Below are 268,333 nucleotides of genomic sequence, written 5' to 3'. Positions count from 1 at the left end.
CCACAGGATCGTGTTCAGGGAAACGAAAAGTCCCAAGGGCTATAGCTGCTTAGGGCTGGGCTCACTAAGCCTTCTACCTTGTTCGGGGGCTTCTGATTTTCATTTATTCCATGATTCACCTGTGAGCCCCGCTCATCCCTTTAAATTACAGACAGCTGCAAGCGTTTTGTTAGGAGGGACGATTTTACCAATGAGGGGTGGAGTCGGGAGAAGGTGAATGTCTAAGCACTGAAAAGGGAAAGAAAGAAAGAAAAAAAACTAACCCCGAGTATGAAAAGCAGTTTTGATTTAAATATCGACACGTGGTCATACACGCTGCAGAAAGTGTTCAAGCTGTGTTAAATTTTTTTCTCCTGCTAACGGCAGCCTTAAATTAGAGCTTTCATGCCGGCAAAGGGACAGTGAATCTGAGCATAGGAAAAGTGTCAGGAAAAGGGTCAAGCTACCTCAAAACCTAGAGGTAGGCAGAGAGGTACAAAGTGGGTCTCCTTTGTGCCCACATCCACCTCAAAAAGTGGTCACAGAACAACAGATACATGAAATACCAGGTCTCGGGGACTTCCCTGGCAGTCCTTTGGCTATGACTCTGAGCTGCTTATTTTAGCAGTCAATAATGAATAAGGTGGTTCAATTCTTAATTAATGCGGGGCTGTGGCTAATAGTTAACAAACGCTCCCATTTTGTGGATGAGACAATTGAGAGTAAAGAACTTCTGAGGAGCCACTGGGTATGATCCCTGCCAGATTCATCCAGCATCACAAAGGTTTCAATTACTCCATGCAAATAACCACCAGCCCACACACCTAGAACCAGAAAGTGTGTTAGTTGTATGTAACCTTGTATATCGGAGAAGGCAATGGCATGGCTATGTAACAAACTCCCCTCAAAATGTAAGAGAACAATTTATTACTTTTCCCCGTTTTGCCGGTAGGCTAGCAGTTCCTCTGTAGACTGTGCCTGGATTCACTCAGGCAACTGCCCTCAGTTTGAAGGGTCAGCTGGCCATGGTCTGAGGTGGCCACACTGACATGTCCGGCAGGTGATGCTGGCTTTCTGGGAGGTGCCTCATGGCCTCTCCTCCTTGAATAGCTGGACTGCCTTCCTTACACAGCGGTCTCGGGACTTCTAAGATAGTGAAGGCAGAAGTTGTCAGGTCCCTGGAGACCTAAGCTTTTGCACACCATCACTTTCGCCACATTCTATTGCTCAAGGCAAGTCAGATGGGCAGCCTAAGGATGGGGTAATAGACCCTACCTTCAGGTATGAAAAGCAGCAAGGAATTTGTGCTTGTTTTTTAATCTCCTTTGTTGTTCAGTCGCTAAATTGTGTCCGACTCTGCAACTCCATGGACTGCAGCACGCCAGGCTCCTCTGTCCTCCACTGTCTCCTGGAGTTTGCTCAAATTCATGTTCTCTGAGTCGGTGATGCTATCTATCTCTTCCTCTGCTTCCTCCTTCTCCTCTTGCCTTCAATCTTTCCCAGCATCAAGGTCTATTTCTAACAAGTCGTCTCTTCACATCAGGTGGCCAAAGTACTGGAACTTCAGCATCAGTCCTTTTAACGAATATTCATGGTTCAATTTCCTTTAGGATTGACTGGTTTGATATCCTTGCCGTCTACGGGACTCTGAAGAGTCTTCTCCAACACCACAATTGAGTCTACTACATCTCTTAAAGTTACAACTCTCCCTCCTACCTCCAGAATTTCCTATCTTCCTTCTCTGCTTTATTTTTCTCCCTAGTACTTATCACCATTGGATGTTTTGTTTATTTAAGAATAGAAGCTCCACGGGCTTCCCTGGTGGTCCACTGGTTAAGAATTAAGAATCTGCCTGCCAAGGCAAGCAACACAGATTCGATTCCTGGCCCGGGAAGACCCCATGGGGCAACTAAGCCCATACACCACAAGTACTGAGCCCCTGCTCTAGAGCCCTCAAGCTGACTCACTGACAGCAGTGACCCAGTGCAGCCAAAAATAAATCAATAAATATTAAAAAAAAAAAAAAAAAGCTCCGTGAGGGCAGAGATCTGCGATGCTTAGTTTACTGCTTACAGCCCCAGCATTGAGAACAGAGTCTGGCACCTAGAAGGTGCTCAGCGAGGATTTGTTGAATGACTGGATGATTTTATGACTGCATTACATGGAAACAGGTATGACCTGATGGTCAGCTAGGAGCTGGTGTTCTGGAACCAGCTCTCACCTTGCAGTCAAGCTTCAGAGCATCTTTCCCAAGGCCAAAGCTCTCTATTAAAAATGGTACACATGCATTTAGGAAATAGAAGTTAGGCCATGCTCTTTTGGCTGCTCATTCCTGGAAGAATGACAAAGTCAGGCTCCTGGGCCTAGCCAGCTGAGAAGCAGACCTGGACAGGCCCACAGGGACCCCTCCAAGGAGCAGCCCCAGGGCAGTCAGGGCGGCCCTGACTCATAGCAGGGAGTCAGAACAAAGGATCAAGAATTAACTACTTTTTAAAGTGTGTGTGTGTGTGTGTGTTTTAAGGTATTTTTAAAATAGACTAGTTAGAGCAGTTTTAGGTCCACAGCAAAATTGAGTGGAAAGCGCAAAGTTACTATATCACCCCTCCCAGCCTCCCCTGATGCACAACTTCTAACATCCTGCCCCAGGGTTGTACACCTGTTACAAGCCATGAAATGATCCACTTTTAAGGACATAGGATGTGCTCATCTTACAATGGTGAGAAGAATGAGGACACCGTGAAATACACTAATGTGCATGAGTCTGTCTCTCCTAACTGTATTACATATATAGTGCATTTCATCAAATTTGATCTTAAAAACTTATGTGCCACTAAAAATTGCTAATTGTAAGATTCCGTTAATTGTAATCAGTTGTCATAACTGACTTCTAATTTGTTAAAAAGTGAGAAGAAAACTTGTATCTCAGAATAAATGAACTGTGTGTTTGATACATACAAGAATGCGGGCACTGTGCTGCTCTCTTGTGGTAAGACTGCGGGTCTTTTGAATTCTCCTTCATATGCTTTTAAAAATCTTCCCGTCTTTCGACAAACGGTGCTGGGAAAATTGCATATCCACAGGCAAAGGAATGAAGTTGTGTGCTTACCCTAACCATGCAAAAATTAAGCCAAAATGGACTAAAGACCTGATAAGACCTGTGTTGATATAACTCTTAGGAGAAAAGGGGGGAAAGCTTCAGGACATTTGATTTGGCAATGATTACTTAATGTCACCAAAAAATGGCAAAAACAGACAAATGGGACTACAGCACATGGAAAACTTAAGTACAGTAAAGGAAACAAGAGTGAAAAAACAACCTAAGGAATGGGAGAAAATATGTGCAAACCATGTATGTGATAAGAGGTTAACATCCAGGATATATAAAGAACTACAACTGAGAAAGCAAAAACCCCCATAAACCCAGTAACCTGATTTAAAAGTTAGCAAAGAATTTGAACATTTCTCCAAAGAAGATAAACGAATGGCCAACAAGCCTATGAAACTATGCTCACCGTCACTAATCAGGGAAACACAAATCTCACCACAAGGAAATTGTACAACCTCACGCTTTTTAGGATGGTCACTATAAAAGCAAAACAAGTATGGGCACAGATAGGGAGACATTTGAACCCTTGTGCAGAGTTGGCGGGATTGTAAAATTGCGTAGCCACTCCAGACAACTGTTTGGAGGTGCCTCAAAAAATTAAAAATAGTTACCATACGGTCCGGCATTCCCACTTCTGGGTATATATTTTAAATACAGGATCTTTTTTTTTTTTTTTTAAGTTTTTAAACTTTTATACACAAAGAGCTAATATTGTTTCTGCATTAGGTAGATGTGCTGAATGATCCATTTAAGGAAGTTCAATTAGTCCAACTTAAGCCGATGTCCTGCGCATACTGGCGGGAACACTGGTGGCACATATAGGGGCCGTATTTCTGGATCAGACCTGGCAAGAGCGAGAACCGTGACCGAATTTTCTCAGGTGGCTCCAGTAGAGCTACTGGCGACCCATGTTACTTTCTCGGCTGCAACGAGGCAAAAGGCAACACAGGATCTTGACATATTTGCACACAGCGCCCCCCTTCACTGAAACATTATTTACAATAGCCAAGAGGTAGGAGTAAACTAAAGGTCCAAAGACAGACGAATGGATACCTTACAATGGAATACTGAGCCTTGAAGGAAACTGTCCTATGCAGATGAACATGGATGAACCTAGAGGACCTTATTTATGCTCAAAGAAGTCAGTCACAAAAAGACACTGTATGATCCCACTTCCATGAGGTACCCTGAGCAGTTCAGTTCTTAGCACCACGGTAGTTGCCAGGGGCTGCGGGAGAAGAAATGGGGGAATTGCTGCTCTGTGTTTATAGAGTTTCCATTTTACAAGATGAAAATGTTCCAGAGACATCACATAGCCTGTAGTTAATACGACTGTACACTTAAAAATGTTTTTAATTTTTACAGCTTTTCTCTGACCCCATGGACTGTAGCCTGTCAGTCACCTCTGTCCATGGAATTCTCCAGGGCAGAATACTGGAATGGGTAGCCGTTCCCTTCTCCAGGGGATCTTCCCAAACCAGGGATCAAACCCAGGTCTCCTGCACTGCAGACGGATTCTTTACCAGCTGAGCCATGAGGGGAAACCCATAGTTTTTCTCAGTTTCCCCACATCTCCAAACTATACTTACTGTACTTTTTAAAAAGTTCAACAAATAAGCAAGAATGACTTTGATGGTGGAGATGGCAGGGTCATCAACAGTGAATAGGTCTGGCTTATGTCCCCTTTTCTGACACTGCTGTGCAGGAGGGCAGGGCGTTGAGGAGGCTGGCAGTTGACCACACACTGCTTCAGACAAGAGGGTGCCTCTTCCCCATCCATCCCACTCACCTCTTCTGCAACAGACCCTATGGCCACAGGCCAAACAAGGACAGAGGGACATAGTTTCTTTTCTTTATTTTTAAAAATATGTTTTCCCCATTTTTATTTATCACACCACTTAGCTTACGGGCTCTTATTTCCTCCCCCAAGGATAGAACCCATGCCCCCTGCGGTGGAAGCACCTAGTCTTAACCACTGGACCACCAGGGAAGTCCCTTTGCTTTTTTTTTTCCTTTATCATTTATTTTGTGGGAGTTTGCAGGATCTTAGTTCCCTAATCAGGGATGGAATCCCTGCCCAACTGCAGTGGAAGCCTGGAATGCTAACCATTAGGCCGCCAGGAAATTCCCTTCCTTTTTAAAGAAAAAACAAATAATAATCATAATAAATCATGATAAAAATAAATCATGACAAAAATCATAATAAACACTCATATATCTCTATCCTCAGCTTTTTTTGCCTCTTTCACACAATAGAAACAAAACATTATAAAGTCCCCTTTGGTGCCTTAACTCCAGTCACCCCCTCTCTATTTTTCTAATGTTTTTACTTTTTCCTTGCTATCTTTCCCTTTGCGTTAGTAAACGGTACATCTTGTTCTACGTCTGAAAATCACACTTCCTTTTGTGCCCTTTCTATGCTGATTCCTTTGAATCTGGATCATTCCTTTCAAGAGTTACCTATTGTTCCGTGATACGAACAGGCAATCAGACACCTCCATTCAGGTCATTCTAGCGCTGTCCCCAGGAACATCCTTGGGGCATCTCCATGTGCGCCTACATCTGCCCTCCTGGGCCAGGCCACCGGGTCTAAACAGATATTTACTCCCGAGTTTCCAGCAGGAGGCCCGTGCCGGGGGAGTGAAGGGCGAGAGCAACCGAAGGTGGTTTTGCTTAGTGACCTGCCCCTCGGGGTCAGGGAGGCTCGCTCACCTCCCGTCGTCCCTGCAGCCCGGCCTCCATCCCTCGCGGCTCCCTGAATCTTTCTCCGGGGACAAGTCTCGTCCGTGCCTAAAGCGCCCTTCTAGCCCACTCGGTTCCCGGTGCACTCGGTCTGAGCTCCTGCGCGCTGCCCCCAGTATCTTGCTGATGGGGTGGAAATGACCCGGCCAAGGTCACAAGGCGGCGCGCGGAGCCGGCTGAGACGCCAGCACGGACGCCCTGCCTTGGCTCGCCGGCCACCGCCGCCGTCTCCGCTTCGGCTCCGTAGCAGGCGTCGGTCTCGGTTTCTCTCCGCCCGCCGCCGCCGCCTCTTTCGAATCCCCCCGCGGGCCTCTCCGCAGGCGCCGCGCCCCTGCGGGCGCCGGAGGCGGGGCGGAGCCGGGCTGGCTGGCGCTGCGGGTTCGCAACCTACCGCGGGCAGAACGGGGGACGGGGTGCGGCAGGTCTCGGCCCTCAGCACGCCGCAAGGGCTCGGAGAGCCGGGTCCCGGCCCGCGGATCTGGAGGGCCGGGCGGCGGGGCCGGGGGCGGAGCTGGGGGCGAGGCACCGCCCCTCCCGCGCCTGCACCGCCTCCCCTCCACTGAGAGCTTCCACCGCTCCCTCGGCTGTCAGGCGCGGTGGCCAAGTGGTAAGGCGTCGGTCTCGTAAACCGAAGATCGCGGGTTCGAACCCCGTCCGTGCCTACCCTTTGAGGGTGTGGGTTTGGTCGTGGGAGCTTTAGCGTCCCACGTGCGCTGCCCACTTCCTCCGTGATGTGGCGTTTTTTTTGCTTTTTACTTTCCATGTCATTCCTGGCCTCCTCGAGTCCCACCCTTCCCCCTCCATCCCTAGGCTCCGCGGTCACCAGCGCAGGCCGAGCCAGTTCGCGCGCTTCGCCGGCCGCCCTGCGCCTTCCCTCCCCGGAGCCCATCACCCCGCCGCAATGCGCAGGGCGAGGCTCGCCTGAGATTCCCGTGTTACCCGTGGGGATTAAGGCCCGCACTAGGTACCGGATCGTTCAGCTGGAAGGCGCCTTTTCCCTTTCCCAGCCCTTGGGAAACTGATCCTTGAGGTCTGGCGCCTGCCTGTGTGATCCCTTGAATCTGGCCCGTAGCCAGTGATGACACTCCCCATGTCATTTCTAGGATCAAAAACCCAACTAATATGACATTAGTGCCTCTCATTTCCTGGTATGCTCCTTCTTCAGTTGTGACCCTCAGAACTGAAAATATTGGGTTAGCCCAAAATTTGTCTTAGTTTTTTCTATAACGTCCTATGGAAAAACTCGAACTTTTGGGGCCAACCCAATTCCACTCGAGCTGTAGTCTTATTAAGGGAACTTCACCTCCCTCATTCTGTACCTCATACTTCTGTTGATGTGACCACAGAACACAACTTTCTGCTGGTCCCATTGCACGGTTGACTATGTGGAGCATCAGGTGGACTGGATGTCAGCAGAGTCTATCTGGGGCAGCGTCTAGGGCTCAGGCAGCATGGAAATAAATACACTGATCTTTCCCTCTAAGATTCCAAAAAATAGAAGAGTTGTGCTTGCACTTAAAAAAAAAAACAAGTTTTTTTTTTTAAGCTTATTTATTTATTGGCTGCCCTATGTCTTTATTGTTGCATGCAGGCTTTCTCTAGTTGTGGCGAGCATGGGCTACAGTCTACTTTCAGTGCACAGGCTTCTCACTGCAATGGCTTTTCTTGTTGGGAAGCACGGGCTCCAGGCGGCAGGCTCAGTAGCTGCAGCACACGGGTTCACTAGTTGTAGCTCACAGGCCCCTTTGCCCCGTGGCAGGTGGGATCTTCCCGGAACAGGGATGTCTCCTGTACTGCAAGGTGAATTCTTAACCAGTGGACCACAGGGAAGCCCCTGCGCTTGGCTTTTGAATGGAATGCTGAGTGTCATCATGGAATTGTGACTAAGTGCAAATCGATTTTCCAGACATTCAGACTCCAAAAGGGGGAAAGGTCCTGGATTCCTGGTTGCGGCCTTGAATACTGTCCCTCAGCTTGGATTCCTGATGAGAAGGAACTCAGAGGCTGGACATTGGGTTTCCTGCTGTTGCTGGAACAGAGAATTCCACCCCAACAGAGCGGGGTGGAGGGGTGGATGAGTCAAGCCAAAGTCAATAAAAGAGGGTCAAGGTACAGAAGAGGTCAGCATACAGATGTTGGGGGAAACATGGGGGAACCCAGAGGTAACAAGCCAGAGGCAGGGGTCAAATACGTATCCCAAGTCAATGTTGGTGAGAGGAGGTGGAGGAGGAGAGGCAGGTCCAATACAAGCACCAGGGTGAGCCAAGAGGCCTGGCAGTTACCTTGTAGGCCCACAGGTCCCTACACTCACCTCCATGCTTGAAGGGAGGGCAGAAGGGGACACCTGTATTGAGCTTATTGCCACGTGTGAAAGTGTTACTTGCTTAGTCCTGTCCGACTCTTTGGGACCCCAGGCTCACCAGGCTCCTCTGTCTACGGGATTCTCCAGGCAAGAATAGTGGAATGGGTTGCCATGCCCTCCTATAGGTGATCTTCCTGACCCAGGGATCAAATGTTGGAGGCAGATTCTTTACCATCTGAGCCACCAGGGAAGCCTGGTGTCTATTGCTTGACCCCTGTTAAATCATTTATATACCCTGGACTTCAACTTTCTTGGTTGCAAAATTCGAGAGTTGAAAGGGATGTTTTCTAAGTGCCTTGTGGCTTGAAATTCTAAGTTTCTACTTCAGAGCCTGGCCCTTGGAGAAGCAAGGTAGGGAGAAGGGGAGGACGGGGAGAGGCCTCCAGGGGCCTCACCCCGCCCTCTCTCTCATAGCTGCCAAAGTAGTGAATTTCACAGTAGGGCTTGGACATGATGCCCTCGTGATGAGACTACACAGCCCTGGCTCCTCCATCCAGAGTAACAGCCAGTCCTCCCTGATGGGCAGGACCAGAGCTACAAATCCCACCCCCCAACCACTCTCCCATTAGTTTTCCCCTTGCTCAGACCTCCCCACAGTGGCTCCCCCCAAGATCTAGGACAAACACTGGGCCTCTGAGGCTGCACTTGGGAAGAGCCACGTAGGCAGGCACAGCCATGTGTGGGCGGCTGAAACCTCCAAGATATTTTTAAAAATATCAGCTACTTTAGGTCAGGCTGATTTTTTCCTGCGAGCAAATATTATTTAACTTAAAAGCAGAATTTGGCAAGTAGATTTATTTTGCCTCGTGCTGTCAGTTTTAGTCCAATATTCCAGCCTGGAGATATCTATTTTTAAATCTTTTATTGTACAATAAAACACAGTTTCAGAAACCACACAAATCAAGTGAATGCCTTAATGAGTTGTAAGAAGAACACCACCCAGGTCAGAGAACTTTATCAAACACTCAGAAAACTCCTTCGTGTGCGCTCCCCCAAGTCACAACCCCCTGACAGCCAGAAGCAACCATACTCCCTAGTTTTATAGTAATCACTTTCTTGCCTTTTAACTTATCACTGCATTGTGCATCTTTATATCTTTACAACCTGGAGTTGAACTTTGCGCATTTAAAAAATTTCTAAAAAGCTTTTAAGCTCCCCCCCACCACCCATCACTAGAATTCGCTTCCTTCCCTTTGATTTCCTTGCAGTGTGTCTGTTGAGGAATCCGGCCCATTTGACCTGGAGAGTTTCCCATAGTCTAGACTTTGCTGACTGCAGACTGTTAGTGCAGTTCAAGTTCTTCTGTCCTTGGTATTGCCTGCAAATTAGTGGCTAGATCTAGTCAAATTCCATCCCTTTGGCAAGACTCAGGTATCACTGCCTCTGAGAAATCTCTGATTCCCCCAGAGAATGACTCACAGCTTATTGTCTGGGAGACTTCTGTGTGTTTCACACCATAGCCAGGAGGCCCCTCAGGACTGGGACTGTGTCTCACGGGTGTCTGTGTTTCCAGCACCTGGGATAGAGAAAAGAGCCTTCTTACAAGAAAGGACCCTGCTTGAAGGGTTGGGGAGGTCTCCCTGTAGGAGGTGATGATGTGGCTGGGCTTTGGAGGTTGAACAGGAATTTGCCAGAGCGCCACAAACAATCCTAGCTACTTCTACCCTCATTCAATCGTCACTGACACTCAAATGTCATGATCTAGGTTCACATGCAACCTAGGTTTACATGCTTTTCTCCCTCTCAGCTCCCCATCCCACCACTGACCTTGCACATAAAATGGAATTTCAAATTAAGAAGCAATATTCCTATTGATAATTTTGTAAGCAAATAGTAAAGGTACAATCCCATCCTTTGGGACAGAAGTTGCCATCTTGGAATCATGGACTGACAAGAATGAAAGAAATCTCCCAAACCTCTCATGTAGCCACAGAGACAGGCAAAGAGAAGGGAAGTGATTTGTTCAGGGTCATCCAGAAAGCACTACGTTCATCACATAAGTTAAGCTTTTCTGCAAGATGGGCCTAAATCTGCTGGGAAAAGTCATCTTTGATGATAACCTGACATGTACCCAGGAGATGGCCCATCTCTTTGCCAGCCTGTGGGCCAAGCCGGTCCTTCTCTTGTGTAATATTCACCCTTGATCAATAGAAAAAGCACATAGTGAACAAAATCATTAGGCCTGACCCCAATATCAGGCTGTAGAGGCAGGGAAGGGACATAGAAATTCCCTGTCAACAGCTGAATTCCCCAGAAGACAAACTCCTAGATTTTTTTTTTTTTTAGTGTTGTTTTATAAATATTATTTATGTGTTTATTTTTGGCTGCACTGGAGCTTCATTGCTGTGTGCAAGCTGTCTAGTTGCAGAAAGCAGGAGCTACTCTAGTTGCAGAGAGTGGGCTTCTCGTTTTGGCGGCTTCTCTTGTTTCAGAGCACAGGTTCTAGGCGCGCGCTCGGTAGTTGCGACTGGCAGGCTCTAAAGTGCGGGCTCAGGAGTTGTGGTGCACGGGCTTAGTTGCTCCGTGGCATGCGGAATCTTCCCAGAGCAGGGATAGAACTCATATCCTCTGCACTGGCAGGTGGATTCTTATCCACTCGATCACCAGGGCAGTCCAGGCTCTGTCTGACTGGTGGCAGGAAATTGAAAAGAACACAGCACAACCGTGACATTGGATAGGCTGGATGGTCCAGAGGAGGAAGTCTGAGGGCAAAGAACTCGGTACAGAGTGACCTTGGGTAAATCATTTCATCTCCCCAAGCCCAGTTTCTGTATCCATAAATCAGAGTTCTCATTCCTGCCCTGGCACGTCACAGGGCTTTATGCCCTCCTAGAGAGATGGCACATATTCATTATTAGCAGAGAATCAGGACTGGAACATGGGGTTAATATTAAATACCTTGCATGGTTTGGGCCTTGAGGCCACAGTGAATGTGGCCCTCCCGCCCTGGGAGGAATGCAGTCACCCTCCGGGAGGAAATGGGTGAAATCAACAGGTGTTAAGAGTGGCTGTGCCTCTGTGTGTGTCCAGAGCGAGCCCTGCATGGGGGAGGGTTTGGGGTAGCCAAACCCATCCAGCAATGGCAAAACAGTTCTCAGGGCAGTATGGGCAGGACTGAAAGGCGTTCAGCACATCTTTGCTGAGAGTGGATTATGTGGACAGGGGTACAGTTGTGGTATATGAAAGAGGGGAAACGTCTTACCCCGCGGTGCTCAAATCAGCAAGGGGGAAGGAACGTATGCAAATGAGGAAACAAGACGGCACGTTCGAGGGGAGGAGGGCTATGGAAGGAGAGAAAGGCCGAGTTGGGGATAAGAAGTGATGGAAAGGGGGTTGCGGTTTCAAACAGAGTAGCAGGGAGAGGCCTAGGGAAGAATCTAGAGGGAGGGAAGCCCGAGAATAAAGTCAGTGGCTCCCGATCTATGGGATTTTTACCCCTAGGCAGGTTGACCCCTCTCAGCCACGGGGATGGGTGTGTAGAGCAAGGTGGCAGAGACACGACGACCCTCTGTGTCACCCCCGCACTCCCATTGTCATCTCGCGGGCTCTGAGGTTAGCTTGCTTAGGAGCCCGACTCCCATAGGTGTGTGGATGGTGGGGGTGGGGGAAATGGGAGGAGCCGCAGGGCAGACGTGGACGGAGGGTCAGAGCAGAGGTGTGTGAACCACCAGAGACTGGGCGCTTCTGAGATACTTTCCTGGAAGGTGCTGGTGGGGAGTGCAGTAGACCGGTGTGGAGAGGGACTGCTCTCCGTCTGCACTTACTGGCCGACTGACCCTGGAAAGTAATTTCACCTGTAAAATGTGGGCAATAATAATACCTCTGACCTAGAGTCATTGTGAGAGTGTATGGAGAAACTCTTAGAACGGGGTCTTGGCACTGAAAATTTTCTTACCAACTGAGAGCTGCAATCATTATCATCATGGCCTGTTCTCTAAGGCAGGCTTTTTCAAACTGTAGGAGGTAACCTGTAAGTGGATCATGAAGTAAATTGAATAGCTTGCAAGCAGCCATTTTTTTTTTTTAAACATAGAACAGAATGGATTAACATCAAGTAATTGGAGTGCATAAGAATGGTTTTATAAAACATTTTATAAACGTATATATATTTCCTCCCATGAGGCATGGCTGAATGTTTGAAAGCCACGCTTCCAAGGCAATGCTTCTCTAAAGATGGTTGGAAGGAGCGTTTTTTAAATTAGTAATTTGCAAGCAACTGTCATCACTTTTTGGCTTCCCTGGTGGCTCAGATAGTAAAGAATCCGCCTGCAATGCAGGAGACCCAGGTTCGATCCTTGGGTAGGGAAGATCCCTGGAGAAGGAAATGGCAACCCACTCCAGTATTCTTGCCTAGAGAATTCCACGGACAGAGGAGCCTGGCGGGTTACAGTCCATGGATCCAAAACAACTGGACCCAACTGAGCCACTAACACACTGTCATCACTTTTGCCAGAGCAGAATACCACTTGTGCGTGTGTGCTCACTGTCTTATTTGCTAAATACTGGTCTTTGAGTTAGCTTATTTGAACCTCATCATGATAACAATATTCATGAAATTTATTTTTAAAAATATCTATTACTTTTTTTTTTATTAACCTAAAACCATCTCACATATATATGTACACCAGGCTGTGGGGACACGGTGGTAAAAGGAGCATCTTCTGAAAGCATTTTCTGAAAGCTGGGAGCCACCAAAACTGTGAGACACAGATGAGTCCAGCGCTCTCAGGGTCCCATTCTGTCCTTGGAGGCAGGCCTGGCCCTACTGCCCAGTTTCTGAATTCTTGTGGTTGATCTTCCCACAATGGGCACCTAAGGAAGCAAAGAGCAGGCCCTGTCTGCTTGTGGACTGATTCAGGACCTTTCCTGGGACGTAACCCCCTAGTGGAGGAGGCCAGGGCCCTGCTGTATCTTATCTTTTCTTTTGTGAGCCATGTCCTGACGCTGCACAAGTTTGCAGAATTTCCTTTCTTGTCCAGCTTTGATTCCATTGATGGGATTAGGCGCCCCCCACAGCCATGTCCTTTGATGTGGTCAGGGGGTAGCAGGGAGATTTCAAGCTCTGGGAGCAAATCTTAATCTTCTGCGGGTTTCTCTGGGATCAGCGCTGGGGTAAACCCATTACATCCCTGCCCTTTCATCCCCCCAGGACACCGGCTCCTCCAGACTCCTCGAGTCTCAGAGATCCAAAGGGTCTGTCAGATTTAGAGAGAGCAATAAAAGAGGAAGAGAAAGCAGAGCACGAACCTCAGACCCCCGCCAGCACCCGCAGCATCACCAGCAATGTCAGGGCATCTTCCTCTTTCTTCCCTTTTAATCCTGGGCTCTCACAAAATGGGGATTACAGAGGCTTGGGGCCAGCGGCTGGCCATGCCCCCAGCACTGGGCACCTCTGCCGGGCCTGGCCGCCATCTGCCCTCCATCCTCTCAGATCCACTTTCCTGGATGCACCTGCTTCTGCACATCTGTCTGTACTGTGCTGGGATCTCCATGTCAGGTTGGGGGCGAGTTGGCTAATTGAGCAGATAAAGCACTCAGCCCCCACCACAGTGAAGTTTTAAGGCATGATTTGGATTGGTGAGGCCAGGAAAGAGAAGACAGGACCATAGCCAGTATCTATCCCGGGCCACAAGCAGGTATGTCTCATTATTTAAATTAAACCTGACTCCAAGGCTCTCTCTGAAGAGAGGCGGGGAAATTCAACCTCAGTCATTACTTAGATTTACCCATCACTCCCTCTGCCATGGGCTTCCCAGGTGGCTCAGTGGGAAGATTCTGCTTGCCAATGCAGGAGACTCGAGTTTGATCCTCTGGAAGAGGAAATGACAACCCACCCCAGTGTTCTTGCCTGGGGAAATCCCACGGACAGGGGACATGGGGTGGCAAAGAGTTGGACAGGACTGAGTGACTGAGCTCTCGTCCTCTGCCTGGTCCCTGGAGTCCCGGCCGTCTTGAGGATGGGGATCTTGGTGAAGGCCTAGGGATGCTCCAGACTAGTCTCAGATGAGGCAGGCGGTTGCTCCCCCACGTCCTGGTGCCCCCAGAGATGAAAGTGAGGCAGCAGGTCCTCACCAGTGGGGATTCCACTGAACTCCAACCCCTCTCCAGCCTTGGGAAAGTTCTCCCTCGGCCTCGAGGCTTTTCGGTATGTCCTTACTCCCTCCCTCCCTCCCTCCCCACTAAAGACCTCGGGTTTTCCTTTAGGACAGCACCTCAAGGAAGAGAGGCGGTGGTCAGGTCCCTGGAAGGGGGGCGTGGAAAATTAACATTTCAAAAACAGTGCTGCAGGGTACAGTGCTCGGCGTCTTACATTTAGTATCTCCTTGATTTGCCCAGGCTTCCCTGGTGGCTCAGACAGTAATGCGGGAGCCCAGGGTTCGATCCCTGAGTGGGAAGATCCCCTGGAGAAGGAAATGGCAATCCACTCCAGCACTCTTGCCTGGAAAATCCCATGGACGGAAGAGCCTGGTAGGCTACAGTCCATGGGGTCGCAAAGAGTCGGACACGACTGAGCGACTTCACTTTCACTTTGATTTGCCCAGGAGAAGGGCCTGGCCCGCCCTGAGGCTCCCGGTGGGGAGGTTAAGGCGGGCGGGGGACGCGGCCCGGGAGCGGAGCGGCCGGCAGGGGGCTCTCGGCGCCGGCCTTCGAGGGAGGAAGCGCTGGCAGCGGCCTCCGACCGGTCAGAGGAGGAAAAGGGAAAATTACTGGAGCTCGGGGGCGGGAAGCGCTGCGTGCCTGGGAGGAAGGCACTGGAGACTGTCGAGTCTGGCAGCCCGCGGCCGGACTCGATCCCCGGGGCTGCGCGGACGGCCAGGGCAAGGGGCGCCAGTGCCGGCCCGACCCCGCCCGGTGTCCTCCTGCCGGTGCTGCCGGCTGGAGCGGACTCGGCGGCCCGGGGCGGGGGCGGTGGCGCCGAGGGGCGGGCGGAGGGCGGGCCGGGGCGGGGCGCGTCCTCCAGGCTCCGGGAGGCGGTGCGGGCGGGCGCTGGCCGCGTCCGCCCGCCTGGAGCCGTGGGGCGCGCAGCCTTCCTGATGTGTCACCAGCACGTGGAGCCAGCTCGGGCCGCGCCGCTAGCGGGAGGAACTCCCCCAACTTTCGAGGGGTCTCGCCGCTCCGCTCCTCTCCCCGCGGCGCCTGGCTCGCGCTCCTTGGGGAGGCGGCGGCGGCGGCCCCCAGGTCCCAGGCGGGTCGAGCGAGGCCCCGGCCCCCGGCCCGGCTTGCGCGGGGCCCCGGAACGTCGGGGTGCCGGGCCCGACTGGCGGATGCGCCCCCGGACCCCCGGATGCAGCGTGGGGCACGGCCTGCGGTGCGAGCGGCCCGGCCGGCCTTGCGCCCGGCGGATCTGAGCGCAGGTAACCCCGGCGGCGCAGCGCTGGGCCTCGCGGGCGCGGCGTGGGATCTTGGCGAAGTTTCTCTGCATGGAACTCTTGCGCTCGGCTGGCGGTGGAGGATGGGGAAAGGCTAGGTCCCCGCGCCTCCCCCGCCCCAGCTCTGTCCTTCGGCCTGCGCCCTGGCGGCCTGGACGCCGCCGCGCGCTGGGCGTCGTGTAACCCTTCGAGGGCTGGTCTTGGGGCCGGCTGGTGGAGGTCAGGCGAGCAGGATGCTGCCTTTGGGGGATGCCGCTTGGGGAAAACCCAGAGCCTCAGCCGAGACAAGCGCGTGGAAAGCGGGCGGCCGGATCCAGCCCCAGGAAGCCCGTCGGGGGCCTGCGCGACGTCCCTAATCCGAGACGCGTGGGAGCTGAGAGCTGGGTCTTTGCGGGCGAGATGAAGGTGTCGGTTCAACTGGCCTACAAAGTCCCAGTCCTCGGCCCCCAGGACCGACGGCTCCTCCTCGCCCCTCGCCGTTTTCTCCCCGGCGGACGCGAGCTCGGCTCCCAAGGCGGGGCGGGGAGCCGGGCCGGGCCGCACCTCGCGGGTCCACACCGGAGACGGGGTGGCGGGGCGCGCTCGCCGCGGGCTCTGTGTGGAAGGTTCGAGGGATCCCTGCGCTTGGCAGGAGCGGTGGGAACGCACTCGGAGGTTCGAGTTGGTCCCTATGGGCGGCTGGTGTCCTCCGGGTGGAGCCGGATCCTGGCCGCGGCCGACCTGGAGGGAAGGGAGAGACGGCGCCCCGCTTTCTCTCCGGCCGAGCCGATTCGCCTACGGGGCCCTGCCCTGCTGCGCTTTCCGGAGCCTCCACCTTGAGCTTGAGGGTGGTGAGGACCGCGCGAGGACTAGAGTTGCCCCGGGAATACGGGCCGGGATGTGGAGGTTTAGCCCCTCTCCCTGAGCTCCACTACCATTTCTTTAAAGATGCATTTTTGTGGGTGTGTTCTTAATGGCCAGCCTTTTGTTCCCTGACCTAGGCAACATTGTGCTGATCCTCGGCACCCCCCCCCCCCCCCGCCCCCAGTCCTCTTAAAGTTTTCTGCTGAAATTCCCATCTTAAATTGTTTATCCAGTAACTTTGTTTCTACCTCCTCCTGCAAAAGAAAAACCCCAGTAACCCCTGAAATCTCGGCGTCTGCCTGGTGTTGGAACTTTCTGTTTATTTTTGTTTGTTTGTATTGTGTTTGGGCTGTCTTGGCAGTGGGGACCTCGGGAAAACATTTGGGAACATGCCGGGAGGTGACCTGAACCGTGCGAAGGGCCAATTGACAAAATAGGACTCTTTGGGCTCCTTTCTTCCCGGCTTTGGAAAACAGGATAGATGTCTGGAAGCAGGGAGGAGGGAGAAACCCGCCCTGCCAGGTTGGCCCACCTCTCTCAAGGATGTGGAAGGTTCTTCCAGAATCTTCTCTGACTAATGTGGGCCCTTGTAGAGGAGACCTCGCAGGACTCCTGCCACACTGTGTCCCTGTTCCAGTGGCCGTGAGGGGGCCTGAATGGAGGGGACACCTTGGGCTGTGGTTGGGCCCGTGCGTGAGCCCAGGAGTGGGCAAAGCCTGGGAGCGGGCAGAGCCCGGAACTGCTGTTGACCAGCATTTTTTCCGTGTGAGCTTTGTCCTGCCAACTGAAACCCGTGGACCGTGCAAACGCCAGAACTGTGGGAGAAAAGAGTTTCCTTAGGGCCACGCGTCTAAACGTATAGACGTACTCAGTTTTGAGGGAAACTGTCGGGAGGGGACTGGTGGCGACTTCAGCTGGAGTCGTTGTGTGTTGTTGTTTAGTCACTAAGTTGTGTTCGACTCTTTGGGACCCCATGGACTGTAGCCTGCCAGGCTCCTCCGTCCATGGAATTCTCCAGGCAAGAATGCTGGAGCGGGTTGCCAGTTCCTTCTCTGGGGATCTTCCCGACCAGGGATCGCACCCAGGTCTCCTGCAATGCAGGCGGGTTCTTTACCACTGAGCCTCCTGGGAAGCTCTCAGCTGGAGGGTTTTCCCTAATTAAAGAAAAGGGTCTAGACCGTTCGGAGTACTGAGTCAGGCTGGAAAAACAGAGTTATCTCCCTTTGAACTCATGCCTCTCCCCTCCCTGGGGATCAATATCTTAAATGAAGTGGAAATCTCTAGAATATTGCGTGGTCATAAAACACCCGCAGGACTGGTCTGGAGCAATGAGATGAGGAAAAGCTTTGCAACCACCCTGGAGGTGACAGGCGCGGAGGATGAGGGGCATAAATCTCTGGGAATAAGGGATTGCCCAGGTAGCCGGCAATTTTCTCTTTAAGTCTGTGCCCCCTTCTTGTGGGCTGCTCAGAGTTACGGGGATTTTTAGGAATCGCCTCGGGCTTCATTTCTTGGGGGGCAGGGGAGTGAGTGATTTGGTTTTTCCTTGGGTTTTTTTTTTTTCCTTTGCAAGATGTGATTGAAGCAGTCCAGCCTGGACTGGCCTGGCCTCCAGCAGCCCAAGTATGCTTCGATTTAGGCCGTTGTATTTAGGAATTGAGAGCTTTCTGATTTCCCGCCCCTTTTGAATTCTCAAAGTTTTCTGATGCTGAAGCCTCCTTCCACCCCACCCCCACCCTGATCCATCCCTCTAAGCTGGATAGCTAGAAACTTGGTGGGGGAAGTGGCTTAAATAGAGAGCTTGTTTGCCCTGGAGCTGCCTTCAGGAAGCAAGGTGGGAAGCGGTTGGGAGGGGAAGATTTTAGCCAGACCCCCAGGGAGACCCAGGGAAGATTCTGTGAAATCCCCCTGCCTACTGGAAGGAAACGTGCATTCCCTTGATTCTTAAGTAAATTGCAACCTGGTGAATAATTAACCTCCCCCATTTAGTTTTTTTTTTTTTTTTTTAAGAAAAATAATATCCAAGCCTGTGAAAAGATGAGAGATCAATTTTTTTCCAGCTCAGTTAAATGGACAAAGGAGCGTTGGGAGAGGCCGACCCTCTCACCTCCTTCCCAAAGGGCTAGCGAGCAGCTCTGATAGTTGAAATTCTGATAGTTGAAAATCCCTCCAGGGTTTCTCTGGTGGCAGTTGTAGAGACAGCCTCTGAGCTGCCTCCCCAGGTCTCCTTCAGTTCCTCTGACCAAAGCCAAGCTGTCAGACAGCAGTGGTCAGGATCCTGGCACCCTCCCCCACCGCCCGCCCCCCCCCCAACTTTCTGTAGCGACAGCTTGGCCTTCATTCCTGCACGGAGTTGATTCTGCTGTCAGGCCGGTTTGTGGCTCTTCATGGGCTGGTAAATATTTGGCCTGTCTCTGTTCTTTCACACAGAAGGACAGTGCTCCTGATCCGGGTCTGTGCATGGATGTCCCAGCTGTTAGAAGCAGGGATCCACTGGGGGTCCATGAAGGCTTTTCTCGAAGCAGCCCGGTGTGAGGGCCACAAAGGCAGATTTGGGGTCCAGATATGCTAGAGTTGGGCTTCCCTGGTGGCTCAGATGGTAAAGAATCTGCCTGCAATGCGGCAGACCTGGGTTCAATCCCTGGGGTGGGAAGATCCCCTGGAGGAGGGCATGGCAACCCCCTCCAGTATTCTTGCCTGGAGAATCCCCATGGACAGAGGAGCCTGGCGGCGGAGAGTTGGAGTCCTCCTAACTGCTGCTTGCCAGCTGGGTAGCCTTTGGCAAGTAACTTCTCTGTGCCCATTTCTTCTGTTGTACACGAGGGTTCTGAGACCTCCCTTGTAACACTGTGATGAGGCTTATGTGAAAAGTGCAGGCAGAGTGCCTGGCACATACCAGTAGACCTTTGAGAGTCCCTCTTATTTTGAATAAGTCCATGGCTTTGGGCAAGTCACTTAACCCACTGGGAACAGCAGCTTTGTAATCCTAAAGCGGGGTGATATCTGGGACCCCTTCCCATCGGAGCCTATTATCCATCAACCACATGCCAGGGCCTGGGCCAGGCTGGGGAGACAACGGTGGGTAGGATAGTCATGGCCCCTCCTGCCCACTCCTGTCTGTACCCCAGCTCTGAGAGCAGATGAGGGGTATGGTGTGTCCTCTTATTATAGCTGAGGCTGCAACTCTGAGGCGCAAGACTCCCCCAGGATCTCACAACTGCCTTTGGTGCTGAGGGAGCAGAAGCCCAGCCTTCTAGGTGCAATAGAGCCTCCTGGGTGGGAGCCAGCCCCCAGTGAGCTGTCAACAGGGAGGTGGGTGGGTCTGCTTCCTTAAAGGAACCCTGGGTGTGCAGAAGTGGCCACCTCACACATCTACTCTGCCATGCGTCCAGCCTGAAAGGTCCCAAGAAGGCCCCCAGGAAAGGCGAATTGCCACAACTGCTCTTGGCCTGCTCACTCACTGACCATCTTGGCCATCTTGACCAACTTGGCCAGCCTGATGCACTCTAGTGGGACTAGTCGAATAGGGTGCAGAATCGAGGGGTTGGGGGAGGGGAAGGAAATACTTTGATATTCCAAAAAGTGCTGCAGAGTAATCAGCATGGGAAGTTAAAACATCAGGATTTCCTTGGACTTCCTTATGCTTTTTTATGGCCTTGTTGTTTCAGTCGCTTTGTGACCCTGTGGACTGTAGCCCACCAGGCTCCTCTGTCCATGGGATTTCCCAGACAAGAGTACTGGAGTGGGTTGCCATTTCCTTCTCCAGGGGATCTTCCCCACCCAGGGATCAAACCCACTCTCTCTTGCATTGGCAGGCAGATTCTTTACCGCTGAGCCACCAGGAAAAGCCCTTTTTATGGCTTTGTGGTGTTTTTATTCTGCATTTCAAACTGGAGGTTGAAGTAGACCCTAATCCCTCCAGCCCAGGGCAGTGGGCAGGGTTTGCGGGGACACCAGGCAGGTGACTTCTCACCCACTGAGCGCTCCCTCCCACCGCCCCCTCCTCCCCTCTGGCAGGCTCTGGGGAATTTTGAAATTGCCCTGGAGCCAGACCCCTTGTGTTGGCTGCCTAGGAGGACTGGGGAAGGAGGTGCTATGTGGAAAGAACCATTGCCTGATTTTAATCTCAGTTCTGCCACTCTGGGTCTGAGATCCCCCTTTCTCTGTCAAGTGGGGTCTGCACCGAATACAGCGCATACCCTGTGTAGCCTAAACAGCCTAAGGTCTGTAGCCCAGAGGCAGCCTGCCCGGAGGTGCAGAGAAGGGCATGGGGCTGGGACCCTGGGAGGGTTAGGAGCAAAACTGAGATGTGCAGCTGGGAAATTTGGATCAGTCTTTGAGGATTTTGTGGTTCATTCTCATGAAATGAGCTTCCTTTCACTGGATTTCTGCCCTGGGGTGTGTGGGGCTCAAGGAGAAACGCTGGCTTCTCCTCCTCGGTGACTGAGGCTTAAGTTTGGGTCTTTCAGTGCTCTATCTCCATGTCCACCATGAGGCAGACCTCCTCCCCCAACCCTTCTGAAAATGAGTCAATTGCAGCGCTGCCTACATGCTGACAGCACCTGGTTTTGCAGGAGGCTGAAGGCAGGCATTGGGGAAAGGGCGATAGCTTGCAGGCTCTCCCCTGGGCTAGCTGGGTGACCTTGGACCCGTGACTTGCCTTCCTGGGACTGTTTCCCCATCAGTGATGATACATGTCCGCTCTGTAGTCCAATACAGGGGTCACATGAAGAGGCCTGGGTGAAACGCCAGGCTCGTGGCGGGGGACTGGTGGGGGGGGCCGTGGGGGGGAGTCCCAGTGGCTGCTCTTAAGTGACTCTATAGCTCACCCCAGGATCTATGGGGCCAGCGAAGGAAACTCAGGGAAGTATACCCTGGGCCTGGCAAGCCTCCTTGCCGCTTTGTTGTCTGGGGAGAAAACACTGCAAGAAAAGCCATGTGGGGGTGGGGTGGGGGTTCCCGTTTCTTCGCAGAGATAGGCCTGGTATACCCTAAGAGGGGAGGGTGGGGCGCGAAGTCGCAGATTCTTCCACTTGTGAGTTCATTTGATCACTTGGCGTTTGAGTAAACTCCTGGAGTTGGTGATGGACAGGGAGGCCTGGCGTGCTACAGTCCATGGGGTTGCAAAGAGCCGGACATGACTGAGCAACTGAACTGAAGTGAGAGCGTCAGGATACTGTTCTCGAGAATCCTTTCCTAGGGAGCTTGCTGTTGTAAGCTTAAGAACATGGGGGGGAAAAAAGTGTCTTTGCTCCTGGAACCAAGAGGGCGATTCAACAGATACTTGGAACCAGGACTTGCGTATAAGCAAAATGTTGGTCTCCAACTTGCCTGGCCAGACCCCTGTGTATCTGGGAAAAGTCAACCAGCCCACTTGCTCCCAGCTGGCCAGTGTGGAGGCTTCCTCCCGCCCTGGGCTGAGCCTCGGTCGTCTAGCCCTGCCTCTCCTCCTGTGTCTGGGGATAGCAGGCGATCGCTTTGTCGCCCAGGTCTGGGTGCATGCGAACCTCGGCCAAATCGCTGAATGTTAAAACATCTGGCAAAATATCACATTTCCACAATGGGCCTTTTCTGTAGAGCTGGGCAGTGTCCGGACGCTGGGAAATTACTTAAGCTTTGACAGTGGGAAGGAGCAGGGTCTAGGATCCTGACTTTGAACCGAAGGGTGAGGATGGAGCGGGGAGGAGGATGCGCCTTCAAAAAGAAGTAGGGCCCCAAGAGCCAGCTCCCCCTGTTTCCAGAGCCGGTGGGGGAAGGGGGCTGCGGCCAGCCTGCCTTGGCATCCTCCCTTCTGGCGTCCTCTCGGTGGATTTTGTTGTAATGAGACAAGTCCTGACAAATATCCCGTCGCCCTTTGGGCTGGAGAGCTGTAAGGCCTCCTGCCTGGAAACCCAGCCCCATTCACTGGGGAGCCATAATTAGGCAAGAGAACAGTTCACCGGCCCTTGATTCAATAAAGACCCTTTTATGATGTTGGTTTTTCCCAGAAAAATAATACTACTTCGCCCCGTTTATTGCATTTAGATGTGTAATCGTATTAGGGCTCAGCAGCCCCGGGGACCGAAGTTCCGTAGTTGGGGTTTTCACCAAAGGCTGTTAACCCGGTCTTCAGAGGCAGTGACCTTGGGAGAAAAAAAAAAAAGACAAGGACGGAACATTTTTGAAGATTTCTCTCTCTCTCTCGGCATTTCAAGGACGTTTTCTGCCGTCTGGGTGAGAGGCGACCCAGGGAAGAAAACTAGAAAGTGAAACTAACTCTCCTGGCTAGTGTCCCTGCAGGCCGCGGCCCTGCACGGCCCCTCCCTTGTCGTTGACCAGATCTGTCAGTCAGATGGATGGCACGTGCCCGGCAGAGGGCTGGAGGAAATGTCAGCGAGGATGCCGGTGGCTCGGCACCAGGAGTCGTGGTGCCCCAGCACGTCCCCACTGAGACGCCGGCAGGGCGGCAGGCACTGGGGTTTGTGCAGGTGGCCGGCCTGGGCCTCCCCCAGGCCCCGCCCTGTTGGGGTGGCCAGCCCCGACTAAATATAGTCCTGGAGGGCGAGGCGGCTCTCGGTTGGTTGGAAGGGTTTGCTTGCCCCGCCCCTGATCACCGCCACCTTCCAGATTCTTGCCTACCGGGGCTCTCACCTGCTGGTCCCTTCCCCCGGCAACCATCTCCTCTGACCTTCTTCCCCCAGGCCTTGTGTGAAGCAGGCTAAAAACTTCTGCTCATCAGTCCTGGAGTAAAACCCCCCTCCTAGAAACCTGCCCAGTGCCGGGGTGTTGGTACAGATCACCAGTGGTGTCCAGCACCTCTTTCCCAATTTGCGGTTGGTTTAGAAATCTCAGGCGATGAGGAAATTTATGGGAGTCATTCGTGGGCGTGCTCTTATTAAGAAATAGGGTAGGACCTTTCATTAAAACCCTGTTGCCTTAAAAAGGGGGATATCCATTTAATTCCAGGACATCTGATGGGAATTGTCACCGAAATCTCTTTTCAGATAGCACCCTTTAATGCAGAAGAACTGCATTATCTATTTATAGATACTAAAATGCATACTATATTCTTTCATTGTCAGGATTTGAGGTGTGTGCGGTTTTTTTATTCAATCTTAAGCTTTAGATACTTTATTTTGGGGGAAAAGTGCTTTTATATATATATATATATATATATATATATATATAAATAAAATTGTTTTTTGATTCCACACCCCCCACACAGGAGTATAATTAGAACGTCTGAAACCAGATTATCCAATTAGTAGTTGTTATTTAGATGCTAAGTCGTGTCCGACTCTTTGTGACCCTATGGACTACAGCATCCAGGCTCCCCTGTCCTCCACTATCTCCCAGCGTTTGCTCAAATTCATGTCCAGTAAATTGGTGATGCTAGCCAGCAGTCTCATCTGTATCCAATTAGTACATTTTTCTAATTAACTGTTAGGAATTTGTGATGAGATAAATTATTTTAGATTTCCAATGAAACTTTGGCCACAAGGGGTACATGAGGGGAAAGATCGTGGGTTTTCAGTTTTGGCTACCACCTACTCACCTCCTCCCCACAGAATACCTAATTTGCCTGCTGTTAGGCAGCAACAGTGACCAGGAAACAGTTTTATTTTCCTTGTCCCAAGTAGAGTTGGAAACATTTCTCGTCTATGATGGCTTCTCTCTGCTCCGGACAGTGAAGCAGGCAGATGGTGGGGTTTAAATACTACTTTTGTACATTTTTCAGCAGTAACATTGGTAGCTGTCCTTTGGACAAAAAAACAAATTTGTGATGATCTGCATTCATTCAGTTTGTGTCGTCTTTGTGCCTTGTATGTGCTTCCTGTGCCAGGAGGCTTGGCGAGGAGAGGGGGCAGCCTGCAGGGGTGGGGACCTCTGACCAAGACCAAGGAATGGAGTCGTTTCACATTTGGTAACAGTGCCCGGTGCAAGCCCCAAATCCTTTATCCGAAATTCTAGACTCTGAAAACCAAAAGTTGTTTTTATAACAAATTTCATGGGAATTCTTGACTCAAACTGACTTGAGTCTAGATTTTCCCGGGGAGCATGAATCTTCATGGCTTTCCCTGCAGAGACATTCCTTCGTGTGATTTCAGGGGGTGGGGGGTGCTGCTCTGCTGGTGTGTTGCTCAGCATGTGGCCTGTGCACCATGTTATCTAAGACCTGAAAACTTCTGCAGTGAAAACTTCTGCAGCATGTCAGGCCAGAAGGTTTGGGGTAAGAAGATGCAGTCCTGGAGCAGGAGCATGCGCCTGACAAAGGCAGCTGGACCCGAGGCCTGCAGAGCCCTCTCCCCCCAGACCTTGAACTGCACGAAGGCTCACCAGGTTTTGCTCACTGTTACATCCTCGCTGCCCAGCTGGGCGCCTGGAGCCTCCTAGGTGCGGAGTGAATGCTGGTCAGCAGTTAAGTGTTGGCCAGCTTTGTTTGGGAAAGCCAAATAGTAAATATTTTAGGCTCTGGGGGCCATGGGGCCTCTGTTGCAACTCTCTTGTCTTTCATTTCCTAGAATCCATGATACAAAGCGCTGAAGATGCTTTATACAAAAAAAGATATTCGCTATGCTTATTATTTATAACAGTGGCCGTTTAGAAACAACATGAAGGAAACAGTAAGATGCATCACGGTGAATCCTCCCCGTGGGATATTTGTGTGTGTGTGCTCAGTCGTGTCTGACTCTTTGTGACTCCATGGACCGTAGCCCGCCAGGCTGCTCTGTCCCCAGGATTCTGTAGGCAAGAATACTAGAGTGGGTTGCCATCTCCTCCTCCAGGGGATCTTCCCGACCCAGGGATTGAACCCACGTCTCCTGTGTCTGCTGCATTGCAGGTGGGTTCTTGACCACTTGAGCCATCACCATGTAAATGAATGAGTACCTGTGTTCTGATAAAATGGTGACCGTTGTGGGTCTGGCCTGAGGGTCCACAGTTGGCTGATTCCTATGAGGAGGATACACACACCCTAAGCCTAGACGTCTCCCCATCTCTTAGCCCTACCGTCTACAGGCCTGGTCAGTTTGTTGCCCTGCCCCAGTGCCATCTCCGGTAAAGAGGTACAGGCAGTGCCCACCCCCTGGTGTCTGCTTCTCCCGTGTTCAGGAAACATGGCTGAAAGGGAGGTGCCGCGCTCCCTGGACCAGCCTGGTTCAAGGGAGTGGGTGTTCATGTGGATGACTGCATTTGGGCTCCAGTCCAGCCTTGCCAAGGGGCACTCGCACCTCCACCCGCCAATGAGTGTTTTGGGGGCTGAGCTAACTTCAGGGTACAGGGGCCATCATCATCAGGCCAGGCAGGGCTGGCATTCGTGGGGCGTGGGGGAGGGGACGCTGAGGGGGTGAGAGAGAGTGTTTAGGAGGCGTTCTCAGCCAGAGAATTTCTGGCAGAGAGATGAGTGACCGTAAACCCAGGAGCTCAGGTCTCCTGGCTGTGTTCATCGTAGCCCAGGAGTGGCCAGCAAGGGTGGATGGGCCAGCGGCTCCAAGAAGGCTTTCCACCGCAGCGCAGGCCCAAATCCAGCAGAGACCGCTGACTCTCACCCCCATGGCAGGCTGACCTGGGGGCAGGGGGGTGGGTGGCTGGAAGGAGGGCAGCACTTTTTACAGAGCCCACACCTCTAAGCTGAGGGCCCCTATACCCAGCTTCTCCAGGCCCGCCCCTGCCGCCAGCCCTGGCCGTGCCCAGCAGCTCCTTCAGGACATTCTGCCACCTCCGCTTGACCACCTCCTTCCCGAGTCCGGGTGGGACTTTCTCAAGCAAACTGCAAACAAGGGCTGGCACCTCTGGTTGGCTTTTCTTTTCCTTCCATTATGGTTTTGTGATTTGCTGGCAATTTTCAGGTGGAGCGCCTATACTCAGCAGCTCCCTCGGAAGCCTTGATGGCTTTTCAGCCCCCAGCAGAAGGGTGTAGCGCCCCCCGACCCCAGTCAGCAGGGTGAGTTCAACTCAGTGTGAGGGCTGAAAGGAACCAGACTGGGGGCTGGTGTGTTTGGTGATGTCAGAGCCAAGCCCGGGGAGGTCCCCGTCACGCACTAGCATGGTCTGGGGGATCCTCTGGCCGCTGTCCAGGGCACCCCTATCCCCCAACCTCACCTTGTTATTGAGCATCTCGGCCAGGCACTGCCTGTACCGTGGTGGTAAGACGGCCCAGAGAGGTGCTTCTCAAACTTGGGACCCTGTGAACCACACCAGGAGACTGTTAGCAATGCAGACTCCAGGGCCCTTTGGTTGAGCTCCGGGGCCCGAGAGTCAGCATTGTTAATAAGCACAAGGGATTGTGATGTGGTTCCAGGTTGGTGCTGAGCGGGGCGGGGGTGGGGGAATAGGCAAAGCCGTGTGATGTGTGTGGAGTCGGGGAGCATGGAGAAAGAAGACGAGGCTCTAACTGGGGGTGGCGGGGCTGGGGTCAGGAAAGGTGAGCTGAGCCTTGAAGCACAAAGCAGGCATGGTAGCGATTGCTGACTCTGGAAATCTTGATGCTGGGCACAGCTCGAAGCCTTTATAGGCACTGACTCATTTAATCCTTCCAGCAACCCCATGAAATAGGTAGTTACACTGTTTTTTTTTTTTAAGTATTTATTTGGCTGCACCAAGTCTTAGGTGCAGCATGTGGGATCTTTTGTTGCAGTGCACAGGATCTAGTTCCCTGACCAGGGATCGAAGCCAGGCCCCCTGCATTAGGGGCACAGAGTCTTAGCCACCAGGGCGGTCTCTCGTTACCCTGATCTTGGAGCACAGAAGGGTTTAGAAGCTTGCCTGAGCTTCTCGGTTGCTAAGTGGTGAGCTGACCCTCTTTGTCCTCCTTGTCTGTTCTTCTGCACTGGGGCTGCGGCATACAGACCGTGGGACCCCCTCACACCACGGCTGTGCAGACTGAAGGCTAGGGCTTCTTCGGATGTGGTCATGTTGCTGAGGGATTCAGGAGGTTTGGATCCTAGTGTGCAGAGACGGTTTGGCTTTTTAAAAAAAATTTTATTTTGTTTAAAATTTTTTTTTGGCGGTGCTGGGTCTTCATTGCTACGTGGGGACTCCTCTCCAGTGCTGGTGCTCGGGTTTCTCATCGTGGTGGCTTCTCTTGACACGGAGCTTGGGCTCTAGGGTGCACAGGCTTCGGCAGTAGTGGCTCCTGGGCTTTAGGCGTAGGCTTAATGGTTGTGGCACGTGGGCTTAGTTGCTCTGCAGCGTGTGGGATCTTCCTGGATCAAGGACTGAACCTGTGTCCTCTGCATCGGCAGGCGGATTCTTTTTCACTGAGCCACCAGGGAAGCCCGACAGTTTGGCCTTTGCTGGTGGAGTATATGCATGATGGCCTTGGTTAGGGCCAAAAGTTGTAGCGAGGTAACAGCTGCTATAATGTAGCTTTGAGAGGCAGCTGGGATTTGGCACAGGTGTTCTCCCTTTGAATGAGGCAGGACCCTGGCGTGTGGGAAGACGGTGCAGAGCTCATGGGGCAGTGAGGCCTGTGCCCCCACACCCCATCTCCACCTGCCCCTCCGAGAGGGAGGAATTCTCCACCGCCCAAGTCCTCAGAGTCTCCCAGGGAGCTCTAGGGGTCTGAGGGCAAGGGGGAAGCTGCTTGGACAGGGGAAGACAGTATGTTGGGAGCCGGCCCAAACCTTTGTATGCTATTCTTTCTTCAGTCTTCACATCACCCTGCAAAGGAAGCCATTTGTTCTGTTTACCCACGCGCAAGCCAAGGCACACAGACTCTAAGCAACTTAGACGCCACCACACAGCAAGTAAGCGGGTAGTGGAGCCTGGTCTGTTTCCTGTGGGATGTACTTTATAGCAGGGTCCGCCTTATTCAGAGAGGCCACATGTCCTGCTGCACCCTCAGTGGGGCTGGTGACCGGGGGCCCCTGAGGAGTGGATGCAGTGCCCGGGTGGGTGGGTAGGGGAGGCTCCCAGTGGCCAGCTGAGCCCAGCTCTGGATGGGATGACCTAGCTTCAGGGGATGCGTTACCGGCTGACCGGTGGCATTCTGAGGATGCCAAAGGTCTGGGGTCTATGGGAGTGGTCAGCTGGGGTCTTCCTAGTCTAGGGCCCTAATGCTGGGAGCTGAGCCTCTGCTGTTCTGACAGAGGCCAGGTGAGCCCTCCCTCGGGTCTTCTGGCTTTGCCTAGGTCTTGGGACCCCCTCGTCCACTTGGGATTCTGCCAGGACTCTAGCCTACGGCTCCCTGTGGACAGAAGGCATTGGGTTCCAAGTTGGCTCTGGGTGGACCAAGGGCTGGTCTCTCCTGGGAGCGCCTGGGGCGTGGGGCAGTGAAGCCAGCCACTGTCCAGGCTGAGAACTGTGCCACCGTGGAGACCCTGCAGCCACCCCACCTGCCGCAGAACTTCCTGTGGGCTGGGAGGGGTGGGCCAGTGTCGGGGAGGGGTCACTGTTTCTACCTTGGTTCACCTGGGTCAGCTGGCTGACTCCTTCCTCACCTGGAGAGTGCTCGAGGACAGCAAGAAAAATGAGGGACTTTCAGGGGCAGCTGTGTTTTCTGACTCAGTCATAATGCCCCTAAAAATCCTTATTGTTCTTGCAGTGTGCATCAGGCGGCGGCCCCAGCCCAGCCCTTGCCCACCTGGCCCCTCTGGGATGGGGAGAACTACCTGGGGTTCAGCTGGCGTGCCCTCCCACGTTTTCCTGAAATGAGACTGTAGGGGGATTTGCTGATGAGTTAATGTTTTGTTGGTTGATGCATTGATTGGCATGTACTTTTATAATTTCTTTTTTGGTGGAGGATGGGGTAGGCTGGGCACTGAGACACTCGCGCACAGATCGGAGCCCAGGAGAATGCAAGGTCTCCCTGGTTTGTGCGCAGTGAGGGGTCCCTAGAACTTAGCTGCACATTACAGCCTGAGGAAGGGGAGCTTCAAGGGCAGGTGTACCCAGGGCTAGGTCATGTCCTACTCTTGATGACCCCATGGACTGTAGCCTGCCCAGTTCCTTTGTCCATGGTTTTTCAGGCAGGAATACTGGAGTGGGTTGCCATTTCCTTCTCCAGGGGATCGTCCCGACCCAGGGATTGAACCTGCGTCTCCCACATTGGCAGGCAGATTCTTTACCACTGAGCCACCTGGGAAGCCCCATTTAGGGGCACTGTGTTTTAAAACGGGAGGAGCCTCAGTGTGCACCGCTGAGCTGGCCATTTTGCAAATCTGCCTGCAGTGGACCGAGGTCTTCCCGCAGCTGTTGCCCCTAGAGCCTGCTTTCTCTTGGGCGGGTGGTCTCTACCCTGTCTCACTCCCTGGGTCTCCACCTTGCCCAGCAGGTGCCTCAACCAGTTATTTTGGACGTTTTGGGTAGAACTGGGGTTCCTGGGTCAAGCAGAAATATAAGTTGGTGACATGTCTTCCGGAACACAAGAACGCCATTCAACAAAGATGTCACTAAACGCCACAGCCACACAATCATCCGCTCTGGCTGAGGCTGGGCAGGTGGCCAGCCCACAGATGGACGGACAGGGAGGTGGCAGGGCAGTAAGCAGGGCTGAGCCTGCTCCCAGGGGCGCCCCCCCGGGGTCTCACTGGCCTCCCAGGTCAGTCGAGGAATTCATCCTTAAGGTATTGCTCAGGCTCCTTCCCCAGGTGCTGACTCGCACGTTCCACTCGCTGCATGTGGACTCTGGCCGCCAGGATCCTCCTTCCTCCTGGCCAGCCCCAGCTGCCCACTCCTCCTCGGGCTCCTGTGATCCCAGCTGTCTCCATCCCAGCCCCGGAGACAATTTTTAAGGAGCTTCAACGTTCTTCTGTCCAGGGGAAGGGACAACTCCAAGGTAAAGGTTAACGTTGGTGGGGGGCGGGTAATGTTTATTACTTCTTGGCGAGAGGTGGGCGGGCCTCTCGTGAAATGTGATTCTCACATCTCAGGTGGACACAGGGCCACAGAACACATCCCATCCTCTTCATAGCTAACCATTTGCTAACATCCACTCAGCTGTCCCTCCCTTCTGTCCCCACAAACCTCCTGTTCCAGAGTGTTTTCTTCATTCTTTATCCCAAAACATCTGGAAAAAAAAAAAAAAGTCCACTTTTAAAAAAGACTACATAAGAAATAAAACATTATTGGTTTTCCCTCAATCATATAAGAACTGCTTTCCAAGTGCAGAGAGCATTTCAAAAATGCAGAAGGATGAAAGAGGCTTATAGGTGCCCATACCTAGAGATCATGTCATCTGATAGATTCTTCCAGGGTTTCTTTTCTCTCTGCATGTACGTGCGTTTGTGCAAAGTTGCTTCGGTAGTGACTCCGACTCTTTGTGACCTTATGGACTGCAGCCCACCAAGCTCCTCTGTCCATGGGATTCTCCGGGCAAGAATACTGGAGCGGGTTGCCATGCCCTCCTCCAGGGGATCTTCCTGACCCCGGCACTGAACTCAAATCTCTTAGGTCTCCTGCGTTGGCAGGTGGGTTCTTTACCTCTAGTGCCACCTGTACAGCCTTCACTCAGTTAGCAGGAGTGGGGCTTCTGAAAGGGAGAGGGCCCGTAATTCATTTGCGTGATGGCCTTGGGCCCATCGGGAGGCAGAAAGTCTCTGATTTTCTTTCTGCCAAGTGGGCCGGGACTGAAGTTTGCCTCCGGCCAGGAAGTTTGTTGGAGGGTGCTGGGGCGGCACTGGGTTTCCCTCTCTAAACAGAGACTGGGGAGGGTTCCTGGCCCGTCTAGTGGTTAGGACTCTGTGCTTCCTCTGAGAGGGCACAGGTTTGATCCCTGGTTAGGGAATTAAGATCCTGCAAGCCAAACAACAAACAAAAATGTGGGCTGTGTCCCAGTTGAGTTCTAAGTAAAGCTGCTGCACCACTTCCCAACTCCGGTCACACAGAAGAATCACTTAACGTTTAAAAAATGTCAGCACCACCTCCTACGCCAAGACCAGTTGGATCTGAATTGCTGGGTGTTGGGAGGGACCCAGGCCCTGGTATCTTTGTTTTCCTTCTGTTCCTCAGGTGATTCTGTTAAGTGTCCAGAGAACTACTAGCCAGCTCCACACTCACAAGTCAGCGATTTCCTCCAGCCCTTCCTTCAGGACCTGACGGAGGAGACGGGGCCGTTTGCTGCTGACAGCCTTTCACTTCCAGGATATTCTCTGCTGCTCACTGTCACTTTTGATCCTCACTTTACAGACGGAGGACCGAGGCTCAGGAGACTCCCCAGAGGACACACAGCAAGGATGCGGCCAAGCTGGGGTATAGACATGCAGTTTCTGACTCCAAGGCCAGTGCTTTCTGTAATTGCTATTTATAGTAAGCATGTGTCGTTAGACCCAGATGTGGTCATCACAGCCTCCTGAGGTGGGTGGGTAAACGCCACTGTCTCACGGAGAAGGTGTCTGCCCCCTGGGGAGACGGGGTGGTTGGCCCCTACTCCCCCAAATGCCAAGTGTGTACGTGGCCAGCTTAGATCCACAGTCTGCCCCCATCAGCCTGCATGCTGCCGAGGATCCCAGTTCTGAGCAGGGCAGGGTTTAACCCTATTTGCAGACCTCGCAAAAGGCATGGCCCAGGTCTCACAGCTGGGGGGTGGCAGAGGCCCACCGGTCCCTGCTCCTTGCCGGCAGGCTGACACAGAGCCTGTGTGGGGTTTGCTCATGGGGCCCTGCTCTGAGCTGGCGGCCCTCGGGGTCAGGATGCCTGCTGGGGGTGCCTCCCTGCCCCTCCCTTGTTCCTGCAGAGCTGGACTCCCGGAGCCTGGCCTGAGAGCTGCCTGGGCAAGCTGCCAGTGCAGGGAAGTAGCGGGCAGGCGCAGTGTTGGCTCCAGGAAGTGTCTCTGTTCCTGGGCCGGTCTGCAGGACTGGAGGGCCTGGACATAACAGCAGAGATGAGAGCTGAGGGCTAAGCACGCCTCCCGCCAGCCCCCCCAGGCTCAGCTGCTCCGGGCCGGGGCCGTGCCTTCCCTTGCTGGGCCTGGGCTCTCTCCTCCGTCTGGCTCCCGCCCTGCTCCCCACCAGCTCTGTGCTGCCAAGTACACGCTCTTGGCGGCAACGACATCCATTTAACCTGCTTCCCAGAAGACAGCATGGTTACGCGGGCCGGCTCAGCCAGCACCATGGTGGGAGATGGGGAGGGGGCCCCCTCAGCTTGGTCTTCTCTTGCCCATATTTCTTAGGGATCTGGGTGTGTGTCGGGGGGGTGGCCCTAAGCAACCTTGCTTACCTGGATCAGAAGTAACCTCAGCTCAACTGGAAGCCTTGAGCAGCCACACTAAAGACAGAACTTTGAGATCCTGGAGTTGGTGGGTGTTTGTATTAGGGGCAATCATTTAGCCTGAGGCTGAGGGTAAAGCTAGCTTCCCTAAGTAGCTCAGTTGGTAAAGAATCCACCTGCAATGCAGGAGACCCCGGTTCAATTCTTGGGCCGGGAAGATCCCCTGGAGAAGGGACAGGCTACCCACTCCAGTCTTCTTGGGCTTCCCTAGTGGCTCAGTTGGTAAAGAATCCGCCTGCATTGCAGGAGACCTGGGTGCGATCCCTGGGTTGGGAAGATCCCCTGGAAAAGGGAACAGCTACCCACTCCAGTGTTCTGGCCTAGAGAATTCCATGGACTGTATAGTCCATGGGGTTGCAAAGAGTCAGACATGACTAAGTGACTTTCACTTGGGTAAAGCTGCCTCCCCTGAGCCTGTTGCTGCGTTTGTTTTTTTTTTAATGTTTATTTTTTTGGCTGCATTCTATCCCTGACAAGGGATCAAACCTGGGCTCCCTACTTTGGGAACCCAGAGTCATAGCCACTTCACTACCAGGGAAGGCCCACCGCGTTCCTTTAATAGCCATAATAGAACGCTGGAGGACTACTCTCTAGGCATATTCTGAACGCACAAGTTGTGGTTCCTTCTCCCCTCCCCAGATACTTCACTGGGGAACCTGGGGAGGTGTCAGCGTGGAGAGCATGTTCATTTCATGCCAGCTGTGCTGCTCAGGAAGCGAGTGTAGGTCTTCAGGCATTGCATAGTGTCTTCTGTTTGTGATCTCTACAAAGATGACCTTTCCTGCAATCTCCTCTCTGGCCCTCCTGCCCTGGCCAGACCCTGTTAGGATGGTGGTTCTGAACCGAGAAGCTGGCCCCTTTGCGCCTCTTGTCTGGCCCTCGAGGCCCAGGGAGGCATCCTCCCCCTCATTGGGGTTCATCCTCCAAGTCCAGATGCCGTCAGCTCCAGGGCCTCCCTCTGGGCCAGAGCTCCTCCCTCCCCACCAGCCTCCTTGGGGTGCAGGTGGACGGCCCAGCACAGTCAGGAATAGCCCTCTGTTTGCCTTGGCTGGTGGGGAAGAGATTACTGCTCACTTTCTGTTTTGACTCTTATATTTAGCTAACACACAGAGCCTGTGAGATCGCAGAAAAGCAGCCTTGGGTCTTGAATGAGTCTGGGGCCCGTCCCTGATGGCCTGGCGCCTGTTGAGTGGAGGTATCTGAAGTAGGCATGAGTGATAACACTGCCTTCTGGGTACATGGAGAGAGGTGAGGACCATCTGTCGATTTTCCTGACCCCAGGTCCTCTGCCCTTTCATGTTTTCCTGTGGGGGTTACTCCTCCCAACCCCTGAGGTTTGCATGGGGCCAGCCCCATCCCCTGGCTTTAGAGGCTGGCATGTGTCCCAGCTGGAAACTGAGCTGCCCTCCGTGGGTTTCTGCAGCAGCCATGGGGAAAGAGGCATTCACTTTTCATGGGAGTTGCTGGGTTGACGGAACTTCTGGTGACCACTCTTGTTCTTCACTTGAGGACGAAGCCAACAAAAAGGAAAGAAGCAAGAGGTGGGAAAAGTATGCTGTCCAGATACCAGTAAGCCGCTGGACCCAGCCATACCTGAAACTGACCACATCTCTGGACTAATCTGATTATATGAGCCAATGAATGCGTTTCATTTTTTCTAAAACTATCCTGAGCTGTATTTCTGTCATAGAAAGGGTCCTAAGAAAACTATATTTTTCTTTGGTCTCATTAAAAAAAAATCAACCTTAAGGTATACTTCACATGCAGCCATTTTAAAATGTCCAGTTCATACGTTTTTTCAAACGTGTACACCCTTGTAACTACTGCCGCAGTCGAGCTGTAGAACATTTAAAGTTCCCCATTCCCCTTTATGGTGAGTTCTCCTGACCCCAACCAACCACTGACCTGCCTTTGTCCTAGAGATTTATTCAGTCTTCTCTTGGTTCAGGTCCCTGGAGGTTGAGGAGAGCATTTCCTCGATGCTCAGATTATGGATCAACCTGGGTCATTTCTCCTGGTCCAACTGTGCTGAAGCCAGATGCACCTCAGTTTTGTGGTTCAATACAGCCTTCCCTTCGTTTGAGCCAGCTCACCACAGAAGAGAGTCCTGGCTGATGCAGCTTATCCACCGCACCCTTCAGTAAGCTCCGCCCAAGAACCTCCAGGCAAAACCAACTAATGGTCAGTCCAGCTCACCTCCTGGGAGCCAGACACTAGCAAGTGCTTTACACGCATTATCTCAAGTCTTCTCAGCAACCCTCGGGAGGTGCTGTTAGCCCCACTTCACTGGGCTGTGGGTGTGTTGCATACCTCTGCACCTCCTCTGTCCACCAGGTTCCTGACTTCTTGTCCCACAGCTGAAGCTGACCCCTCCCAGACCACATGCCAGGGTAAGGGGGCCGGATCCCGAATGGCCAAAGAGGCTGAAGAACTCAAGCCATACACGTGGAGGGAGTTCGTTTTCGGGACGAACTTTGAGCCGTAGCTTAAGCACCTTCGGCAGGAAAGAGCTCAGGAGGCCCTGTCGTCAGTAACCTAGCACACCTTTCAGATCTTGTGGTCACAAAATACCTTGCCTAACCTGCTGGTTCTTCCCACAGATCAAAGAAGTAGAAATGAAGAATAAGTAATTACCAGGTGACCAGATCTCTTCCCCAGCTTCCCCTTCAGTAATCTCATGAACAAATGGTGGGAACAAGATAGCATCTAACAAGAAAGATCACAAGAAGTCGACAAGCCTGCACACAGCTGGGGATCATGACACCTCTGACCCCCTCCATCCGTGATTAACTGAGCTGACTTCTCTTTTCCCCCTTAGAAACTTCCATGGCCACGCAGACTCTTCAGAGCTGGTTTTGGCGGAACACCTGAGTACACCATCTCCCCAGACTGCCGGCATTCCGATTAAAAGGAACTTTGCTTTCTATCAACAACTGCTTCTTGGGTGTTGATTTCCAAGCAGCTGGACTGAGTTTGGAAACAGCAGATGAGACAGGAGGATAAATTCCTTCATCCTCCATCCCTTGGACCACTTGAGGCACATTTTCCAGATGGGGTTTGTTGTACAGTGGTTACACGTCACCTTGCTTTGCTTCCTGTTCTTCCCGACCTCCTTTCTCTTATCCCTCCCTCTAGCTGCCCTGGAATTCCACTTCCAAGTTAATGTATCAGCCCTTAATCCCTTGCCAGAGGGCCCACTCTTGAGGGAACTTAGCAGTCTGACGCCTGGGTCTGCACTTCATGGCCTCAGTGAATGCTGACCAAGAGGACAGATACACGATGGATCATGGCCATGGGGTTGGGGACTGAGGAGGGAATACGGATAGTGCCAAATTCACCATCAGAGGTACCAGTGATAAAGGTGTCCCCATCATCTCTCCTGTTCCATTCACTGGGTCTAATCAGTCAAATCCTGACTCCATGCTATAGGTCAGAGACTGTGGCATCCCCCACTAACCTGTGTCCAGTACGAAACAGTCCACACTCCTTATCCATCACTTGCGGGGTATGTGATGCTGGAAGGTGCTCAGCCTCTCTGAGTTGCCTTCCCCATCTGTACAGTGGGGATAAGACTGGGCTCACCACCTGGAACTGTGGAGATGCCTAATGGACACGAGGTTTGTGCTTAAAGCAGAGTACAGGGAGGGCATCGTGGAGGCTACCTGTCCAATAGTGATCCTGCTCTCTTTTGAGAAGCACCCCTCCTTCCTTCTGTCCCACTCCTACTGCCAGATCCAGGCCAATCCACACATCTCTACTGACCACAAGATTGGATCAGGCCTGGGCATGAGACCCAAGTCAGACCAGTCCCTGCCACAGTTCCCTGAAGTTTCTGGAACAATGAAAGAGGTGTTTGCTCTTTGCTTTTAGCCTGGAGCTACCTGAGGCCATTTTTTATTATTTGGACATGTGAGAATGAACGTCAGTGCGGTGACGTCAGAAGATAGCAATGCCAAGAGATGGAGCAGGATGCAAACTTCTGGTGACGGCCTTGGAGCTCCCAGATCTACCATGCCAGCAGCTAGGGAACCCCTGGTATTTTTAGAAATTAAAACATAGGCAAAAATTTTCCATTTCAGTTGCCGAAGCCAGTTCAAGTTGCATTTCTGTTACTTAAAACTGAAATGGTCTTGGGTCTTACCTTGTGGGCCAATGATGAAGAATCCACCTGCCAATTTAGGGGACATGGGTTCGATCCCTGGTCCGGAAAGATCCCACATGCCACAGGGTAACTAAGCCCACCCTCTAGAGCCCATGCTTCTTTTGTTGAAGAAGAAGCATGTTTGCTTCTGTAACAAGAAGCTTGTTTGCAGGCAACGGTGAAGAGCCTGCGACTAGAAAAAGCCTGAGCCCAAGCAACAAAGCGCTCCTGCACCTCATTAGAGACCCAGCACAGCCAAAAATAATTTCTTAAAAAACTGAAATGCTCTTGACCAATACTATAGGTTCTTTATAAATGATCACTGCCGTTATTGCAATTAATAATATTATTATAAACACATTCCTAGGAAGATGCAGCCTTGGGCACACATAGGCCAGGCTCCCCCAGGGTCACTGCTGCTCACCACACATTATACTAACCCTGGATATGAGCTCCCCAAGGGCGGGGGATTCATGTTTGCTACTGATATATCTCAGGTGCCTGGTGTCTGCACAAGGTAGGTGATTCATAGACACCCACTCAATGAACAAATGGAGTTGGCCCACTTCCCCCTGGCCCCCAGGCCTGGCTTCACGTTTTGCCCTCTGTCCTTAGCTGTCATCTGAACCCACTGGGGTGTTCTGCAGGAGTCTGTCTTGGCAAACTGATCTGTTTGCACAGTGTCCTTCCTAGGCCCTCACTCATCCCTTCATCTGCTCACGTACTCAAGTTTCCAAAATCTTCCTTTATTAGAAATGTCCATTATGGATCACAGCTTTCACAAAAATTAACTCAAAGTGAATCAAACACTTAAATGCAAAACTGGAAACCATAAAACTCTTAGAAGAAAACACATAGGGACAAAGTTCCTTGACACGGGTCTTGGCAATGATTTTTTTAGATATGAGACCTGAAACACAAGCATCAAAATAAAACCAAGTGGGACTATATCACACTGAAATGCTTCTGCACAACAAAAGAAATAATGAAAAGACAACCTATGAAATGGGAAAAAGTATTTGCAAACCATATATCTGGAAGGGGTTAATATTCAAAATATATCAAGAACTACAAGTCCATAGCAAAATAGTAATGATGCTGCTGCTGCTATAATTAACAGAGGACCTGAATAAACACTTGTTTAAGAAGTGGCCAACAGGTACATGAAAAGATGCTCAACATCACTAATCATGAGGGAAATGAAAAAACCACAGTGAGATATCACCTCACACCTGTTACCATGACAATCATCAAAAGACTGATAAGTGGAGAAGCGGGAACCCTTGTGCACTGTCAGTGGGAATGTAAATTGGTGTAACCACTATGGAAAACAGCATGGAGATTCCTCAAAAAATTAGAACTACCATATGTAGAACTTCCATATGACCCAGCAGTTCCACTTCTGGAAATATATCTAAAGCAAATGAAAACACTATGTCGAAGAGGCATCTACCCCCATGTTCACAGCAGCATTATTTACAACAGCCAGGACATGCCAACAAACTAGGTTCATTGACAGATGAATGGATAAAGACACTGGCATGCCCACACACAATTATATACATGCATGCAGTGGAATATTAGTCATAAAAAGAAGGAAATACTGCCATTTGTGACAACATGAATAGACCTTGAGGGCAATATGCCAGGCAAAACCGGTCAGATAAACACTATATGACATCACATATATATGTGTGTGTGCAGCTAAAACAACATACAAAAGGCCAAATGCATAGAAAAAAAGATTTGTCATCTGTGCAAGGGTTGGGTGCTGTGGGGAGGAGGAAACTGGAGGCAGTCAGTGAGAAGTACACACTTTGAGTTATAAGACAAGTATCTAAGGATATACTATAGAACATGATGGCTATAGCTAATGCCACTGCATGGTATATTTGAAAGTTGTTAGGAGATGGGCTTCCCAGGCGGCGCAGTGGTAAAGAATCCACCTATCAATGCAGGAGACGCAAGAGACTTGGATTCAATCCCTGGGTCAGAAAAACCCCGTGGAGTAGGAAATAGCCATCCACTCCAGTACTTTTGTTTGTTTTGATAGGTAAGAAGTGGATTTATTCAGAGAGAAACACACTGCGCAGACGGAGTGTGGGCCATCACAGAGGGTACCACTCCAGGACTCTTGCCTAAGAAATCCCGTGGACAGAGGAGCCTGGTGGGCTACAGTCCACATGGTTGCAAAGAGTTGGACATGACTGAGCACACACGAGACAAGAAACTTAACACAATATTGTAAATCAACTAGACTTCAGTTTTTTTTTAAAAGTAGATCATAAGAGTCATAAGGAAGAAAAACTTCATCTTTTTATTTTACCTACATAAAATGACAGAGGGAATTCCCGGGTGATCCAGTGGTTAGGACTCCACGATTCCACTGCAGGGGGCATAGGTTTGATCCCTGGTCGGGGTCTCGCGTGCCATGGGAACCAGGGAGAGATGCAAAGTGAACAGTGCTTTGCCTGCCTTCTATTCTAATAGAATAGGGAGCTTCTATTCTAATGGAGATAGATGTATGTCGACAATTTTGGTACCATTAGGTTATTTTAGGCATTTGGATAATTTTCTGGTATTCTTCTACAGGCCAGATAATGAAATTAAAGAGTGTATTTTGGTTTTAAGCTAAACTGGGACTAAGCTGTAAGCTATCTTCAAAGACGGTGGAAAGAGGGGCCGAGTCCCTACTGAAAGGACGCACGGCAAATGGAGCAGGTCTAAAACTCACACCCAGGTCTGCTGCGTCACGTGTGGCGCTGGTCTGGAGGCAGGGTGGTGGAGCAGAGAGGGTCTGAGAACTGGTGATCTGGACTTGAATCTAGGAGCTGCCGTTTATAAGCAGTGGGACTTGGGCAACGACGCCCCACCATCTCCTCTGCCGGTTCATACCCCACCTTGGTAAAGTTTTTTACACTGTTCCTGTTATTGACATTCACATCCTCTTCTGCTCCACAATCAAGTCTTTATTGCTTTCTCCACAGGTCGACTCAAAAGATGAAAAGCCTTGAAATAGCATTTATGTGACTACAATTCTTAAATATCATTTATTGTAAACACCTCCTTTTAACTGAAGCTAGTTGAACTGAGACTTGTGTTTGGTCATGTTTTGTTGAACTGGATGAGATGTATCCCCAGGCCTCTGGGACAGAGCTCTCCCTGGGCCTGTTTCTTGGGCCTATGACCCAGGGCCTGTGTTCAGAAGGGCCCTATGCTTGGTTTGATGCTTTGCTGTTGCTATCTTGAAATTCTAGATACTTTTGAGCACAAGGTCCCACAATTCTGTGGCCAGTCCTAAGCTCACAACCTTGATGCTAGAGGCCAAAGTGGTCTGAGAAACTCCCTTGTTGCACACCTTCCTTTGGGAGGAAAGCAAGGACCTTAGGCAGGCCCTGAAGTAGCCAGTAAAAATTAAAGTGATACGCTGTGGACCTGAGTGATGGCTTGTGAGTGTGCTCCATGTGGCGATGTCAGGCTGCCCTGCTTCAAGTTCCCTCTTAAACAGTGGCTGAAAGGTCGGTGAACCGTGGGCTGCACGAAGGAGGTAGGGCTGTCCTCATGAGGGCATCAGGGCTGAATGGTCTGCCCAAGGTCCCACAGCTTATAAACGGCAGGTCCTAGGTTCAAGACCAGGTCACCAGTTGTCAGACCCAAACCCTCTCTGCTCCACCAGGCTGCCTCCAGACCAGTGCCACAGGTGATGCAGCAGACCTGGGTATGAGTTCTAGACCTGCTCCCAGAGCTGTGTGTCCTTTTGGCAGGGACTTGCCCTCTCTGAACACTTAGCCCAGAGCCTGAGGGAGTGGATAAACTCCCTTTCAATCACTATGTAACTAATGAAGAGAAAAGCACTTCTGCTATAGACAGACTTCAGCTAATGAAAGCAGAAGGAATGAAATACGATACCACTTGGCAGCCCCTGACGGACTGTTTGAATGGCAGCTAGCATGTTAAAAGCAAATCAGATACCATGGACCTCCTGATAAAAGATCTCAACACCACCTTGCCAATCTCAACACAGTTTTGCCAAAAAACAAAACAAACGAATCAGATCTGCTTCTAATAACCAGTAGAACAAAGGATAGAAGAACACGTCCAACTGCACCACAGGGCAGCAATCAGCAAAGCCCAGATGGAATGAAATGCAACCAGATAAACAACTAGTTTCTTCCAACAAATGAAACAAAACACTTGGCCCAAAAAACTCAAAAAGACATACTGACCAATTATACCTTCTTCGGATTGAAATGTAAATAAACTGTAAAAAGATAACTATGTCACAACTGGAAATGTGAATATTGGCTCTTTGATAATATTAGGAAGTGCTAGTCGCTCAGTCATGTTCAACTATTTGTGACCCCGTGGACTGTAGCCTGCCATGGAAATTCTGTCCATGGAATTCTCCAGACAAGAATACTGGAGTGGGTTGCCATTCCCTTCTCCAGGGGATCTTCTTGACACAGAGATTGAACCTGGTTCTCCCACCTTGCAGGCAGATTTTTTACCATCTGGGAACCCCTAACAATATCAGGAATTGTTAATTTGGGGGGCGTGATCCTGCTGCTATGATTATGGTTTATTTGTAAGGAAGGGTCCTTTTAGAGAAACACACTGACATATTTATGGATGAATGGATGTCATGCCTGGGATCTGCTTCAAAGTCATACAGGAAGAGAGATGTGGATGGGGAGGTGGGTCTAGATGAGGCAAGATGAGCCACTGGTTGATGATTGTCATAGCTGAATGATAGAGATATGGGGGATTGTTATATTTTTATTGTCTCCGGTTTTGTGTATAGTTTTCAGTTTTTAAAAAGTTCCTCCCACCTACGTGAGAGGCCAGTGGTGGCCAGGGCTGAGGGTGGGAGGCCAGGGGAAAGACGGCCATGACATCTCGGAGCAGGGCTGGGGGCTGACTAAGGGGACACCGGGTCCCACCTCTCCCTGCCCACCTCCCATGGCCAGGCTGAGCCCTGGAATGTTGCAACCACTTGTGCCCAGGTTCAGACTTAAAGGGTGGCTTTTTTGGTGTTTAGATGAGCTCACAGAGTTGAGACACTGTAATTGCAGAACCCTGGTCCCTGCCCACAACCCACCTCTGTCCTCCCCAGGGGACACCAGTTTCATATTCCAGGTACATCCTGGGCCACTTCAGGACATCTGGCCACGAGCACAGGCAGGAGCAGGCATGTGGGCACGCCCAGTCGCTCAGTGTCTGACTCTCTGCGACTCTATGAACTGCAACCCACCAGGCTTCTCTGTCCATGGGATTTGCCAGGCAAGAATACTGGAGTGGGTTGCCATTTCCTGCTCCAGGGGATCTTCCCAGCCCAGGGATCCAACCCACCTCTCTTTTGTCTCCTGCATTGGCAAGTGGATTCTTCACCACTAAGCCACCTGGGAAGCCAGCAGCTGGTGGGAGCTGGGGGTTATTCCCACATGTACTTCCTACAACATCCCTGGTGGTGGTAGTGTGGCCAGGCCAGGACCTGAGGACCTGGAAGGTCAGAGGCCCATGCTCAGGCCCACTGCCCAGGAATGCTCCCCGCAGAAAGTTGGTGCCAATCACCTTACTGCCTAATTTGCTGCATAACTTTGATAGGACACTTTCCCTCCCTGGGCCTTGGGTTCCCCATCAAAAAGAAGACTGCTCTGTATTTCTTGGTGGGCTGCTATTGACCTTCAGGATAGACAGTTTTCCCTAGTTTGCATTCCCAGGCCCCGGCCATTAAATGCCCATAGCAGTCCCTGTTACCGTGGCAACCAGAAAACACCCCACACATTTCCAACCACTTCTGGGTTGCAAACTGCTATATGTCTCTAAGACATCACCAGGCCCATAGTTCTGTGTTTCTGGAGAGTTCATGACAAACTGAGGAAGGGAGGGGCAGACACTGTTAGTGTGGCTTATGCTCTCACAGAGATGATATTTGGGTGGGTCCTGAAATACAACTAGGAGTTTGCAAACTGAGCAAGTGACAGCAGATGGTATGGGGGGAGCTGAGAACATTCTGGGTGACAGGATCAGCCCAGGCACAGCACAGAGGGATGCAAGCATGGAGTGTTTGGATGGCAGGGGTTCCCTGTGACCTCTGGAAAACCATGCAAAGGAGATGGGGCATCATCCTGGGGGCAAGAGGGAGCCAGCAAGGATTTTCAGACGGGGGCAGAAGCAGGTTTTTCCACCCTGATCCCTCTGGATGAAGAAATCACTGGATGCCTTTGTATGAATCAGGAGATTGTCCCTCTTCCTAGGAAGAACTCACGGGTCAAAACTGCCGAGGGTACAATTCCCTGGAATTTCTTGCCCCCTGGCACCCTGGTGGGAGAGAGATTTGGAGGTGACAGTAGAGGAGGGGCTGCTCACATTCTCAAATCATTGAAGAGGCCTGAGCAGGGAGCAAGAGTCAAAGTGTACGGGTGAGTGTGCGGGTGAGTGTGCAAGTCTTCAGGGGAGTGTGATCAATGTGAGCGGGTGAACAGTGCTCATCTAACAAGTATACGGCGGGCACACAGCAGTGAGCAAGCACTGACCTGACCCTTGTCCTCACAGAGCGTGCAATCTAGTGGCTCTAGGGGAGGAGAGAGAAAGAGACAAGAAAGCAGAACCACATTCCTGCCCTGGCCACAGGACGGACCCGGGCAGCCGATCAGAACCTCCTTCTGACTCTTGGGCAGAGCGACACAGAGCCCCCCGCCGCCTCCTGCCCTTCATTCCTGCTCCCAGTCTGGCCACTTGGCCCTCTGGGGCTGTTTTGTTTCTTACCCCTGCCCAGGCCCGTTTTCCAGCCTTCCCAGTGATTTCTGGTGCTCGTGTGGGTGGGTGTCTATCTGTGTGGATTTGGTTTTGGCTCTGAGATGACCGAAGCCAGAACAAGGGCGCTGTGAGCACAGATGAAGCTCTCTGGGAAACCCCTTCCCGTGACCCTCACGGAAGGGGACGTGGAGGCCTCCCGGCACCCCTCCCTGGCACACATGTCGTGCACACCCACACCCTCAGCACACTAACCCCCCTGAGCCAGCCAGCGTGCTGGCCTCACGGGGAGGAAATGCCAGCCGCGTTTCTCTAAGCCTCTCTCGGCCTCCCCAGGGACTCTCTGCCGCCCAGCGCTTCCTCTGAGGCCGAGGCAGCGGGGTGGGCCTGGGCCGCCCCGGGCGGGCCTCCAGTGGGGGCCTGTGACTCAGGGCTCAGTCAGGCGGAGGCAGGATGTCGGCCCATTCACTGGGCCACGCGGAATCTCACTCTTCTATTTATAGGCCGCACAACTGCTGGCCCAGCCTGGTGGGAGGAAGTGGCCATGGCTGGCGAGTCAGGGGAATAGGGGCAGCTGTGCTGGAACCCGGATGAAGCCAGGCCTCACCGGCCACCTCCGCCCGCCTCGGAGGGGTGGTTTCCAGACTGGGAGTCAACTGGACTAGCTCTTCCACTCCGGAATGGTCAAGGCGGGGATGGGCCAGGAGATGAGCCCAGGGCCCCTGTGATCTATGAACCAAGCTATAGGAGGTGGTAGACACAGGGTGGCTTGACCTGTCGTGAGCCTGGAAGGGTGGGCAGAGGTCAGGTGAAGGGAGTACCCAGAGGCCACGCTTTCTGAAGTTCGAACCCCAGAAACTCATCCTATTCCTCCCATGCTGGGGTCCCAACTCACTCCGTCGGTCAAAGACCCCCATGCCCCTAGCTGCCATCTGCCCACGTGGCCAGGATGGCTCCTTGCTCTTAGGAAGCTGTGACTTGATACCTGCTATGAGCTGAAGCCTGTCACATACACTGCTACGTTCAATCTCACAAAGCCTTGTACCATAGGTATCAATAAGCCCATTTAACAGAAGTAAAGGTTCAGGATGGTCAAGGTACTTGCCTGGCTTTGAGCATGTGCGCAAGTGTGTATTAAATGTACAAAATGTGCAAAAGGGGGACTATAGAGCTCTGTCTGAGGGTGCCGTGAGGAGTGAAGGAGCTGATGCTGGCTGTTCTGTGCTGTCATCTCTTTATGACGCACCATCCACGAGGTTTATTTACTTTGTCCTCAGTTGAGCTTGGGCTTCCCCGGGGAAGGAAATGGCACCCCACTCCAGTATTCTTGCCTGGAGACTCTCATGGACAGAGGAGCCTGGTGGGCTACAGTCCACCAGGTCACGAGGAATAGAGCGACGAATACTTTCACTTTCACAGCTGAGCTTGCATCTATGATCACATCCTTTCGATGGGAGTCGATTTCCAGAGCAGGAGACCCTTCCAACTGAGCTTACTGGGGCCACTTCAGAGGAAACCAGCCAAGGGCCACAGTGGATGCTGCAGAGCTGCCCTCGCACCTTCCTTGTGCCCCCAGGGCCTCCATTCTCGGTTCCTGCCTGAGCCCTGGATCTGGCCACTCCCTGCGGCTGCTGTGACCGCTGTCCTCAGCGACCCCGTGCACACTGCGTCCTGAGGATGCCTGAAGCAGCTGTGCGCTCGTTCTCGCAGGGCTCAGGCCAGGCAGGATGGGAAGGAGGTCTAAGGGAGGGGCTGGGTAGAGGGTATCAGGGTCAACAAGAGGTGGATTCTCACAGCCTTGATCGGAAGAGGGGCCTACCCAGCCTTAAATGTCTCATCTACCTCCCCAAACAAAGTTCTCAGCTTTGCTTTCACCCCACACACATCTGCTCCCAAGATGATCAGCAAATCTCAGGGCCGTTTTCTGCATCTTGCAAACTTTGCAACCTCTGCCAGTCTCTGAAAAAAGTCACTGACCTTTTTCTTTCAAGCAGGATGCCATGAAGGCACATCCAAGGGCAGAGAGGGTTGGTTCTGTGGGGTGCTCTGAGCCTGAGGAGGAACTAGGGTGAAGGGAAGAGGCCTCCAGGGGTGAAGGTGTCAGGGAAGGAAAGGAGGCAAAGCTTGCAGATTATGGAAGAAGCTCTGGCTGGTTGAAGGCCTGAGGCTCAAGTCCAGGGCGAGGTGGGGAAGTAGGCGGAGGCTGGATGGAAGATCAGCTCTCTGGGGCCTGAGGTCAGGCTACACTTTCCTCTGAGCACAGGACTGAAGCCAGACAAGGGTCCAGGCAGGAGGCCATTTAGGAAGCTCCTCTGGCCTTGGGGGTTGAAGGGGTCGAAGGAGACAGGCTGGCGGCAGGTAGGCCAATGAGACCCCAGCACGGTCTATCCTGGTGAGAGATGAGAATGGATGAACTTGGGAAGGGGAGAAGGGGGGCTGGGAGGGAGAGCGGTGATGTGAAGTTGACTGGCTTCACTGCCCCCCCATCCCCCCCATACTGATGAGGGTGGGGGTGACCGGAATGGGGAGGGGAGGAGCCCCTGATGAGCCTGAGACCCCGGTGGCAGGGCCAGCTGGACGGGTGCAGAGATGACATCATTTTCGTATACTTAACCCAAGGTAAACAGCGGTGGAAAAACCCAAGCACTCATTATCTGACTTGGTACCCGGCTGCCGGCTCCTTAACAACCGGTTTCCTGGGATTCTGCAGCGCCCTTGCAGAAGGGAGCCAGAACCAGGGGCTTCCCCTCCCTGGGTGCGGGCACTGTGGCTCGGGCCCCTTTGCCTGGGGCCTCATCCCTGGACTCATGCCCTACTTGTTCACAGAGCCTGGTTTGCTGAGGGGCCAGGCCGCAGGCCGGCCATTCGGGCGCAGTGGAGATCAAAAGTGAGTGTGGTCTGGGGATTTGATCCTAGTGACCAGCTGGGCTTGAGAGCCCAGGAGTGCCGGGAAGTGGGGAGACGGGCGGGGGAGCTGTTTTGAAGCATTCAAGCAAAAGCTGGATGAATTTGAAGCCACCCTGGGGATCACCCAGTCTGACCCTTGATGTCACAGACAGGTAAACTGAGGCCCAGAGAAGTCACATGGATATCTAGAGTCATATACCTGGAGAGATGGGTGGGACTAAAACCCCGGTGTTCTGATATCAGTGATTCTGACGAATTCACTGAGAAACTGGCCAACTCAAGAATATAAACAGTTCAGGGGCTAAGACTCCATGTACCTGGGGTCAGGGAACTAGAGCAGCTCATATGCTGCAGCTAAGGCCTGGCACAACCAGATAAATAAAAATTATATATACACACACACACACATTTTTGGGGGGAAATAAAAAATAATTAAAACATGTAGACTAGCCTCCCTCTTCCCCTCAATACCCAGGCACGCACACATGTGGGTTCTCTAGAAGGTCAAAGAGGGAGAGAGAAATGCCTTCTTGCTGACTGGGTTCCAAGTGCTTCCCCCTCACCCCCAGAAGCCACCCTGCAAGCTAAATCTGGAGCAGGAGGCAAAGCTCCCTCCTTGTGGAAAGAGCCGGCAGTGCCCACGGTGGCCGGGCGGCCTCAGGGGCACCGGCCCTTTGCCATCACTCCCTGCAGTGGTTCTGGGCACGCCTGGCCCTCTCCACCCGCCCTCAATGGGAAGCCCCGGAGGTGGGGGAACCTGTCAAAGAGCACAGAGGCCCTGCAAGTCTCTGCAGGCTGCTCACACTCAGGGGCTCCAGGCTTTCCAAAGGACCACTGCCCACCCCACAAAAGATCTGGTAGATTTTGTTCTCTGCCTTAAACAAGAGGGACGGCAAACAGCAGTACCCCTTTCGGAGAATGGATGCATATGTATGTTTGGCTGAGTGCCTGCGCTGTTCACCTGCAACCATCACACACTGTTAACTGGCTACACTCCAGTACAAAATAAAAAGCTAAAAAAAGTACCCCTTTCTCTAAAGTCAGCTGAACGAAACAGACAGTATGCAGGAAAGCAGGAAACCCAGCCCAACAACTTTCAACAGATCCTTAGACACCCCTGGGCCTCAGTTTCCCCAGTTGTATTGACCCTTAAGTGAGCTTCACAACCCTGTGAGTCTGAATGACCATTTAATATGAATGCCTAACTCCAAGCCCCAAGCTCTACCCCAGCCATGTGAATCCCTCACATCTTTTTGACAGCCCCCCAAGAAGATGTCCAGCCTGCCTTCTCGGGTTATGTGCCAGGTCTCATCACGACCCCCGAACGATGTCCACGTCCTAATCCGAAGAACCTGGAAATGTGTCACCTTAAATGGCAAAAGAGAATTCATAAATATGATAAACTAAGGATCCTAAAATGAGATTATTTTGGATTATCTGGGTGAGCCCTATACAATCACAAGGGTCCTTATAATAGGGAAGTGAGAAAGCCTGAGTCCCAGAAGACGACGCAGTGACAGAGCAGAGGACAGAAGGCAGAGGTCAGAGTGATTTGAGGAAGAGGCCACGACCCAGGCGGGCAACCTCTGGAAGTCAGAAAGGCAAGCAAATGGATTCTCTCCTGGAAGGAACGTGACCCTGCCAATGCCTTAGGACTTCTGATCTCCAGCATTGTAAGAGAATAGATCTGGTTGAAGCTATTAAAACTAAGGTTGTGGTACTTTGCTACAGTAGCAACAGGAAAGGAATACTGCTGTAACCAGCTAACTACCAGGGACAGATGGCCACCTGCATTCATCGCAGGCCATCCTGGCTGTCTTCTGCCCCTTCTACCGGGCCACGGCCGCTTCCTTGGCGACTCCTAGACAGCTGCCTCTGCTGGCTACAGTCTTCCAGAGGGTGTGTACATAGTCAAAGCTTTTGGTGCATTTTTGTGCTCTGTTCTTAATTCCAGACCCATTTCTTTTATGCTCTGGACTTATCACCCACTTTACAAGGACAAATAAATTTAGGTAGAGATTCTGCTATTTGTAATTCTCCAGACTATGTCTTTCCATTAACATGTATGGTTGAAAAAAAAAAAAAAAGACTCCATTGTTTCCATTTTTAAAGCACCAAGCATATCCAAGCATATTCTCACCCTGATATTCCAGTGTGCCTGGCTCTTCCTGGTAATACTGGGAATTGGATTAAATGCTGTTTTTCCCTTCTAGAGTGAAAAGTTTCTAGGTCAAGCCCAAAACACAGTCATTTACTGAACCTCAGTTTTATTGTTGCTGGTGTTGTTTAGTAGCTAAGTTGTATCTGATTCTTTGTGACCCCAGAGACTGTAGCCTGCCAGGCTCTTCTGTTCATGGCATTTCCCAGGCAAGAAGACTGGAGTGGATTGCAATTTATTTCTCCAGGAGATCTTCCTGACCCAGGGATCAAACCCATGTCTCCTGCATTGGCACATGGATTCTTTATCACAGAGCCACCAGGGAAGCCTGAACCTCAGTTTACTCATCAGTAAATTGGAGCTATTAATAGTACTTTGTAGGATTTTCCTGGAGATGAAAGGAACCCAGCTCAGTGTCTGACACACAGTGTCTGTCTCAGCACTTTTGCGCTGTTCCATCCCTGGGGGACGGGTGGTGGGTGATGGGGTCTCCTGGCCCACATGTTGGCTCTTATCCCAGCAAGGCCTGCCCACATTCCCAGCCACCCAAGGCTAACTGTTTCTCTCAAGAACAACCCCCGGATTTGCCCCACCTTAAAAAGCCCTTGAGCTCTCAGAAGGACAACCACATAAGAGAACAGTACATTAGAGAAAATTGCTTGTCTAAAACAGACAAATAATTTTCATTTCATTCTTACTTCTGTGTTCTACTTTCTCTCTCTCCTTGCTGTTCCTTTTTCTACAGAAGCCAGGCATGAGGGTGATATTATTCCTATAAATTCTTCAGATGGATTACATAATAATCTAGACTGGAGACTTAAAAAAAGAAAGACAACTGCCTGGTAAATGGACACAAGTCTTTGCAACTGTTTAGAGCCAAAGCCCAGGCCACTCCTTAGCTCCTGCCACTCAGGAGCTGACTGGCCTCATTCTCGGGGTTCCCAAAGATAGTCATGGTTGCACATGCTTAGAGCTGCATGGTCCAACTTCCCCAGGTGATCAGAATCACCTGGGATGCTTATAAAAATGCAGATTCCTGGGCCCTATGCCAGATCTGAATCAGATTCTCCTGGAGGGAGACCTGCATATTTACAAATACACAGTATACATTTAACAAGTAGCCACAGGCACTTCTTAACATCAGGAAAATATGACCAGCACTGTTATAGATGGAGAAAACTTGAGTAATTTTCAAACTTGGCTGCAAATTAAGAGTCTCCTGGGGACCTTTAAAAGCCCCCAATGCTCGGTTAAATCAGAAGCGTCATCACCTTGAATCATGTGCAGGAGTCATGGGGAAGACCTCTGACTATGTGCATGTGGGCCAAGACTGCAGGGTTCTAACACTGGCTTTGCCACTAACCCATTGAGCAGCATCTCTAGTCCTGAGCTTCACACATGCAAAATGAGGGACATGGACTAGCCCACAGAGAAAACACTTCCTGTCACATGTATCAGTCTGACTGATTGGAGGTGGCTGCTTGCAATATTGAGGAGGATTCCAGGGTTCAGACTGGGCTAAACAGAAAACAGTGGCTCAATTAGTAATGTCTGCCACAGGTGCAGATTAGAGGGCGATGGCTTGTGTGTCAAGAATTTGCTATCTCTGGACTAGATCATCTATAAGGTTCCCTCTGAGCCTCAACGACATAATAATAATGCCAATAGCACCAGACTGATTGTGAAGAATAACTGAGATAGTCTATGCAAATATCTTGTAGCCTATAAAGTGCTATACAGATGTTAGTCATTATGATAATAGTTATTATTTTAGTTCTAGGATGCTATTCCTTTGACACTTTTTAAGGCAGAGTAATGAACAACAAGTGGCCTGTCTGGGTGGCAGTGAGATACTGGATTAGGAATCACATGGGGTTATATGAATGGACAAATTTGGAAAACTCAGCAGTGGCCACAGGACTGGAAAAGGGCAGTTTTCATTCCAATCCCAAAGAAAGGCAATGCCAAAGAATGTTCAAACTACCACACAATTACACTCATCTCACACACTAGCAAAGTAATGCTCAAAATTCTCCAAGCCAGGCTTCAACAGTTTGTGAACTGTGAACTTCCAGATGTTGAAGCTGGATTTAGAAAAGGCAGAGGAACCAGAGATCTAATTGCCAACATCTGCTGGATCATCAAAAAAGCAAGAGAATTCCAGAAAAACATCTACTTCTGCTTTATTGACTACACCAAAGCCCTTGACGATGTGAATCACAACAAACTGGAAAATTCTGAAAGAGATGGGAATACCAGACTGCCTTACCTGCCTCCTGAGAAATCCGTATGCAGGTCAAAAAGCAACAGTTAGAACCAGACATGGAACAACGAACTGGTTCCAAATTGGGAAAGGAGTACATCAAGGCTATATACTGTCACCCTACTTATTTAACTTATGTGTCTGCATATAAATATGCACCATGCAAAATGCCAGGCTGGATAAAGCACAAGCTCAAATCAAGATTGCTGGGAGAAGTATCAATAACCTCAGATATGCAGATGATACCATCCTTATGGACAGAAAGCAAAGAGGAACTAAAGAGCCTCTTGATGAAAGTGAAAGAGAAGAGTGAAAAAGCTGGCTTAAAACTCAACATTCAAAAAACTAAGATGATGGCACTTGTCCCATCACTTCATGGCAAATAGATGGAGAAACAATGATGACAGCAGCCATGAAATTAAAAGACGCTGGCTCCTTGGAAGAAAAGCTACGACAAACCTAGACAGCATATTAAGAAGCAGAGACATTACTTTACCAACAAAGGTCCATATAGTCAAAGCTAAGGTTTTTCCAGTAGTCATTTATGGATGTGAGAGTTGGACCATAAAGAAGGCTGAGTGCCAAAGAATTGATGCTTTTGAACTGTGGTGTTGGAGAAGACTCTTGAGAGAGAGTCCCTTGGACTGCAAGGAGATCCAACCAGTCCATCCGAAAGGAGATCAGTCCTGGGAGTTCACTGGAAGGACCAATGTTGAAGCTGAAACTCCAATACTTTGGTCACCTGATGCGAAGAGTTGACTCATTGGAAAAGACCCTGATGCTGGGGAAGATTGAGGGCAGGAGGAGAAGGGGATGACAGAGGATGAGATGGCTGGATGGCATCACCGACTCGATGGACATAGGTTTGGGTGGACTCCGGGAGTTGGTGATGGACAGGGAGGCCTGGCGTGCTGCAGTTCATGGGGTCGCAAAGAGTCGGACACGACTGAGTGACTGAACTGAACTACCCTTGAGGTGCATATTAGACATTTAAGTGGAGCTATTAGTAGTTTGGAACTCAGAGGTCAGGGTAGAGGTATGAGTGTGAGAACAGTAGTGGACACGGGGATTGCTTATCCAATACCCATACCCTTTCTCATTATAACTACCTAATATATGCTCTGTTGTCCACATCTCCCCTGCGCTTGGGGGAATAACTTCATCCATGCACTAGGGGTGGAATACAATGCTCAAGTCTAAGCAACAAAGGGCCCCGTCCTCTGGCCATGTGACTCGTCTGGAGTGGGCACTGGATCCTATTTGAGTCAATGAAACTAAAGAAGGCAAGTGTTAAGGTTTTTCTGGCCTTCTCGAGAATATTCTGGAAGAAACCTCCTCTCTCTCCCTGATCATGAATAATCTGAAAGTCACTGGCAGCCACTTTGCCAGCTGGGTTGGGGTGGGGCAGTTTGCAGGATGACAGATTGACATCCTGCAAAAGGTAGAGCAGAAGACACGAGAGACAAAAAGGTAAAGGTCTGACATTTAGTCTCTGAAGCCTACCCTGCATCCAAGTTCTATGAGACAAGAAATCCACCCAAGGATCTAAACCAGATTGGGTTATGACCTCTGTTTCCTGCAGCTCAACACAACCCAGTGGATATACCAGACGTGATGCTAGATGCCATCTTCTTGGAAGACAGTGTAGATGAACCAGGGGGTGAGTGGACCCAGAGGAAGGGGGCTGTGACTGCCGAAGGTAGAAGCCCCAGTTTTCCTGTGTATAGTCTGGATCTTCTACTGAAGCGGAAGTGAAAGCCCTGGGAAAAAACACAGTGCCGGAGTAGCTAGATATGAACAACCTCTGCCATCAGCCAGCTCTGTGAGTTCTGGCAACTCATCCAACCTCCCTGAGCCTCAGTTCACTCCTCTGTGAAAAGGAGGTAACAATGCCCACCACGCAGGATGGTATGAGGGTTACTGATGCGAAGAATGTACTGGGCTCTGCATGTGAAGCTTTCTGCACCTCGCTTTATTCTTGTCCTTGGTGGCATGATCCTCTCCATGCATTCTGAGGGACGCTGAGTCACTTCATTATAAAATTTTAAAAATGTAAGTGCTCCCTGAAATGACTCTGTCTCCAGAGAAGCAGTTGATCGTCAGGAACATTTGTTCCCCCTTTGCATGCATGTATCACATTTGAGCATGAAAATAGATGCTCTAATTAGCAGAGAAAGAAGCATGAGCTCCAGACTGGTGGCTGCTCAGTGATGACTCACATGGGACAGGAAGGAAAGGCTGCTTCTAACAGGGGTCACCCTGGTGGGATGACAAACCACCCTGAGAGGCCCCAAAGGTGGGAAACACACAGAGCTTTTCCGGAACTGGGATGTAACCACTGGAGACTGAGCCAGTCACAGGAGGCCAGGATGCTGGTTACGGAGGGGTTAACCTCCCTAAACCTTCTCCCCAAAGGGTAGAGAATAAGGTCGTCCCAGCCTGTTGCCATACGTCTAATCCACTGGGGAAACATTTCTTGGTTGGGGCCAAGTTCCAGCTCTGCTACTTAATGGCTCCATGATCTGGGCATGTTATTTAATGGTCCTGTACTCTGTTCTTTCATCTATAAAACATAAGATTGGGAGAGTAATTCTTCTGAGTGTGCTTATATATTGCTGGCAGGAATGCAAAACAGTAGACCTCCTATAGAAGGGAATTTGGCAGTATCTAGTTAAATTACATATGCATTTACCCTTTGACCCAGCAATCCCACTTCTAGGCATCTGTCCAAAAACCACAATGGCAAAATAGAAAAGATATATGCACAAAGCTACTTGTTGCAGTATGGTTTGTGGCAGCAAAAGGCTGGAAACAATCCAAATGCCCATCAGTTGGGCACTGGTTGAGTAAACGATGGTCCACCCATGCAATGGAGTTCCAAGCAGCAGCTAAAATGGTAAGGACCATTTAGATACACTGCTTTGGGGTGATCTCCCAGCTACAATGTTAAGTGAAAACAAGTAAGCTGGAGAATACATGAAAAGATGTGCAGCATCCTTAGTTATTAGAGAAATGTACACCCAAACTACAATGGGGTATCAGCTCACACTGGTCAGAAAGGCCACCATCAAACAGTCTACAAATAACACACACTGGAAACTGTGTGGAGAAAACAAAACCCTCCTACAGTGCTGGTGGGAATGTAAATTGGTAAAGCCACTGTGGAAAACAGTATGGAGGTTCCTCAAAAAATGCCTGGGCATATACCCAAAGATGATGAAAATTCTAATTTGAAAAGATACATGCACCCCAGTGTTCATAGAAGCACTATTTACAATAGCCAAGACATGGAAGCCACCTGAATGTCCACTGACAGATGAATGGATAAAGAAGATGTGGGGTGTGTGTGTGTGTGTGTATATAAAATATGCACACATACATACAATGGAATGTAACTACTGGATATATGTAATTACATACATATATATACATACATATTGGAGAAGGAAATGGCAACCCACTCCAGTATTCTTGCCTAGAGAATCCCAGGGATGGCGGAGCCTTGTGGGCTGCCATCTATGGGGTCACACAGAGTCGGACACGACTGAAGCGACTTAGCAGCAGCAGCAGCAGATACATACATACGATGGAATATTACTCAGCCATGAAAAAGAATGAAACAATGCCATTTGCAGCAACACAGGTACAACTAGAGATTATCATACTAAGTGAATGAAGTCAGAGAATGACAGATATGATATCACTTAGATGTGGAATCTAGAAAAGTGATACAAAAGAACTTATTTACAAAATAGAAATAGACTCATCAACAGAAAACAAACTTATGGTCACCGAAGCAGAAAATGGGGTGGGGAGGGAGGGATACATTAGGAGTTTGGGATTAACAGATACACAGCACTATATGTAAAATGGATAAACAACAAAGACCTACTGCATAGCACAGGGAACTATATTCAGTATCTTATAATAACCTAGAATGGAAAAGAATCTGAAGAATTCTCTATATATGCATATATATATGTTCATGAAGCTGAATCACTTTGCTGTACACCTGAAAATAACACAACAGTGCAAAACAACTATACTTCAATAAAAAGCATTAAAAAGTTAAAAAGCAAACAAATGGGGGCGATTCTAAATCGGAAACATACAAACAGACTGAGTTAACGGTATGTAAAGTGTGATTTGAACACAGGAGTCAGGAGCATTCGGTGCTTTTGTCTGATTCATACAGGATGCTTCTGACAAGCTACTAACAGACAAACTGTTAGGAATAAAGGCTTCCCTTTCTCTCCCCAAAAGGAAAAAAAAAAAAAAGGTGGAGAAAAGTATGTTTAGTATACAGCCATTTATTCAAGAAAGGAGGGAGAGAGCATGTATACCTGTGTAAACACACACAGCATTTTTAATTGGGATAGTAACCAATTTTTTTTGAATGATTACCTATAGAGAGCAATGACAAACTTAGCATATTAAAAAGCAGAGACATCACTTTGCCGACAAAGGTCCGTACAGTCAAAGTTATGGTTTTTCTAGTAGTCATGTATGGATTTGAGAGTTGGAACATGAAGAAGGCTGAGTGCCGAAGAATTGATGCTTTGAATTGTGGTGATGGAGAAGACTCTTGAGAGTCCCTTGGACTGCAAGGAGATCAGGAAATCAACCTAGAATATTCATTGGAAGGACTGATGCAGAAGCTGAAGCTCTAATACTTTGGCCACCTGATTGAAAGAGCCAACTCACTGGAAAAGACCCTGATGCTGGGAAAGATTGAAGGCAGGAGGAGAAGGGGCAGCAGAGGATGAGATGGTTGGAGAGCATCACCGACTCGATGGACATGAGTCTGAGCAAGCTCTGGGAGACAGTGGAGGACAGAGGAGTTTAGAATGCTGCGGTCCACGGGGTTGCTCAGAGTCTGACACGACTTAGTGACTGAACAACAACAGCAACTTGGGAAAGGAGGCGGAAGGAGAGAGTCTAGATTTCTCTGAAAGTGCATCATGATACCATTCCACTTTTGCAGATGTTTGAAATCTTCCATAATAGATGTATTTTAAAATGCTTCTTCCTTTGACTTCACACTAACCAATGGACCCCACAGCATGGCACAGAGCCACCCCAACCTAAGGCTTTACCCTGGACTTTTATGTGAGGGGCAGAAGCCTTTTCTTGGTTAAGTGACTGAATGTTTGGCATCTTTGTTCCACAGCTTAACCTCCCCCAGCTGATACACAATCCTGCTGTTTATCTTCCGGGGTTTGGCTTAGCCTTTCCTTCCTGGCTTGAAAGGTTTGGATTCATCTCAGAGGGGAGCAGTCCTTCTTTCACAATAGGTTCTCCAGGAGATGGAAACCATGAATCTGGATCCCACCTCCTCCCTGGCTCCATCCCCAGGCCCACAAAGGAGTTGGAGATATATGAGCAGCTCTCTATATTTTTTCTGTTCACTTGTTCTATAAGCTAGGGACTCTTGCTTTGGCACAATGGGTTCTGATTCTTTTATCTTTAAAATACAGAGTTCTTTCATTTAAATCTTACAGTGACACCAGCCTTTTAAGCAGATAAAAGCAAGCTCTGGTTAAAATAGAGAAGAATTCAGATCCCTAAGGTCTCAGCCCCCTCTGCAGCAGGGCCTACCACCTGTCCACATCATCATCATTTCCCCTCTTTCCCCTTTGTTAATAGAAGCCCTATTTTAAGCTGGGCATACTGCTGCCTAGAAAAGAAGAGACTCTTTTCAAAGCTTCCTTTGCAGCTATGTACAGTCAGGTGACTACTACATCCTGGCCAGTAAGAAATAAATGGAAATGTTGTATATGATTTCTGATCTCATTAGAATGAAGGAAGAATTTCCTCTCCCCACCCCTACCTCCATTCCACTACCTAAAACACAGATGCAATAGCTGGAGCTCTAGCAGCCATCGTGGATCATGAAGACAAGGGCCACATTCTAGGGATCACAGAGCAGAGAACTGGAGAGAGCCTACATCCCTGATAACCTGTGACATCATCACACCAGCTCTGAGCTATCTACTTCTGAACTTTGTAAAAGAAGTAAACATTTGAGAGAATAAACTTCTATCTTATTTAAGCCACTGTTATTTTATGATTTAAAATAAACATTTTAATCCTAATCAATGTTTTCATGCACATACACTCTCCCTCCCCCTCAGGAGCAGATCTAAAGTACCCCTGCAGGGCTCCAGACTACTATGGACCACCACTCTGGCCACAGAAAAACACGATAGGCTTTGTGAAGTACACTGGCTCATAAAGCTTCTGCCTAGAACTGAAACGTGTCATTTCCACTCACATTTCATTGACCAAAGCAAGTCATGTGACCAAATCTGATGGCAATGGTTTGGAGATGCATAGTGCTCTGAGAGAGGGGCAGGAAAAATTTGGAAATAATAAAAATCCATCTTATATGAAAAAATAATAAGACCTAGAGAAGTTAAATGGCTTACCTGAGGTTGTACAGGCAGAGTTAGATCCCAGATGGGGCTGATTCCAGCTCTAATGCTTTTCCATTCGACTTGTGATTTGTGAACTTACAATGGCTCCCAAGGACACAGTGCTTGGCAAAGTCAGGCTCATATTCCGGGTCCCCATGTCCATGACTTCTCTCTTTCTTTCACTCTTCTTGGGGACAGCATTTATAACTTGGCTTCTCATCCCATTTCTCTCTTCTTCCCCACTTTGGGGGTCCAAAGTATCAAAATTTGTGATCACAACAGAGACTAGGACATGCAACACTGCCTTAACTCTGAGAAGGGTCATAAAACATGTGGAGGAATGTGTGAAACAATTTCTACACACAAGTTTGGATGTTTCCAGGGGTAAAGAGAGCCAGTTAAAGAAACTAATACGTCCATCCTGGGAAACTGTGAATGAACTCAGATATTTTAAGGATACAAGCAAAAGTTGGGAGGACAGGCATATTCCCAACTGATAGGCAGGAAAGAACTGTAGAGATTCTATGTCCATTTTTCTCCTGTTGTGTGAGGTGTTTCTACTCATTGATCTTCCAAGCCACTAATTTGATTTTCCACAGTAACCAATCTACCCAGTTTTCTCATGTGACTTCTATCAGTTCAAGAGGAGCTACTTGTTTGACTAAGAGAAAATGAGAAAAAAAGGGGTGGGGGGAAGAAAAGAAATAGTAAAAAGTAAAATTAAGAACAGGTATAAAATAAGATTGGTAGGAGTACAGTCAAGAATATCAGTTATGATACCAAGAGACAAAGACAACCCACAATAAATTTATAAAATAAAATATATGGACAAGAGGACACAAAGTAAAATGTGAGGGTTTCCTTGATGGTCCAGTGGTTAAGAATCCAGCTTGCAGTGCAGGGGATGTGGGTTTGATCCCTGGTCAGGGAACTAAGATCCCACAGGCTGCAGAGCAGCTAAGCCCACGCACTGCAACTTCTGAGCCCAGGTGCTCTGGAGCACTCAACACGACTATGCACACTCAACACAACCATGCACACACGATGTAACAAAGCTCCCGCCAGGCTCCTCTGTCCATGGGATTCTCCAGGCAAGAATACTGGAGTGGGGGCGCCATCTCCTTCTCCATGGGATCTTCCCGACCCAGGGGTCAGACTCCCATCTGCTGCTTGGCAGGCTGATTCTTTACCACTGAGTCACCTCCTGACCTGATGCAGTCAAATAAATAATATTTTTAAGAACAAAAAATAAATCCCAGTTGGATTAAATTTTTAAATAAAAATTAAATTAGCAGAAAGTTTAAACACTATAATTTTAATAAGACAGGAACTCAATGTTGTAAAGAAAAATAAAGATTATATTTCACTATGCAAAATTATATTTTGCACATGTTGAAAAATCATCAAGTCAATGGCACTTGGGGGAAACTATTTTTGCAATACATATGGCAGATAAAGGATTAAATCCATAACATTTCAAGTGCTGCAAAAATTGATTAAGAAATCTATTCTGATAGAAATAGGTGAATGTAAGTAGGCAATTCCTAGAAGAGAAGCTCAAATGTCTAATAAATATATTTTTTAAAATGATGTTCATGCTGTCCAGAAGTCAAGGAAATGGACATAAAAATAACAGAGATACCATCAGATTGGCAAAACGAACAGAAAAACAACCCCCCTCAAATGATAATGTTCAATCTTGGTAAGGATGAGAGGAGCTAAGCCATTCATACATCTGCTGGTGGAAATGTCAATTGGTGGAGCCTTTTTGGAAGATGATCTAGTAATATCTAGTAAAATTAAAAAAAAAAAACCTGCACATTTCACATACCACACATTCATGTATATGGTATCTCTGAAGGGGAGCTTCCCACGTGACTTAGTGGTAAAGAATCAGCCTGGAAGGCAGGAGACACGGGTTCCAGAAGGTGGGGGTTCCATCCCTGGGTTGGGAAGATAACCTGAAGGAGAAAATGGCAATCCACTCCAGTATTCTTGCCTGCAGAATCCTCTGGACAGAGGAGCCTGGTGGACCAGGCTCCAGCCCATGGGGTCGCAAAGTGTCAGACACGATTGGGCAAACGTATTAAGCATGCACATCTCGTTTCTTTCAGCATATCTCTGAAAGAAAACCTGAGAAACTGGCAACAGAGGTCAATCATCTATGAGAGAAGGAAACCAGGTTCTGGAAAACAGGGATGGGTGGGCAATTTTTATATCATGATAGTCTTTTGTACATTTTGAACTTTATATTGATATATACCTTTTAGTCAACAAATTTAAGAAGTCTTTTGTAATATTTTGATTTTAGAGCTTTATTCTTCTTTTTTTTTTTAATAGGTGTTTATAGCTGTAATTTTTCCTCTAAGAACTTTCACTGCATTCTCTACATTTTGGCAGGCTGTGCTTTCAGAAACAAGTACTTGTTGATTTCTCCTCCCCTTGGTGAACCACTGGGATCATGTGATGGTGGGGGGGATGGGGGTGGGGGGGGGCAGGGACAAGTCTGCCCCTCAGCTGCTCTCAGACCCCAAGTGACAAGTATACAGTCAGCATCTTGTTGAGCTGAACGTGATTCCAAAATGTAAAGGCACGTGTATTGGGTTGGCTAAAAAGTTCATTCAGGTTTTCCAACCCCAAATGAACTTTTTGGCCAACTCGATATTTCTTCCAGTGTGGCCTTGATGTAAGCCAATCCCTTTTCCAGAGCTCAACCAAAGAAACAGGGATCCATCCCCATAACGGAGGAAAGACTGTGTTGTACTGAGTAAGAGACAATGTGTCCAGCAGGAGCCAGACCCCCTTCTATGCATGGCTTTCAGCGTACACCCTGGCTACAAAGCCCCAAAGACATGACTGCCCTGTACCTGGCTGGTCCCCTCTCTTCTCCCCTCCCCAGCACCATTTGTGCACTTACCCTGCTCCATCCTTTCTCCCCAATATCATTCATCATTTTCTAACACTTACTTATTTTTTACGTTTATTGTATATTACCTGCCCCCTCACCCCCCACCACTTCCCCACCTTCCCCCACAAAGCTCTAGGGGAACTGAGAACAAAGCAGGGGACCTGCTTTGTCCATGGATATATCCAAAGTACCTAGAACAGAACCTGGCACCTGGTGGAAGCTTTATAGATATTTGTTAAATGAATGTGTCTCAGACTGGGAAAAAGCTTTCTAAGCTTGATGTCAAAGGAAAAAACCCACAGAGAAATAGACTTACAGGCTTCTCTATACAAAGGTATAAAATCGCTGAGACACAATCAAAACAAACAACTGAAGTATCTAACAATGATACTGAAGTACTGAAGGTACTGAAGTACCCTAACAATGGGATATCAATAAAATAAATATTATACATATATACAATGGATATATTAATAAATAACTATTCCACATCTACACAGTCGCAAAGAGTCAGACAGGAGTGGAGCCACTGAACCACATACAGCGGAACACCTCCAGCCTTTTTGAGTGGTGATGCAGGTCAACACGGGCGGTCCTGACAGAGGCTGTGTGAGGTACCGCAAGCTAAGAGCCAGTTCCAAAGAGCTCACCAGGTGTTTGTTTACGAAGGTACAGAGAAACCTCGTATACAAAGGTTTGCATACAAAAAAAAAAAAACACCTTTGTATACAAAGGTATAGGAAAACCCGCTCAATAGAAAAGTCATTCAAACAGTAATTTTAGTAGCACGTTGATTATCATTAATTTTGCCCTTAGGAGTTCATGAGATGGTACGGGGTCCTGCCCAACAATCCGGAAAACTCTTCAAATTCTGTGTTTCATAATCACTGCTTTTTTGCATTCTAATTGTCTCAAAAGGCATTTCCTATACTAGATGATAAATTCCTGGAAAGCAAGGACAAAATGTATGTATCTGTACTCTTCACTCTCAACCCGCATATTAGAAGTACTTAATACATATTTTTAACTCTAAGGAAAACACAAACAAAGCAAAAATGAAAAGGAATTATAGAAAAGTGTCGGGAAAGATAAAAAGATGAGCTTGTCTCCAGATGTTTTAAATGTGGTGGAATGTGGTTTCTGTTGCTTTTCTGTATTTTATCACTCTTCTATAATAAACATGTACAAATTGAAATGAATAAGTTATTTTGGGGTTTCCCTGGTGATTCAGTAGTAAAGAATCCGCCTGCCAGTGCAGGAGACATGGGTTCGATCCCTGACCTGGAAAGATCCCACATGCTAAGGAGCAACTGGGCCTGTGCACCTCGACTATTAAGCCTGTGCTCCAGAGCCCAGGAGCCACAACTACCGAGCTCATGTGCTGCAAATACTGAGGCCCAAGCACCCTAGAGACCTTGACCTGCAAAGAGAGAAGCCACCACAACGGGCCTGCATGCCACAACTTGAGAGAGTAGCTCCTGGTCGCTGTAACTAGAAAAAAAGCCCTCTCAGCAAAGAACCAGCACAGCCCAAAATAAAATAAGCTTATTTTCATAAAGTTATTTTTGACTAAAAATTAACACATCGAAAAGGCAAATATCAAACTAGGAAAATTAAATACAACATAGGTGATTCACAAAGGATCCATGCCTTTAATATACAAAGCTCTTTAAATCAATAAGAACGCCTTCCTCTTCTTTTCCTTCTCTGCCCCAACTTCCTGAACAATTGGATACTAAAGTCATTAGGCGAGCAGAACAAGGCAGGCATCCCCATTAGCCATGGGGGTGGATGGATGCACACATCTGTGGAATGATAAACAACAAATTCAGGAGAGCAGTCTCCCCTGGGGAGGGCAGGAGGGTGGAAATGAGGGAAGTGACATCAGGGAAGGCTCATGAGGATCTTCAAGTGTATCTGTGAGGTTGTTCTTTTTTAAAATCTGAAGCAAGTCTGGTAAAATGTAAAAAACTTGGCAGAACAGGAAAGTGGACAAGGGGTGCTTGTTATTCTGATGCTAGAACTGCTCCATTAAAAAATACTGGGAGGGAGGGAGGGAGGAGGCAAGGGAGGATGAATGAATGACTCTCCTTCCTCCCTTGCTTTCAGGGAGGTTAAGTGCTCTCCCCAAGTCACACAGCATGTGATGACATATCCCCGTGGCCTCTCTGCCAGCCAGTGTTGAGTCCATCGTGCAGTTCAATCAGCCCTGCCAGGAAGCAGCTCCATCTAGAAACACATCACCTGGTTTGCTTGGGCGCACAGCCTGGAAGTTTGATCAGGTTCAAGGACTTGGACCTAAGAATGTCTACAGACTGTTCACACTTGGCTCCTGGGGTAGTCAGATGCCCAGGGAGGATCTAGTGTCTGAAGGATACCAAAAAGCATCCTCCCAGGCCAGGGCAGTGGAGCAGGGGCTTGGAGAGGCAAGCAGGCAGGTTCTGGAGAGGAAGCAGGTCCTTCTTCCCTCCCCCAGCTCCCCTCCTCTGCACACCCTCCTGATCACCTGAAACCCTGGACCAAAGAAACAGCAGACTGTGATTCTCCAAGGCCCACGGTGGGGAGGGGTCAACTCAGAAGCAGTTCTGACCTTTTCTATTGTTCTTCAGGATGTGGGCTATTTCTGGGGTGGGTGGACCACTGGGATATTCATCTCTCCAGTGAGTCTCCAGCAGGACTCTGTGAGCTGCTGCTTTAAGAAAAATAGACAATGTCCAGAGACCCACTCTGCTCCTTTCCTCCCTCTCCCAAAGCTACACACAGAATGGCCTGCCCCTCCCAGCCAGCCTTCCCAAGGCCACTGATAACTCATGCCATTTGCCTGCAGATTGCTGCTCTGGGACTGTGTTTGTCCAGGAGCCTGGTGACATCCTAAAGAAGTTGGTACAATCAGAGCCCGATTTTACCCAGAGGCTTAGGAGAGGCAGAGTCTGGTATGACCAGATTCAGTTTTAGGGCCTTAACCTTCCTGAGCCTCAAGGTTCACATCTGCAAAATGGGCAGAAATGCCAGACGTCCATCAAAGGGGCTGCTGGCCCTGAGGGCAGGCAATGTCCTCGTTGTGAAGGACTATTCTGTGTATTATGGGATATTTAACATCCCTGGCCCCAGCCCCCTGTGTGCCCCGACTCGCTGGGACAACCCAGATTCCCCAGGCAATTCTAAGTGTCCTCTAAGCCAGCACTTCAGTTGGGAGACTCTAAACTTCTTGAAGGCAAGGCCCATGTCACTGGGTCACCAGAGCCCAGTGCCCAGAGGGGCTTGATTTGACTTTGCTCCTTCCAAGAACTTTCAGCTTCCCAGGTGGCGCTAGAGGTAAAGAACCTGCCTGCAAAGCAGGAGACCCAATGAGACAAAGCTCTGTCCCTGGGTCAGGAAGATCCCCTGGAGAAGGAAACGGCAACCCACTCCAGTATTCTTGCCTGGAGAACCCCATGGACAGAGGAGCCTGGTGGGCTACAGTCCATGAGCCAACTCTTTGTGACTTTCAGTTTTAATTAAAAGAAAAGTCACCTCTGGAGCACTGATGTGATTAGGACAGACACCTAGTCCAGCATCCACGGTCCTCACCCAAGCTGTTGCCTGGCTGAGGACAAGGAGACAGGCTGGACACAGCAGCAGCCTGGTGGGGAGGTGGGGACAGTCTGCCACCACCTTGTAAGTCCCAGAGTTCAGCGCAGTGGGACTTTGGCCGACAGAGGCTGGCAGTGGGATGAGGTGTCAGGAAGTGGGGGCCAGAACCCAGAGTGACACCGCCAAGCTTTCGGGGCAGAGTGACACGACACTTGCAGTCAGACTGGCCTGACCCCACCCCAAATGGCTTGCCTTTTCCTGAGGCCCAGCCTACATGCTCCAGGCTCCTTGGCTCCTCTGCCCAGAGCGCCGATGGTCATACACTCTGTGGCCTTGGGTCCCCTTATGGGCAGGCCAGCTTCTGGGAACACACCTAGCACAAGGCCCTGGGGGCAGGACACCTTACTCCTCTGAGCCTTCTTCCTCATCTGAATATAGGAACCTGGCACTCTCCCTGAAGTCACACAGTGCTTCTAAAGATCACGGGATCCCGCCGCTCTGTTCACATCCCGACCCTTCCCACCAAGCAGCAGCTGGGCCATCAGATAACCCTGATGGCAAGTCCTGGTTTTGGAATTTACTAGCCAGCATCATGATGGGTCACTTCACGTCTTCGAGCATCTGCTTAACGATCAAATAAACAGAGTAACTATTGCTGACTTTCTTACCTCCCAGGAGCTGTTGTGACAATTAAATGAGCTAATGGCTGGAAATATTTTTGCAAACTTCCAAACCAGCGCACCCTCCCCTCTATCTGCACCCCACCCGTCTGGCCTAGAACTCTGACATGATGGTCCAAGGGGTGAGCAATGCCTTCCAGTCCATTCCTAGTGGGTCCTTCTGTGGAGACAGCTCATTGGCTCTCAAGGGACTCTCAAGGACTTTGGAATCACATTTTAAACAACAATCTGATTTCCTTTAACTAGAGGGTTTTTTTTTTTCTTGGCTATACAAAAATTTACTATTTTTTTTTTCTTTCACTTTGTCATCGTTGGCATTTTTCTCCCTTTTTTGGTGTGTGTTTTCTGTTCTAAGGATAGAAGACCCCTTAGCACGGCAAGACTGTCTTGGACCATTCACTTCTCCCCAGCTTGCCCTCCCCATGCCCAGTGAAGACTGTGGGAAGCAGAGCACTTTGCAAATAGATTGCCTCGGTCCACGGGGCAGACCCCTGGTTGGAGACCACAGGGCTGATGAGAGCAAATGTCATCGGTAAGGGACAGTCTATGCCTCTGTAACCAGGAAAGAGGATTGTTTTCAATTCACTTACTAGGAACAAATCTTTCAGCTACGTGGGTAACACACTTTGGAAAGCACAAAACAGCCTTAGTGAACTGGTGGCCCAGTGGTCCTACATCCCATGATCCCACATCTTGGAGCCTGCCAGTCTCTGAGCCCCTTCTTGCCTAGAAGCTGGGGCTGGGTGCTCCCCCTGGATAAAAGCTGCTCCCTGCAGGCAGGATTTAAAACCAGAGATGTCAGTGCTTCCCTCTCTTTAAAAGAGAGCCTGTAGCCAAAAGCCGGACAGCTTTAATTGATGCAGCTTCACTCCACTGTGCTTCCTGACGGCTCATTCTCCCCAAGACCCTGAACCTTGAAGGCCATTCTGAAGCCTCTTCCTCCATGCAAGCCTGTCAGCTTGCATCCCACTGACCCTCAGTCACGAGTGAGCACTTGGTCCCTTGAAACCCCGGGCATGAGACCTTGCTCTATTGTCTGCATCATTCTACACTTTCACATATGCATCTGGATCCTTTTCTCATCCATGCCATCTTCTTATAACGGTGAGGGCAGGGATAACCCCACTTCCTGGCACGGCCCCAGGATGCTGGTACAGAGCTGTCCCTGGGGCAGATGCTCAAACAAGCCAAGTTTCATCTCCCTTCACCTTGGCTTGACCTCCACCTTCCAGCTAGGCCAGGGCGGAAGATTCCTTTAAGAACAAGATGCAAGAGACTTCCCTGGTGGCCCAGTGGCTAAGGCTCCGCACTCCCAATGCAGGGGGGACCCGGGTTCGATTCCTGGTCGGGGAATTAGATCCCACATGCCACAACGAAGACCAGGCACGTGTGTGCTAAGTTGCTTCAGTTTTGTCCGACGCTTTGGGACACCATGGACTGCAGCCCGCCAGGCTCCTCTGTCCATGGGGATTCTCCAGGCAAGAATACTGGAGTGGATTGCCATGCCCTCCTCCAGGGGATCTTCCCACAGCCAAATTTAAAAAGAAAAAGAACAAGATGCAAATCTCACCTTCATTTACTTCACTTATTGATGCATCTCCAGCAGCTAGTACAGTGCTGGGCACTTAAACATCCAAACGTTTCCTGGATTAACGTGTAGCAGGACTGAACACACACTCACACTATACTCAGATTTAGAAAGAACACATCACTTCTTTCTCTGTAACTGATGTACCTTTCCTATGAGCCTCCTAGGGAGCCAGGCCAGCTCAGACTTAGCAACGAAAGAGATTCCATCCTACAGATTCAAGTGCTGAATAAACAGCCACTAGCTTGATGTTCTGAGGGTCTCCATACCTATTTCCACATTTCTTATCCCAAAAAGCAACCGAAAGAGGTTCTATTAGGGCTCGTTACCCCCTCTGCCCCAGAGCAGTGACCTTGGAGTCCACCTGCTCACAGAGCAAGTAAAGATGGGGACCTCCATGCAAGATGCTTCTTGTGCCAGAGGAATGGAGAAAAACTACTGCTCTCCACGGTGCCTGGCTCGCACGCTCATTGCCTTGCTATTTAGTTGTTCAGTCGTTCAGTCGTGTCCGACTCTTTGCGACCTCATAGATTGTAGCCTGCCAGGCTTCTCTGTCCATGGGATTTCCCAGGCAAGAATACTGGAGTGGGTTGCCATTTCCTTCTCCAGGAGATCCTCCTGATCCAGGCATTGAACTTGGGTCTCCTGCATTGCAGGTGGATTCTTTACCATCTGAGCCACCAGGGAAGCCCCAGCTCAACTGAGGACAAAGAAAATAAACCACGTGGATGGTGCATCATAAAGAGATGACAACAAGGAACAGCCAGCATCAGCTCCTTCCTTCACTTCTCATGGCACCCAAAGAAACACAAAATGCAGAAAGCAAGCCCACTGATATATGAGTGGATAAAGAAGATGTGATGTATATGGGGGTGGCCAGAAAGTTCGCTCAGGTTTTCCCATACTATCTTACGTGGTGCAAACCATTGTATGGACTACTACTCACCCATAAGGAAGGAATGAAATATTTCAATTTCCAGCAACATGGATGGATCTAGAGATTATTATACTAAATGAAGTAAGCCAAAGACAAATATCACTTGATATTGCTTATATGTGGAATCGAAGAAAGATGATACAAATGGACTTGTTTACAAAACAGAAATAGACTCACAGACGTAGAAAACGCACTTGCAGACACCAAAGGGGAAGTGGGAGAGAGAACCAACAAGGATCTACTGTATAGCATCAGGGAACTATACTCAATATCTGGTAATAACCGACAGTAGTTCAGTATAGTTTAGTTGCTCAGTCATGTCCGATTCTTTGCATGCCATACACTTTCTGCCTATAATAGAAGGGAATGTAAATAAAGTGTAATATATATATGTATAACTGAATCACTTTGCTGTATGCCTAAAACTAACACAACATTGTAAATCAATTATATTTCAATAATAATTTTAGAAAGATTTATAGGTGTGTAAACCATATAGAAAAAAGTGTATATAATCATATTTATAAGTATAAAATAGATACATACCATAATTGTATAGTCATTATTTATACCATAATTTTACAGTCATTATTCACAGGCTCTGTACTTCCAAATTTGCCCACTTGATAAAATCTGTCAACAACCCTCAAATCGATACTCATGATGCTGTCACTCATACACATAAAGAGAAGAGGCAACACGTTCAAGCTCCCCACCATGCCCCCAGCTGAGGGTGAACGAGGAGGTGACCCTCTGCCTTCTTGTCTCAAGGCTCATACTACAAGCAAGAGTCCTTTTCACAGTCTACTTAGTGACATACTTTCTGCATTTTTGTGCTTTTTTGGGTGATTTCACAGCTTAAAATGGCTCCCAAGTGTAGGGCTGAAGTGCTGGTAGTAGTTCTAAGAGCAAGAAGGCTGTGCTGGGTCTTACAGAGAAAATATGCGTTAGATCAGCTTCACTCGGGCATCAGTTATACAGCCATGACCCATGGTTCAAATGTGAGTCAATCAACAGTATGTTTTAAATAAGGCATCTTTAAACAGAAACATGGGGACTTCCCTTGTGATCCAGTGGTTAAGACTCTGCCTGCCAATGCAGGGGACACGGGTTTGATCTCTAGTATAGGAATATCCCACATGCCATGGAGCAACTAAGCCTGTAAGCTGCAGCTATGAAGCCCACCCTCTCTAGAGCCTGCGCTCCACAAGAGAAGCCACTGCAGTGAGAAACCCGAGAACTGCAACTAGAAGAGTAGCCCCTGCTCACTGCAACTAGAGAAAGCCCATACATAGCAAAGAAGACCCAGCACAGCCATAAATAAATATTTTTTAAAAAATCAGAAACATGCATAAAACAAGATTGTGTATTAATCAGTTAGCAAAATGTCACCAGAGGGGCACAGGCAATGAACTCTGTATTTCCCCCAGAAGCAAATGGTTAAGCATTTGTTTATACATATCTATATATTTTGGCGGCACTGCAAGGCATGTGGGATCTTAGTTCCCCAACCAGGATCGAACCTGTGTCCCCTGCAGTGGAATGGTAGAATCCTAACCACTGGACTCCCAGGGAATTCCCCAGCATTCATTTACTTTAGTATTGGTAGCAACTTACAGAGCATAGCTACCATAAATGATGAAGAAAAAAAATATATATATATACATACGGATATTCTACATCTAAGAAAAATTTGTTACAATTTTTGGCTACCCAGCAACTGAACCTCCTTCTGTAATTTAGGGAGCTTTGCCTCCTGCACCCCAGAGGTGGTGGCAGGGCATGGAACCCACCTCCTACTTTAGACCAGGATATAGGATGCAACCCAGGTACTGCCAATTGGATCCACTGGGCCAGAGTCCAGTGCCAGGGGCCAATGCAAGCAGGGTTGACAGTACCAGCCTCAGTGCCCATGGTGTCCCACACTGGTTCCAAGGTGCCATAGCCTGGAGCCTGGCTGATAGCCTGGAACCTGGGTCTCCAAATCTCTGGTCATCCTGGAGATGATCCAATATCCTTTAAATAAAGCCCTTTTCTGTTTAAATTAGCCAGAGCTGGTTTCTATTGTTTGTAACCAAGAACCATCTGTGTGTACGTGGGCATGCACAAATATATGTATTGATATTTATTTGCTGTGCGTTTGCTTATTTACAAGGAAATGGCAACAAGGAAGGTTGGTGAAAGAGGCTTGTGGAGGAGGAGACTCCTGGGCTGGGTCTGAAGGGTGGCTGAGGGTTTGCCAAGGAAACAGGAAGGAAAGAGGGGTCAGGCAGTGAAGGCACAGAGGCTGAAGAGCAAGACATCTGGGACATCACAAGACACTGGATGAAGCTGGTGAACGAGGGGACTGGGGGAGGAGAAGGTGGAAGTGGGGCCGTGCCAAGAGCCGAGTGCAGATATTGCAGGAGAGGTTGGACTGAGGCTCTCGTCCCCTCCCCTCCACCCCCAAGACCCCCCATCCCACACTCTCATCCACACCCGTGCAACCTGCTTTCACCTCCCTGGACCAACCTAACACACACAGTCAAGCCAAACAGATTCACTCCCGAAGGTAGAGGCAGCCAGGTCACTTGCCAGTTGGCCGGGGAGAAGAAGGGTTTGTTATAATGAGTTCTGGAAGTGCCCTGAAGAACAGCAGGGCCATGTTCCTCCAGGGAAGCTAAAGGAGAATGTGACCAACTCAAAGGCTGTCTTAACAAAATACTACAGGCTCAGTAGCTCAAACAAGAGATATTCATTTTCTCACTGTCCTGGAGGCTGGAAGCCCAAGATTAAGGTGCCCACATGGTCGGGTTCTACTGAGGTCTCTCTTCTTGGCTTGTAGATGACTGCCTTCTCACTGTATTCTCACACTGTGGAGGAAGGGAGAAAGAGAAATCTCTTTCTCTTCCTCTTTTTATAAGGCCAGGGTCCTATTGGATTAGGGTCCCACCCTTATGATCTTCAGTTCAGTTGCTCAGTCGTGTCCAACTCTTTGCGACCCCATGAATCACAGCACGCCAGGTCTCCCTGTCCCTCACCAACTCCCAGAGTTCACTCATACTCACGTCCATCGAGTCAGTGATGCCATCCAGCCATCTCATCCTCTGTTGTCCCCTTCTCCTCCTGCCCCCAATCCCTCCCAGCATCAGAGTCTTTTCCAATGAGTCAACTCTTCGCATGAGGTGGCCAAAGTACTGGAGTTTCTTATTTAACCTTAATTACCTTCTAAAGACCCTGTCTCTAGGTACATAGAAAGTCCCCTACATATGAACCAGTTCAGTTTGTTCCTAAGTTCAACAAAGTTAGCCTAGGTACACAGCTAACACGATCGTTATACAGTACTGTACTCTAACAGGTTTATAATACTTCCCTGATAGCTCAGACAATAAAGAATCTGCCTGCAATGTGGAAGACTCAGGTTTGATCCCTGGGTTGGGAAGATCCCCTGGAGAAGGGAATGGCAATCCACTCCAATATTCCTGCCTAGGGAATTCCATGGACAGAGGAGATGTGTCACTTTTCACATAAATAATACAGAAAAAGAAACACATACACAAAATATAAAAAAAAAAATTAATCTTACAGTACCTTGCAAAGTACAGTAGTACCAGCTATGTCACCACTGCCTTTATCCTTGCTTCTGGGTACCCTGGGCTTGAAATAAAGACACTGCACTACGGTACCCTATACAGTAAAGTATATGAAACCACAATTACTTGTAGAGGATGCACACACATGACAATGTACACCAGTCACGTGAACTAACTTACGTGCTTGGACATGTGAACGCACATTTGCCTCTTTAAAAGTTCACAACTTGAAGGTTTGTGTGTAAGGGACTTACTGTAGTCAAACTGCCAGGGGGTGGTGTGAGGGTAACGGCTTCCACATAGGAAGGGAAATACGATTTGGACTGTGGCACTGACCTTCAGTGAGCTTCCTTCAGGGGGATAGAGGCCTCGCTGGAAGTTCAGAGATCGGGGTCTCACCCCAGCCTGCTCTTAATGGAAGTGTGGCTTTGAGTGAGTCACATGCCCTCCCCAGCATCATTCAGAAAATAATAAACTCAGGTGAAGCCTCAACATTCCTTCTCTCACTAAGATTCTAGGGGCTGTCCTGGGCTCTTGGGGTTTGGGGTGGGGAGACTCTCTCCCAGTCCTACAAGTCTCCCCCCACCCCCGCCGAGGAAAGGCCGGGTCAGGAAGAGCTGGGCTGTTTTCTCTCCAGCTTTTCTAATGAATGTGCTTGGCGCGGGGACTGTTTGTTGCCATGGTGATCGCTTCCTGTGGTGCTGGGCCTGGGAGACCCTCGACAGGGACTGCAGCATCTTGCGGGTGGGGGGGCTATTGGGAACAGGGGTAGAGAGACATGTCAGTGAATTCCAGCTTGGGACAAGGCCCAGAATCAGCAGATTTTCTAGCAGCATTGCCTGAACATGGAACTTGGGGAGACACAAAAGGATCTTGCAGTTCCTCCAACCCCACCAATTCTACTGCTTTCTCTTCACAACCACAAGTAAGGGATGGTTTCTCTTCTGCTAGAGTTGACTCTTGTAGGCTGGAAGGCTCTCAGAAACCAACATGAGGAGGAGGGGTGGGTGATAAGCAGTGTAGTGAAGAATCTCGGTGCTCAACATGTGGTCCTGAGCACCAGCATCTGCTGCATCCTGCATCCCCTGGATGCTCATTAGGATGCAGGGTCTTGGGACCCACGTCAGACCCACAGAATCAGAATCTGCATCTCAGCAAGCTCCCCAGGGATTTACATGCACGTTAAAATTCCAGAAACTCTGGTTCAGTAGGAAGAATGCTGGCCCGGAAGCCAGCAGACTTGGTCCCGGGGCCAGCTTTGCCCTCTGTTCTGTGACTCTGGCAAGACATTTTTGGTTCTCTGGGATTCAACTCCTATAAAATGGAGAGGTGACAAGACTCTTTCTCTAAGATGACATTATCCTCCACTGAGAGGCTTTGCTGGGGACAAGTCAGTGCATCCTGGAGGCCTCACCTGGCTCTAGAATCCAATGATCCTAACCATGTTGCCCTAGCCAACCTGTGGGAATCGGAACCATTAAGGGGGACAAAGGTGACTGACGGTCTTTTGGATATATCTTCCCTTTTCTCCTTTGCCTTTCCCTTCGCTTTTCTCAGCTTTTGGAAACTGAGAAAGAACAGACAAATGTTCAAGGGACCTCTGTGTGATGAAACTGGGAAGTCAACAAATCTAGTCAAAGGGAAACAGGACCTGATTTTTCAGGGAGGGAGGAGGCTGTCCCTTCAGACCAGACTCCATTCACAGCTCACATCCCAGAGTAGTCCGCTCAGCACAGTGCCTCTGAAGCTCAAGTGTGCATCAGAATCAATTGAAAGGCTGGCTAAAACACTGACTGCCAGGTTCCACAGAGTTTCTGACTCAGCTGGGGCCAAAAATGTGCATTTCTAATCCAAGAGATAAGGATACTGGCAATCAACCCCCATCCTTGGGTGTATCCCAAAGTCATCTAGTTAATATAACAAGACACCGTCATTGCTCTTATCATTTAGGAAATTCCAAATGTTCTAGAAGTTCTGTGCCAGAAGCAAGAGGAAGACCAAATATATATTTCTTATCATAAATCACAGTATCACAGAAGGAAAATGCGGCACATGTTAGCACATGAGGCTGGGCTGATGTCCTTACTCAGAGGTCAGTAAAGGAGGGCATGGGGGTGAACAGGTTTCTTTCTGGAGGGGAAGGGGGGCAGGGCAGCGGGGAGGACAGCAGTCCAGGCGTGGGAACTGACGGCAGAAGCTGTGACACTACCAGGACCTGGCAGCCAGGCTAAGCAGGTGCTGAGATTCCTGAGCCATGACTCTCCCTGACCGGGCTGAGATGAAGGTAAGAAGTGCTCAGGAGTCAGGCAGCCCATGACTCCAAGTCTCTGGGAAACAGGAGCGATGGGTAGGGTGGGAACCCAGAAAGGATAAGGCTCAGTTGTGCTGAGCATATACCAGGATGATGTCACCCATAGGTGCCATTACTGGGGAAAGTCGCAAGCTAGCTCTCTTGTCCAGGAATGGGCTTTCCTCTTGTGGTCTTCCCAAGGGTAGAAGCCTGTGAATTCTAGTAACAGCTGAAAACTGAAATTTCTCACCTGCAAAGGCCAAAAAACCTGTGCTGTGCCAAGTTCATGGTGGGAGAGGGAGAGGTCGTTTCTCAGTGTCTGGAGCCCAGACGAGCTCCACATAGCGGGCAGTTTTCCAATCAGTCCTTTTTGCTCACAGATGGAAGTGGGCCCACAAACCTTTGAGAGCCAAAGGACCCTTAACAGACTACCTTGTTGACTTCTCATTTTAAAGATAGGGTCCTTACATGTGGACAGTGCCTCTCTGTTTGCAATGCGCGCTCCAGGAAAGGCTCCTCCCCTTCTTTACCCTGTGCTGAAAGGGCAGCCTTCATTAGCCAAGTTTAGACCAAGTGACTCACCACTCCTTTCCAGCCATATCTGATTGGAGAAGAGTTAGTCACCTAATCCAAGGGGAGCCAATCTATTGGCTGGTCAATGACCAATCAGATTCAGTCTTTCTCAAAACTTTGCGCTGTGAGACTGGAATGCCACATTGGTCCATTTCTGTGCAGAGAGAGAGAGAAAAGGAAAAGAAAAAAGAGAGGGAGAGAAAGAGAAAAGAAAGGAGGAGAGAAAAGGGGGGAAATCTCAACATTTCCAACTGGATGTTTCACAGGTCCCCCAAAGCCATTATGTCAACAACCAACTAGAGATTAGCCCTTGCTTGCCACAGCTAGAGAAAGCCCACACACAGCAAGGAAGACGCAGCACAGCCACCCCCCCAAAAAAAAATTTTTAATAAATCTTAAAAAATACTGAAATGTAGGGATCTCTGCTTATGATACTGAAAAATATATGTGTATAGCAATGTATGAGATTCCAAATGAACAAGTAAAATAATGGGGTTAAATGCCTGATACAGTTATTGCTCTTTAAAATGACTTAAATAACTATCATCAAGAGGATTCTTGTATCATGTTTCAAAACATAAATACCTTTAAACTTGATTGCCTGAACATTACTTCCAAGGTTTAACCTAAACCTCAGTAGGTTAAATAGTTGTGCTCTTTACCAACTTATACCAATAATATAGATAGAAAAATCAAGCTGGAAACCAGAGAAGAGAAACATAAAATTACAAGAGCTGTTCATTGGCTTTCCTGTCTTCCATGGCCCACTTATCCTCTTCAACACCACCATGGAAGCCAAAGTTAAAATTGTACAGGCCCCTAGCCTGCCGCAGCACCAAGACACAAATATTACTGAGACACAGGCCTACCCTGGAGCATCTCCTTGGCTGTTACTAGAGTCACTTCTACTCATAGTCACACACCAAAAGAAGGGTGAGGCAGCTACAATCCAATCTGGGGGAAAAGAGATTTGCTACAATGACTATATAAACGAGAACTACATATCATTTTTATCTATTGAAAGTAACAAAACATTAAAAAAAGCTATAATGCTTAATAGCGGTGCTGAAGTAGTGAATGCCATGCTCATACATTGCTGATGGAGTGTAAATTGTACAGGACTGGGAGGCGGGGAGCAATTATGTTGTATCTACAGAGAGCCTAAAAATACTCAGAGTTTAGGATTTATGTTAAGGAAAACATGAAATCCAGAGAAGTTTATGAACACAAAGATATTCGTGGCAGTGTTCTTTAGAACGGTTTTCCTGTATCTCCAGGTTTTCAGGGCTTCTTTTTTTGTTGTGGCTTTTTGACAGGAAAGTAGGCCTTACTGGTGGGCATGATTAAGGAGAGGACAGTGCCAAGTATCTCATAAGCCCAGGGCCTACCACTTGTCCAGCCAGCCACGACTAAAGAGGTATCTGACCCCACGGCCCTCTGGGGTGAGCTGCTTTTCTGCCACCGTGTTTTCAAATTTATCTGCATTGAACTTAGCAAATCACTTCTTGGAGATGTGGATTTTCTGGCAGCCAGGGAACTTGAACTTGGCCCTGCAGAGGGCCTCAATCACTTGCTCCTTGTTCAGCAGCTTGGTGCGGATAGATACCTGTCTGGAGCTTAGACTGAGGACAGCATGCCAGTCATGAATGTCCACTGGAAAGAGTTGTCTTCAAGGTCCCTTAGGGCAACCTGTACAGACAACTGACTGCATACCCCACCAGGGGGGCTGCTGTTTGCAGCCACTGCACCCTGGGACCCCACAGGGAAAAGCCCATAGTCGGCTTGATCAGCTGCAAAAGGGCTTCTGTTTCTGTTTATATGTTTCATATACCAATGGCCTACGACTGTGTCAGGCTCATCACTGGCTGTGCCCCTCCTCCTCATTCCAGCAGGATACGGGCCCGTTTTGGCCAGGGCTGTATTTCTGCTGCAGAGTAGACCTTCCTGGGCACATCTGATAAACCGATAGGACAGGCTTGCCCATGACTCTACCCAGAGAAATAACTGTATCCAACAGGGAAAAGGTGGCAGGCCCACTCAAGTCTGCTCAGGGACTGAAACTTCAGGGGTCAGAGGTCAGAGGGGAGGGGTGAGTTCAAGTCCTGTGTGAATCCCAGGCAGAGATGAGGCTGCAAATAAAAGCTGAAAGAGCTATTTCACGGGAACCTTTGAATGACATTGGTACTAAAGTTTCCTCCATTCTGAGGAGGGTATCTCAAAGCATTCCACAGAGTATGACATGAGGCCTTCTCCTCACTTCCTCATAGAGCTTAGCATGCTTCTGCCCTGGCAGGTGGTTTGAGAGTGGGTCCCAGGCTCCTCCACTCCCAGCCTGGAGGCCTCAAGTGTCTGATGTTGACATTGATGAGCACCTGGAGGGCTTCTGTTCGGATTCCCAGAAAGAAGAGACTGGAGGCCCTTCAGGCATGCATGAAAGCTGACAGTCACCCAGGAAAAAAACATTAGCAAAACATTCCAACTCTAGGAGTTTTACTATCTCCAAAATATTTTTATGACCTCCTTTTCATTTGGTCCTTCCAGCAAGGAGTTCTTCCTTTCAGTTAAGGAAACTGGGACCCAGAGGCCACCTTCTTTGCTAAAGACCATCCCTGTGGTCATCCACACAGCCCAGCATCTCTGCTTTACTTTGGCACACCACAGGGGACTGTGGGCTTCCCAGGCGGCTCAGCTGTAAAGAATTCACCTGCCTATACAGGAGATGAGGGTTCAGTTCCTAGGTCAGGAAGATCCCCTGGAGGAGGAAATGGCAACCCACTCCAGTATTCTTGTCTGGGAAATCCCATGCACAGAGGAGCCTGGTGGGTCTCAGGGTCACAAATAGTCAGACACAACTGAGCACGCATGCATGCAAGGGGCTTTATCCTGGATCCAGCCTTAGGGGAGAGGTTCAGAAAGAGGTTGCAACCTTCAGCCTAGGTCTGATTCAGGGAGAGAAGGAAACTCTTTTTGAGCCTTTACTAAGTATATTATGTTTTTAAAATCTCACAGTTTTTAAAATCTCACAACAATCTTCTAAGGTAACAGACACTCAAGAGAGCACTTATACATCTCGGACACTTCCCAGAGTACCTTATAGACATTAAGTCTTCTGACCCTTCACCATCCCTAGGAGGTGGTTACAGCAAGTACGATCACCATGATGAGGAAACTAAGCCCAGAAAGGTCAAGTAGATTGCCCACATGGCTCACAAGAGGTGGAGCCAAGATTTAAACCTGGCATTTATTCCCTGAGGCCAAGATTAATCCAGATTTACAGATGAGGAAATTGAAGCTCAGAAGCTCATTTGACACCTCCCAGTTGGGAAAGAGCAGGGTCAAGAGTCAAATCCAGAACTTCCTGCTTCTCATTCACAGTGCGTTATAGGTCCTCTTTCAGTGGAACAATGAGCAAGGCACTCGCTTTCTCTTCTCTTTTACTACCAGTGCTTTCTCTTCTCCCTCCCTGCCTCTGCACCACCCATCTGCCTATGCACAACAGTCTCTGAATACACAATGCATACCTATAGACATGTAATCAACCACACAAACCTATAGCCAAACACTTATAGACATATAATCAAAACAACAAAAAAACACAAAGAAAAAAATCTGAAAACAAAGAAAACAACATATTTCATGTTGCTTTTGCTCAGTCACTAAGTCATGTCTGACTCTGCAAACCTGTGAACTATAGTACACCAGGCTTCCCTGTCCTTCACTATCTCCCAGAGTTTGCTCAAACCCATGTCCATTCAGTCGGTGATGCCATCCAACCATCTCATTCTCTGTCGCCATCTTCTCCTCTCACCCTCAATCTTTTCGAGCAGCAGGGTCTTTTTCAATGAGTTGGCTCTTTGCATCAGGTAGCCAAAGTACTGGAGCTTCAGCATCAGTCCTTCCAATGAATATTCAGGACTGATTTCCTTCAGGATTGACTGGCTTGATCTCCTTGCTGTCCAAGGGACTCTCAAGACTTATTCTAGCACCACAGTTTGAAAGCATCAATTCTTCAGTGCTCAGCCTTCTTTAATATACTTCATACTAAGGAGCAATGTTGTGTGTGTGTGTGTGTGTGGTGTGTAAAACTGACTTTTCATCAGAAAGAATGGAGGCCAAGAAACAGTGGAACAACATCTTTAAAGCACAGAGGAAAAATTCTGTCAACTCAGAATTTTATATCCAGTGAAAATACCTTTCAAAAATGAAAGTGAAACAAAGACATTTTCAGATACATGAAAGACAATAGAATTCCTCACCAGGAGACTCATCCAAAAGAAATGCTAAAGGGAGGTCTTCAGATATGTGGTTATGCTCAATCGTGTCTGACTCTTTGTGACTCCACAGACTGTAGCCTCCAGGGTCCTCTGTCCATGGGATTTCCCAGGCAAGAATACTGGAGTGGGTTGCAAGAATACTGGAGTGGGTTGCCATTTCCACCTCTCGGGGATCTTCCCAACCCAGGGATTGAACCCATGTCTCGTGTCTCTTGCACTGGCAGCAGGACTCTGCCACTGTGCCACCTGGGAAGCCCAAGTTCTTCAGAAGGAAGAAAGAGCAAAGGAAGAACAAAGGCACAGGCAAACTTGGGTAAATATAAAAAACTATTTCCCTTTTCTTTTATACAGTTTTTTTTTTTGCTTGTTTGTTTTGGGGGACTGTGCCATTTGGATGGTGGGATCAACCAGGGATTGAACCCAGGTCCTTGGCAGTGAAAGCACAGAATCCTAACCACTGGGCCACCAGGGAATTCCCCACTTCCCTTGTCTTAAGGCGCATGTGACTGTGTAAAGCAACAATGTAACAATAAATTGTGGGTTTGCAGTGTATGTAGATGTGATATACAGGACAGCTGGGGTGGGGTCATGGTTAATGGGCCCATAGAGCTGCAAGGGTTTTATATTTCATGAGAGTACAAGTAGTCAGTCAGGAAGTGGTAACATCAAGGATGACTAATGCCCAGATCTCATCCTCTTTGTCTGCATCAGACAAGAAAAGCAAGCGGGTAGGAAGAGAAAACTAGACCAGGCAGAGAGTGGCTGCTTCGGGGGGAACAGCTGCCGGACCCGGAGGATTCCCAGACCTCAAAGTCTAGCCCAGTGAATGACAGGACCCCACGTGCCTGGGCAGGGATGGGGCCCGAGGGAAGGGGTCTGTCAGCCCCTGTGTCTGAGCAGACACACCTGGGATAAGGTGTCCTCCAGAGAGAATAGGGAGGTTCCAGTGGCCACAGTGAATCCCACCCCTGACCAGGGACTGGCTAACTCTCCACAGATGGCACCATGCCAGCTATCCAGGCTAGCTGAGCCTCTGCAGAAGACCTAGACAAAGTATTGGGGGAGCTGGGGTGGGGTACAGGTGTTCCCCCAGCACCCCAGAGTCAGCCTGTTCCCTTCATACAATATACTGAGGTGGAGCCCAAAGTCCAGACTGTGGGCTCATCACCCCAGAACCAGCCCTGCCATGCCAGCTCAGCAGCACCCACCGAGTTGGGTGCCTCCCTCCTCAGTGTCTAAGCTTCAGCTCCAGGGGCCCCTCAAGCTCCTAGACTCTGGTACCCCAGCCTCTTCCCAGGAGGTGAAAGCTGCTTTCTATAGTTCTTTTCTCCAGATTTCTTTTCCTGCTTAATATAAATACTTATATTAAATTGCCTCTGAAGAAATTCTGCCGTGATTTCTGTCTTCCTGCTGATACGGAAAGAAACAAAGGTGCTCCTCCCAGAAGCCTGCCGTGGCCCACAGGAGACAGTGTGGCACAGAGGGAAAGGCTTGGCTTTGGGCTCTGGTGGTCCCAAATTCAAATCCCAGCTCTGCTTTCATTCCCCAAGTGACTCCAGGCAAGCCTCAGCTTCTGGAACTTTCTCTGAGCCTGAGTTTTCTCACTTGAAAATAGGGTTGATAGCACAAACCTGATCTATCATTCTGTCTGGGTACAAGAGACAAAATCATGATTTGAACTAGATTAAGTAAATGGGTGAAACTATGGTGGGAAGTTTCCAGAGAATAATCAAGCGCAGAAGGTGAGAAGGCAGGGATAGAGCCTGCTCACATCTGACTGGAAACAAGATCTCAGATGCATTCAGGCTTTCTCTCTGCCTCTGAGACTGCGCCTTGGTTTGTAGAGCTGATTTTTCACCACAGACCCAGGTTCCCATATGGTAGAGGAAAATGGCCTCCAAGTAGCCTTCAGACTCTCACCCTTACAGCTTTGCCCACCGAAGAAAGGGCTCCTCCTGACTGAACCCAGCTTGGTAGTTTCCAGGGAAGGGCTCCAACTGGCCAGGATGGGTCACTGTGGCCTTGAAGCAGGGTCACATAAGGGATAACATCTGTCAGTCAGCTATATCGTATCCGGGTCTTACGTATCCAGGTCAGCCATTTCCGGGATGACTATCCCCATTTTACAGATGAACAAGCAGAGGCTCAGAGAGGAAGGAACCTGACCACAGTCATGTGGCTTTCATCTAAGTGCCAATGCTGCATATTAGGTCACTAAAAGCATGTTATTAGAAGCTTTGCAAGTTTCACAGAAAGCAGCTGGCTGGGAGTGAATGAGGTTCTGCAGAAGGTGAAGGAGCCCACATTGGCTTCATGCCCACAACAACCCTGGGCACGGGGCAGGGGTAGGCAAATAAACTTGGGAGAGCCCAGCTTCCTCCAGGGGAGTGCGTGGTGGTATTGGCCCCATTTGAAAAAGAGAAGAAAATGAAGGTTCAGAGAGGTTCGGTATCCAACTCCAGGTTCCACAGCTCAGAAGCAGGGCTGGAGTTCGAACCTGAGCCTTGTGGCTTCTCGGTATTACCCATCACAGCATCAGCGTGCCCAGTCCCCTTGGGAAATGTCGTGCTAGTGGATGGACTCAGGATTGAATGACCTGCTCTGGCTTCGTGTGCTCCGGTCTTAGATGCTAGCAGAGTACAGGTCCCCGTGGGATTGGGACATTCGAAAAAATGTGGGGAAAGGGTACAGAGAAGGGAAAAATGGTGATTAAGGGACAAAAAGGGTCATCTGGGGAAAGATAAAGACAGCTGGGGCTGCGTTGCTAGGAGAGGAGGCCCAGAGAGACCGTGGCTGAGGCCCAAGCTCGCTGGCAAAAGTCGGCACTGTCGGCTGTAGGGCTCCCCAGGCTCCGTGAGCTGCCCCTCGGCAGGCTTGCTGCAGTCATGCCAGGCCTCCCGCTCACCTGACACAGTCCTATTTCATGCTCAGGGTGGTGCGACCCCTGAAGGAAGTGGGCTGATCCCTCCAGGTGGCCACTGTTGGGAGCAGTTACCCCCAGCCACCGGCCCACAGGCAGGCCAAGAAGCCACAAAGCTTATGAGATTCAGGGAAGCTGAAAGCCCTCACCCGTCCCACCCCTCAACAGTCTGAGGTTGCTTCCTGATTCATCCCTTTGGTAAAAACACAGAAGGACAGCCTGAGAATTCAAGTACACAAGGTTGTAATCGGCTAGCAGTAAGCAGCCTGGCTCCAGTTTGGGTCTTGCTCCAGGTTTTTTGAGCAACTCTTTCAGTCACTTTCTCTTTCCGGGGCTCAGTTTTCTCACAGGTCAAGGAGTAGACCAGCTTCATGATTGTGAGAATAAAAAGTGGAAATGAAGACATACTGCAACACCCAGGTGACAAAGCTGCCAACAGAGGGTGGGAGCTCAAGAGAAAAGAGTAACAAGAGACAATGCCAGAATTCATAGAGCAGGTAAAGCCCACTGGTCCAGAGAAGGTGCCCCATGGAGAGAGTCTGGACACCGCATTTCTGCAGGGTCATGTCCAGACCCTCCTCTTGCCCTGACTCTGGCTTTTCTCCAGCCCTCTTCTCTGCCTGACCCTTCAACCACACTAAGTTACTTACAGTTTCCCAAATATGTCACCATTTCCTGTGTCCATGCCTTTGCAAAAACTGTTTTCTTGACCAAAAAAAAAAAACCTTTCCTACCCCCATCCAAACCCTGTCCTCCTGGGAAACTCCTAGGCATCCCTTAAACTCCACTTCAGTCACCTCCTCTGTGAAGGCCTCCTGATCCTTGGCAGTGGGCCCTCCTCGCCCCGTTCACCAGGGTAATTGCCCCTTTTTCTTTGTTTACTGTTGTACTCAACACTTTTTCTCAGCCCTCATCTGTGGATCTGCTGCATCTGAATCACCACAGGAGTAATTTAAAAATATTCAAGCCCAGGCCCCACTCCATGAGAATTTGACTCAGGGAATCTGGGGTGGGGCCAGGTATCAGAAACCTAAGTTGAAGCCCCAGGTGCTCGTCATGCTCAACCAGGTGTGGGGATCACTGGGGTGTGTCCCTTGAAAGCAAGGCTTGTCCTATATACTAGGGCCTGGCTCAGAGGAGTGCTCAGTGAGTGAGAAAAGAAGGAAAGAAATAAGGAAATGAAGAGGAAGGAGGAAGGAAGGGGGAGTGAGGAGGGAGGAAAAATGGTGAGTAGTGAGAGGAACAGAAAGATAAAGATGACCATGGGACTTCCCTGGTGGTCCAGTAGTTAAGAATCCACCTGCCAATATAGGGGACGTGAGTTCCGTCCCTGGTCCAGGAAGATCCCACGTGCCATGGAGCAACTAAGCCCATGCACCTCAGTTACTGAGCCCACCTGCTCCAACTGCTGAAGCCTGTGTGCCTAGAGTCTGTGCTCGGCAAGAAGAGAACCCACTGGAACGAGAAGCCCAAGCGCCATAACGAAGAGTAGCCCCCATTGCCACAACTTGAGAAAGCCCACACACAGCAACGAAGACCCAGTGCAGCCATAAATAAATTAAAAAAAAAAGAAAAAAAGATGAGCATGATTCAGGGGATGGGCAGGAAGGGGCGGGAAGCAGGGGAACTCAGAGGCAATGCTCCAGGCCCACTTCTATATCACACCTTGCTGAATGTTGGCAAAGACAGTGATTCTGGAGTCAGACCTGCCAGCGTGTGAGTCTTGGTTCCTCCACTCACCAGTTGTGTGTGCCTTAACAATTCACTCCGCCTGTCTGTCTGCTCTGCCTGTTGGTGGTAAGAGCTGCATCTGTCTCACTGATGATCTGAGGACCCAGGGACCTCTCAGGGTCAGCACTTTGCAAGCATTGTTGTGTGTGCGAACCATCTGGGGATCCTGTGGAACTGTAGATTCTGACTCAGTATGTCTGTAGTTTAAATGACCTTCCAAGTGGAGCTGGCACTGCTGCTCTGTGGACCAACTCTGGTAGCAAGGACCTAGATCAGAAGTCAGATCTGTTCTTGTGCTGTTATGTGGCAGCCTGCATGGGAAGGGAGTTGGGGGGAATGGATACATGTATATGTATGGCTGAGTCCCTTTGCTGTCCATCTGAATCTATCATAACACTGTTAATCTCTCATGTCCAACTCTTTGCAACCCCATGAACTATGCTGTCCATGGAATTCTCCAGGCCATACTGGAGTGGGTAGCCGTTCCCTTCTCCATGGGATCTTCCCAACCCAGGGATAGAACCCAGGTCTCTCACATTGTGCAAAGATTCTTTACCAGCTGAGCCACCAGGGAAGCCCACAAATACTGGAGTAGGTAGCCTATCCCTTCTCCAGTGGCTCTTCCTGACCCAGGAATCGAACTGGGGTCTCTGCCTTGCAGGTAGATTCTTTACCAGCTGAGCTACAAGGGAAGCCGTGTTAATCTCTACTCCGGTGCAAAATAAAAAGTTAAAAAAAAAGAAGTCTGATCAGTTCCCTTTCAGGGTTCCAACTTGTTCCTCTGCAACAGGATAGGAATGAGGCCCCAGGGCCCCCTCCCCTGGGCACTGGGTGTGTGCTCCAGGCTCCATGCTAAGTTGATCCACACCCCACCTCACTGAGTAAAGGGAGGCCCCTGTGTTTTCAGAACCCCAGCAACAGTGATCATACATTACTCGCACCACACTGTATGAGTTTCCTGTGGCTGCTGTAACAAAGTGCCACAAACTCAGTGCATTAAATGACACAAATCATCTTTCAGTTCTGGAGATCAGAAGTGTGAAATGAATCTCAGGGGGGCTCAAGTCAAGGATTTGGTGAGCTGGTTCCTCCTAGAAGCTCCAGGGGAGAATCGGTTCCTTGACTCACTCAGCTTCTAGATGCTGCTTTCGGAAGGCAGCAGTGGCCACACGGCTCCAATCTTTGCCTGTTGTCACATTACTGCCTGTACTCTCTGACCTCTTGTCGTCTTCTTATTGATAAAAGGACCCCTCAGTGTTGACACTGACCACCCAGATAAGCCAGGGTAATCTCCCCATGCTGAGATCCTTAACTTTACCATACCCGCAAAGTCCGTTTAACCATGGAAGGTAACATACTCACAGTTCTGGGGGTTGGGAGGTGGACATCTTTAGGGGCTGCTATTCTGCCTGAGTCAGACCCTGACAGTAGCTCCCAGACTGCTCATCATCACCAGGGAACAAACCGTTTTTCATGGCCCCTTCAAAGTCCAGGCTCTGAGCTGCCAGCAGTGGCCAGTGAGAGCAACTCCTCCCACTGGCCACTCATTGGCATGACCTGCAATGTCCCGTGCACTGACCTTCTGAGTGTTAGCGGCTGAAGGAGCAGGACAAAGGTCATGGTGTCCCCTCGAGCCCCAACCATGTGCTCACCATAAAACGCAGTGCTTGTAAGAGCCAGGCCAGAGGCGACCTCTCGGTGCCAAAGAGGAGCACTGGACAAGGGCCAGACAGAAGTGGGCGGGGCCCTGGCCAAGAAGCAGAATGGACAGTCTTTGAAAAGAAGAAGAGAGCTGAAAAAGTCCGGCCCTACTTTTCTCTAAAGCTGTTACTCCCTTGTCCCCTGCTATGTGAGTGCAAGCTGAGCCGGACTCCCCTGATGGTTGCATGCTCTGAGCCCATTAGTGGGTCTTTAGAGAGAAGAGAGTGACAGGTTCCCATTTCTGCCAAGTGTCCAGGTCAGAGGGTGAACCTACAGGGCGAATGGAGCCACCCCCCTGGCCTGTCCACCATCTCTCTTCATGGGCCTGCAGGGAGGCGACTAACCATCCAGATTTTCCAGGGACTGAGGGCTTCCCTGGGAAAGCGAGGACAAGTCAGTCACCCTATTTGTAGGGCAGCTACACAAACCCCAGCAGTGGGCTTGGCTGCTGTCCGCCCTCCAGCCCCAGCTGAGCTGGCAGGCTCCTGACCCTGTCAGCTGGTGGGGTTCATAGCTGTTAAGAAAGACTATCCGTGTGAAGCAATGTCTGTGGGTGACAGGTGGACCTCAGGGGCCCTCTCCTTTGGGGCTGCTGAGTCACACAGGCTCAAGGTCTGGGAAATTCAGGAGCTCGATTTTTCTCAAGTCACTAGAGGGTAGAGGTGGGGCTCAGGCTGGAAAGAAGGGGATGAGGAACAAGACCCCAGGGTTAAGTCTCCACCTACCATCCAGAAGCTACAGGGATACCTTTCCAGGGTCAAGGCCATGCTGCTGGGAGGGAGTACGGTGTGGGAGGACACGGGAGGCTGGGGTCAGACAGACCCTGGCTTCTCTGCTTCCCAACAGAGTGCCTTTGAGCCAGCCCCCTAGCATCTCTGAGCTTCGGTTTCTCCCTAGTGAAAAGGGGTTAATAAGACATAGTGCAGAGTTAAGATGAGCCATAAACAACCAACATGAACCTGCCTAATATCCCAGAGGTGGCTCCTGTCCTGAGGCCCGGATCAAGGTCAATAGGAAAGCAAACTAGCAACCAGAGGCTGCCTGGTGAGCCTTGAACTGAAACAGAGGGAGCAAGACAAAGCCAGAGCTCTGGACTCAAGGCCCTTCCTTCCATTGGACATATTTCTCACCCGCCCCCTGGCACTCCCATCCTTCTAGCATGACCTCATGCTGGCTGCGTTACAGATGAATCAGATTCTACTTCCATCATATGACACGCGGACACTCTGCTAGGTTTTTAAAGGTTTTTTAAATCTAAGTGATCTCATTTGACCATTCCAGCAACTATTTGGGGGTGGGGGTAGATGATACTCTCCCTATTTTACAGATGCGGAAACTGAGGCTTGGAGAGGTTGAGGAAGTCATATGGATTCAGGCCAACGTCTCCAGACTCACAATTCCATGTTTTCCCCACTGAAGCAGACCCTGTGACGTCAGTCACATGAACGGGGTATCCCCCTGAAGAAAATATAGCGCAGCCACCCACTCTAGCGGACAACATCTGGAAGGTTCGCCCATCCTCTGGGTAACTTCACTTGACTGTAGAAGATTCTTTTCTTAAGACTATGGTCCTCCTTCTCATTCCTGGCTCAGCTACCAAGAGATAACGTCCTCATTCTCGTGTCTAACTGGCCCTCCCAAAATCCCTCACCCCAGACACTGCGAGCCAACTCCCATCCACTGCTAAAAATGGAAGTGGCAACTCCAACTTCCTTTTATGAGAGAAAAGGAAATTTATCAGACTTGAGCAGAAAAGGATATATCCTGATAGGAATGTGACACGTGTCAACTACAGTCAGGGAGAAGTGCCCAGTCGTGTGGCTGGCTTTGCTGGCCTAAATCACATAGCCCACTTCTGCTATGGCAGGACTGCCACCCACCCCAGAAAAAAAAAAAAAAAAGCCCTGGCATCCTTGGGAATCCAGCCAGAGAAGGCGTCAGGGGATAGGGCTCTAGAACTTGTCCCCTGATGGAAGGCTCCAGAAATTTGCTTACTAACTTGTAAACTGGGAGATTTTGAAGCCCAGAGTTGACTAGAACTTTGATCTATGAAGGAATTGCCAAAGCCTTTATCACTGGATGTGGCTGCGAATTTGACCAGCCTTCCCCAGAGGTGGGGAAGGAAGCGGAAGAAGGCAAGGATACAATGCAAAGCAGGGGAGAAGGCACTCTCAGCCTCAGAGAGGTACAGCCAGCGATGGTCACTGCTGCACGCCTGGTGGTCAGGAAGCCCTGGAAACTGCCTACTCTGCCCATCAATAAAGGAAGCATTACACAGACCATAACAGCCTCACCTTTCCAAAGAAGTCTCTGCACTATTTTTTAAAAATGAGGACAGTATAGAGGTTCCTCAAAAAATTAAAAATTGAACGACAATGTTCAATTTTTTGAAAATATTCAGTAATCCTACCCTTGGGTATTTATCCAAAGAAAGCAAAGACACTAATTCGAAAAGATACTGCACCCCTGTGGTCTCTGCAGCATTATTTGCAATAGCCAGGATACAGAAACAACCTGCATGCCCATCAGTGGATGCATGGACAAAGAAAATGTGATACACACACACCCACACACACAATGGGTAATTATTTAGCTATAAAAAAGAAGGAAAAGCTTGCCATTTGGGGCACCATGGATGGACCTTAAAGGCATTATGCTAGGGAAAGTAAGTCAGACAGAGAAAGGCAAATACCGTATGATCTCATTTATATGTGAAGTCTAAAATAAACTGATCTCATAGATGCAGAGAATGGACTGGTGGTTGCCAGAGATAAGGGAGTGGCGGCAGCAAAATAGATGAAGGGAGTCAAAAGGTACAAACTTCCAGTTATAAGACAAATAAGTCACGGGGATATAATGTACATCAGGATGACTCTGATACTACTACATTATTTAAAAGTTGCCATGAGAATAAATCCTAGCAGTTCTCATCACCATACACACACAAAACATGTAATTATGTATGGTGACAGACGTTTAACTAGACTTATTATGGTAATCACTTCCCAATATATACAAATATTGAATCACTATGCTGTATACCTAAAAATGTTATATGTCAATTACACACACACGCCAAAAAGGAACGTGGACAGAAAGATAATTACACTGGTGGGACTGATCTCTAAAACTAATTAAAAAAAAAAAACAGATTGCAGGGACTTCCCTGCTAGTCCAGTGGCTAAGACTCCACACTCCCAATGCAGGGAGCCCGGGTCTGATCCCTGGTCAGGGAACTAGATCCTGCATGCCGCAGTGAAGACTGAAGATCCTGGCTGCCACAACTAAGACCCGGCAAAGCCAAATAAACACATAAATAATGGGGGGAAAATAGATGGCAAAACAATGCATCGTATATCATTTCTATTTAACAAATTAGACAAAGCAGTTATATATACATATTCATGTATATAAAGTCATAAAAAAGGATTTGGGAAGATAAACACCAAACTGATAACAGAATCCCCATTATCTCTGGAGAGGAAGGTCAAGGGGGAATTTATCTGTACTATTGGTATTTGTATATTAAGCAATTAAAACAAATGACTTTTAATAAAACAAATGTTTAAAAAAAGAAAGCAAATGTGGGCTCCAGCTGGCTAGGATGTAAAACAGAGACGGGGCTGAGTTTCCATGGAGGCTGGGGGAGGAGCCTGAGGATGGAGCTTGAGTCTCTGGCTGCTTCATTCTGTCCCAGGTACTCAAGCTGCAGCCGCCCAGAGCGCTGAGAATTTGCCCGCTCACTGGTCTAGTTGCAAGGGCACCCCACCGAGGCGAGCATAAAGTGAGAGCAAGTTCCCCTCCACTAACACCCTCACCTGGACCCTGATTCCAGTACACAAAGAGCTGGTGTCTACATCTTCACCCACACCTGGGGGCAATGACATCTCTGGGACAAACTGAGGCACTCTGAGTTCCATCAAGCTGTGAATTCCTGTGTCAGAGGAGCAGAGCATGGCTTGTCCACTCTCTGCTGGAGCCAGCTCAGTCTCTGCCTGTTATGGGGTTGGCCAACATGTTCATCTGGGTTTTTGTTCATTCTGTAACATCTTACAGAAAAACCCAAATGAACTTTTTGGTTAACCCAGTAGTACTATACACTCCAGGTGCAGAATGAAGGATGGAGGCCATGGGAGAAGAGACTGGACGGGGTGGTACAAAGCAGTCCTTCTACTTTGCAGCCTCGCCTTTCTAGTACAGCAAGAGAGAAGTGCTCAAGAGAAAGGGGCAGCCCCGCCTTGACCCAGTTAAGGAGGGGAAATGCGCAACAGTGGGCGGGTGGGGCGGGCAGAGGCTGTAACTGCAGGGTCCTCAAGTGCTGGACTGGAAGCAAGGAGCCAAGGTCTGGGTTTCAACTCCCAAGGGAGAGCAGGGCCCTCTGTCCCCTCTCTCATGATTGCGGGTAGGATAGGAGGGCCAAGTCTTTACAGAGCTTTTAATTAAAGTATAGTTAATTTACAACGTTGTGTTAATTTCAGGGCTACAGCAAAGTGATTCAGTTATATACATATGTGTGTGTGTATATATACATACAGACAGATCTGCTCTTTTTCAGATTCCTTTCCCTTGTAGATTATTGCAAGCTATTGAATATAGTTTCCTGTGCTACACAGTAGGTCCTATTGTCTGTTTTATATTTAGTAGCGTGTATATATTAATCCCACACTCCCGATTTATCCCTTCACCTTCAAGCCCCAGTTTTGCTCCTCCAGGCCTTCCAACAATTTTATAACCAAATTTCCCAATTAAATCTTCTATTTGACATGCCTAGCATACGTTTTAATGACTAGATGTCTACTCTTACATCAGACTGAACAACATACACACAAGTAACAGAGTAAATGTACATGGCAACAGTCTACACTGGGAGGGGGTGAATAGAGTCTAACTGGTTTAAGACTCTTCTATTGTTTGGGAGGAAAGCAAAGGTTTAGATTAACTTTTGACCTTGATAGGTTAAGAATGCATGCTGTACCTTCCAGTATATTCATTAAAATAGTGGAAAAAGAGGTTTTTTTAAACAGTGGGATTGTTTTTTATAGATATAATTATTTCAAAAGAAGGCAAGAAAGGAAGGGGAAAAAACCAATATGGAACAGGCAGGACAAATAGCAGAAATAAGGTGGTAAATTTAAACCCAAAGATATATATACATATTATATTAATTATATAAATACTCCAGTTAAAGATAAAGATTATCAACATGCTTTAAAAAGAAAAATCGAGACTTCCTTGGTGGTCCAGTGATTATGACCATACTTTCACTGCAGCAGACATGCGTTCAATCTCGGGTTAGGAAGTGCCACACGCTTCTGAGTGTGGCCAATAAATAAATGAGTAAAGCAAAAAGAAAAATCCAACTGTGTGCTGTTTACGAAAGACAGAAGAATACATTAAGGGTGAATGCAAAAGGATAGAAGATAAACCATGTAAACACTACCCTAAGGAAGTTTATGTGCACGTGTGCTCAGTCGCTAAATTGTGTCCAACTCTTTGAGACTGGACTATAGCCCGCCAGGCTCCTTTGCCCATGGAATTTTCCAGGCGAGAATACTGGAGTGGGTTGCCATTCCTTCTCCAGGGGATCCTCCCAACCTAGGGATTGAACCCACATCTCCTGTGTCTCCTGCATTGACAGATGGATTCTTTGTCACTGAGCCACCTGGAAAGCCCAAGAAAGCTTATATATATTGCATTCATTATTACAGTCATTTTACTATTATCAGACAAAATAAACATTACGTTAGGTTAAAAGACATTACGAAAGCTAAAGAGGGTCACTTCATAATGGCAAAAAGGCTCAATTCACCTAGAAAATATGTTACAAATTTTATGCAAAAAAGAGAAGTAAAACAATTGGAAAGGAAAAACAAAACTGTCATAATTTGCAAATATAAATTTTGCACATAGGAAGTACAAAGGGATCTACAGAAGAATTATTAAAATTAGTAAGTTTGACAATATTGTTAGATATAAAAATCAGTATGTGTGAAGCCATTCATGGTTTTATTATACCAGAAACCAAAAGTATAAAAAAATGTTTTTAAAATATACTATTTACAAGAGCACAGAAATATTAATTACGGAGAAGAAAATTATCAAAAGATATGCAGTCTCTTTGTGGTACAGTTGTAAACCTGTATGGAGATTTTTAAAAGGCTTCAGTAAGAACAAAAATATCCCATGTTTGTTTGATCCATACCTTGTATTATATATAAAAGTTAACTCAAAACAAACCATAGACCTAAATGTAAATACTAAAACAACAATAAGAATACATAGGAGAAAACCTTTGCAACCTTGGGTTAGGCAAAGACTTCTTAGATGTAAGAACAAAAGCACAACTCGTAAAAGAGCAGATTGATGAACTGGACTTCATTAAAATGAAAACCTCTGTTCTTCAAAAGATACTGCTTAAGAGAATGAAATGACAAACCACAGACTGAGGGAAAAAATCTTTGTAAAGGAGTTATATCCAGAATATAAGACATTCTTGAAACTCAATAATAAGAAAACAACCCAGTTAAAAATGAGCAAAGGATGTGAACAGACACTTCACCAAAGAAGATATACAGATGGAAAATAAGCACATAAAAAGCAGTTCAGCACTGTGGAAAGGAAGATGGGAAGGGCCGGGGAGGAGGGATCACCAGCAGAAATGCAGAAACCTCCAGGCTAACGGATTTGTCCGTCATCTTGTTTGTAGTGCTGGTTTCATGGGTGTGCACAGATGTCAAAACTTATCACATCTCACGCTTTAAATACGTGCAGTTTATTGCACGTCAGTCTTACTTCGGTAAAGCTATATTTTAAAAGACTTCAATAAAAGCAGAAATGCACCGTGTTTGTGGGCTGACAAACTCAACAGTCTCCCTAGTTTGATTTATAGATTCATTGCAATCCCATTAAAAATCCCAGCTGCTTGTTTTCTTTTGTGGAATTTGATGAGCTAATTCTAAACTTTATATGGAAATGCAAAGGACTAAGAACCATTAAGACAGTCTTCAAATGTTTCCCACAATGTGGGAGAATTTGGTTAATGAAATATAAAGATTATTATAAATCTGTAGTAATTAAGATGGAGTGGTGTTGGCTCAGGGACAGACCAATAGACCAATGAAATAGGAGAGAGAGCCCGGAAATAGGCTTGTGCTTACATGGACACTTGAGATGGTTTGCAGAGCATGAGCAGAAGAGCAGACTTTGCAATAAATGGTGCTGGGACAGCTGAGCATTCTTCAGCGGGGATTAGGGGGTGAATATTGGACCCCTACCTCACACCATACACAAAAATCAATTCCAGATAGTTCAGTTCAGTTGCTCAGTCATGTCTGACTCTTTGCAACCCCATGAATCACAGCATGCCAGGCCTCCCTGTCATCACCAACTCCCGGAGTTCACCCAGATTCATCTCCATCGAGTCAGTGATGCCATCCAGCCATCTCATCCTCTGTCGTCCCCTTCTCCTCCTGCCCCCAATCCCTCCCAGCATCACATCAGATCAGTCGCTCAGTCGTGTCCGACTCTTTGAGACCCCATGAATCGCAGCACACCAGGCCTCCCTGTCCATCACCAACTCCCGGAGTTCACCCAGACTCACATCCATCGAGTCGGTGATGCCATTCAGCCATCTCATCCTCTGTCGTCCCCTTCTCCTCTTGCCCCCAATTCCTCCCAGCATCAGAGTCTTTTCCAATGAGTCAACTCTTCGCATGAGGTGGCCAAAGTACTGGAGTTTCAGCTTTAGCATCATTCCTTCCAAAGAAATCCCAGGGCTGATCTCCTTCAGAATGGACTGGTTGGATCTCCTTGCAGTCCAAGGGACTCTCAAGAGTCTTCTCCAAAACCACAGTTCAAAAGCATCGATTCTTCGGCGCTCAGCCTTCTTCACAGTCCAACTCTCACATCCATACATGAAATGTTAGAGACAACAAGTTTAGAAAAATGATTTGGGATAATATCTTCAAGATGACAGGGTAGAAAAGAAGTTCTTAAACACATGGACAAAAAGCACAAGTCATAAAAGAAAACATGAGTAATCTCAACTATATTAAAAAAGGAAGAACTTCTGTTCTTGAGAGAGCAAAAAAGACTACTCACAGAGTGAGAGAAGATATATTTTGCAAGTCATAGAACTGATCCAAAAAAGTAAATCAAAACTATATAAATAACAGTGGTTGCCAGGGACTGGGAGGGAGCAGAGAATGGGGAGTTATTGTTCAACAGGTGTAGAGTCTCAGGTTTATAAGATGAAAGAGTTATGGGGATGGATGGTAGTGGTGGCTACACAACAATACCACTGAACCATAAGTTTAAAAATGGTTAAGATGGTAAATTTTACATCACATGTATTTTAACACAATGAAAAGGAAAAATTAATTATCATAAAAAACACTGTACACATAACAGACAACCCAATAGAAAATCGTCAAAAACTTTTCTAGACATTTCGTAAAAGAGGAAATACAAATGGCTAATAAACATGTGAAAAGGTGCTCAATCTCATTAATAATCAGGAAAATGCACATCGAAACGACAGAGAGATATCACTATATATATCACATTGACAATCAAAATCTGACACCACCAAGCATTTAGGGAGGATGCGCAGCTACAGGAACTCTCTTATAAGACATGTAAGTTGGTGTAACCACTTTGGTGAACAACTTGGCATTTTCTGGTAAAGCTGAATACAAACATAGCTAGAGAGACTCATGTATCTCTTCACCAAGAGTCGTGAAAAATGAACGTTCACAGCAGGTTTCTTGTTAATCAGATAAGTTAAACCTCCATGTCAAATGAATTATAATATACTCATAAATGGAGTACTGTACAGAAATGAAAAGGAGCAAAGTACAGCTATATATGTGACAACATGAAGCTTTCAAATATTATGCTGAGCAAACAATGAATACAAAAGAATACATTTAGCATAATTCAATTTCTTTTAAAAATCTTACATATGTCAAAACATTCAAAATATATTGATATTATTTAGGGATGAAGTTATGACCAACTTAGATAGCATATTCAAAAGCAGAGACATTACTTTGCCAACAAAGGCCCCTCTAGTCAAGGCTATGGTTTTTCCTGTGGTCATGTATGGATGTGAGAGTTGGACTGTGAAGAAAGCTGAGCGCCAAAGAATTGATGCTTTTGAACTGTGGTTTTGGAGAAGACTCTTGAGAATCCCTTGGACTGCAAGGAGATCCCACCAGGCCATTCTGAAGGAGATCAGCCCTGGGATTTCTTTGGAAGGACTGATGCTAAAGCTGAAACTCCAGTACTTTGGCCACCTCATGCAAAGAGTTGACTCATTGGAAAAGACTCTGATGCTGGGAGGGATTAGGGGCAAGAGGAGACGGGGACGACAGAGGATGAGATGGCTGGATGGCATCACTGACTCGATGGACGTGAGTCTGGGTGAACTCCAGGAGTTGGTGATGGACAGGGAGGCCTGGTGTGCTGCGATTCATGGGGTCGCAAAGAGTCGGACACGACTGAGCGACTGGACTGAACTGAACTGAACATGGGTGTTAAAATCAAATGAAAAGGGACTTCCCTGGTGGTCCAGTGGCTAAGACTCCATGCTCCCAATGCAGGGGGCTCAAGTTTGATCCTTGGTCAGGGAACTAGATTCCACATGCAGCAACTAAAGATTCTGAGTGCCACAATCCCTGGTGGCTTAGTTGGTAAAGAATCTGCCTGTAATGCAGGAGACCTGGGTATGATCCCTGGGTAAAGAAGATTCCCTGGAGAAGGAAACGGCAACCACTCCATTATGCTTGCCTGGGAAATGCCATGCACAGAGAAGCCTGGTGGACTACAGTCCATGGGGCCACGAGAACTGGACACAATTTAGCGACTAAGCCATCACTGCCAAATAGATAAATATAAAATGAAAAGTAAGAGAAGTCAGAATGGTAGTTATTTCTGGGAGGAAGGAGTGGGTTGGTAATGGAAAAGGTACACACATTTGGAATGCTTCTTGGAATGCTGTCAAAATTCTAGGTGTTCAAGTCCAATGAGCCTCTTCCCTTATCATGGAATTAAAGTCTCCCTCTTCATCTGATTGGTCCAACCTAATTCATGCGCCCAGCATGGACCAATAGCTATGGTTAGAGGAATTGATGGGCTTATTCTGGAGTTCTGAAGTTATCCCTGTTAAGAGAGATGAGATTTCTTAAATTTAGATCAGTTCCATCCCTAAAGTTGGGATGGGATCAGCCACCTGGGATAGAAATGATAACTGAATAAAATTGTGATTCTTTTAAGAAGGAAAAGAAACAAATACTGTGAAGGAACCCAATTGTGTACTGTACCCATAATTGGTGCTGCTGTGGTTAGACTTTCATAGTTGCCACTCCTGATGTTACCAGCACTGGACTCCAGACCCCTCTATTAGCACCACCATGTGAGAAATCTCTAACTCTCCCTGGTAGGACAAGGGACAGTCCTTTTTGTCACTCCTTCAGAATTCAAGGACCCAGGCAAGAGCACAGAGTTGCATCTATGTCACTGGCCTTCCCTATGTGCCAGGAAGAGGAGGAGGAGACCATTTTCTACCTTTGCTTCTCTTAGTAAGACAGGGCCTGCTTCCTATCAATTCTGAAAGTCCTCTAAAATAGGACAGGGACAACCTCTTATGCTAGTTAGCCAGTGGGGGAGCAGAAAGATATCCTTTGATCCACAAACCATATTCAGATCCATTCTCCCCTTTGCCCCTGCCAACACCCTTGTATAGCAGATGGGGCTGTTACTATTTCCATTGACAGCAGAGGAAACTGAGTCTCAATAAATATATCTGCCTTGCCCAAGTTCACATAGCTGGTGAGTGGCAGAACTGGGACTGAACCATTTCTTTGACTTTGAGGCAGGAAGTTCTCTCCCCACAGCCTCAGGCTGCCTCCTATCAGTGAGTTTCTGATCATTAATAATGGAGCAGGTTTGACTGGGAAAGCAAATGGCTTCTCAGGAAATGGTGCAGAGATGGGAGGCTGGGGCAAATCCTACCCAGGACATTGCTGGGAATCTCAATCCTCGAGTTCAGTTGCACTGAGGTTAGGGTTGGCTATTTTGGTCTGCGGTTGGCTAATCTTCAAATCTCAACTCATCCATGGCCACCAGCCACACCCCTACCCATCACTCCAGCAAATTCCAGAAAAACATCGACTTCTACTTTATTGATTATGCCAAAGCCTTTGACTCTGTAGATCACAACAAACTGTGGAAAATTCTTCATGATATGGGAATACCCTCTGACCTGCCTCTTGAGAAATCTGTTTGCAGGTCAAGAAGCAACAGTTAGAACCAAAACATGGAACAATGGACTGGTTCCAAATTGGGAAAGGAGTACATCAAGGCTGTATATTGTCACCCTGCTTATTTAACTTATATGCAGAGTACATCATGTGAAATGCCAGGCTAGATGAAGCACAAGCTGGCATCAAGATTTCCGGGAGAAATATCAATAACCTCAGATATGCAGATGACATCACCCTTATGGCAGAAATTGAAGAGGAACTGAAGAGCCTCTTGATGAAAGTGAAAGAGGAGAGTGAAAAGGTTGACTTAAAACTCAACATTCAAAAAACCAAGATCATGGCATCTGGTCCCATCACTTCATGGCAAATAGATGGGGAAACAATGGAAACAGTGACAGACTTTTTCTTGGGTTCCAAAATCACTGCAGATGGTGACAGCAGCCATGAAATTAAAAGATGTTTTCTCCTTGGAAGAAAAGCTATGAGAAACCTAGACAGCATATTAAAAAGCAGAGACATTACTTTGCTGACAAAGGCTTGTCTAGTCAAAGCTATGGTTTTTCCAGTAGTCATGTATGGATGTGAGAGTTGAACCATAAAGAAAGCTAAGCGCTGAAGAACTGATGCTTTTGAACTGTGGTGTTGGAGAAGACTCTTGAGAATCCCCTGGACTGCAAGGAGATCCAACCAGCCCATCCTAAAGGAAATCAGTCCTGAATGTTCACTGGAAGGACTGATGTTGAAGCTGAAACTCCAATACTTTGGCCATCTGATGTTAAAAACTGACTCACTGGAAAAGACCCTGATGCTGGGAAAGATTGAAGGTAGGAGAAGGGGATGACAGAGGATGAGATGGTTGGATGGCATCACTGGCTCAATGGACATGAGTCTGAGCAAGCTCTGGGAGTTGGTGATGGACAGGGAAGCCTGGCATGCTGCAGTCCATGGGGTCACAAAGAGTGGGACATGACTGAGTGACTGAACTGAACCCATCACTCAGCATCCATGCCAAGACTGGAAAGGATGACACTTCAGAGACTTGAATGAGGGCTCCCTTGGAGCATCAGAATCAAAGAATCTTTCTTTAACTTGACTCCCTACCCAATGCATAAATCCTTTTGTACCAGAAACCCATGACTGGGTACCTCTGGGGGCAGGAAGCCCACCTCCTTTGCCAGCTGCTCAATCTAATGTCAGGCTAGACTGACTTAGAACCTTCGACTCCAATTGAGTCCAAAGTTCCCTCTATGTACTGCCCACTCCCTCATATGGTTCCTACTTTCTGCAACAGCATAGGATGAGTGTCTCCATGACACCCCTTCAGGGACAATAAGTGGGGGAAAATGAAGAAGAAACAAGATGGGAAAGGAGAGATACAGGGGTAAAGACAAGGCAGAGGAAAAAAGGGGGTAATTTCTTCCCCACGCTAAACATCCCGAGTCCTGCAACCTGGACCACTGTTAATTGAAAACTGTTCTTCCTACCAGAATCAACTTTACATGGGCAAGAAGAGCCCCTGATGTGGGCTTGCCTATGACAAATGCACACAGACTAAAGATATTTAACAAATAAAGATATGGTTTTTCCAGTAGCCATGTACAGATGTGAGAGCTGGACCATAAAGAAGGCTGAGAGCTGAAGAATTGATGCTTTCGAAATGTGGTGCTGGAGAAGACTCTTGAGAATCCCTTGGACTGCAAGAAGATCAAAGCAGTCAATCCTAAAGGAAATCAGTCCTGAATATTCATTGGAAGAACTGATGCTGAAGCTCCAATACTTGGGCCACCTGATGCGAAGTGCTGACTCATCAGAAAAGACTCTGATGCTGGGAAAGATCGAGCACAAAAGAAGTGGGAAACAGAGGATGAAATGGTTACATGGCATTAACAACTCAATGGACGTGAGTGAGCAAACTCTGGGAGACCGTGAAAGACAGGGAGCCTGGCGTGCTGCAGTCGATGGGGTCACGAAGAGTCAGGGGTAACACACTATATTAAATATGTAAGGTCTTACCTCCATGGGTTTGATTACAGAAACTAATATTCTCTAAATAAAAAAAAAACTGCTTTCTATTGATTTTTCATTTTGCCAATTATATTTTGAACTTATATGTCAATTGTATTGTTGTGTAGATGTATTTGAATGAGTGGAGGCTGGATATTTCATATGACAGTTTGTTAATTCATAGTTAGCTCTTCATGTGTTATATACGAGCAGTTTTGACTTATAACTTTAGATTCTTTGGATTATTGATTGATAACTTTTAACTATTTTGATGCATGGCATATACACATTAACTAGCACTTTTACCCTGGCCCCACCAATGTTGAGAGACCGACCTGCCCGCCAGGAGAGGGTCAGCCACATGCTTGTCAGGACAGGGGGTAGTGACAGACTTTGGAATCGTTTCCCGGGTTCAAATCCCAGTTCTGCCACTCAAGTGAGTCAGATCCTTTAACTTCTCCTCATTTTAGTTTCCTCAGTTACACAAGAGAAATAAAAATAGCACCTACCAAATAAGACTGTTGTGAGGATTCAGTGGGGTTCAGACCCTGCAAGGAACCAGCTTATCACAGTTCTGGTCACAGATGCAAAACGTGTAGTTGATGCATTGGGTGATGATGTTAACATACACGGTCCAGATGTGAAAAGGATAAAGATGCAAGCTCGAGACATGTACATTATTCCAACTTTAGTATATAAAGGGGAGCTATTTATACAAAAAACATATTGATCATCTCTTACATAAGCCTTATATAAGTCCAGAGAATGTTTAAGAAGCTAACGACAACAGTTACAGAGGGGACTGAGCGGGGAAGAGGGACGAGTGGGAGATTCTTCATTGTTTACTTGTTTGTGTGCGGTTTTCTTAATTTTATTTTTGGCCGCACCTCACAGCATCTTATTTCCCCAACCTGAGATCGAACCTGCACCCCTCGCACTGGAGGCACAGCTCAACCCCTGGACCATCAGGGAAGTCTCTTGTGTGTTTTAGTTTTATATTTGGACCCTGTGAATGTAACTATTATTTCTCTTCATTTAATATTTAAAATGTGTTGTTCAGAACTGGATGCAACGTTGTGACAGATCCGGGCAGAGCCTTCAATGCCCTCCCTTGCCCTGGAAGCACCCCGGAGACTGCGCTGGCTTGGTTTTGCCTCTGAATCACACAATGCGTTCCACTTGGGTTTGTAGTCAACAGACTCAGGTCCTTGTTCTGGCCCCTGACTGCAGCCCCCTACCAGGAAGCGCAGCACGGGCCTCACAGTCCTGCCTGGCCTTGACACACCTCCCACACCCACTGGTCCACCTGTCCGAACCTCAGGCTACCATGTGCAGGCCCGTGAGTCCAGCTCTGCTGCCCTCCCTTCCCCTTCTCTACCTGAGCCCCAGCTCAGGCCAGGTGCTGGGCCTCGGCCCACCTGGCACCTCTGAGTTTCGGCCTTGGGCGACCACTCTGTCCTTGGAACCTTCCCCAGGCCCACCCTGGCCCCTTTGGACCACTTGGGGACACATATTAGAGGAAAAAAAATTTTTTTTTCAGTACAGTTCCTTTTAGAAACCTGCATTTTAAAATTAGGGAAAAATAGCTGTTTGAGACACACTTTTTTTTTTTTTTAACTGCTGTATTTAAAATGAATCACCAACAAGGACCTACTGTATAGCACAGGGAACTCTGCTCAATGTTATGCAGAGGGGAGTTTGGGGGAGAATGGATACATGTATATGTATGGCTGAGTCTCCATGCCATTCATCTGAAACTATTACATTGTTAATCACCTATGCCCCAACACAAAATAAAAGTTTAAAAAAACAAAGACACACTTTCAATTCTTTTCACAGCTTATGACAGAAATAACCAGCAGAGGAAACCCTTGCACGCACGTTGGAAGCTAGGATGCATCATCCGCACACCAGAAATGATGAAGACTTTACGCTAAATATGCAGCATGTAGGAAGAAGCCAGGGGAGGACCTTTGGAACTGGTTCCTGAGCTACCTTGTCTGGGAGAGGTCTGGTTTCAGAAAATCCACAGTTCTCCAAAAGGGGTAAGAATCATCAGATTGAATCCTTGGGAAAAAGGGTGTAAAACCATAGGACTGAGCCAAGAAGTGGGTCCCTGCTCCCTGCCCCCTCACCTTCTCGCCCCGGCCCCCAGCATCAGGAGACAGCGCAATGTAAACCTCTGAGAACCATCTTCAAGCATCATTACGTGGCAGCGGTCCTACCACCGCCCATAAATATTTTTCTATTGACTTTTGTTTTAGTCTTTAACAGTGTCCTATGAACAATTTCAATAAACAGTGCAAGGCAAAGGAAGAGAAGCTCCAGAGAGCAGAATAAATCTTCAACATGTTAACAAACTCCTAGCCAGCTCTGCCATGGAGTGAGAAGGAACCCAGGGACACTGAGAGAGGCTTGGGCACAGACCAGGCACGGATGTGGCCTCCTGGGCTCCGCCAGCATCTCCTGTGGCGTGGCCAAGTGGAGACGGAAGGAAGGTTCCAGAACGAGGAGAAAGAGGCCAGCTGAAAATGGGGATGGGTGGAGAGAGGAGGTCCAGCCAATCACAGAGTTGTGAGGCACCCCAGAGCCCCTCCCTGATCCTCCCCACTGTGCTGCGGGCTTCAGAGCTCAGGCTGTGGAACCCAACTGCCTAGGTTCGAATCCTGGTCCCACCACTTACTAGCTGCGCCCCCTCCAGCCTCAGTTTCTTCACCTATAACTCAAGGATCAAAGAAGTACCTGTCACCCAAGACCGGTGTCAGCATTAAGTGAGACAGTTCACACAAAGTCCCTCGGCACAGGAGACGATAGCTTGATAAATCACACCTGACATGATGTAACAGGCAGGGAGGTAGGGAGCTCTGAAAAGTCCCAGGATGTCCCACAAGCCAGTCTCTTGGATTCAAAACATCTTTCATTTGCTTTTCCCCCAGTTCCCCCAGGGATGAGCAAGTTCTGGGAAATGGTGCCGCCAAATATTAATTTGTTTACAGCTCTCACTGTGGGCCATGGCCCATGAATACCTGGACTGGGACGGTTAACCCTGCTCCCAGGAGGCAGGCGCGTTCAGGAAACCAGCCCGTGGATGGGTTGGCGGCTGGTGAATGGGAGCGGGGGAAGGCGCTGGAGGAGCAGGGTCCAGATGGAAGGAGCACAGCGCTGGGGCAGAACCTGGCTCCCAAGCACCCCTTGTGTGGACACGGGCACGTCATTTAACCTCTCGGGGGGCCTTGACCTTTCTTTTTTATACAATGGACATGATGGCACTGTTGCCAGGATTTCTGTCCAAAGCTAATTCGATAGCAAAGGTGAAGAGCCTGGTACGAGCAGGTCCCCCACCCCTGCCTTGAGGAACTGAGGGAATGGTGTCCCCCACTGAATTCTGAAGATCCAGGGGGGTCTCCAGCTCACAGGACTCTCCAGCAAGTCCCTTTTCTGTTAGGATCCAATTGGATCACGTGCTTTAAAGCAGCAGTCCCCAAACCTGTTTGACCCAGAGACCAGTTTCATGGGAGACAACTTTTCCAGGGACCGAGGTTGCGGGGGATGGTTTGGGGATGATTCGAGCACGTGACATTTATCGTGCGTTTCATTTCTATTATTATTACATCAGTCCTACCTCAGATCGTCAGTTGTTAGATCCCAGAGATGGGGGACGCCTGCTTGAAGTGTTTTTGTGCATGCCAAGTTGCTTCCGTCACATCTCTGTGTGACCCCATGGACTGTAGCCCAGAAATTAAGGCTCCTCTGTCCATGGGGATTCTCCAGGCAAGAATCCTGGAGTGGGTTGCTGTGCCCTCCCCTCCAGGGAATCTTCCCGACTCAGGGGTCAAACCTGTGTCTCTTGTGTCTCCTGCACTGGCAGGCGGGTTCTTTACCACTAGCACCACTTGGAGGTCCAAAGTGCTTCAAGAATGACAATAATTTGCTTATTTTCTAATACATGCTTTTATGTACAAGGCCTCACTGACACCGCTGAGGCTCAGAGAGGTAAAGTGATTGTCCCAGGGTCACATAGCAAGAAAATGGCAAAGCAGATCAGATGCTTGTTTTGCAGCTCTGAGTCCCCAGCGTTTTCTCTCTGTGTCCAGCCTGATGGGCAGGCCCACCCCACACCATCCCCAGGCCCTGCAGGGCATGGACAGCGCAGCCTGGGCCACTTCCCAGCTCCTCCCCCGCTGGTGAGACAACCCAGGGACTATCGGCTGCCACCCCTCCAGTGTCCGCCGTGGGGCGGGGTTCAAGCCCCAATCCATCAAACTCTGCAAGTGTCAAATGGGTTAATATCTGGAAGCAATGAGCACAGCACTTTGCCCCTGCCCGTCTCCAGGGGCAGCGAGCAGGCTATGGTCAGACTCGGAGCTCTTACAGGCAAGGACTGTGTTTTCTCTGCGTAAACTCTGTTGACTGCAGACTGAGAAAAGCACAGGACTCCACGGAAGAGCAGGCCCTGGGATTGTGGCCGAGAAAGAAGACGACTGCGTGGAAGACATGGGGCAGAAGCAGCCAGTGAAGTCGGAGGAGAACCAAGGGAGTATTGTGGGCCAGAAACTCAGGGAGAAGAGTTTTTCAGGAAGGAGTAGGCCACAGTGCCAAATGCTGCAGGGAGGCCTAGAGAGTTGGAATGAAGCAGTCTTTGGATTTTGCAATCGGGAAGCAAAGGAGGCCATGGCAAGAGCAGTGTCCACGGGGGACCAGATGGCAGAGGTCTGAGTAGCTGAGGGAGAAGAGACAGGGACCAAGGAGCTCGCTCCAGCCCGGCAGGAACAGCCGACATTCACCCACTGTCAAGCTTATTATTGTTCATTATTTCAGTAACTCTTCTCAACAATCCTATAAGATGTGCTGTTATCCCTATCTTATACATTATAAGATCAGAGAGGTTCAATGGTTTCCCCAAAGTCACACAGCAATGAAGATGGAGATCCAGGAGCCAAGTATAGTTCTCTTCAATCTCATAAGCAGGGTTAGAATTGACATGCGGGACAGGCTAAGGATACAGGAGAGGAGACAGAAGCAGTGGGGACTCAGGATCCAGGCCATGGGGCCAAGGATCTCCCTTTCTGGTTTCTGCCCCTATGAAGCACTTAGTCTGAACCAAGACTTATTTTGAGGGCTCATAGTTTTACAGACTGATGGAACTTCTCTGCACCCCAGTTCTACAGTAAGCTCTTTTGGCAGTTGACCAATGAAGAAGCTTCTGGAGTAGAGTGGAGTCCAGAATCCATTAACGATTAAAATGAACACACACACACACCCCTCTTTACATGAGTGTAGTTGACTGAAGCGACTTAGCAGCAGCAGCATTCAAACTTGCATTAGCTCAAATGGTCCTGCAAGCAGCCCCAGGTAGACACACAGGGAATCATTGCCACTTGGCAGAGATGCAAACTGAAGCTCGGGGATTTTCATCAGGCGCCGAGGCACCAGAGTGCGAAACTGCTCTGCTGAGAGCAGGTTTTAATCTCATCCTGGCTGATCAACTCTGCCAAGAGCGCAAGGAGAATGAGATCAGAGGGAAAAGTCCAGGATGAGTCATTTGCTCTACATTCATGTATTGACCACCTACTATGAGCAGACCCTGTTCCAGGAGGAGATTTAGAGACAAAAGGACAACTATCCCTGCCTCCAAGCTGAGGGGACAGATAAGGACACAAATGGCGATTTCTTCTTTGGCAAGTGCTGGGGAAGCCTGGGGCCCTTGGAGCAAGGGCATGGGAGGAGAGGCAGCTATTGAGTGGGGAGGAAGACTGTGACCTCTCTGGGGTGGGGGTAGCTGCCCGTCACCCCTGAATGTGTACCTTCCTCACCCTGGTACTTTCGTAGGACAGGCCATCCAGACACACCCACAGCACTTCTGGGCTGTCCCCATTTCTCCCTGGCAACCTCAGTGACAAACCCTGGCTAGACACTGCTGATGGGCTGAGCTTCGGGGAAGAACCTGGACCCAGCACGAGTCGGGTTCAAGACAGTCCCGTCCCTGCCACCAACTCTATGTGGCCTAGGGCCACTCAACTCACAGCCTAAACCTGGATTTTTCTCATCTCTCCAACACCATTGGGCCAACTCCAGGGAGCTGCTGGGAGAATGAAAGGGATCGTGTTCACGGAAGTGCTTTTTAAGCCGAAAATCTCTTTACAGAGAGCGAGGGGCTTTTCTAAGGCTTCTCCTGAATTCCTCCAATTGAGGTTCAAGACCGGCAGAGCCTCTCTTCCAAAAGCAGCGGACGAGTTAAGTCTTAAGCTCTCCAGCCCAGGGGGAGCAGAGGCAGAGTGAAGGGCAAGTCCGGAGGCCTCTTTTGGAAATGACAGGATCCATTTAGCAATCAATTAGCAAGGTCCCCAGGCTCCGGGCCTGCACGCTCGGCAGAAAGAATGCACTGCACCGTGCTGATTAGAAACAGATGCGCTGGCAAACAGACCTGGCCGAGCGGGGCCGGAATTCCTGGGCACCCAGCTCCTGGCTGGGAGACGGGGTTCGTTATTACATTCTGGGCACCGATGTGGGGAGAGAGGCCAAGGAAACCAAGCTCAGAGAGCAGCCTGCCCAGAGAATGTGTACCTTTTGAGGGGATTCGGAGGCAGGAGAGGGAAGAATGTTGACTCTGTCAGAAATAATCTGGGATAAAATTAGTTCAGCCAAGTACAGAACATGACATTTGACCCACAGAGGCTGATGCCAAACACGATATGGCTGAAGTGAGTGACCTGGGTGCTGAGCAAGTTGCAGGGGGTCCGGAAAACAACCTGCTGCCATCCAGCTCGTTGACTGAGTGCTCACTGTATAGAAGACCCTGCACCAAGCCCTCTATACCCTTTCTCGTTCATCTATCACAGTGACTCTGACTTTATGTCCATTTTGCAGATGAGAAAACTGAGATACAAAGAGGTTCGGTAACTTAATCCAAGATCACACAGATAATTAGTAGATCCAGGACTTGAACTCACTTGGGAGGTCCCCTCTCCTAACCATGATGGTAATTATTTCTCTCCTTCCAACTTTTTCCTTCTCCTTTGACAGATGAAAGGGGACTTTGAGGGCCTCTTCTCCAGTTTCCCAGCACTGCAGGCAAGCTCACTGCAGTGTCCCTGACCATGGGCAGCAGCCTCCATCAACTGTCCCAGTGAGGCTGGGCTCACCACCTCCCAAGGCTGTTGGTGCTAAGCTTGGACAGTTCTCAAAGCCAGCCACTCTTACTTCTATTAAGCCTAAAGCCGGGTGGGTCCCTGCAAGCCTGGGGTTTCCCCCAGCCATACTGTTTCTGCCCTCTTCATCCCCTCCAACAGCGTCTAATTCCTTTTCCCTGGGACCATCTCAGGGCATGATTGTGACCTCGTCCTTATTTTTCTAAGCAACACAGCCTCTGTTTGACAGCTGCTCCCTGAGGTCAGCTGTGCAACTCCCCCACTATCACCAACACCCTTCCTGGACACCCGCCAGCACCGATGTCCCTGGTGGGTCCAGATGTGAACATGGGGTCAACCAGCTCTCCCATTTCCCTCCAACACAACATGGAACACTCTGTAAAATATTATTTTAATACAGTTTACCATTATAAGAGTGATACAGTTTCACAGTAGGAAATACACACGTGCCATGAGCAGAGCAAACTAGCCTCCCCAGAGAGGGAGAAATCACCCGTTATTCTACCTCCAGTCTTTTATGCGTCATTCGTATCTGGCTTTGTTTATTCTATAAATCTGGGACCTGTGTGTTTTCACTTACCATTATAGCACAATCACTTGGCTGTGTTTTTAGGAAGTCTCTGAAAATGCTGTTCGTAATGGTCACATTGAAGTCAATGACATGGACAGACCTACTTTGGGACGGCGCTATGAATCCCCATCTCCAATTCTTCCTGACTGCAGAACCTCGGTTTTGTTCGAGGTCTCCACAAGATGTCACCTACACACTAGGGGATAGGGCCCTTGGTTCTAAACTCATGGCACTAATGTCAAGCCCCTTGGCCCTGTGTTTGCATGATCAAGGAGCTTTGTTATCAGGCCTGAGCCAAGGGCAGAGATGGAAACTGAAACGCGGGGATTTTTGCCAGGCACTCCTAAATACACAGACCGGTATTCTAGCACCTAAACCCTTTTTAGTACCTTACTTGATTTTGTAACCTCAAGATGTCATAGCTGGAGAGGCCTTTAAAAATCATCCTCTCAATTTTTCAGATCATAAAACTGAGTGCAGAGAGGGCAAGTGAGTTGCCCCAGGTCACACAGGGGTGATGCTGGTCCAAGAATTAAGGGCTTTGGACTTTCAGCTTGCGGGTCTCTCCACAGCCACCCTCATGCTACCCAGGGTAACTGTCGCTCTCAGCCAGCCAGGGAGGGCTCACGTTAGGGCAAAGTTTGATTTTCTTTGACACCAAGAAGAATAAATCAAGAGAATCATTTTTAGCTAAGACAACTGGCCTCTTACCAAGAGTTCAAATTTCACCAAACAAAACAAAACAAAATAAAACAAAACCCAGTGGAGGGAGGGGAGGTTGGGGAGAGGAGAATGGAAATCAACAATAGCACATGGGCCAGAGATGAAGCAATGGAAGCACAGGGGCCAGAGGGGGCTGGCCACCCTCTCCAGCCTCCCCGCTTTCTCTCTCACAGTCTCAGCCACTATTATCCAGAAGTCCTCCAAGATCATCAGACTTGAGCCTCTTAGACAAACATATTGATGTCTTGAACCCTGGAGAAGGGAATGGGAGGACCATATTCTCCAATAAAATAAGATTCAAAGGGCAGGACCAAAGGATTTCTGTCTTCTGGTAACTACAGGGATGGATGATTTATGGAAAATACAGATATGTGAATGAATGAATGAATGATATCAGCTAGAAATCACCTCAACCAGCACTGAACCACCAGAGACTTAAGTCATTTCACGTCTCTGGTCTCAGAGTCCTCATTTGTAAAACATATCCTCCCAATTCATTCCACAAACGTTTCCTGAGTGCCTTCTGTGTGCCAGGCTCTGTGCTGGGCACTGAGGGAAGGGCAAAGGCTTAAGGATCCTGGTTAACAGGGGACACAAATAAAGAACAAAAGAATACTTATTTAGTATCTTTTCCCCAGGCATAATGATAGGCAAAAAGGCCACAACAATTAACAAAAACAAGTAGTAAGCCTTATAATTTTGGAAATATGGTTTGCTAAATAACCTGAAGATCCTTCCACTAATAAACACTTAGAAACTGTGGATAAAGTTTAACAGGCGTCCTTTGAAAAACAGAGCCAAGTTCTCAAGGAAGAAAATCCTCAGGAGCAAGAAATTGAAAGGGGATTAAATATCAAAGGAATAAAGCTTTGAGTTGGCTGGATGGCATCACTGACTTGATGGACGTGAGTCTGAGTGAACTCCGGGAGTTGGTGATGGACAGGGAGGCCTGGCGTGCTGCGATTCACGGGGTCGCAAAGAGTTGGACACAACTGAGCGACTGAACTGAACTGAACTGAATGCTGTAGCTGTGTGGGAGGAACCCTACCCCAGTAGTCTAGACTCCCAGACTGGTAAGGTAACATGGTAACATTAGTCTCAGGACAGTGATACCCCCTGGATTCCTGACAGTAACAAACACGAAACCACTCAGGAGAGCACACCCTCATCCAAGGCTGTACATGATTCTCACAGATAGAATGCTGCAGGAGATGAGCTCATAATCCTAAATTACAAGATGAGTGAGCAAGATTCAGACACAATAAGCAATAGCATTTGATCCCCACTCTACCCATGCCATCACCAAGACTTTAACCACTAGAACAAACAACACACCGTCTACAAACTAAGTATATCTTGAATAATTAACAATGTAAAGGAAGGAATTTTAGAAAGGAAAGAGAAAGGTATTTGTGGAATGAATGGGGAGGATAAGTTTTACAGAGGAGGACTCAGACCAGAGACATAAAATCATTTAAGTCTCTGGTAGTTTAGTGCTGGTTAAGGTGATTTCTAACTGATACCATTTGTTTACTTATCTGTGTCTTCCATAAATTATCTAGTTATAAGAAGTAGTTATAAGAAGTATAAGTAGTATAAGAAGTGTAAGTTATAAGAAGTTATAAGTAGTAGTTATAAGAAGACAGAAAAAGAAGTCCTCTGGTCCTGTCCTTTGGATCTTACAGACATATTTGGACCAAACAAACATATTTGGAAAACATCTAACTTGAACTCCTAGAGAAATATAGAAAGTCACTGAAATTAAAAACCCAATGGATGAGTTAAATAGCTAATTAAATGCAGCTGAAGAGATGATTGGTGCACTAGAAGGTACTTCTGTTAATAATTTACCTTATTGTTTCTTATGCAACAGAACTTTTTTGAACAGAATTATGTTGTTATAGGTTGCAGTGTCATTTTAAGACTCTTTGTACAAAGGATAAACAAAGAGAAATTGATTGCTTTAAACACAGATGTAATGAACTCTTTAACATTAACTGTCAAGCACATCCCTATGATACTTTTGAACAGACTAGCCTCTGGTACCAGGCATTTCGAACCTTATTTCTCCATCAGTATTCACACACTTCTAATCAGTTCAGTTCAGTCGCTCAGTTGTGTCCAACTCTTTGCGACCCCATGAACTGCAGCACGCCAGGCCTCCCTGTCCATCACCAACTCCCAGAGTTCACCTGGAGTTCCTGGAGTTCACACTTCTAATACTGAACATCGTAAGACCGGTCATAGTACAATGCCTGTCCCCTGCACCTCAGGCCGCAATTCCAGGTGAACTGACACAGTGAACAGTAGTATTTATTATCCCTGGAAGCCATTCCCAAGCCAGGATGGCTAGTGATCCCTTACTTATATATGGAAATGACTGCAAACCACATAAGTATATACAATTGAGGGAAAATGGTCTGCTCCACCATCCTCACTTCTTGTAAGTCAGAGAATTACTTTTCCCAATATGGCCCCAGGTTAGAGTTTGCCAATGAGAAAAATTTGAACAAGATTGGAAGGTGGAAGAGATAGAGGGTGAAATACCTGAATATTAGCCATTTTTTCCCAGAAGTTTGTGGTGGTCGGAGATGGCGTCAAAATGTCTCAACAAGCTACCACTCTGAGGCTATGTCAAAGTAGTTGCTCACAGCCTTTCCACACACTCATATTTCACGGTCATGATGGCAAGGTGTGGTAGTTTCTCAGACTGTCCTACAATCAGAGGCTTCTCCCAGTCTATCTTGCCTCCCCTTTCCCACACTGGGCCAGTGGTATAGATACTGGGCTATGTTTATTCATAGAAGCTAACAGTTTGGCTGGATGGGCAGGGACTTTGAAATAATAAGATGGGATGCTGCTGCTGAGTCACTTCAGTCGTGTCCAACTAGTTGGCAACAAAGATATAGGGGTGTGAGAAGATCTCTCCAAACGAACGTATTTGGGTGGGGTGGCTCAGCAGAAGAGGGCTCCAACATCAGCGAGGAGGAAAGCCCATTCTACAGGTATCATTTGGCCTTTTCCCCCAGCACATCTCCCCCCAGCCCTCATGGAAAAATAGCCATGGGTGGGAGTGATGGAGGTGAGGCATGGGCTCAGCAATAATCCCCACTCACCATGGCTGCTCTGCCTACAGCCCCTGTGAGAGTCCAACTTGCTGACCACAAAGATGAACACTGAGCCCTGAATACAACACCACTTTCCACAGGGACCAGCTAAGCCATTTGGCAGAGCAATGATGGCATTGAACCAAGTCCATCGTAGACAGCTTCATGGAAACTAACAAGCTGATTCCAAAATCTGTAAGGATGACTACAGGACCATGAAACCTCAGTTACTCTTGAGGAAGAACAAGAAGGAAGGATGTGTCCTACCAGATATCAAGTTAGCAGATATTTGGTTAGCTTTACTAACCAAAATAGTGTGGTATCAGTGCAGGAATAGACAAATAGTCTGATGAAACAGAAGAGAGTGCCCAGAAACACACACAGACATATATGGAAACTGGATTCATAGCAGAACAGATGTTAAAGATTTACAAGGAAAAGGAGGGACTATAACAAATGATACTGACACAACTGGTTATCCATACAGAAAAAGATTAATTCCTTCTTCATGTCCTACATAAAAGTCAATTCAGGGTAGATGAAACACAAATATGAATGATGAAACTATAACAAAAATTAGAACACAATATAGAATAATGATTTTAGGCCCTCAGGATAGAGGAGTTCTTAAATAAGGTATAAAAAAAGCACTTACCTTTAAAAACAACAACAAAATAGGTAAATTAAGAATTTCTGGGGATTTCCCTGGTGGTCCAGTGGCTAAGACTGTGCACTCCCAATGCAGGGAACCCAGGTTTGATCCCTGGTCTGGGAACTAGATCCTGCATGTTGAGACTAAAGACCCCACATGCAGCAAAGAAGATGGAAGATCCTGAGTATCATAACTAAGACTTGGAGCACCAAATAAATATTAAAAAAAAAAAACAAAAAAAAAAACTTCTGGTTTTCCAAAGATTTCATATAGAATGAGAAAAACCAAGCCGCCAACTTGGAGATGAAAACTGCAACACATATGACAAAGGATTAATTTCCAGAACGTGTAAAGAATGCTTATAAATCAATAAGAATAAGGAAAATAATCCCAAAGGATATACATGAAAGGCAAAAACAGGAATTCCACTGAAAAGACAAATGTCAAATAAATATGAGAACATGCTCAACAAAATTGAGAGTAAAGGAACTGCAGATTACAATCACAATGCCTAAATTAAAAATTTAAACACACACAGAGTGGGCAGGATGCCCTTGAGCAGAGGCACAAAAGGAGGATATAAGATATTAGGTAATGTTCTGTCAACCTGAATGCTGAGTGCATCATTCTTTGGAATAGGTTTTATATACACATTTATGTATGATACACAACAAAAGCAAACACACAGAGGGTTAAAGCAAGTGTCACAGAACTGAGGCTGCCAAAAAATGGTCCATTATATGTAATATTGTAATAGAGAGGAACAAATCTGACTTCATATTGGATCTGTTTCTTTGACTTTAGCCTTTGTAGTCTACTGCTTTTGCTGCAAGTTAAGAATGCTGCCTATAGCCTGAAAGATACAGGACAGCCTGTTCTCAAGGCTCTGACCTTTAAAGGTATAACACTTTTTCATTCAAACAGAGATAAAACACTGCAGAACAGATAATACAATTTGTCTTGTTGAAGGTTTACAGGAACATTGTACCCAGACATACATGGACAGCTGCAAGAACAAAGGATTCCAGCATCAAGAAGTTTGAAGCAATCAACCCTCATCTTTTAGTTTTGAAGAAGGCTGGATTCTAACTCAAAGAAGATGGTTCTCTGGGCCACTAATTCACCATCTTCTCAGTATGGTGGCTTTCCACATAGAGTCTCTATTCCTTGCCCCAACAACTCATCTCTCAATTTACTGACCTGTTATGTAGTGAGCAATATGAGCTTGGACTTAGTAACAATATCTAGCGTGTTACAATAGCAGCCATGATAGCTTTAAAGGGTACTGGCAGATCAGACAATTGGAGAAGAAAAGGACATATTAAGTTGATGATATATTAACTTTTTTCTTATGATACAATTTAAAATAAAAGGTTTTTAATGCAGGCCTTCTAAAAAGAGAAAATGGTTAAGCACTCACTAGAATTGATGGATTTTCAGACACAGGAAGCACGCGGTGAGTCCTTTGAGGGTAAGTGAAAGTGAAATTATACTTATGTACATTATAGTTAGGATGATCACATAATTTATCACTCTACATGTGGTATTTTTTAGAATGAGAGAGATGCTGTTAACAGTTCAGTTCAGTTGCTCAGTCATGTCTGACTCTTTGCGACCCCATGAATCGCAGCACGCCAGGCCTCCCTGTCCATCACCAACTCCCGGAGTTCACCCAGACTCACGTCCATCGAGTCAGTGATGCCATCCAGCCATCTCATCCTCTGTCGTCCCCTTCTCCTCCTGCCCCCAATCCCTCCCACCATCAGAGTCTTTTCCAGTGAGTCAACTCTTGGCATGAGGTGGCCAGAGTACTGGAGTTTCAGCTTCAGCATCATTCCCTCCAAAGAAATCCCAGGGCTGATCTCCTTCAGAATGGACTGGTGGGATCTCCTTGCAATCCAAGGGACTCTCAAGAGTCTTCTCCAACACCACAGTTCAAAAGCATCAATTCTTCGGCGCTCAGCCTTCTTCACAGTCCAACTCTCACATCCATACATGATCACAGGAAAAACCATAGCCTTGACTAGACGGACCTTTGTTGGCAAAGTAATGTCTCTGCTTTTGAATATGCTATCTAGGTTGGATATAACTTTCCTTTCAAGGAGTAAGCGTCTTTTAATTTCATGGCTGTAGTCACCATCTGCAGTGATTTTGGAGCCCAGAAAAATAAAGTCTGACACTGTTTCCACTGTTTCCCCATCTATTTCCCATGAAGTGATGGGACCGGATGCCAAGATCTTCGTTTTCTGAATGTTGAGCTTTAAGCCAACTTGTTCACTCTCCACTTTCACTTTCATCAAGAGGCTTTTTAGGAGAGGGTGGGGAGATTTGGGAGAATGGCATTGAAACATATATAATATCAAGTATGAAACGAGTCGCCAGTCCAGGTTCGATGCACGATACTGGATGCTTGGGGCTGGTGCACTGGGACGACCCAGAGGGAGGGTATGGGGAGGGAGGAGGGTTCAGGATGGAGAACACAGGTATACCTGTGGTGGAGTCATTTCGATATTTGGCAAAACTAATACAATATTGTAAAGTTTAAAAATAAAATAAAATTAAAAAAAAAGAGAGGCTTTTTAGTTCCTCTTCACTTTCTGCCACAAGGGTGGTGTCAACTGCATGTCTGAGGTTATTGATATTTCTCCCGGCAATCTTGATGCCAGCTTGTGTTTCTTCCAGTCCAGCGTTTCTCATGATGTACTCTGCATATAAGTTAAATAAGCAGGGTGACAGTATACAGCCTTGACGTACTCCTTTTCCTATTTGGAACCAGTCTGTTGTTCCATGTCCAGTTCTAACTGTTGCTTCCTGACCTGCATACAGATTTCTCAAGAGGCAGGTCAGGTGGTCTGGTATTCCCATCTCTTTCAGAATTTTCCACAGTTTATTGTGATCCACACAGTCAAAGGCTTTGGCATAGTCAATAAAGCAGAAATAGATGTTTTTCTGGAACTCTCTTGCTTTTTCCATGATCCAGCGGATGTTGGCAATTTGATCTCTGGTTCCTCTGCCTTTTCTAAAACCAGCTTGAACATCAGGAAGTTCACGGTTCACGTACTGCTGAAGCCTGGCTTGGAGAATTTTGAGCATTACTTTACTAGCATGTGAGATGAGTGCAATTGTGCGGTAGTTTGAACATTCCTTAGCATTGCCTTTCTTTGGGATTGGAATGAAAACTGACCTTTTCCAGTCCTGTGGCCACTGCTGAGTTTTCCAAATTTGCTAGCACATTGAGTGCAGCACTTTCACAGCATCATCTTTCAGGATTTGAAATAGCTCAACTGGAATTCCATCACCTCCACTAGCTTTGTTTGTAGTGATGCTTTCTAAGGCCCACTTGACTTCACATTCCAGGATGTCTGGCTCTAGGTCAGTGATCACACCATCGTGATTATCTGGGTCGTGAAGATCTTTTTGTACAGTTCTTCTGTGTATTCTTGCCACCTCTTAATATCTTCTGCTTCTGTTAGGTCCATACCATTTCTGTCCTTTATCGAGCCCATCTTTGCATGAAATGTTCCCTTGGTATCTCTATTGTTAACAGTTATGCAAGGGTAACAGGTGCTGTCAGGATTGCCCAGGGCAAACCAGATCCTGGTGAAGCCACAATCACAGAGAAAATATATATTGCTTAAAAAAGAAACAATATAGAATGCAGTAGACTTTTCAACATAAACCAGGAGACAATGAAAAAGTACCTTCAAATTGCTCAGAGAAAATAAAGTTCAACCAAGAATTCTATATCCAGCTAGATGTAAGAAAACAAACAATGTTTGCTCAAACTAAGAAGAGAGTTTACCATATTCATGCTGAGAAAAAGACCTAAAGGATGTATTCAGGGACAAGAACATTAAATATAGAAAAGAAAGGAGAAGCAATAAATAATGATGAGCAATTAAATTGATTAAATTGATAAATTTAGATGAATCTAAATAAACCATGACAGCTAAAGTTGGGATCTTAACATACTTCACACACTTCTTAACAACAAATGAATCAAATAAGAAATTAACATAGAAAAAGAAAATATTTAGAACTGAATAATAAAATTCTACACATCAAAGTTTGGGATGCAGCTACAAACAGCACTTAGAAGACACAGCCATAAAAACATGTAGTATGAGACAGTGGAAAAATTAATGGATTAAGTAACAAATTTAAGATGTTATACATACAACAGAGTAAATCCAAAAAACAAAAAAATATGAAATCATAAAGAAAGAGCCAGGTATTAACAAAAGGCAAAACAAAGGAATAACAGCAGAGGTAATCAAGTTTGGGTCTTTGAAAATATCAGTAAAATACACAAACATCTGAGCTGATGGATCAAAATATGAAAAGGCACAAATAAATAACATTAGGAGTGAAAGAGGGATGAAAGAGAATTTAAAAACAAGAAAATACCATATGCCGATACATTAGAAAATTTAGATGAAATGGAAATTTCCCCAGAAAAAAATAAAAACTTACCAAAGCTATTGAATAAGAAATAGAAAATCTGAACATACAACTAATCATTAAATAAACTGAATCCATGTTTTAAAAACCTACACATATACACAAATACACAAAGCCTGGCCCAAGTGATTTTACAAGTTAGTTCTATCAAACATTTGAATAACAGGTAATTCAACCTCATGCCAACTATTCCAAAGACTAAGAAAAGAAAGAAACTTCCCCCAACTATTTTGTAAGGTAAATATACCCTCAATACCAAAAGCAACAGCAAGGGAAACACAAGGAAGGAAAATTACAGCACAACCTCACTTTTCAACATAAATGTGAAACTCTTAACGTTTGCCATTCAATATAATACACAATTGTACATTGTACAATACTATGTACAATAACAACCACCATCAACATAAACCAATGAGGTTGGTTCTAGGAATAAAGGGATGACTTAATATTAGAAAATCTATTTATAGAATTCATAGATCAAACAGGGAAATTATATGACTATTCAATAAACAGAAAAGTTCTTTTAAAAATTCAACATCCATTTATGACATAAATTTTTTTTAAGGTCTTAGCAAACTAAGATTTGAAGGAGACTTTATAACTTAAAGTGCATCTATGAAAACTTTGGAATGAACATCAAGCTTTATGGGCAAATATTAAAAGCATTCCTTTAGAGGCAGGAGCAAGACCAGGAGATCCATTATTTCTAGTCACCATTATTCTGGAGGTTCTAGACAGCGCTCAAATACAAGAGAGAAAATTAAAGCTGTAAAGATTTGAGAGGAAAAAATGAAACATTCACTACAGATTATAGGATTGTCCATATAGAAAATGTAAGAAGCAGTTACTGCCAAACCATAGGTGCAAATAAAAGGGTTCAGAAAAGTGCTTGCTAAACCACCAGTGTGCAAAAAATCAACTATGCTCCTCTAATCAGCAACAGATGATTTAAAATGTCATTTTTACAATTCTATTTACAAAAACAAAAAAACTGGAAGATACCAAAAATTAATCCAACAAAAAATGCACAAATATCTTTAAGAGAAAAAGCACATAACTTTATTAAAAGACCTTAGGAAAATAAAAAGAGACATAAACTGTGTTCACGAATGAGAAGACTTGGAATCATAAAACTGGCAATCTTCTCTCCAAATCAATAAATACAATGCAGATACAAACAAAATGAAACAAATTTCAACTGTGTTGAGTGTGTGCATCTGCACACATACACACATGCCTGCCACCTAACAAACTTATCCTAAAGTTTATAAGAACGAGTAAAGACCCTAAGTAGGCAAGCTGATTTTCAAGAATGAAGAAGAATGACTTACCCTACCAAATAGCCAGACATTTTATGAATTATAGTAATTAGCACAGTGTGGTATTGGCATAGGGATAGAAAAATAAACCAATGGCACAGAATAGAACCCAGATACAAATCTAAATCCATGTGGAAATCTCATTTATGACAGAGCACTGCAATTGGGAGCGGGGGCGATGCTCTAGTCAATAACAGTTTTGGGAATATTGGTTACCCAAATGGAGAACGGGGGCAAAATAGATTATCTCACACAGAAGACAAAAATCAATTTCAGGTGAATTCAAGACCCAAAAGTGAAACACGAAGTTTAAAACCTTCCAAAGCAAATATAGCAGAAAATCTTTATGACCTCAGAAAAAGAGTTCTTAAAAGCAAGCAAAAAAAATAAAGGAAAAGATTGTTAAATCTGATGACAGACAATGCCCGTAACAGAGTCAAAAGATGAAACACAGTGTTTCTCATAAAGTTAAACATACACCTTCTCTACAGCCCAACAATTTCACTCTGAGTTATTTACCCTAGAGAAATGAAAACATATGCCCACAGAAAGACAGGTACAAGAATGTTTATAGCCATTTTATCCGTGGTAGCCAAAAACTGAAACAACCACACTGTCCATCAACGGGAGAAAGGATAAACATATTGCAGTGTATTTATACAATAGCAATCTACTCAGCAATAAAAAAAGAAATCTACACAACAACATGGATGAATCTTACCACATTATCCTGAGCAAGAAGCCAGACACACTCACTGTATGATTAAATTTATATAAAGTTCTAAATCAAACACGATTAATACAATATGGTAAAAGATGTTAAAACAGTGGTTGCCTGGAAAGGAGAACAAAGACCTTACTGGGGTGATGGCAGTGTTCCACGACATGATAGAGGAGTAGGTTACATGGTTCCATATATCTGTCAAAACCCACCAAACTGCAGCCATTAAGATTTGTGTGTTTCACTGTATTTAAGAAAAACAAACAAACCTCCCATTCCCCCTAAAAGACAAACTACAGCCTGGGAGAAGATCTTTACCTGCCAAGAGATTCATGTTAAAAATGTATAAAGAACTACCACAGATCAATAAAATCATCAAATAAAATAGGCAAAGGATAGCAACCAGCAATTCACAGAAGAAAAAAAACACATTTGAAAATATGCTCAACCTCACCAGTAGTCATATCCCTTTATCCCATATCCAAGTCATCCCATATCCAAGACAGCACTTCATATTTTTTGGACGCACAAAGATGTCAAAGTCTGGGGACAGTGAGCACTGGTGAGACCACAGAAAAACTGGATTTGGATACCCTGCTCCGAGCATGGGAACGCAGATTGGCGGTATCTGGGAATGGTGAGGATGCTCATACCTTACAGTTCCACGCCAGGTGTGCCCCAGTGATCTTCCGCTGGACGGCATCAGCATCTCTCCCGTGTGGACGGCAGGGATCCTCACCGCAGCACTGTTTATAACCGGAGAAAAAAGAAAGAGAGAAATGAAAGGTGATGAAAGAAAAGGGCTAACAATATCTACTGCATCTATCAGCAAGAGAACAGATAAAGTGCAGGAAATCCCCTCCACATTGCAAACTTTCAAAGACGTGAACGTGTTTGCATGTACAATCACATCAGGCATGAGTGAAATTGCAGCTTGCCCTCCAACTCCTCTCTTTCAGCTCTACCATCTCCCACTTCCTCTCCCTCCTCCAGTCAGTAACTCTTCTTGCCTGTTCAGTTGATGCCAGCCCTGTGTGCCAGCTGTTGCCTTGTACTACTATACTCTTCAAGGTACTATCCTGTAAGATTAAAAATGTTTTATTTTTGTATTTATTTTTTATGTATTATTTGTGTGAAAAGTATTATAAACCTATTACGGTACAGAACTACGTAGCTGATTATGTTAGTTGGGTACCTAGGCTAACTTTGTTGGACTTATGAACAAATTGAACTTAATGAACGTGCTCTCAGAACGGAACTCGTTTGTATGTAGGGGACTTACTGTATGGTGAGTTCATATCACGGAATAAAACTCAGTGAAAATAAATGAACTCCAGGGTAGACACAGTGTCAGAATAAAATGTGAAACAACAAGCCACAGAACATAAACTGTGTATTTCATATACATAAAGTTTAAAAAAAAAAAAAAAACAGCAAAACGAAATCACCTAGTGTTGAGGGATGCAAATATTTTTTGGCCTAAGTATAGAGAAAAGCCAGAACATCAAACACACAACTCAAGATCATGGTTACCTCTGAGAAGGGAGCAAAGGGGGTGGGATGAGGAGGGTTTCAGATGGACTTTAAAAGTGATGGTTGGGCTTCCCTGGTGGCTCAGTGTTAAAGAATCTGCCAACCAACACAGGAGACACAGGTTCAATCCCTGGTCCAGGAAGAACCCACATGCCAAGGAGCAACGAAGCCCACGTGCCACAACTACTGAGCCTGTGCTCTGGAGTCCATGGGCTGCAACTACTGAAGCCCAGGCACGCTGCAGCCCGTGCTCCACAAGAGAAGCCACCACGACGAGAAGCCCACTCCCTGCAACCAAGAGTGGCCCCCACTTGCCACAACTAGAGAAAAGCCCGTGCAGCAACAAAGACCCAGCACCATCAAAAGTAAATAAATTATTAGCAAAATTATTTTTAAAAGTGATGGTTATATTCTTTTTCCCCAAATTGGGTGGCGAGTACACAGACATTCACTGTCAATGGGGGTGGAACTCTGGACGGAGTGACAATCATTAACGTGGTGAAGGGAGGATTCCATGAGATAGAAGCCAAAAAGTGGCTGGGAGGGCTGGGGATGTGGGGAGCTTATGGGTAGGGACGCGGACCGGAAACCAAAGGACCCCATGAATGGTCTTTACCATATCCTCCTTAAGACAGAGGCAACAAGGGTGTCTGCCAACAAACGGGAGAGAGGGGGCCACCGTGTCTCCCCAGCCTGACTGCAAACGCCTGTCCATACCAGTGTCCTTCAAGTTCAGCCACCATAGGAGACAGCAGACAGCTGCCAGAGGGGATGCTGAGAGGCTGTCCCGGAGTGGCCAGAGAAGAGGCAGTTGTTGCTCAGTTGCTCAGTTAAGTCTGACTCTTTGCGACCCCATGGGCTGCAGCACGCCAGGCTTCCCTGTCCTTCACTATCTCCTGGAGCTTGCTCAAACTCATGTCCACTGAGTCGGTGATGCCATCCAACCATCTTATCCTCTGTCGTCCCCTTCCAGGTGGCGCTAGTGGTAAAGAACCCGCCTGCCAATCCAAGAGATGTAGAGAGACGCGGGTTCTACCCCTGAGTCAGGAAGAGCCCCTGGAGGAGGGCATGGCAACCCACTCCAGTGTTCTTGTCTGGGGCAGAGGCAGAACCTGCTTCAATGGATGACCGCCCCTGCGCCCAGTGGCCACTTTACAGTTGGCACAGGCTGCGAGCAGCAGGGCACAAGGGGTCTCTGTGGGCGCCTTCCTGGCGGAGGCTGGGGTCCCTAGAGAGAAGGCCGTCTCAGGTCAAGGGTGGGGGCTCTCTCCCAGTTTCATCCACCCCCTGCCCCCATCCCAACTGGAGCTCCTTCACAAGCAAACGCTAGGAAAACAAAGGAAAATTATCCAGCAGGGGCCTTCCCCTCTGTGGAGTGAGGAAGTCTTGGTCTCAAGGTTAACGGGGAAAGAGGAACTCGCCTGGCTGTGCAGGTCACAGGGTCAGCAAGAATTCTGATAAACAAGAGGGACGGTGGCACCAGAGCAGGGTCGGGGTGGGAGGATCACTGAGATCTGGCCACAGGGTCAAGAGGAGGCCAAGGATGCACCCGTCTCAGGGAAATGAAATGGTGGTCATTTACAAGCACAAGTTGTTTTACATTCCAGGGGAGCTGGCTGCTAAGCCAACTCTTCCTGTAGAAGTTTAGGTGGTGGGTGAGTCATTGTTATAAATAGACCAGTGATCAGAAAGTCGTCGGAAAGGACACAGTCCCAGAGACACAACCTTGGAGGGAGTAGAAGGTGCCACATACTTGAGAGCTGGGTTCCAAGAGAAACGCAGAGGGAGCGCTCTGACAGGCTATGGTGGAAGAGGAAGCAGACACTTAGCAAGAGGAAGACACTGCAGGGGACTGACAGTGACCAGCCTCCCGCGTGGCTGAGCTAAGCCCCGCTCACAGCCCACCACTCCCTGGATCAGACCAAGCCATCTCAACTTCTAGAAATTCCTCCAAAGAATTCAGACTGTTCTAGGATCCCAAGAGACCTCATCCACCGAGGCACGGGAAAACAAAACTCTTCAACCAGAATCAGCTCCTTCATTCCCCTACAGTTGGCATGCCTGATGGGTGCTGGGGACACAGACAGCCCCTGCCCTCAAGTCACAATGACTCAGAATCTTAGGAAACTTGTCAAAGGGGAGAACACCATCAGGGTAACGAAGCCCTAGGCCCAGAGGAAATCTGAGTCCAGCCCGGGGTGGGGAGAGGTTGCCCAGAAGTTTTTCCTGATCCCCCCGAGGCCAGGCTGGGCGCCCTCCTCTTGGCTTCCCTGCACTCCATCAAATCGTGGGTCATGGAAAGCATTCAACTGTCCCGGAACTGGGCCAAGTCCCAAAGCTGAGAACAAAAGGAGCCAAGAACCTGGTACCTCCACACCCAGAAGGGGAGGCAGGGCTTGCCCAGGCAGCATAAAGCACGAGCCCCAAAAGGACTCAGAAGCCACGGAATCCACCCAAAAAATGTCAAGGGACAGGAAAGGGGGGTTTCACCTAGCATAATGGAAAGCAACGTGAAAAAATAAAAATGCTTCCTGTTTAGACGCCTGTGAACTGACATTCTCCAATAAACCATGAATCACGGACGATGGCTTCTGTTTCCACAACAGGACTGTAAGCTCCCTGAGTGGGGAGGACATGTCCCCCTCTGTCCCCAGCACCTGCAGGGTCCCAGGCCCAGTAATGCTCGCTGGAGGCACCCGATGCCCAGCTCCCTCCGCTCTCACCTGGGCTCCTCACACTGCATCTCCGGTCGGACTAGCCAGCTCCTCAGAACCAGAAGCAGCCACATCTCACATGAGGCATCGACCCCTTGGGGTCTCCCCTCATCCCGGGGCCCCCGGTGTGGGCCTCAGAGTAAAACTCACTTTTGGGAAGACTCGCCCGCCCGCCCTGGGCCTTCTGGCTTCCCCTCTGGCTCGGCCCTCTCCCCTTTTCTGGCCTGAGGACCAGGCCCTCAGAGCCTGGCACACTTTATGGAGTGGACATTCCAGATTTCTTCTGGGAAAGCCAAGGGAGGGAGCCGCCCCCCCCCCCAACCCCTCACAATGACCCACCAGCTGGAGGTCAACAGGAAGCGGCCAAGAAGCCCTGGAGGAGATTCCCTCCTGCAGTGTAGAAAAGCCCCATGCCTATTCATACAGGAGGTCAGGGAGGGGATGACAGTCCCCGTGAGCTGAGCCGAGGGCCCCGGCCTTGGCAACTGAGATGCTGGGGCTGGACGGCTGGTTGGCTGACCCACTGACACAGATACCTTCCTCGGGTCTTCCTCCCAACACTGCCCCAAAGTGGTTAAGACATGGGAGGGCAGTTCCGAACCACTAGCCCCCTCAAGACACTCCAGTTAGGAGGGCCCAGAGACCCAGCACCCACTCATGTCTCAAGATCCCCAGGGAGGCCTCAGGATACAAGCACATGGCCCCCAAAAGACCTCAAAGGTTCACCCAGCGCAATGGTTATCACTGTGCCCCAGGGAGCCCCAGGACCCCGGACAGGGGCAGCACAGCCAAGACCTGGGCCCCTCCTCCCATGTGGGAGCTTAGCTTTTTTTTTTTTTAATCAAATGTTTGTTTGTTTGTTTATTTGGCTATGACAGGTGTTAGTGCAGTACACAGGCTCTTTAGTTGTGGCATGTAAACTCTTAGTTGCACAACGTAGGATCTTAGTTCCCTGACCAGGAATCGAACCCAGGCCCCTTCCGCTGGGAAAGCAGAGTCTTAGCCACTGGAACACCAGGGAAGTCCCAGAGCTCAGCTTTGATCTGTTCTCCTTATGAATGGAAAAGGAGGTTACCCAGGCAGGGTTTTGTTTCACAGCTGGGGAAACTGGGACCAGAGAGTGGGGAGGACTGGACCAAGGACACTGAAACAGGGAGTCGGGGTCTGGCTAAGGAGCTGGAGCTAAGTGTAGCAGGCACTGGGGAGCCAGGGAAGGTTTCAGGGAGGGAGTGGCAAGCCTGAAATAGGCAGAGAAGAGACCGACTAGGGGATGGCTGAAATTGGCTACACTGGGAGCTGGGAGATGCGGCAAGAACTCAGGGGGAGGGGAGGAAGAAGATAAGAAAGAAACAGACCTACTCTGAAGACATACAGATCTGGGTCTTGGCGCCTGGCTGAATGGTGCCAGCAAGTATGACCTGGCAGGGATGGGCAAGTGAGCAGAGGGGCCAAAGACGACCCTGAGTTTCTGATGAGGTTGTCTGAGAGGCTGGTGGGGCCTTTAGCAGGAAGAGAGTAGTCGGGGGGCTCAAATTCAGGCAGGTTTGCTTTGAGGAACAGGAAGGACAAGGCCACTGGGGTTGCGGGTTAAGTCTACTTTCCTACGATGGATTTTTTAAGCTTTTTATTTTATATTGGAGTATAGCCAGTTAACAAAGTTGTGATAGTTTCAAGTGAATAGCAAAGGGACAAAGCCACACATATACATGTATCCATTCTCTCCCAAACTCCCCTCTCATCCTGGTGGCCACATAACACTGAACAGAGTTCCCTGTGCTATATAGTAGGTCTTCCTACAGTGGGTTTTAATGTCAGCTAGACAGACTTCCCTGGAGGTCCAGTGGTTAAGACTCTGCACTTCCACTGCAGGGAGCGTGGGTTTGACTCCTGACTGGGGACTAAAGATCCCACATGCTATGCAGGAAAGCCAAAAATTAATAAAAATTATTTTTTTAAGTAAATTAATTAATTAAAAAATAAAGTCAGCTAAACTTGAGCGCCAGCCCCCAAAGCTCTTCCATTCACTAGTTGTGTCATCTTGGTTCAATTGTTTAATCTCTCTGAGCTCAGTTTCCTCACCTTGTAAACCGAGGGTAATAATAGTTCACACCCTAAGGATTATCGACAGGACTAAGACACCACAAAGTGCCTGGTACATTATAACTGCTGATAAATACTTGCTGTTGTTCTTATTACTGAACTTCCCTGGTGGCTCAGACAGTAAAGAATCTTCCTGCAGTGCAAGAGACCCAGGTTCAAGCCCGGGGTTGGGCAGATCTCTTAGAGAAGGGAATGGCAACCCACTCCAGTATTCTTGCTTGGGAAATCTCATGGACAGAGGAGCCTGGCGGGCTACAGTCCATGGGGTTGCAAAGAATCGGGTACAACTGAGTGACTAACGTTACTATATGTCAAGTTCTTAACATATATAACCTCATGTCATCCTCCCAGCAATCTGCAAAGCTGTTCTTTTCCCAATTTGCAGGAGAGACAAACAGAGGCTCAGAGAGATTAAAAAAGTGACTCAGGGTCACACAGCAAGCATTAAGGCGAGAGCAGAGATTTGAAGCCAGATGCTTCTGGTTCAAAACACAACCTTCCCAGCATCAGCTGTACCTCCACTGCCTTCCCGGGACTCCAGGGCTCTCTCCCGCTTCTAGAAAGGGGAGAGTCAACAGATGGGAGAGTGGGTGATAGGTTTGAACCTATAGGACAGAATCACCTGGACATGGTTTGGACAATTTCATTTGTCTCCAGTGGACCCGATGACATTTTCCTTTTTTCTGTCTCCCCACTTTTTCTTCTCTCCCATCAATGAGACTGTATTCTCAACTCCAGTGAGTCATCGGAAAATTTAAGTTTAAAAAAAAAATTAAGAGGAACATTGCTCCTACGTAAGCTCCTGCCATCTGTGAATCATTCAAGACAGGTATAATGGACATAATTATAGCTCACCCACAAGCTAGACCCAAAATCAGTCCTAAAGGCTGATTTCAGAATCTAGTGGTTTCCCCAGCAAAGCCCCGGGCAACTCAAACCTGAACTGGTGCTCATGGCCTTGGTCATTTCACTGGGGGCCCAGAGTGGGAGGAACCTGGGTACCATGCCCTGACCCCAGAGACATAGCAATTTCAGAACTCCCCTCCAGCCCCACCCCGACACCAGCTCCACCCACACCACCTTTCTATCCCCACTTTCTCAGGGCTCCTCCCTCCATTTGAACTCATCCTCCTTCTGACCACCTTGCTTCTTATTCCTTTATTTCCTTTACTAAAGCCAGACCTTTATTCCTCCATTGCTGTAAAGTCATCTGACCTAGCAAGACGTGGGGCGATATTCAACTCATGATACTACAAATAACACCTTCCTTTACATGTCCAGACGGCCAGGAGCTCTATTATTCACAGGGCTTGTGTGGCACTTCAGTGAGAGGATGCATGCAAGGTCCCCTTGCACAATGTCTACATTCAGTAAATGCCAGCTATTATTAGCACTTCCAGCCTCTTCACCATCCTGGGAGACAGATGTTCAGGAGCTCCCAAGTAAGAGGGCCGCCTCCACCCACAGCCTCGGGGCCCCGTATTCTGGTAGCCAGGATAAGGAGTCCCAAGGGGACAAGAGTTAGATTGTCAGAGCTGGCAGGTCATCCATACCCAAAAAGGAAACTGGGCCCCCAGAAAGGCAGAGACCAGCTCAAAGCCACTCACTTGGTCAGTGGAGAATCAGGGCAGGACCCTAAGCCTCCTGCATCCAGGCCTCTTCTCCTTGCACTCCCGTAGACGTGCCCCCTTTCAGAGTCACAGAGATCATGGAGCAAGCTTGATGTGTCTCTGCGATCCCAGGAGATGAGACGAGCTCCTGGGAAATGGGAGGCATTCTGCTCTCAGCTAATTCATTCCAAGATTCTCTAGCTCAAGGTCAGATGCAAAGGGCCTGTGGTCAGTGAGAAGCATGCTCTTGCATGTTAATGCTGGTACCAAAAGGGAAAAAAATACCCCTAAGTCTTCTCAGGGAAAAGCCCAGGAATCGGCCTGAAATATCATCAGGAAGCACAGTTTGAAGACCTCCCTTTCCAACCTGCTCTCCAGGACACCTCTGCAGGGACTGCACCCCCAGACCCATCAGCTCACCACCTCCTCCAGGCCTTGAGACACGCTAAGGTCTCACATTCCCTATAGTCCTTTCCGCATCAGCAATTCAAGAAAGGCCCCTTGCCAGTCTACCGAGACAAAGGCATGGTCCCTCCCCTCCCAGAGCTCATTGGCTGGCCAGTGGAGAAAATGCACAAATGGAGAGGAGACAGGTGTGGACAGAGACAGTCCAGCGAGGCCTTGCATGAGTCAAAGTAAAAAGATGTCATCCCAAGAGGCATGTGGTCCTCCCTGCTGCTGTGGTCTTCTTTCCAAGCAAATCAGCTACATCCTTCAAGGGCCCCTCCTCCAGGAAGCCTTCTTTGATATAAACGGTGCAATCGCACTCCTCTGAACTTCCGCCCTCCGTCCTAACTGGGCTGTGACCATTCAGCACCTTCCCCTGCCCCATAGCTGGGGCCCTTGACCCACCTGCAGGGTCTACCGTGCCCCAAGCACAGAGCTAATGTCCACCTGAGGCAGCCTCAGCTCCTGACCTTCTGATGGCAAACCAGCCCCTTTCCGTTTGCCAGGCTGCCTTTGCCCACTTCCTCCCACAGGAATCCAAGGCAGTAAGAGGCTTAAAAAGAAAAGAAAAAAAAAAAAAAAAGCTTCCACTCCCTCAGCAGCATAGGGTCCTGGGTTGCAGTGGAGGCTGAGGCTTTGTATCAGAAGGGTCCTGACCCCATCTGCCCCATGATTGGCAGGGAGGAGCAGTGTTCCTCGTCCAGTCAGGGTTCCACCCCCTAGGCTACCAGTAACAAAACCCTCAGCTAACACAGACTTCAGCACATTGAGGGTTATTTTTCTCACATAAGATGTCCAGAGATGTATGCATGTGTGTGTGCTAAGTCACTTCAGTCACGTTTGACTCTTTGCAACCCCATGGATTGTACCCCGCCAGCTTCCTCTGTCCACGGGATTCTCCAGGCAGCAATACTGGAGTGTGTTGCCATTTCCTTCCCCAGGGGATCTTCTCAACCCAGGAATGGAACCTGAGTTTCTTATGTCTCCTGCATTGACAGGTGGGTTCTTTACCACTAGCACCACCTGAGTGGGACTTCTCTAGTGGTCCAGTGGCTAAGACTCTGAGCTCCCAATGCAGGGGGCCCGGGTTCAATCCTGGTTGGGGAACTAGATCCCACATGCTGCAACTAAGACCCGGAGCAAACCGGGACTTTTAATGCCTAAGCCAGAGTCCTTCCCAGGCTGCCTCTGGCTGTTTCATTCAGCAGGGACAGAGCCAGAGGTGGGAGCTTGGATGCTGAAGCCTGATGGAGCCCATCCCAGCCTGGACTCTTGGGGGCTTTCTGGAACTTCTTCGGTTCCAAGGTAGCTGCCAAAGAGGCATCAGCCAGGAGGGCAGGCTGCAGGGCCCACGGCAGCTCTTGAGAGGCCGGTTCCTACCACCAATCCTTAGGCTGAGCTCTGAATCATAAGTAAATGGATAAAAAGCATTTCAAGGGAAATTCTGGGGTGAAGCAAGTTCATACCAGTTGACTCACCTTGAAACTGCCCTCAAGAAGTTCTAATTAATATCCCTAACCCTCCTAGTTTCAAATGTACTCTCCTTGCCTTGGGATTTCACCCTGTGCTCAAAGAGAGAAAACAGCTAGAACCCTAGAAAGACACATAAATGCCTCAATATGGAACACTTTGACGTAGTGCATTATGCAATGTACATTTTTTAAAAATTTTCTTTTTTTTGTGGCTGTGCTAGGTCTTTGTTGCTATGTGCAGCCTTTCTCTAGTTGCGACGCACAGGCTTCTCATCGCGGTGTCTCCTCTAGTTGCAGAGCATGGGTTCTAGAGCATGTGGGCTTCGGTAGCTGCGGCACATGGGCTCATTCAGTCCCCGGCATGTGGGACTGAACCCACGTCTCCTGCATTGGCAGGCAGATTCTTTACCACTGAGCCACCAGGGAAGCCTGTATATATTTTAAAATAAAAGCTAAGAAGAGAAAGCTCTTAGACACTGGAGTAATTGCCCCCATTTTCAAGGTTGCTTCTGTTAAAGAGGTACTAACTACACAAAAAAGTAATTTCACCCAAAGGGATCTGCATCAAAGAGACAGTGCACAATGCAAATTAAATGACAAGGGCTATCATGTTTCACTTACCAAATTAGGCCCCCAAATTATTTTAATTATATATCTGCTGTGGCAAGGAATAGAGCAGACCCTCTTGCATGCTCCTGGTGGGTGTTACTAATTGAAATACACTTTCTAAAAAGTAATTTGGTGATACCTATTGAAAACCTGACAAAAGTTCATATCCTTTGATCCACTGTTAGGAATCTCCCTGCAAAGAAGTCATTCAAAATGCTGGCAAAGAGCCAGACACAAAGAGGTTCATTATAAGTATTTCATAATAAAGGAGAAATATAAACAGGCTAGATATTCAGCATTAGGCGAACCATCAAGTAAAATGTGGGTCACTCAAAGTATTGCATCTTACCTGGCTACTGGAAGTTTTTGTTAACAGGTGGAAGACCCAAATCAAGGGTTATGATTGAGCAGTGATGTCTGCTCCTTGCAGGACTTTGTGAGGAGGGTGGAGAGGAGACACGTGCTACACACACAAACGATTCGGTGGAAGACTTGAGGTCACCAAGCGGGAGCAGGAGGTCACAGCCTCTGGTTTCTGTTCTCAGTTGCAGTATGTATGGATTTCCTTTAGCATTTTTGCCTTCTTCAGGACAGTGCTAACCCACCATGTCTGTCTCTGGACATTCAGATGACTGGGATCTCCTCTAGAACCAGGCTCTTCCCCATGTAGAAACCCCAAGACTGAATGACCTCTCTCATCTCTGTTTGATTGATGATTTGTTCTAATTTTTTAAAAAAATGTCCTATGATCAGTATGTAGAAGGTTTAGCAAGTACGGTGGCGGGAGCGGGGAGGAGTAGAAAAATTCACAAAGCCCACATCCCCCAGCTAAGGGTGGGTCAACAGCTCTTTCAAGGACCACCACCTGCTTCAAGATATTTGAGGAACCCAGGAATCTCAAGCCCCACATTTAGATTGAGTTTATCTCAGATTCTAGAGCCCCCAGGCACCTGCCAAAGAAATTTAAAATCCTCTTAAAAGAAAGCATCATTGTTTTACAAATAATTTTTTCCAACACCATCTCCTACACCAAATAAACAAGGGGCAAGACACCATGAGTGAAAACTGGCAGAAAAAATAGACAAGAGATACAAACTAATAGGGAGCCTGGATCCTGGCATTAACCAGACAGGACCACAAAGTAACTGTGCCTGCTATGTTCAAAGAGATAAAAGCTAAATTTGAAAAGACTGGCCAAACACTTGACATTATAAGCAGTAACATGTCAGATTTGGAAATGAACCAAATAAAATAAGTGAATTTACTAAACTGAAAATATAATAACCAAAATGACTAGGCAAGATGCCAGCATCACAGACTGTCCCTTTCTGGTCTGTGTTTTGGGGCAGTGGAGAGCTGACACTGAGCCAGGGCTGACGTTTACTTCTGTCTCGTGTTGAAGCACGTAAGGTTTGTTACCACCAATGCACCTTGAGTCAGGTCGGGAGATTTTGCTTGCTTCTCAGCCCAGACTCTGGAAGTAGCTTGCATATTAATTTCAAAGGCACACAGCAATTATAGCACCCTAGGGTGGTAACTAAGGACTCTAATTTTGATCCCAATGCAAGAGAAAGAGTCTCATCAGAATGCTTGGCTAAGGCAGGCAGGATGAGATATATTTGAGGAAGACTTCCTTCCAAATGTTTGCAAATTTGTTTTAAATTGCTCAACTTTCCTTCTCAGGAAATCTCATCTGTAGAGCAAGCATGACCTCTCTCTTTGCCAACTTTCCTAAAGGATTACTTAGGCCCATTTGCAGTGGTCATCCCAATGTTACTTATAATGGAAGCCTCCTAAGTGTTCAGCTGTAGTGGAAGGGCTACATTAATAGGGCCACAGCCACTGATGAACCATTTATTGCTACCCTGTGCTGGGCTTCCCTGGTGGCTCAGACTGTAAAGAATCTGCCTGCAATGCAAGAGACCCAGGTTCGATCCCTGGGTCAGGAAGATCCCCTGGAAAAAGGAATGGCTACCCACTCTAGTATCCTTTCCTGGATAATTCCATAGACAGAGGAGCCTGGTGGGCTACAGTCCATGGGGTCACAAAGAGTTGGACACGACTCAGCAACTAATACTTGCACTTTTTCACTGTTGCCTCTCAAAGCTGGTGGGGAAAGAGAAGAGGCCAGAGGGGCCATTCCTGGCCCTCCAAACAGCCTGCAGACATCCACAGCTTAAAACTGCAGGCTTGGGGAGAAATAAAGACAAAGAGCTCTAAGACATGAACCAATCCTGAGACAACCTGCCAGCAAGGTCAGTGGGGTGGCTGACTCTGACTTCAGCACCTCTGACCTTCTCTTTACTGATTTAGATGGACAGAGACCCAGGACCTAGCTGCCAAGAGGGCGGCCAGGTTGTTTTGTGGTTCTGGAGTCAAAAGTCTGGATTTTTTACAATATCTATTTATTTATATGGCTGCGCCAGGTCTTAGATGCAGCATGCGGGACCTTCAGTGGAGGCATGTGGGATCTAGTTCCCCAACCAGGGATCGAACCTGGGACCTCCTGCATTGGGGGAACGGAGTCTTAGTCACTGGACCACCAACGAAGTCCCCAAAGGTCTGGATTTTATCTTCAGGTATCCGAGGGGAAATCATCTCACCACGAGAGCTGGCTTCCCGCCCCAGCCAACACATATGCTCCTGTTTTAACCCAGCCTCGAATGGCACAGGGAAGACTTTGAGACCCTCTGACTGTCTAAGACAGGAACCCAAATAGACAGGACTAAAATAGTCACACGCTCCCAGGAAGTACCAAGCGTCACTCTCTCAGAGGCCACATGAGAACCATGCAAAGTACAGATGGTCATTTACCTGACACAGGAGAGAACGAGAGTGACAGCCAAAATGGGGCAGAACTGGAATTTTAAACCTAGATCTCGTGCTTGCTTTGGCAGCACATATACTAAAATTGGAAAGATACAGAGAAGATTAGCATGGCCCCTGCGCAAGGATGACACGCAAATTCGTGAAGCGTTCCATATTTTTAATAAACAAATGGGATCTAATTAAAATTAAAAGCATCTGCACAACAAAAGAAACTATAAGCAAGGTGAAAAGACAGCCTTCAGAATGGGAGAAAATAATAGCAAATGAAGCAACTGACAAACAACTAATCTGAAAAATATACAAGCGACTCCTGCAGCTCAACTCCAGAAAAATAAATGACCCAATCAAAAAATGGGCCAAAGAACTAAATAGACATTTCTCCAAAGAAGACATACAGATGGCTAACAAACACATGAAAAGATGCTCAACATCACTCATTATCAGAGAAATGCAAATCAAAACCACAATGAGGTACCATTTCACGCCAGTCAGAATGGCTGCGATCCAAAAGTCTACAAGCAATAAATGCTGGAGAGGATGTGGAGAAAAGGGAACCCTCTTACACTGTTGGTGGGAATGCAAACTAGTACAGCCACTATGGAGAACAGTGTGGAGAATCCTTAAAAAACTGGAAATAGAACTGCCATACGACCCAGCAATCCCACTGCTGGGCATACACACCGAGGAAACCAGAATTGAAAGAGACACATGTACCCCAATGTTCATCACAGCACTGTTTATAATAGTCAGGACATGGAAGCAACCTAGATGTCCATCAGCAGATGAATGGATAAGAAAGCTGTGGTACAAAAACACAATGGAGCATCACTCAGCCATTAAAAAGAATACATTTGAATCAGTTCTAATGAGGTAGCAATGGCACCCCACTCCAGTACTCTTGCATGGAAAATCCCATGGACGGAGGAGCCTGGTAGATTGCAGTCCATGGGGTCGCTAGGAGTCGGACATGACTGAGCAACTTCACTTTCACTTTTCATTGTCATGCATTGGAGAAGGAAATGGCAACACACTCCAGTGTTCTTGCCTGGAGAATCCTGGGGACAGTGGAGCCCGGTGGGCTGCCATCTATGGGGTCGCACAGAGTCAGACACGACTGAAGTGACTCAGCAGCAGTAGCAGTAATGAGGTGGATGAAACTGGGGCCTATTATACAGAGTGAAGTAAGCCAGAAAGAAAAACACCAATACAGTATACTAACGCATATATATGGAATTTAGAAAGATGGTAATGACAAGCCTGTATGCAAGACAGCAAAAGAGACACAGATGTATAGAACAGTCATTTGGACTCTGTGGGAGAGGGAGGGGGGGATAATTCGGGAGAATGGCATTAAAACATGTATAATATAAGAAATGAATCGCCAGTCCAGGTTCAATGCAGGATACAGGAAGCTTGGGGCTGGTACACTGGGATGACCCAGAGGGATGGTATGGGGAGGGAGGTGGGAGGAGGATTCAGGATGGGGAACACATGTACACCCGTGGCAGATGCATGTTGATGTATGGCAAAACCAATACAATAAAGTAAAAAAAAATAAATAAATAATAAATAAAATAATTATACAAATGTAAAAAAAATAAAAATAAATATTGAGGATGTTTCTACAAAATAAAATAAATAAATAAATAAACCTAGATCTCATGCCAACAGCCATCCTCTGTTCCCTGCATCAGTCAAGCTGCGTGTAAGGCTGGACCCCACTGCTCCCTCTCGAACCCCAAGGCTGATCCATGACTTTCCTAAACATTTTTTAATTGGAGTAAAATTGCTTTACAGTGTTGTCTTGGTGTCTGCTGTATGACCACGTGAATCAGCTATAAGTATACAATGGATAAGAACAGATGTTACACTTCATCTTAGCCAAAAGGCCAAGAAGGGATCCTAAACATTTTAAAAGAGAAAGAACTGACAATATGGTTGCTTTGCCCAAGAGTTCAACAAGATACGTGGTAATTTACTCAAAACCCAACCCTGGAGAAAATACTGCATGATTTTATAAAATCCTCCCTCACTACCTGTAACCTCTTTTACTACATGCTGGGAATTTAAATCAGGGGGGGAAAAAAAAAACAAACACCTTTCTCATACAAAAAAAAAAAAGATAAACATGTAAGGAGATAGATGTGTTCATGAATGGTGGGAATCCTTTCACAAGGGGTAGTTACATATCACCAAAGTATGTGCATTTAAGTGTTTTGAGGTGTACTTTAAATACCTTACAATTTTATTTGTCAATTATGCCTCAATAAAGCTGGGGGGAAAAATCCACAATGATTAACCCCCCCCCAAAAAAAGAAATGAAAAAACTGAGTTTTTTCCCCCCTTGAAGGAAGAGACTTAACATTCAGTGGGTGATTGCTCTGTGCCAGTTAATAAAGTAGACAATTTAAACTAATTACCCCATTCAAGCCCAACTATCAGATGAGAACACTGAGACTTGGCAAGCTCGGCCCTCTCAAAGCTGCACGGCAAAGAAGTGACTGACCCATTACTCAGAGCAGCCCGAGCTCCCTACTAAAGCCCTTTCTCTTAGCCTACTAGCCAGCCAGTAGGGTGGTCCATTCATTCGAGTCAGCCTGGTTTGCCTGGGACTTTCCAGGTTGCATCCCACATCTCAGAAACCCTTCAGTCCAAGGCAAAGTGGAAAGATGTGTCACTATATTGGGCAATTATCCAAGGCTAGGGAAACATTCTGACGGCTTCTGGCTGCTAGTTTTCACATCATTTTGGTTTAAATCAAACATTTTTCCTTTTGCTACATCTGAAGCACAGAATATGTCAACACATCCTGACTTCCCCATTTCTGGATTTTCCTTTTTTTTTTTTTTTTGGCTGTTGTTGTTCAGCCATTAAGTCATGTCCAACTCTTTGTGACCCCATGGACTGCAGCACACCAGGCTTACCAGACCTTCACCATCTCATAGAGTTTGCTCAGATTCATATCCAGTTAGTTGGTGATGCTATCTAACCATCTCATCCTCTGCTGTCCCCTTCTCCTTTCGCCCTCAATTTTTACCAGCATCAGGGTCTTTTCCAGTAAGTCAGCTCTTCATACCAGGTGGCCAAAGTATTGGCGCTTCAGCATCAGTCCTTCCAATGAGTATTCAGAGTTGATTTCCTTTAGGATTGACTGGTTTGATCTCCTTGCTGTCCAAGAGAGACTCAAGAGTCTTCTCCAGCACAATTTGAAAGCATCAGTTCTTTGGTGCTCAATCTTTTTGGTCCAACTCTCACATCTATACATGACTACTGGAAAAACCACAGCTTCAATCATATGGATTATTTGTCAGCCAAGTGATGTCTCTGCTTTTTAATACTCTGTGTAGGTTTGTCATAGCTTTTCTTCCTAGCATCTTTTAATTTCATGGCTGCATTTTTATAGCCCTGAAAACACTAACTTCATCCTGAAGTCCATGTACTCTACCCAGGAAAGTAGGAGGCTTGAAAATTAAACAGGAATTGTTGATGGGCCCATGTTTCTTTCTTAGTGAAATGGAGTCTCTAGGGGGGTGGATATTTCCTCTCAAAACCAGAAGCCCTGAGCTGGTTCTGCCCAATAAATAGCTGTGTGTCCTTTGGTAAGTCCCTTCCTCTCTCTGAGCCTCCATTTGCAACACAGGAGTTTTAAGCGATCCCTCAAGGAGTACACAGGCCTTGATGCTCAGCCCCCTCATTCCACAGATGACGACCAAAGGCCAGAGAAGTAAGGAGGCTTGGCCAAGGTCATCCAGCAGGCTGAAGCACTACAGGAAATCTCAAGAGCTTTGTCCACCCCCTCGAATACACAGCAGAGAAAAAGCAGAGTGTGCTAAGAAACAGAATCTGTTTAATGTTCCCTTCTAAGCCTGTAAGGAAAATGAGCCAAATGCTGCAAGATTAAGGATTCTGATCTTTAAAAACAAATTAGGGTTTAATTTGGGTTTTCTTAAAGCCTCATAAAAAAGGGGAGCTGAATCCTTGACCAAATACTCAGCATTCCAAACTGGGAAGATGAGACAGATTTTAATCCCCTGCGTGAGGAGCGGGTGGGCTGGAGGATGTATGCTTCCATTGGCCTGCATAATTCTCAGATATGTAAACGGCAGGCCGCCTGGAGAAGAGATCAGCCCCAAAGGGCCAAACAGGGAAGGTGGGGGCTCTGAGCAAAGCCAGAACGAGGTCTAACTGGGCTGCACACTGGTGGCTCAGTGAGGTCAAGTAATTTGCTTAAAGTCATCCAGCTAGTAGGTGGAGGAGTCAAGAATTGAAGCCATATCTACATTCAAGTGTAGGAGCCCACTGGCTATGCTGATCAGCTGGTAAAGAATCAGCCTGCAATGCGGGAGACCTGGGTTCGATCCCTGGGTTGGAAAGATCCCCAGGAGAAGAAGGGAAACGCTACCCACTCCAGTATTCTGGCCTGGAGAATTCCATGGACTGTACAGTCCATGGGGTCGCAAATAGTCAGACACAACTGAGAGACTTTCACTTTTCACTTTTGGCTATGCTGTGTAATTTTTGTTATTGTTGAGTCACTCAGTTGCGTCCGACTCTTTGCAACCCGTGGACTGCAACACACCAGGCTTCCCTGTCCTTCACTATCCCTCAGAGTTTACTCAAACTCAGTGCATTAAGTCGATGATGCCATCCAACCATCTCATCCTTTGTCTCCCCCTTCTCCCCTGTCCTCAATCTTTCCCAGCACCAAGGTCTTTTCCAATGAGTTGGCCCTTCGCATTATGTGGCCAAAGTATTGGAGATTCAGCATCAGTTCTTCCAATGAATAGTCAAGGTTGATTTCCTTTAGGATTGACTGGTTTGATCTCCTCACTGTCCAAGGGACTCTCAAGAGTCTTCTGCAGCACCACAATTTGAAAGCATCAATTCTTGGGCACTCAGCCTTCTTTATGTTCCAAGTCTCACATCTGTACATGACTACTGGAAAAACCATAGCTTTGACTAGATGGAGCTTTGTCAGCCAAGTGATGTCTCTCCTTTTTAATATGCTCTCTAGGTTTGTAATAGCTTTTCTTACAAGGAGCAAGCATCTTTTAATTTCATGACTGCAGTAACCATCTACAGTGATTTTTTAAGAGCTGAAATTTGAATGGAGAAATCAGGGCACCCTTCAATTGTCCAGAGAGTCTGCTATGAACTCTCCAGGTTCCTTTCTGGATATTTCTCCTGCTACAATCTTCCAGGCTGTTTCCTTAGCCTCCCTATATTGCATTGAAACTTATTCATTCATTCAGTCATTCACTCAACAAATGTTTACTAAGCATCTACTATGTGCTGGCTTCAATGCACAAGGGGATGTCAGCTGATGTGTTCCATCAAGAAAATAAGCCAATCAAGCTGACACAGAGATGTGTCTAAGTCCTGTAGGATTAAGAAAGGTTTCCTGGAGGAAGCAATATTTGCAGTGGCACTTGAGTTGGATTTGAAAGTATCAATGGTCACATCAACATAAAACTTGTTTGAACTATTTAGTCATTTACTAGCAGCTTGGGTCCCCCCACCTCCAAGATAGTATCATCAGCCGAAACAAATTTGGGGATTGTCTAGGAATGCCAATTATCCTCAAATATTCCAAAATTGAGCATTATCAGACTCTCAAGGAACTCTGTATCTCACTTACAGACACTTGTTTCCATCAGTTTTGGGCAGGCAGGGGAGGGAACTCCCAGAGCCCTTACATCCCTGCACCAGTTACTTCAATGAACACACAGGCCTGTGTGGGCGGTAACGCAGCCTCATGTTAGAGCTGAAGAACAAGCTGAGAGAACGAGGGTGACTTGCCAAGGTCACGCCATTATCCAGGGCAGCTCGGGGGTGCGAATCTAAACCTCACCGCTGCTTTCATGGCTCTATCAGCCTCTGTGTGCCAGACATGAGGAGATGCTTGAAAAACAAAATCTCTCCAAAGAATAGTCCCGTAAAGACGTCAAACAGGAAATGATTCTGCACCTCCAGGGAGCTTAGCCTCCTGCTGACACCTCCTGATGGGGGTTCACAGACCTCACCTCCAGGAAGCTCTTGCTCTGCTCAGAAAGACCTAAACGTCTAGAAACCACAGAGGCCCACGTCTAACCTTGAGCTGAGTTGTGTGGCATCCCTGGTGTGCTCAGTGGTGGGTACCAATGAGGGCTGGCGTGGCAGGGGGGGCGGGTCAGAGATCAGGGGAGACAACTTCATGCTGGCTAAAAAGGCTGGGAAGGGTTTTGACAAGGATATGGAGAAATTGGAAACCTGTGCCTTGTGGGTGCAACTCATGGAAAATATGACAGTTCTTCCAAAAAGTAGAAATAGAACCCCACGTGACACAGCAATTCACTTCCAGGTATACACCCAAAGAACAGAAAGCAGAGCCTCAGAGAGACATTTGTACACCCGTGTTCACAGCAGCCTTACTCACAATACCTAAAAAGTGGAAACCAGTGAAATGTCCACTGATGGATGAAAGGATAAACCAAATGTGGTGTATCTATTCAGTGGAATATTATTCAGCCTTTAAAAGGAAGGAAATCCTGACATGTTACAACATGGATGAATCCTGAAGACACTGTATCAGTGAAATAGCTTCCCAGCTGGCACTAGTGGCAAAGAGTGCCACTGGCACCCACGCACTAAACATAAGAGACAGGGGTTCAATCCCTGGGTCAGGAAGATCCCATTCAGAAGGAAACGGCAACCCACTCATGCCCGGAGAATTTCATGGACAGAGGAACCTGGTAGGCTACAGTCCATAAGGTCGCACAGAGTTGGACATGACTGAAGTGACCTAGCATACACACAAACCAGACATAAAAGGACAAATATTGTGTGGCTCCACTTATATGGGGTACTACATACTAGAGGAATCAAACTCAAAGGCAGAAAGTAGAATGGTGGCTGCCAGGGGCTGGCGGAATGCAGAAATGGGGAACTGTTGAATGGGTATAGAGTTTCAGGTTTGCAAGATGAAAAAGTTCTGGAGATTGGCTGCACAACAACATGAATGTACTTAACAGCCCCGAACTGTACACTTGAAAATGGTGAAGGTGGTAAATTTCATGTTCTGTGTATTTTACCACGATTTTCTTTGCAAATTAAAAGAAAGGGAGTGGGGACAGAAAAGAAGAAAGGAAGGAGGGGAGGAAAGATCAGGAAGGCTTTGGACAGACAAAAGGGGAGGAAGAAGCCATCTGATGGCTGATGCAGATAGAGAAACGGTCCTCCAGCACTAACTGAGACCAGGTTTCTTTCCCCCCACCCCCTGCTCAGCTCAGCTCTACAACTTCAGGGTAGTTTCAGGCTTGATTCTCCAGCTCAGGCTGCTGCAACCACATCCTTCCAGACCCAAATTCAGCCAAAAAGAGCAAGTGTCCCAGCAGAAGTGCAGCAATTCACTCTGGTTGGACCAGCTTCGGTCACCTGCCCACCATCCACCCACGAGGCAATCAGGGGGCATTGTGATACACTGCTCAGCTTTGGGTTGAATCATGGGTTCTACTCCTGATGCTGGGAGCAGAACTAACTCCACCCAGAAGTTCACAGACCAAAAGCGGGACAGAGATGTTTCGAGGGGAAAATTAGGGCATAGCTACCAGAGAGATAGTAATGGATGGACATGGATGCAGAGTTTCCTGGGCTCAGTAGATATTCACCGGTTCCATGTCCTGAAGAGAATCTGAGGTTCAGAGTGGTTTCATGACTCTCCCAAGACAACCGAGCGGTAAGAAGTAGACTGAGGACTCAAGTTCAGGTCTTCTGCCCCAGTTCGAAGATATAAACTCTGTGTGTCTTGGGAAGTAAGAGTACTAAAGCCTACAGTCGGGCTGGATGGTGATACAGATGAAGGTATATTCTTGATAGAATGCACCCAGCTTATGGAGAGTTTTACAAGTCAGGAAGAGGAGGCTGAGTTTAGTGAAGAAGGAAATAGGAAACTTCTGTGGGTTTCAGTAGAGACAGTGACAGGGTGGAAGCTGAGACCCACCCCACAAGACTGCAGTCGGAGGATCCGGACTCATCAGTTCAGACAGAAACTCCCTGTTACACCTTGGGGACATTTTCAGAAAGACGGTCTCTGCAAGGCGTGCCCACTCCGCACCCCCACCACGTTGCTCCAGCCTGTCCTTGGGAGATGCTAAGGGCCCCTCCCCCTTCACCATGTTGTGGCTTTGGCAACCACTTTGGAAACTGCAAGTTTTAAATGAATTTCCACCCCAGAGGAAGCTGAGAAGCAGGCATGTTCCGCCAGGCACTTCTGAGCTCCCAACACTTCTCCTTCCCCTTCAGTCAAAGGATCAAACACTCTTTCACAATGGAAGGAGGGGACAGAGGGAAGAAGCAGGCAGAAGGGTTAACAGAAAGAAAATAAAAGAATAAGAGAATCTCATTTGATCTTAATCAGACAAAGTTTACATCTGAATTATACATTTTTCCCTTCCCTGCTGAGAAAACCAATACATGAGGGAAAACAAATCACATGGTATTTATTTACTTCCCTTGAAATCTCTCTGATTGATTCCAAAAGGATTTAGGAGGCTTCCAAGACTAAACACAGTGGTGACTATGATAATTAGGGACCAAAAAAAGGCAACAAGACCATGAAGGCAGCAGAGTATGGATCAGCAGACACCTGAGGGAAAAAAACTGATTTGTGACTTGGAGCTTCAATTTGGTCCCATGTGGGCAAAATACTAGCTCGACATTAATTTCGTCCTCTGATGATAGAAAGCATTCAAATGCATCTGTGGCCACAAACTTTTTTTTCCTGAGACTCCACTCAAGATGAAATACATTACATGGGGCTGACAAATTACATCTGAGCTACAGAGAAAAACAAGGGCAGTAAACCCAAAGGGCTTTTGAAGGAGGCGGTGTCCAGAATGGCAATGAACGTTCTACACGGCACTTTTTGTTGCCAAAAGAATAAGCATACTGTTGGACTGAATCATGTGTCCTTTGAGTAGGAAGACATCCAGCTCATCCCAGGCCTGGATGAGTTAACTGTAGCCGGATGGGCAGTGTGGAAGGTGCTGAGATGTAGAGCTTGTTGACCTGATCTGGACCTACAGATGAAGCTGGAGCACACAGAGGAGAGGAGAGGACTATAACCAGGTGCCCACCTGTTCCTGGCCCTTTAAGCAACCTGACCCAATCACACACCCCATCCCTGGAAGTCAATCAAGCACCTTTCCTCCCCATCCCTTAACCCCTGCATGCTTTAAGATCCTGTCATCATCTGAAGTCTTCAGCTACCACCACACAAGTTCAACTTCCAATTAGAATGAATATCTGTAGGTTACCTCCCCACATCCGGGCTTCCCTGTGGCTCAACTGGTAAAGAACCTGCCTGCAGTGCGGGAGACCTGGATTTGATCCCTGGGTTGGGAAGATCCCCTGGAGAAGGGAAAGACTACCCACTCCAGTATTCTGGCCTGGAGAATTCCAGGGACTGTATAGTCCATGGGGTCGCAAAGAGTCAGACACGACTGGGCAACTTTCACTTCCTTCCTTCCTTCCGCACATCCATTCCCTCCTTCTCCCACTTTAGTGTGCCTGAATGTCCTTTGAGAGCACTCTTGCCCCCATTTTCAGCCATGTGGTTTTGGGTGGGATTGATTCTATCCCCAAACCTAGGGTTGAATCCTCTGACTCAACACTTAATGAATCTATACATCACATTTTCCTGCGACAGTGACCCAGATCAGGAAGCTTAGTTCTGGGAGTTTTGATTTTCTCTTTCTCCTCTGGAAAGAAAGCAGGAAGGATGCGGTCCCCACCACTGCTAGCAGCCATCCTGTGACATGAGGTCAGGGCCAGTTGAAGAAAGAAGTGAATAAAGAAGAAACTAAACGGGAAGATGGGCATGACTGGATCCTAGTGATACCATTTGAAACCAAGCAATAAGCCATTCTTAAAGCCAGGTTTACCCCTGGACTTCCCAATTAACTTGTTTAAACCAGGTTGGGTCCTAATAGATAATCCACCTTTGCCTCCCATGGAGTTAGGATTACCTCATTCTCCCCTCCACTGGGACCATGACACTTTCTGACAGATCCTGCCTTAGCCCACTCCTCTTGAGCCTTTGGTATCTCCTACTAGCTCAGGTGGTAACAAATCCACCTGCAATGCAGGAGACCCCGGTTTGATACCTGGGTTGAGAAGATTCCCCTGGAGAAAGGACAGGCTACCCACTCCAGTATTCTTGGGCATCCCTGGTGGCTCAGATAATAAAGAATCCACCTGCAATGCAGGAGACCTGGGTTAGAAAGATCCCCTGGAGGTGAGTATGGCAACCAACTCCAGTATTCTTGCCTGCAGAATCCCCATGGACAGAAGAGCCTGGAGGGCTACAGTCCATGGGGTTGCAAAGAGTTGGACACGACTGAGTGACTAAGCCCAGCACAGCAGAAGGTAGGAAGTTCCTACTCCCAGTTTCCACTCTTGATGGTGCTGGTAGAGCAAGCCCTGGCCTCCAAGGAAGACTGGGAATAATTCCAACATCGGTTACAGATGATAAGAGAAAGCTGGATCAATAGGCAAAGTGCAGCAGCTAATCAATCCAAGCAAGCCTTTGGAGGCTCCTGCTCTCAGGAGCTTTGAGAGCCAGACTGAGCGGTGTCTCCAGGAATCCAGGCAGGTGGTACTCAGCAGGCCTGTCAACAGGTAGAAGGCTCCACAGCACCAGACTGGGGTCTGGGGCTAGGACTCCTGATTAGGAGAAGAACTGGCAGAAGCAAGCAGGATTCCCAACTTAGAAAGAGCTAGGCCAATTATTTAGCAAAGAATTCAGGCAAGAAAGCATCCAAATACCAGAAGAAGGGGCCAGTTCAGTCTTTGTATCAGAAACCAGGCAGAAGTCCAATGACTTCAGTGATGAAAATATCAGAAACCAGTTTGGAGGCCAAGCTGACCTGACTCTGGGTCCTTAAAGACATCAAGACAGAGCTGGTGCTGCAGCTGAGGGTCCGAGGGCCTGACAGGACAGCTGTGTGCACGCTAAGTTGTGTCCAGCTCCTTGTGACCCTGTGCACTGTAGCCCGCCAGGCTCCTCTGTCTGTGGGAGCCTCCAGGCAAGAACACTGGAGTGGGCTGCTATGCCCTCCTCCAGGGGATCTTCCCAACCCAGGGACTGAACCCACATCTCCTGCATTGGGAGGTGGATCTTTATCACTAAGCCACCAGGGAAGCCTCCAAGGACTTGAACTATGTGGTTTGCCACTCAGTGCAAGAAAGCATTTAAAACAGAGACTCTCTCCTACCCCAAATCTACCTTCTCTTCTTACTAAATATTTACCTATAAGCTTTGGTCAAAGTGCCAATGTACCAAACACTGCCAAAAGGAAAAGTTTGTTTTTTTTTCCCATGTTCCCCCTTCTTCATGTTTGGAATGCTGGTTTAAGTAGGAAACGCCCAGAGCTATGGCAGCCGTCTTGCAACCCTGAGGAAACAGCCAATAGAAAGTAAAGCCATGGTCTAGAACCTGGTATCAATGGAGCTATTACACCAGCCCTGGGACCACCCTCTCCTGAACTCTTTGTTCTGTGAGGGAACTGAATCTCTCAAGTGTTTAAGCCAGTGGTTCTCAAAGTATGTTCCCAGGCCCGCAGCACCAGCACCATACGGGAATATGTTACAAAGGCACATTCTCAGGCCCCAACCAGACCTATAAGAACCTGAAACTCTACAGGAGGGCCCTGCAATCTGAGTTTTACGAAGCCCCTTGGTGATTCTGATGTGTGCTATAGTTCGAGCACCCCTGGCTTAAACCACTGTTTATCAGCTTTTCTGAGACTCGGCTGAAAGCATTTACAACTGACACATTTCTTCACAGCATTCCTGAACTGCATGGGATATCAGGAGGCTGAGGGGAAAGTCGGGTGGCTGACATTCAGAAAATCAAAAGAGAGAGTTTCAAAGAGGAAATGCAACTCACAAAGGAAAACATAAATAAAAATTAAGCACTTCTAGCCATCAAAATAATCACAAATACAATTAAAAGGCTTGGAAATAATCATAAATACCATTAAAATTAAAAGACAACCAAAAGAAAACACCGGGGAAAATCATTGCAACAAACAGGACAACTCTCCAAATCCTCTCTTTGTCAAAAAGACAAAATGCGAAAACTATAAAGGAAAACAATAAAATCCTAAATAAAAAGACAAAAAACACAAAAAAAATTTTACAGAATGGGAACTACAAATGGATAATTAAGAGGAAAAATGCTCAGCTTCTTAGTAATCAAAGCAACTGTGAATTAGTATGAAATAGACTGATCCATTGAGTTAGCAAAGACTGAATAAGAGAAACTTCTTGATAAGGTGAGGGTAGAATAGGATGAAGATGTTCCTGCACAGCCAGTGGGGGTGTTTAGATTGGAACTGCCACCATTCTGGAAAGCAACCAGGCCACATTCATCAAGAGATGGTTCGATGTTCATACTGTCTGAAACCAGGAATTCAACGTTCATTTGTCTAATCCAGAGGTCGGCAAAGGTCTGTTTTTGTATGGTCTACAAGCTAAGAATGGTTTTTACATTCTTAAAAGGTCGGAAGAAGAATGAGGAAACGGAAAGAAGAAAAAAAGAGGAAGGAGAAGAAGGAAAAGATGGGGGGAGGGGAAGGACAGAAAAAACAGCAAACAACAGAGGCCGCAGTGGGTACAGCTAAATCTATTTTCTATCTGCCTTTTACTGAAAAAAAAATGCGCCCATCCTTGACTGGTTAGTCTAAAGCAGGGTTGGCAACCTATGGCCCGTGGGTCAAATCCAATCAGCCACCTGTTTTTATAAGTAAAATTGTATTTGAACACATCCACACTCATTAGTTTGTAGCTAATGGCTGCTTTTGTGCTACCATGGGGAGCTGAGTTGTTATGGCAGAGATTTTATGGCCCACCAAACTTAAAATGTTTATTATCTGCCCTTTACCAAAAGTCTGCCAACTCCTGGTCTAAAGAACTAATCAGAAAGCTAGATTAAAATGTATGCACAGAGATGTTCATCACAGTGTTATTTACAGAAGACCAGTTAAACAGATAATGGATTATTTACCTGAGACGATGAGCAGGCATTTACCTCATACCCTTACGTCTTAAGGACTCAATAAGCAATAGCAATTATCAGTATCTATTTTCTCAGGCTCCAAAAATCACTGTAGACAGTGACTGCAGCCATGAAATGAAAAGATGCTTGCTCCTTGGAAGGAAAGCTGCGACAAACCTTGACGGCATATTAAAAAGCAGAGATATCACTTTGCTGACAAAGGTCCATCTAGTCAGAGCCGTGGTTTTTCCAATAATCATATACAGATGTGAGTGTTGGGCCATCAAGAAGGCTGAGTGTGGAAGAATTGATGCTTTCAAATTGTGGTGCTGGAGAAGACTCTTGAGAGTCCCTTGAACAGCAAGGAGATCAAACTAGTCAATCCTTAAGGAAATCAACATTGAGTATTCATTGAAAGGACTGAAGCTGAAACTCCAATACTTTGGCCACCTGATGTGAACAGCCAACTCATTGGAAAGAGACCTTGATGCTGGGAAAGATTGAGGGCAGGAGGAGATGGGGGTGACAGAGGACGAGATGGTTGGATAGCATCACTGACTCAATGGACATGAGTTTGAGCAAACTCTGGGAGACAGTGAAGGACAGGAAGTCCGTGGGGTCACAAAGAGTCAGACATGACTGAGTGACTGAACAGCAACAGTATATGGAGTCATTTTTGTGTGTTTTCAAAGAACTAGTCATAAAACAGAAAAGCAGGCTTTAGCAATACCTAAATCTGTTTCTTTTGTATTATTTCAGTTAAAATTTAAAATATAGAGATGCAGAAGGAAAAAAGGAACTGAAAAGAACGAAGCAAAGCCGCATCAGTACACAGCTCAGGGAACTATAGTCCACACCTTGCAATCATCTATAATGGAAAAGAACCGAAAAAAGAATATATTCAATACATATACAGTAAGTTCCCTACAAGAACCTTCAAGTTGTGAGCTTTCAAAGAGACGAACATGCTTTCCATCCATGTCAGGCATGAATGACACTGCAGCTTGCCCTCCGTCTCCTATGGCTGACGGTCCTTCAGCTCTACCATCTCCCACCTCCAGTCAGTAACTCTTCTTGAGCATTCATTCGATGCCAGCCCCTGTATGCTGGCTATTATACTGTACCACTGTACTTTTCAAGGCACTGTTCCGTAAGATTTAAAATGTTTATTTTGGGGGGTTGTTTTTAATGTATTATTGTATGAAAAGTATTATAAACCTATGACAGTACTGTGCTATATAGTCAATTGTGCTCATTGGTACCTAGGATAACTCTGTTGGGCTTATGAACAAATTGGACATATGAACACACTCTCAGAATGGAACTCGTTCATATGTAAGGGATTTCCTGTACATAACTGTATCCCTGTGCTGTATACCTGAAACGAACATAACATTGTAAATTAACTATACTTCAGTTTTAAAAATGGGTAAGGGATTTCCCTGGTGGTCCAGTGAGAAGAATCTGCCTTCCAAAGCAGGGGACGTGGGTTCACTCCATGGTCAGGGAACTAAGATCCTACATGACACAGCAAACTAAGCCCATACCCTGCAACGAGAGAAGCCTGCGTGTGCTGCGACAAAGACTCAGCACAGCCAAAAAAATTGTCATTTTTTTTTTAAATCTCATCAATAATTCTTTTAGGGTTACAGGATCCTGGATAACTTTTCATTTGCTCCCATCTACTTTTCAGCAATTTCCAAGTTTCCTGTAATGGGTGAATAGTGCTCTTATTATTGTTCAATTAAAAAGCCTTATTTCTCAGAAAGTAATTGAATTTGGAAACCCAGCTGAGGGCCAGGGGCAGGCTTTGGATCTAGTTGCTACAGAAACCTGAACTGGGCTGCATAGCATGAGGAAAAGGCTGAGGAATGAAATTTGGAAAAAGAAGCCAGGGTGTGGTGTGAGACCGGGCCCAAAGCAGAGGCAAGCGGCCTGTGGAAAACCACAGGGGCCACAGAACCTAGAAAACACGAGCAGGTCTAGCGAGGCTACTCACCGAATGGACCCCAGACTGGCCGCACTGGTACCACGGGTCAGAAGCGGACAGCCTCAGGCCCCGCCCAAGACCGCCTGCGTCACGTGATGTGCGCGCATGCTCACGTCTGCAGAGCCAGAGCTGGTCTGTCTGGACTGTTAACCCTCCTCCATTCACCACCCTCCTCCTCCTCAGGCTTTTCCAGTAAATTCATTACACTTAAAATACCTTCCAAAGGGACTTCCCTGGGGGTCCAGTGGCTGGGACATCGCCTTCCAATGCAGGGGGCATGGGATCAATCCTTGGCCAGCAAGCTAAACTTCCATGTGCCTCAAGAGACCAAAACATAGAACAGAAGCAATGTTGGAACAAGTTCAATAAAGACCTAAAAAAAAAAAAAAAACTTGCAAGAGAGATTCCGCCCTTCCTCACAGATCAAAATGGAAGCTTCAAACAGATAGATGGGCAAACCGCTGCCCACCCCCACCACACGCACGTACTCTCTCTCTCTCTCACATACACACAGACGCACACAGAGGCCAGGCTTGAGCAAACATCAGGAGCTGAAAAACACCTGAAGAGCAGCAGGGGTGTCATCCAGAGGCCCAGAGAGGCCTGTCAAGCCTCCAGGGACTTGTGTTCTAAGTCCCTTCAGTCCTGTCCGACGCTTTGCAACCCCATGGACCGCAGCCCACCAGGCTCCTCTGTCCATGGGATTCTCCACGAAAGAATGCTGGAGTGAGTTGCCATGCCCTCCTCCAAGCGATCTCCCCAACCCAGAGGTTGAATCCACATCTCCAGTGTCTCCTGCATCTGCAGGTAGGTTCTTTACCACTAGCGCCACCTCAGAAGCCCGTAAAGCCTCCATAGAGTAGCTGTTATTCTTGGGTCAAGCTTGAAAGGACCGCTGCAACACTAGGAGGGTTCCAAAGGCCATCCTTTTGCTGATTTCCCAGAAGACATTTTATTTCTCATTCAAATATCTGGAAGAGCCATTTCAGAGCTGGAAAGACCAGACACAGGATGAGAGGGGCAGAGAGACAGAGAGCAGTGAACAGGACTCGGGCCGTTGGCCTGCAGCAGTCCCTGTCAGCTTTCTGAGATGTCAACAAAGAGGGTAACCGTGGCCTTTCCACAGGGCCGAGAGCTGCACAGGCGTCATCGACGTGTGTGCCCAGCAGTCCACCGAGGTGGGGACTGTTGATATTCCCATTTGATAGAGGTGGAGACTGAGGCTCAGGGAGACTGAGTAGCTCACCAAGGGGTGACATAAGGAAGAGACGGAGTAGGGATTCAACTTGAGGTAGCTGACTCCCAAGGTCAAGTTTCTTCCCAGACATCAGTCTGTCTCCTGGAAGAATCACCTTTGAGTCTAACTGGTGAGTAGGGGAGACGGCTGCTGAGTGATCTTGTCACGTGTGAGCAGCTCTGCTCAGAGATGCCCTGAGGTCCACAGCCTGTCCTGAGTCAGATCGATAAGCACCCGGGGTCAGACGAAAAGTCCTGCTTCCCCCAATGTCAGAGAGGGGTCTCTGCGGGGCCTGTGGCTGCTCAGATACCAGTCCCAACCAGAAAGCCTCCAGATCCTAGAGTAGCTGACCAGCTCTGGCAAGGAGGAGCTTCCCTGGTGGCTCAGATGGTAAAGAATCTGCCTGCAATGAAGGAGCCCCGGGTTTAATCCCTGGGTTGGGAAGATGCCTTGGAGAAGGGAATGGCTGCTGCTACTGCTGCTAAGTCGCTTCAGTCATGTCCGACTCTGTGCGACCCCAGAGACGGCAGCAGCCAACCAGGCTCCTCTGTCCCTGGGATTCTCCAGGCAAGAACACTGGAGTGGGTTGCCATTTCCTTCTCCAATGCATGAAAGTGAAAAGTAAAAGTGAAGTCGCTTAGTCGTGTCTGACTCTTTGCGACCCCACAGACTGCAGCCTACCAGGCTCCTCTGTCCATGGGATTTTCCAGGCAGGAGTACTGGAGTAGGGAATGGCTACCCCACTCCAATATTCTTACCTGGAGAATTCCATGGACAGAGGAGCCTGGTGGGCTACATACAGTCCATGGAGTCGCAAAGAGTCAGACACGACTCAGTGACTAACACTTTCACTTTCACTTCCTGGCAAGGAGGGGCCTGGAGAGAGAGGCAGGTCTCAGTCACTAGTGATATGTCAAAACTTCCCAAAGCTGCACCAGATCAAGAAGAAATAACACATGAGAAGACTTCCTAGATGAAGCTCAGATGGTACAGACTGTGTACGTGTGTGTGTGTGTGTGTGTGTGTAAGAAGGAGCGGCATCCAAGACATAGAAGGAACCTAATGTCCATCGATAGATAACTGGATAAAGAAGATGTGGTACAAATACAAATATACACACAATAGAACACTACTAAACCATAAAAAAACAATGAACTGATGTCAGTTGCAGCCACATGGATGGACCTAGGGATTATCATACTAAGTGAAATAAGCCAGAGAAAGACAAATATCAAATGCTATCACTTATATGTGGAATTGAAAAAAAATGATACAAATGAACATATTTACAAAATAGAAACGGACTCACAGACACAGAAAACAAATTTACGGTTACCAAAGGAGGAAGGGGGTGGGGGAGGGATACATTGGGAATTTGGGATAACAGATATACATTATTATATATAAAATAAACAGTAAGTTTCCTTGGACTGCAAGGAGATCCAACCAGTCCATTCTGAAGGAGATCAGCCCTGGGATTTCTTTGGAAGGACTTATGCTGAAGCTGAAACTCCAATACTTTCGACACCCTTTGGAAAGAACTTATTCACTGGAAAAGACCCTGATGCTGGGAAAGATTGAAGGCAGGAGGAGAAGGGGATGACAGAGGATGAGATGGGTGGATGGCATCACCAATGAGATGGACATGAGCTTGCTTTAGCAGTTGGTGATGGACAGGGAAGCCTGGTATGCTGTAGTCCATGGGGTCGCAAAGAGTTGGACACAACTGAGTGACTGAACTGACTGGAGTCTGGAGCCCTGGGTTTGAAATCAAACTCTGCTACTTACTCTGTGGGGGCTTTCCCAGCGGCTCAGTGGGTAAAGAAGCTGCCTGCAGTGCAGGAGACACAGAAGACACAGGTTCAATTCCTGGGTTGGGAAGATTCCCTGGAGGAAGAAATGGCAGTCCACTCCAATATTCTCACCTGAAAAATCCCATGGACAGAGGAGCCTGGTGGGCTACAGTCCACGGGGCCACAAAGAACTGGACATGACTGAGTGATTAACCACACACTTACTGTGTGATCTTGGCTTGAACTCATACGAGCCTCAGCTTTCTCACCTGTCAAAGGGGCATGTCATACCTGCATTATAAGGGCCACCACATGTGAACTGTGGAGCCAAACCACCTGGGTTTAAATCCTGCTTCCCCACCATTTATCAGGTATATGAACTAGAATAAGTTCCTTGATTCTCTATGGCTCAGTTTTCTTCATCAAAAAAAATGGGAGTAGACACTACTTTAATGGGCTGTTGTAAGGTTTTAATGTGTTAATACAGGTAATACGCGGAGCACAGTCTACACAAGAAGGTGGTTTTTTTTTTAATATATATATACACACATTTTTGGTAACTGTTAGGAAATATACATAAAACCCTAGCACAGGGTAGGGGCCTCACCAATGGTAGTTTTCCCTTCCTTGGCCATCCAGTTCCCCTCCTGTGTGTGACTCAAACTGTTGCTGTGTATTTGTCCTGGATTTTTCTCTAAATATCCGGATTGGACACGGCCAGTATTAGCAGGAACCTCTGGCTTTTCCTGTGCTTCCCCTCTGCCCACACGGACAGGGGCTCCTGGAGAGAAGCCCATTAGGCTGAACCCTCCAGGAAGGAGGTCAAAGATGAGTCATTCCAAAAATGCGCTTCTTGGCCGCCTGTGGCAGTCCCACCCCCACCCCACTGGTCCTCAGTGTGGATGCCAAAGACCCAAGGCAGCCAAGGGCACTAGGGGAGACCCAGGCCTTCCCTGCAGCAGGGAACGATCCTTCCCCAAAATGAACATTAACTGTTCATCTCCAGCTACCCTATAGGAGCAGTATTGCTTTCTCCATTTTACTGATGAGGATACAAAGGCACAGAGAGGTTAAAACACTTGGCCAAAGTTACCCAGCAAGGCCGCACATGGGTCAGATTCAAATCCAGGTCTTCCTTGATCCAAAGACTGGGAGCGTTCCACACTCTCTCCCTGCTGAACCATGTCACCATCAGTGCTGCCACTCACGGGCTCTATGAACTTGAGTAAATCCTCGCACTTCTCTGCACCTCAGTATCCACAGTCATAAACGGGCAGGCTACCTGACAAAATAGTTGTTCATTCAGCAATCACTGACTGAGGGACTTCCCTGGTGGTCCAGTATTTGGCTAAAACCCCGCGATCCCCAAGCAGAGGGCTCCGGTTCAATCCCTGGTCAGGGAACTAGATCTCACATGTCAGAACTCAGAGTTTACATGCCACAAACTAAAGATCCCACACGCCATAACTAAGACCCAGCACAGCCAAATAAATAAAATTTAAAAAAAAAAAAAATCACCAACTGAGCCCAGAGCCATATTTATGGGGACGCTATTGAGGCTTCAGTTTCACAGCCCCTCCTGCACAGGCTCTTTCCAGGATCCTGAGAAGGGTCTGGTAATGTTATACACTTTTCTTAAAGAGGGTCCTCAGGCTCACAAAACCTGAGCCCAGCCCTGCTGCCATTGTGTGCCAGCAACATGCCACATTCCTTGGATGTGCGTGCATGCTAAGTCATTTGTCATGTCTGACTCTTTGTGACCCTATGAACTATAGTCCACCAGGCTCCCCCGTCCACAGGATTCTCCAGGCGAGAATACTGGCTGGAGTGGGTTGCCATACTTGCCTCCAGGGGATCTTCCCAACCCAGGGATCGAACCCAGGTCTCCTGTGTCTCCTGCATTGACAGGCGGGTTCTTCACCACTAGCGCCACCTGGGAAGCCCTGCCCTGGATCGGGTGGGCACAAAGGGACACCAGGGGAGCCTGTGTGTGAAGTCCCCAGCAGCGGGCCTGACCCACAGGCCCTGAGCTGAGGGTAGTGGGCATTGCTACCTGTTTGTCTGTCTCTCCCCCGTTAGAATGCTAGCTCTCTGAGGACAGCGAACCTTGTCGGTTTTGTTTGTTGATGGTGCCCCAGAGCCCAGAACAGTGCCCGGCACGTGCTCAGAACCCAGTAAACATTCCCTGACCCTTGAGATAGTGCGGTTCAACTCTCCAATTCACAGATGAGAAAACTTGTTCCAGAAGGTGTATCTTTCCCACAGTCGGGACCAGGCCCAGGGCCTCATCGCTCCTGTGAAAGGCTCTCTGTTACTTCTCGCTGCCTCTCTGGTGACTCACTCTGGGACCCGAAAGACATTTTTGGAATAAAAATCTAGGGAGCAACGCTGTGAGTAAGAAAAGCAAGGGAAGTGGCAGAGGGGGAAAGAGTAGGGTTGCCAGACTTAAAAAGAATGCAAGACACCAGTTGATTTTGAAACTTAGGAGAAACAAGTCCTATTTTAGTATAAGTCTGCCCCGAGCAACGTTTGGAGCATGTTTCTGTAACGTTAAGAGTCACTGTTATATCCTGTGATAAATCATAATGGAAAAGAATATGAAAAAGAAGATACAGATGTGTATAACTGAGTCACTTTGCTGTACAGAAAAAATTAACACAACATTGTAAATCAACTATACTTTAAAAACAATTCAGATTTAAAAAACCTTTTGTAAATCTAAATAAATACAGGACTTCCCTGGTGATTAAGAATCCACCAGCCAATGCAGGGGATACAGATCTGATGCCTGGCCCGGGAAGATCCCACATGCCTCAGAGCAACCAAGCCCGAGGGCCACAAACAAGAGGAGCCACCACAGTGAGAAGTCCCAGCACCGCAGCTAGAGGGTAGCCCCCGCTCTCTGAAACTAGAAAGCCCACTCACAGCAACGAAGACCCAGCACAGCCAAAAATACACTGATTTTAAAAAAGAAAAAAATTTTAATAAATACATTTGAGAACAAACAAAAAAAGTCACTATTCATCTGAAATTCAAACTTGCCTGAACGTCCTGTATTTCATTCTGGCAATGTTGCCTTCGAATTCCATGGAACTGAGTTCAAATGCCTGCTCTCTGACAGACCATCGTAGATGAGAATCTTTACTACTCAACGCTTCAATTTCCTCATCTGCACACTGTGGCCAGTCCTAATTCCTCATGGACTTACTGTGAGCATCAGAGGAAATAATGTCTCTTACTACAAGCACGTGGTGGGTAGACCCTTTCAACGCTGGCTTTCCTCTCCTGTTTTTAAGACACCACTGAGGAACTCAGTGGGGAGACTGACTTGCCAGTTGTAAGATAACATGATAACTACAGTGTGGATACTTTTCCAAGCAGCACACTTGGACAGAATACGAAGTTATGGATCCTGTCTGCAGAAGGCAAACACCTCACTTGGTATTTCTCAGCCTTATCAGACCCGATAATCCCTTTTCATAAACATTCTCAACGTCTTCTTTGCTTTTCTTAAATGAAACTCAGTGATAAAAATGATCCATTTACACAGAAACTGAAAAGACTTGATATTCGACCTGTAATTTAAATGCAAAATAAAAGGAGTGCAATAAAATAACACTTCAACACATGAGTGCTTGGGCATGTGGTAGGGAGATGTTTGCAAAGACTAAGAAGAAATAAGTTTGGATTAAGAAGCTGGACAATATTTGAGGACTTCCCAGGAGGTAAAGTGGCTAAGACCTTGAGCTTCCACTGCAGGGGGCATGGGTTTGATCCCTAGTTGGGGGACTAAGATCCCACACGCTGCACTGTGGGGCCAAAAATGAATAAATAGGCAAAAGTGATTTAAAAAGAAAGTTGGACAATATTAAATATTCAGTTGAACCATGTGAAACTGCTGATAATGGAACTGCTTTTGACCTATGAAAATGGAATTTCATATGATTCAACCTAACATTTAACATTCTAAATACAAGCAAACTAAATTCAACTATTGTGTGTGTGTTTAATACATGTGTATGTGTGTGAGTGAAATTCATCAGTCATGTCCAACTCTTTGGGACCCCATGGACTATACAGTCCATGGAATTCTCCAGGCCAGAATACTGGAGTGGGTAGCCTTTCCCTTCTCCAGGGGATCTTCCCAACCCAGGGACTGCCTGGCATTGCAGGTGGATTCTTCACCAGCAGAGCCACAAGGGAAATCCAATACATGCGTATATCATACCACGAACCAACAGCTACACACATGGGCAGGTGCACATGTGCTGTTGACTCAAATACCATAAATACCATCACCATCTGGGTTGTGATTTTCCATACTGATGGTCCACTCTTCTAAAAATCACAAACAGCTCAAAACACATCATCTTCTCTTGTTTTGCCTAGTAGCTGCACTTCTGAAAAATAAAGCCTGTCTTCTTTAAATGCAAAAGCAAAACAGTGCACTTTGTTGAAGGTCTCAAAACCCTTAACCCAGTAATTCTAAGAATCCTCTTCTAAGAATTCCACTTCTAAGAATATATATAAGTAAACAATCCATTAAAACCTCTGTGCACAGAAAGCTTGGTATAGAAAGATGGAACTAATGACATATCAACAATAGGGAAATGAGCAGTAAATGATGTATACTTACTCTGTGGTCTAGGACCTAGCCATCAGAGATGAACTGTTGGCAGCTGTTGAAGGGCATGGGTGCCTTGGGGTTTTTTTTCCCCCTTTGCTTTTCTCGTTTTCTATAATGATTTTCATTCCCATAGTAATTGGAGGAAAATCAACTTGAGGAAAAACAGAGGACCATAAAGCCCCTGGTTGGAATCCCTTCCCTTTCATTACTTTGCACAAATAGTGGATGGAGGGGAAAAAAAAAAAAATCTCACATATGCACCCAAGCTACAAAATGAGACCAGTGGCCCCATCGGCTCACCAAGAAGGTTGAGCACGAGCTGAGGCCAAGCCCTCTGGTGACCTGTGGTAGTGGCCGCCAAACTGTACCTGCAATCTGGGGGCAACCACGCTGAAGATGTCTAAGAGGGAGTCGTACAGGCAAGATACAGCCCAGGCTGGGCCCTCGTTTGCGCCAATCAAGTGTGAAAAGGAATCAACAAGAAGATAATCGGAGGCTATCAAGCAAAACAAACTCAAAAGACAACAATGAGCCAAGAAACAGACACTGGAAAAGACGGGGGACAGGAAATCAGATGAAGCATGCCTTTCTCAGGTGTGTTTGGGCAGATCGTCTGAAATTAACTATAAAATATGGCCACTCATCCATCATAGAGCTGGCCTCTGTGGTCCCAGTCACCATAAACAGACCAGTTCCCATGTGGTAACTCTCTGCTTTGCTGGAGCATACTCAGGAAAAGATTATAAAATATCTCAACACAATGAATGAGGTAAAAAAACTATCACCATTTTACAAAATATTTTATATTTCACTAGCATCTATCAATCTTTAACTTTTGGTAAACATTATATCCTATTTCAGGGATTTTGAGATTTGGGGCATTTAATAAATACTACATGTCTTTTCTCAAATTATCTTTTTATTTACAGGTTTTTTTCCATTGTCTAATTTTCAGAAGAGCTTATTCAAATTATTACCTGAATTTCTCTAAACTCCCCAGCTTACATATGTGCCAAAAATGAATGTATTTATTTATGGTAAGGGTAATTTGGATTTCAGTTCTTATGTTTTAGAGATCCAGCCTAAACACACAGCACTTTTATCCTCATTGATGCCTTTATAAATCAGCATTATAAGCTAACAACTGATATGACCCATAATCTCTTGATCAGAAGTTGCTACCTTAAAAAAAAAAAAAAAAAAGTTGCTACCTTTGTGCTGGCTTTTAGGACAATTTCCTAAATGAAGGAGGCCATTCCATACTTGACTCTTCTTCATCTGACTGACTTTATTCTGAGTTCTGAGAAAACATTCATACTGGATTCTTACTGGTTACAATTTGTACTACTTCAAATATAATCATCCAATTTCTTAAGTACAGATTCCAGCCTGTACTGAGATAAATGTTCCCTGGTTGTCCTTTGTCAACAGTCTCCTCGTTGCTACAGTTCCCTGGTTGGAGTGTCATAAGCTTACTTTAAGAAACATTATGTGACCTGGGGACCCATCTGTCATCTGGAGATACTGTTTTCATTTTAATTACAATTTATAATCTTAAACAAACTGAAAGCCTATTACCACTAATGATTTGCTACTATGTTGCCATGTTAAGATTAATCAAAACCTACAATTACAGTAAAAAAAAAAAAAAAATTTTACAAATGAAAACATAGCTCAAGCCATATGCAAAGTGCTTAGTTAAGTAAATGGATTGGTAAGCAGCGCGGTACAGTGGTATTTGGAGGCTGATCCCTAAACCATTTTTTTAAGTCTTTATTGAATTTTTTACAATATTGCCTCTGTTTTATGTTTTGGTTCTTTGGCAGCAAGATACAAGGGATCTTAGCTTTCCCACTGGGGATCGAACCCAACCCCCCTGCATTGGAGGGTGAAGTCTAAACCTCTGGACTGCCAGGAAGTCCCATGATCCCTAAAAGTTTTATGGACTATATATGACCTGAAGTTTTCTTCCCAACTTTCTTACTTTTTCAGAACATGTTTTTGAGGCTTAAGAAAGCACTTGTTAAACCACATTTTCTTAAACACACGTACACACGCAACTTCCAAGTAAAATCTCTGGAATGGTTCAGGAATGTTGCCCATTACAAACAGAAATTTGTTTTTAACATGAAAACTAACAGATACTTGGCTCTGTCCAGGTTTGTTTTACCCAAAAAGTACTGAATGCAAATTGTATATGTAAATCTGAGATCTATTGCCAACTTTTAAAAATAGGCTTTTAAAGGGTTCTTTTAAAAAATCAAGTGTTAAAAAAGTGAGACCACTTTTGCAAAAGTTAATATATACCTATACACACAGAAAAAAATTTGTAAAAAAAAAAATTCCAAATATTAATGCCAAATAGCTCTGGGGTTTATGAGCCTGGAGGACATGGTCTTTTTTACACCTTTCTGTAGCACCTAAACTTTTATAGTGATTCTATATTGCTCTTATAATCAGGAGGAAAAAAAATCAATAATCCATTTTTTATTTTCAAAAATGATAAAGGAGGGGAAATGGCTAATGAAGGTGAGAGTTGCCCACAGGCCTGGGAGCTGGAAGGAACCAGAAGGACTAATTGGGAAACGGCACGGGCTGACCCAGACAGTCATGGCTCCTCAAACAGTCTCTGAGGAGAAGAGCCAGGCACACAGCAACCTTGGAGTCACATGGCTCCAGAAAGAGCCAGACATGTGCCTCAGGGACCAGCGGTCCTAGGAGGAGGGCCCTGCCCTACATACAAAGATCACTTGGATCCAGTCCTTGGAGAAAAATCCAGTGTAGAAGAGCCAAAGAAAAGCATGGTGACATCAGTGAAGAACAAACCACTAGTATAATTCGCAACATCTAGAAATTAGAGGGAAAAAACAATGAGACAGTGTCATTGCCCTCCACCTGAGAAAAGAACAAAGAATTTTAGAAGGCTGGTGAGGGTGTGTGGAGACTAACAGTCACTCACGACTGGTGGGAATTATTATATGACTATGTGCTCCTGAAAAGCAACTGTACCAATCATTGAAAGATACTCACATCCTTTTGTAATTCCCTTTCTAGAAATCTACCCTAAGACACACGTAAAATGCTTTATTGACAGAGATAGTCATTGCAGTATGATTTATAATTTTTTAAAAAGGAAATAACCTGAATACTGTCCCACAATAGTTAGAATGGTGATTTTCAATATAACTTTCAATGGGCATTATGGAGCCATTAAAAACAAGGTTTATGGAGCCTTTATAATAAACACATAGGGGAATGTTTATGTTGCCATGTTAAATGATACAGTAGGATATAATATTGTATATAGAATACTATTTTAACTACATAAAAGTTCACATAAACCAGGAAGAAATGCTCTAAAACTTTACACAGTTCCCTGTAGATTGGTTGGGTTATGAATGGGTTTATCTTTTAAAAAATAATTTATTTTGAAATAATTTCAGGCTTACAGAAAATCTGTAAGAAAAATAAAAGCTGTCATATTCCTTTTACTCAGGTTTCCAGTGTCACCATTTTTCTACACTTGCTTCACTGCCTGCATGTGTGCACACAATCTTTTTTTTTTTTTTAGCCACACCGCACAGCTTGTGGGATCTTAGTCCCCCAACCAGGAACTGAACCCAGACTCTTGGCAGTGAAAGCACAGAGTCCTAACCACTGGACCACCAGGGAATTCCCCACACGGTGCTTCTTCACACACATACAATATCTGCAATCCTTAGTCTTTCTCTGAACCATCTGAGTATCCTAAAAACAAGAATACTCTCCAGCACAACCTTCCCAATTGAGAAATCAACACCGGCACAGCACCGCCCTCTAACCTTTGCCCCACTCACCACTCACCCTTCACCAGCTATCCCGCTGTCTCTTTTCCTTCCTGGTCCAGGATCCAACCTAGGAATACACTTTGCCGTTAGTTGTCATGTCTCTCCATTCTCCCTCAAACTGCAACATTTCCTCTCTTTTTCCCCATCTTTCATGTCTGTCTTTGACAGCTGTTTGTTTGTTTTTTTACAGAGTGTAGATCTTTCATTTTATAGGGTATCCCCAACCTGAGGCTGACTGTTGTTTCCTCTCGATGAGACTTAGGCTATGCCTTCTTGGCAGGAATAGCACAGAGACGAGGCTTTATCACCTAAGGCGGCCCTTGACCCCAACCTATTGGGCCCTGGTTCATTTTGAACACCTGCTCAGATTGGTGTCTGCCAGGTTTTTCCCTTTGTAGTAGGGAAGTATTTTCTGGAGATACATTCCAGCATCACACCCAAACTATTCTTCAAACATTCACCTGCCGGTCTCAGCATTGTTGCCAAGTCCAGCCTGAATCAACCATCACTGCTGTTGTTCGGTTGCTAAGTTGTGTCTGACTATTTGCTGCCCCATGGACTGCAGCCTGCCAGGCTCCTCGGTTTTCCACTATCACCATGATGGGTACCTAATGTGGACTTTTCCTATTCCCGTCAGTAATTGACAATCTTTTATAATAAAGAAAGAGCTGACCTCCCCTCCTATTAATTTTTTTAAATTTACTTAACTATATCCATATGGTCAGGACTTCCCTGGTGGTCCGGTAGTTAAGAAACTGCCTGCCAGTGCAGGGAACACGAGTTCGATCCCTGGGTCTGGGAAGATCCCACATGTCGTGGGGCAACTAAGCCTGTGTACCACAACTACTGACCCCCGCTCCACAAAAAGGAAAGCCACTGCAAGGAGAAGCCTGCACACGGCAACTAGAGAAAGCCCGTGTGCAGCAATGAAGACTCAGCACAGCCAAAAATACGTAAGTAGATAAATAAAAATTTTATTAAAAAAGAAGAAAGAAACCAAGAGCTGGGAGCTTGGTGTGTTCGCCACACCTAGAATTGCTTCTAGGTCCTCTACAAATTATTTAATAGGAAATTCATGCACATATGTAAGTATATGTACAAACACCTATCACTGTGTATGTGTGAATAAGTTTGCATATATATACACACACACACATACACACACACAGAGGCTTCCCAGCAGCTCAGTGGTAAAGAATCCACCTTCGGTTCAGGAGCTGCAGGAGATGCGGGTTCGATCCCTGGGTTGGGAAGATCCCCTGGAGGAGGGCATGGCAACCCACTCCAGTATTCTTGCCTGGAGAATCCCATGCACAGAGGAGCGTGGAGGGCTACGGTCCATAAGGTCACAAAGAGTTGGACATGACTGAAGCGCCTTAGCACACATACATATACACGAAATTCATAAGTGTTAATGTGTGTATAAATATGTATATGTCAGTGAGGTTATTCCTATGCAGCCCTTTCAGGGTTCTTTCTAGACATCCCCCTTTCCATGTTTGCAAATCACCTCTCTAACTGTGAGACACTTGACTGCGATTAGCCTCGATTTATTCATTTATTTGCTCAATGTAACCAGTCTCTCAGCCACACCAGCTGCCTTCTCCGCCCACTGCCCCTGCACGTACCCTACCTCCTCAGCCAGCGGCCACACCAACACCTCTGCGAAGCCCTCCACACACCCCACTTCTTCAAACACCAGGCATGCCTATACTTCTGAAAAATATTGGTTTTATGTATTATCAAGTCCCACCTGTTTTCTTCTTTTTAATTGATGTTTTAATGTGAACGCCACTTAAGATGTACTACCTGCTTTCCTGAGGTGGCTGAGTACCAGCATCTCCCCATGGTTATATCACTTGCATCCCCAGATGCGATTAAGTGAATGGAGCTAGAATCGTTAGAACAACGCACCCCCACAGGCTTCCTTTTCTCTGCCACCTGCACTCCCTCTGTACCTCCCCCAACCCTAGGCAGCAACTCCCAGGGATGTGGCCCTTCTAAGGGCCTCCTGCCTCTTGAGAGGGTCCCTTGCAGGGACCCTGAGGGCCTTTCATAGCTCACCCCTCCTGGGTCCTTCTCCATCAATCTGGAGGGTGATCCCCACTACCCACTCCTCTTCTTTCTCATCCTCACAGACCCAGCACTGAAGAAACCAAACCATGTCAAACCCAGAAGAGTGTGGGAGGAAGCATAAAGGACACACAGGTCTGCCTTGTCAAAAGGGGCTCCTTCCTTAGACAGCTTGAAAGTCACAGCGTTGCTTATGAATGAGCTGGAAGTTTCAGAAAGATGGCAGCAGCAAAAGCAAGACATGGAAGGTTCTGGAATCAGAATCTAAGGGCCGGGGTAGGCACGTTGGGCTACTGTACACAGAATAGCCAGAGGGGTCCCTAATTCCCCGACAAGCTACCCTGCAAGCAGAAGTCACCCTCGAGGCAGGACCTGCCTCCCCCACACACACCAGGGCAGGACCACAGGGGTCCTCCAGTCCTCCGGATATACTGGGCCCCAATCCACTCTTCCTCGCCAGACTGAGCACACATGCAGCGCAAGTCCACCCTCTGTTCAGGAAGCCCTGAAGGTAGATCCGGCCCCGGCTCCCACGGGGTCTCCCAGCCACACTCAGCCAGGAAGGGAAGTCAGAGTCTCCTGAGTCTCCTGCACTGGTAGGCAGATTCTTAACCACCGTGCCACCTGGGAAGCCCCTACATGGAACATTACTCAGCCATAAAAAAGAATGAAATAATGCCATCTGCAGCAACATGGATGGACACAGAGATTATCGTAAGTGAAGTTAAGTCAGAAAGAGGAAGAAAAATACCATACGATATCACTTACATACAGGATCTAAAATATGACACAAATCAACACACCTACAAAGCAAAAAAGACTCACAGGTATAGACAGAAGACTTGTGGTTGCCAAGGGGGGAGGTGGGGTAGAGGAGGGGAAAATTGGGAACTTGGAATTAGCAGATGCCGACTAGTATACATGGAATGGATAAACAAGGTCCTATCGTATAGCACAGAGAACTATAGTCACTATCCCGGGATAAACCATAATGGAAAAGAAAAACCATATGAAAAAGAATATATCCGTGTGCATAACTGAGTCACTTGGTTGTACAGCAGAAATTAACACAACATTGTAGATCAACTATACTTCAGTAAAATGGAAACAAAACACTGAAGCATCAGTTTGGGTCTCAAGCCTGCCAGCTTTCTCAGGGAATCGACACCACTGGCTCTCTCTGACCTTCAGACTCAGAGGGAACGACACCCTGAGCTCTCCTGGGTTCTTAATCTCACTGACTCACCTGAAGATCTTAGGACTTGTCAGCCTCCATAATCACATAAGCCAGCTCTTTGTAATGAATCACTTCATCTGCACACACACACCCTATTGCTTCTATTTTTCTGGAAAACCCTGACTAGTACGGTGGCCCAGAGAGAGGCAGTGACTTGACTCAAGCTCCTCAGCATTGCAGAGGAAGACACAGGTGCCCAGCTTTCAAGCACAGCCTCCTCCTATTCCCCCTCACCCCAATTCACAAGGACTGGGACCCTCGTTACAGAACAGCACCCCCTAGCGGCTTCAGCCAAGGTGGGTCCCGCCCAAACAGACTGGACATCCACTCAGGACACCAGGATGGAGCATGCGTGTGCAGAGTCACAAAGACCTGGGTTGAAAATCCAGCTCCTCTGCAGACTAGCTCTGTGGCCTCAGCACTTTGCCACACCTCTCCAGGCCTCGGTGAGCACCTCTGAGCACTCCCATTTTAATGGGAATCATATCACCACAAAGCTGTTGGAGAATTAAACAAGACACTGGTAGTCCAGTAACCAGCACAGGGCCTTGTCCATCAGTGAATCCCAGGGGGTGTTCTTTCTCTCCCCTACTCTGCTGTTGTTTTGTTGTTGTTATTTAGCCACTAAGTCGTGTCTGACTCTTGTGTGACCCCGTGGACTGTAGCCTGCTAGGCTCCTCTTTTCATGGGATTTCCCAGGCAAGAATACTGGAGTAGGTTGCGATTTCCTTCTCAAGGGGATCTTTCCAACCCAGAGATCAAACCCGGGTCTCTTGCATTGCAGGCAGATTCTTTGCCACTGAGCCACAGGGGAAGCTCCTACTCTGTTAATTCTCCCTTAATCTCACCAAGTGATTGAGAACCATTGACCTGGGGCAGTGGTGAAAATCTGTTAAGTCCATTAAAGTCACCTGAAAAGGCTTTGAAACACACCAAGGTCAGGTCTGTGCTGCTCCAGCGCCTCTAGTTTTTAACCCCGTATCCCCCAAGGAGGATACTCAAGTGCAGCCAGGGTGAGAACGTCTATGCAATCACCAGAATTTCTCACCCTTCATGCTCCCAGAAAACTAAGCTGGGAGGACTCATAAGGGGGCCTGGGGCTTGGCATGGGGCCAGTCAAAGGCAGCTCCCTATCCCTTCATGGCCTGATCTCTCTGTCCTGTGACGCCAAGACGAAACTCTCCTCCTCTGCGTCCCTGGAGGGGCTGAGCCTCATAACCTGGGCGGCACTCCCAGTGGAGATATTGAACATCAAACCTGCCTGATGCCTCCCAGGTTCAGTTCCTTCATCTGCAGGGTGGGGAAGCATAAACTCACAGGAGAAAAACCCCAGCACAGTTCCCAGCTCCAGGACCACGTCTAAAGTTCAAGGCTTTCCATCACCCAGCCGCCTCCCACATCTCCAGTCTCCTGCCTTCCCATCTGCACACATGCTACCCACTTTGCCTAGAATGTGCTCCTCACTTTTGCTACCTGAAAACTCCTACTCACTTCAAAGCCCTACTCAACTGTCATCCCCCACTTGGCAGACTCCTGTAAATCAGGGTTCTCAGAGACTACAAAAGCCCAATTCAAGATTCACGATGCAGAAAAGTGATGTTTTTGGCTTTCCCACCTGGTATCCAGTCATTCCTCTTCTTGCTTCCACCTTGTCTTCACTCTCCAGCGGGCTCACTCCACATGGTGACTAGGTGGCCAGCAGCATCTCCAGCCTCACAGCCCACCAGTGAGCAGCCCCAGCAGCATGGGAGTGTCCCTGACCAAGTAGTAATTCCAGGCCTAGGCCCGAGGTTGCTTTCACTGGCCTGGCTTGGATCCCATGCTTCTCTCGGAACCCAGTGGTTGGTATCAGAAATGTTCTGATGGGCCAAACAGGCTGGAGGTGGCGTGTGCTCAGCCTCGGAGCCTGAGGATGAGCTGGGCCCACCTCCAACCAAATGCAGGGAGAGCAGGAGCTGTGATTCCCAAAGGGATTCTGGAAGCAAATACCAGATGGAGGAACAGGAACTCGGGAACTTGGTAAAATCAATCTGCAGCCTCCAGCCTGCCAGGGTCAGGAGCCCTCCTCTCCACTCTGGAAGGCTCCGAGTGCCCCCACATCAGAGCAGAGCAGTCACTGAGTGGACTTGGCCTTGCAACCGTGGCTGCAGAACGGAGCTCTGTGAGGCAGAGGCAGTAGCCTAGACACATTTAAAACAACCATCAAGATGGCAAATCTCTGACAGCTGAGCAGGTTTCTCCTTGACTGGGGAATTAAGCTCCCTGGGGCCAGGCGGTCTCTGTATAGAGAACACCTGTGAAAGGTGGACACTGGATGGTGGGAAGGAAGTCAGGGAGAAGAGAGAGCAAAATGGCTCCTTTGGATAAAATCAGGAATTTGGCAGCCCAGTAAGGAGCTGGTGGGAAGGCCTGAGACGGAGGGGAGGAGAGAAAGCTGGGGAACACCTTGGGAGGCAGACTGGAGGCCATGAGGCAGCCAGTGTCTCCCAGAGGCTGGAAGAAGACAGAGCGTTGAGAGTTAAGGCTGGGCTGAGCGGGCCATCCCCCTTCTGACTCCTTCAGGTTTTCAGTGAAAGTGAAAGTTGCTCAGTCATATCCGACTCTTTGGGACCCCGTGGAATTCTCCAGGCCAGAATACTGGAGTGGGTAGCCTTTCCCTTCTCCAAGGGATCTTCCTGACCCAGGAATCAAACCAGGGTCTCCTGCATTGCAGGTGGATTCCTTACCAACTGAGCTAGGTTTTCAGTAATCATCTGCTAATACCCCACAGCCTGTGCTGGCGGCTGATGAATCAAGGGAAAATTCCAGATTCTTTGGTAGACTCCATACAGGGAGGAGAAAAGAAACCAGGTCTTGGAGGAGAGGTGTAGCAAAAGCAAGACTTCCGTGGAAATGTTCTAAATGCCACTGAATTACACATTTTAAAAGTTAGAATGGTAAATTTTATGTGTATTTTATCACAATCTCTTTAAAAAAATTTTTTTAATTGGAGGAAAATTGCTTTACAATGTTGTGATGGTTTCTGCCATACAACTACACAAATCAATCATAATTGTATATCACCTCCCTGATATGATTTGAAATGAGAACAGACTCATTTGAAAACACCCTAATGTTGGGAAAGACTGAAGGTGTGAGGGGAAGGGGACGACATAGGATGAGACAGTTGGATGGTATCACCGACTCAATGGACATGAGTCTGAGTAAACCCCAGGAGTTGGTTGATGGACAGGGAGGCCTGGCCTGCTGCAGTCCATGGGGTCACAAAGAGTCAGACATGACTGAGAGACTGAACTGAACTAAATCACCTCCCTCTTGAACTCCCTCCCCTCCCCAATCCCACCCCTTTAGCTCATCACAGTCTTTTTTAAAAATGACAATGATCTACATCAGTGGTACCCAACCTTTTTGGCACCAAGGACTGGTTTCACGGGAGACAATTCTTCCACGGACCTGGAAGAGGGGGTGGTTTGGGGATGATTCAAGTGTATTCCATTTACTGTGCACTTTTCTATCATCATAACATCAGCTCCACCTCAGATCATCAGGCTTTAGATCCCAGAAGCTGGGAGGCCCCTGACTACATGGTCGGGCGCGGGGGGATGGAACAGAGGAGAATTCAGTAGACAGAGGGAACCAAAGCTAGACACAGCATGTGGACGCAGTGTGGGGAAGGAGAGGGTGGGAGGAATTGCAAGATTAGGACTGACATATATACACCAGCATGTGTTAAACAGATAGCTAGTGGGAAGCTGCTGTATAGCACAGGGAGCTCAGCTCTGTGCTCTGTGATGACCTAGAGGGGTAGGAGGGAGTAGGGGGGAGGGAGGCCCAAGAGGGAGAGGACATGTGTATACACACATATATATAGCTGATTCACTTCAATGTACAGCAGAAACTAACACAACATTGTAAAGCAATAAAATTAAAAAATAAAAAACAAGAAAAAAAAAGTGAGAGGTCCCAGAAGAGAAACCTAGACGTGGGATGGGGGCTTCAGTAAATCCACCACCACGCACACACTTGACTTGGAACCGGCTTTCTTAACCATTAAGGAGAAGGGTGCTGTCACATGGCTCAAACACAGGCATTGTTTGGCTGTCACATGGTTCCATTCCACTAGCTTTGAGCTGATGGTAAACCTAATACCGTAGCTTATTGATTCCAAGATGCCCACCTTTCCACGATTTCACAACCCTGAAATTGGCTGCACCTTACAATCAGCAGTACTGCACAGCTGGCAGCATTATTTCTTTGTCAGCACCTGAAATGACAACGCTTCTTACCATCATCATCAGATCTTGGGTTCTGTGGAATCCTGTCAAGAAGGAGAACAAGAGCCACGTGGTTTGTTTTCTCTGTGGTCTGTTTCAGGGAAGGGAACTTGGACAGATCCGCATCCTCACAGAGCACAGAGACATGCTGACTGTAATACTGTGGGCACTGATTCCATCAGCCTGCTGTCCCACCACTTCTATTTTATTAAGTCTGACCCAGGCCTGCACAGCTGGGAAAGACGTGTCTCAGAAACGGAAATGAGTTTCTCAGATGTGCGATGTTTGCAGAGGAAGTGAAACATGGTGTTTATTCCGTGAGCCCTGCATCCTGCAATTAGGAGGTGCCCGTGACCCTCGGAGGGCCACACCAGACTCAAGGCCCCTCCGGGGCTGGGACATGATGTCTTTGTGTGTGTGGGGTGGGGACAGTTAGCAATCACCTTGGAAATGCTCTGCCCTCCCTGTAAGGAAGTGCTGTCTTACCTTAAGGTCAGCAAATCCAGGCTCCTTCCCCAGGTGCCTTGGGGCTCCCTCCCTGTTAACCCTCTGCCTGCCGGTGAACACTCGGGCCCAGCCTCTCTTATTCTGGCCGCACACCTGAGACCCCACTGGGAGGAAAACAACCGGGATCTCATTAAGGCCCAGGAGACTACAGCTGAGCCCAGCCCTCGGCAGCAGACAGCGTGGTGTGGCTTAAGTACCAGGGACATAAGTCCCCTCCCCCTTCCCTTCTCATCCCACCCCTCTAGGTTGCCACATGTTGATGTATGGCAAAAACCATCACAATATTGTAAAGTAATTATCCACTAATTGAAAAAATATATATATTTAAATATATATAAAGAATCAGAGACAGAGTAGCCTAATAAAATATCTGGGTGTCCTACAACTTGATTTTCTAAATCTGGCAACCTTAATGAGGTGAAAAAGTAAAAATGTTAGTTGTTCAGTGGTATCCTACTCTTTGGGACCCCATGGACTGTAGCCCACCAGGCTCCTCTGTCCATGAGATTCTCCAGGCAAGAATCCTGGAGTGGGTAACCATTCCCTTCTCCAGGGGATCTTCCCAATCCAGGGATCAAACCAGGTCTCCTGCATTGCAGGCAGATTCTTCACTGTCTGAGCCACCAGGAAAGTACAGGGGCAACACAAACACCATGAATCTCTGGACCCCTGTGGCCAGCACAGAGGCTCCAGGTGAGGAAGGCAGTTTTTCTCCAGCTCCTTCACACATCTGTCCCATTTGCCTTTCTGCTCTGAGCCTCAAAAGCTGCTCTTTCAAACCTGAGGATTCAGCTGTGAGCCTGGCAGGGCCTAGTTCAAGGGCACATGGGTTGGCAGAATAATGGCCCTGAAAGACAACCAGGTCCTGACCCCCAGTACCTGTGAATGTTACCTTCTGTGGCTTAAGGCAGGGGTCCACACCTCCAGATCTCATACCTGATGATCTGAGGTGCAGCAGGGAATATCATATTCCCTGATGCTGGGAAAGACTGAGGGCAAGAGGAGAAGGGGGCGACAGAGGATAGATAGTTGTGTTAGGTAGGTAGAATAGGGAAAAGGAGTCCAAAATGGCGGTGGCTAAAAGACAAGGAAGGTCTGAGGACCAGAGTGAAGACTTCAGGCAGAACAAACAGCACTCCTGGCTAAGCCCAATTTGCATAGGGCAGGCCCAGGTGGAGGAAAAAACATATAAAAGGAGGAGCCAAAGCGCTTTCTGATGGACTCTCTCTCCCGCGTGCATGCGCGCTCTCTCTCTCTCTCTCTTTCTCTCTCTTTCTCCCTCCCCACGCACTTCTCCACTCTCTTCTCTTCGGGTCTTGGATTCTCCTCCTATCTTATAAATAAAGTAGAGCTGTAACACTGATTTGCCTAAGAGCTGTAGCACGGTTTGTCCAAGACCTGAGAGCTGTGACGTGCTGAGGGCTTTAATGTCCGTTGCTCCAAATCTTTGTTGTGACGAGACAAAGAACCGAGGAACATACACTCGTGTGACAGTTGGATGGCATCACTGACTCAACGGACATGCACTTGCACAAAGTCAGAGAGATAGTGAATGACAGGGAAACCTGGCATGCTGCAGTCCATGGGGTTGCAAAGAGTCAGACATGACTTAGCAACTGAACAACAACATATATATATAATAATATTTATATAATATAAAAATATATTTAATTGTATATTATAAATATACTTATAAAATAATATATTATTATACTACTGATGTGATAATAATAGAAATAAAGTACATAATAAATGTAAGGTGCTTGAATCATCTCAAAACCATGCCCCCTCTCCCTGGGCCCATGGAAAAATTGTCTTCCGTGAAACTGGTCCCTGAGGCCAAAAAGGTTGGGGACCACTGGCATAAGAGACTTTGCAGATGTGATTAAGAATTTTGAGATCATCATTATCCAGCATGGACTCCAAATGCAGCCCTCATATAAGAGAGGTAGGAGGTGTGACCACAAACAGAAGCAAGAAATTGGAGTGATGAGAGGAAGGGGTCACAAACCGAGGCATGCAAGAGGCTTCCCCAGGCTAGAGGCAGCAAGGCATCCTCCCCTAAAGTCTCAGAGGAAGGGAGAAACAAATTGAACCTAGCTCAGTGAGACCATTTCATTTCAGATTTCTGGGCTCCAGAACTGTGAGGAGGTTAATTTGTATTGTTGTTTTTTGGGTTTTTTTTACATTTTTATTTGTTGTTGTTTTAATTTTTTTTTATTATTATTATTTTTTTTACTTTACAATATTGTATTGGTTTTGCCATACATCAACATGCATCCGCCACGGGTGTACACGTGCTCCCCATCCTGAACACCCCTCCCACCTCCCTCCCCATACCATCCCTCTGGGTCATCCCAGTGCACCAGCCCCAAGCTTCCTATATCCTGCATCGAATCTGGACTGGCGATTTGTTTCTTATATGATATTATACATGTTTTAATGCCATTCTCCCAAATCATCCCCCCCTCCCTCTCCCACAGAGTCCAAAAGACTGTTCTATACATCTGTGTCTCTTTTGCTGTCTTGCATACAGGGTTGTCGTTACCATCTTTCTAAATTCCATATATATGTGTTAGTATACTGTATTGGTGTTTTTCTTTCTGGCTTACTTCACTCTGTATAATAGGCTCCAGTTTCATCCACCTCATTAGAATTGATTCAAATGTATTATTTTTAATGACTGAGTAATACTCCATTGTGTATATGTTCCACAGCTTTCTTATCCATTCATCTGCTGATGGACATCTAGATTGCTTCCATGTCCTGGCTATTATAAACAATGCTGTGATGAATATTGGGGTACACGTGTCTCTTTCAATACTAATAGATGGAGAAATATACCATGTTCATGGATTGGAAGAATCAATATAGTGAAAATGAGTATACTACCCAAAGCAATCTATAGATTCAATGCAATCCCTATCAAGCTACCAATGGTATTTTTCACAGAGCTAGAACAAATAATTTCACAATTTGTATGGAAATACAAAAAACCTCGAATAGCCAAAGCAATCTTGAGAAAGAAGAATGGAACTGGAGGAATCAACCTGCCTGACTTCAGGCTCTACTACAAAGCCACAGTCATCATGATAGTATGGTACTGGCACAAAGACAGAAATATAGATCAATGGAACAAAATAGAAAGCCCAGAGATAAACCCATGCACCTACGGACACCTTTGACAAAGGAGGCAAGAATATACAATGGAGAAAAGACAATCTCTTTAACAAGTGGTGCTGGGAAAACTGGTCAACCACTTGTAAAAGAATGAAACTAGAACCTGGAAAATCCCATGGATGGAGGACCCTGGTGAAAGGTTGTTGTTGAATCATGCAAAGACACTGGGATTCTTGGCCCCCGGAGGAGAAGAATTCAATCCGGGGCCAGAGACGAGGATTGATCGCTCAGAGCTTTTGTGTAATAAAGTTTTATTAAAGTATAAAGGAGATAGAGAAAGCTTCTGACACAGGCATCAGAAGGGGGCAGAAAGAGTACCGCCTTGCTAGTGTTAACAATGAAGTTATATAATCCAAAGAATGTCTGGAGGTTGTAAAGACCTCATCAGACCTACTCCCATACTTTACATTTTAAGATAACACTGTCCTCAGGCAGGATACATCCTTGTAAAGACCAGGTCTACTCCCATAATTTACATTTTAAGATAACAGAAGGTTTAATCCAGAGACTGTCCTTAGGCAGGATACATTATTGTTATATAATCCTAAGGAATGTGGAGAAAGAAAAAAAGTTTGTCCTTTCTTCCTCCTTGAGAATTCCAGACCCCTCTCTCCGTGGGGACCCCTAGACTCCTTATCAACCCGCCTAGGAAATGACTCTGTCACTAGTGGGCTATAGTCCATGGGGTTGCTAAGAGTCAGACACGACTGAGCGAATTCCCTTTAACTTTTCACTTTCATGCATTGGAGAAGGAAATGGCAACCCACTCCAGTGTTCTTGCCTGGAGAATCCCAGGGACGGGGGAGCCTGCTGGGCTTCCGTCTATGGGGTCGCACAGAGTCGGACATAACTGAAGTGACTTAGCAGCAGCAGCAGAACACTTTCTAACACCATACACAAAAATAAACTCAAAATGGATTAAAGATCTAAACATAAGACCAGAAACTATAAAACTCTTAGAGGAGAACATAGGCAAAACACTCTCCGACATACATCACAGCAGGATCCTCTATGACCCACCTCCCAGATTATTGGAAATAAAAGCAAAAATAAACAAATGGGATCTAATTAAAATTAAAAGCGTCTGCACAACAAAAGAAACTATAAGCAAGGTGAAAAGACAGCCTTCAGAATGGGAGAAAAATAATAGCAAATGAAGCAACTGACAAACAACTAATCTGAAAAATATACAAGCAACTCCTGCAGCTCAATTCCAGAAAAATAAACGACCCAATCAAAAAATGGGCCAAAGAACTAAATAGACATTTCTCCAAAGGAGACATACAGATGGCTAACAAACACATGAAAAGATGTTCAACATCACTCATTATCAGAGAAATGCAAATCAAAACCACAATGAGGTACCATTTCACGCCAGTCAGAATGGCTGCGATCCAAAAGTCTACAAGCAATAAATGCTGGAGAGGGTGTGGAGAAAAGGGAACCCTCTTACACTGTTGGTGGGAATGCAAACTAGTACAGCCACTATGGAGAACAGTGTGGAGATTCCTTAAAAAACTGGAAACAGAACTGCCATACGACCCAGCAATCCCACTACTGAGCATACACACCGAGGAAACCAGAATTGAATTTGTATTGTTTTAAGCCACTTAGTGCATAGTAATTTGTTGCCAGCTCCACAGGGCTTATGCTCAGAAGGGCCCCACGCTTGGTTTAATGCTCTGCTGGTGCAGTCTTGAAATTCTAATTTTTGAACAAGGGGCCCCACATTTTCATTTTGTACCAGGCCCCGCAGTAGCTGGTCCTGGGGCCTGGTACACCTGCAGCTTCCACCCTTACCCCTCCCCCCAACCCAACACAGCACCTGGAACATCAATGTGACTCCAGAACGGGGCAGAACAGCCTTATTTTCATATCAAAGCAATCACACATTATAGGAGGGCACGAGAAAGTCACATAAATTTAAAAGCTAAAGTGAGAGACTCAATTTTTTTTAACGTCAGGAAGTTTGCACATGAATGTGTGTGTGTGCTGTCGCTGCAGTTGTTTCTGACTCTTTGCAACCCTATAGACTGTAGGCTGCCAGACTCCTCTGTCCATGGGATTCTCCAGGCAAGAATCTTGGAGTGGGTTGCCATGCCCTCCTCCAGGGGATCTTCCCAACCCAAGGATCAAACCCACGTCTCCTATGGCTCCTGCATTACAGGTGGATTCTTTACCACTGAGCCACTGGGGAAGTCCATCAGGAAGGTTACTCCTGGCCAAATGCTCAGGCTCTCAAGGGCTGAGCTATCTCCTTGGCTGTCAGGGATGCCCACCCCAGAGCAGCCCCAGTATTTCCCCCTCAACCCAGTGCACTCTACAATGCCACCACCTCCAGAAGTTTCTGAGCACTGATCACAGAGGGTTAGAGATCTGTTTCTCAGCCTATCCCCCTCAAAACCTCCCTGGGCTCTCCAACCTCCCTCACTGCTCCTGTCCCTAATATGCACAGCACTGTGGGCATACATGGGGCACAGACCCTGTCTGGGACTTATTAGTCAGCAGTTCCAGCCTGAGCTCCAGGGTCAAGGTCATAGCTTGTTCAGCTGGTATTGGAATGAAATTGCATGGGCTTTGGAGTCAGATAGTTGAGGGTTCAAATTTTGACACCACCAAGGACCAGGAATGATTCTTGCAGTCATTTAACTACCACCAAAGCACCTGCTATACGTCAAGAGCTGTTCTAGATACTGGCGATACAACGGCATGTTGGATCATATGTTTTCAACTTGGCATAATTGCCATCTCCTTCTGTAGTCTGCTCTACAAAGGGAAAGATAAGAACCATATTTCCCAGAATCTCCTCCCCTGTATGTTTCTGGGTTCGAGGCTGTCAATGAGACAGATTCAAAGTGGTGGATGGGAAGCTTGTAGCAACTTCCAGATGTTAGTCACTCAGTCCTTTCCAATTCTCTGGGACCCAGGGACTTTAGCCCATCAGGCTCCTCTGTGCATGGAATTCTCCAAGTAAAAATACTGGAGTAGGTTGCCATTCCCTTATCCAGTGGATCTTCCTGACCCAGGGATTGAACCCAGGTCTCCTGCATTGCAGGCAGATTCTTTACCATCTGAGCCACCAAGGAAGCCTACTTGCAGGCAAGTGTGCTAGCCAGCAGCGGCTTCCTGGAAGTTCTTTAAGATTCACAGCAGCTTCTGGGCAGACTCTTGAAAACTACTTTCCTTGTTGCAACAGACTGAAATCATTGGCAACCAATTCCAGTATTTCTCAAAATTCACAGTGGCCTCTTGGAGCGCTCTTGAAAACCATCCACTTTTCCTCTCCCCACCTGTGGCTCCCCACCCCATCTTAACTCCCATCACCCTTCCAATAATTGTGAATCTCCAATTCCACGGATTAAAACCCTTCAAAAGTGGAATCCATAGAGTAGTGTCTATTTTCCTGACCAAACCATAGCTGAAAAACAACAGCCCACAAATCAAAGAACCTGTCCTCAGGAGAACTTATACTTCTAGTGGGCAGAGTCAGGTCACAAACAATGAAAGGCATAAATAAGGGTAGGTTAGGGTACTCAGAGGGGCCCTTCTGGAGGCACTGACTTTTGAGTTGAGACCAAAAATGAGCTGAAGGAAGCCACCTGGGAAAGTGCAGGAGACGTTTCCAGAGGGGGAACAGCAAGTAGAAAAAGCCTTGATGTGGGAATGAAGGTAGCATATTCAAGAAATAGCAAGAGTCTCTCACTACTAACCAAATTAGGAGCCGCCACTAACACTACCTCTACTTGTTTGAGAATCTATTACTGTCTGCAGTGACCTTACTTAGCGCTTTGTTGACTGGACTATTGTCCATCTATTAATATTTCAACTACAATATAAGTCTATGTGAAGTCTATATAAGTCTTGTTCAACACTCCATCTCTAGCACCTGGCACAATATCTGGCCATTGGACATTTAATATTTGGTGAATGAACCAAAAGGTGAATGAAATGTGATAAATACCATAATACAGATGGGTTCACAGTATAATGGAAACTCCAAGAAGGGACCACAAACCCTGCAGGGGCTGGGAGGTGGGTTGGGAAGTTGTTTATTGCAGACACCTTACTGACAAAGGTGTTTCTTACCTCTGATAAAAGAGAACTAGACTGACTATCCAAGGGCCTTTGGCTTTGAACTTCTGGCTCTGCTTATCCCAGGACCGTGTTGTGTTTGGCTCAGTCTGGTGTGGCCATTTTTCTGGGCGCTAAGCGGAAAAGCAGTTTCAAGGCCTAATTATTGCTTGTCCTCACACAGTGTAGTTCTCTCATGAACAGAAATCAGCTAAGCTTCAAAATCAGAAATGCCTCCAGATGTATAGGGAGAAGAGGTTTGCTGGGGAAGACATTTGTACTTGCACTGACACAGATCTGCTTGGATGGCAGCTGATACATCAACATTTGTTAAAGCCTGAAATGTTCATCCACTTATATTGCCATGGTGACACCCACTATCCAGGATGAGACCAAGAGATGTAGCAACTGAAACTGACCGCAGTCAGGTCACTGAAGTCTCATCCTTCTTCACGGTCCTTCCCTTCTCTCTGCTCCTTCGACCATGGTTTCCCATGACAGTTGAGGCAGAGAGCAAGTGATTGATAAAGTGACCTCTTTGAAACACAAATCTAATCACATTGGTCCCCAACGTGATTAAACCAGTCAGGGGCTCCTCTGCTCTTCAATTAAATTCCAAACTCCTGTGGTCTGTGAGACCCTGCGTAAGTTTCCCTGTGACAGCGACAGTTCACTGCCCCAGGTGAAGTCCGTCACCCCGGATACTCCCTCCCAGGACTCAGGGTTTTCCACTCCAGCCCAGCCTACAGTGTATCATGACACATTCATTTGTTCACCATCTGCCTCTCCCACTTAATTATAAGCTCTTTAATGCCAAAGTCTGTTTGTTAACTCTAATAATCCATCGCCTAGCACAGTACCTGGCATGTAATAGGTACTCAACAAATATCTGCTATTAAGCTAACTGACACCCATCTTCACTCAAAGGCTTCCCTGGTGGCTTGCCAGGAGAATTCCATGGACGGAGGAGCCTGGTGGGCTATAGTCACCGCGGTGTCGCAAAGAGTCAGACACGACTGAGTGTTAACACTTTCACTTTCCACTTGAAGGAAGGAGACTGAGAAGCACCACTCCCCAACCCAAGGGTGGAGGAAGGGAAAACCTGAAGTGGGAGAATCAAAGACCTTCAGAGGGTCCCAGCTCTGTCCATGCAGAGGAGATAAAGGAGGAGGCCTGGCAGGTGGTCCCATCCCTTGGGAGGCTGCTGCTATCACACCTTGGGACAGACCTCCCCAAGTTGGTCCTTCTTCCCCTGGTCTCTAGAGTTGGGGAACAGCTGCCGATAGTTAGAAACAAGGCAGAAAACTCACTCCCAGGTTAATTCCCTAGTACTTGGGAAGTGCAGTCATTCCCCATGACTTTTTCATCTTAATAATAACTAGCATTTAGCAGCACATGCAATATGCCAGAAACTGTGCTGAGAGCACTTTACAAGAATATCTTCTTTAATCCACACAACAGTTCTCTGAAGTTGAGGTCACTGTCATCCCTATTTTTCAGATGGGGATGCTAAGTTAAGAAAATTACCCAAAGTCATAGAACTACTAAATTGGAAAAGCTTGAGGTCTTAACCATTACGTTAGGCCACCTCTCCTTAAATCTAACCTGTATCCCCTTCCAACCAGCCTCCTGCCTCTCTGTGAGGCAGAGAAAAAGCCTGAAGTTCCATCAACTAGGCAAAGGGTTAGTTGAGGGGTGGGGAGGGGAAGGGCAGACAGCACAGCTGAAGAGACTGGGAGTTCACCCTTACTGAGAGGAGGTTTGTAATTCTGTGGGAGCGTTTGGAGACGAATTAGGATGATTGAAAGGATATTAAGCAAACTGGAGAACAATTTAAAAAAAAAAGCTGGAAGTATTAGGTATTAAATGGTAGCTGCCATAACAGACACATCTTAAAATCTCAGCGGCTTAACACACAAAGGTTTATACCTCATCCATGTCACAGGCTGAAACTGGTTGGCAGCTCTCCTCCAGGTGGGGACTCAGGAGCCCAGCCCCCCTCCATCTTGCAGTGCCACCATTTCAGTGCCCTTTGCTCCAGCTTCCGGGAGGGGAGGGTCAGGGAGTGGGGAAGGCCTAGGACTGCCTGGGGCTGATCAGGGCTGTATCACTTCCGCTTGCATTTCCATTGTCCGGAACTTAGTCACATGGTCCCAGCTGAACCACAAAGGAGGGTGGGAGATGTCATCTCCTGCTTTCCCGGGAAAAGGAAACAGGGGATGAACACATAACATCGTTTCTACTATATCATATAAGAAATAAGATGTAATAATTGCACCTCATGTAACTCAACCATGGAAAGTATGTACATAGTCACAGTAAGGCAAACCCCAGATATTGGTTCAACCAAAAATCACAATATAACTATATTCACAGTAAGGCAAACCCCAGATATTCACAATATAACTGAATTAAGAGCGTGAAGAGAGCAGTGGTTGTAGAGGGAGTTGCCAGGTTGGAAAAGGAGAGCAAAATCTATTTAAGTAGGAAGTCAGTAGATAATGTAGAAAAAAATTTTTCATTGAGAATATATTTCATAATACATGTAAGTCAAACCATCATGGTGTACATTTGAAAGTTATACTGTGATGTATGTCAATTAGATCACAATAAAACTGGGGTGGGGGGGAGAGAAACAGCATTATAAACAGATTTTTTTTAAATACAGTAGAAAATGCCCAAAGGAAGACTTAGAGTTTACGATGTTTGACTCTAGAGAGTTGGATTCTGGCACTGGGTGTGATACTTTCCAATTTTTATTTTTTAACCATGTACTCATGTTACCTTGATAAAAAATAAAAAATTAATTTTTAGGGACTTCCCTGGTGGTCCAGTGGTTAAGACTCCACATTCCCACTGTGCAGGGCATGGGTTCAATCACTGGTTGGGGATCCCACATGCCACATGAAGGTGTTGCAAGCTGCACACTGCATCAAAAAAAATAATAATAATTTTGGGGGGAAGGAAAAAACAAAGAAAGATAATGCTATTGCTTCTCTAGCGAGTAGAGCGCAAGGACAAACACCAGGTGTGACATGCAGAGGAGACACAAAGCAGAAACGCAGAAGCACGGGCCTAGCGAAGTGCATACTGCGTCTCAGTCTTGCCACACCCTGGAGAAGTATGCTCGGGCCAGACATGGCCGGAGCACCGCAGGCTGTCCTCCAGGGGAGGGACCCTGCATTGATTAAGGGGGCTGAGTTAGGCTATCGAAACACCCCCAAAATCACAGCGGCTTCTCACAAGTTTCTTGCTCACTCTTGTTCGTATCCCATGAGGACCGGGGAGTGGCAGGGCCCTGCTCCCTTCAGGCACGCGGGAACCAAGCAGAAGGAGGCTGCCCTACTCTGGAGCTTCTCCGCAGGCCACACGGCCTCCTCAGCTGCCATGCACCTGCTGTTGGACGCCTGCCCCAAGAAGGGACACGTGTCCTTCCCTCTCACGGCCCACTGACCAGAACCACACGGCCCCGCCCGACTGATATATAGTCTTCTGAGTGCCCAGAGGGCAGGAAAACTGGACAGTGGTGCACACTGGCTGTGTCTACATGCATCGTAATTTCCCATCACCAGGAAAATTTTAGAGGAGTTGGGGGGAGGTGGGGCCCCCCTGACTGGGTTGGCAGCTCCAAGCTTTGCAATCAGAGTAACAGCCTTCCACCAGGGTCAAGCTAAGGACACGCTTATTGGTAGTCTACAATACGGAGTCTGTAATCTGCATCGGAAACTCCTGTTCCATGAAATGGGTTATTATTTGGAAGCACTAGGGAGATGGAGGAGAAAGGAGGCAGGGCTCAACTATCTAATCCATTTCCCCGCCTCTCAGTAGGACCTCATCAAACCAGCCACAAGGAGCACAACGCAACAGAAGAAGGCAAACGAGACAAGACTTTAAACCACAAGCAGAGCTCCTTCACAAGACCCAGCACGTCAAGGCCAACTTCCCTTTCACTTCTTTCACAGATGACACGAGACCTGTGTGAACCAGTCACTTCATCAACAAGCACCCTCATCTCACCTTTGCACTGCTCCAGAAGTCAACCTTGGCCTGGGTAAACAGAGTCTCCACTGTCCTGTTCCGGAGTTTTATTCTAGATACTTCTCCACGTGTGGAATACGCAAAGGCTGTTGTTACCAAATTGGCTCAAGGCGTTCAAGACAAGGAAGCATTCAATCCTGGTCTGTTTCCATCAATGCTAAAGATTATTCCTAGAGTCATGTGTCTTAGGGAAGTGGTAGCAACAGCGATGATAAAAAGAACAATGGCCAACATTTATTGAGTGTGCCCTGCACAGACTGTTTACTTAACTCCTTTAGTCCTTCCAACAGCCCAGAAAGGCAAGAATTTTTATCACCCCCATTTGCAAGAGATTTAGGAATTTCCCTAGGTACACACAACTTAGTCAGTGGAAAAGCTAGGATCTGAACCCATACATTCTGGCGCCAGACCCAGGGTTGGGAGTTTTACAAAATGTAAGTTTAAATTCTGGCTCTGCCACTTCACACATGCATGTTCGTTTTAGTCGTGTTTAGACTAAGTCGCTTTAGTCGTGTCTGACTCTTTGCGACCCCAAGGACTGTAGCCCGCCCAGGCTCCAGGCAAGAATACTGGAGTGGTTTGCCATGCCCTCCTCACACATGACATTAATCACTTCTTATCTTTGAACCTCAGCGTCTCCCTAAAAAATAAGCCTCAGTTTCTCCTAAAATGGTGGGGGGCGGGGTGTTAAAAATTTACTTCTCTAGAGGTGGTTGAAGATTAAATAAAACACCCTGGAGATTCTCAGCGCAGTCCTGGCTGGTGAAGGAGAGCAGGGCGAGCCCCTTTGGAGATGTGTTTGAGCCAAAGCTGCACTAGACAGAGGTCTGGATTGACTTTTGGAGAGGTCCCTTCGCGCCCCTCCCCCAACTATGTTTTCATCCATAAATTAGAGACCAGTAGCCTTGCGATTGCACAGACACAGAGAAGGTGCTAGAACACTTTCACCCTTCCTCTCCCCTCTGACCGCTGGGCATTTGGGTCATTTCCAGGTTCTCACTGCTATAAACACTCAGCCTCACTGGTTTCTTGCCCAGGCCTATGCCTAGCTCCACGTCTGGCATTTCTCCCCACTTTCTGAGTCAGACCTTTGGAGGTGCCTAAGTGGGGCTGGCCAAGGAGCCCTCGCCTGGCACAGCCTTCGCCCTGGGACTGGAAAGAGCAAAGACTCAGCTGCCAGCCGCCCAGCACCAGATGGGGCTCGGTCTGCCTGTGTCTACGGACCATCACCCTGCCCGGGATCATGCCTGATAAAAGGGAGTCCAAGCAAATTCATTTCTGTTTACCCATATCCACTTTAATATTAGTCATCGCTCAGCTTTCACACCCTACGTCCATCATCCATCTCAGTGGACACAAGCTATTACCTGCCAGAACCACAGGCCAGAGTAAGAGCTCACCACCTCTGGATGCCCGAGTGCAGCCATCACAACCATTTTAAGGCTTTTAACTTATTTAAATACCTATGAAGAATCAGAGACTCCTAGAGCCAAGAATCCAAACTAAGTTTTGGACCCCAAACAAGAAAGAACCAAGGGGCTTTCCTGGTGGCTCAGTGGTAAAGAATCTGCCACAGAGATGTGGGTTTGATCCCTGGTCCAGGAAGATCCCACATGCCACGGAGCAACTAAGCCACAACTTCTGACCCTGTGCTCCAGAGCCCAGAGACTGCAACTACTGTGCTTCACAAGAGAAGCCTCCACAGTGAGCAGCCCGAGCAGCAACGAAGACCCAGAACTGCCAAAGAGAAATAAATAAGTAAAATTATTTTTTTAAAAAAGAAAGAACCAAGCTGATTCTCTGACCCTGAAATGAAAATCCATTTTTTTTCCCTGAACTACAAATCAAAGCCAAATCTTCCCAGGAAATATCCAATGAACTATTTTGATCTAAATCATGAGCTGAGCCTCAGTTTCTCTATCTGTATAATAAGGTTAAAAAGTACTCAGTCCATACGGGCTGCTATAACAAAAATACCATAGACTGTATGACTTAAACAACAGAAATGTATTTCTCATAGTTCTAGAGGCTGGGAAGTCCAAGATCAAGGCTCTGGCAGACTCAGTGTCAAATCCTACATGTTATTCAGGGCCCAGTTCAAATGTTACCTCCTCCGTGAAGTCTTCCATATTAATTAGGGTAACCCTTAATAATCCCAAACCATCAGTGACTTTTGGAATAGAAGTCTACTTTTTGCTCAAGTAACAGACCGATGTAGGTATTCTTGGTTGGCAGGTGCCCTCCCTCCTTGGAATGAACTTCCTGCTGTTTGGAGATTCTGCCTTGGCATCCTCTTCTTCCAGCCAAGAAAGGACCAAGGAGACAAGCCACTGCTGCTGCTGCTGCTGCTGCTGCTAAGTCGCGTCAGTTGTATCCGACTCTGTGCGACCCCATAGACAGCAGCCCACCAGGCTCCCCCATCCAGGCAAGAACACTGGAGTGGGTTGCCATTTCCTTCTCCAATGCATGAAAGTAAAAAGTGAAAGTGAAGTCACTCAGTTGTGTCCGACTCTTCGCAACCCCATGGACTGCAGCCTACCAGGCTCCTCCGTCCATGGGGATTTTCCAGGCAAGTGTACTGGAGTGGGGTGCCATTGCCTTCTCCGAGACAAGCCACACTCATCCTTAAAAAAATAACTCCACACTGGGACTTCCCTGGTGGTCCAGTGGTTAAGAATCTGTCTGCCAAGGCAGGGGACAAGGGTTCGATCCCTAGTCCAAGAAGATTCCACACGTTGTGGGGCAACCAAGCCCACACGCCACAGCAACTGAGCCCACGCTCTAGAGCCGGTGCTCCACACCAAGAGAAGCCACCACAAGGAGAAGCCCTCCCTCGCCGCAACTAGAGCAAGCCCGTGCGCAGCAATGAAGACGCAGCATAGCCAAAAATAATTTAAATAAACCAATAAATAAAGCTCCAGCCTGGAAGTGCCTCAGGTTTCATTGGCAAGAGCAATTGGGGGGCGGGGGTGGCCACTTGGGATGCCAGGAGGAAATGGCAGCCCTGGCTGGGCTTTACCCTGTGGAACAGGAAGCACACATTTCTCGTGGAGATTCCGCCCTCGCTCTGCGCTTCCTAACCTGAGCCGCTGCCCTGCGCAGCCCCGCCCTCCATCCCAGGCGTGCCTCCCCTCTCTGGTCCTCACTGCACTGCGTCTGCTCTTGTGCGATTTCTCACACCAAAACCAACAGTGTGTGGTGGCTTGTGCTGTGTATGCCTGTCTCCTTGCCCTGATGTCAGGACCTTGCCTTCCACCTGTTCTTCCTCACGGCACTTAGGACAGCGCCTGGCACACACCAGGGCACAGGGCTGGCACTTGTTATGTCACAGTACTCTGTGTTCTTTCTACGTTCCTGGGTTTCAGGCGAGGTCACTTCAGTTGTGTCTGACTCTTTGTGACCCCGTGGACTGTAGCCGGTCAGGCTCCTCCGTCCATGGGACTCTCCAGGCAAGAATACTGGAGTGGGGCTGCCACTCCCTTCGCCAGGGACTCTTCCTGACCCAGGGATTGAACCTATGTCTCCTGCATTGCAGGCAGATTCTTTACCATCTGAGCAACCAGGGAAGCGACTTTCCTGGGTTATTTCTCTCTAGCAATGGCACCCCACTCCAGTACTCTTGCCTGGAAAATCCCATGGACGGAGGAGCCTGGTAGGCTGCAGTCCATGGGATCGCTAGGAGTCGGACACGACTGAGCGACTTCCCTTTCACTTTTCACTTTCATGCATTGGAGAAGGAAATGGCAACCCACTCCAGTGTTCTTGCCTGGAGAATCCCAGGGACAGGGGAATCTGGTGGGCTGCCGTCTATGGGGTCGCACAGAGTCGGACACGACTGAAGCGACTTAGCAGCAGCAGCAGCAGATGACTAGTACTAACTCTTAGTATCTAATCTCCTCCTGCCTCAGACAGGGCTGGAAGCACAATTTGCTTCACTCTACAGCTATAATAGGAAGTTAGATAGAACTTTTCTGTTGTCTCAATTTTTCAGTTAAAGACTTAAAGCAGAATGATAGATAACATATATCCCCACATTTTAAGGAATGTTTTTTCTAAAGAAGATATACATATGGTCAACAGGCACATGGGAAGATGCTCGATGCCATTCATCAGCAGAGAAATGTAAATTAAAACCACAGTAAGATGTCACCTGTCAGAATGGCTAGCATCAAAAAGACCACAAATAACAAATGTTGGCGAGGATGTGGAGAAAAGGGAACTCTCGTATACTGTTGATGGGAATGTAAATTGGTGCAGCCACTGTGGAAAAGAGTGTGGGGCTTTTTCAAAAAACTAAAAACAGAACTACCATATGGTCCAGCAATTCCACTCCTGGATATATATCCCAAAAAAATGAAAATACTAATCCAAAAAGGTACATGGCTAAGTCAAAGACTTCTCTTGGTAAATGTCACATTACACTTGAAAATACGTGGGTTATTTTCAAATATCTCCTGATATTAAATTGCTAACATAATTCCACAGCGATAGGTGAACAGACTGTATATGATTTCAATACCTTTAGACCATCACCATCAGATGTTTGCACCTAGTCTTATGTCTCTGGATATGTTCCAGTGTCTCCAAGTTTATCGTCTTTGGGAACTTGAACAGAATTTGTATCCTACTGTTGTGTGAAAATGTATAAATCTTAATTATGTTGAATTGGTTCATAGTGCTTTTCATAGCTACTATATCCTTCTACTTCTCGTATATTAATTCTATCAATTTTTGAGAGTTTGACATTGAAATTCCAACTAAAAATCTTAATTTATCTACCTAAAAAAATAATTGTAATATATATATATAGTGAAATTATATGCGAGTTTGTCCTGTATTTTCCAAGTCTCCTGTAAATGTGTTAATTTTCATAATTTAAAAAAAAGAGGCATGCACCCAATGTTTTTGTTTGTTTGGCTTGATTTTTCTTGGGCACACCACAGGGCATGTGGATTCCCCAACCATATATAAAGACATAAATAAAGAACAAACCAGTACTGACCAGTGCAGAGAGGGGAGGGGGAAGGACATGATAGGGGTGGGTGATTAAGAGGCACAAACTACTATGTATAAATTAAATAAGCCACATAAATATATTGTACAGCACAGCAACATAGCCAATATTTTATAATAACTATGAGTGGAGTATAACAACAGAAAACAAAAGGATCTTATCATACAGAAATTTTTAAAGCTTTCTTAAATAATACTTGGACAAAAAAAATAAAACTGACTTTTGCTTCCAGCCAAGATGGCCTAATAGAGACGAGATGTACCTCTTGCCTGAAGCAACCAAAAACCAGACAAAAAGAAAAAGAAATTTCAAGACACTGGACATTAGTCACAAAGGACAGTGACCCCTGAGTAGTTTTCAGGCTGCAGTACAGGGTGGGGGCCCCAGGGAGAGCCAGGCGGGTTCCTTGAGTCGAGGAGACCAAGGCAGCTAGATTTCACAGGACAGAGGACCCGAGAGGACAGAGCTATCCAGAGCGAGGACTCCAGAGATCGAAGCGTCCTCTGACTCTGTTTTCCCCCATCCTCATTGGCACCACCACAGCTCAGACCACTGTCACCTCTCACAAAGATCCCTGTAACCCTCCTGCAATCTAATCGCACAGCACAAATACACACATCTCATAGGCAAATCCTTCAGTAGCTGCCCATCACCACCAGGACATCAGACTCCACAACTCAGCTAATAAGACCTCTTATAATCTGGCCCCGATCTGTTTTTTCCAGCTTCTCTCTCATCCCTCTCCCACATCACATTTCATACTCCAGCCAGAGTGAATACTTGCAAATCCCCTGAATGTACAATATTCACTCTTGCCTTTGGCTTTTTGCACATGCCGTTTCCTTAACCTATGGCTCCATCTCTTCCCACCTCCATTTCCCCTGGTCAAAACTTTCAGGTATTTCCTTAAGGCCATTTCCTCTGGGAAACTCTCCTCAACCCCATGAGTCTGCACTAGGTACTCCTATCAAGGGCTCCCCAAACTTCCTGTCCCTAACTCCTAACACTGTATTAAGAAATGTGTCTGTCCTTCTCACCCACCAGGCAACGAGCTCCCTAAGGGGAAGAACTTGATCTTATTCCCTGCTGGCTTCCCAGAACCTAACACAAAGTAAGCAATCAATAAATACTTAGAGAATTTTCAGCTGTGTGAATAAATGACTGACAGTCACCCAGCTGTGTTACAGCAGTCAGCAAACCATCTGCCTGCTTCCAAGGCGCCCATCCTCTCATGTCTCTGGAACACTTGGGAAGGGCTGGAGAGAAGTTTCTGAACTGATAACCTGTGGAGGGTGGACTTCAAGGCTATGTTAATTCTCTCTTTAATTTCTAGGTAGTCTCCACTCCATCTCTTTAATGAAGGGGTTCCCAACCTCCGGGCCATGGACTGGTACCTCCTGTCAGATCAGCAGTGGCATTAGATTAGAAATAAAGTGCACAACAAATGTAGTGTGCCTGAATCATCCCGAAACCATCCCCCACTCCAATCCGTGAAAACACTGTCTTCTATGAAACCAGTCCCTGGTGCCAAAAAGTTTAGGGACTGCTGCCTTAATGCGTGGTCTCCAACCTTGGCTGCACTTTGAAACCATTTAGGGAGCTTTAAAAATTACTGACACCTGGGCCTCATCCCCCAGAGGTTCTTGTTTGACCGTCTAGAATGTAGCTTGGGATTCTAATCATTTGGCCAGGTTGAAGCCTGCCCCTAAGGCTATACAGGGCTTTCCTGGTGGTTCAGATGGAAAAGGATCTGCCTGCAATACGGGAGACCTGAGTTCGATCCTTGGGTTGGGAAGGTCCCCTGGAGGAGGGCATAGCAACCCACTCCAGTATTCTTGCCTGGAGAATCGTGGTGGACAGAGGAGCCTAGTGGACTATAGTCCAGGGGGTTGCAAAGAGTCAGACGCGACTGAGCAACTAAGCACGCACAAGGCTATACAACCTTTCCAGCAAGACTCCCATTTACTTTTTAAACCCACAGCAGGACTTCCCTGGTCCCATGGTTGAGAATCTGCCTGCCAATACAGGAGACACAGGTTCAATATCTGCTCTGGAAAGATCCCACATGCTGCAGAACAACTAAATCCGTATGCCCCAACTACTGAAGCCCGCGAGCGTAGAGCCCGTGCTCTGCAACGAGAAGCCACCACAGTGAGAAGCCCACAGGCGACAATGAAGAGTAGCCCCCACTCACCGCAACTAGAGAAAGCCTATGTGCAGCGACAAAGACCCAGTGCTGCCAAAAATAAAATGTAAAAAAAGAAACCAGGGCAAATGCCACCTCCTTAGAGAAGGCTGCCCAGGCTGACACACATACCCCCCAGGATTAATCACTTATTTCTCAGTTCTTTAGCTTTTGCACATATTTCCCAAGAGGCAACTTGCCACACCATCTCCAGCTCCCAGCACAGGGCCGGGCACATAGAAGATGCTCAACAGATTCACCAAATACACACATGTATAGATGAGGCAATTCCTAAACCGGATATCCTGCCTGAGATTCCCAAGTCTCAGCTGGAGGCCACACATTAGCATGCAGTAGGCGATGGTCCCAGAGAATGATGGTCCCTTTAAACCAACTGGAAGGACACTGCACTCAGAGGCGGATCAGCCAGACACAAGGTAATTGTTCCTCCCCCAGAAATTATGGTAACAAAGCCAAAGAGATGCATAATCATTAAAAACAAAGTTTTCTCCTTGGCACTTTTACAGTTGGGCTGATGGATCAGTTATGAAAATACTGAATAAATAATGAAATGATGGCCCAGGGAGAGCATCTGACAAGAAGGGCTCATGCAGCCATTTTTAAAGGCAGAAACACAGGTTTATTGAACCGGGCAGATGTGCTCAATCCTGACTCTCAGAGCTGAGGCTACGAAAAATTCTGTCCTTCCACATACCACCAGAGGCTTATGACTGCTTCAACTCTAAGTGCATCAGCACGGCTGGGCTTCCTGTCCACATGAGTTCCAGGGGCCTTAACAACGAGAGAAGTCACTGCAATGAGAAGCTTTCACACTGCAACTAGAGAGGCGCCCCCACTGTCCACAACCAGAGAAAACCCATGCACATCCCAACACAACCAAAAATAATTTTTTTTTTAAGAAGACTTTAAAATAATCAGTCTCAGCTTGTCCACTCCCTTTCTCTTTATCAGTTAGCTTCTGATTTAATCAATCTTGGTGGGCAGTTGGGTACTGAAAGTTTAAACTCACCCCCACATACAGGTGACTAAATGCACAGCAAGAGGTGAGAAACACTGACCCACAGGAGGTGACGTGAGGGATGCTGAGAATCTCACCTGGGGTGACATACCAACTAGGTACCAGAGGGCCATAGTCAGAGGTCCTCAGAGCAGCTCTCCATCCAAAGTACATACCAGCATTATCCTGAGTGCTCTTAAGAAGAATGGATAAGAGGCCCTGCCCCAGGCCTTGGAAAGCTCCCAGGTGGCTCTATGAAGCAGCGAGGGTTGAGACCCACTGGGCTAAAGCAGTGCATCCTCCAGTGTGTGCGAGACTGAGATTCATCTGTTGCTCTTCAGGCTCTAAGTCGTGCCCGACTCTCCATGGACTGTAGCATGCCAGGCTCCTCCATCACTAAAAAAAAAACAAAGATAAATGAATGTGGTTCCCCACCCACAAGAACCCTGGTTCATTCATTCAGTCGGTCAGACCACCAGGGCATCAACCTTTTCTACACGTCTGCTCTGCAGCAAGGGCTGGGATACAAGCTGATAAGATAGCTATCCCCACTTTTTTTTCCAAACTATGTGGAGTGGTCTGTTTCACCCTGCGGACCATCTCCAGTTCCTCCCCCAAGAATCCAACCCTCCCCTGACTCCCCTTATCCTTCCAGACCTGCTCTGAGCTAATTCTGCTGAAGAACAGAACTGACCTCTGCCCTTTGTTCCACCGCCACCCCTGGACACACATCTGCCAGCCCATTTACAACAATGCTACCCATGACTTGTCTGCACCTCTAGTCTGGGCTCGCCAAAAGGACTGGGACTCTGGCTGGTTTATCTGCAACCCTGGTGGCTTGTAGCTGGTAACCATTCAATGGATATTTATAGTTTATCGAGGCAGAAAGACACATACACATAAAACAGCAGGAATTGCTAGGATGCAGGTAACTATAATGAAAATCAGTGGTTCCTTGGTGGTCCAGGGGCTAAGAGTCCATGCTTCGAATGCAGAGCGCCGGGGTTCAATCCCTGGTCAGGGGAACTAGATCCCACAGGCTGCAGTAGACCCAGTACACTCAAATAAACATTTTTTTTAAACTAATGAAAATGCAGGCATCAGGGCCAGACAGAGTGCTTGGCCCAACTGGAGGCAAAGAGAGGGATAAAGCACAATCCTGCCCCCCAGGACCCCTCCCCCAGTCTTGGAAGAAACGTGGAAAACAAAAACCATGACATAAAGCCGAAAGGAAGGGACATTAGGTAATCAGAAACAAGGTGTCCCCCAAAGGGACACATCATTTCCAGCTATTAATCTGTAAATGTTTCAAGGAGAAGTAGTATTTGAACTCAGATGGAAAGGACAGACTTGTATATTTTTGAATGAGCAGATGTGGGATGGTCAGGCACCCTAGGAAGAAGAAATGGTGTAAGCAAAGGTACAAAGGCAGGAACAGGAAGACATGCTTAGGAAGGTCGAGAGATGAGACATCATGAGCCAGAGCCTCAGAGCAGAGTGTCTGGGGGTTGGAAAGTCACAGACAGGAGTCTGAAGGGACACAAGTCCTTCTGTATCGTCAGGCTCTCCAGAGGGGCCACCAGAAGAGTCTGGCCTCCCTTTGTCTGCTATTTCCACATTTTCTAGATTTATATTTCTTAATTAATTCGATTTCCTCAGTTCACACATTCCCAGTATTTGCAACATTTCCCCTGGGCCTGGAAAATGCATCACATGAAAGCTGAGTTATCTGTGTTGAACAACAGTTTGGAAGAACTTCACAGGCAAGGTCAGAAGTTGGTCAAACTGGGTCTAGTTGGGAAGGCTGGACTCTGCATTGGTTTGTCCAAGAGATGAATTCAAAATGAAGTGTGGTTCCTTCGAGGAAGGGGATTTCCTTTTTCCTGGCCTTCTCTCCTGATCCCAAGGGCTGAGGCCAATGTCAAGTGCTCTGAACAAGAGTTCAGTGAAGACCAGGCGACCCGTGGCCAGACTCCCACGATCAGTTCTGGGTGAAGTCTAGTGGAGGCGTTCAGGGAGGGCCATGAGTGTCAGCAGACACTCAGCAGAGCCTGGGGAGAGGGCATGAGAAGTCTGTTCTTGCCTACTATGTTGTTGGTGGGAATTTAAGTCGGTGCACCCACTGTGGAAAACAGTATGATGGTTCCTCGGAAAACTAAAAATAAAATTACCATATGATCCAGCAATCCCACTCCTGGGCATATGTATAAACAAAACTATAATTCAAAAAGATACATACACCCCTATCTTCATAGCAGCACTATTTATAATAGCCAAGAGATGGAAACAATTTAAATGTCCATCGACAGATGAATGGATAAAGAAGATGTGGCACATATATACAATGGAATACTACGACGACGACAATGTCGCTTCAGTCATGTCTGACTCTGTGTGACCCCAGAGACAGCAGCAGCCCACCAGGCTCCCCCGTCCCTGGGATTCTCCGGGCAAGAACACTGGAGTGGGTTGCCATTTCCTTCTCCAATGCATGAAAGTGAAAAGTGAAGGTGAAGTCACTCAGTCATGTCTGACTCTTCACGGCCCCATGGACTGCAGCCCACCAGGCTCCTCCGTACATGAGATTTTCCAGGCAAGAGTACCGGAGTGGGGTGCCATTGCCTTCTCCGACAATGGAATACTACTCAGTCATAAAATAGAATGAAATAATGCCATTTGCAGCAACATGGATGCAACTGGAGATTATCCTACTAAGTAAAGTAAGCCAAAAGAGACAAACACAACATGATAGCATTTATATATGGAATCTACAATATAACACAAATAAACCCATATATGAAACAGAAACACAACCGTGGGCATAGAGAATAGACTGATGGTTGCCAAGGGAGAGTGGGGTAGGAGAAGGATGGATTGGGAGTTTGGGATTAGCAGATGCAAACTAGTATATACCGAATGGAAAAGCAACAAGGTCCTACAGGATAGTGCAGGGAATTATATTCAATATCCTGTGAGAAATCATAATAGAAAACATGAAAAAGAACGTATCTATGTGTTTAAATGAGTCGCTTTACTGTACAGAAGTAATTAACACAGTGTTGCAAATCAACTATATTAAAAAAAATTGTTTTTAAATGTCTATTCTAGGAAATCCTGAGCCAAGGGAAAGAGAAGTAAGATGGACATTAGCCAGCCATGGAGCAGGGGTCAGAGGTCTGAAAGCAGCTAATGATCACGGCCCCGCAAAAGGACAAGAGTATAAAGTCCGGGCTTAGGGGTCGTCATTCAGTGAGGATGAGATACACACTGGGCACTCACTAGGGTGTTTCTGCAACCAGGGTTGGAGACTGAGATTCTTCTCAAGGGCCCAGGCCAAGCCTCATCTTCACTTTATGGCCTAAGTATGTTGTGACTGCTGATTAAACACAAGAGAGCTGGCTAGTAGCTGGGTGGCAAGGCCCAGACCCTCTTTAGAGCAGCATTATCCATTAGAAATACAATTTGTTGTTGTTGTTCAGTAGCTAAGCCATGTCTGATTCTTGGCAAACCCATGGACTATAGCACACCAGGCTCCTCTGCAGGTTATGCATGAAATATGATACGAGTTAACTATGTAATCTTGAATTTTCTAGTAACCACTTTCAAAGTAAAAACAGGTGACATTGATTTTATAGCTATATTTAATGCAATTGATCCAAAATATATTCTAATATATAATCTATGTAAAAATTACTAATAAGATTTTTGCATTTTTTTCAGCTAAATCTTTATGTATTTCATACTTACATACACACTTTCACACTTACACTGGTAATTTCATCCCAATTCGGACAAACCACATTTCAGGTGCCCAAGAAGAGCCACGTGTGGCTTAGTGGCACCCACACTGGACAGGGTAGCTTTGAGTTGATTTAGTGAAATCAGACTTGAAAAAGAATATCTCTACCTCATTCATGGCTGGGGATTCCCCGGTGGCTCAGCAGATAAAGAATCGGACCACAATGCAGGAGATGTGGGTTCTATCCCTGGGTTGAAAAGGTCCCCTGGAGGAGGAGATGGCAATCCATTCCAGTATTTTTGCCTGGAGAACCCTACGGACAGAGGAGCCTGGCATACTACAGTTCATGGGGTCACAAAGAGTCAGACATGACTGAGCACACACGCATTCACCCCTGGCCAGAGTGGCTGGCTAGAACGGTGTCCCTTCTGTCCTCACTGCCTTTCAATGCCCACTCTGAGGCAACACGGTTGACAAACATGCCCTTGTACACAGAGAAATGCTACAGACGTGGTGTGCTCCCTTCCAGACTCTCCACACCAGTCCTCACGGCCCAAGTACAGAGGCGGGTGCGCTCTGTGCTAAAAGAGGAAGGGCTAAGGGACTTCCCTGGTGGTCTGGTGGTTAAGAATCTGCACTTCCACTACCTGGGGTGCCAGTTCAATCCCTGGTCTGGGAACTAAGATTCCACATGCCAAGCAGCCAAAAAGTTTAAAAAAATAATAATAAAAATTTTTTAAAATGGGCAGACATTAAAAAAAAAACACACCAAACTTTAAGAAAAAGAATGGAAAGGCTTCAGGCAAAGACTGCTGAGGGGGAGGGGTATTAGTCTGCTCCCGCTGACATAACAAAGCACCACAGCCTGGGTAGCTTAAAAAACAGAAATTCGTTTTCTTACAATTGCAGAGGCTGGAAGTCCAAGATCAAGCTGTTGGTAGGGTTACTTCCTTCTGAAGCCGCTCTGTTTGGCTTGTACATGGGAACCTTCTCCCTGTGTCTTCACAAGCTCTTCCCTCTGTATGTGTCTGTGTCCTGATCACTTCTTCTCATCAGAACAATTACAGGGCGTAGGGCTCACCTGCGTGACCTCATATTAACTTAATCACCTCTTTGAAGACCCTGTCTTCAAATATCCACTCTGAGTTGGGACTTCAACATCTGAATCTTGGGGAAGACAATTCAACCTATAACAGATGAAAACACAGGGATACTCTGAGATTAATGTTAGCTAGAAGTCCCAAGATCCTTGAAATTTCAATAGGAAAGGCAGAAGCTAAGAGTAGGAGGGAGCCTATATTTTCAAAGCTTCAAGCAGGTCTCCATGTTACCAGAGTTGAATTCGCCTCTAGAGAAGACAGCCTTTTATTTGAGGACAAATCCACTCTGTGTGTCTCACAGTTGTGAAGACATAAAGCAAACATTCCCGTAACTATGGAGATGGTAGAGACAGCTGTGGCTCCGAGGAACCAGATGAATCCATGAGACGCAGGGAAAGGTTATCTGTGTAAGTGGTATCCTGCAGACTGGGAGAGAAAAGCTTCTTGCACTAGTCAAGGATGTGACTATCCTGTACAAAGAAAAAAAAAAATATTATCCTTAGGAAGCTCTGTGGTCTTATTCAGGCAATACTCGCAGAAGATGAGAAACTGAGGCCTGGTCTTCACTGAGAGTTGGAGGAGAGACTGTAAAATGAACCTGGGCCAGACTGTTAACATCCACCTCATGATGCCATTCAAGACTGAGGTCTCTGGGGACTGGTATGGTTCTACTACCCAGATGATTAAACAAAAAAAGGAAATGTATTCAGGAGGAGATTTGAGACGAAACATCCAGAAGTAAAACCATGGCCCAAAAGGAAACTGCCAGCCATGTCAAGCTCGATAAGCTTTAAGAACCAGCCCAGCTGCAGTCACTACCACAGCAAGCATCGTTTTCACTTCTGCTTCAGGAACTTGACTTTGCTACCTCTGGGAAGCACCGTCATGGCAGCTGCCACCACCAAAAGCTGGGCACCTCTGCTGCCATCCACACCAGCAAACATGGTGGCCTCACCCAAGCCTGCTTCTTCCTGTGGCTCCCATCTGGAGCAAGGTCCACGTGGATGCATCTGATTGGTGGAGCTGGGTCACAGGCCTGCATCCCAGTCCCAGGGCAGGTGGAAGTGTGGCTTCTGACTTCCTCACTGGGAAGACAGAAGAGGAATTCCCCCAGATACACAAAGACAGTTCAAGAGACACTGGGCAGCACAAGATGAAAAGTGGATGGGTGGTGGCGATGGTTACACAATAATGTGAGTGTACTTGATACCATTGAACTCCACGCTTAAAATGGTTTAGATGGTACATCTTATATGTATTTTGCCGCAATTAAAAAAAAAAAGACACGAGGCAGCTGTGAATATGACAAATGACCACTGCCGATCTCAACGAACGTTTAGTGAATAAGTAAATAAAGGGAAGAGGTGGGGGTGCTGGACTCCTAGACACACAGAAGTTGTCACCAGCCACTGTTTAACATTTCTCAGTGTACTGAGCAATTCTTGGTGTACTTTGTACTTCCTGCTATCAGAGCTCATACCACACAGGATGACTGTTGTTTACATAATTACAGCTAATTTGTATAAGTATTTACAATGTGCCTGGTGCTGACACACGTTATCTCAATTACTCCTCGCAATAACCTGGGAGGTGGGTGATGGGTGACCTCATTGCTCAGAGGGAGTAATTCATACTGGAGGAGGAAGACGGCATCAGTCAACAGAAATAGAAAGTGAATTCAGGGCAAAGATCCAGAAGAACCTGTGGAGAAGCAGAGATTATAAAGAGAGAAACGTCAGCCTGTTTTTGTTTTGGGGGGACCACAATAGCAAGGGGCCTGGAAGAGGCTGGAACAAAGGGGAAGTGTAGCTAAATAAGGTCAGGCTAAAACAGAATATGCCCTATACCCAGTAGCCCTGGCAACAAGCCCTCACTCTACAGTCTGATATTATAATAAGAAAAGCTACATACAAAGAAAGTAAACAGTCATCCCAGATGGGGCCACATAGAATCCAGCTGGTACTACACTAAGGAAAGTTCTGGGAGGACTTTGAGAGGAGTTTGTGCCATAAGTTGAGGTCAAAAGAGATATCATCTGAACCGTGCGTGATAAAGAATTAACCTGGGGCTTCCCTGGTGATCCAGCAGTTAAGAAGCTGCCTTGCAATGTAGGAGTCACTGGTTCGATCCCTGGTCTTGAAAGATCCCACACGCCCCTGCGCCACAACCACCGAGTCCGAACTGGAGAGCCCTCAAGTTGCAACTACGAGCCCACAAGCCTTTGTGTCAGTGCTCTGCAACAAGAGAAGCCATCACAACGGGAAGCCAGTGCGCTGCAACTAGAGAAAGCCTAAGCACAGCAACGAAGACCCTGAGCAGCCTACATAAATACATATACAAGGGTCTGAAAAACACCCATCAGACTCTTAAAAAAAAAAGAATTAACTTGAACTACACACTCAAGGGGACTTATTGGTCCAGCCCGTACCTGTTGCTTCTGCCACACAGTTTGACCAAAGTCTGTGAGATTAGTCGATTGTGCGTGTGCTCATCCAAATGGTCTCACTGGATGTTCCTCCCTGGCGTCTCTGCCTGGAAGGAACTCCAGGCTGGAAAAGTGTAGAAGTTCACTCCCTAGTTTGAAAGTGAGCAGCTGCGGCAGCCCTCTATCTACACTGCTCTCTTGACCCCCTACTACCACCCAGCTGGAAGTAAAAAAGTGAACGTGTTAGTGACACTCAGTCGTGTCCGTCTTTGTGATGCCATGGACTGTAGCCCATCAGGCTCCTCTGTCCGTGGAATTCTCCAGATAAGAATACTGGAGTGGGTTGCCATTCCGTTCTCAAGGGGATCTTCCCGACCCAGGGATCAAACTCAAGTTTCCTGCACTGTAGGAGAATTCTTTCCCATCTGAGCTGTCAGGGAAGCCCATGACCCAGGTGATGCTAGGGGTAAAGAATCCACTGGGAAGATCCCCTAGAGGAGGGGAAGGCAACCCACTTCAGTATTCTTGCTGGGAAAATTCCATGGACAGAGGAGTCTGGTGGGCTACAGCCCATAGTGTCAGCAAAGAGTCGAACATGACTGAAGCAACTTAGCACACACACACGTGGGAATGCGGAAAGTATGAAATCTAAGGATCTTCTATACAAAAAATTAATTTTATTTCTTTGAGGACAAGATAGAGGGGCCAGATGAGGGTGACCTGGCTCTGTCTTCAAGGGCAGTGATGTGGCCAGTGAATGCTGCTAAGTCACTTTAGTCGTGTCTGACTCTGTGCGACTCCATAGATGGCAGCCCACCAGGCTCCTCCGTCCCTGGGATTCTCCAGGCAAGAAAACTGGAGTGGGTTGCCATTTCCTTCTCCAATGTATGAAAGTGAAAAGTGAAAGTGAAGTCACTCAGTCGCGTCCATCTCTTCGAGACCTCATGGACTGCAGCCTACCAGGCTCCTCCGTCCATGGGATTTTCCAGGCAAGAGTACTGGAGTGGGGTGCCATTGCCTTCTCCAAGGACTGCATCTTTGCCTAGCTTGGGGGTTCTCAGCCTGACTGCCCCATTCACTAACACCCAGGCTGCATGCCTAACCATTGAACACAGAACATCTGGAGGTGGGACCAGGTGGGACCAGTGAATGGGCCTGGGGCAAAATCTGTAGGAAAGGTACCCTTCCTATCTCCTTCCATCAAGGAAATGTGTTTAGCTAAGCCAGAGATTCTTAACGTTGGCCACTCATTATTATCACATGGGCAGTTTTTTAAAAATGCTGCCACCTGGTCCCACCTCCAGATGTTCTGTGTTCAATGGTCAGGCATGCAGCCTGGGTGTTAGTGAATGGGGCAGTCAGGCTGAGAACCCCCAAGCTAGGCAAAGATGCAGCTCTTTGGCTAACTGGGGTGCAGGAGAAGGAGGGAGCATGAATGTGGTTTTTTGTATCAAGGAAGTAAAAGGACCACTGAGGAGAACATTGCTAAGGCCCTAGATACAAGCCCTGGGCATTCATGACAAGAGCAGAACAGAGCGCCTGCTTCCCAGCGGGCAGCTGCAGGTGTCATGGGCAAGACCTCAGAGCCGCAGTCAAGAGGCACATGCCTCCATCAGCCTGCATGGGTGTTAGTTGCGTCCAACTCTCAGTGATCCCATGGGCTGTAGCCCGCCAGGGTCCTCTGTCCATGGGATTCTCCAGGCAAGAATGCTGGAATAGGTTGCCATATCCTACTCCAGGGTATCTTCCCAACCCATGAATCCAATGTTCATCTCCTGCATCTCCCACATTGTCAGGTGGATTCTTTACTACGGAACCACCTGGGAAGCTCTCCTTGCAATCAGCCTGAGACACAGCTTATTGCAAGAGCTGTTCACCAGGCTACATGAAAAGGAACATTATAACTCCAGCTCTGTATCTGGCCTGCCTGACCATGGGAGGAGAGCTGCATGCCCGCCTGGAAATGGTCTGTTGTGTCTCCAGAGTCAGATAGATAAAATGTATTATTATTTTATTAGCAACTCTTAAAAGCTCCTGCAGTGGCGTGAGTTACAACAGATACCACTACTTTCATATATTCATTTTATGTTTAGTGCTTAATTCACACTCACTTGCATTGCAAAACACTCAACTGTAACACATTTTTAGTATGTTCTGTTCTCCCACATCCATCAGACTTTATTGATTACTCACTGTCAGGACTTCTTGAAAGCAGCTGCCTTGTTTCTAGTCATCCCCTTCTTTTGTCGGTCTTAATCTGTCATCTTTGTTACCATAGAATCTGCTCTCTATGTTGCTTTCTTTCATTAGTCTTTCTTCTATGGTTTCTCAGGGTTCTTACCATTAGTCCACCGTTTTGTGCTTCTTAAAATACTAAGACATAAGATTTGATTGAGGAAAATACTCAGAAAACTTTTTTCTAATCTCCCCACCCCAACAGCAAGGCCTCAACCATAAACCCACACCCCTGTCTTTCAGTGCCATCTTCCCAATCTTCCACCCAGCTTCACTGGTTCTAGAATTTCTGAGGCCCCGCCTTCTGCCCCCTCGCTGCTCATTGGACAAACTCAACCCCAGGGATTCCTCTCCTTGGACCCATCTCTGGCTCAGCTGTTCCACCCAAACCCCTCCTCAGGTTCCTCCTCCACCCAGGCCCCGCCCCAACCAGCATAGGCTCCTCCCTAAGCCCCACCCATCAGCCCAAGAAGCTCCGCCCTCAGAGCCTGAGCCCTAAATCCCTCACCCAGTCCTAAGACCTGGCCCCTTTCTCCCTGACAGCAGGTCCGAAGCAGACTCATGGCTCCCAGGCCTCCGGGGGCGCTGAACTCATACTTCGGGGCTCCCGGCTCTGGCCATCTGGTCGAAAACTCAATTCTTATAAAAAAAAACTTTCATGCTCTGTATAAAGCCCAGAGGATGAGATGGTTGGGTGGCATCACCGACTCAATGGGCATGAGTTTGAGTAAACTCCGAGATTTGGTGATGGGCAGGGAGGCCTGGCGTGCTGTATGTAGTCCATGGGGGTCACAAAGAGTCGGACACGACTGAGCGACTGAACTGAATAAAGCCCAGAATCGATGGTATGTTGAACATTACCTGGTGTAGAAATTCTATGCTTAGCTTTCCAAAAAAGGAATAAAAGCTCAGAAACAGGCATAGACCTTTTCATCAGTAGTCACCACCTCTGTCCATCCGGGTCCTCCAGGAAGCGGATGATGGACTTAGGAGTTAGCAGACCCAGAGCTGGGCTTCCCAGGTGGCACAGTGGTAAATCCGCCTGCTAATGCAGGAAGAGATCCAAGAGACGAGGGTTTGATCCCTGGGTGGGGAAGATACCCTGGAGAAGGAAATGGCAACCCACTCCAGTATTCTTGCCTGGAAATTCCATGTACAGAGGAGCCTGGTGGGCTACAGTCCATGGGATCTCGAAGAATCTGACACGACTTAGCGACTTAGCACACAAAAAACACGCAGGTCCAGAGTTGGAGTTAGAAATGAAAGATTTGTTGGAGAGCCATAACTGTGAAAGATAAAGGGTGAGGAGGCAAGACTGAGCAGGGAAAGCTTTCGGGGGGCCATGCAGACCCTATCTTGTGAAACGAAAGACAGAAAAAAGGCCAGGAACTTCTCAGACCACAGCGCAGATCACGCGAAGTCCTGGGCAACGCAACGCGGGGTGGAAGAGTTGCTTATTGAAGGGTCTGCCAAGGGGCAGAAATGGCAGGTGCTGGCATTTCCTCCACGCTCACACATTGGTTTGGGGGCTGTCGGGGAGGAGCCTGAAGCTGGCTGAGGAGCTGCTGCTGGAGGCGATCAGCTAACCGCGTTCTTCGCAGCTGAAAAGAACACAAGTTCTTTCTTGAAGGGAGATTGGAGCGCTGCGGGTCTGCGGCGGCCGCGCCCCTTCCCATCTCCTGACAGTGTAAACCTTTATAAATGAAAGGCTCGACATTAGCTAAGGTTTTACTAAATGCCTCTCTTTTCTCGGCCTGGCAAGATTAAGTAAACTGCACTGGAGGAAAAATGCAATTAAACGTGTACAGAGGGATACAATTGATTGACAGTCAGTGGTAGGGCCATGGGTAACTTTTCTTTCTGCTTTTCTCTATGTTCCAAATTTTAGACCTTGATTATTTATTTTCTTCTTGATTGGAAAACATTTTTCAATTAATTTTTTTTTAATTAGAGGATAATTGCTTTACAATGTAGTGTTGGTTTCTGCCATACAAATAGAATCAGTCATAATTATATATTTATCAGGCTTCTCTGGTGGCTCAGCTGGTAAAGAATCTGCCTGCTATGCAGGAGACCTGGATTCGATCCCTGGGTTGGGAAGATCCCCTGGAGAAGGGAACGGCTACCCACTCCAGTATTCTTGCCTGGAGAATTCCATGGACAGAGGAACTATACCCCCTCCCTCTAGAGCCTCCCTCCCACTTACTCCACCCCAGTCCTCAATGGGAAAACTTTATAATGAATATTTTAAAATCAGTCTTCATATCATACCTTTTTGATCCAAAATGGCATTTCCCAACTTGATACCCCAACAAACTGCTTTCAACAAAGAGAACTGGTATTTGACCAAGCATGGCTTTGAGCTCAGATCTGAGCTTGAATCCTGGCCCTGTGACTACTATTCTATACTCTGGGCAGGCCTTTCATCAGGAAAGGGAGACTCATGTCCTTACTTCTCAGCTTTGCTTTAATAAAACATTTTTAAATTGATTTTTAAGGCTTCCAAAACTGCCAGTGGCTTCCCTGATGCCTCAGAGGTAAAGGACATGCCCGCCAATGCAGGAGACTTGCAGGAGACACGGGTTCCAGCCTTGGATCGGGAAAACCCCCTGGAGAAGGAAATGGCTAATTTCTCCAGTATTCTTGCCTGGGAAATCCCATGAACAGAGGATCCTGGCAAGCTACATACAGTCCATGGGGTCGCAAAACAGTCAAACACGACTGGGCAACCAAACAACAAAGCAATAAAACTGCTACTGCTGCTGCTGCTAAGTCGCTTCAGTCGTGTCCGACTCTGTGCGACCCCATAGACGGCAGCCCATCAGGCTCCCCCGTCCCTGGGATTCTCCAGGCAAGAACACTGGAGTGGGTTGCCACTTCCTTCTCCAAGGCATGAAAGTGAAAAGTGAAAGTGAAGTCGCTCAGTCGTGTCCGACTCCTAGTGATCCCATGGACTGCAGCCCACCAGGCTCCTCTGTCCATGGGATTTGCCAGGCAAGAGTACTGGAGTGTGTTGCCGTTGCCTTCTCTGAATAAAACTGCTAGCAATTCCTAAATAATCACAAAGGACAAAAAGTGGCCATAGCTTAGAAATTCCAAAATAATTTCTGGGAAAGTCCCCAAAACGAGTTCTAAAAACCGCCTTGATAGCAATTGCCCTTCTAGGTATACAGGCCAAAGAATTGAAAGTAGAGATTGAAACATGTATTTGTACACCCAAGTATTCATACAGCAGCACTGCTCACAATAGCTGGAAGGTAGAAACAACCCAAAGCTCACTGACAGATGAATGGATAAACAAAAGGTGGCATATGCATATTATGGAATATTATTCAGGCTTTGAAAAAAAAAGGAAATTCCAATACACACTGTAACACAGGTGAACCTTGAAGACATCATGCTAAGTGAAATAAGCCAGATACAAAAGGATACATACTGTACGATTCCACTTGTATGAAGTGCCTGGAATAGTCAAGTTCATAAGGACCAAAAGTAGAAGAGAGGTTACCAAGGGCTGGAGGGAGGAGGGAATGGGGAGTTAGTATTTAATGAGTACTGAGCTTCAGTTTGGGATGATGAAAAAGTTTTGGAAATGGATGGTGGTGATGGTTGCGCAACAGTGCGAATGTACTTAATGCCACTGAATTGAACACTTGAAAATGTTTCAATGGTAAATTTTATGTTCTGTAGATTTTACCACAATAAAAAAAGAATTTTTAAAACCATGTTAAACTTCCCTGGTGGAACAGTGGATAGGAACCTGCCTGCTGATGCAGAAGACATGGGTTCAATCCCTGGTCCAGGAAGATTTCACTTGCCGCAGAGCAACTAAGCCCATGTACCGCGAGTACTGAGCCCACCAGCCGCAACTGCTGAAGCCCGCACACCCTAGAGCCTGTGCTCTGCAACAAAAGAAGTCACCGCAATGAGAAGCCCACACACCACAAGGCAGGGTAGCCCTCGCTCCCTGCGACTAAAGAAAGCCCGAGCACAGCAACAAAGACCCAGCACAGTTAAAAATAAATGAATTTTAAAATAATGAAATAAAATAACTACAACCCACCCCAAAAAAGCCTCTTTTGTCAATGCAGTGTTACTACTTACAGGAAACAAAGCTGAGCTGCCTGCAGAAGTTTCTCACATAGAAAAGCAACACATAATTTCTGCAATTCATTGTATTTTTCATCACTTTTAATTATAAACATAAGAAAACCACATCACAGAAATATTTGAAAGTAAAGAAAAAATTCATAATCCCCTTTCTTTTCTTCTTTACAGGAATTTTTTTTTTACACCTGGTTGTAATCATACTGTTTGGACAAGTCCCAAAACTGACTTCCGGAAATCGCCTTGGCCCAGAGCAAGATAATCACTATGATTTCTCTTGGGATGCTTAGCTGTGCTTCCCCCAGAGTAGGAAGCATCCATTCTCTGGTGGATGTGGAGGGCTGAGAGGTGGTGGGAGAGGGGAAGGAGAGTAGGAAGAGAGAAGGCTGATGGCCCTCTATGACCCCTTTATACTGGCACCAGGTCATTGGCACACGTGTGCAGGTATGCGTACAAGTACACGCATGCACGTGGGTTGTCCCCAGGATGAGGGTCTATAACATTACCCAAGGCTCTGTTTTGGGTTAAAATCCAAAAGGAATGTTCAGGTAGCCCCAGATCCTCAACACAAGGACAATCTAGTTGATGGCTGAGACCCTCTGCAAGGAGCTCAGGACAGCATACCCTGGGGAAAATGAAGTGGAACTACGGCCTTCTATTTGGTTTGATTCACACCAGGACAGCAGAATACAAGTCTAGGACTGGGCACACCCAGGGTCGAGTCCCAGTACAGCCTTAAGGATGGGATTTGCTTTCATCCGGGCCTCAGTTTCCTTAGCTTTAAAATAGGAGTCATATTTCCTACCATGCAACGTGCTTGGCAGGGAGCCCTCGCTAAGCAGAGGCTGTAGCAGATACAGCCCACCTAAAGCCCCAGAAGCAACTTCACTGGCCCAACAAATAACTGAAAACCTTTCCACTAGGGACATGGTTGTGAACTCAAGTGAAGAACTCACCAAAATTATTTTAACATTGTAAAGAAAGACTGGAAAAACATAATAATAGGTTTACTCAAGTATTTTCAGAAATACATGGAACACTTAGGAAATTTAATTATATTCAGATCTTAACAAATTTCAAACATTTGGCTTCCTGTCACTTTTTCTAATGGTATAATTAAATTTGAAATCAATTACAAAACTAGGGGGGAAATGTGTCTGGAAATTAAGGAGCGCATTTTCAAAAGTCATCGGTTAAATAATAAATCAGCGGAAGGACCTCCCTGGTGGTCCAGTGGCTAAGACTCTGCCCTCCAAGTGCAGGGGATTCAGGTTCAATCCAGGGAAACTAGATCCCACATTCCACAACTAAGAGTTCTCATGACGCAACTAAAGACCCAGTACAGCCAAGAAGATAAATAAATAATTTTTTAATAAAATAAACCAGAAATTTTAAAAATATTTAGAACTCTACAATAACAATAGTACTACATGTTAAAACTTTTTTTTTAACCTAAAGCATTATGGTGGTAGTAGGAATGTACACTTTTATGTTTTTATTACATAATAAGTTTTTTTAAAAAGATTGAAAGACTAATAGTAGAACAAACCCAAAGAAAGTTGTAAGAAAGGAAATATAAATAAGGACATAGAATGATGAAAAATAAAATAAACATATACAGAAGAATCAACAAAACAAAAATTATGCTATTTTAAAAGATTAATAACACTAACAAACCTCTGGCAACATGAATCAAGGAAAAAATAACAGAAGGCATAATATTAGGAATGAAAAATAGCATATAATTGCAGATGCCACATCGGAGAAGGCAATGGCACCCCACTCCAGTACTCTTGCCTGGAAAATCCCGTAGACGGAGGAGCCTGGTAGGCTGCAGTTCATGGGGTCGCTATGAGTCAGACAGGACTGAGCGACTTTTTACTTTTCCCTTTCATGCATTGGAGAAGGAAATGGCAACCCGCTCCAGTGTTCTTGCCTGGAGAATCCCAGGGACGGGGAGCCTGGTAGGCTGCCGTCTATGGGGTCGCACAGAGTCGGACACAACTGAAGTGACTTAGCAGCAGCAGCAGATGCCACATAGATTGAAATGATGGAGAATATTATGCACAATTTTATGCTAATAAGTTTGAAAACTTAAAAGCACATGGACAAATTCCTAGAAAAATGAGCTGACTCAAGAAGGAATTTAAAATCTGAATAACCCTATAACCATTGAAGAAATCATATCAGTAGATTAAAATCTCACCACAAGAAAAACACCAGGTCCAGATGGTGTTACTACTAACTTCTATCATTCAAGGATCAAATAACTCCAATATTTAAACTCCAATATTAATTCTTTAAATTATAGTATATGAAGAAACACTTCCGGATTTTTTTTTTTTTGGTATTATAATTCATACCAGGGTTTCCCTGGTGGCTCAGTGCTAATGAATCCGCCTGCCAGTGCAGGAGACACGGGTTCGATCCCTGACCTGGGAAGATCCCACATGCCGAGGAACAACTAAGCCACAACCATTGAGCCCTTGCTCTAGAGCCAGGGGAGCCACAAACTAATAAAGCCTGCACATGCTGGAGCCTGTGCTCCACAACCAGAGGAGCCATCGCAGTGAGAAGCCCGTGCACCGCAGCTAGAGAGTGGTCCCACTCACTGCAACCAAGTAAAGCCCGAACAGCATCGAAGACCCAGCACAGCGAAAAATAAATAAAAATTATAACAAAGTTAATACCCAAACTGATAAGAACACTGCGCAAAACTTACAAGACAATTTCACAGATGAACACAGACACAAAACTCTTCTTTAAAAGTTAGCAAGCTAGTTCCAGCAATGTGTAAAACAAGCTTGACCAAGTTTGTTTTTGCAGGACTCCAAGACTATTTAATGTTAAAAGGCCAATTCATATAATTCAAAGATTTACAGGAAAAAAATATGATCATCTCAGTAAATGGAAAGTTTTGATAAATTTAAATATTCATTCATGATTTTAAAAATATATTTAAAAACCTTAGAAAGCTAGTAGAATTTCCTCAGCTTCCTAAAGTGTATCTATGGAAAACTGACAGCAAAAATCCTGTTTACTGTGAAACATGGAATGTTTCCTCTTTAAAGCCAAAAAGAGAATACCTGCTAATATCTGAATTCAACATTATATTGGAGTAAGAGAAGAGAACTAAAAGTAAAAGGACTGGAAAAAATAAATCAAACATTTATCATTCTTACATATTATTGCTATGTGGAAAACGCAAACATCTATAGAGAAATTATTAGTTGTAATAAAAGTTTAGCAAGGTGGCTGAATAAAAAGTTAATATACAAAAGTCAGTGACTTTCTACAGTCAGTAACAAATGAAAAGGTAATTATTAACAAGATAATCATGCCAAAAATATTAATTGAAATGAATAAATCCAACAAACTATGTAAATGTTTTACTGAGAAAATAATGAAATGTTTGGAAAACATTAAAGATCTAAATAACAGGGGGGTTGTGGATACTTTTTCATTTTAATGTATTTTTCTTCTAAATGTTCAAAATCAATTATTGGGAAACATATATTAAAACAATTTTAATTTTTAAATATTTTATTGTATTCACTCAAACATCTCTGGCCAACCTACAGAGCATCCAGACAGAAACAGTTATAGTTAAATTCAGTCACATTTACTGTTTTGCCAATTTCAATAATAATAATTACATTGTTGTCCATGTATTTTTAGGCATATGTATGCATATCTACCGGAGAAGGCAATGGCACCCCACTCCAGTACTCTTGCCTGGAAAATCCCATGGACAGAGGAGCCTGCTAGGCTTCAGTCCATGGGGTCGCGAAGAGTCGTACATGACTGAGCAACTTCACTTTCACTTTTCACTTTCATGCATTGGAGAAGGCAATGGCAACCCACTCCAGTGTTCTTGCCTGGAGAATCCCAGGGACGGTGGAGCCTGGTGGGCTGCCACCTACGGGGTTGCACAGAGTTGGACACGACTGGAACAACTTAGCAGTAGCAGCAGCATGCATATCTACTTTTTGACCTTGCCATTAGGAGGGTGCATTTGTCAGGGCAGGAGGACGGAATACATTTAGCACTTTGTTAGCCTGATTCACAACTTTTAAATATTTGGACAGAGGGTATTTGGGCCTCCTTTTGTCTTCTTGTCATGGAATCCTCTGACATTAGAGGCAGGCCTGAAGGCATTGCAGTGGTCCTGGCTGTGGGCAAGGAACACATTTCTGGCTCCTATAGACTCCCTCAGCAGGCGCCAACCCAGGTGAGTCAGGACATCTGTAGTTGGAAACATCAATCAAACCCCAGGAAGTTGGTTCCTGGGAGGAAGCTATTGCATCTTCAAGGCAAACCTACTCAAGCTACCAAGAGGGAAACTTAAGCATTTCAAAGCTTCTCAGTCTGGGGCTATGTTGAGTCAGGGCTGGAAGATGGGCACGTGTTGTAAGAAGTTCTTGACAGGAGGCTGAGGATCACAAGAGGAGAAAGAAAAGCTATTGCACCTTTCTGTCTGTGCATGAGCAAAGCTGCAATTTATTCAACAAACATTTTCAGAGTGCTAGTCATGGTCACCACCATCAAAATGGCTAAGATTTATTAAGCACTTATGTCCCGGGCAGAGAAGGCAATGGCACCCCACTCCAGTACTCTTGCCTGGAAAATCCCATGGACGGAGGAGCCTGGTAGGCTGCAGTCCATGGGATCGCTAGGAGTCGGACACGACTGAGCGACTTCCCTTTCACTTTTCACTTTCATGCATTGGAGAAGGAAATGGCAACCCACTCCAGTGTTCTTGCCTGGAGAATCCCAGGGATGGGGGAATCTGGTGGGCTTCCGTCTATGGGGTTGCACAGAGTCGGACACGACTGAAGTGACTTAGCAGCAGTAGCAGTATGTCCCGGGACCTGGGACAAATGGCATTTTACATAAAATCATGCACAGTACATGTTATACAGGATAGTCAGTTGAACTGGATATAATACTATTATTTTCTCAATTTTATGGCTGAGGAAACAGAGTCTGGAGGTTAAAAGACTCATCCAGGGTCATAGAATTTGGACATGACAGAGCCAGTATTTGAATCTGGAGAAACTTGGATGTGTCTGGGTCTACATTTTGGGCCATGAGCCGGTGAAGAAGCTATAGAAATGAGTCACGGCCTAGTGACAGTGCAATACGCACGCAGAAGCGTTCTGATAACCCAACTTGGATAAAACTAGATGATCAGGAGGGACGCCTGGGAACTTCCCTCATGGTCCAGTGGTCAAGAGTCTGTCTGCCAGTGCAAGGGACACAGGCTTGACCCTGGTCCAGGAAGATCCCACATGTCACTGAGTAATTAACCTGTGCACCATAACTACTGAGCCCACACTCTAGAGCCCGCTAGAGCCCGTGAGCAGCAACTAATGAAGTCTAAGAGCTCTAGGGCTCACGCTCCGCAAGAGAAGCCATCACAACGAGAAGCCCACAGACCAAGAGGAAGAGTAGGCCCCACTTGCCACACTAGAGAAAGCCCACACCCAGCAACAAAGACCCAGCACAGCTAAAAAATAAAAAATAAATTAAATTTAAAAAGGACATCTAAATGAAGCAAAGTTAATGACCTGGGAGTGACAGAACATGCTAGAAATACAGTGAGGGACATATCAGATTCTAGGGGAAAAAAACAAAAAAACTCAGAAACAGCATGAATAAGTAGCAACCAAGTTAGCTTAATATTGGATTGTGGGTAGGGCTTGCAGTTGTTTAGCTAGCCAAGGGAAACTAGTTAAGATAAAGACCAGGAATAATAAGAAGGTACTACCAGGAATGAGACATAATCTTGAAAAATGAGTTATGAACACTACATAGCAATAAAGAAATGCTTGTAAAGATAAGTGAAAAGACCAGAGTTTTTAAATTCACATGTACACAAGAATACAAATATCTCTTTAAATCCCCCCCAAAATATATCCAAACAAATTAAGTGAATTAGCCTATCCCCAAATCCTATTTGTAGTTCATTAATGTTATGGAATGAACTGTATACCCACCCCACCACTGGACTTCCCTGATGGCTCAGCAGGTAAAGAATCTACCTGCAATGCAGGAAGTACAGGAGATGCAGGTTTGACCCCTGGGTTGGGAAGATCCTCTGGAGGAGGGCATGGCAACCCACTCCAGTATTCTTGCCTGGAGAACCCCATGGAAAGAGAAGCCTGGGGGGCTACAGTCCAAAGGGTCACAAAGGATCGGACACAACTTAGCGACTAACCACAAACAAAAACAAATGCCTACCTAAAATTTGTAGGTTGAAGCCCTAACCCCCAGTGTAGCTATATTTGGAGACAGGGCCTTTAAGGAGATAAATACAATTAAGGTTAGATAAAGTCTAGTTAAGGCTATGGTTTTCCAGTGGTCATGTATGGATGTGAGAGTTGGACTGTGAAGAAAGCTGAGCGCCGAAGAATTGATGCTTTTGAACTGTGGTGCTGGAGAAGACTCTTGAGAGTCCTTTGGACTGCAAGGAGATCCAACCAGTCCATCCTAAAAGAGATCAGTCTTGGGTGTTCTTTGGAAGGAATGATGCTAAAGCTGAAACTCCAGTACTTTGGCCACCTCATGCGAAGAGTTGACTCATTGGAAAAGACTCTGATGCTGGGAGGGATTGGGGGCAGGAGGAGAAGGGGACGACAGAGGATGAGATGGCTGGATGGCATCACTGACTCGATGGACATGAGTTTGACTGAACTCAGGGAGTTGGTGATGGACAGGGAGGCCTGGAGTGCTGCAATTCATGGGGTCGCAAAGAGTCGGACACAACTGAGCGACTGAACTGAACTGAACTGAAAGTTAGAAGGGTGGGGCCCTGATCCGATAGGACTGCTGACCTTGTAAGAAGAGGAAAAACACCAGCGTCCTCTCTGTGCACACAAAGTAAAGGCCATGTGAGCACAGAGCAGGAAGTCACCATCTACAAATTAAGAAGACAGACCTCACCAGAAACTAATACCACCGGCTCCTTGATCTTGGACTTCCACCTCCAGAGCTCTGAGGAGATAGGTATGCATCGTTAAAGCCACCAAGTCTGGAGTATTTTGTTATGACAGCCCAAGCAGACTAACATAGTTAACCAGCCAGCCACCAAGTCCTGTCCACTCTTTCTTTGCAATACTCACTTTAAAAAAAAACAAACAACTGCTACTGAATTTTTAATAATACTTTCTTATTTTATTAATTGTATTTGTTTATTTTTATTTTGGCTGCACTGGGTCTTCACAGTGGCACATGCAGGCTTTTCTTGTTGTGGAGCACATAGGCTCTAGAATGTCCAAGCTCTCTAGTTGCTAGGCAACATGTGAGATCTTAGTTCCCTGATCAGGGATCAAACCTGTGTCCTCTGCATTGGAAGGCAGATTCTTAACCACTGGACCACCAGGGAAGTCCCTGCAAGTCTTGCTTTCTTCCTCACTGTGTCTACTGTCAGCATAGCTTGAGATCATCTTATGCCCAGATGAATGCAATCAACTCCATTATCTTCTCTGGCTTTGTATTTTCTGACTTGCTGCTTCTTTTTTTTTTTTTTTTTCCCACATTCACCCTTTGATCGTAGTTTAATTCACTTTTTCCTCAGAAGTTGACAAGCATTCCTATTGTTCATCACAGTTACTCAAGAACTTTTAAAACAGTTGTAATTGCTTTCTTGAGCTCTCCTTTTCTAAATCCATGCGTGCTCAATCACTAAGTCATGTCTGACTCTTTTGAGACCCCATGGACTGTAGCCTGGCAGTCTCCTCTGTCCATGGGATCTCCCAGGCAAGAATACCAGAGTGGGTTGCCATTTCCTTCTCCAGGGCATCTTCCCAAACCAGGAACTAAATCCGAGTCTTCTGCATTGGCAGCTGGGTTCTTTACCAATGAGCCAGCAGGGACACTGACTTTCAAACAGATGGATTTGCTCACATCTCTCACAAGCCCTGAGCGTGAACAAAGGGTGACTCTTGAGGGTCCAACTGACCTGCACTTCATTAATCCAAGAGAGTGGAGAAGTGGATGGATCAGAATTATGGGGAAAGGAAGCTCTTCTGGGGTACCCACCTGGTCAGGATAGACCTTCTGTGCTTGTCCGCTCTGACGCAGTGGGACAAGAGGCCCTTGATGCCAGCTGGGAACACAAGGCCAGTGGGCAGGGAGGTGAGAGCAGAGGTTCTGGGGAAAAAGGGGCCCAGCATAGACTGGTACCCATAGGCCCTGAGACATGGCAGCACCAGGGTGCCTCCACTGTCCCATCCCAAAGACAGGTATGTATTATTACAGCAACAACCACTGAGGGACTGGCTCCAAAAGGCAAAGACAACCAGATAATGTTTATATAATTTTTCTTCCAGATTAGATTGTTCACATTAGTATTTTTCTAAATAGCCTCAATCGTATCAGTTATTTTACATCTAAAGCATTTTGAATCTCTTTAATGAGTCAATCTGTTCTCCTTTTTATTAATATGTGCTTTGGATTGGCAAATACCATCTTAAATTATAGCAGTTACAAATCAATGATTCTCCGAGTATGGCTTTACTAGTATAGATTAGAGTTTACATAAGACTTTCTCCATCTATGTCTTGTTTAAAAATATGACAACATCCTTGCTTCCAATCACAAATGGTTAGACTCTAATACTCTTCTACATCCATTTTTATTTACTTCAAAGACCTTTTCCTCATCTATGGCTCCTTTTTTGATTTGTTTATTTTCTTTACAGTAAGTTCTTGTTGGTTATCTATTTTAAATAAAGCAATGTGTACATGGCAATCCCAAACTCCTAATCTACCCCTCCTTCTCACCCTTTCCCCCTGGTAACTGTAAATTCATTCCCTAAGTCTGTGAGTCTGCTTCTGTGTTACAAATAAGCTCATTTGTCCCATTTTTTTAGATCCCACACATAAGTGACATCATATGATATTTGTCTGACTTCACTTAGTAGAATAATCTCCAGGCCCATCCATGTTGCTGCAAATGGCATCATTTCACTCTTTTTAGTGGCTGAATAACATTCCATTGTGTGTATATAGAACATAAATACAATGACTCGCTTATCGTATTCCCAGCCCCCGATCCCTACCTTGCCTATCATTTCAAACATTCAAAATGTTTCGATCTGACCCCTAGTATTTTCCTCGAGTACCAACATTTGGCCTCCCTGCACTCACCTCTCAAGGGCAAGTTCTCTGGCCTCTCCAGATGAACTGGAGTTTTTGCTTTTTTTTTTTTGGCCACACCACATGGCATGCGGGGATCTTAGTTCCTGACCAGGGATCGATCCCATGCCCCAGGAGGTGAAAGTGCAGAGTATAACCACTGGACCACCAGGGAGTTTTTGCATTTTAAGTGCCCTACATGCACATGTGTCAGTAATATCAGAAGGATCTGTTCCTAGCAATGACATTTTGTTAGGGCAACTGATGTTCTTTCAAATGTACACTTTAAATGTTGATAGACACCAGATTGCCTTCTACAGGACTTGTACCAAATTAAACTCTACCCAATAACATATAAAAGAGCCTGTTTCCCCATAACCGTCACCAGCACAGTCTTTCCCATGTCTTTGATCTCTGACAAATGAAAAGGTAAAAATAGTATTCTGCTTTTGTTTCAGTATAAATCTGTCTGATGACAAAGGCTGAGTCATCCAGTTCAGGCAAGCACTCTATAGCTGGCATGAAGGCAGTCTCTTTCCACCTTTCCTGCCTCATCTCTGTGGGTCTTTCCTTCATTCCACATTCCCAGACTTCTATTTCACACAGAATTTTCCACATGGAAGGAAAGAGGACCACCAGCAGCCGTAACCCTAAATCATCCCAACTTATCCGGCAAACCATAGGAAAGTGAAGTGTCTTTCTCGCACCATCCATAGGTCAAATTCCAGGAAGGGCTGTGACTGGTGTTTCTTGGGTCAAGAGTCTGCTCCTGAGTCTGGCCAAGAAGAAAGGAGATTCCTCTAGGCCAGAGTTACATCTTGACACTATTGTTTGCAAGAACAAGAGAAGCTCCTACTACCAGAAGAGGAAAGAGATATTGAGCAGATAAAAACAAATGTCTCCTCCATGCTATATTTAAAATGGATAACCAAAAAGGACCTACTGTATAGCACAGGGAACTCTGCTTCATATGATGTGGCAGCCTGGATGCGAGGGGAGTTTGGGGGAGAACGCTGTGATGTGCTAAGTCGCTTCAGTGTCCAACTCTGTGTGACCCCCTTGGACTGTAGCCCGCCAGCCTCCTCTGTCCATGAGATTTCCCAGGCAAGAATACTGGAGTGGGTTGCCATTCCCTTCTCCAGGGGATCTTCCCAATCCAGGGATCCAACCCATGTCTCTTATGTCTCCTGCATTGACAGGCACGTTCTTTACCACTAGCACCACCTGGAAGCCTCTAAGGGAGAATGGATACATGTATATGTATGGCTGAGTACCTTCACTGTTCACCTGAAATTATCATCACCTTGTTTGTTAAATGGCTATACCCCAATACAAACTTAAAAGTTAAAAAAAAAAATGTTTACCCATCCAGGTGACACCCGAGCTGATGCAACCCAGTGCAGAGGGCACCTTTCCCAGGGTCATGCTCACTGACTTTGCCACATCCCAGCAGAAATGAATCAGACGGCACCCACCCCCGCCAGACAGAGCCTGGCATCCTGTGCTGCCCCACACCTTTGGGGCCATAGGTAACCTATTCTGATTGCTAATCCAGGAGAGAAGCATTTGAGCGCTTCTTGGAACAATAGGAATGGTTTTCTTCTACAGTGATTCACACAAATTTGGCCGTAGGGTTTTGCAGAGAAAGGAAAATACACATTGGCATCTCTGATGCAGAACTGTGAGTCCTCCCAGAACAAAGTTGAGCCTCAGTTGGATGGAAAGGATCAGGGGTATGATACAAAGGAGGAAAGTCTGTTGGTTTTAAAGGTTAGGTTAACATTGGTATAGAGCGCAAAGTCAGTCTGCAGAAGCTGCATCCTGGGGGGTCCCTTTAAATACAATGAGCCAAGGCTGGCAATGGAAAAGTGAACTGGGCACGTGTGTACGTTGTTGGTGGATTGTAAGCTAGTATAAGCCTTTCCAAGAGCAGTTTGGCAATCCTGTCTCTAAAATGCCAATACTCCTGGATCTACAAATTTTGTTTCTGAAAAACCACTTCAAGAAAACAATACAAAGTGCTGAATATGTTTTACACCAAAAGGAGATGTTCACTATGCTTATTATTTATAACAGTGAAAGTTTATGAACAGCATAAAGGAACAGTAAGATACATTATGGTGAATCCTCCCCATGGGATATTTTTCAGTAACTAAAAAAGAAGTCTAGGGCTTCCCTGGTGGTCCAGTGGTTAAGAATCCACCTTGAAATACAAAGGACACCAGTTCCATCCCTGGCCCAAGAAGATCCCATATGCCGCGGGACAGCTAAACCCATCAGCAACAACTAAAGCCCTCGAACCTAGAGCCTATGCTTTGCAACAAGAAGCCACCCTAACAAGAAGCCTAAGCACTGCAACTAGACAGGAGCCCCTCCTCCCCGCAACTAGAGAAAGCCCGTGCACAGCAACACTCCAGCACAGTCAAAAATAAAACACCTAATTTTAAAAAAAAGCAAAGTCTAGTCAGTTCACAGAGAACAAAATGTAAGTGACTTTGAAAGATTAGTCTTTCTTGTAAGAAAAATTTGTACTAAAAATGAAATACTATTTTTACCTTTCAGTTTGTCAAAGGTCAAAAACAGTGTGGACCCTGAGCTGGTAATAGTATGGAGAAACAGGAAATTTTATAACTTGTTGGGTAGAGTTTAATTCAGTCCAAGCCCTGTAGACAGCAATCTGATGGTGTCTATCAAAATTTTATGGTGCACATTTTACAATACATCAGATGCCCTAGGAAAATTTCTCCTCTACAAATTTATCCTACATATGCTACTGACACATGTGCATGAAGGGCAGCATTATTGCTTGAAATACTGTCTATAGGAACAAAAAAAAAGGAATAGTCTTCAATAGGAGACTAGATAATACACTATGGTACATCCAGGCAATATATTTTATCAGCCGTTAAAAAGACCATGTCAAGATCATATGTGCTTTTGTGAGATGATTTCCAAGGTACATTAAGTGAAACAGACAAGAAAGCGGATGCAAACCAATATAACTGGTATTCCACTTTTTGTGTTGAAAAGCCCGTTTATATTTGAATAGGCATAGAATTTCTCTGGATACACAAGAAAAGTGTGACAATGGTTCCTTTGGAAAAATACCTGAAGTCGAGGGTGGGAAAGAAATTTTTCATTGTACACCCTGCACTATTCAAAATGTTTTAAATCATAAGTATGTATTTCCATTTCAAAATAAAAGACAATAAAAACAATAAGATACATAAGCTATAAAAAAGGATGTCTATTTAGTTATATAAATATCTATATTGTAACAAGCAAAAAATAAAATTATTCATATAGTATATTCAGTTATGTGAAAAGAGAAAAATGGTCAGAAGAAAATAATGTCCTAAAATGTTACCCTTGAAACTAAGAGTGACTGGCTTATCTTTCAACTTTTTCTGTAGCTTCCAAAATGTATTTAATAATCACATTTTACTCTTAACAATAGAAAAAAAATAAACTTTAGAAAAACTATGTTAAATTAAAATAAAGTATCCATCCATCTTTATAGTCCAAATGCAGCAGGTAAAATCAGGTAAGACAAGAAGTATTAACTTTTCAATTCCATGATTCTGCATTAAAGAAGTTCGTTGTGGTTTCTTAACTCCTTTTCGCTTTTCCGGCTTGGCAACTGCTACCAATAAAGACAAGACCTAGTTCATAAATCAGTCATGAGCAAACTGTGTTTATAATACCCAGTATCAATGGATATGGAGATGGATGAGTCTTATCAGACATTAACTGCAGGCAAATTGATACCACTTCTCTTTTTTTTACTGCAGGCAAATTGATGCCACACCGAAACAACCTGGCTATATGAATCTGAAGCTATAAAAAGTGTTTAGGCCCCATGATCCGGTAATTTGACTTCTGGAATCTTAAGGAAAAAAACAACCTGAAATACTGGAGAAGTTTACACATAAAGGTCTTAATTAAGAGTGGTATGCAATCATAAGAAATTACAATTATGAATAACATGTAGCAACATGGGGGAAAATTTATGATACAGTGTTGAGTAAAGGAAAAGAATTCAGAAAAGTATATATCCTGCAATGTACAACCACTTCATAAAATGCACATGGAAAAATCTCAGAAGAGCCTTATACCAACATGCTCACAGTGCTTGTGTTCAGGTGGTGGAATCCTGGGGGAATTCTTGATATTTTTCCCCTTTTCTCTTTTCCAAAATGTTTGTATTTTTAAATAATATATATTTATAAATACTTAAAAATTTGAAGTCTTGGCTGTTCCACAGGAAATAATTACCATGTCTCTAGTTCCCTTAACAGAAAATAAAATTCCTTCATCTCACATAATAATAACAGTCACTGATATTTATTAAGCAACAGCTTTCTGCCAAGCTCTTTACATGTTTGGTTCCATGAATCCAGCGAAGAAATTCTTATTACCGTGCTGCAGATGTGGAAAACTGAGGCTCAGACTGGCTCAATGGCACAGCCAAGGGGCGACAGCACCAGGATTCAAACCCAGGTTCTTCTGGCTTCCAATCCAGTTCCTTCTTCCATGTCACAATAAAGACCCGAAACGGTTCTCAGGGTCCAGGGTGTGTGCAAGGGAGGGTGCTAGAGCTTTACACACATTCTTTCATTTAATAACCTTGCAGATGTGGGCGGTGTCCTCATTTTATAAAATGAGGAGATAGTGGCTGGGGGAGGTTAAGTCATCAGTACAGCTGGTAAGAGATAGAACTGGGATTCTTCTTTTTTTTTTTTAATTTATTTTGGGGCAGCTCTGCAGGGCATGTGGGATCTTAGTTCCCCAACCAGGAATCGAACCTGTGCCCCCCGCAGTGAAAGCTTGGAGTCTTAACCACTGGACCGTCAGGGATGGCCCACAACCCGTGTTGGGAACCACGACACTGTGTGGTGCCTTCCCACAACAAGGAAAAACCCAGAGCCTCCGAGCCTGGGGTGCAGGGCATCATCATCTCTGGTGCAGCCACTATCAAAAAGGAAGCACCTGGCAGGAAGGTGGGAGACAGCAGGAGGAGGTGGGCTGCCCAGCTCTCCGGCCTGGGTCGAGCCGGATCTGCGCTCCCCGCACACCTGAGGCCCGGGCCGGCTCAGCTGGTGCTGCACACAGATATCCACGTGGCCTGGCCCGCGGCCAGCACAGATGTCACATCCTCCTGCCAGCGCTGACAGCGCTGGTGCTAATCTGCCAAAACGCCTCCAGTAAAGCCCTTAAAGCTCTCTGTAAGGATCCCTGGTTCTGGGAGGCGTGGGGAGACAACGCACTGCCTCTTCCACGGTGGAAAATTCCAGTGCCACCTGTCTTGTTAAGAGAAAGGGATGTCTAACCTCCTTGACCCCCAGGAGCCAGAGGGCCCTGCAGGGCCCAGGGTCCAGGACAAGGCTGAAGCCATGTGCCTCGACCCAGAGGCTGAGCCAACAACAGGAGCCAGGGCTCCAACTCTCTGGGAAACAGGAAGTTCAGGTCAGCCTGGGGGGCAGCGGGGGAACCAGATCAGAAGAGCTCAGGCCAGAGGCCAAATGGGGCCTCTGAGACGTGGACACAGCTAAGTGGACAGACCAGCACCAAAGAGTGCTCTGCGGTCATGGAGTGTTAGGAGCACTCATAGCCTGCTGGTGGAAGGTTAGTGGACTCCAGCACTTGGGAGATAGTTTGGCGTGGTCCAGTCCACACTCCATGACCCGGTAGTCCTCGTCACAGTGCTCCTAGAGAAATTCTTTCACCACGTGGGCCTCAGCATGTTCGCAGCAACAGTGCTCATAAGCCCAGATAGCCCAGACCCCTGTGGACGTGAGAATGGGTTAAAAAAATATATATTCTCTCTTCTAAAATAGACTGTGGTTGCCAATGGGGAGAGGGGTACGGGAGGGATGGACTGGGCGTGTGGGGTTAATAGGTGCAAACTATTACCTGTAGAATGACTACACAACAAGGTCCTACTGCACAGCACAGGGGACTAAATTCAATATCCTGGGATAAACCATAATGGAAAAGAATATGAAAAAGAGCGTACGTTTGTGTGTGACTGAGTCACTCAACTAGACAGCAGAAATTAACAGACCACTGTAAACCAACTATACTTCAATTAAAAAAATTAAAAAATATATATTCCTTATTCATCCAAGGGGATACTATATAGTCTTGAAAATAAATATGCTACAACTTCATGAGTGAATCCCATCAGCACAGTGTTAATCACATAAGGTAAATTAGAATATGATATATACAATGTGATTTCATTTAACAGAAGTCCAAAAAACTCTCCAGACTAAACAATTTATTGATCAGGGACATATGCTTATGTGGTGTAACTATACAGGCAAGACAAAGAGAGACACAAAATTCAGCTTGGTGATTATCTGCCACGGGTAAGGGTAGGATTTGAGGAAAGCGTAAGGGACGGGGTGGGAGGCAGTAGGAAGTACTGGAAACATTAATAAATTAGGGGCTGGGTATTTGGGTATTTATTTTTATTATTCGCTAAGCTGACCCTATTCATGTTATATCTTGTGGATATATTTGTTGTTGTTGTTTAGTCGCTAAGTCAAGTCCAACTCTTCTGCAACCCTCTGCACTGTAACCCACCAGGTCCCTCTGTCTATGGGATTTCCCAAGCAAAAATACTGGAGTGGGTTGCTATTTCCTTCTCCAGGGGGCATCTTCCCAACCAAGGGATTGAACCTGTGTCTCCTGCATTGGCAGGCAAATTCTTTACCACTGAGCCACCAGGGAAGCCCGATGTGTCAATATTGCTTTATTAGTTATAAGAAAAGCATCATACTAATAAAAGATGTCAATAATGGGGGAAGCTAGGTGTGAGATGTATAGGCCCTCTCTGTGCCATCGTCTTGATTTTTCTGAAAGCTTAGAAATAAAGTCTATTAATTAAAATTATATATAAATACATTTATGTATGTAGATATATAGTTATATATAAAAATTATAAAATATACATATATATAAAACAAAGGATAAAAGGGACCAAGGGAAGGAGGAGAGGGGTTGTTGGCCAGGCCCTAAGCCTCTGTCTTCAGGACCTTCTTTTCGGCAGAGGTGGCGGGCTTGTCCAGGGGTGCCCAAGTCCCCAGCACCAGGGCAGATCCTACCCGCAGACTCACCATATCCTTATTATTGTCCCCACCACCCACCTAGCAACCATGACGTTATCCTGTGTGCAGCGTGGCTTCCCTACACCCCCTTCCCACCCTCTTTGGGGAATTGATAAATTGCTCTTTATTTCATAATTCTCACCATTGACATTTCACATTTGTCATCTCCTCTCCCAAATCAGACCCAGAGCATGGCAAATCACTGTGAGCACATAGAAAGTCCCCCTGAACTGGGAGTGTTCTCCCCTCACAGTCAGGAGCTCCCATCAAAACAGAGATGGTCTCTCAGTTAACATGGAATCACAGAATCTCTGAGGCCACCCACCCTCAAGCCCTCATGTTATCAGATAAGCTGAGGCCCAGAGGGTCTATGTGATCTTGTGTAAAATCATAGCTAGTTTGAAGGCAGGGCTGGAACTGGGACCAAGGGCTCCTGAACCCCAGTCTCTTCTCTGACAGTGTGCTCTCTCCCTATGGCTGATGTTGAATGGACTTCTGATTCTGGCCGACTAGACCCTCCAAACTCCTTCCTACTGAAGCATTCAAAAGGCTGGACAAAATATTGTCAATCCTTGAAAGTCACCAAGTGAACTTGCAAAAAGGGTTAAGAATAATCAGAGGCCAAAGAGGAAAGGAAAGCAGGAACCCAGAGAGGATGCAGAAGCTGGCTTTCTCCCTGAGGAGCCAAGCCAAAGCCAAGTTAGCATTCATTTTCAAGGCCTTGTGGAGTCCATGCACAAGAAGAAAAGCCTGGCTCAGTCCAGGTGAAGAATTAAATGGAGAGCTTCCCATAAGGCTGGGCCCCATCTCCAGTCAAGAGTAGGCTAGAAATATACTTCAGTTCCCCAGAGGGGAGCAAGGAAAATTATCCATGTTAAACATTGGAAGTGAGTGGGAAAGAAAAAAAAAAACTTTTACCCTGAGAATTCTTTAACCACAAGCCAGCTCTTATATTTCAATTCATAGATAGTGGGCGAAAATCCTCAAGCCAATTGAGCAAGGGTGTAGTGGGGGCCGAAAAAGTTATTTCTAAGACTCTCTGGGACAGAACACTCCGAGCAGGCAGAGGTGATCACCAACTCAAAGGCCCTAAGGCAGAGTCATGCCAGGCTTGTTCCAGGAACACGAAAGGCCCAAGGGGCTGGGGTGGATAGGGCCAAGGAGAAGTGAAGGAGATGAAGTCACATAATAGGAGATCCGGTTGGACAAGTCCTGATGTGCTGTTCTAAGACCCTGGATTCTCCCTAAGATCTTGGACTCCTCCTCTGGAGTGTGAGGTCCATTAGAGGACTTTGAGCAGAGGAATGAGATGGTCTACCTTATATGTTACAATGATCACCCTGTGGTGAATGTACTTAATACCACTGAACCGTACATGTTAAACTGATAAATTTTGTGTTATGCACATTTCACCACAATTGACATTCCAGGAATCTAAGTAAGAAATTATGGCTCCAGCAAGGATGGCAACAGGGTAAGGAATGAGACCATTTTCTGGATGTGCTAGAAGTAAGGCAACAAAAAAGGGAAGATCGTGGTGACTGCAAGGTTTCTGGCCTGAGCAACTGGAAGGATAAAGTTGCCATCAACAGAAGAGGGATCAGGTTTATAGGAGAACAGAAGAGTTAAGTTTGGGACTTGCTGGTTTGGGGGTATCTACTAAACTTTCAGGTGGAAACATCACGTGTTAGTGAAGATGTGGAGCAAGTAAAACTTTCACACACTGCTGAGGGAGTGAAAATTTGAAACACTTGGAAAACATTTTGGCATGAAAGCTAAAAATGTGCATAATATATGACAGTGATTCTAGTCCTAGATATATGGTAGTGGTGGTTTAGTTGCTAAGTGGTGTCCAACTCTTTGCAATCCCATGGACTGTAGTCCATCAGGTTCCTCTGTCCATGGGATTCCCCAGGCAAGAATACTGGAGTGGGTTGCTATTTCCTTCTCCACCCTAGGTATACATCCGACAGCAAATCTGTCCATGTGTTCACCAAAAGATACGAACAAAAATGTTTATAGTATCATTCTTCATAATACCCCAGAACTGGACATGACCCATCAAAAATAGATTAGGTAAATGATACAGTCACATAATGACATTTTATTGAGCAATGCAAATGAGCGAGCTACTGCTATGCAATGTGGATGAACCTCTCATTAGAGAATATAATCTTCACAAAGTATGAAGTCAGACAGAAAATGAATCTGATCCACCAATCCCACTCCTGGGCATATATCTGGGCATATATCTCCTCTGTCCATGGGATTTTTCAGCCAAGAATACTGGAGTGGGCTGCCACTGCCTCCTCCAAGGGATCTTCCTGATGTAGGGATTGAACCCCCGTCTCCTGTGTCTCCTGCACTGCTGGTGGATTCTTTACCATTGAGCCACTGGGGAAGCCCCAACAATAAAAAAAAGAATGAAATAATGTCATTTGCAGCTAAGTGAAGTAAGTCAGATAGAAAGATCAATATCATGTGATATCACTTATATGTGGAATCTAAAAAATGATACAAATGAACTTATTTACAAGACAGAAATAGACTCACAGGCGTAGAAAACAAATGGCTACCAAAGGGGGAGAGGAAAGGAAGGGACAAATTAGGAGTTCGGTGTTAAAAGATACACACTATTATATATAAAATAGATAACAAGGACCCACTGTATAGCATGGGGAACTACAGTCAATATCCTGTAATAACCTATATGGAAAGAATCTGAAAAAGACTATATACATGTAAAATCATTTTTCTATGCACCTGAAACATTACAAATAAACTATACTTCAATTTACAATAACTGATTCTTTTTTTAAAAAAAAGCCTATGTATCATGTGACCAATCTAAAAGTTTGAAAACAGATAAAATTGGTGCTCAAACAAAAATCTGTGCATGAATGTTCATAGCGGCACTATTCAAGATGGCAAAAAGGTGGAAACAACCCATACATCCATCACCTGATGGATGGATAAAGAAATGTGGTGTAGAAATACAATGGAATGCTATTCAGCCGCAAAAAAGGAACAAACCACTGATACAGGTTACAACATGGGTAAACCTGGAAAACAGCTTGCTCAGTGAGGGACACCAGACACAAAAAGCTGTGAATCACGTGATTCCATTTACATGAAATGTCTAGAACAGGCAAGTAAGTCCATGGAGCCATAAAGCACATCAGCGGTTGCCAAGGGCTCAGGAGAATGGGGGTTGGGGAGCACTAATGCGTGTGGGGTTTCCTTCTGAAGCCAGGAAAAAGGTCCTGAAACTAGTCATGGTAGTGTCTGCACAACATTGTGAGTGTACTCAGTGCCACTGAATTGCATTCTTCGAAAAGCTTAAGACGGTACATTTTATAAATATTTTACTGCAATCAAATTTAAAAATGATAAAACTCATCTATGGTGTTGTTAAGTCTGGATAGTGGTTATCTTGGGGTGTAGGGAGGGGTAAGTGATTGGGAGGAGGACAGGGCTTCCGGGGGTTCTGATAATAGTCCTTCTTTTAAAAAACCCAGGTGGTAATTACATGAATGTGTTCGTTTTGTTCAGATTCATCGAGCAAAAGAGACAAGTACAGACAATTCTTGCGAGGTGTTTTGCTGCAGAGTGGGGCTGAGAAAGTGGGCAGGAGCTAGATGCAGAAGTCGGATTAAGGGAGGGTTGTTTTCAGATGGGAGAGATGATAGTGGTTTCTGTGCACACTCTAAGCAGGGTGATCTGGTAAGGAAAGAGAAACAGACGATGTAAGAAAGGTAGGAGAGAATTGCTTAAGTGGTTCTCAGTAAGGGAGAGGCGACCTCACACAGGCTCATGCACGGTGAGTTCTGCCGCAAGCCCATGACAGGAACTTGTAAGAAGCCGGAAGCTGATCACAGGACTGTCAGCGCTGGGTTGAGGGGGCGGGGGAGGCAGGGAGCTCAATGGTAAGTCTGTGGAAGTTCACTCCTAGCTTATTACCAGGTTTCTGGTGAATAAACTGAGACACAGGGAACAGAGAAGATGGCTCACCATCACACCGCTGGGGCCAGGAGTGGAAGGTAGGGCTCCCTGACGCCACGTGCAGGGCACCGCGATGCCCACAGGCCTCTAGTCCATCTCTCCACCGTGGAAAGGAGCTGCTTTCTGTGGTTTGCTCTGAAACAACTTCCCAAACTTTCAGAAAGAGCACCCTAGGCTTCCAAGGACTCCAGGATTTGAGGAATAAATCTGTTCTACCTTGTGGCTATGCCTTATATACAAAAGACTGTAGTTCCATCTCCTCCTCAGCCTCCATCTTTCCTGGCAGGAGAGGTCTCACTGTGGAGCTTGCCCTAATGGTAAAAGCCATGCACCACTCCACTGTCTGGCCTTTTTCCAGTTCTGTTACGTCTTTCTTGGAATGCAGAGGGCATAACAACAGAAACCACAGTGGCTTCCATTTTGAAGAGCTTTTTACAGGGACAAGGGCCCCATTTACGCATTCAAGCCCATGGGCAGCGAGCCTGTGGTCTGCCCAAGGTCACACACAGTGTCAACAATAGAGCCCAGAGGAGAATTCCAACCGCTGCGCTCTCTCCCCTACATCCCACTGCCCACATGCAGGACTCCAAATGGACACATGTGTCAGCCAGGGCACTTTGAGCAGCAAGAGGCAGCGGGAGTCATGTCATGTTGGTTGAAAGCAGTAAGGAGGACTTACTGAATTACATAACCGGAAGTCCTGAAGCAGGCAGGCTTCCGGGTTGGTCCACAGGGGCTCGATGATGTCACCTTGGTCCCAATTTCATTGTCTGGCCACCCACGGAGGCTGTGGGGGGTTAAATGGCAGTCTCCCAAAAGATATGTCTCCGTCCTAACCCCTTGACCTGGGAAAGTGACCATATTTGGGAAAAGGGTGTTTGTAGATGCAATTAGGATCTTGTAATGAGGTCATCCTGGATAACCCAAGTGGGCCCTAAATCTGATGACAAGTACCCTTATGAGAGACAGAAGAGGAGAAGACAGGCACAGGTGGAGAAGTCAGGCAGTGCCTGGGGTGAGTAGCTACAAGCTGAGGATGCCGGCCGCCAGCGCAAGGTGAAGGAGTCAAGAAACAGCGTCCCTGCTAGAGCCTCTGGAGGGACTCCAGCCCTGCCAATAGCTTGATTTTGAACTTCTGGACTCAAAACTACAAGAAAATTCATTTCTGTTGCCTTACACCACCAAGGTCATGGTTATTTGTTAAGCAGGCCTAGGAGACGAATACAGAAGACAGGAAACACAGATCAACTTAGGCATGATCCCCACCCCTAAGAAAGGTGTGGTCATCAAGAAGAGGGCCACAGATGTTAAGCGAGGCATCCAGAGTGTCCACCCCACACACCACGTGCAAGAACGGGGCCATCTCTGAACATCTGCTCTCTGAGCACAGGAAGGACAGAGGGTGCCCTGGATGTGTGACCTTCACAGGTGAAGTTCAAGGTGGAGGGCTACACAGCACCCCCGGGGAGTCCTCCAAACCCTGAGAGCAAAGTTGAACATCTGGAACAAGGAGCACCTTCCTCTTGAAATAGTGGATGTGAAAGGTCTTATGAATCTAGAGGTCATTCACTCTTTAGAGACCATTCCATCCATCCGGTTCCCCAAACCAGGATGGCCCTCGAGATCAGCCCAGACTCTCCTTTCCCTCACTGAACCCTTATAGGAGATCTGTCCCCCTTAAATACATAGTCCCTATCTGTTCCTCCGCATCCATCTCTAGAGCTGTCACCCTAGTTTAGGTCCCCATCCTCTCTTACTAGATTACAGCCCCAAGACTGGCCTCCCTGGCTTGGGTCTCAGCCTCCTCCCACCAAGAACTAGGAGGTTCTTTGGAAAACGAAAATCTGCCCATCACACATTCCTGCTAAGCACCCTTCAAGCTTCTTGGCATATCTTTCAAGGACTCCTGCTTAACCTGACTTCATCCTTCCCCATGTCCCCAAATACATGAGACCTTCTCATACCTGGAGGCTTCTCTACACACAGCTGCCTGGTTGATCCTCCACCCACTTCACAGCCAAGCCCTCTAGCACTCAGCTTTTAGGTTGTCTCCTTTTAGGGGTCTCCTTGACCTGTCACTCCTTCTTCAGGGTTCCCACCATACCCTGGGCCTACATAGTTCTCCCGTGGTGACAGAAGGGTCCATGTTTGAGCCGGGCTCCCTAATAGCAGGAACCATTCCATCCTGAGTAGACAGTATGTAGCAGGTGTTCAGGAATAAATTGATGAATAAAGATAGAGTCTACTTGGGATTCTCCTGCTTTTTCTCAAACAAAATTCATCCTGCATGCTAAGTCGATTCAGTCGTGTCCAGTTCTTTGCGAACTATGGACTATAGCCTGCCAGGCTCCTGGGTCCATGGGACTCCCCAGGCAAGAATACTGGAGTGGGTAGCCTTTCCCTTCTCCCAGGGAATCTTCCCAAGCCAGGAATTGAACCCAGTTCTCCTGCATTGGCAGGCGGATTCTTTACCACTAGCACCACCTGAGAAGCCTGCGGCTAAGTCGCTCCAGTCGTGTCCGACTCTGTGCGACCCCGTAGACGGCAGCCCACCAGGCTCCCCCATCCCCGGGATTCTCCAGGCAAGAACACTGGAGTGGGCTGCCATTTCCTTCTCCAAGGCATGAAAGTGAAAAGTGAAAGTGAAGTCCCTCAGTCATGTCTGACTCTTAGCGACCCCATGGACTGCAGTCTACCAGGCTCCTCCGTCCATGGGATTTTCCAGGCAAGAGTACTGGAGTGGGGTGCCATTGCTTCACCTGAGAAGCCTAAGCTGTTGCTAAATCTAGATGTTTCTCATCCCAGTAGAGCAAGCATACAAGCCTGAAAACTAGGGAGTCAGATGACTTGCGTCACGATCTCTCCTCTTTGTGACTTTTGGCCAGTTCTCTTAACCTCCCTGAGCCTCAGTGTCTCTTTCCGTAAAACGAGAATTATAAGCTTTGTTAAGAAAAACCACCAAAGGTGTCATCTGGCAGAGGGATGTAGCGCGATGCATTTGACTTTCCTGCGTGCGTACGCACACTTTGGTTGAAGTCAGAAAGCGTATATTAAGCGCTTACTATGTGCCAGGCTCTGGGGTGGGTGTTGGTGTAGGGGGGCCTGGGTGGGTGATGATGACTCTCACCCTAAATTTCACAATAATCTTTTCTGAGAAAACTCCTCTATCAAATCAGGAGTAAATCCTGCCTGTGAACTCACAGGTGAGACTGCTAATCAGCAGGAAGCCCACTAACAGTAAGGTAACCCTCAGCCCGCTGAGCGGCTCCTCCAGGGCCCCTCGCCCTCCCCGCGGCTTGCACAGCACACACCGAGTGGGTGGGTCTGTACTGCCACCTGCTGGAGGAACAGGGTAAGGCTACAGGCGGCAGCCAGCAGAGATTGAGGCGCCTGCCTTGAGTTGCCAAACACATGGCTCTAAGGTCTATCTGCCACATTTGTTCAACAGCTCACAAGAAGCTGTCAGAGGAAATGGCTTTTGAAATCACAATCACCTCACCGGAAAAGGTGTGGGGGGAGAAGAAAAGGAAAGCCAATTGTACCTTGCAATGGCAGAAAGTGGGAGCATGCCTCCTGGGGAAACTTCTCTCTCTGACTCAAAGCGGGAGGAACGGAGAACCCTGTTAAGATGCAGAGAAATGCCCTCTCCTGAAACTGGCTGTGCTTTACTCCCCAGGCCCTGAGTGAGGACACATCCTGGTGGGACCCTCTCAGCCTTGGTGCCCTGGGACCCAGTTGAACTCTCCTCCTGCCCATCAACACCTGCAAGATCTGAGTCCTGGAACCAGCTCCACAGAAACTGCCGGAAACTGGGAGGCCATGCTTTTCCAAAGGCCTTGGCTTTGCAGCCAGACTCGCTAAGTCAACACAGCGGGAGCCAGCCGTGCAGCTTGCCTTCCTGTTACACCCTCCCACTTCTCCTGGGCCTGCCACGCTCAGGCCTGCACACACACACACACACGGAGTCCTCCAGATCCAGCAGTCTGTTATTTGGGTGGGGAATCTGCTCTGGGAGAACTGGCAGGCAGAATCCACATGGGCTACAGCCAGGGTATTGGGCTGTTGTGGGTTGTTTTGTTTTTTCTCTTTCTCCATATTCCAACCATCCTGGGAAAGTTGGGTCCAGGAATGAGAACTCCGGAAAACCAAGGGCAGTGCAATGCCAAGGTATTTATTAAGCCAATGAGCATGCTTCCTTCTCCCTGGAAGGCGATCTCGGGTTTCCTCAGGGCACTGCAGCCTTGCAGAGTCCAGCCAGTTGCTCCTATACATAAAGACAGTGTGGTCTTTGCAGCCTTCACAGTCAACCCACCAAGCACCATGCACCTGAGAGAGAGCTACAGGAGGCACCATCCCCCATCCCCCCCAGGGTCTCATGATGACCATGCTGTCCCCACTAGAAACAGCACCAGGGACTTCCCTTTGCCTTCCAATGCAGGGGCTGTGGGTTCGACCCTCAGTTGGGGAGCTAAGATACCACATGCCTCCCAGCCAGAACACCAAACCAAAACATAAAAAAGCAGAATCAATATTGTAAATGTGTAAATATTGTAAATGTACATAAAACACAAAAAGCAGAAGCAACAGTGTAAATGTTGTAAATTTGAATATTGTAAATAATTCAATAAAGACTTTTTAAAAATAAACACTGCACCAAACTAATTTAGGGGTGAGGTGAAAGAGTACATTCCTCCAGACCTTTCAAAAGGAAAGAAAGCCGTAACAGACAGAAACATGCCAGAGCCATACAAAAATACACAGCATGATTTACACAAATTGTGAATGGTACAATTCTGTTTGTTCTGCCACAATACAAAAACAGGGAGTTTTTCATCCAGACAGAAAATAAAAATGAAGCAAAAATTATCAGCACTCTGATATGAATCAGCCCATGATGATACTTTCAATACACCATCATACCTACCTGATGATCTGGCCCCCTGCCCCCAGCAGTAATTCATTCTCATCTTGGCTTCTGTTAATTCTACGTTTCAGGGGTTCAAGAAGCAAAACGGTCGTCTCTTTGACCATCCCATTTTCCGACCCTGAGCTTCCATGTGTACCTTTTGGGGTTCACACTTTCTCAAGCACCTCAAGCAATGCAAGACATCATCCGATATCCATCTTCACAGGTCTTTTCTGTCCCACGGCCCCTCTGGGTCCCTCCAGTCCTCTGCCTGCTTAAGACCTGGGCATCTTTGGGGAGATGGTCCTGACTGCCTAGGAGCACCAACATCTATCATTCTGGAGACCTAACCCCCCGGGGACACACTAAGAAGTAGGGTTCATAATTCCATCTGATCTTAGCGTCTCCAGAGTGCTCTCTTTGTTCTCTCCATCTTTCTTCTCATAGACTAGGGGACTTTTTTTTTTTTTTTGGCCTGGGGAAAAATCTTTCTTCCCAAATTTCTACAAGATTCATAGTTTGTTGGCCCCAAACTCCTTTGCCTGCTTACCAAATATATACACATTTCTTTTTTAATTTAAAAATCCCTTTCTGTAAAACCGAAGCTGAAAAAAACAAAAAACGTCTTGGCTGTTTTCGACTCTGTCATGTGCCTACATGAAGGCAAGGAGCCTGCTTGCATGGAGACAGGGCAGGAGAGAAAACAGGGCGCATCAGAAATGTCACCCAGACACACAAGAAACACATTTGTCCACTCCTTTCCATCACCCAAGTTTTTAAAGTGGTCAGCTGTGGTCTCTTTCCTGGTTAATGAGATTATTTGAAAGAAACGCAGAATAAGAGTTTCTCTTCTGTCTCCGCTAACAGTCCCTTCTGCCTCTATTTCTCCAGCAGCCTCTTCCCATGTCTGCCCCTCTCTCTGGTCACTCCTTTTCTCTCCCATCACTGCCTCTTCCTGGCCTGGTTGCACATTCTGAGAGAAGCTGGCCAGAAATCACCACTGCCCCCCGTCCAGCCCAAGAGAAACAGCAGCACCAAAAGTTCGGGTGCATCCCTCAAAATGTGTCAGCCTGTGATACCCCATCATCCCTCAAAACATGTTAGCCTGTGATGCCCCATCCCCACCCCTGCACTGACCCCAAGTCCATATGTTCTCAGAGCGCTTTCTGATTTCCACACCTGCAACACGCTCTTTGCCCTGCATCTTACCTGGCCTCCAGAAGAGATGGCCACTCCCTCTTCCTTAAAAGTCTCTCCTCCTTAGATATCGCTTGAGGGGCGCCCACACCTGGGTTTTCCTCCTCCTGGGTCACAGCCTGCCCTCAGGATCCGATCCTTCTGTCTACCCGGTAATCACAAATGCTCCCCAGGGTTCTGTCCTTGGTCCTCTTCTATTCCGCATGCATTGAACAAGTTCAACCTCTCTCAACGCTGCAATGCCTGCCAAACCCACAAAACATTCCCTTCCCCACTTCCCCTCTCCACCCCCTCCTCCCTTCCCCCCTCTACCTTCTTCTCCCCCAGTCTCTCAATTTCAGACACATGTTTGCAAGTCCCTAGAAAAGGAAAAGCTGGAGAGAGGGTTCAGTTCAGTTGTTCAGTCGTGTCCGACTCTTTGAAACCCCATGAATCGCAGCACGCCAGGCCTCCCTGTCCATCACCAATTCCCGGAGCTCACTCAGACCCACGTCCATCGAGTCAGTGATGCCATCCAGCCATCTCACCCTCTGTTGTCCCCTTCTCCTCGTGCCCCCAATCCCTCCCAGCATCAGGGTCTTTTCCAGTGAGTCAACTCTCCGCATGAGGTGGCCAAAGTACTGGAGTTTCAGCTTTAGCATCATTCCTTCCAAAGAACACCTCCATTCTGAAGGAGAATGGACTGGTTGGATCTCCTTGCAGTCCAAGGGACTCTCAAGAGTCTTCTCCAACACCACAGTTCAAAAGCATCAGTTCTTCGGCCCTCAGCTTTCTTCACAGTCCAACTCTCACATCCATACATGACCACTGGAAAAACCATAGCCTTGACTAGACGGACCTTTGTTGGCAAAGTAATGTCTCTGCTTTTCAATATGCTATCTAGGTTGCTCATAACTTTCCTTCCAAAGAGTAAGTGTCTTTTAATTTCATGGGTGCAATCACCATCTGCAGTGATTTTGGAGCCCCAAAAAATAAGTCTGACACTTTCCACTGTTTTCTATTTGCCATGAAGTGATGGGAGAGAGGGTACGAGTGCTCATTTCCTACAATGGAAAAAATATCCGGACCACAGTGCAGACCAGGACCACCAGGTGGCTAGATTCCAATTCCATACCAGAGAGAATTTTCCAGAAAGTAGCACTGACCAGCAATGGGTGGGCTCCTTCTGAGGTAATGAGCTCCCCGTGGCCGGAAATGAGCAGAGATGATTCCTACACACACGAGCAGGCCAAACTAAGCAACATCCATGTTCTCTCCCTAATCTGAGATTATAAGGCTCAGCTCAGAAATCAGAGATTCAGATATATAGTAGCTTTTTGGCTTTGGGTTTTTTGGTTTGTATTTTTTTAGTACCAAAAATGGAAGTTCTTCACTACAGGATGCTGGTTAGAAGTCACTGTGACATTTCCTTTTTATTCAATTATTTCTCATATAACGATTTGTCGTTTATCTGATAATCTGTATTACAAACTCATTTGTCATACACACACTCTATAGTGTTTGGAGAACAAAGTTTACATGGTCATTGACTGAAGACTTTCAGAGTAAAGGATGGTTGCAAATCTGACCATTTCTGGACAGTTCTCTCTGTCCTATTCCTATACAATGTCTTAAAGAAACAGGAAAGCTGAGGAGTCAGACATGGTCCTGCCTTCAGAGAGCTCTCACTCTGAGGAAGGAGGTGGACCCAAATGCCAGCGACTGCAGCAGAGGAGGGCAGGTGCCGTGACACTTGTCAGAGAGAATGGGGATGACAAGGCAGAGGCATCTTGTTTTAGGAAAACAATGTGTCTTTAAATACCTCACTGCAAAATCTATATTGAAAAAACAAAAATACAAAAGCAAATTGCCAACACCTCCACTGTCTGATCAAATTGTTTCCATTTGTCCATGTTAATCCTTATCCCATACATATGCCATTTTTTCAGGTTTCCAATAATATCAGAATGGTTCTAGAGTCTGTATTTTCACTTATTATATCATTAGTATTTTTCCAAGTCCCTACTTCTTTTTTTTTTACTCGCACTTCACCCCCTTGAGATAACCAGGGTTCACAGCCTGGGGAGTCACCCACCTGTTGATCCCTTCTGTGTTTGATCCACCCTAGAAGAGGGCATCAGAATGAGACCTAAAGCAGAACATTTGACAGCCCCTCCCGTCTTTTCCTGTTCTCCTGACATACCCAACTTTCAATCGTAAAAGCCATTCTAATGTCCTTAAGAGAATATTGCTGGGAAGACCCAAGAAGAATGGCAAAGAGTAACTTTTTAGAAGCAACAAGAATCCACATGCACCACCATTCCATGGACCAGGCAGCTTGTCAATTTTCTTTGCTGTTACTCATGCACACGTGCTTCTTTTCTTCCTTCCCTCCGACAAACATGGACTCTCCCCACCTCATGACTTCTGCTTCTACTCAAGTTCCAGCTGCCTCATAACTGCACACACACCCACATAACCTGCCCATACCACCAGTTTTCTTTTTGGCAATTCTGCCATGGTCCCCCAGCCCTCAGTGTTTCTTGGCTCATTTCTCAAGGTCCTTTTTTAACATCTGACATATTCATGACGCTGGGAAGACTACAGCGAGAGTGGTGTGCGGCTGTGGTCTACCACTATCTCTCCAGGAAGGACAGCGGAAGGGACTGTTTTTTCTCCCTAGGACAGCCGTGGCCATAAGGGCTCCTCACAGCCAAAGCCACTGCCCTCCCTCATATGGTGCTGCCTTATTCACACATTTTATGCACGCGTCCTTCGTTGCCCAGTCGTGTCCGACTCTTTGTGACCCCACGGACTGTAGCCCGCCAGGCTCTTCTGTCCATGGGATTCCAGGCAAGAATACTGGAGTGGGCTGCCATGCCCTCCTCCAGGCGATCTTCCCAACCCAGGGATCACACCCACTTCTCTTTCATCTAACCTACATCGGCAGGCAGGTTCTTTACCACTAGCACCACCTGGGGAGCCCAGCACTTTTTATGGGGCCTCCAAAAAATTGCTTAAACGGTCCATTGTTCATTTACCTGCTGTGAAGTGGACTCAGGTTTCAAGTCTGAAACTTTTTCTTGATTCAGTTTCATTAAGGGGGTAGGGAGGTAAGACGCAATTCCTCAGCCTGCCAAAGGGGGCAAGTGTGACTGACTCGGTCTGGGGCATCACAAACCTGCAGAGGTGTGGCCCCCAGGTCCCTCCTCCAACTCACACACGCACGTGCACGCACACACGAGGGCAACCACGGGAAGACTTCAGAGTCGTGTGTGGGATCAAGTCACAGTTCTGCTGTCTCCCAGCCATGTGATCTGGGAGAGGTCAAAACATTTTGAGCCTTATTTTCCTCTTCTCTAAAATGAGGTTAAAAAAATTTTTTAAGTGACTTATGTAAGTAATTGTAAGGATTAGAAGATTAAATGGAAAACAGAGTGTAAAATCCTTTCAGGCCAATTGAGGGTTATACAATTGCTGCTTTAATTAATTTGCCATTTCATTTTCCAGCCTGCACAAAGTCCTTGTTAACTAAGTAAATGGTCAATTTTCCACAACAGGAATAGAAGTCAGCCGTGAAGTCACCAGCGTCTCAGTTTCTGGTCAGGGGGACCAGATCCACAGAGGCCAAACTAAAATATTGTTTTCTTTCACAGAGTCGTTTAATCTTTCATCTCAAAATACATCAATCCTGAAAATGGACTGAAGGGCTTTAAATGAAGGAGAGGAAGCTTTGCTCAGAATTATCTAATGAAAAAGGGGGAGGAAGTAGACAAAAGCACACTGACTTTTTTCTTCTTTTATTTATAAAGAACACGGTTCCTCCCCGCAACACAGACATAAACACACGTTCCAAGGAGGAGCTTATAAAAACAACAACAGAGCCAGGGCACTCAGGACCTTATTTAACACCAGTCCGTTTGCCCGACTGGGGGATCACTGGGAATGTTTCCCTAGATGTGACCTCTCACACCTCAAAGAAAGGAGACCGTGACCTGAGCGGCCCATCTACCCACCCACCAGGCAAAAGCGACACCCTCAGTCTTCTGCATCATCAAACTGTCCTGTTTCAAAGACCATCTTGGAATAATGGGGTATCAGTGGAGGCGGATGGTGCCAACTGGGGTCATAGATCATGTCTCCTTGCGGGGCACAGCACACCCAGGGTCTGACCTCTTGAGAAAGGCAACCTTGGATGTCGTCAGCATCTGCAGGCAGTTTTAAAAGACAGATTAAAAGGAAGGAGGGAGTGTGATAAGACAGACCCAAAAATACCTAGGGGACAGACACTTGCACGTCTTTGCTTAAACATATGCACAGGCGGGCACACACGCATGCACAGTCTTCTGTTGCTGGAGAATCCCGAGCACCTTCATTCTGAGGCCACCCACAGTCCCGCTTCTCTGACACAGGTTTTTAGCAGTGCAGAGAAAGCAACTGAGCACTTCTGTCTGCGGCTGCTCCATTCATACAAAGATATTTGGAGAGAGTAAGGTTGTTTCAACATTCAAACAGACCCACACTGTTATAAAATAAAATGTAAAACTGGCACTTCCCCCCACCAACCCCCACCTCCAATATGAAAGAGGAGCCGTCACAGAAATTTCAGACCTGCAAGAGCTATCAGGCAAAGCTAATAGACGTGGCTCCCTCTTCCAAACTGTTACGGGTTAATCTGGTAGGAGGGTCTCAGGAGCCTGGCCTGTGTGACCCCATGGACTATATGTAGCCTGCCAGGATCCTCTGTCCATGGGACTTTCCTGGCAAGAACACTGGAGTGGGCTGCCATCTCCTATTCCAGGGGATCTTCCCAACCCAGGGGTCAAACCCGCATCTCTTGCGTTTCCTGCACTGGCAGGCAGATTCTTTCTGACTGCACAACAGCCTGGCCTAGGACCTCAGAAACCCCGCACCTACCATATGGATTCCCCTGATCTGCTTTCAACTCTAGGTCCCAGTCCTCGTGAAAAAGATCACCAGCCTGTTCCTTGGGTAGACAGCCAGACATTCCTTCTGACAGCTCCCAGGGACTCGGTTCCCCATCAGAATCTTCGTCATCTTCAGCAAAGCCTTCCTCTTCACAATGGGTGCCCTCACCATGGGCAGGGCTATCGTGAGGGATGCTCTGTGCTCCGTTGGCTAAGAAGTCGACAAAAGGAAGAACATCTTAAAACAACCTGATCGTGTTCGGCTAGGAAGATGTTCGGCAAACTTAGCAAGAGGGCAACAGTAACAAGCGTGCGGAGCCCCTTAGCCACCAGAGCACTTATTTAAAAACTGTTGTTCTGTTCGCAGTTTTAGAAGTAGGGTTGATAATTTATTTTCAATAAGATGTTCTGTCTTAAACGAGGCCATTCATTACCAGGTCTTTTCACTCACATGAGCAAATCGGGCACAGTGTGTATTTTCAGGTGGTTTAAATGACACGGAGAGAAAGGGCTTCTGGCAATGATAACCTTTCACAGTACAGACTTCCTTGGTCTCTCCCAAGAGCCCCCCCAGCCTCTGTCGCCTACTTGCCTAGTCGATCTGTGGCGTTCTCAGTCGCTTTCTCCTGACTGGAGTGGTCAGCTGGGGCAAAAGCAGTCTGCGGGAAGAAGAAACAAGGACCCAGGACTTGGATATCTCGGGAATGGCCAGCATTTTAGCCCCAGATCCACCCTTTCAGACCCTCCTTTGTGAGGCTGGGGCGGGACCCTGGGACCCACATTTCTACTGTGCCCTGTTAGGTTGGGACTTGCTGCTTCCCATTCCTGCAGGCATCAACCCTGCCGGCAGGATCACCTGCTTTCACAGAGTGTCTACTGAACCCAGTGTACAGGCTGCCAGCACATACAGAGCCGGTCTCCTCACTGGGCCCTACCTTTTTTAAAAATTTTTTAATATTTATTTGGCTGCACCACCTCTTAAGCTGAAGGACTCAAGATCTTTAATTTTGGCAGTGGGATCTAGTTCCCTGAACAGGGATCGAACCCAGGCTGCCTGCACTGAAGCGTGGAGTCTTAGCCACTGGGCCACCAAGGAAGTCCCTCACCAGGCCCTCTCTTGATCGGTCTGGGCCCTTAGGACTCCTCCTCCAAGCTCAGAGACTCCAAACTAGCCAGGACAGTACCCTGTCCCCAGAGGCTGGAATTTCAGCTCCCTGAAATTCTCCTCTGAGCTTGGACATTTTAGTCATTCCAATCTCACCCCTTTGTTCCCTCAGCCCTGGGGCCGGCTGCTGTTTCCCCGCAGTGGATACCTCCGTGTTCATTTTTACCTTAACTTTTTATCTAGCTAATAGCTCTTTTATCAAATTTCATCTACTGACCGACAGATGAGGACAAAAGAGCTTTAGCTGCTCAAGGGAAATCGGCAGCTGTTGCCAGGAAATCATCTTCCTTCATAGCCATCGCTAGGTTTCTCTGCTCCCATCACTCAAAAGTTCTGAAATCCTGGGACTTCCCTGGCAAGCCAGTGGCTAAGACTCCACGCTTCCAATGCAGGGGGCATGGGTTCAATCCCTGGTCGGGAAACTAAGATCCCGTATCTGGGCAGTATGGCCAAAAACAAAAAAAGAGAGAGAGTTTCTGAAATCCTATCACCTGTGAAGATGTCTTTCTAAGTGAGGCGAGAAATGTTCACAGCCTGCATGAGAAGACCTTACTTCAATCCCTATCACTCAGAGTATACCTGGGACATACCACTTCAGCCACCATGCCTGGGTTTCCGTCTCTGGAAATTGGGAACAATTGTTCTAACCCAGCAGGAGGTTTATAATGAGATAACACCAATGAAGACACCTAGCACACAGCAGGAATATAACATTTATTGAGCTGAAACCCACCTTCTTTGCCCCTACATTTAAACTGCGCTTGGCACCTGCCCCAGTTAGCTCACGACCTAGTCCTACCTGGATTTAATGAGCTAATTCCATCTCCAGTAGTCGGTGACAACTTCCAGTCACTCCTGCTGACCAGTAGTGGGACTTCTCACCTCTTCTATTGCAAGAGCTCCCTACCTGCCTTCCCACTCACCCACTTTTTCTTTTAATTTGGCTGCACCAGGTATTAGTTACAGCATATGGGAGCCCCCACCAGGGTCCCCTGAATTGGGAACACAGAGTTTTAGCCACTGGACCACCAGGGGCCCACACTCACCCATCTGCCGCGGCCTCACACTGGAAATCACCACTCTGCCCAGAAACCTCAATAGGCCTCCGCTGCTAGAGTACAAAATTCGCCATGGCATCCACATTGCCCCTTCAGGCTCCGTCAACTTGTGCAGCACAGTTCTCTCTCCAAGCTCCCAACCATTTGCCCTGCACATCCTCATCTCCACGCCTCTGCCACGACCACTATCCTCTCATCTTGGAGAGGAAGTGCAGGAACCTTCCTACTGTGGCCTGACAAAATCAGTCTCATCCTACCTGCCCGCTAAAGTAATTTTCTTTATAAGCCTACCACTACATTTTTCCTATCTTATTTTGGTTAGGATGTCTCTGATGCTTAGACAAGCATTCCTCTTCCACTCAATAAATATGCGTGTGTCAAGTGCCAGGCACTACGCTACGCAGCGGGTTTACAGCACTAAATAGAGCGTTCCTACCCTCAAGGAGCTCCCCGTCTAAAAGGGATTACTGAACAAGGGCAGGACATGACTGTAATAGCAGTCTTTGAGAAACCGGGAGCCGTCTGGCGCGCAAAAGAAAACAAGTTTCTAGAAAGCCTGCGTCAAACGCGGCCTTTTGGTTTCAGTGAAAAGGAGAGCGCGCAGGAGCCATCATCCGGTGCTCTGGCTTAGCTGAGCATCCCCACCATGGGACACAGATCCTTCAGGGAAAGTCGCTCTTCTCGTCGCCCTCACCTGGCCCCAGCCCAGGCCCCCCAGCAGCAGCCCCAGCTCTCGGTCAGAAGCATCACCTCCCATTTAGCAAGGACGCAAAGGTGCCCTGGAGCCAACAGCCACCACTCCCAGCCCGGCGCGCCCACCCACGTACTCGAGGTTGCCCCGCCCCACAGTTTCGCGGCCCGGCTGTTCCCAGCTCGGGCGCGCGCCCAAACGGCCGGGCTGCCCGAAGCGGGCCGGGAGCGCTTCCCCGGTTCCGTGGCCCACACCCCGCGAGCCCCCGCAACTTCCCGCCCCCGACCGCAGGTGGTGGACGCGCCCAGGCCCCGCGCCGCGCTCACCCCCGGACTCGGGGGCGCCTCCCGTCCGCTCGGCAGCTGCAGACCCCGCGGCTGCTCGGCGGCCCCCAGCGACTGGGCCCCGGCGGTCGGAGGGTCCATCCCTGTCTGCCCGCGGCTCGGCGCCCAGGTCGCCGCTCGGCCACGTGACGCGCCGGCCTGGCTGCCGGCCCGAGGATACGCCGTTGAGAGCCAATCAGCCTGGGGTGCTCTCGGCCGGGGGGCGGGGCGCGGGGGTCAAGGGGGAGCCAGGGGCGGGGCAACGGACGGGGCGGAGTAAGGGGCGGGGAGTGCCCGCCTCCGAAAGCCCGGTTTACCCAATCTAATTTTTGTAGCCACTGGCGATGCAGGTCCCAGGGCTAGACGACTAGTTGGGTCTTGAACGCCTGCGTGATACCCCTACCCAATCACAATGGACATGCTTTCTTTCAAAACCTATTCAGTTCAGTTCAGTCGCTCAGTCGTGTCCGACTCTGCGAGCCCATGAATTGCAGCAGGCCAGGCCTCCCTGTCCATCACCAACTCCCGGAGTTCACTCAAACTCATGACCATCGAGTCGGTGATGTCTTCCAGCCATCTCATCCTCTGTCGGCCCCTTCTCCTCCTGCCCCCAATCCCTCCCACCATCAGAGACTTTTCCAATGAGTCAGCTCTTCCCATGAGGTGGCCAAAGTACTGGAGTTTCAGGTTTAGCATCAGTCCTTCCAAAGAACACTCAGGACTGATCTCCTTTAGAATGGACTGATGGGATCTCCTTGCAGTCCAAGGAACTCTCAAGTCTTCTCCAACACCACAGTTCAAACATCAATTCTTGGGCTCTCAGCTTTCTTCACAGTCCAATTCTCACATCCATACATGACTAATGGAAAAACCATAGCCTTGACTAGACAGACCTTTGTTGGCAAAGTAATGTCTCTGCTTTTGAATATACTAAGTTGGTCAGAACTTTCCTTCCAGGGAGTAAGCATCTTTTAATTTCACAGGTGCCATCACCATCTGCAGTGATTTTGGAGCCCCCAAAAATAAAGTCTGACACTGTTTCCCCATCTATTTCCCATGAAGTGATGGGACCAGATGCCATGATCTTCATTTTCTGAATGTTGAGCTTTAGGCCAACTTTTTCACTCTCCTCTTGCACTTTGATCAAGAGGCTTTTTAGTTCCTCGTCACTTTCTGCCATAAGGGTGGTGTCATCTGCGTATCTGAGGTTATTGTTATTTCTCCCAGCAATCTTGATGCCAGCTTGTGCTTCTTACAGCCCAGCGTTTCTCATGATGTACTCTGCATATAAGTTAAGTAAACAGGGTGACAATATACAGCCTTGACGTACTCCTTTTCCTATTTGGAACCAGTCTGTTGTTCCATGTCCAGTAAACTGTTGCTTCTTGAACTGCACATAGGTTTCTCAAGAGGCAGGTCAGGTGGTCTGGTATTCCCATCTCTTTCAGAATTTTCCAGTTTATTGGAAGTCAAAACCTGTTCAGTTTAGTCGCTCAGTCATGTCCAACTCTTTGCGACCCCATGAATCGCAGCACGCCAGGCCTCCCTGTCCATCGCCAACTCCCGGAGTTCACTGAGACTCACGTCCATCGAGTCGGTGATGCCATCCAGCCATCTCATCCTCTGTCGTCCCCTTCTCCTCCTGCCCCCAATCCCCCCCAGCATCAGTCTTTTCCAATGAGTCAACTCTTCGCATGAGGTGGCCAAAACCTGTTACAATAGTCCATTACCCGCGTCTACCTAATAGTGCATAAAATAGTGCGTAAGAGCTTAAAAACTTTTTATGCAATTGTAGCTTTAATCCCATTTTACTCTTTTCTCTATAAACAGGTTTCTCTAGAAATTGGGCTGGAATCAGGCTACAACTCTCCCACAAATGGATGAGACAACTCAGGAGCCCAGTAACTCTCACCCTGAGCTAACCAGGTCTTAGCATTAACCCATTAGAAACCAAGCCAGATTGATCAAAACTCTTAACATTTCATAAACCCTTATAGACCCCAACCAGTAATGCTGAAGAAGCTGAACGGTTCTATGAAGACCTACAAGACATTTTAGAACTAACACCAAAAAAAGCTGTCCTTTTCATTATAGGGGACTGGAATGCAAAAGTAGTAAGTCAAGAAACACCTGGAGTAACAGGCAAATTTGGCCTTGGAATACGGAATGAAGCAGGGCAAAGACTAATAGAGTTTTGCCAAGAAAATGCACTGGTCATAACAAACACCCTCTTCCAACAACACAAGAGAAGACTCTACACATGGACATCACCAGATGGTCAACACCGAAATCAGAATGATTATATTCTTTGCAGCCAAAGATGGAGAAGCTCTATACAGTCAACAAGACCAGGAGCTGACGGTGGCTCAGATCATGAACTCCTTACTGCCAAATTCAGACTTAAATTGAAGAAAGTAGGGAAAACCACTAAACCATTCAGGTATGACCTAAATCAAATCCCTTATGATTATACAGTAGAAGTGAGAAACAGATTTAAGGGACTAGATCTGATAGAGTGCCTGATGAATTATGGACGGAGGTTCGTGACATTGAACAGGAGACAGGGATCAAGACCATCCCCATGGAAAAGAAATGCAAAAAACCAAAATGGCTGTCTGGGGAGGACTTACAAATAGCTGTGAAAGAGAAGCGAAAAGCAAAGAAAAGGAAAGATATAAGCATCTGAATGCACAGTTCCAAAGAATAGCAAGGAGAGATAAGAAAGCCTTCCTCAGCAATCAATGCAAAGAAATAGAGGAAAACAACAGAATGGGAAAGACTAGAGATCTCTTTCAAGAAAATTAGAGATACCAAGGGAACATTTCATGCAAAGATGGGCTCAATAAAGGACAGAAATGGTATGGACCTAACAGAAGCAGAAGATATTAAGAAGAGGTGGCAAGAATACACAGAACTGTACAAAAAAGATCTTCGTGACCCAGATAATCACAATGGTGTGATCACTCACCTAGAGCCAGACATCCTGGAATGTGAAGTCAAGTGGGCCTTAGAAAGTCTCACTACGAACAAAGCTACTGGAGGTGATGGAATTCCAGTTGAGCTATTTTCAAATCCTGAAAGATGATGCTGTGTAAGTGCTGCACTCAATATGCCAGCAAATTTGGAAAACTTGGCAGTGGCCACAGGACTGGAAAAGGTCAGTTTTCATTCCAATCCCAAAGAATGCTCAAACTACCGTACAAATTGCACTCATCTCACACACTAGTAATGCTCAAAATTCTCCAAGCCAGGCTTCAGCAATACATGAACCATGAACTTTCAGATGTTCAAGCTGGTTTTAGAAAAGGGAGAGGAACCAGAGATCAAATTGCCAACATCTGCTGGATCATAGAAAAAGCAAGAAAGTTCCAGAAAAACATCTATTTCTGCTTTCTTGACTATGCCAAAGCCTTTGAATGTGTGGATCACAATAAACTGTGGAAAATTCTGAAAGAGATGGGAATACCAGACCACCTGACCTGCCTCTTGAGAAACCTATGTGCAGTTCAAGAAGCAACAGTTTTACTGGACATGGAACAGACTGGTTCCAAATAGGAAAAGGAGTACATCAAGGCTGTATATTGCCACCCTGTTTATTTAACTTATATGCAGAGTACATCATGAGAAACGCTGGGCTGGAAGAAGCACAAGCTGGCATCAAGATTGCTGGGAGAAATATCAATAACCTCAGATATGCAGATGACACCACCCTTATGGCAGAAAGTGACAAGGAACTAAAAAGCCTCTTGATGAAAGCACGAGAGGAGAGTGAAAAAGTTGGCCTAAAGCTCAACATTCAGAAAACGAAGATCATGGCATCTGGTCCCATCACTTCATGGGAAATAGATGGATAAACAGTCTCAGACTATTTTGGGGGGCTCCAAAATCACTGCAGATGGTGATTGCACCCATGAAATTAATGGGTGCAAGTAAGATGCTTACTCCTTGGAAGGAAAGTTATGAGCAACCTAGACAGCATATTGAAAAGCAGAGACATTACTTTGCCAACAAAGGTCCGTCTAGTCAAGGCTATGGTTTTTCCAGTAGTCACGTATGGATGAGAGTTGGACTGTGAAGAAAGCTGAGCGCCCAAGAATTGACGTTTGAACTGTGGTGTTGAAGACTCTTGAGTGTCCCCTGGACTGCAAGGAGATCCAACCAGTCCATTCTAAAGGAGATCAGTCCTGGGTGTTCTTTGGAAGGACTGATGCTAAATCTGAAACTCCAGTACTTTGGCCACTTCATGCGAAGAGCTGACTCACTGGAAAAGACTCTGATGCTGGGAGGGACTGGGGGCAGGAGGAGAAGGGGATGACAGAGGATGAGATGGCTGGATGGCATCACCGACTCGATGGACGTGAGTTTGAGTGAACTCCGGGAGCTGGTGATGGACAGGGAGGCCTGGTGTGCTGCGATTCATGGGGTCGCAGAGAGTCGGACACGACTAAGTGACTGAACTATAAGCTATGACACTCGGTCACAGTAACCCTAAACATCCTGCACTGTGCCCGTAGTCTCACCTAGGGCCCATCTTGCAGTGCTCCAAGTCTGGCCATCTACAGCTGAGGGCAGCAGAAGTTAGGCAGCACCTTAGCTGGGCAACACCAAATTCTAAAGACAGCCCTTGCTGCCTTTCCTTCCCTGTACTGCCTGAACCTCTGTAACAAATCTGCTCAAGGTGTGATAATCGCCTTAACCTCTAAGTAGCAGAAAAGCTGGAAGCTGGGATTCTTTGTTCATCAGGCCATTTTATGACAATCTGAGATTACGCTATTCCTTCAAATCTCTCAAAGAATGTTGTTTATACATTACATAAGCCATTTGAAAAATATTTAGCCTAACACAGTTAATAGGTAACATATTTTTCTCTATGCAGGCTTTCCTACAAGAGAGTGTGACCATTTGTCTTCTGTTCTGACGCACGAATCAGTTTCCCCAGATCTAACTGGATCTAGGTCAAGTGTCTAACAGAACCTTATTTGATGGGTGGATAAGTTTTGTTATCTGTGCTGTTCAGGAAACCACGGGGCTGGCTGAGCACTTGAAAATGTGTCCAGGAGAAGGAAATGGCAACCCACTCCAGTAATCTTGCCTGGGAAATCCCATGGACAGAAGAGCCTGGTGGGCAGAGTCAGACACGACTGAGGAAGGGGCAGGCACTCGCTAGAGGCCCCAGAGCTTTTGATGGCAGAGCCAGCACTGTGGCTGAGGACTCCTGGCTCCCAGGCCTCTCTTACCAGATGGAAGCGTGGAAAACTAGTCAAAAATATGCCTGAGGGCATTCCTGGCGGCTCAGTGGTAAAGAATCGCCCCCCTGCCAAAGCAGGGGATGCGAGTTCCACCCCGGGTCTGAGAAGACCGCACGTGGCAGAGCAGCTGAGCCCACGCATCACAGCCACTGGGCCGGGGCTCTCGAGCCCGGGAGCCGCAGTACTGAGGTCCGCAGGCGCCAGAGCCCGTGCTCCGCAACAAGAGGAGCCACCACGGTGAGAAGCCCAAGCCCCCCCACTGGAGAGCAGCCCCTGCTTGCCACAGCTAGAGAAAAGCCCACGCAGCATGAAGACCCTGCATAACCATAAATAAAATCATTAAAAAAACAAAAAGAAAAGAAAATGTGTCCAGTGTAAATGGAAAACTGAATTATCTAATCTCAATACATTTAAGTCCCCACATGTGCTGGAAGCCACCATATCAGCAGAGCTCAGGGTGCACTGGCTACATGCATTTTCATTATCTGCAATTGTGAGAACCAGGTACAGGATGTGATGACCCCAGAGTGACCCATCTTCATAGCCACGCTGGAAGGACAACCACCATCCTTTTTACTCTCATCTCTTATGTGTTCTTTCCTAAAATAAAAAAAAGCCCATTAAGTATTTAAATGTTGAACTTCCCAAGACTTAGTGGAGAAGACAGAGATGTTTCTTATTTTAGAATGACAACCAACCAACCATTTACAGTACAAAAGCTCATCATAAAGGTGTCCTAAAATAGACTAATATTCATAGAAATATATAAGAAAGGCAAAATTAAAATCAACATTAAGAAAAATGGCCACAAATGGTGTTGTGGAAAATTTAGTTAACTGCTTGGCGTAAACAGAGTTGTCCTGAGCAGGAGATGGGGTTTTCAACAAAAGAAATCATACACACACACATACAAAACCTCTGAACACCAAAAAACACTACACACACACACACACACACACACACACACACACACCACACACACAAAGAGCTGGGAGCAAATTATCTGTTAGAAAACACAAGCTAAAGATTACTATTCTTGGTACATAAGAAACTTACAAATTAGTAGAAAAAAAAGTTAAAAAAATAGTCAAACGTGAAAAGAGAACTAGGAAAAACACAGTAACACAGTCTAACACATTAACACATAGTAACATCAAAGAAATGCACATTAAAACAAGGATGTATCACTTTTCACCTATTAAAATGGTAAAAAATATATAGAATACCCATAATGCTTGCAAGTATTTTCATACATTACAAATTGGCAATACTTATCAATACTCTTTAAAATAATTATATCCTTTAACAGAGAAATTCTACCGTCAGATGTCAGTCTTCCAGGGATGTGAACAAGATTTTTAAGAATCTTCACCAACAGCACTTAGAAGAAAAAATGGCACACGGTCCAACCACAAGCGATTCATAAAAAATAAGTCATGACTCATCTATTCAATGGAATGCTATGGATTTATTTCACGTTTTCAAGGCTATTTGTAACATGGAAATAACATGGAAAACAACATAATATTAAGTGAAACATTGTAAGTAAAACTGTACTGAATGCTTCTCCCAGTAACATCATGTTACATTGAAGGATATACAACTCAAACAACTGCTTCTTTTGCTCCAAGAATGCCCATCTCTGCTGTAAGCTACCCTCCATCCTCGCCTCTGAAGCCCTTCTCTTTCTAAGCTCCTCCCTACCCCTGCCTTTCCTTGTTACTGGGTCTCTGCAGTGCAAACATTTCTCTCCAGATCAGTCCCAGAGACAAAAACACTTTTGTAATTTCTTATAAATCTTCTTAAAGGACAACTTTCCCCCTAATACCTAGCATCCTATTCTGCTGCTTCAACCAACTCAGGACATCAGCTCTATTCCTTTAACCCCCACTTCCATCCCAAAAGCTTGTCTTCTTTCTTGTCCATGACAGGGACTCAATGAACAAATGAATAAATGATCTAACAGTATAAATCCAATTCTAACAAAGGAAATCATACCAGTGAGTTTAAGTCCAGATGACAAGACTGCAACATTACTCTGTCCCCTCCATTCTTTTACACTAAATGCACACCACATATACTTTTATAAGAAGAAAATAAACAGAACTGTGTTTTCCTCTCCATTTTAACTGAACCTGAGGTCTAGATTAGAGCTACTCAAGCCTGACAAGGCGTAGTAAAACAAGATCAGTTACATCGTTTCCATGTATTCTGAAAAACATTTGGGACCTCCATAGGTCTGGCCTCAACAACTGGCTTCTGGCCATTAAACAGCAGCTCTCTTTTCTGGAATTCAAGATTAACACGTCAACAAAATTTGTCTCTGGGATCAGTCCCAGAGACAAAAACACTTTCGTAATTTCTTATAATCTTCTTAAAGGACAACTTTCCCCCTAATACCTAGCATCCTATTCTGCTGCTTCAACCAACTCAGGACATCAGCTCTATTCCTTTAACCCCCACTTCCATCCCAAAAGCTTGTCTTCTTTCTTGCCCATGACAGGGACTCAATGAACTAATGAATAAATGATCTAACAGTATAAATCCAATTCTAACAAAGGAAATCATACCAGTGAGTTTAAGTCCAGATGACAAAATTGCAACATTACTCTGTCCCCTCCATACTTTTACACTAAATGCACACCACATATACTTTCATAGGGAGAAAATAAACAGAACTGTGTTTTCCTCTCCATTTTAACTGAACCTGAGGTCTAGATTAGAGCTACTCAAGCCTGACAAGGTGTAGTAAAACAAGATCAGTTACATCGTTTCCATGTATTCTGAAAAACATTTGGGACCTCCATAGGTCTGGCCTCAACAACTGGCTTCTGGCCATTGAACAGCAGCTCCCTTTTCTGGAATTCAAGATTAACACGTCAACAAAATTAAAGCAGGCCTCAAAACGAGACACCATCTCAGCAAACTGCAGATGACTGCATAAAACAAATCTGCCCGGAGGGCTTATAGCACTATTTCACAAAGGTGACTGTGCTCTTCCTCTTTTCAAACACGGCCGGCTTGATACAAAGCATGTTTAGCCATAAACTGCTCTACTGACTCTCCCTGCAACATTTTCATGGCTCGCCAATAGATCTGTCCGCAGTTCTCAGGTCTACCAAGCGGGTGGTTCAATTCTTCTTTGATGTAATCCATCCAGAGATCTTTAAAGGGAATCCAAACATACAATGAGATAACTGACAAGGCTTTATTAGGTCAACTTAATTATTTAATATCAATTCAATGCAAGGTTTCTAAGAAACAACTCTGTGCAGTTATTTTCCTAGAAAACTATGTGAAATAATACCTCAGCTTCTTACTTTAAAAGGGAGTGGCTTCTAGGTAAAGTAATACCTCTCTTCCCTTCTTTCTTTGGAAGGGAACGTCTACCCACTCCAGCATCCTGGCCTGGAAAATCCCATAGACAATTTTACGGGATCAAGAAGAGTAGGACACGACTGAGCAACTTTCACTTTCAGCTTCTTTAGTATGATACATCAAAACCTTTTGTTTTTAAGTAGAAAACTTCACTTTAATCATGACAGTCTATTTATCTCGTAAACTCAAAAATGCTAAATATATTTTTGAGGGAGGATTTTGCTGAGTCTCTTTCAACATGAAATTTACCTCAATGTGTTTATTAGAACCTTGTCAACATGCTTAATAAAACTTGCTTAATGTTAGTAAAAATGCTGTTCTCATTCATTTCACCAGGAAAGCATGCTGAAACCTTGTAAAACCTAATGTATGATTTAAAATCTGAGTTTAACATCTGTTAAGTGTAATTTTTTGAGTTCCTAAGTCAACAGACTTTACATGACATACCTATACCCAGAAGTATGTTTTACAAGTCCTTTAAGTTAAGACAATGTGGCAACAGCCCATGACAACCGTTGTCAATCAGTATCACCACTCCTCTGACATAATACCCACTCCATTTTGTTCTGAACTACCTTAATCTTTTCCTTACAAATATCACATTTTTTAAAAGAACCAAACCAAGCAAATCTCCCTCTAATCCAGAGTTCTTAATAGAAGATCCATGGGCTTCGTTCTGGGCTTGTAAACTTGAAATCAGCAGTAAAATTATGTCTGCAACTATTTACATACAAAATAAGGGAGGAGGCAAAGGAAGGATGCTAAGTTTTATTCTCAAGGAGGTCCATGACCCAAAAATAGTTAAGAAATACAATTCTAAGCATAATGATAGGTTACAGACCACACACGCAAATAGGCTTCTGTGTCAATAACTGAAGTTTACTTACCAGAATCATTAGTTCCAAATTCTCTCAAAGCCCTTTCATAATACTCTCTTAAGTTCTCCATCTTACAGGATTCCTATAAATAATCAGACAATCTTGCCTCAAAGGTCTAATTTGTAATGTCACAAATTCATTCCACACATATTGCTACTACTGTCTATTAGGTATTTGAAGGAGAGGAAAGATGGGTTTAAATGAACACAGTCTGACTCTGAACTTATCCAGAGAAAAGTCAAATGCACTATGTGGCAGAGTGAAGTAAATGTCAAACAATGACAAAAGCACTTTGCTCTGGTGGCTTGCAAAAAGCCAAACCAATTCTCACTTGAGGGAACAAGGGCAGCTCCACAGAAGAGTATATGTGAAACCCTGCAGGACTTAAATAAATGGGGAAGGTTCTACTCCCAATGGTGAGGGATTTCTTCCTTGAATATATGGGCTCTAGCACATACTAGCCATACTCACCTTAAAAAATTGTTTATATCAAGGCACTATATAAATACTAGTTACGTGAACTTTAGCAAGTTTTTTGAACCCTCTGACCTTCAAGTTTCCTCACCCAAAAAATGAGGATAACAGTAACATTATCTCTTAGAGCAATTGTAAGGATTCAATTAAAATACTGATGAATTATTCATCAAGCAGAGTAGCCACTACCTCATGGGGGTGGGGGGCGGGCAGTGCAGCACCACTCAGCTTATGGGATTTCAGTTCCCTGACCATTCCCTGACCAGGGACTGAACCTGAGCCACAGCGTTAAAAGCCGAGTCCCAAACACTAGACCAGCAGGGAACTCTCTGCCAGTACTACCTTTACAACAAGTGTTAATTCTTCACCTCTACTTTAAATATTTTCTCTTTGTTTTGTTTTCAAAGCAGATAAACATCTTCAGTTTAAAAATCTTTTTATGTAGTCAAATAACAATGTCTTCGTTCCAATTTCTCTTTGCTGAGACTGTACTATCTTACAGAAAGCCAGTTTACTTCGTGTCTTACACACGAATGAAAGACAGAATCACACTTTACGAAGGGCTCATAGTAGATGTGTAACTATGCAAAGTCCTTTCCATTCAGTCTTCCATCTGGCCTTGTATATCCTCCCAAAACAGGTATTATGACCTCCTTTACAGGTGAGTATGTCAAAGGTTAAAATTAAGTGACTTGTCCAAGATACATGACCACTGTGTTATTAATCCAAAGTCAGGCTATGAATTACGATGTTAGATTATCTCCTATACAACAAAAACAAATCACTGACCCACACAGGGGTCAAAACCTTGAAAATAATAATTTAACCTCATTATCAATTTTTCAAAATTCATAGAAAAACAATAAACACAAATCAAAATGCCAAAGAAGAGAAAACAAAATTGGACACATGGAGAAGAGATGGAGAAAACAGGTATAATGATATATGTATATATGCAGCGATTATCACCGTAAGTATAACTTTTAGAAAACTATCTGGCAATATGTAAAGAGCCATTAAAAAAGCCAGTATTCTCCAATCCTAGAAATTTATCTAAAGAAAGTAATTCAAATGGGGGAAGAAAAACTCTATACAAATAAAACGCTTGCAGCACTGTTTTCAATACCAAAATTCTGGAAATATCCTATACATAATGGGACGGTTAAGAAAACTTACAGGTTTAGTAAGACAACCATTCAAAATGATCCCACATGAAAACACAGAATATGTTTACAAAATAATGTTAAGGAAAAAATAAAAACTCCATATATCACGTCAGAAATAAAACAGTACAAAACTGCATAGGTAAATAAAGGATTAAACAAACAACAAAAAACTAAATACGGCTGGCTGTGTCACTGGTGATGGGATTACAGATAAATTTGGACTTTCACGTTGTGTTTTTTAACTGACATTTTCCTGTGTTTTTCCTCATTCACAAGTTCAGTTAAAAACACCAGACACAGTCATGCGTGCCTTCTCTCTACCTCACAGCCCAAAACAAGAGACAACCAGGGCACTGTGGAGGCAGGGGGTGGCTTCCTACATGAGCTGACGTCTGAGTTGTCTAGTTTCAAGACAGGTTTCTTTTCTTCTTTGCTTGACTACCATTCCTAAAATCACATCTATGGAAAAGGGGCTGGAAGAAAAGGACCAGAAATTATACTATTATGATGAGAGCTTCTTAAACAACAAAATGCTGCCATAGATGAGTACGTGCTAATCCATTTTCCCAACGAGAAATGCACAGACAGGACACTTACTTGCTCCTTCTCAAACTGGATCATCTTCCTGAAAAAACCAACTGAAAATGGACGGTTTTCCTGTAAACTAAAGAGGAAGGGGAGAACTGTTATCTTACACAGAGACAGAAAGCCTCTTACAAACCGTGAATATAAATACTGTGCCAGGGCCCCGCTGCACGTGGTCTGATACAGTTCTGGCTGCGATTCAGTGCGGGGACTGGACCTGACCACCAGCCACTCACCATTTCCAGTCTCCAATGCCTGAACTCTTCACCACCACCAAACGCCTACCCAGTTTTCTTTCTGTTCTCTTCTTTCTCACTTTTAGGGTTTTAAGTTCCCTCTCCTTCATTTCAAGGTCTTTTTGAAGGAAACCAATAAGCCCATTTCTAAGAATATATTCTGAGAAAGTAATTTCCAATATGGACAAAGAATATTTATGCAGCAGGGTTCATCAAAGCAGTTACTGTGGCCAAATAAATTATGGCATATCCCTAAGTTATTTTTAATAAATGTTAAAGAATTGTTACTGATAGGAAAAAAGCCAGTCTAAGGTTGATCAATAAAAAGTGGTACACCACATGTGATTATAGTATAATCTCAGATATATGAAAACAGATTTAAAAGAAGAACTTTTTGTAATATGTATCTGGCTGCACCAGGCCTTAGTTGCATCATGTGGGGTCTTTCATTGTGCGTGTTGGCTCTAGTTGTGGCGCAAGGGCTCAGCAGTTGCAGTGGGCAGGCTTAGCTGCTCTGTATGTTTTTCTCCAATCAGGGATTGAATCCATATTCCCTACATTGCAAGGGACTACCAGAGAAGTCCCTTTAATTTTTATTGGGGTGAAAGACAAATTTTAAAAAGATTCAAGATGTTTTTTCTCTTAATAATGGGATTATAATGAATTATTTGCTACCTACCTCCTCCTTTCTTTTTAAAAAAATTTGTCACAGTGGGCATGAACCAAAAGGCTCTTGGATTTATTCCTCACGTATAATCTGGGTGCAAGGGGCTGAGTATGGGGTGGAGAGACAAGTGACAGCTGCGCATGTCTGTAAGTACCTTTTAAACACATCTCTGGCCTTTTTGTAACCACCACTTCGATAAGCCCAATTCAGATACATTTCCTTCACAGGGACTGAGTCAGCTCCTGGGAGACCAAAGATAGCTCTCTAAAATTTAAAAGAAAAAAGAAACAAGCTACATAAGGAGACATCTAGGTATCAAGACAAATGTCCCAAAACCATCCCAAAACCATCCCAGCACACTGAATGAACAGTGCTTTAGGAAAAAACCCTTTGAAAGCTAGCCAACTAGAATTATTTGCATTACCCACACATGAGACTTACGACAGGGGGCCTGTACCTTATAGATTGCTTCAGTTTCTTCTTGCTTTCCGGCATCTTCACTCCACTGGGCCCAAGTAAGCCACAATGGAAGGCAAATCTGCTCACAATAAAACAGTTAGAAAATGACAGTTTAGTGCCAAGCTCTGAAAACTAGTCACTATAAAAATATGTTCCCCTTGAAATAAAATGTGAAATATGGAGTCATTCCCAGTCTGTCCTCATGGAACTCTTGGTGCCTGGCAGGAATGGTACACCAAAACGGAGACAGCCTTTGGACTCAGTCACCCAAAGTAAGACTATTCTGTTAATTCTACTTCCCCTCCCCTGGGGACTACTGCCTAAACTTATTATCATCAATCATCTGTTAGTTAAGCACTGAACAGCCCACAATTCCACCCAAGCTATCCGTAAGCTCACTATGTACGATCTGGAGTCTGCTGTGCAGGATTACAACCCAAGTGCTAACTCATCTAGGCTGAACCGCCTGGACGTCACTCACGTCCCAGCAGCTCACACAGACAAGCAATAAAACAATTATGATTTCTCCCCACTTTAACCCCTAGAATGCTTTTTTCCTACTAGTATAAAAGATTCACCACAAAGCTTTAAAGCTTATTCTTTAAAAATTTTTTTTCAATTTTAAAATAAACTTTCGAGTTTAGAAATATATGTGTTTAAAATGGGACTTAAGGTCAGCTTTGGAAGCACATGAAAATAATATTCTATTAATACTTTTTACTTATCAGATATATAAATAGAAGTAGAAAAGTTTACATAATTTAGTCTATTTTCAAATAAAGATGTAGAAACATACTAGTAAATGGAAGTTATTCTTCCACCTGTGATCCTGATTCAACCATCACCATGAATGCACTTTGAGGCCAGCTCTTCTCTGACAAGTCTACTCCAAACACACTTTGGCTGAAATCTGAAAAGGTCCCAAACAGAACGAAATGCAAAAGACCCAACTCACATACCTGAGGTTTCAGGTACTCAAAGGCTTGCTCAAAACCCTTGGACATCTCGTGGCTCTCTGACGTAATCAGGGCCTCCAGCTTCACCTGCCACATCTCCACTGATTTTTTGAACAATTTCACCCCAGCGTCTGCCACCTCCAGGGATTCCTTTAACAACTGGCGATGCAGCAACAACTTGCTCTGCAGAAGACAAAGGGTCATCCAAGAGTCACTGCTGAGATCTATGTTATCTAATTGGAATTTCGCCTCCACTCCTGTTCCTATTCCCAAAGACTATCGTAAAAACGGGAAGAGCCAAAAAGCAAAGGGCCTAAATAATTTAGATTGAAAGCTAAATTGTTAATAATATAGTTCACTGCAACAAAACCCACACCCACTGAACAGAATATAAAAATCAGTAAAGACAGAACTACTATCTGTGTTGTGGTAAAGAAACAAACTCATTCAATCAAACAACAGCCTGGCATACTATAAACTTGTACCATTTCTCTGAAGAGTCATGAGCGTGTTTATGCATAAACTTGGGGAATTTTACTTTAACAAGTATGACCCAAGAAATAAACAAACAGGAGGAAATCTTATCTGTTCAAAAATGCTTGTGTCCACGCTACTGTAACAGGGACAGAAAAATCTAAAACCAATCCACTATTCTAAAATTGTGAGGTAGTAAGTAAATGGCCATATGTAATCCATTCATTCAACAAGCATGTTAACTGCACATTGTGTATTATTATTACTGAATCTTCAATAATGAGAAGGTCAGGTGTGTTCCCAAACACCCACAGTGCCTCCAGTCTAGCACCAGAGACAATGTGATATGTATGATCACAGGAAAAGAATCATATGCTATAGGAGTACAAAGCACTGTCTTTGGCAGTGATCAGAAAGGGCTCCCCAAATGGAAGCCCCATCTGTGCCAAGACTTCAGGAAGATCAGGCATTATTGAGGTGTAAGCAGAGTTCACCAAGAAAAGAGAAGACTCTCCCACCGACATGGGCAAGAGGCTAAGGATGACAGAAACTTTGGATCCAAAAGGAAATCGAAGCACAGAATGACTGGAGGGCTGGGATGTAAACTGGAGAGACTGGAAATTCCTCAGAAAGGACAATGGGAAGCCACAGAATAACCTGATAATCAATTTTAAAAGATCATTCTAAAAAAAATAAATAAATAAAAAAAATAAAAGATCATTCTGTGGAGAATAATCTGGAGAAAGGATGGGTGCAGAATCAACCAAGCATTTGAAGTTAAGAGGTAGTGCAGTGAAGGACTCCCACAAAAGGCAAGGTCACCAAATCAGTGACAAGCAGGGAGGCTTGGAAGGGTTATTGCCAGAAATGTAAAGAAGAAAAGATGTCTGAAATGACCAGAGCAGGCCTGCCCTGGTGGTCCAGTGGTTAAGACTCCATGACCCAATGCAGGAGATGCAGGGTCAATCCCTGGATGGAGAACTAAGATCCCACATGAAACACAGTGCAGCCAAAACTACAGGACTACCAAGGCACTCCAAGACGCATCCAGCTGAACAAACATACAGGGTGGGACTGTCTCGCCAGTATTCAATAACAGCTCAAACATGGCATCTGAACTCATCCAGATAGGGGACTCTTCACAGCTAAGATGCTCTAATGGACGAAGGGGACCCCAGTCGTGGTATAACATGATACACTACTAACATGTTGCTTATGTAGATCCATGTAAAAAGTACAGAAGAAATATTAACGTGAAAACAGCAGAACACAAAATAGCAAAACATTAATGGCAGTTATGTAAAAACTACGTACGCCGTATAAAAAGAATTGTACAAATAAATGGTATTCAATAAATACAGATTTTTGTCCTTTCTTCCCCTACAAAAGTATTTAAATACATTAACATTCACAGTCTCATGTAATGCTCCCAACAGTTTTATGAGGTGGCAAAAACAAGGATCACTATCACTCTAAAATCAAGTCAACAGTCTCAGAAGGGTTAAGCGGTTTGCCTATTTCGTGGCAAAATCCAGACTAGACCTGTGTTATTCCCACACTACTATTAGTAATAATCCCACTATTATTCTGGTCTCTATATAATCTTTACCCACTTCAGAACATAAGGATGGGTTAATGTGCTTCTTACTAAAATGTCAACTTTAAAACACTGGGACACATCTGTCTTTATTGTACCAACGGTTACTCTGAGCCAAGCATAGGTTCAGGAAAACATGAACAGACAGACAGACAAAATACACCCAAGTATGACTCTTGAGTGTTTTCCACTATGTATTAAAAAACATTCCTCACTTTACTGGTACAGATTTCATTTCTGGCCCACACCAAATACTGAAAACCAAATAATAAACTCTCTACATGTACCATGCCAATCTTCCAAATGTGCTTAGTTATAAAACCATATATATTAAAATACACTATACAAGCATGAACCAACCAGAATGAAGTACATGTAATCTGCATGAATGTGTCCTTACCAACTGCCTGTACTGGAGTTCTGGTAAAAGTTTGAGCTCATGTGCCTTCCAGAATGCAACCATGGTTCTTTCCAGCCTCTGAAATCAAAAAAATCTTTTCAGTTCATTACAAAGATCCTAGCAGGGGCCTCTGGCCTCTGGCAGGAACAGAAGCAGTTTTACTTCTGAGAATTCAGAGAAGGGGCTGAAGTGGTTTCACTTACGATTAAAGGATTTGGGCAGCTGCACCAACAACAGCCCAGTGAGAGAGCGCCCCCTAATATGGTGGCCAGAACTAGAGCAAAGCAGCTGACTCAGACCTTTCAAGTAAGGAAAAGGTGCTTAATGCATGACCTTCTTGGAAACTCCCAGACCCCAAGAAGCTGTGCCCATGTTCTTCTTTCAGAAAACACTTTCTGGAACTTCCCTGGTGGTCCAATGGTTAAGACTCTATGCTTTCAATGCAGGAGGCATGGGTAAGATCCCTAGTTGGAGAACTAAGATCCCCACGTGCCATGCAGCACTTCACGCCCCGCCAAAAAAAAAAAATGTGTGTGTGTGTGTGTATATATATGAAAAAAAGAAGACACTGTCTAGTCAGCCACTTTAACCACTTAAAAGTCAATACCTTCTTTCTGAGGAGGCGACTGCTTGTCTTCTTAGTAAACCTCTCCATGCAGAAGTTCATGTAACACTTCCACATAGCCTCTGAAAAAGTCAAAGCTTATGTTAATCAGACCACCAGCACTTTTTTTAGTCTAACAGTCCTCACATCATCTCAGGAAAAATTCCTCTGAGGAAGAGTCTGAAGTGGAAAAAAAAGAAATTATTGTGATTACAGTCTATCAAATATCTCAAATACTGAGGGCAAAACAACTGAGAAGTGACAGAAATATAAACATTAAAAGCCTTGAAAAAAAACAAAAGCCTATCCATGTCAGGTACCCGCTACTTTTCCCAATATTACAAAATTGTGAAGTAAATCTGTAACAGGAAATAATCAAGGAATGATGATTAAGCAATCTTCTAAAATATCATTTCCTCAGTATAATTTGAGCTTCCCTGATAGTTCAGTTGGTAAAGAATCTGCCTACAATGCAGGACATCCTGGTTCGATTCCTGGGTCAGGAAGATTTGCTGGAAAAGGGATAGGGTACCCACTCCACTATTCTTGGGCTTCCCTTGTGGCTCAGCTGGTAACGAATCCACCTGCAATGCGGGAGACCTGAGTTCGATCCCTGGGTTGGGAAGATCCCCTGGAGAAGAGAACAGATATCCACTCCAGTATTCTGGCCTGGAAAATTCCACGGACTGTATAGTCCATGGGGTCGCTAAAGCCTTTGACCATGTGGATCACAATGAACTGTGGAAAATTCTTCAAGAGATGGGAATACCAGACCACCTGACCTGCCTCCTGAGAAATCTGTATGCAGGTCAAGAAGCAAGTTAGAACCGGACATGGAACAATATAGTTCCAAATGGGGAGTACGTCAAGGCTGTATATTGTCACGCTGCTTATTTAACTTATATGCAGAGTGTATCATGTGAAACGTCCAGCTGGATGAAGCACAAGCTAGACTCAAGATTGCAGGGAGAAATATCAACAACCTCAGACAAACAGAGGAAAACAACAGAATGGCAAAGACTAGAGATCTCTTCAAGAAAATCAGAGCTACCAAGGGAACATTTCATGCAAAGATGAGCACAATAAAGGACAGAAATGGTATGGACTTAACAGAAGCAGAAGATATTAAGAAGAGGTGGCAATGGAATACACTGAAAAACTATACAAAAAAAGACCTTCAGGACCCAGATAACCACGATGGTGTAATCACTCACTTAGAACCAGACATCCTGGAATGCAAAGTCAAGTGGGCCTTAGGATGTATCACTATGAACAAAGCTAGTGGAGGTGATGGAATTCCAGTTGAGCTATTTCAAATCCTAAAAGATGATGCTGTGCAAGTGCTGCACTCAATATGCCAGCAAATTTGGAAAACTCAGCAGTGGCCACAGAACTGGAAAAGGTTAGTTTTCATTCCAATCCCAAAGAAAGGCAATGCTAAAGAATGCTCAAACTACCGCACAACTGCACTCATCTCACACACTAGCAAAGTAATGCTCAGAATTCTATAAGCCAGGCTTCAGCAGTATGTGAACCATGAACTTCCAGATGTTCAAGCTGGATTTAGAAAAGGCAGAGAAACCAGAGATCAAATTGCCAACTTGCTCACCAAAAAGCAAGCGAGTTTGAGAAAAACATCTACTTCTGCTTTATTTAATACGCCAAAGCTTTTGACTGTGGATCACAACAAAATGGAAAATTCTTCAAGAGATGGGACTACCAGACCACCTGACCAGCCTCCTGAGAAATCTGTATGCAGGTCAAGCAACAGTTAGAACCAGACATGGAACAACAGACTGGTTCCAAGTGGTGAAAGGTGTACGTCAAGGTTGTATATGTCACCCTGCTTATTTAACTTATATGCAGAGTACATCATGAGAAATGCTGGGCTGGATGAAGCACAAGCTGGAATCAAGACTGCCAGGAGAAATATCAATAACCGCAGGTATGCAGATGATACCACACTTACGTTAGGAGAACAACTCAAGAGCCTCTTGATGAAAGTTAAAGAGGAAAATGAAAAAGTTGGCTTAAAACTCAACATTCAGAAAACTTAAGAACATGGCATCTGGTCCCATCACTTCATGGCAAATAGATGGGGAAACAATGAAAACAGTGACAGACTATTTTCTGGAGCTCCAAAATCACTACAGATGGTGACTGTAGCCATGAAATTAAAAGACGCATGCTTCTTGGAAGAAAAGCTATAACCAATGTAGACAGGATATTAAGAAGCAGAGATATTACTTTGCTAGTCAAAGCTATGGTTTTTCCAGCAGTCATGCAGATATGAAAGTTAGACTATAAAAAAAGCTGAGCACCGAAGTGATGCTTCTGAACTGTGGTGTTGGAGAAGACTCTTCAGAGTCCCTTGGACAGCTAGGAGATCCAACCAGTCCATCCTAAAGGAAATCAGTCCTCAATATTCATTGGAAGGACTGATGCTGAAGCTGAAAATCCAATGCTTTGGCCACCTGATGTGAAGAACCGACTCACTGGAAAAGACCCTGATGCTGGAAAAGATTGAAGGTGGGAGGAGACGGGGACAACAGAGGATGAGATGGTTGGATGGCATCACCGAGTCAATAGACATGAGTTTGAGCAAGCTCCAGGAGTTGGTGATGGACAGGGAAGCCTGGCGTGCTGCAGTCCATGAGGTCACAGAGAGTCGGACACGACAGACCGACTGCACTGAAGTATAATTTATTTCCCCAAATAAATGAACAAATGCCACAGCTCTCGGGGGAGGTCATAAAAAAAGAAAGAAGTGGAAAACCAGCCAGGCACACTGTAAGCTACCACACAGAGATTCCAGAACTGATTCTGCTCCTGAGAATGAAGCTCCAGGTTCCCACTCAGGAACACCATCGCTCCTTGACGCACAGGGCCTGGGGAAGCTCACCTGTGGGCACAGTTTTTACCGCCTCCTCGTACACAGCACAGCACCTCTCCTCCCGGCGGCCCACCTCCTTCGCTTTGGCTTGTTTGGTTGCAGGCAGCTCTTCTACTGGCTGTGATTCAATCACTAGTTCTTGCCGGGCCACATAGTCCCAAGTGACGGGGTCATCTGCGTGCAGAGCCTTAAGGCTAAAAAATACTGATTATCAACCTAGGACATGTAACTGATTCAGACTATCAGAACAGAGAGAGTCCCAATGCTCTGAAAATGTACCGAGAACACTCCTTTATCAATTCCCTCATCACAGGAGTCCTTTCCCAACAGGCTCTCCAGATGTCTTCACCCTCACTATGTAAATATCAATGGATGAGAACGGTCCATCCATTAACAAGCATCCACACTTGTCAACTGCAGACTGTCTCATTCATAAATATTAACTTACAAATTAGATGTCAAAGGCAGATATGTGTAACAAGATGCCTGGTTCTCGAGCCCAGGACAACCTTCTCATAACCAGGCTCTGGGTTTTCTCTAATAGGAGTCTAATCCTCTACCAAAAACCTAAAGGTATCCACAGAGCAAACAGATCCAAGTTCTATCTTATCTCCTATGAATGTAAGAGTCTTCCCAAGGATGAAGGACCCACAAGGTAGGCTGCAAATAATTCTTCAACCAGACATTAAAACAATAATGTCTGATTACCTGTAGCACTGAACTATAAACATTCACTCACTCTCATCTTAAGGACAAAAAACAGGTCAGGAAGGCAGGAATACAGATTTTTACATAAGCTGTAGGATAGATTTCTTACTGAACAGAAAGCCAGTAAGTGAGTCAAAACAACTTCTCCAAGCATACATTTTTCAGGGACTACCCTGGCAGTCCAGTGGTTAAGACTCCATGCTCCAAATGCAGGAGGTCTGGGTTCAATCTTTGGTCAGGGAACTAGATCCCACATGCCACAACTAAGGCCTGGTACAGCCAAATAAATATTGTTTAAAAATGCATTTATGTACTGTGATGTAGTAGTCCAGAAACAGCTTTCTCCCCAAGGATTTTATATGGTATCTTCCGTCCCCTTCTCTAAATATCCAACTTAAATCGTTACCCCAAGATCAAAACAGACCTATTCACCTTTCCACTACTTTACTTACTCATTGTAAATTTCTCTTTGCAGATCTTTGGCAAAGTCGAACAGCCGTGCAATCGAAAGCAGTGACACATGAAATTTTGCACCTAAAATTTTAAAAGCAGGGGAGTGGAGTCAGACTCTTAAAGGAGTGCTTTCTCGAAGTACTAGCGTTAGTTTTGTATTATAAAATGGGAAGTAAGAGAAAACAGGGAAGAAAATAACAGTCCCACTACACATAGTCTCTGTTAATATCTGAGTATTCAGTAAGTACTTTTAACTTTTATTCTAAGTGTCTTAGGGCAGAAAGGAACTTAATTAAATCATCTACTTCTTTTCAACTCCCCACATGATTTAGGTACTCAAAAACTTAGACATGGTTATAATCCAAGGGGAAATCTACATTTTCTTAAATAAATAGGACACTATTTCCCACAATCATGAGTTTTACACATTCCAACAGAAATTTTCAGAACAGGCTAAAGGTCTTCCTCATTATAAATAGAATGGTTCATTTTCCCACCATAAATAAGTTTTCAAAAGATACCTACTTTTAATTACACTTGTAGAATTCTTATAGATGATCCGTGCCAACTCGCCCGTAAGGATTTCTTCAGCATGCTCGAGATTCCCCTAAAGAGTGGGATGTTAAACAACATATGGTGCTGGCAAGTAGGAAAAGCACTAGGGTGGAAATTAACAATCTAGACTAACTGTGCCACATGATAGCAATCACGCATGACACAAATCACACCCTCTGGCAAATCACACCTCTCTCTAGGCCAGTTTCCCTCAGTTGTCAAATGTGCAGCATGAACAAGACCTTTGATCTTACAACTGTGTCCCCAGGCTCCTGGAGTGGTGGCAAGATCACACGGCTTAAGGCCCTAGGTCTCCATCTAGCCCTGAATAGGTCAGGTTTTACATGTTTTGTTGACTCTTCTGTGTAAAATTTTAGCTAGTTAAAAAAGTTCAGAGCTGGAAACCACCGTAACAGATGATAGCGAAGTTCCTTTTTCAGCTCTAACATTCTCAAACTTATTTCTTTAAACTCACTCTGTCAGGTAAAAAAATTACATGAATAGGAAAAGAAAGAAGGCTAGGGATCATACATTTCACCACCTTTCTTGAGCTCCTAAGAACCATTAACATATCACTGAATGAGATCATAAAGAATAGTTTTTGGCCATTCCATCAGTAATAATTTCAAAGGCCATGCCAATGAGTCCAAATGTTTGTTTTAAAAGCACAAAATTCCACTTTTAAGTCAATGCAGGACATTAAAAGTTTCCAAATATTAAGCTGGAATGAAAAATACATTCTAGGACTTCCTGGATAGTCCAGTGGTTAAGAATCCGCATGCCAATGCAGAGGGCATGGGTTCGATTCCTGGTCCAGAGAGATTCCACATGCCTTGGAGAACTGAGCCCACGTGCTACAACTACTAAAGCCTGTACACTCTAGGACGCATATACAACTAGAGTACCTCCCGCTCACCACAACCTGAGAAAGCCCCCACGAAGCAACAAAGGCCCAGTGCAGCCAACAAATAAATTTTAAAAAAAAAAAAAAAAAACACTCTAAAGATTTTCTTTCTATCCCACTTTGTCTCCAAGACCTTAAACCGAGAGCCTCCAGGCAGTCAGTCACGTGGTGCTGGAGCTGCTATGGCACCGGAATGGAACCCGCCAGCCACAGGCAGACCAGCAGGTCACGAACAGTGCTCCCAAAGACTTTCTTTTTACTCCTAAGCAGACTCAAAACACTCTATCTTATTAACGAGTTACAGTATATTAGGATCTTACCACATCCATGTTGGCTTTTTCAAACTCTTGCTTTTCCTTCCTCAATTTTTCAGCATGCATCAGCTCCATCCTAAAGTACTGCACAAATGGGAAATAACAGACTAATAATCTTTGAAGATAATTTTTTAGTTAGAAATATATGACACTTCTTACTCGTAAGTAACAGATCTGAGGAAGTGTTGAGAGACAATTATATTTTATCTTGTTATGAAACTAGCTGACATTGACAAGGTATGGTTTTTTGCTCTTTTAGTTTTGGCCATGCCAGGTTTTACAGAAAAAAGAGCAAAAGAAGCAGGAAGGGAGAGGAGGGGAGGAAGAAGTGGAGGGGAGGAGACAATGGGAGGGGAGAGTCAATGAACGAATGCATATACACATATGTACAAAAGTATAAAAATGAACCTTAAGCCTCAACTAAAGAAAAGTAAGGTTCAGCTCCCTATCCCTCCCACCATAATGGGAAGGTAGGAGTCTCCATCTCTCACTAAAGATCTGGAAGAGGAACAAGGTAAACACCTATTACTGGCCAAGAAATACTCTTTTGGCCCCTTTTCCCCTGCGGCTCCCCTACTTATCCCGAGCCTCCATAAATCAAAGCCTTAACTTAATGAAGCATACATGTTTTCTCCAGAGGACCCAACAGAGCCATTACTCTCATCTTATGTGCACACACACTCACTTCTTCATAAAGTTTCGGGCAACGTGGGTGAAAGCGCAGAGCCCGAAGAAATAACTGTCTTGCACTTTCTGAAGAAAAGCGGTCTTCCAGTTCCCATTTGGCCGCCAAAATCCACAAACCTGTAAGTGGAAGACATCCAACTTCATTTCAATGAAGTAATCAAGTCAAATATGAAAAGACCAAGGCTCCCGTTTTGATACCCAACTTTTTTTAACCTTGACAATCAAGAAGAAGGGGATGGAGATAGGGAGTTTCTAACAGTTATCTATAAAGTACTACTGCTTTATCTAAAACAAAAGTGTTCTGAACCAAAGTAGTAAATGTGAACATCTGTAGGTGCTTAGTAATGTGCCCATTACTTTATTTCATCAGATCCAAGGTCAATCATCTCATTTTTAAGTCACATACAAATTTTAAGTGTTAAAAAGGCTGGGAAAAATTGTGCATCTTAGAGCCAATGAAATATATTATTTTGCTCTTTTGTCTATTTAAATGATTTTTCATTTAAAGGAAAAATTATTTAAATATTAATGATTTCTTTCAAATGACTCATAATTTAAAATTTTTTCTACTGTCCCTACTCGGAATAAAGGCTTTAAAAGAAAAAACCTTTACCCTTCTACATGAGAAATTAACCTTAACATTCTAGCTCTCTCCTAGAGACTTCATAGAATCAGCTATTACCAGAGAAGACTGCTTTTGGTAAAAATGGCCCATGGTTGGTAACTACGTCTGTATTAGGAGAACTCTGAATGGTGTAGAGCCACTGCTTTGCACTTTCTTAAGCATGTGACTCTTGAAACTGAGCACGATTCATATATACAATACCTGGAAGCTACATGCCTCCAGGGGTCTTCTCTCCTCTGCCCACTCATGTGCTCTCATGCCCTCTTATCTGAGACAAACCTCCAGGCTGCTGAGAGCACTACTGCCTTCCTGCTGGATCCTTCTGAATTAACTGGTGCCAAATGCAGCCTATTCTGAGTCTTGTGTAGTGTAAACCTAATACTAGAGAAGAGACACTGAAGCACCCACTGTAAAACACCGGTGTTCACAAGAGGTTTTCTTCCTGAATACCCACCCTGTGCTAGTGCCACTGCTGCTGCTTAGTCACTAAGGCATATCCAACTCGTAATCCCATGGACTGGAACCTGCCAGGCTCCTCTGCCCATGCAATTTTCCAGACAAGAATACTGGAATGGGCTGCCATTTCCTTCTCCGTGGGGATCTTCCCAACCCAGGGATCGAACCCAAATCACCTGCTCGGCAGGTGGATTCTTTACCACTGAGCCATCCAGGAATAACCCTAGTAAAAATCTGTATTCATATTTTCCCCTTTAAGTTTCTGAAATTCTCAGATTTGAGTGCCTCCAAACAGAATACCCCTCAAAGCACTGAGGAGTTCCACTATCAGTTAAAAAGAACTGCAGTCCTTCTTGCCCACAGATACAGTACCTAGCATGGTTACTAGTATACAGCAGGCAGTGATGAACTAAAAAGGCAGCTAATTCAGGAATAAAAACTGCTGAGGCCAAGATGCTATGCTCAGGTCCTGAAAATAATTCTTTCAGGTTTATAAAGCAAAATAAATCCCAAAATGGCTTGAGTCCACAAAAAAAAGGTAGATAAAGAACTAAGGAGGATATCACCATACCTGGCTTGTTTGAATGAAAGGCCAACAAGGAAGAAAATATCTTGCTAAGGTGAACGTTGGAAGCCTATCAAAGAAAAAAAAACAATTCTACTTCCTGCACAGCAAAGGCATTGATATGAACCTCTAAGTATCTGTACTGTACTGTAATCCCCTGTAAAATCCAATGAGGCAAAAAAAAAAAAAAAAAATCCAATGAGGCAAGATCTGTTATTGCTAGGGAGATATAAACAAAGATTCACTCAGAGCTTTCTTCTACCTAAACAACTACAGATAAACATTTTACATTATCTAAAAAATGTTTTCAACTTTAATACATAAAAGTCATTTGCCTTTCAACTGATATAGAAGCCATCTATATAGTCATTCAGAAATGCAAATGTTACACTGAAATTCCACATTCTTCAGTTCTCTTCCTGTTTGTTAACCCTTCCTATGTCTTTGGAGAAAACAGTTCAGCAGTCAAGTATGAGGTTTAACATGCAGGCTAACCAAAAGGAAAAAGAGAGCGAGACAGGGCTGCCCAATACTCACCCACTTCCTACAAAAGGCTATAAAAGACAGCCAAAGTCGAACATCATCCTGCAAGAAAAGCAATGTAGTAAGCTACCTAAATTTGAAATTTTATATACAATACACCACTCTTGCATTCATTAATTTTGTTTGCAACAGAGGAAGATGTCGGAAACTCCAATGTGTTATATACCACATCCCTCAGCCTATTAAGCTGTCACACACCCAGGCTTTAGATCTCTTAACCATAACTGCCTCCCCCTACCGCCGCCTCCCATGCTCTAAGACAAAAATCTATCCAATTTGTTTGATGCACTTTTGAGGGATTTGCCTGGCACTCCAGTGGTTAAGACTCCATGCTTGCAATGCAAGGGGCACAGGTTTAATTGCTGGCTGGGGAACTAAGATCCCACATGCTATGAATCACAGCCAAGAAAATATTTTTTTTAATGCACTTCTGAAATGGTCTCAATCAGGGGCCGCAAACTGAAATTTGTCATTCCCAAGAATCCAGAGTACTTCCCAGATAATATATCCTGGTCCCAGAACCAAACTTGAAGAAAAACCAAGTTACTGAGCTGCTGCCCCTACTCTCAAGATCAAACCAGTCCATCCTAAAGGAAATCAACCCTGAATATTCATTGGAAGGACTGATGCTGAAGGTGAAACTCCAATACTTTGGCCACATGACGCAAAGAGCCTACTCAGTGGAAAAGACCCTGATGCTGGCAAAGACTGAGGGCAGGAGGAGAAGGGGGCAACAGGATGAGATGGTTCGATGGCATCATCAACTCAACGGACAAACTCTGGGAGATAGTGAAGGAGAGGGAAGCCTGGTGTGGGGTTGCAAAGTCAGACACCACTTAGCAACTGAACACCACTCTCACCTTTTCTTCCACCTCAAGTCTTCACAGTATTTTACTTAGAGACATAACCAAACATATCTCAGATAATTTTATGGTCCTTAAATATGTATGAAATCCACTGTTTTCAGCCTCATCCTCAAAAAATAAGGTAATGCAATCAATTTTCTTAATGGTTGATATATGGTTTCAAGTAATGATCTGTCACTAGAATAAGTATCAAGATATCCATAAGAATCCACAACCGCACATTTGAGCATCCAAGTCATAATGCATATAATACAAATCCTCACATCTCTTACAGTTAAGGACACACTGAACACTTACTTTCCACTTAATTGACGCACGTCGGAAGACACTCTGTATCCGATGTATTATAGGATCCTCAATCTCATCCTTCTTAAATGTATATCCAACGCGCTGAAAAAGGACATTAAAAAAAAAGCCTCAGCTTAATCCCACTTATCCAAACCAGCATTCCCACTTGATCTTTACACAGTACTGACAGAGAAAGCAAGTAGTTAAAAAATATCATTATGAGCACACCACCACACAATTATCAGTGCCAACTGGTTCCAAGTTCTAGAGTCATATTAATACTATATTTTTTTCCAACTTTCAGAAAATCTACTTACAGCTCTCCTTTTCTCTATCAGATCCAAAAGATGAATTTCATACTGTGAAAGAAAAACACACATAAAAAAGAAAACAAGAAATATTATAACCTTTTATTTAGAGGCAATGCACTTCGTTAAAACTATAAAGTAAATAAAAATCAAGAGCATAAAACAGAAGATAACTTCCTATCAAGAAACCTAATTTACAGTAAGTATCTAGCATTCCCTGAAAATGCACCTTACATCTATAAAACTCACACATACATAAGCATACAAGTATCTTAGATAAAACAATGCGTATTACTAAAGCTGTAAGACTTATGATTTACTTTATCAATCTAACCTAGTCTACAAGTGTGTGCCAACTTTCAGTAAATCAACCATTTAAATATTTTAGCCGATGTACAAGCAAATAAAGCAGATAAACAGGGTTGTACTAGTTGAAACACAGTCCCTAATTGGCTCTCCCTACCCTTACTTCTAAAGGACCCCTGAGAACCTCTATGACTCTCCAAAAACCACTAATGCATAATTCCTCTCTAAGCTTGAAAACTATCGGGGGCGGGGGGCGGTGGGGGGATACTAGAAAGAGAAAGCATAGAACTTTACAAGATGTCATGCTTCATTTAAAAAAAAAATATTTCAAACATACAGAACACTCATACAGCTACCACACAGTTACATCAAAGCCTACATTTTACTCTATTTGCTTCAAGATATTTTTAGAAATAAAACATTTTGAATAAAGGCAAAGCCCCCTATGAACCATGTCTGATTCTACTCTTCTTCACCAGAAGGAATGACTATCTTGACTCAGTTGTTTTTCATGCACAAGCATGACTTCAAACTATTACAGTCTTAAATGCTTTTAAACTTTATGTAAATGGTATCATACTGAACCCATCACTCCATTATTTTACTCAACATTGTGACTTTAGATATATCCTTGTTGTCACATGGAATTCAAGTACATTCATTTTAACTGCTGTATAGTATTTCATTATAGGAACGAGCAATTTACCTATCCTTTCTCCTGTGATAGTATTTGTTTCCAATTTTTCTATTACAAAAAGTTGAGATTAATATTCTTGAACAGGTCTTCTTGTAGATACATCCAAGAACCTTACTATGAACACGTAAGCTCCCAAAGGCAACGATTTTTGTCTGCTTAATTTATTTTTGTACCCCCAATGGACTGGATAGTGCCATGTACTTAACAGGCCCTCAATATACACTGTATGAATGAATGAAACCACTGGGTGACAGAATACATGCATTTCCGACTTTCTGAGATAGTGTCAAATTGCTCTTCAAAGTGGTGGGACAAACTATATACTAATAATGTCAGCCTTTAAGATATCTGTAAATATGATGCTGTAAAGCAGTAGTGCCCCCTGATTTTAATCAATATTTACCTGATTACTAAAAAGGCGAGCATCTTTTCCTAAGCTTACCAATGACTGATGCTTCCCGTTTATGAACTGCATGTTCCTAGCTCTCCTGTTTTCATTTTCTTTCCACTCGTCATTTCTTCTTTTTAGTTCTTTACTTATTCTAGATTCTCACTATATGTACTACAAATATTTTATCTCATTTTGTGGCTTGTCTTTTTACAATATTTATCTTTCCCTTTTTGCACAGAAATTTTTACCTTTAACATAAATAAATTGGTCTTCTCTTTCATGGTTTGTGCTCACAACTCACTCATAAAAAAAGAATGAAGTAAGGCCATTTGCAGCAAAATGGACAGACCTAGAGACTATTATATTAAGTGAAATAAGTCAGAAAGACAAACACCATATGATATCACTTATATGTGGACTCTAAAACATGACACAAATGAACTCATTAATAAAACAGACTCAGAGACTTAGAAAACAAACGTAGTTTACCAAAGGGGAAATGGAGTGGGAAAGGGATGAATTAGAAATTTGGGATTAGCAGATACACACTGCTGCTGCTAAGTCGCTTCAGTCATGCCCGACTCTGTGCAACCCCATAGACGGCAGCCCACCAGGCTCCCCTGTCCCTGGGATTCTCCAGGCAAGAACACTGGAGTGGGTTGCCATGTCCTTCTCCAATGCATCAAAGTGAAAAGTGAAAGTGAAGTCGCTCAGTCGTGTCCGACTCTAGCGACCCCATGAACTGCAGCCTACCAGGCTCCTCCATCCATGGGATTTTCTAGGCAAGAGTACTGGAGTGGGGTGCCATTGCCTTCTCCAAGATACACACTGCTGCTACTGCTAAGTCACTTCAGTCGTGTCCGACTCTGTGCGATGCCATAGACGGCAGCCCACCAGGCTCCCCCGTCCCTGGGATTCTCCAGGCAAGAACACTGGAGTGGGTTGCCACTTTCTTCTCCAATGCATGAAAGTGAAGTCGCCCAGTCGTGTCCGACTCTTAGTGACCCCATGGACTGCAGCCTTCCAGGTTCCTCCATCCATGGGATTTTCTAGGCAAGAGTACTAGAGTGGGGTGCCATTGCCTTCTCCGAAGATACACACTACTGTAGATAAAATATATAAGCAACAAGGTCCTACTATATATAGCACAGGGAACTATAATCAATATCATGCGATAACCCATAATGGAAGAGAATATGAAAATGATTATATATGTATATACACACACACATATATATGAATAGCCAAATAACTTTGCTATCCACCAGAAATAAACACAGCATAATAAATCAACTACACTTCAATTTAAGTAAGAAACCTTTCCTGAGAAGGAGAAATATACATCCCTTATATGTGGAATCTAAAAAAAAAAAGACACAAATGAATGAACTCACCAAACAGAAAGAGACTCAGAACAGACTCATGGTTGCCAGAGGGAAGGTCAGGTACACACTACTGTATTTAAAATGGATAATCAACAAAAACCTATTGTATAGCAAATGGAACTCTGCTCAATGTTATGTGCCTGCCTGGGGGAGAATGAATACATGTATATGTATGTATGGCTGAGTCCTTTCCCTGTTCACCTGAAATTATCACAACACTGCTAATCGGCTATACTGCAATACAAGATGTTTCTGGTGTTTAAAATAATAAAAACAAAATTTTACCAAAACAAAAATAAAAAAGAAACTCTTTCCAACCTAAAGTCATTCATTATTTTTAGAAGATTTAAAGTTTTCCCAGCACATTTAGCTATTCAATTCAACAGGAAGGGATCTAATTTCTGCTGAATCCAGCCCAGCATTTTGCATGATCTACTCTGCATATAAGTTAAATAAGCAGGATGACAATACACAACCTTGACAAACTCCTATCCCAATTTGGAACCAGTCCATTGTTCCGTGTCTGGCTCTGTTGCTTCTTGACCTGCATACAGGTTTCTTAAGAGGCAGGTAAGGTGGTCTGGTATTCCTATCTCTTTCAGAATTTTCCAGTATGTTGTGATCCACACAAAGGCTTTAGCATAGTCAATGAAGCAGAAGTAGATGTCTTTCTGAAATTCCCTTGCTTTTTCTATCATCCAGCAGATGTTGGCAATTTGATCTCCGGTTCCTCTGCCTTTTCTAAATCCAGCTTGAACATCTGGAAGTTCTTGGTTCATGTACTGCTAAAGCCTAGCTTGAAGAATTTTGAGCATTACTTTGCTAGCTTGTGAGATGAGTGCAACCGTGTGGTAAGTTTGAGCATTCTTAGGCATTGCCTTTCTTTGGGCTGAAAATGAAAACTAACCTTTTCCAGTCTTGTGGCCACTGCTGAGTTTTCCAAATTTGCTGGCATATTGAGTGCAGCACTATAAAAGCACCATCTTTTAAGGTATGGAATAGCTTAACTGGAATTCCATCACCTCCACTAGCTTTGTTTGTAGTGATGCTTCCTAAGGCCCACTTGACTTCACACTATATATAGGATGCCTGGTTCTAGGTGAGTGATCACACCATCGTGGTCATCTGGGTCATGAAAATCTTTTTGTATAGTTCTGTGTATTCTTGCCACCTCTTCTTAATATCTTCTACTTCTGTTAGGTCCATACCATTTCTGTCCTTTATTGTGCCCATCTTTGCGTGAAATGTTCCCTTGGTATCTCTATTTTCCTTCAAGAGATATCTAGTCTTTCCCATTCTATTGTTTTCCTCTACTTCTTTGCACTGATCACTTAAGAAGGCTTTCTTATCTCTCCTTGCTATTCTATTAAACCTTCAGTTCAGTTCAGTAGCTCAGTTGTGTCTGACTCTTTGTGACTCCGTGAATCGCAGCACGCCAGGCCTCCCTGTCCATCACCAACTCCCGGAGTTCACTCAGACTCATGTCCGACGAGTCAGTGATGCCATCCAGCCATCTCATCTTCTGTCGTCCCCTTCTCCTCCTGCCCCCAATCCCTCCTCCCAGCATCAGCGTCTTTTCCAATTCTATTAAATCTTAGGACCTTTCAAATACAAGATTCTTAGCCAGGTATCATTCTTAGTCATATATTATTCATTCACTAGGTTTTTTTTTTTAATCTAAGCTTTAGACCCTTTACTCTTATAATGTTTATCAGTCTTAAAATGTAAGACTTAACAACATCTCATTACTGGGTTGTTTCTGAATCCTGAATTTGTCCTCCAACAGATTATTCTCGCCAAACTGAAAATTGATCTAGCATATACATTTTATCTTCACTCAATTCTTCCATTCATTCTCAGGACTGAAGTATCTTGTAGCAAACCTAACCTCTTTCTAAACAAACACACTACGAGTACCTAAAATTAACTTTCTAACCACCTGCTAGCATCAAACTCACACTCCTTTATTTTTCCCCATAAGACATTATCAATCAATTCTCTTGCTGAAATCCTAACACACTGGTTTTTTGGAGTCTCTGATGTACTAACCCTACAGAATAAAAGAAAGTTGTTTTCCAAGGACCAAAGCCTTAGCAGAGCAATGCTATTCCCAAATCACCTCTATTCCTGTTCAAAAACTGCCTTTCTACTCACCATCAGTTCCAGAAGTTCAAAGGAAACTGACACCAAGCTAACTATTCTATAACTGATTTTAAATTTGTGAGGGGATTCAGAAGTAATAAAATTACTCACCTGAACATATCTGATAAAGTCATCCTTTAAAAGACTTCTTCGCTGTATTCTGTATTCCAGTTCTAAAGCCTTCCTAATGATTGCCCTGAGGAGAAAGCCACTTAAAATGTAACACTTGATGTACGCAGAAATTAAATAAAAGACTTTAGAATTTTAAAAGTCTATTTTCAATATATTTAAAACATATAATTCCCAAATAATTATCCTTCATTAAGCAAATATTCTCTTATACAATCGCTTCTGTATTCTTTATTATTAAGGCATAGTTGATATACAATACTTATTAGTTTCAGGACTTATGCAGTCTCAAGAGCATGAAGATGTACTTTAAAACTTTCATGAAAATCACCAGCAAAGATTTCTTTTCCTCCAAATTCAGGTCACTTCAGTTTAAATAATAAACAAATTTCTTTCCTAAATTCCTCTTGTTTCTGAATTCTGAACAAGCAGTTAAAAAAAAAAAACCTGGATTGTCTCTACCCGTTTTAACTACAAAGGGCTTATTCAGGAAGACTCGCTGTATTTAACTAAGAAATGAACATGAGTATATTAGAATTTAAGGCAAGATATGCAAGACCAAAAATCGACTCTATTTAATGATAACAATAACATTTACTAAACAGTTATTAAAAAATTAACAATATGTTCTGTTTCATTAACAAATGTTAAAGGTTCCCGTAGTCACAGTACTACATTTGCAGTCACTGTAAAATGAAAAAAGTCACACAAAGCTATTAAAAACTATTAAACTAAATTTTAACAAACTAATGAATAACTACATGCTGGTCGTGGTTCGCTAACCCCTAGGGTAAAACATGAAACTGAATTAAATGATCCCCAAAGTCCAGTCTTCTTAGAAAAAATTATCATTCGTGGGCTCCCACGGTCCAGTGGTAAAGAGACGCAAGAGACGGGGGTTCAATCCCTGGGTCGGGAATATGCCTTGAAGTAGGAAATGGCGACCCACTCCAGTATTCTTGCCTGTAAAACTCCATGAACTGAGGAACCTAGCGGGTCGCAGAGTGAGACGCGACGGAGCACTCCCACATACCCCTAGGCACACAGCACTAGACCGTACACTCGGCTACAACCAACTTACAGCACATTGTACCGTGAAAAAAAAGGTCTCACTTGTCTGACTCCCCCTCCGCCCCCCGCTACTGTGTCAGGGATGCTGCTAGCTGTTGACCGGTAGGGGTCCTGGTTTTATCACCTTTATAGCCTCAAAACTCGGGTCTACGAAAAAACATACTGTTTGCAGGGTAAAAAGACGGATCCCCTAGCAATGAATGAGGAATTAATTCTAGATAACGTCAAAATCTGTAAACGGCCTTCCGCCATATTAGAAAAAAATCAACCCAACGGCCCCCTATATCCGCCCCCGCCTCCCCTCTGCCCGCCCCAGCCCTTCCTCTTTGCTCCGCTCTCTCACTTGATCTCCGCATGACTGAAGAGTCCAGTGCGCTCCAGCTGTTGTAATTCGGGAAGTCGATCCTCTACACGTTCCTGAATTACTTCCGCCATGATAGCCGAACTCCACAACCGACCAGAGCTCCTCTCACCGACGACACGCGAAGGAAATGGCCACCGTCTCCCGAGAACCGGCCAAAACGTTCGCACGTGCCGACGTCACGAGCTGCCTAAGTTCCGCCTTTTCCGCTTCCGCCGCCTCCACCATTGGACAGGGCTTCCCGGCTCTTGCGGCCGCTGTCGCCTCCTGGTGGCTGACTGTGAGGTTGCAGCGAGTACCTCCTCAACTCTAGTACTCGAGGTCTGGAGTTGAGGCGCGGGGCTAAGATGGGGGCGGCGCTAAATTCTCGCACAGATAGACCTGGGTTGGGACCCGGAAAAGCGCCTCGCGGTCTGGAGGGTTTACCTGAAAGGGGACTGAAATGCATTTTCTGCAAGATCCTGTCTCCTTTTATTCTGCTTTCCAACACTAAGAACCAAAATACAAACACCGCAAGGGGGAAGGATAGAAAATATGGTAAAATTGTAGTAAGCATTTCAAAGAGGAGTGATGAAAATTGTAGGGGGCGCTAAAAATGGTTCAGGCTTTCCCAAACACTATGCCTTTGCATTCGACGAGATTTGGTAAACTAGTATGGCACCCCACTCCTGTACTTCTGCCTGGAAAATCCCATGGACGGAGGAGCCTGGTAGGCTGCAGTCCATGGGGTCGCTAGAGTCGGACACGACTGAGCGAACTCACTTTCACTTTTCACTTTCATGCATTGGAGAAGGAAATGGCAACCCACTCCAGTGTTCTTGCCTGGAGAATCCCAGGGATGGGGGACTCTGGTGGGCTGCCGTCTGTGGGGTCGCACAGAGTCGGACACGACTGAAGCGACTTAGCAGCAGCAGCAGCAGCAGTGTGATAACACTGGTTTTTCATGTGCCAATTAGATCAGATCAGATCAGTTGCTCAGTCGTGTCCGACTCTTTGCGACCCCATGAATCACAGCACGCCAGGCCTCCCTGTCCATCACCAACTCCCGGAGTTCACTCAGACTCAAGTCCATCGAGTCAGTGATGCCATCCAGCCATCTCATCTTCTGTCGTCCCCTTCTCCTCCTGCCCCCAATCCCTCCCACCATCAGAGTCTTTTCCAATGAGTCAACTCTTCGCATGAGGTAGCCAAAGTACTGGAGTTTCAGCTTTAGCATCATTCCTTCCAAAGAAATCCCAGGGCTGATCTCCTTCAGAATGGACTGGTTGGATCTCCTTGCAGTCCAAGGGACTCTCGAGAGTCTTCTCCAACACCACAGTTCAAAAGCATCCATTCTTCGGTGCTCAGCCTTCTTCACAGTCCAACTCTCACATCCATACATGACCACAGGAAAAACCATAGCCTTGACTAGACGAACCTTTGTTGGCAAAGTAATGTCCCTGCTTTTGAATATGCTGTCTAGGTTGGTCATAACCTTCCTTCCAAGGAGTAAGCATCTTTTAATTTCATGGCTGCAGTCACCATCTGTAGTGATTTTGGAGCCCAGAAAAATAAAGTCTGACACTGTTTCCACTGTTTCCCCATCTACTTCCCATGAAGTGATGGGACCGGATGCCATGATCTTCATTTTCTGAATGTCGAGCTTTAAGCCAACTTTTTCACTCTCCACTTTCACTTTCATCAAGAGGTCTTTGAGTTCCTCTTCATTTTCTGCCATAAGGGTGGTGTCATCTGCATATCTGAGGTTATTGATATTTCTCCTGGCAATCTTGATTCCAGTTTGTGTTTCTTCCAGTCCAGCGTTTCTCATGATGTACTCTGCATATAAGTTAAATAAACAGGGTGACAATATACAGCCTTGACGAACTCCTTTTCCTATTTGGAACCAGTCTGTTGTTCCATGTCCAGTTCTAACTGTTGCTTCCTGACCTGCATACAAGTTTCTCAAGAGGCAGATCAGGTGGTCTGGTATTCCCATCTCTTTCAGAATTTTCCACAGTTTATTGTGATCCACACATTCAAAGGCTTTGGCATAGTCAAGAAAGCAGAAATAGATGTTTTTCTGGAACTCTCTTGCTTTTTCTATGATCCAGTGGATGTTGGCAATTTGATCTCTGGTTCCTCTGCCTTTTCTAAAACCAGCTTGAACATCAGGAAGTTCACAGTTCACATATTGCTGAAGCCTGGCTTGGAGAATTTTGAGCATTACTTTACTAGCATGTGAGATGAGGGCAATTGTGTGGTAGTTTGAGCATTCTTTGGCATTGCCTTTCTTTGGGATTGGAATGAAAACTGACGTTTTCCAGTCCTGTGGCCACTGCTGAGTTTTCCAAATTTGCTGGCATATTGAGTGCAGCGTTTTCACAGCATCATCTTTCAGGATTTGGAATAGCTCAACTGGAATTCCATCACCTCCACTAGCTTTGTTTGTAGTGATGCTTTCTAAGGCCCACTTGACTTCACATTCCAGGATGTCTGGCTCTAGGTCAGTGATGACACCATTGTGATTATCTGGATCATGAAGATCTTTTTTGTACAATTGTTCTGTGTATTCTTGCCATCTCTTCTTAATATCTTCTGCTTCTGTTAGGTCCATACCATTTCTGTCCTTTATCGAGCTCATCCTTGCATGAAATGTTCCTTTGGTATCTCTGATTTTCTTGAAGAGATCCCTAGTCTTTCCCATTCTGTTGTTTTCCTCTATTTCTTTGCATTGATCGCTAAAGAAGGCTTTCTTATCTCTTCTTGCTATTCTGTGGAACTCTGCATTCAGATGTTTATATCTTTCCTTTTCTCCTTTGCTTTTCGCTTCTCTTCTTTTCACTGTTATTTGTAAGGCCTCCCCAGACAGCCATTTTGCTTTTTTGCATTTCTTTTCCATGGGGATTGTCTTGATCCCTGTCTCCTGCACAATGTCACAAACCTCATTCCATAGTTCATCAGGCACTCTATCTATCAGATCTAGGCCCTTAAATCTATTTCTCACTTCCACTGTATAATCATAAGGGATTTGATTTAGGTCATACCTGAATGGTCTAGTGGTTTTCCCTACTTTCTTCAATTTAAGTCTGAATTTGGCAATAAGGA

At 46.2% G+C, this 268,333-nt stretch overlaps 2 protein-coding genes, 2 long non-coding RNA genes, 4 other non-coding genes and 1 pseudogene across 10 annotated transcripts; 3 read left to right on the top strand and 6 right to left on the bottom strand.

Moving 5' to 3' along the window:
• Positions 1–6,417: 6,417 nt before the first annotated feature.
• Positions 6,418–6,489, top strand: TRNAT-CGU (transfer RNA threonine (anticodon CGU)). The gene has a single exon. It is a non-coding gene; the product is annotated as a tRNA-Thr (tRNA).
• Positions 6,490–24,746: 18,257 nt separating this feature from the next.
• LOC133231833 (uncharacterized) lies at positions 24,747–189,156 on the bottom strand. Of its 2 annotated transcripts, XR_009731251.1 has the most exons (5): positions 188,440–189,156; positions 188,010–188,295; positions 183,546–183,765; positions 116,602–116,694; positions 24,747–30,389 (listed from the first exon to the last, which is right to left on the bottom strand). It is a non-coding gene; the product is annotated as an uncharacterized LOC133231833 (long non-coding RNA). The 2 variants fall into 2 exon arrangements; XR_009731250.1 differs by having other exon boundaries at positions 188,010–189,156.
• Positions 30,383–35,520, top strand: LOC133231832 (uncharacterized). Its single transcript, XR_009731249.1, has 2 exons — positions 30,383–30,789; positions 31,508–35,520. It is a non-coding gene; the product is annotated as an uncharacterized LOC133231832 (long non-coding RNA).
• LOC133233118 (small nucleolar RNA SNORA70) lies at positions 75,011–75,145 on the bottom strand. The gene has a single exon (XR_009731596.1). It is a non-coding gene; the product is annotated as a small nucleolar RNA SNORA70 (small nucleolar RNA).
• LOC133233199 (U6 spliceosomal RNA) lies at positions 129,315–129,421 on the top strand. The gene has a single exon (XR_009731670.1). It is a non-coding gene; the product is annotated as a U6 spliceosomal RNA (small nuclear RNA).
• On the bottom strand, positions 131,014–131,163 carry LOC133233189 (U2 spliceosomal RNA; annotated as a pseudogene).
• Positions 189,157–226,770: 37,614 nt separating the features above from the next.
• COPRS (coordinator of PRMT5 and differentiation stimulator) lies at positions 226,771–231,655 on the bottom strand. Its single transcript, XM_061390458.1, has 4 exons — positions 231,480–231,655; positions 228,832–228,898; positions 228,229–228,450; positions 226,771–227,519 (listed from the first exon to the last, which is right to left on the bottom strand). Exons 1-4 carry the CDS (start codon positions 231,576–231,578, stop codon positions 227,350–227,352), a joined length of 558 nt encoding a protein of 185 aa, XP_061246442.1. The 5' UTR covers positions 231,579–231,655; the 3' UTR covers positions 226,771–227,349.
• Positions 231,656–238,173: 6,518 nt separating this feature from the next.
• Positions 238,174–265,433, bottom strand: UTP6 (UTP6 small subunit processome component). Of its 2 annotated transcripts, none has more exons than XM_061390456.1 (19): positions 265,229–265,433; positions 263,797–263,881; positions 258,774–258,815; positions 258,466–258,558; positions 257,297–257,344; positions 256,766–256,829; positions 255,112–255,230; positions 254,433–254,510; positions 253,179–253,260; positions 252,653–252,734; positions 251,502–251,686; positions 248,603–248,682; positions 247,996–248,073; positions 245,528–245,707; positions 244,567–244,647; positions 244,264–244,373; positions 243,219–243,285; positions 240,991–241,063; positions 238,174–239,889 (listed from the first exon to the last, which is right to left on the bottom strand). In XM_061390456.1, the coding sequence occupies exons 1-19, from the start codon at positions 265,318–265,320 to the stop codon at positions 239,732–239,734; spliced, it is 1,797 nt and encodes a 598-aa protein (XP_061246440.1). In that variant the 5' UTR covers positions 265,321–265,433; the 3' UTR covers positions 238,174–239,731. The 2 variants fall into 2 exon arrangements, 1 of the variants encoding a protein (XP_061246440.1); XR_009731248.1 differs by having other exon boundaries at positions 239,870–239,889; positions 240,991–243,094; positions 265,229–265,426.
• On the bottom strand, positions 254,231–254,353 carry LOC133233145 (small nucleolar RNA SNORA54). The gene has a single exon (XR_009731621.1). It is a non-coding gene; the product is annotated as a small nucleolar RNA SNORA54 (small nucleolar RNA).
• Positions 265,434–268,333: the final 2,900 nt, after the last annotated feature.

Source organism: Bos javanicus, chromosome 19 (assembly GCF_032452875.1).
Source record: "Bos javanicus breed banteng chromosome 19, ARS-OSU_banteng_1.0, whole genome shotgun sequence".
NCBI classification, from domain to species: domain Eukaryota; kingdom Metazoa; phylum Chordata; class Mammalia; order Artiodactyla; family Bovidae; genus Bos; species Bos javanicus.
The sequence above is the reverse complement of the archived record's forward strand: the minus strand, read 5'-3'. Positions and strand labels throughout refer to the sequence as shown.

Coding starts and splice junctions, on each gene's coding strand:
- COPRS (XM_061390458.1), bottom strand. CDS start 231,578: ATGGACCCTCCGACCGCCGGGGCCCAGTCGCTGGGGGCCGCCGAGCAG. Junction 228,899..231,479: donor AGGCGCCCCCGAGTCCGGGG/GTGAGCGCGGCG, acceptor TTCTTCCCGCAG/ACTGCTTTTGCCCCAGCTGA. Junction 227,520..228,228: donor AGATCAGGGGAATCCATATG/GTAGGTGCGGGG, acceptor AACTGCCTGCAG/ATGCTGACGACATCCAAGGT.
- UTP6 (XM_061390456.1), bottom strand. CDS start 265,320: ATGGCGGAAGTAATTCAGGAACGTGTAGAGGATCGACTTCCCGAATTA. Junction 241,064..243,218: donor TCCAGTTTGAGAAGGAGCAA/GTAAGTGTCCTG, acceptor GATTATTTATAG/GAATCCTGTAAGATGGAGAA. Junction 239,890..240,990: donor ATTTGGAACTAATGATTCTG/GTAAGTAAACTT, acceptor TTCCCTTTAAAG/ATCTCTGGATGGATTACATC.